Genomic DNA, 288,358 nt, shown 5'->3' with positions numbered 1-288,358 from the left:
CGAGCTTAGTCCCAAGCGGAGTGCGAGTTCGCTCAGGCGACGACATTAATCTCTCCCTCCACCACTCACCTTCCGCCCGGCCAGCTGCTCCTACAAACGGACGCACCCGCGAACAAAAGCTATTTGCTACTGTCAAAGGACCACTCTTACTTATAACAGCGTAAGATTAATCGTTTGTGCAAGAATAAAATAATAATAACAGAAATTAGTCTCTCCTACGCTCCCTAATGCCAATGTTGCCTGGAACCCTGCCGCACCAAAATTCTATTATTCCTTCAAAATTCTCGAACGTGATGCATTCGGGATCTGTCTGCCTAACACCACATCGCCTAACTAATTCTTCCCATCATCTTTCTCGTATAGAGCAGCTATAAAGAGTGTAACAATGTACAAGTGCCGATATTTCTATTGGTGAAGAGGACGGTCTACTGCACAACATCACATCAGTATTGACCTGATTAACAGACCGATAATTATAGCCATTACAAGTTTTAGCTTGGTTAGTACCTCCAAGTACACGTGGCAAGAGAAAGCCATTAATGCTTATTTTCGCCTGGGCAGCGGGTCAGGTGCTGAGGTGTAGAAACTTGGACGCAAAAGGTTAATCTATATTGACAGACACTGTGTACTTAGTGGTGCTGTGCGGCCGCGTAGAAAACATTAGGTCGTAAATTTTGTGGCGTGTTTGTGGCTCAAAAGGCTCTGAGCAGTATGGGACTTAACATCTATGGTCATCAATCCCCCAGAACTTAGAACTACTTAAACCTAACCAACCTAAGGACATCACACACATCCATGCCTTAGGCAGGATTCGAACCCGCGACCGTAGCGGTCACGCGGTTCCAGACTGAAGCGCCTAGAAACGCACGGCCAAACCGGCCGGCGGCGTGTTTGTGGGAAGATTGTTTGACGAAGAGAAAAAACCAACTAACACACTGATGTGTGTGCATATTAAGGTATCACATATAAGAAAAAAAATTTGCACTTACACCCTGTAACCTGCCCGGGGGTACTGGATGGGGGACCCTTAAACTGATTGTCGTTTCTGCTTTTCTTGACCGTGCGCCCTGTCCACAGCACGTACGTGGTAATCCCGCGGCGGTCGTACTGTTCTGCTCCACACTGCTGCTGGCTTGCCTGAAATTATCTATCGAAATGTGCAAACTAATTAGGGGAGCCACTCAACGTTAAGCACAACACTGTTCTACGTCTGGTATGAACATCTATATTCTGAGACGATTAAAGGAAATCGCTGGTTGCACTGGTTACATTCTAATTCATAAATGTTTATCCAAATAACAGTCTTGATAATTATCTATCCACTTGGAAGAGTGTACGCGTACCGAACACGGCGCGGATGATTGTTGGTGATGCGGAAGCCGAATGATCACACGAAAGTTCTTACGCTCGTCACGCATACACAGATATTTGGTACCAGTCCTCCTTGACACTAGTAATAAATTTTATCACTGTTGACATGGTTAAATTTACAGTTCACAGTTCTTCAGTTGTACGAGCGTGCGCGTAACCGTCGCGGCGCGGCTGATTGTTGATGATGCGGAAACGTAATGATCGAACGCACGTCCTCACGCTCGCTACAAGACACTGGCACTTGACTGCACTCTTTTATGGTAACTAATTTTACTGATCCACGTTAGTCCATTCCGGGAGACCGAACACGGCGCGGATGATTGATACTGTACGGTACGACACGCAACGAGAGGATACACAAATCCGTTATTAGCAGCACTGCTCATTTTTAAATTACTTCTTGACTCACTTTCCTCTGAATCATTTACTTATTTTATCACTTTACTGTAATAGCACTTGTGACAACACTTCAACTTCCATACTAACAATGCCTCTCACATGCAGAGCTACACACTTCACAACATAGCAGTTCCGTGTCCCGCGCTCGACTCTCTACAGACGCGGCTGCCCGCAAAGGTCCTCCACAACTAAGCCAGCGATTTGACAATACGCTTACAACACGTCACGCCCTGTATATATCCTACACTTTCCGAAAACTTGACGTTAACCATCGTGTTCCGTCACACTTGTATCAGCCCGACATCTACACAGGCCACACATCCTATCCCATAGAAAACATTAATCACCTCGCCCCCCCCCCCCAGCCCCCCACCGCCCCTCTGACCATGAAATCTATTCAGAATCTGCCCATCCTTCTAGAACAGAATAATCTTTGTCTTCTACTCTCCTGGGTAGTGCCAGGTGCTAACATACAGTCTACTCATGTTATGAAGCAGCCTCTCTCTTGGCATGCTCGTCGAAGCGCTACTCATGATCGATAGCGTCCTACTCTCCAGTCGATTAGTCACGACTGAGGGGTCTGGGCGTTAATGTAGCGCGCTGATGAACAGTGCGATAATGGGCGACTGTCGACGTCACCGCCCAATCCACCATGCACCTGTACATCGCAAACCACTGTGACCTGTACAATTATTGCGGTTTTTTCCGTTCCATTCAAGTGTGGAGCGTCAAAAGAACAATTTCTTAAACGTCCCTGTGATTAGTCCAATCCTGCGTTCGCGAAGCCTATGCAGCGATATGTACGGGGTTGTAATACATTCCTACATTCACCACTTAATTTGGCTGCAAAAGCTTGTTAAGTATGTTTTAACGGTACATTACGCGTTTGTCTTCAACTGTCCGCCAGTTCACTTCTTTCAGGCCGGCCGCTGTGGCCGAGCAGTTCTAGGCGCTTCAGTCCGGAACCACGCGGCTGCTACGGTCGCAGGTTCGAATCCCGCCTCGGGCATGGATGTGTGTAATATCCTTAGCTTAGTTAGGTTTAAGTAGTTCTAAGTCTAGGGGGCTGATGACCTCAGATGTTAAGTCCCATAGTGCTTGGAGCCATTCGATTTGAACTTCTTTCAGCCTGTTCGTGACGCTCTCCCATGCGTCAGACCAAACTCTGACCATCCGTGCTGCTTTTGTGCCCGCTCAATATCTTCCGTTAATCCTATTTGGTGCAGCTCCCACACCGATGAGCAATATGTTAGAATGAGTCGCTCACATGTTTTGTATGCCACCTACTTTGTAGATTGATTGCATATCCCTGGTATTCTGCCAATGAACCGCAGTTTGCCACCTCCTTTACCTATGACTGAGCATATGAGATCGTTCCATTTCCATCAAGTTAACGCTCAGGACCAGATTTAGAGAGAATCGGCATGAATCCGCAATAAACCACTAGCACCACCAAGAACAGCGAAACAGTTATTGTAAGGGTAAACTTCATAAGGTGAAAGGTGCTGTATCTAATGGCAGCGTGTACAATTCGTGTGGAAACCCCGTCTGCCAAATGCAGTAGTGGCAGAAAAATCAAAGTTCCTGAACTGGACAGGAAGCATCAAACATCGTTATCGCTGTTAGTAAAGGGACCACGCCACGAAAGCTGAGTGCAGCGAGAATGCGATTGCAGAGAGCACAAGGTCAATCAAAGCACTGCCACGGGAATTGTGTAAAAGAAGCCCTCAATGGTAAAGCTGCTGCTGTCATATTTTATTAGTGCAGAATCTTGATACGGAACATTTGTCTCAAAAACATACACGAACGGTGTTACAATGGGCGCTATAAATCCGAGTGTTAGAGTAAAACATATGTTTAAAGCTACACTGCATACAATAAATTATAGGGTAATAGTATTACACATTGCCCTTCTTCATCGCTATTTGTCCGCGAAAGTTTTACTTGATACTGACAGTTATATCGTTTTGTGTCCTTATTCACGGAGTCTGACATCTTGGAGAAAACTGAAATTCGTCTGACAGAAATATATAGGAGGAGGAAATGGCTCTAGGGGAAGTCGTGTCTTGTTAATAATTCCATATACCCGGTGTGTTCAAGCAGTATGTAATGATTAAGTGACGTCTTTCTACTTTAGTAGACTTTATTTATTCAGTAAAAGTCGATATTACTAATGCTATCAACTGATTTTGACTGCCATGGACAGTATCAACGAATCCTGCAGACGGACGAAAGATAAAGAGAAGAAAGAATTACCCCAGTGCATGATTTCATTGCGTTAGGAATAAAAAATGAAATATTTTAATAATATACAATTATTAGATAGATAGGTTATAAACACAAAGTATACAAGTTATAAAATATATGTACAGTCCAAATTATAACCGTACCAGCGACATCTAATCCAGTAACCAGGAACCCTTTGGATCACTTTGATGACAATGTAATATGCAGACAATAGCCGACATATATTTCAGGAAAGAATTCAGTAACGTTGCTGATATTTAAAAAAAGTTAAATCATTTATATTCCTGCCTCAGCTGCACAATTCGTTTTTCAGTATGACTAGTATCGATCACGATATATCATTTTCAGATTTCAAAAAACAAAGTAAGAAATTAAGTCCTTACTTTCTATTAATTTACATTGAGAAGAAAAGTATGGTAATCAACTGCTGAATTTAGCCCGTGAAGTCGTATAACCACCCCGCCGTGTCAATGCGGACACTGCACAACAAAATACTGTGGTATGCAACTATGGTCTGTGGCTTAAGTAGGTAACTGCTGTATGGAGTGGGGAGTGGTAGGAGAGGGGTCACGTAGGAAAATTGGAGAGAGAGGGACTGGGTTAGGAGAGAGGAGACAGGGAGAGGGAGTGGGAAGGATGACATTAGCATAAAGGATTTACATCCGGTAAAACACTACAGTAATAAAGATCGGTTCACATTAAAATTATAAAAAGAAAAAATTATGTAAAAATTAACTTTAAAGTTTGAAGACTGCAATAATGGAAGTATAAAACTATAAAAGATAAAAATTATAGAACTGGATTGATATTAACTAACTGAAATTAATTTATGTCTTAAAATATTGAAAGTGTAAAACACTGGAAGTATAAAACTGTGAAATATATAAAAGTATAAAATTATAGAAATCGAATTAGGTGAAGCAACTAAAATTACAAGAAAGAGGATGTGACATTAGTAGTTAATTATATGTGCTTGTCCTTGGTATCGCTGGAAGGTGCAGAAGCATATGCAATTAACATTAAATCATCAGTTGCGACTTTCCAGTATGTACTTCTTAAAGCGAAGTGGCCTTTCTTGATCTTTCACACATGCCTCCCATTTCTTTTAAGAAAGAAAATTATTCGTTTGTCTCAATAATTTAGCTTCAGTAATAAGGATTGCGAAAAATCTTACTGACCTTACATTGTTGAAAACTGCTAGTAAGGTATACTAACTTTTGTTCATTTTGTCCTCCAGTCAGGTCATGTAGGCAATTTTCTGGCTCTGTGTATATTGTTGTTTCCACACAATGAAGAGTGGTCAGTCATTCTTTTGTTTTAATTTAGCTTTGAAAACACTCCATAGCCAACCTCGTGAATGTGGCATATATTGTTGTTGTGATCTTCAGTCCTGAGGCTGGGTTGATGCAGCTCTCCATGCTACTCTATCCTGTGCAAGCTTCTTCGTCTCCCAGTACCTACTGCAACCTACATCCTTCTGAATCTCCTTGGTGTATTCATTTCTTGGTCTCCCTCTACGATTTTTACCCTCCACGCTGCCCTCCAATACCAAATTGGTCATCCCTTGATGCCTCAGAACATGTCCAACCAACCGGTTCCTTCTTCTTGTCAATTTGTGCCACAAACTCCTCCCCAGTTCTATTCAGTACCTTTTCATTAGTTATGTGATCTACCCATCTAATCTTCAGCATTCTTTTGTAGCACCACATTTCGAAAGCTTCTATTCTCTTCTTGTCCAAACAATTTATCGTCCACGTTTCACTTCCATACATGGCTACAAAAATGGTTCAAATGGCTGTGAGCACTATGGGACTTAAATTCTGTGGTCATCAGTCCCCTAGAACTTAGAACTACTTAAACCTAACTAACCTAAGGACATCACACACATCCATGCCCAAGGCAGGATTCGAACCTGCGACCGTAGCAGTCCCGCGGTTCCGGACTGAGCGCCTAGAACCGCTACATGGCTACACTCCATACAAATACTTGCAGAAACGACTTCCTGACACTTAAATCTATACTCGATGTTAACAAATTTCTCTTCTTCAGAAACGTTTTCCTTGACATTGCCAGTCTACATTTTATATCCTCTCTACTTCGGGCATCATCAGTTATTTTGCTCCCCAAATAGCAAAACTCCTTTACTATTTTAAGTGTTTCATTTCCTAATCTAATTCCCTCAGCATCACCCGACTTAATTTGACTACATTCCATTATCCTCGTTTTGCTTTTGTTGATGTTCATCTTATATCCTCCTTTCAAGACAGTGTCCAATCCGTTCAACTGCTCTTCCAAGTCCTTTGCTGTCTCTGACAGAATTAAAATGTCATCGGTGAACCTCAAAGTTTTTATCTCTTCTCCATGGATTTTAATGCCTACTCCGTATTTTTCGTTTCCTTTACTGCTTGCTCAATATACAGATTGAATAACATCGGGGATAGGCTACAACCCTGTCTCACTCCCTTCCCGACCACTGCCTTCCTTTGATACCTCTCGACTCTTATAACTGCCATCTAGTTTCTGTACAAATTGTAAATAGCATTTCGCTCACTGTATTTTACCCCTGCCACCTTTAGAATTTGGAAGAGAGTATTCCAGTCAACATTTTCAAAAGCTTTCTCTAAGTCTACAAATGCTAGAAACGTAGGTTTACATTTCCTTAATCTTTCTTCTAAGACAAGTCATAGGGAATCCAAACTGATCTTCCCCGAGGTCGGTTTCTACCAGTTTTTCAGTTCGTGTGTTAAGAATTCTAGTACAATTAATAAGCACATGGGACAAAAAATTAGCAACTTGACGATACGACACTCAACACCGACTTTACCCTCGATAGCGGCCTTAGTTCGGCGACGAAGTGAATCTACATGTTTCTTCAGGTACGCCATATCGAGCTGAAGACACTCATTGGTGGTTAGATCTCGTAAACCTAATAACTTGCTGTTCCACACAGTCACATACGTATTCTGTGGAAAAAAGGTGGGGTAATTTACCCAGACATTCGACTGAATGCTCGTCTTACTAGGATACGATGTGTGGACAAGGATGTTTTCGTATGAGTATATGAGAGGGCCCACAGCTTACTCACGAAGATGTAGATGAAACCGCCATTGTTTAAATAAGCATCCTGGTTCACGTTCACGACAACCTGAAAGAGGGATTTCAAGGTACGAAAGACACCCCCAAAACATTACAGAGCCACCTCCGGCATGAACTGTACCATCCAAACACTAAAAGCTGAACATCTTATCGGACTTTCGGTACTCTCAGCGCCTTCAATTGCTCGAATAGTGTCCAAATCTGTCTCCAGTCAGTTAATGTCCAGCCCCCATGCTGTTTTGCCCACTGACGACGTATGGCTTTATGTGACATTGTGAGCGATCACCTCCTGCGAGGTAACCGCCTCCAAGTGTGCATCGCATGCAGCTCTCTCCTCAATGTTCTCTCGAAAATTGGTTGAGATGTGCCTGCTTTCACTGACGGCAGCAATTCCAGATAGGATGGACAGTGACCAGTGTCACAGACAAGGTGGAACACTTAGCTTCGGTCCCTGTCGGTTAGGGTTTTTTGACCGCCACTCTTCGTAAGCCGAGTTACGTGGCATCGAGTGGTACACCATTTTTTAGAGATTTTGAACAGTCTGCGTCGATGCACCAACACCCCGAACAACATTATTCACGGTGGGGTCTTAGGCACTTTGTGACTGTAATATGCTGTAAATTACTGGAGGGGCATCTCGTTGACGGCTACGGGCCTGTATGAAGTGAACGACTTGTCCGATGAAGCGACAGAAGAAAAAATAGTTGTCGATAGGGAAGACATAGGAGTTCCACTATTAGAAACAGAATTTAAAAGAGCTTTGGAAGACTTAAAATCATTATTCAAGTTGGTGTGTAGAATGTATGAGTCTGGCGATCTACCATCAGACTTTCTGAACATCATCTACCCAATTCTAACACCCCCTCCCCTCTTCCCACCCCCTCCCCCATCCATGAACCATGGACCTTGCCGTTGGTGGGGAGGCTTGCGTGCCCCAGCGACACAGATAGCCGTACCGTAGGCGCAACCACAACGGAGGGGTATCTGTTGAGAGGCCAGACAAATGTGTCGTTCTTGAAGAGGGCCATCAGCGTTTCCAGTAGTTGCAGGGCAACAGTCAGTATGATTGACTGATCTGGCCTTGTAACATTAACCAAAACGGCCTTGTTGTGCTGGTACTGCGAACGGCTGAAAGCAAGTGGAAATTACAGCCGTAATTTTGCCCGAGAGCATGCAGCTTTATTGTATGGTGAAATGATGATGGCGTCCTCTTGGGTAAAACACTCCGGAAGTAAAATAGTCCCCCATTCAGATTTCCGGGAGGGGACTACTCAGGAGGACTTCGTTATCAGGAGAAAGAAAACTGGCGTTCTACGGATCGGAGCGTGGAATGCCGGATCCCTTAATCGGGCAGGTCGGTTAGAAAATTTAAGAAGGGAAATGGATAAGTAAAAATTAGATATAGTGGGAATTAGTGAAGTTGCGTGGCAGGAGCAACAAGACTTCTGGTCAGGTGACTACAGGGTTATAAATACAGAATCAAATAACGGTAATGCAGGAGTAGATTTAATAATGAATAAAAAATAGTAGCGCGGGTAAGCTACAACGAACAGCATTGTGAACGCATTATATTGGCCAAGAGACATGAATCCCACACCTACCACAGTAGTACAAGTATATATGCCAACTAGCTCCGCAGATGACGAAGAGATTGAAGAAACGTATGATGGGATAAAAGAAATGATTCAGATAGTAAAGGGAAACGAAAATTTAATAGTCATGGGGGATTGGAATTCGTTAGCAGGAAAAGGAAGAAAAGGAAAAGTAGTAGTTGAATACGGAATGGAGGTAAGGAATGAAAGAGGAAGCCGCCTCGTCAAATTTGGCACAGAGCATAACTTAATCATAGCTAACACTTGGTTTAAAAATCATGAAAGAAGTTGTATACGTGGAAGATGCCTGGAGACAGTGGAAGGTTTCGGATAGATTATGTGATGGTAAGACAGAGATCTAGGAACCAGGTTTTAAGCTGTAAGACATTTCCAGGGGCAGATGTGGACTCTAACCAAAAACTATTGATTATGAACTATGTATTAAAATGGAAGAAACTGCAAAAAGGTGGGAATTAAGGAGATGGGACCTGAATAAACTGAAAGAACCAGAGGTTGTAGAGAGTTTCAGAGAGAGCAGTAGGGAACGATTGTCAAGAACAGGGGAAAGAAATACAGTAGAAGAAGACTGGGTAGCTTTGAGAGATGTAATAGTGAAGGCAATACAGGATCAAGTAGGTAAAAAGACGAGGGCTGGTAGAAATCCTTGGGTAACAGAAAAGATACTGAATTTAATTGATGAAAGGAGAAAATACAAAAATGCAGTAAATGAAGCAGGCAAAAAGGAATACAAACGTCTCAAAAATGATATCGACAGGAAGTGCAAAATGGCTAAGCAGGGATGGCTAGAGGACAAATGTAAGGATGTAGAGGCTTATCTCACTAGGGGTAAGATAGATACTGCCTACAGGAAAATTAAAGAGACCTTTGGAGAAAAGAGACCCACTTGTATGACTATCAAGGACTCAGACAGAAAACCAGTACTAAGCAAAGAAGGGAAAGCAGAAAGGTAGAAGGAGTATACAGAGGGTCTATACAATGGCGATGAGGTTGGTGGCAATGTTATGGAGATGGAAGAGAACATAGATGAAGATGAAATGGGAGATATGTTACTGCGTGAAGAATTTGACAGAGCACTGAAAAACGTAAGTCGAAACAAGACCCCGGGACTAGACTAGACAACGTTCCATTAGAACTAGTGACAGCCTTGAGAGAGCCGGCCATGGCAGAACTCTAGCATCTGGTGACCGAGATGTATGAGATAAGTAAAGTACCCTCAGGCTTCAAGAAGAATATAATAATTCCAATCCCACAGAAAGCAGGTGTTGACAGGTCTGAAAATTATCGAACTATGAGTTTAATAAGTCACGGCTGCAAAATATTAACGCGAATTCTTTACAGACGAATTAAAAACTGGTAGAAGCCGAGCTTGGGGATGATCAGTTTTGATTATGTAGAAATTTTGGAGCACGTGGGCAATACTGAAGGTTAACCTACGTTTCTGGCATTTGTAGACTTACAGAAAGCTTTCCACAATGTTGACTGGAATACTCTCGTGTTGCGGAAACAGAACAAAGCAAGTAACATAACATGGGGGTATTACACAGGATTGCATACTTTGCACGCCATTCGTCATGTAGCTCTTTTCTGATAATTTAGGAAGGAATAAAGTGTTTGATATGTTGCCATGTCTGTGGCTGCTGACAGTGAAGGCATAGATGTCAGTAACTGGTATTTCGTACACACAGCATTACTCATAGTCCTTGATGTGAGGTTCCACACGCTGGCAAATTTAAAGATGAATCTGTTCTTTGTTCTTTTTCGGCATTTATTAATGAAAAGCACAAAATTCTGATGTGATAGCGGCTGATCTCTTGTTGTTCTTTGATGGGAAATTTTTATCGTAACACAGGCCGGCTTTGTGGTCCGGTGAGTTGCCACAGATGCAGTGCAATACTGTGGTGTTACGTGTAAACTGCGTGCGAAAACTTTTCCCAGACTGCACTCGCCTCTGGGAAAGTTACGCTGCTGAGCAGCAGGAGTTGGTTAATAGCTTTGTGCGCGTCCCTTCCCGGCCAGGCTGTGGCAGCAGCCACACCGAGTTTTCGCAGAGAACACAGCGCGGAAAGGCTGTTGACGGCAGGGATCCCTTGTGTCGCTTTCAGGGCAAAGGCACACAGCGGTCTGATCCGACACTGTTCGCTTCTGCGTCTGTGTATACCATCCTTTCACCAGTCGCACATGGGCCTTACCGCGCATCATACGAAATGAATATACACTTACCGACAGTGATCGCTTTTGTGCTTTAAACGTGAGCAGACAGGCACGAATTGAGTTTTACTAATTTCTCTCTCTCCCTCTCCCGTTTCTATACGCTCTAATATCTGACACTGTGGTGTACACTTAATTTCCTGAAGAATATTTTCCTCGCTTAGGATTCCGTACACTTTTGTACACTAAATAATCTGATGTCTCTGATGTTATCCGAAAATTAAGTTTGAGATTATATCGCGTATTTCCGTGATGGTGCCGCAGACTCACAGAGTTGATAAATAATGCCAAATGCATCGGCGAGTGGCAGATTGCCTATTCGGAAATGATTGACTCAAAAGTTACAAGCGAAAATTGGTATTCAGGTTTACTGTTGGCCTGCTGGTGATAGGTGTTCCTTTCACAGTGGTCGTTTAAAGGGTCTAACAGACCCAATGTTGATTGCGAAATGTAAAAGAAAGCGCAATTTCATAGAAGACCTTTGTCACTGTTGTCAGATGACTCATATACATACCAACCATAAGAAGACATCGAGTATGCGTCACATTACGTGTACGAGCTACCCATAAAATAGGACGTCCTTTCCCTTTTTACCGTTCCGGGAACGTAACACGCAGATGTTCACCAGTAAAAGATGTGTAGAACAGGAGCTAACTTAACACGCAGATGTTCACCAGCAAGGTGTGCAGAGATGAATCTCAATCATGTTGTACCCAAATACGTACAGAATCAAGTGTTACATCGCTGAAGAAGCAGATACATAACTTGTGGATTCTCATTTCATTCAATTCAGTACTGTTACTACTGAGCATTTAGTCTCCGTTGAAGCAGGCTTCAAACGAGAACCGGACTGTCTGACTTGTAGCCCGCCTGATACCTTTGCAGCCCGCACTTCATGAATTTCTTCCTGTTTCTCTAACCACTTTGCGTTGACTGTATTAAACTCTTGACTTGCGTTGACTGTTGACAAGTAACTGTATTAAATGGATAACACAAAGGCCCATAATGGAACATTGTCTCGTATGAGAAGTAAATTAATTCTGCTATAGACAAATATCAGGAATTTCACTGAGAATGTGGGAATTATATTCTGGCAATTATACACAAAGTCAGTCTGACATTCCGCTGATTTTAAACATTATCAATGTACTAAAATGGAAAATTAATATATGAGCGTTAATCAAGATAACTGAAATGTCGAGACTGGTTGAGACTGATGTATGAAAATTATCCATCAGAAGTGTTTACATTTTGCGGCGTGCAGTTGCAGCTGTAGCGATTATAAAGCTAAGTGCTGACAAAGTAATTTGTGCACTGTTATACAGTTATTAAATTTAATAGTTTTCAGTGGTATTTAGTGCTGTTTGTGGCGAAATTACGATTTAATAAACGTTTGGAAATGTTCATTCACCGTGTTTCTTTTTTTATTTTAGTTTTTTTCTGCGCGTTGAAGTCGTTTAGTAAATTTCGTGCTTTAGTTTTCAGCTGACATTTATTATTGTTTCTAGTGAAATATCTCAGTAAAATTTTCATTCAGCGTTTCAACTTCGCTGAATCTTCCAGCGACCGCTTGAAATTTTGGTTTTAGCTAATAATTTTCGTGTAGTTTTGATAGTGTTGGTATTAGTTGTGGTTTAGTAGTATTAACACAAATAGTTACTTTCTTACTAGAGAGAGAATTTCGAGACCGCTATTGTTAGTTTTATAAGTAGTTCTATTGGTGTAACTGGACTTAGGTAGCCGGACGAAGTGACCGAGCGGTTCTAGGCGCTTCAGTCTGGAACCGCGCGACCGCTACGGTCGCAGGTTCGAATTCTGCCTCGGGCATCAATGTGTGTGATGTCCTTAGGTTAGTTAGGTTTAAGTAGTTCTAAGTTCTAGGGGACTGATGACCTCAGATGTTATGTCCCATAGTGCTCAGAGCCATTTAAACCATTTTTTTGAACTTAGGTAACGTAAACGTATAGTTTTTTCATTAACTGTAAAATTTTGTCTTGAGTGAGAGGTGTGGGCTTTGTCGTATGTTTGTGAGTAGTGGGTTATAGTGTGGGATTTTTTCAAAGTATTTTCATTGGGGGGAATGCAGTGGGGAAGCCAGTGGTCACTTTAATGGGATACTCTCCTGAGAATGCAGAATCTGTAGTGGAAATAAGTTCATAGAGGAGCAGAAGCTTGAGATCTGTGCCCTCCAGGTGCAGTTACAACAAGCATAGGAGAAACTAGATAGGTTGAGGAGGGTGAAGGGTGCTGGGGAATGGGAACTGGCAGTTGGCAAGAAGGCAGCTCAGAGGAGGAGGTACTCAGACAGTTGTACTTTGCGTACATGCAATAGATTTGACCAACTGACAGAGTTTATTGGAGAGGAGGTTCTTGCAGCTGTAGGTGTAGGTAACATGCAGCAGTCCTCAGCAGTTAGGAGGCCTAGGTCAGTTGCAAAATCTAACAGAAAGAAGAAGATTCTGCTGCTAGGCAGTTCGCACGGTAGAGGTGTGGGCCAGCAGTTGCAGGAACTGTTGGGGAGTGAGTACCAGGTCACCATCATTGTGAAGGCTATTACAGGGTTGGCTCAGGTGACTGACAGAATAGGGAGTTATGTAGGAATTTTACGAAGGAGTATCAGGTAGGGAACAGTATTGATAGAGACGATGAATATGATGTAGGTGGTGATCTGGTAAAGATAGCTACTCAAACTGGTGACACTAATGTGCGTTTCGTGCAACTTTTTAGGCATCATGATCGGCCTCATCTTGATGCGGCTGTTAGGCGCGTTAACATGGAGCATTTCAGTGGTGCCAGTTGAGTCTGTCAGTACATAGATTTTCACTAGGCATTGCTTGCACCTCAATTAGTATGGGAAGGGGAGGCTGGCAAGCTTGTAGGTGACAGTGTAGTGTATGGTGGTGGGATTACTCATGGAAAGATTACTGTAGTACTTGGTGTTAGAACTACACCTTTTCTAGACTGAAGTCAGCTGATAGATATACCTGCTTAAAGGAAGTTCCTCTAACCAAGGGCTCACCTTCAGGGAATTCATATTACCAAGTGAAGATGGAATTAGTATTTTTCATCAAAATGTAAGAGGTATTAGTGATAAAGTTAGTCAACTACTTATAGATGTTGATTCTGTAATTATTGTTGTATCGGAGCACCACTTAAATAATATGATTGAATAATTTGACAGTTCAGAGGCTTCCCTTACCAGGATACACATTAGCTGGCTGTTTTTCAAGGAGTTCCTTGCGGAATGGGACATTGGCCATGTATGTAAAAAACAGTATTCCATTTGACTCCATGGACGTATTGTGGCACTGCACTGAAGAGATATTTGAATGTTGTGCCGGTGCAGATGAATTCAGTGAAACTAAATTTCTAATTGGTGTTGTTTCTAGGTCCCCTCATTAGGACTTCAGAGCATTACTGCTCATCCTAGAGAGGTTTCTTGATTCACTTTATAGGACGTACCAGAAATTAGTTATATGTGTTGTTGTTGTTGTTGTTGTTGTTGCGGTCTTCAGTCCTGAAATTGGTTTGATGCAGCTCTCCATGCTACTCTGTCCTGTGCAAGCTTCTTCATCTCCCAGTACCTACTGCAGCCTACATCCTTCTGAATCTGCTTAGTGTAATCATCTCTTGGTCTCCCTCTACGATTTTTACCCTCCACGCTGCCCTCCAATACTAAGCTGTTGATCCCTCGATGTCTCGGAACACGTCCGACCAACCGATCCCTTCTTCTAGTCAAGTTGTTCCACAAGCTCCTCCCCAATTCTATTCAATACTTCATCATTAGTTATGTGATCTACCCATCTAATCTTCAGCATTCTTCTGTAACACCACATTTCGAAAGCTTCTATTCTCTTCTTGTCCGAACTATTTATAGTCCATGTTTCACTTCCATACATGGCTACACTCCATACAAATACTTTCAGAAACGACCTCCTAACACTTAAATCTATACACGACGTTAACAAATTTCTCTTCTTCAGAAACTATTTCCTTGCCATTGCCAGTCTACATTTTATATCCTCTCTACTTCGACCATCATCAGTTATTTTGCTCCCCAAATAGCAAAACTCCTTTACTACTTTAAGTGTCTCATTTCCTAATCTAATTCCCTCAGCATCGCCAGACTTAATTCGACTACATTCCATTATCCTCGTTTTGCTTTTGTTGATGTTCGTCTTATATCCTCCTTTCAAGACACTGTCCATTCCGTTCAACTGCTCTTCCAAGTCCTTTTCTGTCTCTGACAGAATTACAATGTCATCGGCGAACCTCAAACTTTTTATTTATTCTCCATGGATTTTAGTACCTACTCCGAATTTTTCTTTTTTTTTCCTTTAGTGCTTGCTCAATATACACATTGAATAACATCGGGGAGAGGCTACAACCCTGACTCACTCCCTTCCCAACCATTGCTTTCCTTTCATGCCCCTCGACTCTTATAACTACCATCTGGTTTCTGTACAAATTGTAAATAGCCTTTCGCTCCTTGTATTTTACCCCTGCCACCTTCAGAATTTGAAAGAGAGTATTCCAGCCAGCATTGTCAAAAGCTGGGAACGTAGGTTTGCCTTTCCTTAATCATTCTTCTAAGGTGAGTCGTAAGGTCAGTATTGCCTCACGTGTTCCAATATTTCTACGGAATCCAAACTGATCTTCCCCGAGGTCCGCTTCTACAAGTTTTTCCATTCGTCTGTAAAGAATTCGCGTTAGTATTTTGCGGCTGTGACTTATTAAACTAATAGTTCGGTAATTTTCGCATCTGTCAACACCTGCTTTCTTTGGGATTGGAATTATTATATTCTTCTTGAAGTCTGAGGGTATTTCGCGTGTCTCGTACACCTTGCTCACCAGGTGGTAGAGTTTTGTCAGGACTGGCTCTCCCAAGGCTGTCAGTAGTTCTAATGGAATGTTGTCTACTTCCGGGGCCTTGTTTCGACTCAGGTCTTTCAGTGCTCAGTCAAACTATTCATTCAGTATCCTATCGCACATTTCATCTTCATCTACATCGTCTTCCATTTCCATAATACTGTCATCAAGTACATCACCCTTGTATAGACTCTCTGTATACTCCTTCCACCTTTCTGCTTTCCCTTCTTTGCTTAGAACTGGGTTTCCATCTGAGCTCTTGATATTCATACATGTGGCTCTCTTTTCTCCAAAGGTCTCTTTAATTTTCCTGTAGGCAGTACCTATCTTACCCCTAGTCAGATAAGCCTCTACATCCTTACATTTGTGCTCTAATCATCCCTGCTTAGCCGTTTTGCTCTTCCTATCAATCTCATTTTTGAGACGTTTTTATTCCTTTTTGCCTGCTTCATTTACTGCATTTTTATATTTTCTCCTTTCATCAATTAAATTCAATTTTTCTTCTGTTACCCAAGGATTTCTACTAGCCCTCTTCTTTTTACCTACTTGATCCTCTGCTCCCTTCACTACTTCATCCCTCAGAGCTACCTCTTCTTCTTCTACTGTATTTTTTCCCCCATTCCTGTCAGTTACTCACTATTGCTCTCCCTGAAACTCTGTACAACCTCTGGTTTTGTCAGTTTATCCAGGTCCCTTGAATTCCCACGTTTTTGCAGTTTATTCAGTTTTAATCTACAGTTCATAACCAATAGATTGTGGTCAGAGTCCACATCTGACCCTGGAAATGTCTTACAATTTAAAATCTGGCTCCTATCTTACCATTATATAATTCGTCTGATACCTTCTAGTATCTCCAGGATTCTTTCATATATACAGCCTTATTTTATGATTCTTGAACCAAGCGTTAGCTATGGTTAAGTTATGCTCTGCGCAACCTTCTACCAGACGGCTTCCTCTTTCATTTCTTACCCCCAATCCATATTCACCTACTATATTTCCTTCTCTCCCTTTTCCTACTCTAGAACTCCAGTCACCCATTACTATTAAATGTTCGTCTCCTTTCACTACCTGAATAATTTTTTTCACCTCATCATACATTTCAGCGATTTCTACATCATCTGCAGAGCTTGTTTTCATATAAACTTGTACTACTGTAGTAGGCATAGGCTTCTTGTCTATACTGTCCACAGTAACGCATTCACTATGCTGTTTATAGTAGCTTTCCCGCACTCCTATTTTTTATTCATTATTAAACCTACTCCTGCATTACCCCTATTTGATTTTGTATTTATAACCCTGTAGTCGCCTGACCAAAAGTATTGTTCCTCCTGCCACTGAACGTCACTAATTCCCACTATATCTAACTTTAACCTATTCACTTTCCTTTTTAAATTTTCTAACCTTCCTGCCCGATTAAGGGATCTGATATTCCACGCCCCGATCTGTAGAACGCCAGTTTTGTTTCTCCTGATAACGACGTCCTCTTGAGTAGTACCCACCCAGAGATCCGAATGGGGGACTATTTTACCTCTGGAATATTTTACCCAAGAGGACGCCATCATCATTTCACCATACAATAAAGCTGCATGCCCTTAGGCAAAATTACGGCTGTAGTTTCCCCTTGCTTTAAGCCGTTCGCAGTACCAGCACAACAAAGCCGTTTTGGTTAATGTTACAAGGTCAGATCAGTCAATCATCCAGACTGTTGCCCTGCAACTACTGAAAAGGCTGCTGCCCCTCTTCAGGAGCCACAAGTTTGTCTGGCCTCTCAACAGATACCCCTCCGTTGTGGTTGCACCTACCGTACGGCCATCTGTATCGCTGAGGCACATAAGCCTCCCCACCAATGGCAAGGTCCACGGTTCATGGGGGGAATATGTGGCGACTGCACCCAGTCAGAAAAAACACAGTCTGCATCAGATCATATGAATTCAGGAGATCTACCAACATCTTTTATCTTGCACCATCATATACAAAATTTATTTGTGGTGACTTCAATATAAATTTTGTATATGATGGTGCAAGATAAAAGATGTTGGTAGATTTCCTAAATTCATATAATCTGATGTAGACTGTGTTTTTTCCGCCTGGGAGCAGGGGAACAGTAGCACAGCCATAGACAATATTTTTATGCATTCCTAATTTACTAGATGGGCATTCCGTTAGTAGAATGGTGGACCATGATGCACAAATTTTAACACTAAATGGCTTTTTTACTAAAACAAATGTCACATACAATTACAAACTATGTAGGAAAGTCAATCCTTCAGCAATAGAGAGTTTTGTAAACCTCGTCAAGGAACGAGTATGGCAGGATATTTATAGTGCCGATAACATAGATGACAAATATAATGCTTTCCTTAACACATTTCTCATGCTCTTCGAGAGTTGCTTTCCATTAGAACGTTGTAAATGGGTTAACAGCAGTAAAAAGCAACCTGGGTGGCTCTCTATTGGTATAAGGATATACAAAACGGGCCAGAACACTGTTCCAGAAACAAGGAAACAAATATGACAATTTAAAACAGACGCAAAATCCCTAAGATTGGCGATCTTTTACAGAAGCTCGAAATATAGCCTGGACTTCAATGCCAGACTATTACAGTTTCCACAAAGAAACTATGTCTCGTAACCTGGCAGAAAATTCAAAGAGATTGTGGTCGTATGTGAAGTATGTTAGCGGCAAGAAACAATCAATGCCTTCTCTGCTCGATAGCAATGGAGATACTATCGAAGACAATGCTGGCAAAGCAGAGATACTAAACACAGCCTTCCGAAATGCCTACACAAAAGTAGACGACATTAATATTCCAGAATTCGAATCTAGAACAGCTGCAAACATGTGTAACGTACAAGTAAGTATCCTCGGTCCAGACTGTATACTAGTTAGGTTCCTTACAGAGTATCTTGGTGCATTAGCTCCATACTTAACAATTATATACAATATTTGCTCGACGAAAGATCCGTACGCAAAGACTGGAAAGTTGCACACGTCACATTAATATTCAAGAAAGGTAGTAGGACTAATCCAATTACTTACAGGCCCATAAAATAATTTTTCCCGAGGGCATGCAGCTTCACTGTATGATTAAATGATGATGGCGTCCTCTTGGGTAAAATATTCCGGAGGTAAAATAGTCCCGCATTCGGATCTCCGGGCATGGACTACTCAGGAGGACTTTGTTATCAGGAGAAAGAAAACTGGCGTTCTACGGATCGGAGCGTGGAACGTCAGATCCCTTAATCGGGTAGGTAGGTTAGAAAATTTAAAAAGGGAAATAAATAGGTTAAAGTTAGATATAGTGGGAATTAGTGACGTTCGGTGGCAGGAGGAACAAGACTATTGGTCAGGCGAATACAGGGTTATAAATACAAAATCATATAGGGGTAATGCACGACTAGGTTCAATAATGAATAAAAAATAGGAGTGCGGGTAAGCTACTACAAACAGCATCGTGAACGCATTATTGTGGACAAGATAGACACGAAGCCACCGACTACTACAGTAGTACAAGTATATATGCCAACTAGCTCTGCAGATGACGAAGAAATTGAAGAAATGTATGAAGAGAAAAAAGAAACTATTCAAGTAGCGAAGGGAGACGAAAATTTAATAGTCATGGGTGACTGGAATTCTAGAGAAGGGAAAGGAAGAGGTGGAAACGCAGTAGGTGATTATGGATTGGGGGGAAGAAATGAAAGAGGAAGCCGTCTGGTACAATTTTGCACATAGCATAACTTAATCATAGCTAACACGTGGTTTAAGAATGATGAAAAAAGGTTGTATACGTGGAAGAGGCCTGGAGACACTGGAAGGTTTCAGATAGATTATATAATGGTAAGACAGAGATGTAGGATCCAGGTTTTAATTTGTAAAACATTTCCAGGGTCAGATGTGGACTCTGACCACAATCTATTGGTTATGAACTGTAGATTAGAACGGAAGAAACTGCAAAAAGGTGGGAATTTAAGAGACCTGGTTAAACTGACTAAACCAGAGGTTGTACAGAGTTTCAGGGAGAGCAATAGTGAATAATTGACAGGAATGGGGGAAAGAAATACAGTAGAATAAGAAAAGGTAGCTCTGAGGGATGAAGTAGTGAAGGGAGCAGAGAATCTAACTACTAACGCGAATTCTTTACAGATGAATGGAAAAACTGGTAGAAGCCGACCTCGGGGAAGATCCGTTTGGATTCCGTAGAAATATAGGAACACGTGAGGCAATACTGACCTTACAACTCACCATAGAAGAAAGATTAAGGAAAGGTAAACCTACATTTCTAGCATTTGTATACTAAGAGAAACCTTTTGACAATGTTGATTGGAATACTCTCTTTCAAATTCTGAAGGAGGCAGGGGTAAAATACAGGGAGCGAAAGGCTATTTACAATTTGTACAGAAACCAGATGGCAGTTATAAGAGTCGAGGGGCATGAAAGGGAAGCAGTGGTTGGGAAGGGAGTGAGTCAGGGTTGTAGCCTCTCTCGGATGTTATTCAATCTGTATTTTGAGCAAGCAGTAAAGGAAACAAAAGAAAAATTCGGAGTGGGTATTAAAATCCATAGAGAAGAAATAAAAATTTTGAGGTTCGCCGATGACATTGTAATTCTGTCAGAGACAGAAGAGCAGCTGAACGGAATGGACAGTGTCATGAACGGAGGATATAAGATGAACATCAACAAAAGCAAAACGAGGATAATGGAATGTAGTCGAATTAAGTCTGGCGAGGCTGAGGGAATAAGATTAGCAAATGAGACACTTAAAGTAGTAAAGGAGTTTTGCTATTTGGGGAGCAAAATAACTGATGATGGTCGAAGTAGAGAGGATATAAAATGTAGACTGACAATAGCAAGGAAAACGATTCTGAAGAAGAGAAATTTGTTAACATCGAGTATTGATTTAAGTGTTAGGAGGTCGTTTCTGAAAGTATTTGTATGGAGTGTAGCCATGTATGGAAGTGAAACATGGACTATAAATAGTTTGGACAAGAAGAGAACAGAAACTTTCGAAATTTGGTGCTACAAAAGAATGCTGAAGATTAGATAGATAGATCACATAACTAATGAGGAGGTATTGAATAGAATTGGAGAGGAGTTTGTGGCACAACTTGACTAGAAGAAGGGATCGGTTAGTAGGACATGTTCTGAGGCATCAAGGGAACGCCAATTTAGTATTGGAGGGCAGCGTGTACGGTAAAAATCGTAGAGGGAGACCAAGAGATGAATACACTAAGCAGATTCAGAAGGATGTAGGCTGCAGTAAGTACTGCAGTAAGCTACATCAAACCAGTCTCGAGACTGAAGACGAGAACAACAACATCATTAACCTCGATATGCAGCAGAATTTTGGGACATATTTTGTGTTCAAACATTATGAATAACTCGAAGGAAATGGTCTGTTGGCACACAGTCAACATGCGTTTAGAAAACATCGTTCCTGTGAAACACAAGTAGGTCTTTATTCCCCTAGAAGTGCTGAGTGCTATTGACAAAGTATTTCAGTTCGATTCCGTATTTCTGGATTTCCGGAAGTCTTTTGACGTTGTACCACAGAAGCGGCTTGTAGTGTAATTGCTTGCTTATAGAATATCGTCTTAGTTATGTGACTGGATTTGTGGTTTCCTGTCAGAGAGGTCACAGTTCGTAGTTATTGACGGAAAGTCATCCAGTAAAACACAAGTGATTTCTGGCGTTTACCAAGGTAGTGTCATACATCTACACCTACATCGACATTCATACTCCGCAAGCCACCCAACGGCGTGTGGCGGAGGGCACTTTACGTGCCACTGTCATTACCCCCCTTTTCTGTTCCAGTCGCGTATGGTTCGCGGGAAGAACGACTGTCGGAAAGCCTCCGTGCGCGCTCGAATCTCTCTAATTTTACATTCGTGATCTCCTCGGGAGGTATAAGTAGGGGGAAGCAATATATTCGATACATCATCCAGAAACGTACCCTCTCGAAACCTGGCGAGCAAGCTACACCGCGATGCAGAGCGCCTCTCTTGCAGAGTCTGCCACTTGAGTTTGCTAAACACAACCCTGTGACGAAACGCGCCGCTCTTCTTTGGATCTTCTCTGTCTCCTCCAGCAACCCGATCTGGTACTGATCCCACACCGATAAGCAATACTCAAGTATAGGTCGAGCGAGTGTTTTGTAAGCCACCTCCTTTGATGATGTACTACATTTTCTGAGGACTCTCCCAATGAATCTCAACCTGGTACCCGCTTTACCAACAATCAATTTTATATGATCATTCCACTTCAAATCGTTCCGTACGCATACTCCCAGATATTTTACAGAAGTAACTGGTACCAGTGTTTGTTCCGCTATCATATAATCATACAATAAAGGGTCCTTCTTTCTATGTATTCGCAATACATTACATTTGTCTATGTTAAGGGTCAGTTGCCACTCCCTGCACCAAGTGCCTATCCGCTGTACATCTTCCTGCATTTCACTACAATTTTCTAATGCTGCAACTTCTCTGTATACTACAGCATCATCCGCGAAAAGCCGCATGGAACTTTAGACACTATTTACTAGGTCATTTAGATATATTGTGAAAACCAATGGTCCCATAACACACCCCTGTGGAACGCCAGAGGTTACTTTAACGTCTGTAGACGTCTCTCCATTGATAACAACATGCTGTGTTTTGTTTGCTAAAAACTCTTCAATCGAGCCACACAGCTGGTCTGATATTCCGTAGGCTCTTACTTTGTTTATCAGGCGACAGTGCGGAACTGTATCGAACGCCTTCCGGAAGTCAAGGAAAACAGCTTCTACCTGGGAGCCTGTATCTAATATTTTCTGGGTCTCATGAACAAATAAAGCGAGTTGTGTCTCACACGATCGCTGTTTCCGGAATCCATGTTGGTTCCTGTAGAGTAGATTCTGGGTTTCCAAAAACGACATGATACGCGAGCGAAAAACAAATTCTAAAACTCTACAACTGATCGACGTCAGAGATATAGGTCTATAGTTTTGCGCATCTGCTCGACAACCCTCTGCGATTTGGGAGACAATCTGAGCAGCCGACTTCTGTTGTTTGCAGATGGCGCTGTCGTTTATCGACTAATAAAATCATCAGAAGATCAAAACAAGTTTCAAAACGATTTTCAAAAGATATCTGAATGGTGCGGAAATTGGCAGTTGACCCTAAATAGCGAAAAATTTGAGGTCATCCACATGAGTCCTAAAAGGAATTCGCTAAATAAATAGCGAAAAGTGTGAGGTCATCCACATGAATCCTAAAAGGAATTCGCTGAACTTCGAGTACTCGATAAATTTGTCAAATCTAAAGGCCGTACGTTCAACTAAATACCTAGGAATTACAATTAAGAACGACTTAAATTGGAAGGAACACATACAAAATGTTGGCAGGACACTTAGAAAATGTAACAGATCTACTAAGGAGATGGGATCCTTAGCGGATAGGACTGACGGAGTACAACGAAAAAGTTCAAAGAAGGGCAACATGCTTTGTATTGTCGGGAAATATGGGAGAGAGTGTCACAGAAATGATACAGGATTTGGACTTGATTCATTAAAAGACAGGCGTTTTTCGTTGCGACGGAATCTTCTCAAGAAAGTACAATCACCAACTTTCTCCTTCGAATGCGAGAATATTTTGTTGAGACCGACACACATAGGGAGAAACGATCACCACGATAATATAAGATATATCGTAGCTCGTACGGAACGATATAGGTGTTCGTTTTTCCGCGCGCTATACGAGATTGGAATAATAGAGAATTTGAAGGTGGTTCGATGAACCCACTGCCAGGCACAGAATGTGATTTTCAGACTATCCATCTAGATGTAGATGTAGAACAAAGCGGGAATTATATCAAAATGTTAGACGTAGTCACAATCAAGCTACAGTAACGCACTACAACGGTACTGTAAGATGCTAAAAATGTTGTTAGGAAGGCAAAGAGTATGTGGTACGCAAATATAGTAGCTAATTCACAGGCTAAAATTAAAACCATATGGACAGGTGTGATGGAAGCGTCTGGTCATTAGCACAAAGTGTACGATATAAAGACAGATATATGTACAGTATTTAACAATCATTTTCTGACCATTGCTGCTGAATTAAATAAAAAATTCATTTCTACAAGAAATCATATAACTCTCTTGACAAATGCCTTTCCGAGACTGATGTCTGAAATACTCCTTTGCGATACATACATGGGGGAGATTGAGTGGATAATTAAATCATAGAAGACTAAGGACTCTCATGGATGTATGATGGAGCCTAGCAGAATATTAGTGTGCTGCACATGTTACCGCTGTATTTAGCCACATTCGTAGTTTTTCCTTTGGGAATAGTCAGTTTCCTGAGCAATTATAGTACTCAGAAGTATAGCCGCTTTACAAAAGGGATATAGGGGTTATGTAGACAATTTTAGACCTATTTCTATGCCATCAGTGTTTGCTAAAGTTAATGAAAGGGCTGTGTATGTAAGGACAATTGATCATTTTGAATCACAAGATTTGCTATAAAATCTACAGTTCGGCTTTAGAAGTCATTTAACAACTGAAAATTCTATATTCTCTTTTCTCTGTGAGGTCCTGGATGCATTAAACAAAAGGTATGGAACGCTAGGCATGTGTTTTGATTTAACTAAGACGTTTGATTGTGTTAATGACAAAATATTGCTCCAGAAGTTGCAACATTAGGAAATACGGGGAGTAGCTCACAACTGGTTCGCCTTTTACTTTAGCAACAGACATAAAAAGGTCACTATTCACAGTGTTGAGAATGGCTGTGATGTGGGATCTGAGTGGGATTTGGTCAAGTCGGAGGTGCCCCAGGGATCAGTGTTGGGCCACTCCTGTTCCTTATTTGTATAAATGATATGCCCTCTAGTATTACGGGTAAACCTAAAATATTTCTGTTTGCTGATGACATTAGCTTGGTAGTAAAGAATGTTGTGTGCAACATTGGCTCGGTCTCAAATAGTGCAGTTCATGACATAAGTTCATGGCTTGTAGGTAATAAACTAACCATAAATCACAGTAAGACTGAGTTTTTACAGTTTCTAACACACAGTTCAACAAAACCTGACTTTTTAATTTTATAGAATGCGCATATGTTTAGTGAAACTGAACAGTTCAAATTTCTAGGTGTTCAGGTAGATAGTAAACTGTCGTGGAAAGCCCACGTTCAGGATCTTTTTCAACGACGTAATGCTGCCATTTTTACTATTCGAACGGTATCTGAAGTGAGTGATCGTTCGACACGAAAATTAGTCTACTTGGGTTATGTCGTATGGTATTGTATTTTGGGGTAACTCTTCCCATTCTGAAAGGATATTTTTGACTCAGAAATTGGCGGTTCGGGCAATAAGTGGTGTAAGTTCACGAACCTCTTATCGACCCCTGTTCACGAGTCTAGGTATTTTGATATTGGCCTCTCAATATATATATTCCTTGCTGTCATTTCTTGTTAACAATGTTAGCTTATTCCCAAAAATAAGCAACTTTCACTCAGTTAATACTCGGCAGATATCAAACCTGCATTTGGATCGGACTTTCTTAACTCTTGAGCAGAAAGGCGTGCAGTATACTGCTGCATCCATTTTCAATAATTTACCACTAGAATTCAAAAAACTTAGCAGTAATTCACGAGCTCTGAAATCGAAACTCAAGAGTTTCCTCATGGCTCACTCCTTCTATTCCGTCGAGGAGTTCCTTGAAAAATTAAGCTGATTCTTGTTGTATTGTTGATTGCGTTTACTTAAAATTGTGGCTTGACTTTTTTCGGGTTCATAAACATTTTATTTTTATCTGTTAGTACTTTTATGGTGTAATTTGATGTATTGTTCGTCCTATGACCTTGGAGATTTGCTTCTCAGTTTGGTCCTGTGGAACTTGACGTGTAAATAAATAAATAAATAAGATGTACTGCAACTTACGCTATTGGGAATTGTTTGTAGAGTCGGATAGTTTTTTGTTGAGCATATACGAGCAGACTGATGTCAAATTCCAGTAATTAGAAATATCTACGGTAAATCCTGAATGTGTTGTTAAAAGCAGTGGATAATGCTGGTTGGGGTTTCATGTGGGAGCATTCCACAATCCTCGACAAAGCTATTAGCATCTTCGCAATACACTACAGTGAAGTGTTTCAGATCGCCAGCAGATGTTAGGAGGGGTGGACAAGCAGCTGACGAGAGGACAGTTGAGTGGCCAAGGTGCGACCCTACGCGATCGTACCGTATTTCACCTACGGAATGTCTACTGTCGGCAGGGCGAGGAGCGTAGTAAGAGGAAAGTGGCTTGTGAGCACGCGCAACACGAGTAGCGCAGCCCTTGCAGCGGACATAAGCCGTCTCATTGCTACTGCCTAAGTAGGTCATGCTGAGTAAGGCGATTGGGCGGTGGCTCTGAGGTTGGTCACTCGGTTTGCCCGGTTTTAATATGGCAACAATTTTAGCCTTTTTGAGAGTGTGCGGAATTTTTCCTGTTTGCAACACGTTAGAGAAGAATCGCGCAAGCCATAATCTTGCAAATTTACCACAGTGGAGCAGAAATTCTGGGTGAATCCCATCAAACCCTGGGGCCTTTCCTGGTTTTATATCGTTCAGGGCCATATTTAACTCTTCGACTGAAAAGGGTTGGGAATAAGATGTATTGTTCTCTGCTGTCGATTTTAGCTCTTTAAGCTCCTTTTTAATTTTTATAGTATGGGCTCGTTCCTTTGGGGCCCTGGACGTCTTGCTGATGTGAACCGCAACTGTATTTGGGGACATAGCACTGGTCATTCGCAGATTTTTACCTCCACCTCCAAGTCTCCGAAGCAAAGACCACGCCCTTCTGCTTGATCTTGTAAAATCCATTTTTTCCACGGTCTCCATCCACTTAGCACGCCTGGCCGCGTCTAGGCTATGTAATAGATCGTCTGCAATTTCTTTACCCCCATTTCTTTATCCTATCCACACCCTGAGTAATGGAATTGAGCAAAATAGATTGAAATCCAGACATCCCCCTCTCGCAAGTGCCAAAGATCTGGTAAAGAACGCTTTTATTCTTGAGGACCGCTGGAGAGAAGAATGGGAGGAAAAGACACCGCCTCAGGTTAACATCTTATTGGGAACATCTAACAGACCTCGGGGCTTTGACCTGCCCCGCAAAATCTGGTCTACCCTTAACAGGATCAGGACGAGCCACGGCCGCTGTGCGGACTCCTTGTACAAATGGAGCATAGTGCCATCACCACAGTGCGACTGCGGCGCCGACAGGCAGACAACTCATCATATCGTGGTAGAATGCCCTCTGAGGGCCTACCCTGGGCCAACAAGGGACTTCATGGATGCGACTAACAGTGCAATCGATTATATTTCTAACCTAGATGTTTGTTTGTGATATTGTAACTGTTTTGTGTGTTATGTACTTTTAGATTTTTCATACGTGATTTGTACTTGCCATACGCTAAATAAAAATAAATAAATGCCTAAGTAGGCTATACTGGTAGCGCCGGTACAGACCGACATACCTGAAACCTACTGCGACTTTTCCTGCCCCTCGTATAGTGCGACTGCGCTGAACGCCAGAGGCCAGCGGCGTGCAAAATACTCGCGTCCACCACAGAACGGAGAACGAATATGGTAGAGTACGGTCATCTGGCGCGCAGCCTATGCTACATGCTTCTGCCCGCGAGAGAGACGGGGGACCGTCATGGGCGGCTATTTCCTATAGGACAGTGTTGGAGTAGCCCACACTATGGAGTATACGTAATCCAAACACACAAATATGGCCACAAACAGTCAATACCGTCACTACGTGATAGCGATGAAAATGTTACCGATGATGGTGCCACTAAAGCGGAGTTACTAAATACAGTTTTCACGAAAGAAGACGAAGTAAATATTCCATAATTCGAAACCACAACAGCTGTTAGCATGAGTGACATAAAAGTAGCCATCTTAGGTGTTGCGAAACAAGTCAAACCACTTAAGAAAGGCAAGTCTTCCGGTCCAGATGGTATACCAATCAGGTTCCTCTCAGAGTATGCAGACACAATAGCGCCTTTCTTAGCAATCATATACAACCGCTCACTTGACGAAAGGTCTGTTCCTAAAGACTGGAAAGTAGCACAGGTCACACCAATATTCAAGAAGGGAAATAGGAATAACCTATTAAATTACAGACCCGTATCACTGACCTCAATTTGCAGTAGGAGTTTGGTGCATATACTGTACTCGAACATTATGAATCACCTTGAAGAAAATGACTTTTTGATACACAACCAACACGAACTCAGAAAATATCGTTCATGTGCAACACAGATATCTCTTTATTCCCAAGAAGTAATGAGTGCTGTCTACAAGGGATCCCAGATCGATTCCATATTCCCAGAATTCCAGAAGGCTTTTGATACCGTTTCTCACAAGCGACTATTAACAAACTGCGTGCATATGGAGTATCGTCTCAGTTGTGTAACTGGATTGGTGATGTCCTCTCAGAGAGGTCAAAGTTCGTAGTGATAAACGGTAAATCATCGAGTAGAACAGAAGTGATATCTGGCGTTCCGCAAGGTAGTGTCATGGGCCCTCTGCTGTTCCTGATTTACGTAAATGATCTAGGTGAGAATTTGAGCAGCGCAGAGAATTTCTGTATGGTGCAAAAAGTGGCAATTGGCACTAAACAAAGAAAAGTGAGAAGTCATCCACATTGGTACTAAAACAAATCCGATAAATTTTGGGTAGGTATACCATAAATCGCACAAATCTAAGGACTATCAATTCGAGTAAATACCTAACAATTACAATTACGAGGAACTTAAATTGGAAAGACCACATAGATAATGTTGTGTGGAAGGCGAAACAAAGAGTGCACTTTGTTGACAGAACACTTAGAAGATGCGACTAACCCACTAAAGAGACAGCCTACATTACACTGTCCGTTCCTCTGCTGGAATATTGCTGCGCGGTGTGGGATCCTTACCAGGTAGCATTGACGAAGGACATCGAAAAAGTAGAAAGAAGGATAGCTCGTTTCGTGTTATCGCGCAGTAGGGGTGAGAGTGTCACTGATATGGTACGCGAGTTGGGGTGGCAGTCACTGAAACAAAAGCGGTTTTCTTTGTGGCGACATCTATTTACGAAATTTCAATCACCAAATTTATCTTCCGAATGTGAAAATATTTTTTTGACACCCACCTACGTAGGGAGAAATGATCATCATAATAAAATAAGAGAAATCACAGCTCGAACAGAAATATTTAGGTGTTCCTTTTTCCCAAACGCCATTCTAGAGTGAATGGTAGAGAAGTAGTATGAAAATGGTTCGATGAACCTTCTGTCAGGCACTTAAGTGTGAATTGCAGAGTAACCATGTAGATGTAGATATACAAATACGTGAAACAAACCTATTAACGTTTTAATAATTTGATGTCGCGTATTCGTAAAATAGGAATATGTAGTAACGCAGATTTTTAATAAATTGCTCTTTTAAAAAGTTTCCAATTATGTTTGTGCTACTCAACAAAAGACGTACGACTGCTTAACTTCTACAGTACTCGTTATACCAGTACTGCTCGCAGATCCTGTCAGCGGAAAATACTTTCACCTGTAGAGCTTTTCATGGAATCCCTACATGGAAGTACGAGGAGCACTCAATAAGTAATGCAAGACGCTTTTTTCTGAGCCAGTTTTGGTTGAGAAAGCGGAATTTGTTGTGGGACATCGCAGAATACTCCGCCTTCAGCCCCTATGCTTTCATGAAGTTCCTGTAGCTGGCGGCGCTAGTCGTTGCCGTCAAAGTGGGGTCTGTAATGGTAGTGCACTCCAACCAGTGAGCTGTCACTGAGCTCCTTTTTGGCGGCAGACAAGACCATTACAAATATTCATAGGCGCTTGCAGAATATCTATAGATACCTGACAGTCAAAAAAAGCACAGCGAGTCGTTGGCCTCCTGCCATCATCGCAACAAGGTCCAGCAAACCTGTCTGATCTCCCATGTGCTGGCCGGCTGCACACAGCTGTGCCTCTCACAGTGATGTAACGTGCGAACACTCTTATTCGAGGTGATCGACGGATCACAAACATCTTGCTGCCCAACGGGACCTATATGTTGGTAGTGTTAGCACACTCGTACCAGTTGGGGTACTCATCAAAGGCGTGTGCGCTGTGTTCCTCGTAACAGAAGATGAAAAAGCAACGAAAGACCGCCTGCTCACAATTACTTGTGCGTTACGAGACTGGTGACGTTATTCTGGGATTCTGGATGGATTATTCTGTTTGATGTCCTCCTTCATGGTGCAACGATCGACTCTGAAGTGTATTTTGTTACCCTAAGGAAATTGAAAAAACAACTTCAGCGTGTTCGTTGTCACAAAAATGCATCGAACTTATCCTACTCCATAACAAGTCTGCACACCCACTACGTACTCAGCACACTTTACTGAACTGTTCTTCCTTAACTACTCTGCAGTCCGGATCTCTCACATTCCGATTTCCATCTGTCTGGTCCAATGAAGGATGCACGCTGCGGGAAGAAGTCGACAAGTGGTGTGGTACTATGTGGTCATACGGGCGCTCCCAGTAATGTGCCATAAGGCCGTCTCAGTGAAAGGAGATTACGTTAAAAAGTAGGGCTTTTCAGGCAAAGGAGTGGGCAATAATACGATGTATTGTAATCCTGAATAAAACCAATGTGCTTTCAAAAAAAAAAAAAAAAAGTGCGGCATTACTTACTGAAGGCAACTCGCAGTAGTGCTTAATTGTGAGGAAGAGGCGACTTCGTTTCACAGTTCTGAGTGGAAACTGACGGGGAAAACATACACTATGATTTATAGACTTTGGATCTCCCGGCATAATGAAGTACTGTGGTGCAGCGCTGTTTGGTCTGTCTCCTGCCCCGAAAAATTTTCATTTGTTTTGCCTTCTGCAAAAGGAACTACCGGAATTAAAGTCCTCCCGATTTCTATGCTTCCAGCACCACATAATCTTTTTGCGGGTATTCTAGCTACTTGCTGACCCAGGCGTTTGACTAAAATACGAGGACGTGATGAAACCCTTTGAAGGTAGAGGGCTCCGAATTGTAGAGTGTAACGTAACGGTGTTAGCCCAACCATATCGGTATGTGAAATACACCATACTGTAATCGAGTTTCTAACCGCACAAGACATGCCTCCAATTGAAATCCATAGAAGAATGAAAGCTGTATCCGGTGACGATTATATCGATGTCAGTTATGTGCGACGTTAGGCTGAAGGAAACGATCGCTCTAGCATCAACGTGTGTCACAGAGTTCGGAGCGTTTCCAAAACCTAAGGAACACCTTGGAGGGCTTTGCTTTGACAGTGATGAAGCGGTGCCAGCAGAGGTGAGGTTGTGGCTCCGTCAGCAGTATCAAATTTTCTACAGTGAAGTTATCCACAAACTGGTCTCTCGCTGGGAGTAATGTGTTCGTCGCCTGAGTGACTATGCTGAGCAACAACTATGTAGAGGAGAAGAATAAAGATTGTACAATAATAACAGAGTTTGCTTTATTTAGAAAGCTTTAAGAGTTTTCACACAAAAAATTCGGAGGCATTACTTTTCAAAACGATCTCGCAAAAACCCCAAGAGACCAGAGGGAAAGACTGCTCTGTACTGCAGTCGACCCAGACATTAATTACTGCCGCAATACCGCAAACATCAGGAAACACGGTATTAGAGCCGCTAAAATCCTTACTGCTTATGAACTAAAATATCATATAATTAATGCTTACGTTTAAGGACACACCACAGTTAAATGTGGGATTCAGATATGCTGAAATCTCAGCGACTGAAAACTAACTTATTTACTCTTTAGGAGATCCGTCGTCTTTCAGTACATTTAGGTTCAGTTGTGCTGTCTGAAGTAATAAAATTCTTCGAACGAAATTCAGAATTGATTCTACCACAAAGTGCCCAAATACGAAACCGAAACTAGTATGATTGTGTCGTAGCTTTAGAGCTCATTCTCAGCACTGAACATTGTAATTTAAGAATTGTTCTTATAACCTTTTAATGCAAGCATAAAAAACATAAAAGAGATTGGTTCACGTCATATACGTAAATAAAATATTTTTTTAATTTTTTCCAGTTATGAATCACGACAAGTTACATCGCGTTATTAATTTTGATCTTGGATGATAATCTTCAGATCTACAAAATCATTGCGCATCTTGCTGTACAAAGTGCAACAAGCTTAGAAAGTAACGCAATCAGAAATCATATTAAGCGTAAATGACACATTCACATACCTGAGTACAAACAGTTTTTCGATCATAGGGAAAAGGATATGTAAATATGGTACAGTCAGAGTAATAAGCCAAACAAGCTTCGTCTTTGTATGCAAAATTCTAAGTAGTAGAATAGTTTCTAACAAACAAGCTGACTCTAAACAATACCTCAGCAGACTGATGTACAGCGACAACTGGCAAATCAACAGCCTGGCGCGCCAAGTGTCCCCACTGCGCACTCAGTCTACACGAATTGTACAGTTATGGAATAAACCAGTTCTGGAAAACGCTTCCCTAAGAGTCAATAAAGCTCTTGACAAGTGCGCTCACCAAAACTGTAGCGTATTATAAATTACGTAGTTAGGTGTTCCATTGATCAATTCACGATAACCGTTATGATGTGGAAAGTATCAAATGCATAAGAAAAGCACACATGAATGAAGCTATCTTTTTTAAAGCTTAAAATTTTTGTTACCTACCCCATCCCATAAATCACACTAAATACACATCGTATACCTATAGGTTTATTTATTCCTATTCAAGAATTCATCTGTGGTATAGAAGGAGTTGCGACCGAACCGCCGAATCCTTCCGTCAGTAAATGGGGTATGTTCTCAACTGACTCAGTTGTTTTAACCCCCTCCCCTGACAGAATGACCCGCTTCCTAATTCCGTATGTATATCACCAATACGGACTTGTAGCTGTCACGCCTTTGCGCTTACTGCTACATATTTTAACAGTAAATAGCTCAGTCCTAATGGTAAGAGGTAGAAGGGAATTCAAGTTGTTAATATTTGAATACAGAAAAGCTGCCACCCTCCCAGATCACTTTTAATCCGCTCCTACCCTCGCCATCGCACAACATTAACTATTGCCACTTGGACCTTGCTAAGCTATTAAATTCACTTCCCTGTACATTTGACCGTTACTCGCCAGTATTTACCTAATGATTAAAGCACACTCCTAACTGGACTATTTCACAAAGAGCAGTGATAATTAAACGGGTTCGATCCACGGCCTACAGTGCCCTGCAGTTCACACGGTAACACTGCCTACCTGACCCACTTAACTTGGTAGTGAGCTTATGTATCCAATCATCACTGCTAGCCACAGTGGATAATCCTATCAGCACGACGAGAGCAGCAGACTTACCGTTGAATCCTCCTGAAAATACTTATAACTACGGTCGCCAACTCTGAAGGAGCAAAAGAATAAATCAATTCTTGGCTCGTTTCAAAGTGAAACGGCTTGAGTTGAATTTAAAATTAATTCTGAATATTACTATTACTGATCATTCAAGGTGATTCCACAAAGAAAGTACTCTTTCAATTTCTATGTGTTGACTTGGTAATTACTACCAAGACTATTTATGCAACTTGGGTTAACAAAATTCTATCCTTCAACTTTATGTAATGATTTTGGGTATTACTCTTTGAACAGATTAAAACTGTGTGGCGGACCGAGACTCGAACTCGGGACCTTTGTCTTTCGCAGGCAAGCGCTCTACCAACTGAGCTACCCAAGCACGACTCACGCCCCGTCCTCACAGCTTCACTTCTGCCAGTACCTCGTCTCCTACCTTCCAAACTTTACAGAAGCTCTCCTGCGAACCTTGCAGAACTAGCACTCCTGAAAAAAAAAAAAGATATTGCGGAGACATGGCTTAGCCACAGCCTAGGGGATGTTTCCAGAATGAGATTTTCACTCTGCAGCGGAGTGTGCACTGATATGGTTAAGCCATGTCTCCGCAATATCCTTTCTTTCAGGAGTGCTAGTTCTGCAAGGTTCGCATGAGAGCTTCTGTAAAGTTTGGAAGGTAGGAGACGAGGTACTGGCAGAAGTGAAGCTGTGAGGACGGGGCGTGAGTCGTGCTTGGGTAGCTCAGTTGGTAGAGCGCTTGCCCGCGAAAGGCAAAGGTCCCGAGTTTGAGTCTCGGTCCGGCACACAGTTTTAATCTGCCAGGAAGTTTCATATCAGCGCATACTCCGCTGCAGAGTGAAAATCTCACTCTTTGAACAATTGATACAGAATTACTTAAGTGACGTTACTTAAAAAGTTACTCAGAAAAATTTAAGTTAACTATAAAATGGCGACTCATTCTCGCGTGACCATTGCACTTTTCAACATTCTTATACGCTAAAGTATTCTACAACAAAAAGAAATGTAAATGAAAGAGGCGATGGTGGCCTCAGTCTGATTTCACTATACTATGTTTGAGGTTACTACACTTTACAATGAACAACATGCGTCGTAATTTTACTCATAACTGTATTCTGTCCTCTGTACTTGCATAAAAAGAAAAACTGGTATTCTCCTTTCACATTTCTATTAAGTTCGAATTAACAATTACAAGCAGCCTTGCCTTGGGTAGACGTGCCGGTGCTGGTGGTGAGATGTATGTGGATAACGCAACTCTTCACGCCTCATACCCTTAATGGCGGCTGGAAGCACGAGCCGTAGCACTCGTATAAGCTACTGCACGTTCGCCATAAAATCTGGGCACAGGAACTCTTACAATCAGCCCCAGTGGCATAGAGGCGGCTTCGATAACCATTCGTCGCGTTTTACTCCACAAACGGCGACGATATTCGCCTCTTAGCCGTTGCACAATCACCTTTGCGTGAGCACAGTTACACACGTCCGGTCACGTCAACACTACCCAGGCCATTCTGTTGTTCAGTCCCTGTGTCTCCAGCTACCACGAGCGACGCTCGGATCACCAAGAGTGGGGGCTTTCCCCTACCACATTTTTATCGAAATTATTTAGTGTTTAAGAGATTTTATATTTGTTACCCTGGAGTTCATACCAGTCACAATGATTTACCACTAGCGCTTAACAACATTACATTATACAGTAATAACTTATAATTAACAAGAAAAGAATACATTTGAGTCCGAGAGCTTAGTGCATTGTCTGACAGGTAGCGTGGCGGTGCCTTTCCGCTAGTTCCCGCTGGTGTCAGTTCGCTAATAGATGGCATCAGAGTGCACTCCCTGGCAGTCTGACGCCAGCGCGCCCGTTTCCGACGCGCGGCCTCCAAATTACTGCCAGCCTAACATCATTTCAGTTCCGTTACAGAGTTGTCAAGGAGATATGATTTCAATTTATTTTTAAAACTGTTACTGTTGCCTGTCAGATAGTTTATATCATCTGGTAATTTAACAAAAAGTTTTACAGCAGCATATTTTACCCAATTGGGTGTCAAAGATGGTTAATTAAAGTATAGTGGCAGTCTTTCTATCTTCTGGTGTTAAAATCATGAATGTTACTGTTGTTTTTAAACTGGTTCATGTTTTTGAGAACAAATTTCATTACTGAGTAAATGTACTGTGAGGCTGTTGTAAGAATTCCCAAGTTTTTAAACTGATGTCTACGAGATGTGCGACTATGAAACTCACACTTTATTCTAACCACTTTCTTTTCAGGAGCGAATACTTTTTGCCCAAGTGTTGAGTTGCCCATGTAGCTCACGAAATTCCCATGACAGCAAAATGAGAGAAAACCGACGTCACACGAAACCTGCCAAGGAGTCATTCTGCCTACGCACCATTCGGTAGCACGGTGGGGGGGGGGGGGGAGTGGTAATGGGGAAATAATGATGATACCAGGAGAAAATTACAGTTTGCTGCACTCCGTATAATTTCAAGTGGAGCCCTGATTCAATTGCATGTCAGGCTCAACTATTCGTGTCCCCTTTAAGCAGCTATGTAATGTTTTGTTCCTTCTGATTCGTTTTCCTATTGCAGTGAGAGAAATACACTGCAAGGCGTGAGGTGTGTTGACAAACTCAAAATAGTACATCTGTCTATACTCCACACGTCACGTTAAGGTGTGTCTCCTAGTTTCCTTCTCATAGCACTACGAGGTGCATTCAAGTTCTAAGGCCTCTGATTTTTATTCTCCGGACTGGAAAGAGATAGAAACATGCGCATTGTTTTAAAATGAGGCCGCATTCATTGTCAATATGTCCCAGAGATGGCAGCACCGTATAGCAGATGGAATTTTACCGCCAGCGGCGAGAATGAGAACTGTTTTAAATACTTAAAATGGCGACGTTTTCCTTACTTGAACAGGGTGCAATCATTCGTTTCCTGAATTTGCGTGGTGTGAAACCAATTGAAATTCATCGACAGTTGAAGGAGACATGTGGTGATGGAGTTATGGATGTGTCGAAAGTGCATTCGTGGGTGCGATAGTTTAATGAAGGCAACAAACCGAAACAACCACGGGCTCGCACAAGCCGGTCTGACGACATGATCGAGAAAGTGGAGAGAATTGTTTTGGGGGATTGCCGAATGACTGTTGAATAGATCGCCTCCAGAGTTGGCATTTCTGTGGGTTCTGTGTGCACAATCCCGCATGACGACCTGAAAATGCGAAAAGTGTCATCCAGGTGGGTGCCACGAATGCTGACGGATGACCACATGGCTGCCCGTGTGGCGTGTTGCCAAGCAATGTTGACCCGCAACGACAGCATGAATGGGACTTTCTTTTCGTTGGTTGTGACAATGGATGAGACGTGGATGCCATTTTTCAATCCAGAAACAAAGCGCCAGTCAGCTCAATGGAAGCACACAGATTCACCGCCACCAAAAAAATTTCGGGTAACCGCCAGTGCTGAAAAAATGATGGTGTCCATGTTCTGGGACAGCGAGGGCGTAATCCTTACCCATTGCGTTCCAAAGGGCACTACGGTAACAGGTGCATCCTACGAAAATGTTTTGAAGAACCAATTCCTTCCTGCACTGCAACAAAAACGTCCGGGAAGGGCTGCGCGTGTGCTGTTTCACCAAGACAACGAACCCGCACATCGAGCTAACGTTACGCAACAGTTTCTTCGTGATAACAACTTTGAAGTGATTCCTCATGCTCCCTACTCACCTGACCTGGCTCCTAGTGACTTTTGGCTTTTTCCAACAATGAAAGACACTCTCCGTGGCCGCACATTCACCAGCCATGCTGCTATTGCCTCAGCGATTTTCCAGTGGTCAAAACAGACTCCTAAAGAAGCCTTCGCCGCTGCCATGGAATCATGGCGTCAGCGTTGTGAAAAATGTGTACGTCTGCAGGACAATTACGTCGAGAAGTAACGCCAGTTTCATCTATTTCGGGTGAGTAGTTAATTAGAAAAAAAAATCGGAGGCCTTAGAACTTGAATGCACCTCGTACTTTGGTCCGTTTTGATGGTGTTCTATTTCACTGTAACATTTCAGTTGGTACTGACGTGTCACATGGTTGACACGGTCTGTAAACTGACTAACAGGTGGAGCTCTACGTTACTGATATTTTTCGCTTTATCGACTACTATAGTGAACAAAATATGTCCAAGAAATCTGTCACTACTCTTATATACTTGCTAACGCACTGCACATAATGTGGCATCTACATGCACATGATAAAATTTTACATCGTACCACAGTGGGTAGTGGTAGTCAAGACGAACTATTTTATACACTCGCGGCCTATCAAGCTTAGGAAAGACCCAATAACCTCAAACTGACCTATGAAATCCACCTGAGCTACAACTCATGAGCACTGCAGGAGATTTTCAATATCCTCACGCTCTATTACGCCACCGGCTTAGTCGGCTATTTCATCAAAAATATTAATTAAAACTTTCCCGTAATAATAAAAATTTTGTGTGGCTCAGTGGCCTGTCGAAATCCTTTCAGTTTCAAGCCACTTCGACGACTCGCGTACCCCAAACCTGTTTCATTTATCTGACCGGCGAAAGGGGACTTACGGATTAACGTGCAGTAGGAAACACGTGTCGTTTCTGGTGGATTCTCACACCGTTGACAGGTCAAGGCTAGCTCAAAACGCAGACTGAGAAATCCGTTTTGCGACTGGCTAAATGCAAAAGACACCTGCAAACATTATACAAAAACTAGTTATGTTTACAGTTCGATTTGAACTTGACCAAACAAGCGCCAAACGATTTAATTGTTAATTTTATGATGTTAAAATCAAAAATATTTTGAGATAAAGTTTACACAAATATCAGTTTTACATTTTTAAAGAGCAAGAACAAGGGGTGTTTTTAATATTCAACGACGATTTAACCAAACTCTTGCACAGCGCGGATGCGATGCGATTTAGTTGGCTTCTGCAGGCCAGTTTGAGGCTGTTACCCGGATTGGTAAATCGTAAGTGCCTTCTGTGTCAATTTGTTCATCTCGACTTTCCGTACAGCACTGTCGTGCGTTGTAAGCAGTTGTCGTTTACACTCAGTATATCTACTTTTCATACCAGTTTTCAAGCGCTCCTCCTCGTTCCTACTTCATTCATATATGGAACTCTGGAAGGGAGACTATCAGTGGCCCACAGCACGGTCCTGGATTTCACTAATTTTTGTGTTGCGGTCACTAAGTGAGTTCCAGAATGAGATTTTCACTCTGCAGCGGAGTGTGCGCTGATATGAAACTTCCTGGCAGAATAAAACTATGTGCCGGACCGAAGGTTGGAAGGTAGGGTTGAAAGGTTGGAAAGTGGGAGACGAGGTACTGGCGGAAGTAAAGCTGTGAGGACGGGGCGTGAGTCGTGCTTGGGTAGCTCATTTGTTAGAGCACTTGCCCGCGAAAGGCAAAGGTCCTGAGTTCGAGTCTCGGTTCGGCACACAGTTTTAATCTGCCAGGAAGTTTCACTAAGTGAGTTGGATGTTTTTGACTCATAGCGGAACGCCAGCTCTAAAAATTTTGTATTCCTGTGACACTCTCAAGTTGATTAGGTAAGCCTGTGATAAACCGCACAACTCTTGCTTGAACCCTTTCCATCTCTTACGATAATCCTATTTGTTAATGGTCCCAAACAGAATAACAACTCCCAGTATTTATACAATTGAGGATTCTATAAGCGATCTCGAGATTTTACCACGAATCTTGGAACATTATCCGTCTTCCCATGGCTAGATTTTTCTGACCGTTCCACCTTAAATCGTTCTGGACAGAAACAGATATTCGTAGGTTTTGACTATCTACCGATCACGCAGTCAAACTGATCCAATATTTTAATATATTTACATTATATTAAATTCATATACATTGCCGGAAAAATTAGTAGCCCTGGGAAGACGACGTCGATTTTGATCAGATGACGGCATATGCCACCTGGGGGACAGTCGATGCTCTGTTAATGGCGTCAACATCTTCTGCCGAAAGATACCGTAATGCAGGGGCGGGCAGGAATCCTGCACATGTGCGGTGCACTTGCACGCGTGCAGTTAACAGGTGTTCCGCGTGCACACAGGGGCAAGCTGCCAACCCGCTTATCTTCCATCCCCACCATACCTTCCGTCCGCTCCTTCCTCTGTAATGCGTTTTGTTTCCTATCTTGATTTATTGAGTGAATGAATAAGGTTAGTAGGAGTGCTTGAAAGAAATCATGGTTTGAAAGAGTACCTATTACCCACGATACGTTTTATTTAATTATCACAGCTGGAGTTTACAATACGTTTAATATCTGGAACAAAATTTCTACATACAGACAAACACAAACAGTTACGTAAATTTTCATCACTGATGTTTGCTCTTAACCGAGACTTATTCATTGAGCAAATGGTTTTCCAGCTCTCGCTATATTAAGCGCAGTCTTATAACTTGCACATACCGCTGGGCTATTATTGTTGTCGTCTTGAAAACTTGAAAATAGTGCTCCATAAAATGTTAAATCAGTTAGATGAGAGACATGACGAGAGAAAGTCGCAGATCTCACGTGACAACAGCAACTACGACAAATTCAAATGGCTCTGAGCACTATGGGGCTTAACTGCTGTGGTCATCAGTCCCCTAGAACTAAGAACTACTTAAGGGGCTCCGGAACGCCCTATACTTGCAATGTTAAAATAACGCTTATAAATTACATCTTTCCTCACAAAGTATTTGAGGTAGGAAGTTGAACTTTTTACAGATTATTTATTGGAATATGGGCTACAACTTAACACAGGGATTTTACAAAATTTTAGTTCAGTTATTAAAGATGATTTTTTTTCAATTGTAATGAAAATTCACAACATTTTTTTGCAATTTTTTATTTATATATTCAGAAATATACAGTTTTTTGGAAAAAGGCTGTGTTAAATTATGCAGAAGGTACTGTGTAACATTTACTGAAAGTTTGAAACAAATATGTTTGGAAGATCCTTAGAAAACATGTAATTAGTATGAGAAAATAAAAGTTTTGGGAATCGAGCGACAAAGATTGGATTAACTTTTTAGTGCATTCCAGGTCCATAGGATGGATTATCTTCATCCTCTGCAAACTCCTCCTCCAGCTTCCTCTTGTTCCTCCTCCTGTTTACTCTTGCTTGTATATCTGGACTCTTTACAGCCCTGTCTGCAGCCCGAAGGCGTTCCTTGTCTAAAGCAAGCATCGCTCGTACCATGTTAGAACCTACCTTCATTGGCATATTTCTAAATACCTTGCACCTTACAATGTTGCCATCATTGAAAGTCGCAACAGCATCATACACACCAAAGTGAAGTGTTTCTATTCCAACAAATACAGTCTTGGGGATTCTCGACCATATAACACTATTTACACTTTCATTGGGGTTTTGAGTTTTTCCGCGAATATACTTTTTCAACAGTTCAGGTGCTGCTAAGTGTCTGAAAATAGGTTAGCCACAACACATACTTTATCTCACATCACTAAAATGTACCTGATGAACACGGACGTTAATAATAACACCATTTGACAGCAGTTTAACAGCGCCACAGTGGGTCACGCCCATGTAGAACACATTTCAAAAAAAATTTAAAAAATAGTTGTAGTCTTCGGAATTGAATAAATTATATATCTATTAAAAGGTAATAGTCTGCAGATTCAGAAAACGCAAAAAAGTAAAAATTCAACTTTTCATGATTTTGAGCCTTTCCGGTGCCCCTTAAACCTAACAAACCTAAGGATATCACACACATCCATGCCCGAGGCAGGATTCGAACCTGCGACCATAGCGGTCGCGCGGTTCCAGACTGTAGTGCCTAGAACCGCTCGGCCACTCCGGCCGGCCAACTACGACAGATTCATCTGGTATCGTCAGATCGTTCTTCTTAAGCTCAGTCAATTCCCCATCCGATCAGAATCCGACAATAAATTGTACTCGTCCTTGTGAAATTTATTATAATGGCCTTCAATACTAAACTTCCGTTGGCCAGCGAGAATACTGCCACATATTAAACATTTCAAATTTTCACGTTTTTGCACAAAGAAAAAATGATTCTCCCATTACTTTTTAAAAGATAGCAAATCTCCACTTCTCCGTTTCGTGAAATACAACGTTCACTACATAGTGCTCGCTTCGCATCAACGTCCGCAGCTTAGCCTGGCACTACACTGCCGCAACCTGCCGGCTGTAGCCACAGCCCCGGTCGACGACTGCACGCGAGCAGCACACGTGCAGCGCTGTGCGCTCATGAGCCGCGTGCAACGTTTGCCCGCCCCTGCCGTAATGGTATGGCTACCAGGGCGCCATCTTTGTCTATCCTTTAATGGGGAGTGCTCACAGCTAGAATTCTCACTGTGGTGCAAACATGTGAAGCAAGCAGGCAAGCATGCCACAGAAACGCGCTCGTGCTTCCTACAGCCAGCTGGGCAAGTTTGAAAGGGGTGGCATGGTCCTTTGGGAAAATTGGCACACAAGTTGGACGTGCTTCGTCAGTTGTGCAATGATGCTGGTATCAGTGATCACGTGAACATTTTTACACCTGCAAATGAGGTTTCGTACGTCCACACAGCACAGACTCCTACCATGATCGTCGTATTGTAAGAGCATCAGTGGCAGATCGTACAGCTACCACAGCACAAATAAGAAGGCTTGTGAGCCCAGACGGTTCAACACAGACTGTTGCCAACCGCTTGTTAGCAGTTTAATTATGGGCACGCACACCTGTAGCCCGTCTGCCACTCGCGCCACAGCACCGACGTGCACGGATGTGCTGGTGCCGTCAGAGGATCACTCGGAAGATGGAATGGCGTGTCCTGGTTTTCAGCGACGAAAGCAGATTCTGCCTGCGTGCAAAGTGATGGTCGTTTGCGCGTATGACGTAGACTTGGTGAGCGCTGTCTCACAGAGTGCATTCATCTAAGACACAGTGGCTACACCCCAGACCTTAGGGTGAGGGTTCGATAAGCTACGAGGTGTGATTGGAAAGTTTTAAGAATGGCTCTGCTACTGCTTACTGGTTTGGCAGGTAGGTACACAGAGAGTGGGAAGTGAGTCATTGCCTTGCCCTTGAACGCCCTCTGACAGGAAACTGAGTTTCCTTTATTCATTTCGTTGTGGCAGCTGGTTGAGTGCGGGTTTCTTAGTGATTGTTGCCAGATTCTGTCTGGCTGAAAATGGACGTAAAAACAGAGCAACTAGTTTGTGTGAAATTTTGTTTTAAAACCGGGAAATCCGCTTACGAACTATTGAAAACAGCTTTTGGAGATAATTGTATGAGCCAGTCAAATGTTTTTGTCTGGTGCAACAGATTTAAAAATGGCCACGAATCATTTGAAGATGAACCACGGTCCGGCCATCCTTCCACTTAAAAAAACCAATGAAAATGTGAAAGTTCGCGAATTAGTGCGCTCTGATCGTAGACGTACAATTAGGGAGATGGCTGACGAACTTCATTTAAGTTTCTATGCAGTTCAGTCAGTTTTAACTGAAGATCTGAACGTGCATCGAGTGTCCGCAAAATTCATTCTAAAAGTGTTGTCAAGTGACCAGAGAAAATACTGATTTGAAGTGTCCCAAGAAACGGTTAATCGGACTAAAATGACCCAGATTTGTTAAATAGGGTAATTACAGGTGACGAATCGTGGGTATATGGATATGATCCTGAAACCAAAGTGCAGTGTTCGCAGTGGAAGACTCCAGGTTCACCACGACCGAAAAAAGCACGGCAAAGTCAGTCAAAGGTGAAGAGAATGTGATTTTTTTGGATTTTGCCGGTAGTGTGCATCATGAATTTACCCCTGGAGGATAGACAGTTAACCAGGAATACTACAAATGTGTCCTTGAGCATTTGCGCGTAGGTGAGGAAGGAAAGGCCTGCATTGTGGAAGGACAGGAGTTGGGTGCTACACCAAGACAATGCTCCGGCTCATGGTGTCCTCTCCATTGTTGAATTTTTGACCAAATTCAAAATTCCTGTGCTTCCACAACCGCTATATTCCCCTGATTTGGCCCCTGCCGACTTCTACCTGTTTCATAAACTGAAATTTTCACTGAAAGGGAAGCGATTTGTCTCGATTGAAGACATCCAGCCAAATACGGAGAGTGTCCTTAACACACTTCAGGAAAAAAAATTTCCAGGAATGTTTCCGAAAGTGGAAACACCGTTGAAGTCGGTGTGTTCAGTGTGTGTGTGTGTGTGGTTTGAGGTTTTCGGGCGCTAAACAGCGTGGTCGGTGTGTGTTCAGTCAGATGGGGACTATTATGAAGGAGATGCATCACAGTAACATGTAAGTACCGCCATTTACAATTGCAAGTCCATTCTTAAAACTTTTCAATCACACCTCGAACAACTCTCGTTCCCGTTTTATGTTTCTGGAGGGGACACTAACCAGCGCTCGATACACGCAGAATGTTGTTAGATCCATTGTTTTGCCGCCGGTCGCGGTGGTCTAGTGGTTCTAGGCGCGCAGTCCGGAACCGCGGGACTGCTACGGTCGCAGGTTCGAATCCTGCCTCGGGCATGGATGTGTGTGATGTCCTTAGGTTAGTTAGGTTTAAGTAGTTCTAAGTTCTAGGGGACTGATGACCACAGAAGTTAAGTCCCATAGTGCTCAGAGACATTTGAACCGTTTTTGAACCATTCTTTTGCCGATCTTGCAACAGGAAGGTGTTATTCTGTTCCAACACAATAATGCTCGCTCACACACTTCCCGTGAAACTCAACGTTCTGCGTAAAACGTGCAGGAACTGCCGTGGCCAGCACGGTCTCCGGACTTGTCTTCAGTCGACCACTTGGGGGTACGTGATGGGAGGGGAAGTGACTCGTGCGACTTGTCAGCCAACAACTCTTACACAACTACGAGAACACGTCGAGCAGGCGTGGCGTGACGTATCCCATGACAGTATTCGCCACATGTACGATCGACTGAACGACTGAATCATCGCCTGCATTGCTGCCCGTGGACACTACAACATGTATCAGTACGGGTATTTCAGTATGGTTCGATACCTGATATCTCACAATCGCTTGTCCTATTTACCGAGCGAGGTGGCGCAGTGCTTAGCACACTGGACTCGCATTCGGGAGGACGACGGTTCAATCCCGCGTCCGGCCATCGTGATTTAGGTTTTCCGTGATTTACATAATCTCTCCAGGCAAATGCCGGGATGGTTCCTTTGAAAGGGCACGGCCGATTTCCTTCCCCATCCTTCCCTAATCCGATGAGACTGATGACCTTGCTGTTTGGTCTCTTCCCCCCAACAACAAACAATTGTCCTATTAGTCAGTAAATGAAATAATTTCACGTACTCCATATGCACTGTTGCAACAGTAAATCATGAATTAATTGGATACCTCTAAAAGGCTGCACTAATTTTTTCCGGCAGTATAGTTTTAGAGCCAGCTGCCAGTTTCTGCACCTGTGGCTCTCGGTCTGCAAGTCTCTTCGGTAACAATTATCTGGCGATGTCCTCTCTCCGTACACAGCTGCACAGTAAACAAACGCTTATGGCTTCAGACGTCATCACCCAGTTGATTTATACACATCGTAATCATTAGCGGCCCTATCAAGCTGCGTTAACGGCCACCGGATGTCAGTTTTGCCTATAATGACGCCTTCAGATTCAAAACGACATAGTGTGCTCTGTTTGATGGATGTCTTCGATGTAATCGCGTACCTGTTCGGATAGTCCGTACGCACGCATTTTGTTTACTGGACGATGTTGTGGAACTATATTTAAGGTTTTGTGGGAATCAAGAAATCAAGCGTCAACCTGGGCTCCGAACATTATTGGTTTCTGGATGTCATGGATGGAAGGACCAACCTGGTATTTACACAATCAGTGCTTGAGGAAACCACATTCATTTCTACACATGATTTGATTGATAACAATATATGTTATTTTATTCTACTAGAAATCGACATCAGACAGACCTATTGTCTCTCTGTCTTGAGACCTTACTCACAGGCTGGAACGAACCGAGGCTTTTTGCAGTCGTATGGCACACTCCGTTGTGTTTTGCGATCTACGGTAAACTGACGATAGAAGAGGGATGTAACCATCCTCGTATTCGATGTGGAACCAAATGGTCTCCCAGTCACGTCTTGTATCCTTTCCTGTGTGGGACGATCTGAACTCTTTTCAAATTCCACACCACTTATTTCGGTAGCTGTGATTTTCGCATCCGTGCGAATATCGAATGTAATAATTACACTGTGACTTACTTCAGTGAAGTGGTTTCGAAAGACAGAATTTCATTTTCGACTCCCATTTTATCATTTTTCAGATCTGTGCCTTAATGGTCGAAGAGTACTTGGACGGCCGCCTTTTTTCCATTGACTGAGTTTATGTACGACCAAAACAGAGTGGTTTTTTTTACAACTCGCCAGGTAAGATATTGTTTTCATGTTCATTGAACACCTCTCATATAGTGGCCGTTTTCGACTTCTTGCTTCATTTGAATCTGCCATGCAACTGCCTATGTTTCTATAGCAGCTTCTTAATTTTATAACTGAACTATGGTAAACATGCCCCACTCACTACTATTTTCCACGACAAAGAAGTATCTAACACACTTTCAATTTTTCCGGCATATCCTTCCCCAGAGCCCAAGCTAATAGCTTGCTGCCGACAGGTCAGATAGAAAACCGTCTTTCTATGACACGTGCTAATCAGTATTATGTTTCTACCTTTTTAGTTTTTCGTTCGACAGCACCGGTCAATAAAGGTATAATATCACTGTGGTCGCTGATTCCTATCTCAACATTCACTGAATCAAAAAATTCTGGCCTCTTCGTTTCCTGAGCATTCAATAGATTTCTCTTGTACATGAGTTGTCTCATAAACTACTCTACATAATATCCAGAAACTACGCTTAATATATTGTGCCCCACTCGCAGACTTCTGGGATATTTGGAAGAAAATCTCGATGTCCTACAACAGTCTGCCTTTCTCTCAGGAGCTTGGAATGAAAGATGTAAAAAAGTGTGACGAGTTTCTCTCTTCCTGCTTTACAGTGTAAACGGTTGCTTGCCCCAGTCTATAGGTCTAACATTTTGCCAGTTCAGATATATGTAGACAGAGTAAGAGAGTGGAGGCAATATTACACTCCTGGAAATGGAAAAAAGAACACATTGACACCGGTGTGTCAGACCCACCATACTTGCTCCGGACACTGCGAGAGGGCTGTACAAGCAATGATCACACGCACGGCACAGCGGACACACCAGAAACCGCGGTGTTGGCCGTCGAATGGCGCTAGCTGCGCAGCATTTGTGCACCGCCGCCGTCAGTGTCAGCCAGTTTGCCGTGGCATACGGAGCTCCATCGCAGTCTTTAACACTGGTAGCATGCCGCGACAGCGTGGACGTGAACCGTATGTGCAGTTGACGGAGTTTGAGCGAGGGCGTATAGTGGGCATGCGGGAGGTCGGGTGGACGTACCGCCGAATTGCTCAACACGTGGGGCGTGAGGTCTCCACAGTACATCGATGTTGTCGCCAGTGGTCGGCGGAAGGTACACGTGCCCGTCGACCTGGGACCGGACCGCAGCGACGCACGGATGCACGCCAAGACCGTAGGATCCTACGCAGTGCCGTAGGGGACCGCACCGCCACTTCCCAGCAAATTAGGGACACTGTTGCTCCTGGGGTATCGGCGAGGACCATTCGAAACCGTCTCCATGAAGCTGGACTACGGTCCCGCACACCGTTAGGCCGTCTTCCGCTCACGCCCCAACATCGTGCAGCCCGCCTCCAGTGGTGTCACGACAGGCGTGAATGGAGGGACGAATGGAGACGTGTTGTCTTCAGCGATGAGAGTCGCTTCTGCCTTGGTGCCAATGATGGTCGTATGCGTGTTTGGCGCCGTGCAGGTGAGCGCCACAATCAGGACTGCATACGACCGAGGCACACAGGGCCAACACCCGGCATCATGGTGTGGGAAGCGATCTCTTACACTGGCCGTACACCACTGGTGATCGTCGGGGGGACACTGAATAGTGCACGGTACATCCAAACCGTCATCGAACCCATCGTTCTACCATTCCTAGACCGGCAAGGGAACTTGCTGTTCCAACAGGACAATGCACGTCCGCATGTATCCCGTGCCACCCAACGTGCTCTAGAAGGTGTAAGTCAACTACCCTGGCCAGCAAGATCTCCGGATCTGTCCCCCATTGAGCATGTTTGGGACTGGATGAAGCGTCGTCTCACGCGGTCTGCACGTCCAGCACGAACGCTGGTCCAACTGAGGCGCCAGGTGGAAATGGCATGGCAAGCCGTTCCACAGGACTACATCCAGCATCTCTACGATCGTCTCCATGGGAGAATAGCAGCCTGCATTGCTGCGAAAGGTGAATATACACTGTACTAGTGCCGACATTGTGCATGCTCTGTTGCCTGTGTCTATGTGCCTGTGGTTCTGTCAGTGTGATCATGTGATGTATCTGACCCCAGGAATGTGTCAATAAAGTTTCCCCTTCCTGGGACAATGAATTCACGGTGTTCTTATTTCAATTTCCAGGAGTGTATTTGTGTGTGACATAGTTCAACTTGCGGCTACCGTGACTCCAGGGATCCTTTTTTATAGGACTGTCATGTTGCTTTCTGGACATGAACCAGCTTAAGATGCTTCTTTTTGCTAAATAGTACCGTAAATAAAAACGAGTGGCAGAACGACATCTCGCCAAATCCCTATGGCACGACCGTGGAATTTAAACAACAGTTTGCAAAATCTCATTACAGCGTTCCATCACTTCGATACTTGATGTGGGTGGGTGAAAGCAACATCTTAACATACATCTCGAGCTCAATATATCAAAGGTCAGAGTGAGGTGCTCATAATAATTTGACCTGATGGTCTATGTTTGGGAACGGTGGCCACTGTGAGTTGGTGGTGGACAGCTGGCGGCTGCTGTACATCGTGTTTTGCCCTCAGATCACGTTGCTGGAACTACCGAGCTGGCTGGCGTTGTGACCATGTTCACGCGACCTCACTGTTGGCACTGGTTGTGGAGAGCTATCTACTGGCAATGTGCAAATTATTGGCTGGTGGGTGCTGCACGTGCCACGGAGACAACTATTCCCACTACCAGCCAACATGTCGGTGTTTGGTTTCTGGTGAAAGGGAGCGGGGTGGGAGCAGTTGCTAGATCCATAGGTGTTGCATGCTAGTAGTGTTCTAGAGATATGAAATTGTCACGTAGGTCAGTGACCGGTAAAGCAGGTGACATCCACTGAGAGGTCCCTTACTACGAAAATGCAGACAATCTACAAAGTAACAAGCCAGCGGCTTTGTTGCCAGTGCTGCTTGTTGTTACTTCATGCCGGTCGTCCGACTACGAATATCACTCATAAAATTGTAGTCATTCCAATGCCACATTACTGAAGTGTGAGAAAAAGGCTGGCAACGTTGGGGGATCCAAAAATATTCTCTTCGTAATCAAAAAGAAAAGATTAGGAAATATACGTCGAGATAAAGTAAAAATTACGATGTTTCAATATTTTAATATATATTTCAATGCATATATGCCTCTTTCACCTATGTCATGTCGAAGAGGGTAGACTACATAGTCTTCAGAGGCAAAGAAAATGTCATTATTATACGCATCTCTTATGTCACTGTCACTACCTTTACTGCCGCTGTCGTTATCATCCCCTAATCTTATTATGAACTCATCCACTATTTGTTTCTTCGTACATCCATATTTAAATTGGATGATGGTGGGACATCAGCTGGTATAATTTTTTTTATTGAAAATGAAACTCCTCCAGCTGTATTTAAGTTTTCACATTTATTTGGCTACTAGTTTCGACCTTGCGTCAGCGTTACTTTCAGCTCCTTTATAACACACCATACATAAAACAAACAATGTGAGACATCAGTAGTCTATGTGCTATTGTACAAATTAAATATATTATAAACATACACTCCTGGAAATTGAAATAAGAACACCGTGAATTCATTGTCCCAGGAAGTGGAAACTTTATTGACACATTCCTGGGGTCAGATACATCACATGATCACACTGACAGAACCACAGGCACATAGACACAGGCAACAGAGCATGCACAATGTCGGCACTAGTACAGTGTATATCCACCTTTCGCAGCAATGCAGGCTGCTATTCTCCCATGGAGACGATCGTAGAGATGCTGGATGTAGTCCTGTGGAACGCCTTGCCATGCCATTTCCACCTGGCGCCTCAGTTGGACCAGCGTTCGTGCTGGACGTGCAGACCGCGTGAGACGACGCTTCATCCAGTCCCAAACATGCTCAATGGGGGACAGATCCGGAGATCTTGCTGGCCAGGGTAGTTGACTTACACCTTCTAGAGCACGTTGGGTGGCACGGGATACATGCGGACGTGCATTGTCCTGTTGGAACAGCAAGTTCCCTTGCCGGTCTAGGAATGGTAGAACGATGGGTTCGATGACGGTTTGGATGTACCGTGCACTATTCAGTGTCCCCTCGACGATCACCAGTGGTGTACGGCCAGTGTAGGAGATCGCTCCCCACACCATGGTGCCGGGTGTTGGCCCTGTGTGCCTCGGTCGTATGCAGTCCTGATTGTAGCGCTCACCTGCACGGCGCCAAACACGCATACGACCATCATTGGCACCAAGGCAGAAGCGACTCTCATCGCTGAAGACGACACGTCTCCATTCGTCCCTCCATTCACGCCTGTCGCGACACCACTGGAGGCGGGCTGCACGATGTTGGGGCGTGAGCTGAAGACGGCCTAACGGTGTGCGGGACCGTAGCCCAGCTTCATGGAGACGGTTGCGAATGGTCCTCGCCGATACCCTAGGAGCAACAGTGTCCCTAATTTGCTGGGAAGTGGCGGTGCGGTCCCCTACGGCACTGCGTAGGATCCTACGGTCTTGGCGTGCATCCTTGCGTCGCTGCGGTCCGGTCCCAGGTCGACGGCCACGTGCACCTTCCGCCGACCACTGGCGACAACATCGATGTACTGTGGAGACCTCACGCCCCACGTGTTGAGCAATTCGGCGGTACGTCCACCCGGCCTCCCGCATGCCCACTATACGCCCTCGCTCAAAGTCCGTCAACTGCACATACGGTTCACGTACACGCTGTCGCGGCATGCTACCAGTGTTAAAGACTGCGATGGAGCTCCGTATGCCACGGCAAACTGGCTGACACTGACGGCGGCGGTGCACAAATGCTGCGCAGCTAGCGCCATTCGACGGCCAACACCGCGGTTTCTGGTGTGTCCGCTGTGCCGTGCGTGTGATCATTGCTTGTACAGCCCTCTCGCAGTGTCCGTTTCAAGTATGGTGGGTCTGACACACTGGTGTCAATGTGTTCTTTTTTCCATTTCCAGGAGTGTATTATATAAAGGATGACTTCATTAAAAGTAGTTACATTTCGTTCATTTTCATTAAGACGAAATTTACCTTGACATTAGCAATTTACATGGTATAAACAAGTACAAATGAGGTTGTATATACACGGTTATTTCCATTACAGATGAATACCAGACATTTGAATAGAGTGGGGGGTATAAATAAGTCAAAGCGACAAACCGTTACTTTTAGAGATAACACTACAGGCAGGAAACAGTACTAAACTTGTGTTACAAGCGAATAATGATACCCTAAACACTTCTTTGTGTGCACGATTTAGGTAACAGAAACGAAAAAAAATGGTTCAAATGGCTCTGAGCACTATGGGACTTTACATCTGAGGTCATCAGTCCCATAGAACTTAGAACTACTTAAACCTAACTAACCTAAGGACATCACACACATCCATGCCCCAGGCAGGATTCGAACCTGTGACCGTAGCGGTCACGCGGTTGCAGACTGAAGCGCCTAGAACCGCACGGCCACACCGGCCGGCAGAAAGGAAAAATGCTTTTTTATCAGACATATGTAACGCATGATTCCATTGTTTATAAATAGTGAAAGTTGTGTGGGAAAACCAGTGCTATTTACATAAAACACATGTAAAATGTTTACTAGAAAGCTAGGGTTGCGTTGTGAGAGTAGACCTCTGTAAAGGATGGTTGAGGTCAAGCAAACCAGCAGGTAATCTAATCTGGGGGAGGGGGTGCAGATAGACTAGTAAATAGTGACGGAGAGAGCAAAAGACGGAATGGTCTAATAAAGTGGATGTACGTACGGGTACATTAATTGTAGTCGTAATCTTAGCGACATATACAGAGATGAAGACACATTGAAAGAAGTACTGTAACATTGGACTTCATGTATATGATGTAGCAATGTGTTCTCAACATAGGCACCTCCAGTAGAGATGTGGGTAAGTACTTCTCACATGCAACGACAGACCAGTTATCTATGCATGTAAACTAATCCGTACATGTCTCTCTCACCAAGTGCAAATGTACCTTACTGTACTTATTAAATCAAACATTGGTCGTTACCATTGTATCAAAATTTAAAAAGGGGAATAAAACAATGAGGTGTGCAGTAATGCCAGAGGGGGCTGATACTAGTGGGATATATATATATATATATATATATATATATATATATATATATATATATATATATATATATATATATATATATATATTATGTGGACGTAGTAGAAGAGACAAGAATACTTTACCGAAAGTAGAGCCCAGACACGTAATGACAAAAATAAAATCTGCAGTACCATGAAATGTCTAAAGTGCCAATCTCATTCTCAAACCTAGGGTAACAATGGAGTCCAGCAGTACAAAAGGGCTGGTATTACATCTGCCATGGAATAGTGAATTGGCAGAAAGGTGCTATCTATATAGTCCACCTTCTCATTCCCATGCCTCTTCCAAGATGTGTCACTTACGTGTGACAATACTGTTCCATTCTGTGAGTGTAATACTGCCCAGCGCCTCACACACGAAAAATTGGACTTGTTTTAACTCAAAACCTTTATTTCTGTCTGCAGCATATGATTTCACCTGAGCCCATTGAACTATTACATTGAAAGGCAATGATATTGTGCTAGATGCCACAATATGGCCATTTTCTTCTGCAGTTTTGTCAGTCTCATAAATGATATTGTGCGATGCAAGCTCTTTCACGATTTGTAGCAGTTAGGCCTTTTTCGTTTCCGTATCAAATGAAAGTACGGTATTCTTGTCTAGTCATTCTACTATGTCACTCTTCCTGCTGCTGCAGGTTAAGACTCTGTTTAGTTGGAGAGAGTGATATGGTGCATTGTCAAATATTATAGTGTGTTTTTTCTGCGTCTGGAAGCAAAGAATATACAAACCACTTTTTAAATTTCGTTGCCGTGATTTCTTCGAGGTAGTCCCCGGAATTCTTAAAGAACAATAAAGCATTTTGAACAAACCCACCGGTTGTTCCAGCACGTAAAAGAGCGAGGCGATTTTTTCAACTGGTTCTTTCATTGTACCTCATGCAGTGTCATAAGTCCATGCAGCGGTTCTGGAATGACCAGCATTTACACAAATGTCGACCAACCAAGTGATTTCGTGAGGTTTGAATTTAGGTAGTCCTTTCCAAAAACAGCATCTCAAGGGAACGATATCCTCTCGTTCGAGCAGAACTCTTCTTCTAGGAAGCGATCTTCGTCAGTACCCTATGAGTATCTTCTTCAGCATGCCTGAAAGACTGGTTTTTCCTCCCAAAAACAACTCACTATCTCGACGTGAGACAAGCAGATTCTTCTGGGCGTGATATTATTTCAGTGCGTAGCAGTCGTGTATTTATGTCCCCTTGAAAATTACGCATTCTGTCGGTTTACCAGCACTTATTCTGGTTTCTCCTGGAGTGAAAAGAACAGCAGTTGATTCCCCTGGATCCCCAGCGCGCTTCTCCCTCATTACTTCCATCGCAAAGGTCGTTCCAGTTTTCAGATCTGCAGCTATTCCTTCTATGACTTTCGACAGTGGTACAGGAACTTAACTGTTATCCCCTTATTCCTCAGAACAGCGTCGTACGTTATATACGAGCTCATGAGATCGGCTCTTTCAGAAAGCGATCCGCACTACTTTCCTGCAGGTTAAGCAACACACCATATGACATATGTTTGAAATTAGCGACATTTTACACTGCATTATTAACAAGAACTGAACTGATCACTCGCGATTTGTGACAAACTATGAGCACACGACAAATGCTCTACAGCCAGAGAGAAAGTATACCACCATGTGCAACCTTGAAATATAGAGGTCGAAATTCAGGATCATCACCATGGCAACTTTTACGAATTGCAGGACTCAGACTGGTAATAGAGTGTCTCCTTCACTCAATGCTCTACATGTGCATGATGTGTCAAGGACATCCTTCCAGCTGCGTACTAGACACGCCATACAACCAACTATGCCACCAGCCAATCTGCGGGTGTTACAGTGATGGAGTGTGTGTTGAGCCCACAGCCGCAGTGTCCTGACATTGTCCAGCTGATGAGCTGCTAGCTCCTGGACATGTTGCACAGTCATCCTTTCCTGCCACAAGCCAGGTGTTAGGTATGCGATGTGGGGTTTTGCATAGTCCAGCTGATGGACATTTGGCTGCTGGACATGCCATCCCAGCCACATGGTTCTACCATTAGCCAGCCAGCTTTCAGCTGTCACGTGACTCAGTTGTGCATGCTCACACAGATTTTCGAATGCAGCTCGCTGTTATTGTTCAGGTGATGGGCCCCTACTTGCTGAACATGAAACCCTGCCGCAGTCATACAACCATTCTCACTGGGGACAGTAGCATAATGACTATGTGCTACCGGATGTAATATCTGTCTCCTCCTTAGATTCCTTAGATGATCAAAATTACTGTTTCCCTTAGGATAACACTTCACTGTAATCCAAAGAGTTTAATTGTTTTTATGCAGGTCCTTGATCACTTCTTGCGATTATTTGTAGACACAATATCTTTTTATGATAATAATTATCAAAATGATCAATTAGAATAATGCATATAAGTAGTGCAGTAGACTGCATTGCTATCTGGACCAGAGATAACAGACAACTGCTACAGCATAATTAGCGATGATTTCTGATATGCTTCACTTCCAATTATACCCCTCAACATATTAATGACTAATATGAAAATGCTGAATCTATTGTGAAGTCATTTATGGAGATCCTTTCAACTAGAGACATACACTCCTGGAAATTTAAATAAGAACACCGTGAATTCATTGTCCCAGGAAGGGGAAACTTTATTGACACATTCCTGGGGTCAGATACATCACATGATCACACTGACAGAACCACAGGCACATAGACACAGGCAACAGAGCATGCACAATGTCGGCACTAGTACAGTGTATATCCACCTTTCGCAGCAATGCAGGCTGCTATTCTCCCATGGAGACGATCGTAGAGATGCTGGATGTAGTCCTGTGGAACGGCTTGCCATGCCATTTCCACCTGGCGCCTCAGTTGGACCAGCGATCGTGCTGGACGTGCAGACCGCGTGAGACGACGCTTCATCCAGTCCCAAACATGCTCAATGGGGGACAGATCCGGAGATCTTGCTGGCCAGGGTAGTTGACTTACACCTTCTAGAGCACGTTGGGTGGCACGGGATACATGCGGACGTGCATTGTCCTGTTGGAACAGCAAGTTCCCTTGCCGGTCTAGGAATGGTAGAACGATGGGTTCGATGACGGTTTGGATGTACCGTGCACTATTCAGTGTCCCCTCGACGATCACCGGTGGTGTACGGCCAGTGTAGGAGATCGCTCCCCACACCATGATGCCGGGTGTTGGCCCTGTGTGCCTCGGACGTATGCAGTCCTGATTGTGGCGCTCACCTGCACGGCGCCAAACACGCATACGACCATCATTGGCACCAAGGCAGAAGCGACTCTCATCGCTGAAGACGACACGTCTCCATTCGTCCCTCCATTCACGCCTGTCGCGACACCACTGGAGGCGGGCTGCACGATGTTGGGGCGTGAGCGGAAGACGGCCTAACGGTGTGCGGGACCGTAGCCCAGCTTCATGGAGACGGTTGCGAATGGTCCTCGCCGATACCCCAGGAGCAACAGTGTCCCTAATTTGCTGGGAAGTGGCGGTGCGGTCCCCTACGGCACTGCGTAGGATCCTACGGTCTTGGCGTGCATCCGTGCGTCGCTGCGGTCCGGTCCCAGGTCGACGGGCACGTGCACCTTCCGCCGACCACTGGCGACAACATCGATGTACTGTGGAGACCTCACGCCCCACGTGTTGAGCAATTCGGCGGTACGTCCACCCGGCCTCCCGCATGCCCACTATACGCCCTCGCTCAATCTCCGTCAACTGCACATACGGTTCACGTCCACGCTGTCGCGGCATGCTACCAGTGTTAAAGACTGCGATGGAGCTCCGTATGCCACGGCAAACTGGCTGACACTGACGGCGGCGGTGCACAAATGCTGCGCAGCTAGCGCCATTCGACGGCCAACACCGCGGTTCCTGGAGTGTCCGCTGTGCCGTGCGTGTGATCATTGCTTGTACAGCCCTCTCGCAGTGTCCGGAGCAAGTATGGTGGGTCTGACACACCGGTGTCAATGTGTTCTTTTTTCCATTTCCAGGAGTGTATCAGCTGATCTCTCAAAAATTCCTCTAAGCATTAATTCATAGAACTGGAGACGCAATCAAAGCAATCTTCTTTCGTCATATTCTGCCTTCAACTTTTATTTTAAACTGTTACTATTTCAAGAAATCTTTGCTCAGTAGGTAAATATCGTATCTTCAGGAAAACAGATCTTCACATATAAGTCAAAATATATTCACAGATAATGCCAAACACAACTATTTACACTGGTGTCCAAAATTAGAACAACAAACGGAAATTTTGCAAAATTGTATTTATTTTGGCACAAAGCAGTAATAACAGGTGACTAAAGTAGAAATAATGTAAAGAATATAGAATTAAACAACTGCAACATGCATAACGGTAGACAAAAATGTTCTTCGTTTTTTCCAACTTAGCTAATTTGCACACACATTCGTACAGCTGCTTAATGTATGGGGTGTGACCACCTCTGGCTGCAATACAAGACTGACGACGGCAGGGAATGCTGTGAATGATATCGTCAATCTCATGTTGAGGCAATAACGCCCATTCTTCCTGGAGAGCTGCTTGCAAGTCTTGGAGGGTAGTTGGTGGATGCTGACATGATGCAACCTGTCACCCTAACGCACCCCATGCATGCTGTATGGGATTCAAATCTGAAAAGCGAGCAGGCCACGGCATGCTTGCACTATCTTCCGTTTCCAAGAAAACATCAACCACTATTGCTCTATGATGTCTATCATTATCGTCCATGAGTACGAATTCTTGGCCTACCCCACATGAGGTCCCAAGATCTCTTGCCGATTCACCCATACAATTTCGTGAGGAGGTGTGCACGTGGTCAACATAATCCTTGCTCACAACATTAGGGATCCTCCTCGACATCGGTCTCTTTTGATAATATATTGGTTCCAAAATCGTGTTCCACGTTCCTTCCAGATGCGAATGCATAGAGAATTACTGTCCAGACCAAATTGGGACTCATCTGCGAAAAGAACATTGGCCCACTATTCTGCCACGCAGGTATCATGTTGACGACTCCACACTAGACGTTCTGTTAAGAAGCATGAGAGGTACACATACAGCAGGTCTTCAACAATAAAGACCACTCTACTGAAGCCTTTTGTACACTGCATGTCTCGATACGATACATCCGGTGGATACTGTGAGGTCAGATTCCAGGTGCCATGCAGTACTGAGGTGATGCTGTTGTGTCCTTACATCGAAACAACGGTCCTCTCTTTCTGATATCACACGTGATCGGCCCTGCCCTGGTCTTTGTGGGTACTGTTTCTGTCTCTATAAATTGTTGCCACATCTGAGAAACAACAGAACGATTCACATTGAGCCATTTGACTTCAATTTGCAACTGTCCTGCTTCCCTTCTTCTTATAGCCCCCCACCGCATAGAGTTTAGTAGGAGTCTTCTTTTTGCCATACTGCACCATCGATGACTGCAAACACAACGACTGTGGATATGGGATTACCTGGCAAACACTACCCATTTGATAGATGCCCTGCTGTCATTGTTCATGTGGATGTCCGTTGACTGGAATGCCTTTTCCCATGCAGAACACGATTGTATGGGCATCTGTTGACAGCTTTTATGATTACGGTTCAAACGGCTTTGAGCACTATAGGACTTAACTTCTGAGATCATCAGTCCCTGCTGCATGGGATTAGCCGAGCGGTCTAGGGTGCTGCATGCATGGACTGTGCGGATGGTCCCGGCGAAGATTCGAGTCCTCCCTTGGGCATGGGTGTATGTGTTTGTCCTTAGGATAATTTAGGTTAAGTAGTGTATAAGCTTAGGGACTGATGACCTTAGCAGTTATGTCCCATAAGATTTCACACACACATCAGTCCCCTAGAACTTAGAACTACTTAAACCTAACTAACCTAAGGACATCACACACATCTAAACCCGAGGCAGGATTCGAACCTGCGACCATAGCGATCGCGCGTTTCCAGACTGTAGCGCCTAGAACCGCTCGGCCACCCCGGCCGGCTTTTATGATTAGATGGTGAATTAGACACAAGACGGGGAAATAGGGGTTGGTTGCTTTAATTTGGACTCCAGTGCATTATCAATATGCACAGTATTGGCTCATATTGAGACATTAAGTGACATTGACGAGTAATCAGATGTGATCAATGTTGTACTCTCGAGGCTTATAGCTGCTGCTTGGCCACAAGCTGGTCTGGAATTTCCTTGTCTGCAAAACAGAGCCAGAAAACGCCTCCACCACTATCCAGTCTCCATGTAGTACATGAAACGTACAAGAAACACAGGTTTCACAGTGTTTACTGAATATACCTAATGTGATAGAACCCTTAATCCTGTATTCAAGGGTAAAACACTGTACCATGTACTGTGAGAGCACCGCCAGTCAGCTGGCAGATATCCCTTTGATTGAGCAATACTGTGCCTGCAGGACATTTGGGACCTGTTTTCTGACATAGTTCAGCATATCTAAAAGCTGCTCGACATCGAGACTCCTATTCCTACCATTAGCCAGTCAGCATGCAGACTTTCACTTGACTGAGGTGTATCATGTCCATGCAGATTGTGGTGTGCTGTGTGATGACATTCTGCAGCTGATGACAGACATACCATCCAGCCATCTGTTTCTGCCATTAGGCAACCAGAGGAATGACTAAGACATGCAGTGTGTCAGTAGGCAGTAGGGTGATGGTGTCCTGGCATCCTGCAGCTGAACGGCTACTAGCTGCTGGACATCTCACCCAGCCAGCTGTTCCTGCCACGAGTCAGACAGCGGCCTCATTGGGCATGCGTTGTGCTCTGTCCACAGGTGGTGGGATGCTGCGTGCTGGCGCTGTCGGGCTGGTGGCTGCTGGACGTGCTGTGCAGCCACCTGTTCCTGCCATGAGGCAGCCTGCAGAGTGACTGAGGCGTGCGCTGTGCTGTGCCCACAGGTGGTGGGGTGCTGCGTGCTGGCGCTGTCAGGCTGGTGGCTGCTGGACGTGCTGCGCAGCCACCTGTTCCTGCCACGAGGCAGCTTGCAGATTGACTGAGGCGTGCATTGCGCTGTGCCCACAGGTGGTGGGGTGTTGCGTGCTGGCGCTGTCGGGTTGGTGGCTTCTGGACGTGCTGTGCAGCCACTTGTTCCTGCCATGAGTCAAATAGCAGAGTGACTGAGGCGTGCGCTGTGCTGTGCCCACAGGTGGTGGGGTGCTGCGTGCTGGCGCTGTCGGGCTGGTGGCTGCTGGACGTGCTGCGCAGCCACCTGTTCCTGCCATGAGTCAAATAGCAGAGTGACTGAGGCGTGCGCTGTGCTGTGCCCACAGGTGGTGGGGTGCTGCGTGCTGGCGCTGTCGGGCTGGTGGCTGCTGGACGTGCTGCGCAGCCACCTGTTCCTGCCATGAGTCAAATAGCAGAGTGACTGAGGCGTGCGCTGTGCTGTGCCCACAGGTGGTGGGGTGCTGCGTGCTGGCGCTGTCGGGCTGGTGGCTGCTGGATGTGCCGCGCAGTCACCTGTTCGCGCTGCTGGCCACGCCGCAGGTCCCCGGCGAGGCGGCGCGGTGGGCGGCGTGCGCGCTGGCGGCCACGGCGGGCGCCATGCTGCTCGTCGGCTTCTTCGGCTGCTGCGGCGCGCTGCGCGCCAGCCGGTGCGTCCTCGCCGCGGTCAGTGTCCACCCCAGTTCCTTGTCAAAATCCTACAAGATCGCAAAGTTTCTTTATTGATCACCGGATTCAACTCATTACTGAGCCATCTTCAGACCAATTGGCTCAGCAATGAGCCACAATCCGTTATCAGTAAACAAATTTTGCCATCTTGACACATGACTGCTATCGACACATGTTTTAAATCAATTGATTCTGTATCTCCCCATAACATCGTAGTCCTAGGCGCTAGTGCTATTTCCTGCTGCTGCTACTACCGTCCTGCTAGCCCCCATCACTTGCCTCCGCCAGCTAACCACTGCTATCTATTTATTCCTCCTCTCTGTCACCCTCTAGTGTCTTCCCGAGACCATTCCTCCAGCTGTTGCCACTGCCACTGTGCTGTTCCTCACAAGTGTTCCTTATCTGTCACTTTCTAAATTGGTAGGTATAATGTAAAACACGTTGGATATGTAGCTTTCACTTCTGCTCAGATGTTCAGAGCAAGGAAAACATGAGAACTCTGTACGATATACTTGGCTGGGACTCAAAATCCAGGTACTCTTCTCTCCAGTTCTATCTCAAAACCAAATTTCTATTTCCAAGCACACCCTCATTTCAATTCAAAGCAGTGGAGCGGAAACGTACTACATTCAGATTTTGGTGAAGATGTGTTGAAATCCATCCAGATATAAGAGTTCTGTGTTCACTCTGTATCACTGAACGTCAGTATGAGGATGGTCCATTTCGGGGGATTTCCTTCCCCATCTTCGTCAAATCTAAGCATGTTCTCCGTTTCTGATAACCCCATTGTTGGCTGTATTGGATCTTCATGTACTTTCCTTCCTTATTTCGAGTCAGTCACTGTCCCAGGTGGCATAATTAGTCTAGCAAACGGCTGATTCTTAGTGTCGAATATCAGATAGGGATGGAGCCTTAATCTCTAGTACCCGTAGAAGTAGATGGTTATACTTCTGCTATTCTCATGCACCTGGATGTAACACTACTGCATCCCAGTATCTACCACAATGGAATTTGTCAATATGTCTCTGTTCCTCAGTATTGCAGTTGTAGTATTTGAGAAAAAAAAATATAAGTTTACTGTCTGTCAACAAATGCTGAGGGAAAACTTGAAAGAAAAAGAAAACTAAAATGTTTAAGATGTAGTGTTACAGAAGGATGTTAAGCATTAAGCGGACTGATAATAAATGATGAAGCCACATACAGACAAGTCGAGAAAAGGCATGTGTGAAAAACGCCAGCAAACACAACGAAGTGACTTTCATGGCTCTAGGAGGGTTTGCGAAGATAAAAATTGTAGGAGAAGAGATATTGCGGTAAGTAGAATCAATAATTCAAGATGTTGGGCGTAAGTTCAACTCTCAAATAACTATGTTCACAAGAGAGATGTCATAAGATTGATCACAAAACAAATAAACGCCATGACTAATCCTCATTTCTGTTAACGATGTAAATAGATATTTTTTACTATTTAAGTTTTCATTAGCTTTGCATATTAGGTCTAACCCTGACAGGTATTGGGAGCAAATCAGTGGACTAAAGTCTCTTTCCTAAAAGTACTTGTGATGCACAGTGTACCTCTTCTGTTCACTCTTCTGTGAAGCTGAAGAAGAAACAATGCATAAACAGTGTAGCTAATTGTAAACTATGAAGCACTGAATATTCGTTATGTATTCAACATTAACCGGAGACGATCAGCGTGTACAGCTACATTACCATTCACTATCTGCGTTCAGTCTTAGAACCCTTTTACAGATATCTGTAGGTTTATGGTTGTATACGTATCTTTTGTTACATCTACATCTACATCTACATTTATACTCCGCAAGCTACCCAACGGTGTGTGGCGGAGGGCACTTTACGTGCCACTGTCATTATCTCCCTTTCCTGTTCCAATCGCGTATGGTTCGCGGGAAGAACGACTGTCTGAAAGCCTCTGTGCGCGCTCTAATCTCTCTAATTTTACATTCGTGATCTCCTCGGGAGGTATAAGTAGGGGGAAGCAATATATTCGATACCTCATCCAGAAACGCACCCTCTCGAAACCTGGCGAGCAAGCTACACCGCGATGCAGAGCGCCTCTCTTGCAGAGTCTGCCACTTGAGTTTGTTAAACATCTCCGTAACGCTATCACGGTTACCAAATAACCCTGTGACGAAACGCGCCGCTCTTCTTTGGATCTTCTCTATCTCCTCCGTCAACCCGATCTGGTACGGATCCCACACTGATGAGCAATACTCAAGTATAGGTCGAACGAGTGTTTTGTAAGCCACCTCCTTTGTTGATGGACTATATTTTCTAAGGACTCTCCCAATGAATTTCAACCTGGTACCCGCCTTACCAACAATTAATTTTATATGATCATTCCACTTCAAATCGTTCCGCACGCATACTCCCAGATATTTTACAGAAGTAACTGCTACCAGTGTTTGTTCCGCTATCATATAATCATACAATAAAGGATCCTTCTTTCTATGTATTCGCAATACATTACATTTGTCTATGTTAAGGGTCAGTTGCCACTCCCTGCACCAAGTGCCTATCCGCTGCAGATCTTCCTGAATTTCGCTACAATTTTCTAATGCTGCAACTTCTCTGTATACTACAGCATCATCCGCGAAAAGCCGCATGGAACTTCCGACACTATCTACTAGGTCATTTATATATATTGTGAAAAGCAATGGTCCCACAACACTCCCCTGCGGCACGCCAGAGGTTACTTTAACGTCTGTAGATGTCTCTCCATTGAGAACAACATGCTGTGTTCTGTTTGCTAAAAACTCTTCAATCCAGCCACACAGCTGGTCTGATATTCCGTAGGCTCTTACTTTGTTTATCAGGCGACAGTGCGGAACTGTATCGAACGCCTTCCGGAAGTCAAGGAAAATGGCATCTACCTGGGAGCCTGTATCTAATATTTTCTGGGTTTCATGAACAATTAAAGCGAGTTGGGTTTCACACGATCGCTGTTTCCGGAATCCATGTTGATTCCTACATAGTAGATTCTGGGTTTCCAAAAACGACATGATACTCGAGCAAAAGACATGTTCTAAAATTCTACAACAGATCGACGTCAGAGAGATAGGTCTATAGTTTTGCGCATCTGCTCGACGACCCTTCTTGAAGACTGGGACTACCTGTGCTCTTTTCCAATCATTTGGAACCTTCTGTTCCTCTAGAGACTTGCGGTACACGGCTGTTAGAAGGGGGGCAAGTTCTTTCGCGTACTCTGTGTAGAATCGAATTGGTATCCCGTCAGGTCCAGTGGACTTTCCTCTGTTGAGTGATTCCAGTTGCTTTTCTATTCCTTGGACACTTATTTCAATGTCAGCCATTTTTTCGTTGGTGCGAGGATTTAGAGAAGGAACTGCAGTGCGGTCTTCCTCTGTGAAACAGCTTTGGAAAACGGTGTTTAGTATTTCAGCTTTACGCTTGTCATCCTCTGTTTCAATGCCATCATCATCCCGGAGTGTCTGGACATGATGTTTCGAGCCACTTACTGATTTAACGTAAGACCAGAACTTCCTAGGATTTTCTGTCAAGTCGGTACCTAGTATTTTACTTTCAAATTCACTGAACGCTTCACGCATAGCCCTCCTTACGCTAACTTTGACATCGTTTAGCTTCTGTTTGTCTGAGAGGTTTTGGCTGCGTTTAAACTTGCAGTGAAGCTCTCTTTGCTTTCGCAGTAGTTTCCTAACTTTGTTGTTGTACCACGGTGGGTTTTTCCCGTCCCTCACAGTTTTGCTCGGCACGTACCTGTCTAAAACACATTTTACGATTGCCTTGAACTTTTTCCATAAACACTCAACATTGTCAGTGTCGGAACAGAAATTTTCGTTTTGATCTGTTAGGTAGTCTGAAATCTGCCTTCTATTACTCTTGCTAAACAGATAAACCTTCCTCCCTTTTTTTATATTCCTATTAACTTCCATATTCAGGGATGCTGCAACGGCCTTATGATCACTGATTCCCTGTTCTGCACTTACAGAGTCGAAAAGTTCGGGTCTGTTTGTTATCAGTAGGTCCAAGATGTTATCTCCACGAGTCGGTTCTCTGTTTAATTGCTCGAGGTAATTTTCGGATAGTGCACTCAGTATAATGTCACTCGATGCTCTGTCCCTACCACCCGTCCTAAACATCTGAGTGTCCCAGTCTATATCTGGTAAATTGAAATCTCCACCTAAGACCATAACATGCTGAGAAAATTTATGTGAAATGAATTCCAAATTTTCTCTCAGTTGTTCTGCCACTAATGCTGCTGAGTCGGGGGGTCGGTAAAAGGAGCCAATTATTAACCTAGCTCGGTTGTTGAGTGTAACCTCCACCCATAATAATTCACAGGAACTATCCACTTCTACTTCACTACAGGATAAACTACTACTAACAGCGACGAACACTCCACCACCGGTTGCATGCAATCTATCCTTTCTAAACACCGTCTGTGCCTTTGTAAAAATTTCGGCAGAATTTATCTCTGGCTTCAGCCAGATTTCTGTACCTATAACGATTTCAGCTTCGGTGCTTTCTATCAGCGCTTGAAGTTCCGGTACTTTACCAACGCAGCTTCGACAGTTTACAATTACAATACCGATTGCTGCTTGGTCCCCGCATGTCCTGACTTTGCCCCGCACCCGTTGAGGCTGTTGCCCTTTCTGCACTTGCCCGAGGCCATCTAACCTAAAAAACCGCCCAGCCCACGCCACACAACCCCTGCTACCCGTGTAGCCGCTTGTTGCGTGTAGTGGACTCCTGACCTATCCAGCGGAACCCGAAACCCCACCACCCTATGGCGCAAGTCGAGGAATCTGCAGCCCACATGGTCGCAGAACCGTCTCAACCTCTGATTCAGACCCTCCACTCGGCTCTGTACCAAAGGTCCGCAGTCAGTCCTGTCGACGATGCTGCAGATGGTGAGCTCTGCTTTCATCCCGCTAGCGAGACTGGCAGTCTTCACCAAATCAGATAGCCGCCGGAAGCCAGAGAGGATTTCCTCCGATCCATAGCGACACACATCATTGGTGCCGACATGAGCGACCACCTGCAGATGGGTGCACCCTGTACCCTTCATGGCATCCGGAAGGACCCTTTCCACATCTGGAATGACTCCCCCCGGTATGCACACGGAGTGCACTTTGGTTTTCTTCCCCTCCCTTGCTGCCATATCCCTAAGGGGCCCCATTACGCGCCTGACGTTGGAGCTCCCAACTACCAGTAAGCCCACCCTCTGCGACTGCCCGGATCTTGCAGACTGAGGGGCAACCTCTGGAACAGGACAAGCAGCCATGTCAGGCTGAAGATCAGTATCAGCCTGAGACAGAGCCTGAAACCGGTTCGTCAGACAAACTGGAGAGGCCTTCCGTTCAGCCCTCCGGAATGTCTTTCGCCCCCTGCCACACCTTGAGACGACCTCCCACTCTACCACAGGTGAGGGATCAGCCTCAATGCGGGCAGTATCCCGGGCAACCACAGTCTTAGTCCGATCGGGGGATGCGTGGGACGAGCTGGCCGTCCCCGACAAACCCCCATCCGGACCCCCAAAGTGATGCCCATTGGCAACAGCCTCAAGCTGTGTGACCGAAGCCAACACTGCCTGAAGCTGGGAGCGAAGGGATGCCAACTCAGCCTGCATCCGAACACAGCAGTTGCAGTCCCTATCCATGCTAAAAACTTGTGCAAAGAACGTCTGAACTAATCTACAGAGAGCGCAAACAAAACGACACAAAATTGAAGCGGTTATTAAAATACAAGCTTGCCTAGTAAATGCAGTAATGCTGCCACTTGTGCACTGCTGACACACTGCTCGGCGGCGGAAGGAGACTACGCGATTTAACACCATTCGAGTACTAAAACGTGATGCTACAACTCTCAAATACTATAATACGCCCGAAATTTATGAATTAAACAATGCAAGTACCAAAAACACGCAAAGAAATTAAGAATTAAACTATGTAACAAATGAGTGAGCTAGGAGTATACGACTTGCTGCTGCAGCTGCTTATCCAACGGCGGCAGGGAGCACACTGACTGTGACCAACCGACACTGGCCGTTCAAAACAAAAACAGATGACAGACGACTACGCGAATTTACACTATTCAGGTACTAAAACGCGATGCTACAACTCTCAAATACTATAATACGCCCGAAATTTATGAATTAAACAATGCAAGTACCAAAAACACGCAAAGAAATTAAGAATTAAACTATGTAACAAATGAGTGAGCTAGGAGTATACGACTTGCTGCTGCAGCTGCTTATCCAACGGCGGCAGGGAGCACACTGTTACCAGTGCGGCATCATTACCGAGCTTTCTGTTATCTACTCTCATCCATTCTGGGCTTGTTCTCCATTTCTAATGCCCCACTGTCGACTGAATGTTTAATTCTGATCTCTCCTTTTTTCAGGTTTTAGGTTTAACGTTACAAAACTAAGGCAGATTTTGCTGTGTAGACTTCTTATCATATCCTCGTTTGGAAACAGATGGTCAAATGATCAGAACAATTTGCATAAAAAATGCAGCGTTGGTACAAGTGTATACAGCAGAAGTTGTGCGCAATAAATACCTTCATAACAGTTTCCGATACACTCGGGATGGGTGAGGTGGTGCAGCGATTAAGGTAACAGGCTTGTAGACGGAGCCACACAGAGTTCAAATCTCAATAGGCTTTCAGACGGCGCCACACAGAGTTCAAATCTCCGACCAGTCATCCAGATGTTGAAGTTCAGTGGGTTCCCTGGCTGACTTCAGGTGAATGCCGGAATTGTTGAAGGGATGAGGACAGCTTTGTGCTTCACCAGCGAGCAAACTGAGTTTTTCCTCTGTTTCTAATTGCGACAGGCCGTACAGCCATTTATCGTCTTAGCCCTTCATCAGGTTGGCGGCCTTTCAGTGCCCCCACTTTACCATCCTACATACGGTCAAGACGCGATCGAATTTATGGCTGTCATCACTAACTTCACATGGACTTGAATGAGGGACTCATGTCCTCGCTGTTTAGTCTCCTAACTGCACCCCCACCCCCTCCCCTCCCGCTCAGCAACATAAAGAATGGTCTTCACCAAGTTGTGACTCACCAAACGATTCCATAACTTTAAGTTTTATGAAGTGCACAGAATTTTTATAGATGTGTTAGTTGCTTCACTAGGGTCGATATTTTCTCAAAGAGGGTGTCATTTAAATTTTTATGGAATGAGAGATAAGAGCGTCAGATGGCGAGATCCTGGCACTACAGCTAAATCATAAGTCATTAGTACATAACACAGATGGTAACTACCTTTTTTATTTTATTTACGTTTAGAGTGCAGACCAATGAGACAACTAGGTTACATACCCGGTATATCGCTTGAGTGAAACAAATTTATGCAGTTACGTAAGGAGCAAACACTAACTGATAACAAATCATCAAATGCATCAGAGTATTGGCAACAATAAAATATTATTGTGGGAGTAAAGATAAAGAAAGTGCAAATACATCACTTCATTCTGCTAACAAGGGAACATCCCTATCGCACCCCCCCCCCCCCCCTCAGATTTAGTTATAAGTTGGCACAGTGGATAGGCCTTGAAAAACTGAACACAGATCAATCGAGAAAACAGGAAGAAGTTGTGTGGAACTATGAAAAAATAAACAAAATATACGAACTGAGTAGTCCATGCGCAAGCTATGCAATTTAAGGACTTTGTGAGCTCAGGGGCGCCGTGGTTCCGTGGTCAGCGTGAGCAGCTGCGGAACGAGAGGTCATTAGTTCAAATCTTCCCTCGACTGAAAATTTTACTTTATTTATTTTCGCAAAGTTATGATCTGTCCGTTCATTCATTGACGTCTCTGTTCACTGTAATAAGTTTAGTGTCTGTGTTTTGCAACCGCACCGCAAAACCGTGCGATTAGTTTACGAAAGGACGTGCCTCTCCAATGGGAACCGAAAACATTTGATCGCAAGGTCGTAGGTCAACCGATTCCTCCACAGGAAAACACGTCTGATATATTCTATACGACACTGGTGACAGCATGTGCGTCACATGACAGGAATATGTTGTCGACCCACCTAACTAGTACACTTGGCGAATGGGTAAAAAGATTCTTCTACCTTGCCCGATTTAGGTTTTCTTGTGGATGTGATAATCACTCCCAAAAAAGTGATGAAAACACAAGAGTTTGTCACATAAACTGAAAATAAAAAGTTAAACTTTTCACTCAAGGGAAGACTTGAATCGAGGACCTCTCGTTCTGCGGCTGGTCACGCTAACCACGGGACCACGGCGCTCCTGAGCTCACATTGTCCTTAATATTGCCTATCTTGCGCATGGACTACTCAGTTTGTACATTTTGCTTATTTTTTCAAAGTTTCAAACAACTTCTTCCTGTTTTCTCGATCGATCTGTGTTCAATTTTTCAAGGCCTATCCACTGTGCCAACTTATAACTAAATCTGAGGGGTGTGCGATGGGAAGGTTCCCTTGTAAGTAACTCCGACGTTATCTCCTGATTATATGATGTTTCCCAACAATGAGTACCTAGAAGTCGGCAGACGGCACGTTTTGCGATGCAGAAGCTATACGTGGGAACACGCATTCCTTTGCATGTGCTTGGTACAGTCTTTTCAGAAGTTATCACACTAATCTGTGGCACATTTCAGATTACTTTGTGCCTGTGGAAGGAATTCCTTCCAGGATAAGTTACAGAATCTGCCTGCCAGAAAACCCACAATTCAGTCACAAGCCTCGAAAGATACTACATACGAACGTATATTGTTCAGCCACCCCATCATTACTGCCGTATTTATCATCAGCCAGTGTCGATTTGTATACTGCACTGCAGGTCAGTCACAGGATATTACGTCGCATGCCCTTCTGTATGTATTTGAGGCTAACCTTATGTGTCTTAAAGCCATCTGATATGCCGAAGTGGCTGTGACGTTTCGGAAATTGACTTCCACAAAGTGCACAAGGAGACGCTTCCTGCAGCTTCGCAAGAAGGCAGTGCCTTTACCGACTTGAGAAGTGACAATGCTTCCCACGAGACCAAAACTCTTACACTCGCGTGCATTTCAGGAGGTGTCAAGCTGTCGGCGTGGTATGGGAGGATACCATCTCACAGCGAAAATCTGTGCTTCAAAGTCTGTGATAGCAGGTGGATTCTTTTCCGAAACTTAAAAATCTGGGTCATTTCTGGCAGTGCGTAATTGGCAGTTAGAAGATCTCTAATGTAACATCTACAGAAGTGCATCAGTTTTTTAGTGGCCAGTGGGATCAGAAAAAAGCACTGACCTGTGAGAGAACGAATAAAAAACGAATTAACAACAGGATGTGTAAATGTATTTTTCTTACGATATTTAGGAAATACAGGTTCGAATCCTGCCTCGGGCATGGATGTGTGTGATGTCCTTAGGTTAGTTAGGTTTAAGTAGTTCCAAGTTCTAGGGGACTGATGACCTCAGATGTTAAGTCCCAGAGTGCTAAGAGCCATTTGAACCATTTAGTAAATTTCGAATACATTTGTACTGTCTAAATAGACTTAGAAATTTCTTCGCAGAAGTCTCGTTTGTAGAAGCATCTGCCGTAATACTAGTTACTTTCAACGTTTTTCAGCCCATGTTAATGCATATATCGAATATCGCACTCGACTAGTTTGGGACCTCACATAAAACTTTACGTTAAAAAAGGCATTTGTAAAGAGAATCAAAGTGATGCTTTCTATTAAGCTGGATTTCGTATGAAATACGTGATGAATAATATTTATCAGCGTCCGACTGCAACTAAACACTGAAAAAGCTAATTCGCAGACGTCTACCGAAACTGCAGATAAACTGACCCTGACGACCCTTAGGTGAGACACCCGGTATAGAGACATCAGCATTCAGACTGATTTGATCCTATTCTCGAATTTTTTGTGCCAGTGTTGTCGTCCCCATGTAACCATGAGAACCAAAACCAATCGTGATCCGTTTTGCATATAGCACTGCTCTGTGTACACTTGGTATTAGTATGCTTGCTTCTAAATGTCCTGTGTCGTATACTGATATTCGTGACATGCTCCACACATTATTTAAGTAATGACAAGTGTAATCTTGTGGCTTAAACCATTTTAATCCTGATCCGTGAAGATGGTCCTTGACTGAAACCAGTCGATATTTCGGTTTAAAATAAAAGCAGCTGATGGTCAAACATGCATTCAAGATCATCTCCTCATTTGCAAATCACTATCTGATTTTGAGATAAGTGTCGTATTAAAGAAGGATTTCTTCGCTTCACTCCATCTGCTTCTGACACTCAAGTGACGGCTGTTGATAGTAACCTTCCAAAAATGTCTATCATTCAATCTTTGACCATCCCTTCTGTCTTAACCCTCTACTGCTCCTGGCTGTCACGTGTTAAATATTCCTGGACGTCGTAGCAGATATCTCTCCAAACTGACCCATATTCTCGTGAGAGTGTTCCATTAACGTATATCCTCAATTACTCTTTTCAGTATCTTCTCATTTGGTAAGTCGTTGGTCCTCTTACTTTCTGATGTCCTTCGATTGCATCACATTTCAAATGCTCAGTTTCTTCTTCGGATTTATCATCTTCCCCGTTTCATTAGCTTTGATCCAAATGCATGCATTCAAGATCATCTCCTCATTTGAAAATCACTATCTGATTTAGAGAGAAGTCTCTAATTAAAGAAGGATTTCTTCGCTTCACTCCATCTACTTCTGACACAATCTGTATTTCAACCATCGCTCTTCATTATTTCCATCATCTCTTTGTTCATTCATAAGCCACATTCACGGCAAAGTGGCAGATGAACTATGTCGTGAGCTAACCTTGTCACTGGTATTTGTTATCGATGCACCTTTATTTCTCTTCGACTATCTAATTTTGCTGTACTTCTTTTCTTTTTCGACATACGAGTTGAACGAAATGTAATAAAAAATTTTTGTACTTAAAAAAGGTGGTGAATAAATATGAAAACTACCGAGACAGTATCACGGGACACTTAAGTGCTTCGGTTCATTCTTGCTTATCTGAACTACAAGCGAAGGAATATGAAGGGGCTGTATAACCACAATAAAAAGTGCTAGTGTCAATGTTAACCATTTAAACTTGGTTGAGAGCTACGTTCCAATGGCCTCAATGTGCTTTATTTGGCTATGTGTCTGGGATTTGTAATTATCGCAATTACTGTCATGGAGTAAAGCTTCCAAATTTCACACTGAGGCGGAGGGAAACCGCGAAAATTTTGCCACTATTAACATTGAAAAAAGCGCGAACGTCACAAGCGGTGAAACACTCAGTCCCTAGAGTTAAGACATGAAATAATAGCAGGCAACTATGGCGAACAGATAGACTCATTGACCGTTCAATTAGAGGTACATTCCTAGCAGCGTGTAACACCCATTTGAAGGTTATTAATGTATTAAATCCTATGGGCACTCACTCCAGTCTGGAGCCCTCCCGGTACAGCACCATTTAAGGGCCCTCCGCATATCTCTTCAACGGAGTGTGCGCTGATATGAAACTTCCTGCTAGACTAAAACTGTGTGCCAGAGGCGAGACTCGAATTCGGGACCTTTGCCTTTCGCAGGAGATATTCTGTAAAGTTTGGAAGGTAGTAGACGAGGTACTGGAGGAAGTAAAAATTAAAGCTGTGAGGACGGGTCGTGAATCATGCTTGGGTAACTCAGTTGGAAGAGCACTTGCCCGCGAAAGACAAAGGTCCTGAATTCGAGTCCCGATCCGGCACACAGTTTTAATCCGCCAGGAAGTTTCATCACTGAAATTGGTCGTGTGGCCTGCGGACCACAAAAACACCTTTATATCGGAGAAGAGTTTCCTACTGACACTTTTCTGAAGCAATAGAAATGTGTATTATCTTGCTGAAGGTATAGGTTAGTTTCAGAGTGGTCTAATCGAATAAAAGGGTGGTTCGCTCTTGACAGACATACCTGTTTTCCCATTTTGATTTCTCTTTAAGTACTGAGTTGTCCACTGAATGCTCTCATCTGCTCTACATGTCTCTTCATCTTATATTTATGACACTGGTATGTGTACCTGAACTTGTTGATTCTGATAACTTCCCGTCAATTTTGACGAAAATAATCCTATACTGAACTGTTCACAGTTCCGGTACGTCAAAATTAAAAGTGGGAAAGGAATTTCACTGTTAAACGCGGAAAAGAGAGTGTATTGGTAGAAACTGTACATTCAGGGCATCTAAAAGAGGGAGAAACTGTCTGCTGAGGTGGCAGAAGTTGAAAGGAAAATTTATTTGGGAAACGCCATGAATTCAGTATTACAGTTGTACTTTGACAGAGCTTTGAAAGGCTTGCGATCAAGTGAGGCGGAAGGGACTGATAACATCCCTTCGCTATTCTTAAAATCGATTGGAGGCATTGACAACTGAAGTTAGAGCATATAATATATGAAGCTGGGGATATAGCAGTGGATGTACGGGATGAAATCAGCCACACGTTGCAGATGATAACGTAAATAAACGTGAGAATTATCGCATCTCACGCATCTAACTTGCTAATACGAATGATAGATTTGATCCGAAAACGTAAAATGGTGCAAGTTTTCGAACTTCTCAGAAAAGTAGGTGTAATGCTAACAGGATGAACGGGTAATACACTATACGTACCAGACCAAAGAGGAAACAGTAGCAATGGAAGATCAAGGGAGAAGACCTCGAGTCAGATAGGGCCTAAATAAACGATACAGTATGTCTCTCCCACTGTTCAATGTGTACATCGACGAAGCAACAGCAGAAATTAAAGAACGTTTCGGAATGGAATATAGTGATAAGATCCACAGATAACATTGCTCCTGTCACACGGTCTGTTGAATGGGATAAGCAGTCTATGGAGCATATGATATGTCTTGCGAATAGACCACAGTAGAGGTGAGATCATGAGGTTAGATAAATGAGATCATCGATTAACTTAACATCAAAACTGATGTCCTCGAAGTAGACGAAATGAGGGAGTTTTTCCACCTTGGAAGCAAAATAACATAAGGGTATCCGTCACCAAAGGGAGTCTCTTAATATTAAACATAGGCTTTCAGCTGAGACAGATATTTCTGAGGACGTACATTGGAGAACATAATTGTATGAAAGTGATCATTTACTGGGAGAAAACCCGGGAAGAAGACAATCCAAGCGTTTGGGATGGTTCCTGAAAATTAAATGAAATAATTGGATAATAAATAAGACGGCTGCCCGAAGAACCGGCGAGGAAAGTAATATATGGAAATTACTGGCCAGAAGAAGTTATTCTTCCATCCCTAGATATTTCACTCCCTAAATAAGTGAAACTTTCTACCACTTTGAGGGGTTCTCCATTCAAGGTAATATTTCCATTGAAATATTACCTTGAATGGAGAACCCCTCAAAGTGGTAGAAAGTTTCACTTATTTACGGAGTGAAATATCTAGGGATGGAAGAATAACTAACGAAATTAATAGGAGGTTACAGAAGGGAGGCAATTTCTACCAAACAATAAAACATCTGATTTGGAATAATGAAGTTTCAGAAAGAGCAAAACTCCTGATGTATAAGAATTATTACTTCCCTATTGTCACCTATGGTGGAGAAACATGGACAATGAAAGAAAGGGACTGGAGCAGACTGCAAGCAGGGGAAATGAAATTTCTCAGAGCAGTTAAGGGAAAAACAAGAATGGACAGAGTAAGGAATGTAGAGATTAGAAAGGACCTCAAACAAGAAAGTATGAGAGAAGAAATTGAAAGAAAGAGATTAAGATGGTATGGGCATGTTAAGAGGATGCATGGGCAGAGACTCCCCAAAATTATGGAAGAACTAATGATGGATGGTAAACGACCTAGAGGGCGCCCAAGAACACGGTGGAAAATGGGAGTGAGAATATCTGTTGAAAGGAGAGGTGTGACCTGGCAGCAAGTGGAGGAAGAAAAGTGGTGGGAGGACCGAGCCAAATGGAGAGGACTCGTCAGCACCCAGACCCGGCAGTAGCTGGAGCGGGATTCGGATATAGATAGAAGAAGGAACAAGATAATAGGACTGTTTTAATATATCAAGGAGCAATTTCCGTGCCACGAGATAGAGGCGTAGAGGGTTCAAACTGTAGCGGAAGGCAGATGTGGGAGTAGATGAACCAATTTGTTAATGTTGTGCGTTAAGAACTGAGATGAAAAGGCGAGGAAGTCGTGACGGGCCACACCAAACAGGTCTCAAGACTGATTGTCCTCCATTTTGTCCCCCTCACCCAAAAACGAAACGTTGGGGAAAGAGTGAATATCTGTGAACAGTTCAGCGATAGGATTATTTTCATCAAAATTGACGAGAAGGTATCAGAATCAACAATTTCCGATACACATACCAATGTCGTAAGTAGAAGATGGATAGACATGTAGAGCAGATGAGAGCATTCAACGGGCAACTCAGTACTTAAAGAGAAATCAAAATAGGGAAACAGGTACGTCTTTCAACAGCGAACCACCCTTTTATTCGATTAGACCACCTGTATCTTCAGCAACATAATGCACACTTCTATTGCTTCAGGAAAGTGTCATCATTCCTGAATACTTCGTTAGCCCACTTCCTTAAACGCCGTTTCTGCCTGACGATTCTCTTAATTTTCGGCCTACACTTCATCGCTACTAACTTGTGATCTGATTCCATATCTGCTCCTGGGTACCCCTTACAATCCTGTATCTGATTTCTGAATCTGTGCCTCACTATAATGAAATGCAACTATTTCTACCCGTGTCTTCAGTTCTTTTACGACTGTTTTCTTGTGATTGGTGAACACTGCAATAGTATGATTAGCTGAAATTTGTCGCAGTTAGTCCTTCGCCTCTCTCATTACTACTCTCGTAATTTTTCTAACCCTTCCCATACTAAAGCGTTCCAATCTCTCGTGGTTATTAGATTTTCACTTACCTTTGCATGCTGACTTATCCGTCCAGTGTCCTCATGTCATGGATTCACCATTTTCTACTTGTGACGTCGGCTTGTATGCTTGAGCTATTTTTATTGGCGTTGGTTTACTGACGATTCTGACGTGAATAATCCTATCAGTGAAATGATCACAATAACATACTCTTTGCACTACCTAGTATTCAAAACGAATCCTACTCCTGTTATAACATTTTCTGCTGCTATTGCTATTAACCTCTATTGGTACCGTCAGAAATGCTTATTCTCATTTCATTTCACTGAATCCCTCTATGACTAGAGTGAGTCCTCGAACGCCCCTTGTAAGAGTTCCTAGCTTCCCTATCACATGCAGACTTACGACATTCCTCGCTGCCACTAGTAAACTGTTACCATTTTTTGTTGATTTTTCAGCCTTCTTCTTTTGTCACTACCATCTTGGCATTGTCACCCACAAGACAGAATGGGAGGCTAATCCCGTTCGTTTCTTCAGTGATAAGAAGATGAGGAGATAATGACAGTTTTTTGATTACAGGCCAAATTTACTGTGGACTTCGTCATACGTGTTCATCGTCGTCGTTTCTATTTACGATGACCATTGCTGACTCTTCCACAGTATAATACCCGAAAATGTCCTCTGGATCTCTGTCCACTCCTATAAACTTTTTGAGAGACCAATGGCATAATTACGGTGATTGCTTGTACCGTAAATATTCGATCACCATGGACGATTATTTGTATTCAGTACATAAGCAGTGGCTAAGATGGAACCCAGGACCCTGAACGTTTTGTTTGGTGGCAAATACGCTACCCCCAGACGACAGTGACCTTCAATTTTTTTACAAATATCATAATACATGACAGAATCTTGACATCAATACTTGTTGACGCATGTGCACGGAAGTCACATTATCGAACACATACGTAAATAGACAACAATCGAGAAAATAATTCTCATGTTCGGTGACACTTTCCTGGCAGTGACTTCCCTGGCTTCATTATGAAGACTGGCGGCAGAATACCGCACAGTGCTCGCTGCACGACTGCCCTCCTAGGAGGTAAGTGGCGCTCCCCAGCCGGGTACCCCGCTAGCCCCGGCAGCATCCTCGCCTGTTGCGCTCCCCCAAGTATTGACCCGCGACGCCTTCCTCCTGTGGACGCCACCGTAGTCTCTCGGAGTGGTCTCTTTGTGCGAGTCGCCTCACATTAACATCACAGTTGTCATCTCTGAATGACCGTAGAGTGAAGCAGCATCTTCACAATGCGAAATAATCACCAAAGATGTACCACAGGGATCGATATTAGGTCCGCTCTTGTTGTTTCTCTAATGAATAATCTGTCACCGTATATCCTACAAGCTAAATTATTTCTCTTTGTTGGCAATGCATGTATTATAATCAAGCCTAAAGAATAACTCAAACACTTAAAATTAAAAAATCTTAAACATGTCTGTGAATCAGCAACTGTGTAAATCTGAAGAGGTAGAAAAATCAGCCATCAGGTGCAAAACAGAGGTTTACTAGCCATTGACCTAGGTTTCGATATTTCTAAAAATATCTTCTTCAGAAGGAGTGGGTCTTGTTTCATCACATGATGGCACATTAGAGTAACTGAAGCCGAGCGGCTCTTGTAATATATAAAATTGACAAGAACAAGAATTACCCCAATCCATGGCCTTAGATAGCAGCAAGATTACATTTAGCATACTTCAGAATGAACGCTCACTGCTAAATGCCCCCAGGTAGAGGCTGTTGCCAACATAAATGGTAACAGGAAATGGCCTCTGTCTCTGGCATGATGCAGATATTTTATCCTTTGGCTCCTGTTATAATTTTACGTTGGCAAGAGCCTCTACCTGTGGGCAATTACCAGTGAGCATTCATTCTGTAATACGCTAAATGTAACCTGGTTGCCATCTAAAGCCACAATGGTATAATTGTTGTTTTTGTGAATTTTATGTATGACAAGAGCCACTCGGCTTCAGCTATTCTAATGTACCATCATGTGATGTGACAAGGCACACACATTCTGAAGAAGATATTTTTAGAAATATCGAAACCTAGGTCTAAAGATAATAAACCTTTCTTTTGCAACTGGTTGGCTGATTTTTTTTCAACATACCCAAAAACTGAAATAAAATTTCCTTGACAATTAATAACTGTTTCTCAGTGAGTTTTGATAAAACGCAGTACATGTTATTTTGTACTGTATAATGCCTGTTCACGCTTTCAAAATAGTACGAGCGAAGATCAATAAAAAAAACATGTTCTAAATACTTGATGAGAAACTGAACTGGAAGTCACATGTTAAAAATATTCTTAAATTCCTAAGCATTGCAACTTTTACATATCAGACATTGAATATGAAACCGTCAAAAGCTTGCCTTACCTACCCTATTTTCACTCAGTAATCTCTTATTGCATCACTCTGTGTAGCAAATCCTCACTGATGAAGTAAGTTATCTTCCACAGAAGCTTGGAATAAAGACGCAAAGCAAGCGATGTCCACTCTAGAACCGTTTGGAGACAGCTACTTAAACAGCTCGGCGTACCTGACCTGAGTCTCGTAGTACATTTAATCCCTTGTGAAAAATGTTATCAACAACAAAATGCAATTCACAAACAATAGGAACATTCAGAAATATAATACTGGAAGGTGAAATGTCTGAGACAATGCAAAATGATGTTTAAAGCGGAATTTTACGTGTCAATTCGACAGAGATGTCCGAACTATTCTATAGCGTTATGCATTTTGTCTTTAGTGCCGCACAGAAGTGAGTGAGGTGTTCGGCCACAAAAATCTTTCACCAGTTACCCCCGATGTGAAAAAATCTGATAGATAATAAAATTAATTTCGAACACAAACTGAAATCATAACAGTCCTACATCCATTCCTAATTCGTAGAGGAATTTATGAACGTGGTATAATAAAAAAGGTAGAATATCATAGAGGCAACAGCCCAACTAAGTGTAGCAAATTTAACAATATTCCGCCATGTTCTGTGTTGTCAAAAGATGTATGTGGGATAGTGGTACATAAAGTTTCAAGAAACTACAAAATAACATCAAACTCTTGACGTTCAGCAGTTACTGCGAGAAATATATCTGACTGAAACGGAAGAACATTTTCTGTAAGCCGTCTTTCAGCAGTGTCTGTAACACGTACGTACATACATTCATACGTACAAACACTTCAGTTCCAGACAGTCGATTCTGTAACATTCAGAATGAGAAGAAACGGTCTGGAAAATTCAATTTAGGGTCAATGTTCGTGTGGTTTAATCCATCATTCACTACACAAAAGGCGGAACAGTATGAAACACATGTTTCGGAGAACAAAAATGCAGAGAGAAACGTACTTGGAAAAGTTTTCTTCAAATAAATTGTATTTCCATATGGTTAACTTGCACTTGCATTTGAAATAAACTTTGTTACATAGATAAAATACGTAAACTCCGAGCGATTAATCAGTACGTTACAACCTAACCCTTGCAGCCGTTTGAAGTTATTGGACGATCGTACATTAATGAAATTAATGTAAGATGATGGAATTAATGCCTAAGACGCAACCTAGCGAAACTGTCTATCTCCTGAGTCTGTTTATCATCTGCTCATTTTATGCTATCCTACAAACGAGTACCAAGATTGTTTCACAGAGTAATCAAAGACTTTGCAATTTTTGCTTTGCGAACTAACGCTCTCATTATAATTTGAAGCTATAATTGGAAACATTAACTAAGAGAAATTCATCATCTTTGTAGCTTACAAAATCTAATGCGAACTCTCTCGCTGTCAGAACAACTGAAAAATGATTGCACACAACATGACGGCCAATAGTACGCGGCATCGCAGGGAACGCTAAATAACCTGCCACAGCAGCTGTGTATTCATGCGACGCAGTGACTCCGGAAAGCGTTGGCTTGTTTCCCCTTAAAAGCAAAACTATGTTAAAACGGAATTTTACGTGTTCATTCGATAGAGCGGTCCCAATTATTCTGTCGCGATATTCGTTTTATTTATACCTGTTAGCAGGGATAGTAAAACACGATGAATAACCAATACGTCAGTAAAACACGATGAATAACCAGTACGCCAGTAAAACTGGATGAGTAACCAGTACTCCAGTAAAACACGGTGAATAACCAGTACTCCAGTAAAACATAGTGAATAACCAGTACTCCAGTAAAACATAGTGAATAACCAGTACTCCAGTAAAACACGGTCAATAACCAGTACTCCAGTAAAACACGGTCAATAACCAGTACTCCAGTAAAACACGGTCAATAACCAGTACTCCAGTAAAACACGGTCAATAACCAGTACTCCAGTAAAACACGGTCAATAACCAGTACTCCAGTAAAACACGGTGAATAACCAGTACTCCAGTAAAACACGGTGAATAACCAGTACTCCAGTAAAACACGGTGAATAACCAGTACTCCAGTAAAACACGGTGAATAACCAGTACTCGAGTAAAACTGGATGAATTGCCAGTACTCCAGTAAAACTGGATGAATTGCCAGTACTCCAGTAAAACTGGATGAATTGCCAGTACTCCAGTAAAACTGGATGAATTGCCAGTACTCCAGTAAAACTGGATGAATTGCCAGTACTCCAGTAAAACTGGATGAATTGCCAGTACTCCAGTAAAACTGGATGAATTGCCAGTACTCCAGTAAAACTGGATGAATTGCCAGTACTCCAGTAAAACTGGATGAATTGCCAGTACTCCAGTAAAACGCGATGAATAACCAGTACTCCAGTAAAACGCGATGAATAGCCAGTACTCCAGTAAAACACGATGAATAACCAGTACTCCAGGAGCGACTGAGCAGCGCTACTGCTTGGCGGTAGCAGACAGCGAGGGCCAGGGTGGAGCTGTCGCTACTGCAGTACTGGTTATTTTCCTGTTAATGCTTGTAGACAAAACAAATAACGCACTAGACTACTTTGGAACCGCTCTATCGAATGGGTACGTAAAATTACGATTTAAAAATCATTTTATTGACTATTGGATACAATCGGTGCTTTCCGTCGTCACTGAAGGTCGCATGAAAGACGTGATGAGCAGTATATGTTTGGGCTGACTCCAGCTATATACTGGGAAAAAGAAATTGCAAATATCTGCTAAAACTCCAGATAAAATCCACCTGACGACTGTAGTCGCGTGTATTATTCCACTGCTAATTGCAACAGTTTTCAGTGGAATTGAGCAAATAGTATGGAGACCATATATTACTGCAAAGTACGTTGGGTTAAATCAAGGGGCATGCCTGGAACAATGTTTCGATTTAAAACTCGCTATTGTTGAATTTATGTAAGAAAAAGGAATGCAGAAACTAAATAAGAAAATCCGGAATGGATTGCAAACTTTGCATTTTAAATAGGCTTCAATGCACTCTTCCCATAGTAAGACACTGCAAGGTGAGAAATAACTTATTTCCGATTTGACGGGAATGCATTTAAAAAGAAAATGGCATTGTGGAAGAGATAAATTCTGACTTAAAAAGATCGTGCATATCCTTAAGTTACTGCTATTGAAGGAATCTCCAAGTCAGAATAATTAATTGGGGTGTTGAAAGAATTAAAAGTAGAGTTTTCTAAACTTTTTAGGGCACTGCCAACCTTACATCTCTTTTCGAGCTGTTATCGAGTCCATTTCCCATTTCAGTTGAAAGTGCAGCAATGCCTGTGCAGTCATAAATGATTGATCTGCAAGGTATTTTCCGATTTAAACCTTTTTACCTTAAAACGCTCCCGGAGCTCTACATTATTTTCAGCAGACAGGCCTTCCACGTCTCCATAATGAGGCAGCCAAACTGATACAATATTTTGATCGACGTATGTACGTGTGTGAAAGACCTTTTTCGATTATGAAACTAAATAGGTCACATTTATGTGATAACCGGAGTACGAAAACCCGTGAAACTGTCTGGATCTGTCCATATGCCGACAATTTCCATGAGATAAAGGCGATTTTATCTCTTTCACTCGCCAGAAATAATTGAGTAATACTGAAAATTTGTTTTGTTTGTGACCTATGTTGTTGAGAAATGTGAAATATAATACTAAGATGTACGCCGTGCAAGTGTATTACCATTTAAATGTGGAGCATTTGCAGTTTCCCACTTCTTACGGTCAGATAGCGTGCCGTGGCGATGCGGGAAGTGTGGTGCCACGCCGAGGACTATGGCACTCGTTTCAGGGCATGCCTTGTGAGCCGAATCCATGGCTGCCCCTGCTACCGACAAACTGAGCAACACTGACTGAATTTAAACTTGAGGGCAACAATGAGGGCATTATTTTGTACATGGCTGCACGTTCAGAGGCCGTGAATAGTCACATTTAAAAGAAAACACCCCTCGGTCACTATTTAAAAATAGTGACCTAGGGGTGTTTTCTTTTAAATGTAATGAGGGTATTATTGTTGTCAACAGTAGGACCTGGGAGCAAATGGAAACAAGACAATACAGCGAATAGTGCAACGTAACCACCCTACCGATGGTACTGATAAAATACTACCGGGTAGGATGTCTACAATCGGTTATCGTGCCTTAATGCTTCTGCAAGTTACCCTCTGTAGTACTGGTTTACAAAACTCGTGTACTCCACGAAATTACAGGCCTCTGCGAGTTACTGCTGGGGTATTTGTTATCTTTAGCGGATGGGTTTAACTTGCCCGTAAAGATTTGAAGGCGATGGATAACGCTATATTTATAACCACTACAGAAGGCACGTATGCAGGGCTTAATAGGTAGCATAGAGCTTTATTTTTATTTGTTGACCCAGCATGCGACTGAGGTAGGGACTACTTTGTTGGGGATTTCCTGTCATCTCTAAGGGGTATTTTATCAATTCCTATTTTCAATTTTCTAGAGAGGTTTGTGTGCTTTAGGTTTTACCTATTCTTTAAGTTGTTAATGACAAAAGGGCGAAAATAATCAGTAGAAGATTTCGACATTTATTGACTAACTGTAGCATTTGAACAATTAGCCACGTATCTACGGAACTAGTCGCTGCGCGTTCTTAGCAACAGTAGGGGCTCTCGTATTATACATCATGACAAATGGTCTCTCTAATAAACAGGATTTATTTTCACCCCCTAATTATGGAAACGGAGAGGGGGGTGCAGATGTGGCTTCAATGCAGTTTTATGCAGGCACACAATTACACCTAAACCCATGCCTTCCATTGCTATTAAAATTAATTAGTACAGGTCAAGCAGAACAAGTTAAGCAAAAGACACTACAAGTGGACTCGGTGAGGGTGGAAGATTATCTGGCTAATTATTTCAAACTTCATCAAAACGTGCGCCAAAGAGGGGGTAGCAAATGGTCCACTTGACACTGAATGGCAATTTTGGTTTAATCCTGCGTTCCGAAACAACACCACGTTACTGAATTGGGGGTGCAAGAACATTTACTTTCATTTGGCGGGAAAAATTTTCAAGTCTCCATCCTAACAGAGTAAATGTCAATAAAATCTCAACCTTCTGCGATACAGTAGTTTACCCTAAATATTTGGTACATAGCATACTTCATTGTATTTAGAAAAGTACTTATGGGAGCACAAGAAGCACTGACTATCAAACGGCGGGAAAAATTATGCAAATCCCCATTTCATCGAAAGCCATTAAAATCGGAACTTTTCATAGGTACAATAGTTTAACCCGAGTATTTTGTGTAATACATTTGACTATAAGTAAATCAAATAGTTATGGGGGCACAAAAAACATTTACTAATTATCACGTTGATACTAGCTCACACACGTGGCCAATTTGCAGTAGCCAACAGGTATGCAAAACTTCTGACACAGAAGATTATTTCTGTCGTATCTTCCACTCCCGCGCTACCGTATAATTATTTACTCGTACCTTGTATCAACTCATCTGGCCCACCTTCCTATTAACGACCGTTGATACAGTTTCGCACCAAAGTGAATACGCGCACATTTCATGATTCAGAGTTCTAATTCTCTGCACAAATTTACTATTTCGGAACTGAGCTTCACGAAACTTTAGTAAAGCTACTGTACATTTTTGGAACGAAACTACGCTTTACCAATGTGGCGGTTGCTCCAATCGACCACATGGCGGGAAACCAAGTACACAAAGAAAACATAACAGAAATTAAGAAAAAAAATCTCCAAAATATCAATGTGAAAGAAACACCACATTAAGATGCATTAAATGAATTAACTTCCATTACGCCCAGAGCAATGTTACGACCGTGAGCTTAAGGCGCCTGGTGCATGCCTGACCAAGGCACAACCGCAAAGTTCTTACTGAAATATAATCACGTGACGAAAATAACCTTCCTTATGGGGGTTTCCTGGTAATCTCACACTTGATTTCAACACCTGGACCTTAATAACGAACACATTTGAAACATTCTAATACCTTTGATTATGTTACCATAAAATCGAGAGCTAAGTCTTCAACGTCTGAACAGTGCCGCTACCCAGGACCCAGTCTCCTGCGGGCCACACCGACTAACAGCTGCTCGTTCAAAAGGGGGTGAAGGGGGTGATTCGCCAACCTGACAGAGCCAATACTCGTGCCTTCGTGACCTCTCTGACCTGATTTGCACACTTTATCCTTGCAAAGCTTGTTCGCGCTTGGTGGTTGGTACTACCCTAACACAGAACAACTCTACTCATGCGACGCTACAACCTCTGACTAAAGCTTTCTGCTACTTCACATAATTTCTCACTCATACAGCCCAAGTCGCACAAAGGAAAGGATGCAGCGAAACGTGGCATAAAATCAATAAATAAATAAACAAACGCCGTTTGATCCATTCTCTCCTGCTTGTTACCAACGATTTATTTATGCAGAGAAAAACCCTCTCGCTATTAATTCTCTTGTACCGGAAATGTAATGAGAGAGAAAAATATGGAACGGTACTACAAGATCCGTTTCAGTACCATCGACTTTTATAGTGTTGGGCACTATTTTCTGTGTAATAGAGATACAAAGCTAGTCGGGGCAGGAAATTAAACGAAATGTAATAACTTTGTAACAAGCCGCTGGAGATCGTAAGTCCTGCATACCAAAACACTGAAAACGTATCGCTGAACAACCTCTGAAAGTTTGTCAGTACAGTTCTGATTCATCCTCTATTTTAATTTTTTTATTTTCATTGTGCACTTGTCGATCTCCTAGCTTTTCAAAGCTGATCGCAGCAAACTTCTCAACCAGTAAAGATGACATTTTATCACTCCTGCTGACATTGGATGAAATAAAATTTCCCTTTACTTTGTTTCAGATAGTGTGCAGTTTCGATTGTGAATCCATTTTTAAATCGAAAAAATGCCGTCATTTCCTCTGGGGTGCTACTTTAAATGTCTGCTTTATTAAACACTGCTGTCCCGTTTAGAGCACATCTCGATGTAAAGAGCACAGACTGATGTGGACTCATCATCCTCGGACAATCAGAAGCATAAGCTCATTGTCAAAATAGTAATCATCCCTAAGAAGAGCACACTGGCCGCTTTGGAGAAGAATAGATGGTGCGACCACCAATGATGTAAGTCACTGTACTGAAGAGGTATGTAGGTAACAATCACTTGTCCGGAATCGGTACACTAAGACAGAAGAGAGCTGCCGTGTTTGGATGTGCCCATGGCCATACCGTGAAGGAAGTTCACCGACTTGTATCAGCATAGACTGTACAATGTGTCTACAAGGAATGGTGAACCGATCGCAGCAGTGCAGCACGGCATAAGTGCGGTGGTCGTAAATGCTAATGGACAGGGACCGAGGACGAATGTCACTTGTTGTCAGAGGAAATAGGTTTCTAACCCGACAGGGATTGCTATTGTCAGTGAATGCAGGTGTAGCTCAGACAGTTTCTGGGCGAACATTACAAATGGTACCTCACAAAATACCATTGGTCACAGCGGCACACAAAACTGCGCGTATTCGGCGGGCGATTTTGTCCCTTTTCAAATGACGCACAGCGTCGAGTGAGATGACGGTCCAATGACACGTTGAACCAGCAGTGTACAGAGTCAGGCAGGAGGTGGTTCTGTGATGGTTTGTAGGCAATTTTCGAACCGTAACTCCGACCCAGTCATTATGGTTACCGTGAATATCAACCAGGACGTTTATTTGGTTTATGTGATCAAGTGTAGCCCCTTCTTCTACATCTTCATCATGAGTATGAAGTGGACAGTCCCGTTTTATGAATAACAGTGTGTTCACAGACGTGCACGCATCCGTTCCTAGTTCGATGAACTATCAGGCACCCTATAGTATATCGACTAGGCAACTATATCATCCCATTATAATCGCATATAAAATGTGTGTGTCTACTTGGAGCAGGTGGTGGATAGTACAGGGCTTAGACAAAAATATGAAAACGCGATGAGAAATGTATGCTCGAACATAAATGTAGGTGCTAGACAAGTCTGCAGGTTGTAATGTTGCGTCTTACAACAAACGGCACCTTCGTAATGTCCTGAATACATTGCAAGTGTCAGTCCTGGTCACAATAGTTTTTCGTGTAATTGAGAGAACAATATGTCTGCGTTAAGTAGGCGAATTGTTGGTGCTCGTATATTGAGTGCTTTCCTAACAAAAGTAGCCGAAGTATTTGCTGTTTCAAGAGGCATTATATCGAAGATGTATACCCCATACAGGGAAAGTGGAAAAACATCATCTGCTAAGTCACAAACTGACAGAAGTGTGTGTTGACTGATTGTGACAGACGGTCATTAAAGAGGATTGTGCCGAAAAAGCACATTCATATGAATAAGAAAGTTACTTAACATAGTCCATGTTGTTGTGGTACAAGCAATCTGTAATATTCCACGTTAGCCTCACTGCTGCTGAAGCACAGAATCCCATTATGTTCACTACTCTGGTTGCCGGGTTCTGAGCTAGAGGCTGAGCTGACTGCAACTGCGGCTCGCACCGGGCTCCGACTGACGACTCGAGCCGTTGGCTCACACGATGACTGACTGTAACTGACTGAGCCCTCCGGTCCGCGGCGGCGATCTAAATACTGGTGGCCGAGAGGGCGTTGGCGGCGCGTTTCTTGTGAGACTGTCTTTGACCTCTGTCGATCTTCTCGCAACCTCATCGTCGCCTGGTGTGCTGGCGCCAGCTTATGCAAGCACACACGTCAGCCTCAAAATTCACTGCATAAGTGAATCTCGCACTCGCGATTCCTGTCAGCACCAAAACAACACAAAGGGATCTCTATAAGCTGGGAATTATGGGACAAGCTGGAATTCCACAACAACTAAACGGTGATACAAATGACCATAACAGGAAAACATGGCGCTGCACTCATATACCCTGGACTATGGACGAATGTCATTTGGTTGGGTCAGTCTCCTTTCAGACTGTTTCTAGCTTATGGCTGAATTTACATCCCAAGAACGAAACATGCTGAGGATTTGATGATGATTTCGGCAGGCACATCTTGGTGTTCTTTGTGCCCTCATATCCTGCACCTCCACATTCTTCCAAGGATTATGTGATCATTTGTGCTGCTCATTTTCATTGATGGTTCAGTGTTTGTTCCCCAGTGGTGATGCTGTGTTCCGAGATGAATGGCCCTGTTCGTACAGCTCGCACTGGCCGTGACTGATTTTGTGACCATGAGGATAAATTGTCACATTTCCCCTGGCTGCCACAGTCACCAGATCTCAGTATTATTGATCCTTTGTGGTCTACTTTGGAGAGAATAGTGTGTGGTAGCTTCCCACCTCCACCATTCTTACCTGAACTTGCAGTTTTTGAAGGAAAATGGTATAAGGGATCCATGAAACCATACAGGACCCTTATTTATTCATTCTGAGACGAATGGAACCTTTTTGAATGTCAACAGTTTTCCTGCTCCATATTAATGGTTGTAATGTGTTTTTGGTGTTTCCATAGTTCTCTCCATCGACAGTTGCGCAGACTGGTAGTTCTACGGGATCTATTTATCAAAGAGTGGTTTCAGCTGGATATTGCGTACTTCGAAAAAGTTGATGACACTCTTCCTTGGCAGATCGAGGCCAGAGGCGGTGTCACATGCTACTCGCGTCATGCTTGCTGATGGTGGCTAATTTTATATCTCGTGTCTTAAGGAGTACATTGAATAATTGTCCGTGGACCCAATCTTGTAACAAATGTCCAGTATCCACATGACTGTTATGTGCGCTTTTGTTTTACAGCAAGGAATAAAGTGTTATAATAAACTGACAAAAGGTATTATATTGTTTACTATAGCAAGTTTATTTGAAAGAGCAGTTAAAAACTACCTCTTAAGGAGTCCATCCTATACAATGAAGGATTACTGAGATACACACGGCAATGGTTTGCAAAAAATTCTGTGTCACTAAATAATAATAAATCAACCCAGTTATTTCACAGTACATAATCACGCTGTAAACTTTTTCTTCCTTTTCCTCGGTACTTTCACACCAAATGCCCTCAATTCATTACAGTGACATTCCTGATATCGGCTCATAGAGAAAGAATGAAAAACGTAGCATTACCTTTTTACACCATGAAATAATAATATTGGAAGAATTTATAAACACAACGGTATTGTAAGAGAGGTGTTAAAAAGAAAAGATACTAATTTTCCATTGTCTGGCGTATCAAACGTAACCGGTTCGATATATTTGTCCAACTGGTGGAAAGGGAATACAGGATATGTAGATCGCTCAATCTGTATTCTTTGATGCTACAAAAGCTGTTACAGAGATAAAAATCAGAGTGTCAAAACATATTTATGGGTGTGTGATCGCGAAAAGATTTGAGAGATCTTTTAACTGATGCAGTAAGCAGGCTTCACCAAGTGACTACCGGAATAAATTCTGGCTGTAATAGCAGCGGAAACGAAAGCAGCCACAAACTCAGAAGAATTTTACATTCGAGCACTAAAAATCTGGCCGCACTAGTGTTCTACAGTATATGCGGTCGCCTTTACAGATGACTCATACTTTCCTAAACGTCTCCCAACAAAACCAAAGTTGACCATTCAGCTTCTCTACTACAATCCTTAAATGCTCGTTCTACGTCATACCGCTGTGCAACATTACGCCCTGATACTTAATCGACGTGACTGTCTCAGGTACGACATTACTGATACTGTATTTGAACATTGCAGGATTATTTTTCCTATTCGTCCGCATTAACTTACTTTTTTGGATTTGGGGCTATCTGTCACTCATCACATCAAATAGAAATTTTGTCTAAGCCAACTTGTACCTCTTCTACAGTCACTCAACACCGACATCCTCCCATACATCATAGCATCACCAGCAATCAGCCGCTGATAGCTTCTCACCCTGTCCGGTACATCACTCGTGTATAGAGACAATAACAGCTATTCTATCACACTTCCCTGGGACAGTGCGGTAGTACCACTATTATTCTCTCTGTACACGAATGATCTGCCAGATAGGGTGAGAAGCTATCAGTGGCTGTTTGCTGGTGACGCTGTGGTGTTCGGGAGGGTGTCGTCATTGAGTGACTGTATCGACACAGACATACAAATACAGAAGTAAACAAATCGACTCCGGTCGCGAAAGCCTCCCTTCAGTCGCAGGGTGGCTCAGGTACACTACTCAACTAAATTATTTCCTGAAGCGTTTAAGATATCGTAATTACGTTTTCACCCAGATGAACCCTCACTAAACGACAGAGAGACTCTTCCCACGGCTGTATCACTTGCAGGGATACTGGTATCAAATCAGCTTTTTAAAATGCATCTTAAGTAAATACTGTTGCTAGTATCGTAATTATCAAGGAGGTGAATGCGACGATGTTTCACTTTTCAAATATCCGATTACCATACTCGCACTAATGTGAATAGTAAGACTTCAGTAATTACCAGTTTCGAATATTAATCCGATTGGAAACTTCTGAGGAAATTCGTGAGTTTGTAACAAAAGAAGGAAATACTCCACGTCGGTTAAGGGGAGGTTGACTATCTTTGGCCCGAAAAAAGCATGCTCTTTGAGAATTTTTTACTCGGGCACAATAACTCGTCCTCCGAAAGAAAAAAACCTGGTGCGTGAAAAAGGCCGATTTGAGGCAGGTGCATTTTTTTGTTCAACCGCAAATAACAAACGTTTCCGTTCCGTACTGGGAAAAATCTTTTCAGGGGTGGATTCTAAACACTTTTATGGAACCAAAAATGCAATTAAAAATCGATTTTTTGAGCCAGAAGATAGCAAACCTCCCTTTAAGGAGAAAACAGTCTTTCATCCGCGCGATACCAGTATAAAAATGACATAGAGGAAATATAGTTTTGGTTCTGTCTTTGTCTCGAGTGCAGCTAATGCGAACTAAATGTGCGACATCTGTCCAGAGAATGCACAACGAGCACAAGGAGTACAACTGAATTATGCGCACAAAGTACCCGCACTGACGGTGTCGAAAGAAAATAACAACTCGGCAAATGTGCAGAAAACTGTTAATGGAGGAGTACCGAAATACAGCGCAGAGGGTACATTAGCGGAGCGTACGAAATACGTGTTCTGCCAGCTGTTGCTCGCAAATCTCGTGTTAGCTACAGAGAAATTATTGCAAGTACCTCTCGAACAGCTCACTCCAGAGATGTTCGCAGTCTGCGCGCAAGTAAGGTTCATTCGTATCATGTGCCATTAGGCCTGTGAACTAACCAGCGGGGTTGCAGAGGGCGGAAGCCTGGGTAGTGAGCGGGTTACCCGTCGTGCTGGTACCTCGTACGTCTAAGTATTTCAAGTAGTACTGACTCTATAGGAGCCGGTATCACTCCGGTAAGACAGTATCTTTTATCCGTTACGGTTCCTTCAGTGAGGAGGAACCAGTCACGTAGTCTGCAGTACTACCTTACCAAAGGCTCAGACTCCAATGCCTTTGATGTTCAACCTGCTTCACTCAGTGCGGATTCTCAGCGGTGCAATAATGTATATCCCCTCTATTCAGCTTTCCATTATTTTTAAAGATCGATTGATCTGTAAAGACCCAATTCTTTTTTGAAAGAACCTGTTGACCTAATTTTCCATCAAAACCGAGCGACAGAATTCCACATGTCTCTTGCAGACCCGCTGGTTAATCTGCAGGTGAAGTAACACGCGATGCGGCTGGAAGCTGTTTGTGCGCTTCATGCGAACAGTGCTGGACTAAATTATTTGAGAGACACTCGCAGTTTCTATATAGCTGACATGTGGGTTATAGGCAGCAACTGCCAGAACATCTACAGGGTTAGCCAGAAATCCGTTGGCATTTGAAAATTCAACACTTCATGGAGTAATGCAGGCAGAGAGGTAAAAATTGACACACGTGCCTGAAGTGACATGGGGTTTTATTGAAACCGAAAGAAGTTCACAAAATGACCAACAAATCGCGCTTCATATGATACAAAAGCAATAATTAGCGTAACAACTGATTTTTAGAAAGATAATGTGCTTGATAACTAATGCTCAACACGTCGGCCGTCTGTCATCAACAGTTCCTTAATCGAGGGACAGTGTCGTCAACAGGACTTTATCGAGGGACAGTGTTGTGAACAGGACTTTGCAACATATAAGTAGGTGTGTTGCTTTTTAGAATCCCTAACGAGATCGGACGACCGCGGTGGGCCAATCACACGAATTGCGGTCTGCGGATCTGCGAGGCCAAGCGTGACGGAAGAGGCGTGTCAGCATGCGATCCTCACCAAACGATGAGCGCAAGAGATCTTTCATACATGTAGCAGTATGGGCCGGAACCCGACTCTACTTAACAGTCCCATCTTCCAGCACGTGTTCATCAGCCAGGCTAGGGATGGTATGAGTCCTTCTCTCACCATAGCTCATTCTGTACACGATTCTCATTCTGCGTCACTGATATGTTGCTGACCAGAGCCATCTGTTGGCCTGTTTTTGCACTCGTTTTTGGTTTCAGTAAAATCCCCTGTTATTTCAGGCCTGTGTGTTAAGTTTTACGTCTCTACCTAGATTATTCAATGAATTAGTGCATTTCAAATGTTATGGAACCTTTGGGTTACCCTGTATTTCGTTCGCTCTACTGATTCCAACTTCCCTCCTTACCCTTTGCCTTGTATTTCAGTGTCTTTTCAGTAATAATTTATCGGACGTGCGCTCAACTGCATTTTCGTTGGACATATTCAGTCGGGATGTCTTTGTGCCTCAATTCACTTGTTTTCTTCGCGTTCCTTCTCCATTCTCCGTAAAGAAGTAGCATAGATTGTTTCACTTGGTTTGTGAAACACATTTATTTTTTGACAATTAATCAGCAATCAACACGTGAACGTCACAGACAGGCTGAATGCTACATTTCCTCTACGCCTCTTTTATACGGAGACCACGTCGTTGTAGCAGTCTGTTTTCTTCTTATCCGACTTGATGCATTTAATTATTTCAGTATGAAGTCAGGAACTTCCGCATAAGACAGCAATTCGTTTCATGTTCAAATCAGATAGATCCTGAGTAATAAATACGCAAAATACTCAGAAACTGGTATTCGGATTTGAAGACTAAAACACACTTGTATTCCTCTCCTTTAGGATTTAGCAGCAGAAATTACCTTAGTTCCATTTGTAAAAGCGAAATTGATATTGATGTCTCCGTAGTTACTGTAGCTAAGAATTTAAACTGTACGTCGTTCAGTGAGGACTTTTTATCAGTACAGAATTAGATGGACCACCCTGTACGTAATTAAATTTAATTAAATTTAACTTTACCTGATACAGTTGCTCAGCTTGAAAACCGTACCTCTTGATGTAAATTTCAAGGAAAATTACGATTTGAAGTCACACCGGCGATTAGATCCTTACAGGAAAGAGCGAAGACTCGGATTTGACGAGGATTAAGAAGAAAGTTGGCTGTATCATTCTCACAGGCATCGTCTCGGCGTTCGCCTCAATCGCTTTAGGGAAATCACGGTAAACCTTAACCTGGCTGGTCAGACAGGGATATGGAGCTCCGTCGTCGCGGATGCGCGTCCTGTGTGTAAACTATTGCGTCACCTCGCGTAGTACTCTCGTTTCTGGAAATGGCAGGGAGCACTAAACGAGCTTAATCACGCTGCCCGTGCGGCTTCTGAATCTAACGGGGACCCTTTTCACGTATCATGGCCGGCTGTATGGATGTGAACTTTTGAATCACGAATATGCGTTAACACCTGTAATGATGCATTCGCACCAAACGCTGCGCCTATTCAAAACGAAATGTAATGCTGAGACAAGTACACGTCAGTCCCAATTGCAGGCGTAATTTATTTCTTTCCTTGCTCTCGAAATAATACGATTAAATCCGTGAAATCGGGCTTTGAATTCGCTGCGAATCTCCAGCTAATGCTTATTAATCCTCTCTAACTGCAGCATGGTCATTAAATTTGCCCATTGCAACAGCAATATATTAAATATTTTCTACGAAAATATAGAACAACGCGCTGTTCGGGTAATTACCATTTTTTCCTATCTCGAGACAACACAGGTAATTAACAAATGTGAATGCTGCAAGCAAAATTAATTGTTCACTTATTTCTTCCTTGCAGTCAATTTTTGCATGACATGAAACTATGAAACCAATATTTAAGAAAAATACTAGCGAAACAGAAGTTGTCTTTACTAGCGAGGGGCAGTGTTGTGGACATAAACAGTTTTCAATCATTGGAGAAAAAATCCAATGTAAAGCACCAACAGGGACGAGACTGGAAAGTTTGACAGATCACATTAGGAAATTGAAGTAAATCTCTGAATAGCAGATCTATATCATTTACATCGATTAGTAGAACGATTTTGGAGCGTATACTACACATCAATATTATGATATACCTAAAAGAAAAGCATTACGGTTTTAGAAAATATCGTTCGTGTGAAACATAACTGTTTCTTCGTTCACACAATGAAATGAGTGCTAACGCCAGAGGTTCTCAAGGCTATTCCATAATTCTTTGTTTCCATAAGACTTTTTACATCGGTCCTCAGTAGCGGATTTCGGGAAGGTGGGGGAAGAGGGGAGAACTGCGAACACGCCACATTTAAATGGAAATACAGTCACACTGCACTCTCAACAACTTAGGTCACAAACTGTGGTGTGCGTACTGTAAGACCTTCGGTACACACACCATCAGATTATTTGACTTGTCGCTCTAACGAAGTAGAGTCTCATGGTCTTATCGTGGCGTGTTTATCTTCTGCCGTTAGGTCAGACGATAGAAAAGCAACTTGCACGCTTAGAGTAGCAGATTGACGGTGACCATCTTTAAACAGAACTTGATTAATTTTCACACACATTTATTAAAATAATAAAAAGCCTAGATATTACGTAACTTGATTCTGGATGCTGTTTACAATTGACAATGTGAAGTTCTTGGTACGTTAGTCTTGTTCTCACATATCTCTGATACTTGACAAAGTGTCTATACATTTCTCTTCATGGCTATGTATAGGAATATGATAATCTTATTAGGCGCAGACTGAAACTTGACTATAGATTGGTACAGACAAATGCAGACTCGTACAGACTGGTGCAGACAAATGTAGACTGACTAATCGGAGGTTTTATTTTTTTTCTTTATTGTTATTTAGATCACCTTATACAAAGGCGGGCTGGCAGCAGCATATTACGCTGCTCTTCAGCCGCGAGTGGTAACATAAGTATTACATATAGGTGGCACAGATAATACAATAAAAACGGTGGGCAAAAACTGTAGACACGAAAAACAATCAACATGGAGCCGTTCACGCTGGACGAGAAAAAACATTAACACTAGTTGACACTGCGCACGTAACACTGATGACTGCGACGGCACACGTGAATAGTGGTGGCGTGACGGCGCAAGAACACTAAACTCAAATGAAGGCACATACACGAGACACTGATGGCGATGATCTCCGGCGCGCGAGCGTGTGCGAGTCCGTGGACCTGCCAAGAGAGGAGGAGGGGGGGGGGAGAGGGAGAGGGGAGAGCAGAGATGCCACGGACAGGGGAGATAGGGGGAAGGGAGGAAGGGGGAGGGGAAGCCCGGGGGAAGAGGGGTGGAGGAAGGGGGAATGGGGGGGAAAGGAGAGAGAAGGGAGGGAGGGTGCCCAAAGGAAAAGACACAGGCAGTGGGAGGGGAGGATCAAAGTTGATAGGAGGGGTAGGTGGAGGACTAATCGGAGGTCTGTACACCTCGAGGGTTGAGGTATCACTGCGCGAGTTTCATCCGCGAGGAGAAAAGCTTCTACGTTAGCAGCAATCTCATTGGCTGAGTTACATATTAATACGCGGATCGGCGGAAACAGAATTTGTTCCGTCTCTAAGACAGCGCCATCTCGTAGTGCGGAGACGGACGAGCGCTGCGCCTGCGCTGTTGTGCTTAGCGGGGCGCGCTCTAGTGGGAAAGTGGTGTTCGCGCTGACTACGCGGAACTATGTACACAACACAAACAAAACAAATGTTCAGTATTATTTAATTAATTTTGGCACACTGCAGACATAATAAAATTCGTAACTGGTGCAAACTGTCGGCGTACAGACACCCTGGACAGTTTTAATTTATAATAATTTGTCATCAAAATGGTAATTGCCTTGGAGGTCAATCAGTTCAAATGGTTCAAATGGTTCAAATGGCTCTAAGCACTATGGGACTTAACTTCTGAGGTCATCAGTCCCCTAGACTTAGAACTACTTAAACCTAACTAACCTAAGGACATGACACACACCCATGCCCGAGGCAGGATTCGAACCTGCGACGTAGCAGCAGCGCGGTTCCGGACTGAAGCGCCTAGAACCGCACGGCCACAACGGCCGGCCAGGTCAATCAGTTACATCTGTATGTGCACAGGGGCACTTTCAGCTGAAATGGCAAATGGTCTAGGAAACAGCTCGGAAACAGGTGTAAGATTGGCAGTCTCAAAAATGTTTAGGAAACTTGTAATTCTTTCACGGCCACGCCAAATTCCTGAAACTTTGCATTTTCTTTAATGACAGTCAGCCTAGGGACCTGGACCGTCTTTGTCAGAGCGTGTCCCTTCTACAATGCGGTTTTCTTTTTAAATGCATCCCCATCAGATCACAAAGAAGTTACCTTGCAATGTCTTACTACGGCCAGTCTGCAGTCAAATCTACTTAAGATGCGAGATCCGGACTTTATTCAGAATGTTCTGGTTTTCGTTCCTGCTCTCCTTTGTCTTTCATGAATTCAACAGCAGCGAGTTTTAAATCGAAAAATCGTCCCAGGCTTGCACTTTGTATTAATCTACTGTGCAGTAATATTTGAAGTCTCCACACTCTTTGTTCAGTTCCACTGAAAAGCGTACAGCCAACAATGGAATAATGCACACGACCTCAGGAATTTTGCAGTTCATACCACCACTTTCTTCCGTGCTCCAGGCCTGCAAATCTAGCAAAAAGTGCTTCGTGATGTACGGAACAATGAATACCGATAGCTGTAATTTTTTGGTCTTTCATTGTCAACTAAATTCTTAAATTCTTTCTGCATGGTACTGTAACGTCATTCATAGTAAATATGCAGTACCTGTCACTTATGCGAACAGAGAATTCTCATCCCTCTCTTCTCACATTCCTGTTCATTTTAAAGGATTATAACGATAGTTCACTAGGCTGCCTCTTTTTGTGGTAACAGCCATTGGATCTGTGGACGTGCTTCATACCACCAACAAATAGCGAAGGTTAAACAGAGTGGCGATCGTAAAATGCCGTACGGTAAACCGAAGTGAAATGTTACGCTGTTCCGGGTACTTTGTGGGAATCGCCGTCACCAGATTGAGGGCACAGTGCATGTCGTCATTTATTCCGTGAAAGAAAACAGAGAATATTCTTTATTCTTATTATATTCGTGTTGTTTGTTTTTTTAAAAACTTCGCTCCTTGTATGTAACAGATTCAGCCTTTTGCGAATAAAGCTATACCTTTCCTGAAACAGTATTTGCGGAAATTAATTACATGGATACCGAGGAGCGCTATGAAGTGGTGACCCCGCCGTGGTAATACAGCGACGAACGATAACGTCGGGTCCGAGGACGACGCGGAACGTACACCGAGAACACTTAGAAAGCATGCAAGGCGAGCTACAAAGACAAATAAGGGAGCCGCAATCGGCAATGGAAGAGCAAAATACTCCAGCGATGAGTCCAAGGACGACAGTTAGGGGCAGATGTGCAGCGAAAAACCGGAACTTTGGTTCGCGATGCTTGAACTGGCGTTCGAGCAAAATGAAGTAACCGATGAACACACATGGTTTGCGGTGGCCGTAAACGCATTAGACGCCAAAGCAGCTGCTATAGGCGCGGTCATACACTGAAGCGCCAAAGAAACTCGTGTACGCATGTGTATTCAAATACAGAGATATACAGGGTGTTTCAAAAATGACCGGTATATTTGAAACGGCAATAAAAACTAAACGAGCAGCGATAGAAATACACCGTTTGTTGAAATATGCTTGGGACAACAGTACATTTTCAGGCAGACAAACTTTCGAAATTACAGTAGTTACAATTTTCAACAACAGATGGCGCTGCGGTCTGGGAAACTCTATAGTACGATATTTTCCACATATCCACCAAGCGTAGCAATAATATGGCGTAGTCTCTGAATGAAATTACCCGAAACCTTTGACAATGTGTCTGGCGGAATGGCTTCACACGCAGATGAGATGTACTGCTTCAGCTTTTCAATTGTTTCTGGATTCTGGCGGTACACCTGGTCTTTCAAGTGTCCCCACAGAAAAAAAGTCACAGGGGTTCATGTCTGGTGAATAGGGAGGCCAATCCACGCCGCCTCCTGTATGTTTCGGATAGCCCAAAGCAATCACACGATCATCGAAACATTCATTCAGGAAATTAAAGACGTCGGCCCTGCGATGTGGCCGGGCACCATCTTGCATAAACCACGAGGTGTTCGCAGTGTCGTCTAAGGCAGTTTGTACCGCCACAAATTCAAGAAGAATGTCCAGATAGCGTGATGCAGTAATCGTTTCGGATCTGAAAAATGGGCCAATGATTCCTTTGGAAGAAATGGCGGCCCAGACCAGTACTTTTTGAGGATGCAGGGACGATGGGACTGCAACATGGGGCTTTTCGGTTCCCCATATGCGCCAGTTCTGTTTATTGACGAAGCCGGCCAAGTAAAAATACGCTTCGTCAGTAAACCAAATGCTGCCCACATGCATATCGCCGTCATCAATCCTGTGCACTATATCGTTAGCGAATGTCTCTCGTGCAGCAATGATAGCGGCGTTGAGGGGTTGCTGCGTTTGAATTTTGTATGGATAGAGGTGTAAACTCTGGCGCATGAGACGATACGTGGACGTTGGCGTCATTTGGACCGCAGCTGCAACACGGCGAACGGAAACCCGAGGCCGCTGTTGGATCACCTGCTGCACTAGCTGCGCGTTGCCCCCTGTGGTTGCCGTACGCGGTCGCCCTACCTTTCCAGCATGTTCATCCGTCACGTTCCCAGGCCGTTGAAATTTTTCAAACAGATCCTTTATTGTATCGCTTTTTGGTCCTTTGGTTACATTAAACCTCCGTTGAAAACTTCGTCTTGTTGCAACAACACTGTGTTCTAGGCGGTGGAATTCCAACACCAGAAAAATCCTCTGTTCTAAGGAATAAACCATGTTGTCTACAGCACACTTGCACGTTGTGAACAGCACACGCTTACAGCAGAAAGACGACGTACGGAATGGCGCACCCACAGACTGCGTTGTCTTCTATATCTTTCACATCACTTGCAGCGCCATCTGTTGTTGAAAATTGTAACTACTGTAATTTCGAAAGTTTGTCCGCCTGAAAATGTACTGTTGTCCCAAGCATATTACAACAAACGGCGTATTTCTATCGCTGCTCGTTTAGTTTTTATTGCCATTTCAAATATACCGGTCATTTTTGAAACACCCTGTATATCTCTGTATTAAAATACACATGCGTACACGAGTTTCTTTGGCGCTTCAGTGTATGACCGCGCCTATAGCAGCTGCTTTGGCGTCTAATGCAGGCAGAATACAGTGCTGCATTTGGCAACCCCTATATACGACATTAAGTGTTTGGTGCAGTTGTTAGATCGGTTACTGCTGCTACAATGACAAGTTATCAAGATTTAAGTGATTTTGAACGTGGTGTTATAGTCGGCGCACGAGCGATGGGACACAGCAATTCCGAGCTGGCGAAGAAGTAGGGGTGTTCCCGTACGACGATTTCACGAGCGTGCCGTGAATATCGGGTTATCCTGTAAAACATAAAATCTCCGACATCGCTGCGGCTGGAAAAAGATCCTGAAAGAACGGGACCGACGACGACTGAAGAGAATCGTTCAACTTGACAAAAGTGCAACCATTCCGGAAACTGCTGCAGATTTCAATGCTGGGCCCTCAACAAGCGTCAGAGTGCGAACTATTCAAGGAAACGTCATCGATGTGGGCTTTCGGAACCAAAGGACCACTCGTGAACTCTTGATGGCTGCACGACAGAACGTTTTACGACTCCCATCGGACCGTCAGCACCGACATTGGACTGTTGATGACTGGAAACATGTTGCGTGGTCGGACGAGTCTCTTTTCAAATCGTATCGAGCTGATGGGCGTGTACGCGTATGGAGACAACCTCATGATCAAAATGGCTCTGAGCACTATGGGACTTAACATCTTAGGTCATCAGTCCCCTAGAACTTAGAACTACTTAAACCTAACTAACCTAAGGACATCACACAACACCGAGCCATCACGAGGCAGAGAAAATCCCTGACCCCACCGGGAATCGAACCCGGGAACCCGGGCGTGGGAAGCGAGAACGCTACCGCACGACCACGACATGCGGGCACAACCTCATGAATCCTTGGATCCTTCATGTCAACAGGGGACTGTTCAAGCTGCTTGACTGTCCGGCCAGTGTGGTCGTGTGGTTCCAGGCGCTTCAGTGTGGAACCGCGTGACCGCTACGGTCGCAGGTTCGAATCCTGCCTCTGGCATGGATGTGTGTGATGTCCTTAGGTTAGTTAGGTTTAATTAGTTCTAAGTTCTAGGCAACTGATGACCTCAGAATTTAAGTCGCATAGTGCTTAGAGCCATTTGAACCATAGTGCTCAGAGCCAGCCAAGCTGGTTGAGACTCTGTAATGGTGTGAAGCGTGTGCAGCTGGAGTAATAAGAGACCCCTGAAACGTGTAGTTACGACTCTGACAGGTGACACGTACGTAAGCATTCTGCCTGATTACCTGCTTCCGTTCGTGTCCATTGTGCCATTGTGCATTCCGACGGACTTGGGCAATTACAGCAGGACAATGCGAAACTCGACACGTCTAGAATTGCTCCAGAGTGGCTTTAGGAACACTCTTCGGAGTTTACCTACCTCCGCTCGCCACCAAGCTCCGCAGACAAGAACACTGTTGAGCAAATCTGGGATGCCTTGCAACGTGCTGTTCTGAAGAGATCTTCTCCCCCTCTTACTCTTGCGGATTTATGAACAGCCCCGCAGGACTCATGGTGTCACTTCCCTCCAGCACTACCTCAGGCATTAGTCGAGTCCATGCCACGTCGTGTTGCGGCACTTTAGCGCGCTCGCGGGGGCCCCACATGATACCAGGCAGGCTTCAAATGGCTCTGAGCACTATGGGACTTAACATCTGTGGTCATCAGTCCCCTAGAACTTAGAACTACTTAAACCTAACTAACCTAAGGACATCACACACATCCATGCCGTCCGCCGCTCGTGGTCTCGCGGTAGCGTTCTCGCTTCCCGAGCACGGGGTCCCGGGTTCGATTCCCGGCAGGGTCAGGGATTTTCACCTGCCTCGAGATGACTGGGTGTTTGTGTTGTCCTCATCATTTCATCATCATCCAGGAAAGTGGCGAAATTGGACTGAGGAAAGATTGGGTAATTGTACGGGCGCTGATAACCACGCAGTTGAGCGCCCCACAAACCAAACATCATCATCATCATCAACACATCCATGCCAGAGGCAGGATTCGAACCTGCGACCGTGATATCAGGTGTTTCCCAGGGAAACCTCCTGGGACCTCTGCTGTTCCTGATCTATATAAATGACCTGGGTGGCAATCTGAGCAGTTCTCGTAGGTTGTTCGCAGATGATGCTGTAATTTACCGTCTAGTAAGGTCATCCGAAGACCAGTATCAGTTGCAAAGGGATTTAGAAAAGAGTGCTGTATGGTGTGGCAGGGTGGCAGTTGACGCTAAATAACGAAAAGTGTGAGGTGATCCAACGTGGAGTTCCAAAAGAAATCCGTTGGAATTCGATTACTCGATAAATAGTACAATTCTCAAGGCTGTCAATTCAACTAAGTACCTGGGTGTTAAAATTACGAACATCTTCAGTTGGAGAGACCACATAGATAATATTGTGGGGAAGGGCGAGCCAAAGGTTGCGTTTGCAAGATGCAAGTCCACTAAAGAGAGCAGCTTACACTACACTCGTTCGTCCTCTGTTAGAATACTGCTGCGCGGGTGTGGGATCCTTAGCAGGTGGGTTGGACATGGAAAGGGTGCAAAAAAGGGCAGCTCGTTTTGTATTATCACGTAATAGGGGAGAGAGTGTGGCAGATATGATACGCGAGTTGGGATGGAAGTCATTAAAGCAAAGACGTTTTTCGTCGCGGCGAGATCTATTTACGAAATATCAGTCACCAACTTTCTCATCCGAATGCGAAAATATTTTGTTGAGCCCAACGTAAATAGGTAGGAATGATCATCAAAATAAAATAAGAGAAATCAGAGCTCGAACAGAAATGTTTAGGTGTTCGTTTTTCCCGCGCGCTGTTCGGGAGTGGAATGGTAGAGAGATAGTATCATTGTGGTTCGATGAACCCTCTGCCAAGCACTTAAATGTGAATTGCAGAGTAGTCATGTAGATGTAAATGTAGGTGCAGACCGTAGCAGTTGCGCGGTTCCGGACTGCAGCGCATAGAACCGCGTGGCCACCGCGGTCGGCTGGGATACCAGGCAGGTGTATCAGTTTCTTTGGCCCTTCAGTGTAATACTTCGCACTCGACGGAACAGCAATATACATTTTTAAAGACGTTATTGCTCGACAGAATGTCTAAACCACTTGAACAATGCATACACGTGTTAAAGATTGAAAAGGTGGGCGGCAGGTTCCCCTCCGAGTACTGGCGATACCTACGGGGCGTCGACGGAGAAGACTTACCAGAAATGACAGTGCGGCACATTTGGCTGGCACAGATGCCTGGTGCAGTCAAGGCGGCGGCAGTTTACCTGCGGAGAAGACAATGCCCGGACACTGATAACGATGGCAGCAAAGTTTACGCGCCAATGGACAATACGCACACGGCTGGTGTGACACTGGTTGCGGCAGGTTGTGCGCAACAAGAGACCCACCGCAGATGTACGGAAGAGCCAGGATGCGTATTTGGCCAGACAGCTGCATGAACTTACGGGACGAGTTGACGTGTTTGTTTTTTAAAAACTTTGCTCCTTCTATGGAACTGATTTGGCCTTAAAGTTACAGCTTTCCTGAAACGTTATTTCTAGAAATTAATTACACGGGTCCTGTGAGGAGTGCTGTACTTCTGAGAAGGACCGGGCGCGTCGCCCCCCCCCCCCCCCCCCCCCCCCCCCGCAGACCGCAGCCCGCACACACCGCACGCGTGAAGTCTGGTACGTCGTGGCCGGCACTGCCCGGCAACGTGCTACAGGCTCTTTGCTGTTCTTAATCTGTATAAACGATCTGAGAGAGATAATGTGGACCGACCTCTTTGTTTGTAGATGGTGTTGCCGTTTACCGTCTGGTGAAGTTATTAGAAGATCAAAACGAATTACAAAATGATTTAGACAAGGTATCTGCATGATTCGGAAAATGGAAATTTATCCTAAACAATAAAAAGTGCGCGGTCTTACACATGTATAAATAGTATAGTTAAATTTCACTTAAACACAAAAACTTATAGGCTGTCGATTTACCTAGGTACCTCAGGATTACGGTTACGAACAACTTAAATTGGAACCAATACACAGACCATTTGGCATGGAACACGAACCTAAAACTACGTTTTATTAGCTGACTACTAACAAGGTACAGCAAATCTTCCAAAGAGACTACCTGCACCATACTTGTCCTCAGCTTCCGGAATGCTCCTGCACAGTATTGGATCCTTCCCAGGTATGATTGACGGTGACCATGGAAACAGTTCCAAGAAGAACAACTCGTTTTGTATTGCCGCGAAATAGGAGAAAGAATGTCACGGATATTATAAACGAGTTTGGGTGACAATTAAGAAAGAAAAGGCGTTTCTCTTTGTGACGAGATATTTCCATAAAACGTCAGTCACCTGCTTTCTCCTTCCAATGCCAAAATATTTTGTTGATTCTCACCTATAGAGGGAGGCATTCCATCGTAACAAAATACGGGAAATCCGAGCTCTCACGGAAAAATTTAAGTGTTCATTTATTCCGCGTGCTGTTAAGGTGCTTTTACATAGCCCATATCTTACGGCAATATTTGGCATGAACATTACTCCACTGAGGAAATTGTGCTGTATGGTCGGCCAATATTTCTGATGTTGCTCGTCGTTGCCAACGTGCTGCCCAGAAGTTACCGGTATTGTCCACCAAGGGTGGAGTATATTTCGTATTGCAGGGTAGAATCTCTCTCTGTCCTTGTCCGTAAATGCTCCCCTCTCCGCCTCACCTTCATTTCTTACTTCTCTCACCAACAATGGTGCAGTCACGTGTTTGAGCGAAGACAATATCTTCAAAAAATGGCTCTGAGCACTATGGGACTCAACTGCTGAGGTCATTAGTCCCCTAGAACTTAGAACTAGTTAAACCTAACTAACCTAAGGACATCACAGACATCCATGCCCGAGGCAGGATTCGAGCCTGCGACCGTAGTGGTCTTGCGGCTCCAGACTGCAGCGCCTTTAACCGCACGGCCACTTCGGCCGGCGAAGACAATATCTGTTTGTCTTTGTTCAAAAGTTTGTGCGGGCACATATAGACACATGTTTCATAGTTGTTTGTTGTGAGTTCGTTGTGTACCGCAACGGGGAAGTAAACGAACGAGAGAGCTCTGAAATTTATATATGCGATTCATCTACGACCAAAACTATGGGACGTCGAAATTAATGTATACCACGATCACATTCTGTCAAAACAGATGGCAAGGTTTCGCCGATGAGCGCTGACTCACTCTTGATGAAGCACACAAAAAATTCCGAAGTCTTCGAACCTACCCCAAAATGAGGCAAAAATGTTGCATAGGAAGACTTGAAGTGCACATGGCTCTTCATACCCATGGTTTACAATTGATGCCGTGAGTTTCTCGTAATGTACTTCAAGCAGGCATTGATAGTGTAAACAATGATGGGTGGTGGCGAACAAAAATAAAATAAAAATTATATTCTTACTTCAAACTTTCGTCAATGAAATCTTTCAGACCTAACAAAGAACTGCGAGCTTCTGGTACCATGAGGCTTACTGAGGAATAGTGAACTTTTAAAAAAAGAGGCACATAAACTTCCCTTGGAATCAACGACAACAAAACAACGAACTGTGATTGCCAGTCAGTCTATGACTATTATACACTCTCTAATAGCAGTTATCGACAAATGCCGTGTGTGAAATATTCGAAATGGTATTTCGACATAGTGATAAAATTCGGAACCGTTATGCACCATCGGAAAAAAGAAGCGAATGTGCTCCTGTTTAAAAGATTCTGACTTAAAACGGTGGAGAGGGAGGGGGTGCTGCTATCATGCGCCCCATTGCACCTTTCTCAGTACCATAAAAAACTATTCCAAATGTTTCTCACGCGAAGATATTCGCACTCTTTTATAATACACAACTCACCTCACACTCCCACGAGCTCTCCTAGCTGATACTCCCTCTCACCCAGTAGTCATTCGCTGTAAGTCGCTCACACCCGTCCACAGCCACTTGCCGATTACCACTCACTCATTCAACCCAACTCATTGTCATTATCTCTTTCTCTCTCCTTAACTGTCACTGTCACGTGTCTCACAGCTACAGTCTCCTTCGTTCTGTCCTACAACTACTATCTCTTCTCACTGTCACAGCCTCCCTCTTCTTCTCTCCTATTGCTACTACCTCATTCATTCCTTACTACTGCTGCAGTCTCTTTTCAGTCACTATCTCCCTCTTCCTCGTTGTCACTTCATACGCTCTGCCTCTCATTATCACTGTGTCTCACCCCTTCCACTTTCTGCTTCTCTTCATTCCTCTACCACTGGCATTATCTCCTTTTTCCTAGCACTGTTTCTCACTGTCTACTATGTTCCACAGCCACTGTGTCCCTCTATTTCTCTCACACTGTCATTGCCTCCTTCAGTCTTTCTACAGATCAACTACTGCCTGCTTGTTTATTACTCTTATGCCTTTTTGCCACTGCCCCTACCTCCTCTCTCTCAGTGCGAACATGTTCGATGGCTGAAATGTTTCGGAAAATATTTAAAGATTCTGAGCAAGGCAGAATGAGACAGCTTGTATCCCACTTCTGAGTCAGAGTATTTTAAACCGCAGCATATTTGCCTTTTTCTGCTCTCACAGGAGAATTTTTTAGAAGGTTTCTTCTTTTCCCTGCCACAGCAGGGACTGTCACTCACTCATGAAAACAGCTCTATGGGCGAGTACAAATTTCGTACTTAACATACGTGAAACAACGTAAAACAACGCAAAACAAATTTTACATCTCAGACTGAATTTTTACGAGCACAAAAGCTTTGCTTGCGCTTCAGTAGTACAACAATGGGTTGCCAGAGCCCTTCTGATGATCACGGCGACGCTTTACAGCGTATTTCCCCGACCTACGTCACTTTATAAACTACAGTTTTACCTCACATCGTATTTTAAGTTCGTATTTTAGTGTACAGGTACTGTAAATTTGAACTTCTTTGTCTCAGAAACGGATAAAGATATCAAGAAAATTGTCAAGACTGTTCCAGGTCGGATTCGTAGAAATATATTGAAAAAGTTACAACCATCTGCTGTTCATAGCCGTCTTGGAACCCGAGGCTCGGTTTTGGTACGAAAAATGATTTGAAAAACACGTTGTAGGGTTCTCTAAGGAACCGCCCATGAGCTAATAATTTTGACCTCTGTTTCTCTTAAACGGGTGGAGATGTCAAGAAAAGTTAGAAGTTTGTTCGAGATCTTGATCTTAGGAATACATTGTAAAAATTTCAGCCATTTGCTGTACATACAGTCTTGGAATCGTCGGCTCGGTTTTGGAATGAAATAATTGGGAAAAACTATTTTTGGGTGTTTTCTAAAGAATCGCACATAAATTAATGGTGCCATCATGAGCCCCTTAAGGCCCACCGTAGATAAAATGCAAAAAGAAACAACCGATTAGCTCCTTTTGCCAAAGCAGGTGGATGTATGTAATATTCATGTTTTGGCCCTGTACTGTAGGATGGTGACACTAAAACAGTCCTTCTTTTGTTTATACAAATGGCCCCTGGCCCAAGAGCTATACAGAACAACTGAGTCTACCTTTCTATCAGCAACAGAAACCGAGGTGTGAAACCCGGAAGAATCCAGTTTCTTGCACAGTGGTTTGAAACACATTAGGTAGCGTGTGCTGTCCATCCGTACCGATTTAGCATCAATTCACTAGTTAAATTTTGGGCAACATTCTCCGTACTTAAAATGAATGCATCCACAAGGCACGGTTTCTCTTACTCTTTCTGATTTCGTTCCTTGTGTGAACTATAGGCTCACATCCACTAGCTCGCGTTCGTCCATTTGTTGCAACACCGAGCGGTCTAAGGCGCTGTCTAAGGCGCTGCAGTCATGAACTGTGCGGCTGGTCCCGGCGGAGGTTCGAGTCCTCCCTCGGGCATGGGTGTGTGTGTTTGTCCTTAGGATAATTTAGGTTAAGTAGTGTAATAAAATTATAAACAGCCGACCAGTTGCAATGGATAAAGAAATCTTTACCTAGGTTTCAACAAATTTAAATTTGTCTTCTTCAGAAGGTGGCCTAAGGACAATGTACATCATAGCTTACATTAACAGGTATGAAACTTAAGTCAAGAATAGAGTTTAACACATATTAGAGAGCTCTTGTATTACAAAAATATGAGAAGGACGCCTGGTACTTACAATTTTACATTAGTATGGACTGATGTATCATCATCGTTTTTACAAATATCTGCATAGATCCATTTGTCCAATTTAAAATATAGCCCTGAAAACAGGGTTTGTCATGTAAATGTAAATTAGTACATGGATGTTGCAGAGCTCACAAGCGACTGAGTGTAATCAGCCAGCGTAGTTACACTGCGGCCAGGGCAGGTGGCGCTCATGTCGCGAACCATGTGCCGATTGGCGTACAAAAGCAACGTGTAAAATATCAATATTAACAGCGTCCTTATATAAAGTGACAATAAAAAGAAGGAAAGCGTTTAACACTCGCGTTATAACAGTATGGGAGCCTTGGTATCATTAACGTAGTTATACATCAAAAAGGCAGGTGGCGCTTACGCCGAGAGTTACATACAGTGGCATATACAGCCAGAATATAAAAATTACATTACAATATTAGTGAAGCACACACACCGTATATATGTCAGAACTTTAAAATTAACCGTAATGGCTCTTAAGACAAAATTACGAACCCTGGTCCACAATCCAGTTAATACACATTCTCAGGGAGCCGACGTTTTAGAGCCAGAGAAAATCACATAAGGGCCAATGTAGTGGCTCCCCTCTCCTCTACCTCCTGTACACAGCAGATATGCCCCAACCCCCCCCCCCCTCCAGTGCACCTCTTGCAATATGCTGATGACACCGCATTCCTCGCCCTCGCTCCTACCCTCCAACGGTCCCAACGCCTTCTCCAGAATCACCTTGACCTTTTTGCTGCATGGTGTAACCAATGGCTCCTGAAACTCAATCCTTCCAAGACCCAGGCAATCATCGTAGGTCGTACCACTCGCTCCTTCCGGCTCCCGGATTTCTCCCTTAGGGTCTGCGCACGTCCTGTCCGTCTCACCCCCACCCTCACCTACCTTGGCCTCACCATTGACCGTCACCTCACCTGGATCCCTCATCTCCGATCCATCCAATCCAAAGCCCACAACCGCCTCCGCCTCCTCAAACTCCTCTCTGGCCGGACATGGGGGTTGCACCCCTCTACCATCCTCCACACCTACAAATCCTTAATCCGTCCCATCCTCTGTTATGGCAGTCCTGCCTGGATATCTGCCCCCCCCAAATTCTATCAGTCCCTCCAGATCCTTGAGCGTCATGCACTCCGCCTCGCCTTCCGTATCCGCCTCCCGTCCCCCACGTGGATCCTCTATGATCTCATTCCTTTCCCCCATCTGCTCCTCTTCCTCGAACATATCCGCATCCTCTACACCTCCCGCCGTCTTGCACCCCCTCACCCCCTGGTTGCTCCTCTCCTCTCCCATCCTCGCCCCCTGCCCCGTCTTCACCGTTGTGTCCCCCCTACCCTCCATCTCTACACCCTCCATCTCCTTTCCCAAGGTGGCTTCCGTCAACTCCCCCTCCCGGATGATGCCCTCTCTCCCTCCATTTATCCTTCCTATCAACTCTGATCCTCCCTCCCCCTCCTTTCCTCTGTCCTTTCCCTGGGCTCCCTCTTCCCCCCCCCTTCCATCCTGTTTCCTCCACACTACACCTCTCCCTACCTCCCTTCTCCCCCCCAGTCCTTTTGTATTCCCCTCCTCTGCCTACCCCCCTCCCTGTCGCGTCTGCCCCCCACCCCTCTTATGGGTCCTCATCCTCCATCAGCTCCTTTCCCGGTCCCCCCCCCCTTCGCTTTTACTCTCCTTTCCCCCCCCCCCTTTTTGTTTTCCCATCTCCTGTCCAGTTTCCCCCCACCTGCTCTCGACTGTGGTGTCACCTTTGCGGCCTTTTTCGTGCTGTGTTCTAGTGACTATTCGGTGTTGTGTTGCGAACAGAAACCATGCTGTCGCTGGGTGTGCATTTTATATACTTTGCGAACAGAATCCAGACTGTCGCCGTGTTTTTTTAATTGTCTATTGTTTCCCCTGTCTGCTCCGTATGTATTTTTATTCGCTTCATCATCCCTCTGTTGTTTGTTTTCATTTCCCCATTTTCTTTTCACCTTGTTACTCACTAAGTCCCCGATTTTATCGCCTGTTTTTTATTATTATTTATTCTCCTGCTCTTTGTCGGAAAATCTGTAGGCTGCAGAGCGGCGTCCTAAGCTGCTGCCAGCCCGCCCCCTTCGGGGGGAATTGAAATTCAATAAAGGAAAAAAAAAAAATGTAGTGGCAGCCATACATCGTGAGAAAACCACATTATATAAAGGGTAGTGAGCTTAAAGATTTGAAAGTGCATCATAGCTTCCTGAGAAAATAGACCACTGAGGTTACCAGCATTAATGTTATATCATAAACAGTACAGGTTTAAAGCCTTCGAAAAATTGTCTACAAGCAAGGTTCAACTGGTCGTTCAGTATATTACCGTCTTTGAGCTCTGGATGTTTAAAAATTTGTAACTCTTCCCACAGATCTAGTCTACGCCCTTTGACTTGTCTGTGTAGGAAGAAGACAAATTTAAATTTGTTGAAACGTAGGTAAAGATTTCTTTATCCATTGCAACTGGTCGGCTGTTTATAATTTTATTACGTGAAACCGTTGCTGTTGTGCAGCTATGTTTAAAATACTGAAATTCCTGCCCACCGAGGTATCTAAAGCTGCAACCAGGTACATGGACATCAAATTAAAAATTGTGAAAGCAGGTATGGCTATTGACTTTAATCAACAGTGCCTAGATAAAGACATTACCCCTGATTATGTGAAGGCGTACGTAAACTTTAAACAGTGTAACAAAGTGCCTTCTGTTAAAAAGAAATTAGTGCGTTTAGTCATTTCGGATAGCACAGTGAATTTGTACAAGAAAAAAGATGTTCTTAATAGTGAAGCCTACTGTATACACCTATTTTTAACTAAAGCCTTTAAAGATCTTAGTAATTTCCAAATTGACCACCTGTGGAATAGTATTAATGAATGGCTCTTTAATCGTAAAGAAGAAATCAAGGCTAGACATGAAAGAAAGTTGTTGAAGTTTAGTAATAGGACCACAAGTAAAAATGTTAATACAGCAGACAATAGTGTCAAACACCAATTTTACGAAAGAGTACTAAATAAAACCAATATTACTTTTACGCAGGCTGAGAATGACTTGTTATGTAAAGGCCTTAAATATAATTTGCCTGCTCAACTCGATAAGTATCCAGTTATCTGTAATCTCATTGTAGATCTTAAAATCGGTTTAGAATCCCTGAAATTAGAGAAAACCGAGCAAGACAAATGTGCCTATGAATGTAATAACATAATAGAAAAAGAAATTAAATTATATCCTAATGGGCAGTCGGGCGAATATAATATAGTAAAAAGCATTAATCGTAAGCTTAGAGAACACGACGCCTTAGTCACTAAGAGTGACAAAGGGAACACCGCTGTCGTGGCTTATGAAAATGAATATATAGAAAAGACTGTAAAGTTTTTTGAGGAAAATGACATCACTGAGGTTACCGTAGATCCAACCGCGGAATTGCAAAATGAAATCCGGCGTACTTTAGCTAGTTCTGTCAGCCTGTTTAATAACTTCCAAAAGAAAGGGCTTATAAATATGAACCCGAAACCACCCGTGCTCAGAAGTCAGTTCAAACTGCACAAACAAAATCACCCGATTCGCCCTGTAGTGAATGGTATAGGTAGTCCACATCACACACTTGCTAGGCGCCTCCATTTTAAAATTAAAGATGCTTTCACATTTGAAAATAATTTTTCTGTAAAAATAGTAAGGAATTAATTAACAATATTCAAACTGTAAGATGTACACCTGACACTAGACTGGTGTCCTTTGACATCGTCAGTCTTTATACAAATGTCCCGGTTGATGAAACCATAGACCTTGTAAAAAAGAATCTTCTCAAGCATAAAAAACTAAGTGAAATTCAGATTGCGGAACTGATTGGTTTGCTTAAGGTCGTTTTAAAATACGATTATTTCACGTTTAATGGGAAAATGTATGTGCAGCCAGAAGGTCTAGCAATGGGTAGCCCCCTCGCCGGTATTTTAGCAGAGGTTTTCATCAACGCCCTGGAAATAACGTTCTTCAATTCAATTTCAGAATTACGCCACAAAATCCGCTATTATGCACGATATGTTGACGACATTATCATTGCTTTTGATGGCACTGATCATGAGTTAGAGCTTCTCTTCAATACTTTCAATGGTCTACATGAAAAAATTTCCTTCACAAAAGAACTTCAGAATGAGAAACGTGAACTTAACTTCCTCGATTTAACTATTTCTATACAGGATAGTTCCTTCAATTTCAATATCTTCCACAAGGAAACGTATTCAGATAATGTCATCCCTGCTGACTCAACTCATCCAAAAGCTCATAAACTGGCGTTTTTTCATTCTGCCATTCACCGAATGGTAACTACTCCTTTATCACCTGCGTCTCAACAAAAGGAATGGAATGTCATCAAAGCGATTGCTGCTAATAATGGGTACAATCAGAATATGATCGATTACTTGCTCAATAAGAAAATTTCCCAAAATTGTTCGACTTTGAGCAACAACCTCCCCACTGATAGCAAAGAAGCTAAAAAATTTATTTCCATTACTTTCTTGGGTAATATATCGTATAGGATTAAACGTCTTCTAAAGAAGAAATATAACTGTAACGTCTCCTTCTCTACAGATAACAGTTTAAAAAGAAATCTTGTACATTCAGTAGAGATTGCCAGCGATTGGTTTTCCAATTCAGGGGTTTACAAACTAACCTGTAATAACTGCCCCTCATATTATATTGGTCAAACAGGCAGAGCTGTGAAAACACGATATAAAGATCATCTATTAGGTAAAAAAGGAGCGAATATACACAACTCTACTTTTGCTGAACACCTCTTGATAGCCGGCCATACGCCTAAACAGTTAGAAGACACGGTTATCCTACACAGACAAGTCAAAGGGCGTGGACTAGATCTGTGGGAAGAGTTACAAATTTTTAAACATCTAGAGCGCAAAGACGGTAATATACTGAACGACCAGTTGAACCTTTCTTGTAGACAATTTTTCGAAGGCTTTAAACCTGTACTGTTTATGATATAACATTAATGCTGGTAACCTCAGTGGTCTATTTTCTCAGGAAGCTATGATGCACTTTCAAATCTTTAAGCTCACTACCCTTTATATAATGTGGTTTTCTCACGATGTATGGCTGCCACTACATTTTTTTTTTTTTTTTTTTACTTTATTGTTATTTTAAAACCTGTACAACTCAGGTTGGCTGGCAGCGGCACACAAACGCCGCTCTTCAGCCATAGCGATTTACAAGAGTATAAAAACATGGTGAATAACAATGAACAAAGTGACGGGCAAAAGAGAGAGGTCACAGAGACATAAAAACACGGTGTCGTTCACATATGACGATAACAACACTGAAAAGACGTGGGCACGGCGCACAAAACACTGATGAGTCCGACGACACAAGTGAACTTAGGAGTGGGACGGCGGACACCAAAAACACTATACGACGTCACACACACGAGACACAAAAGGCGACGATCTCCGGCGCGCGAAAGTTCACTAGACGTGTGCGAGTCCGGGGACCTGCCAAGAGAGGAGGAGGAGGAAGGGGAGAGGGAGAGCGAGAGGGGAGAGCAGAGATGCCACAGGCAGGGGAGATAGGGGGGAGGGAGGAAGGGGGAGAGGAAGCCCGGGGGAAGAGGGGGAAGGGAGGGGACAGGGAGATGGAAAAAGAAGGGAAGAGAAGAGAAGGGAGGGAGGGTGCCGAAAGGAAAGGACACGGGGAGTGGGGGGCGGGGCAGGGTCAAAGTTGATAGGAGGGGTAGATGGAGGGGGCGAGGACATCATCAGGGAGAGGGAGCTGGCGGAAGCCACCTTGGGAGAGGGTATGGAGGGTGGAGAGATGGAGACCGGGTGGGACATGGGAATACAGGCGCGGCAGCGGGCGGGGGTGGGAGAGGATCGGGGAGACGAGCGGGTGAGGAGGATCGAGTTTACGGGAGCTGCCACTACATTGGCCCTTATGTGATTTTCTCTGGCTCTAAAACCTCGGCTCCCTGAGAATGTGTATTAACTGGATTGTGGACCAGGGTTCGTAATTTTGTCTTAAGAGCCATTACGGTTAATTTTAAAGTTCTGACATATATACGGTGTGTGTGCTTCACTAATATTGTAATGTAATTTTTATATTCTGGCTGTATATGCCACTGTATGTAACTCTCGGCGTAAGCGCCACCTGCCTTTTTGATGTATAACTACGTTAATGATACCAAGGCTCCCATACTGTTATAACGCGAGTGTTAAACGCTTTCCTTCTTTTTATTGTCACTTTATATAAGGACGCTGTTAATATTGATATTTTACACGTTGCTTTTGTACGCCAATCGGCACATGGTTCGCGACATGAGCGCCACCTGCCCTGGCCGCAGTGTAACTACGCTGGCTGATTACACTCAGTCGCTTGTGAGTTCTGCAACATCCATGTACTAATTTACATTTACATGACAAACCCTATTTTCAGGGCTATATTTTAATTTGGACAAATGGATCTATGCAGATATTTGTAAAAACGACGATGATACATCAGTCCATACTAATGTAAAATTGTAAGTACCAGGCGTCCTTCTCATACTTTTGTAATACAAGAGCTCTCTAATATGTGTTAAACTCTATTCTTGACTTAAGTTTCATACCTGTTAATGTAAGCTATGATGTTCATTGTCCTTAAGCCACCTTCTGAAGAAGACAAATTTAAATTTGTTGAAACCTAGGTAAAGATTTCTTTATCCATTGCAACTGGTCGGCTGTTTATAATTTTATTACGTGAAACCGTTGCTGTTGTGCAGCTATGTTTAAAATACTGTTAAGTAGTGTGTAAGCTTAGGGACTGATGACCTTAGCAGTTAAGTCCCATAAGATTTCACACACATTTGAACATTTTTTTTTTGCAACAGTGTGGCCCCATGCAAACACTTGTACCCAGTAATATATTGCCGCAAATATTTCCGGGCGGTAGTGATCGGTAATGCTCTAAGACATGTCATTGCAATTCGTGTGGCCGCGATGGTGCCGCACAACATTATCGGGATATTTTGTCAGCAATAAGCCATTTTTATAGCCCATTTAAAGGTTCTTTTATGGAATGGAACGGTCGAAAAACACTCCGAAAGTGGTTTTGTAAGCTTAGACAGGCACAGAACGTCTGTGTTTTCAGAGCTCCCTAAATTTTCCAAACAGGTAAGAAGATCTTTTACCTTATCCCTCAATCCTCTAATTTCGTGATGAAATGAGCTACATTTATTTTCCTGTGCATTCTTAAGCATTGCCCGCATCTCGTGGTCGTGCGGTAGCGTTCTCGCTTCCCACGCCCGGGTTCCCGGGTTCGATTCCCGGCGGGGTCAGGGATTTTCTCTGCCTCGTGATGGCTGGGTGTTGTGTGCTGTCCTTAGGTTAGTTAGGTTTAAGTAGTTCTAAGTTCTAGGGGACTGATGACCGTAGCAGTTAAGTCCCATAGTGCTCAGAGCCTTTTTCTTAAGCATTTTGTGGGGATGCTCTGTTATTTTAACGTCTTTCACAAGATGGTACCTGCTTCCTGATTCTGTTGTTTTTGTTGTTGCGGCCTTCAATCCTGAGCCTGCTTTGATGCAGCTCTCCATGCTACTCTATCCTGTGCAAGCTTCTTCATCTCCCAGTACCTACTGCAACCTACATCCTTGTGAATCTGTTTAGTGTATTCATCTCTTTGTCTCCCTCTACGATTTTTACCCTCCACGCTGCCCTCCAATACTAAATTGGTTATCCCTTGATGCCTCAGAACATTTCCTACCAACCGATCTCTTTTTCTAGCCAAGTTGTGCCACAAACTTCTCTTCTCCCCAATCCTATTCAGTACCTCCTCATTCGTTATATGATCTACCCATCTTATCTTCAGAATTCTTCTGTAGCACCACATTTCGAAAGCTTCTATTCTCTTCTTGTCCAAACTAGTTATCGTCCATGTTTCACTTCCATACATGGCTACGCTCCATACAAATACTTTCAGAAACGACTTCCTCACACTTAAATCTATACTCGATGTTAACAGAAACGCTTTCCTTGCCTTTGCCAGGCTACATTTTATATCCTCTCTACTTCGACCATCATCAGTTATTTTGCTCCCCAAATAGCAAAACTCCTTAACTACTATAAGTGTCTCATTTTCTAATCGAATTCCCTCAGCGTCACCCGACTTAATTCGACTACATTCAATTATCCTCGTTTTGCTTTTGTTGATGTTCATCTTATATCCTCCTTTCAAGACACCATCAATTCTGTTCAACTGCTATACTAAGTCCTTTGCTGTCACTGACAGAATTACAATGAAACTTCCTGGCAGATAAAATTGTGTGCCCGACCGAGACTCGAACTCGGGACCTTTGCCTTTCGCGGGCAAGTGCTCTACCAACTGAGCTACCGAAGCACGACTCACGCCCGGTACTCACAGCTTTACTTCTGCCAGTATCTCGTCTCCTACCTTCCAAACTTTACAGAAGCTCTCCTGCTCGCAGGAGAGCTTCTGTAAAGTTTGGAAGGTAGGAGACGAGATACTGGCAGAAGTAAAGCTGTGAGTACCGGGCGTGAGTCGTGCTTCGGTAGCTCAGTTGGTAGAGCACTTGCCCGCGAAAGGCAAAGGTCCCGAGTTCGAGTCTCGGTCGGGCACACAGTTTTAATCTGCCAGGAAGTTTCATATCAGCGCACACTCCGCTGCAGAGTGAAAATCTCATTCTAGAATTACAATGTCATCGGCGAACCTCAAAATTTTTATTTCTTCTCCATGGATTTTAATGCCTACTCCGAATTTTTCTTTTGTTTTCTTCACTGCTTGCTCAATATACAGATTGAATAACATCGGGGAGAGGCTACAACCCTGTCTCACTCTCTTCCCAACCACTGCTTCCCTTTCATGTCCCCCGACTCTTATAACTGCCATCTGGTTTCTGTACAAATTGTAAATAGCCTTTCGCTCCTTGCATTTTACCCCTGCCACCTTCAGAATTTGATAGAGAGTATGCCAATCAACATTGTCAAAAGCTTTCTCTAAGTCTACAAATGCTAGAAACGTAGGTTTGCCTTTCCTTAATCTGTCTTCTAAGATAAGTCTTAAGGTCAGTATTGCCTCACGTGTTCCAATATTTCTACGGAATCCAAACTGATCTTCCCCGAGTTCCGCTTCTACCAGTTTTTCCATTCGTCTGTAAAGAATTCGTGTCAGTATTTTGCAGCCGTGACTTATTAAAATGATAGTTCTGTAATTTTCACATCTGTCAATACCTGCTTTCTTTTGGATTGCAATTATTATATTCGTCTTGAAATCTGAGGGTATTTCGCCTGTCTCATACATCTTCCTCACCAGATGGTAGAGTTTTGTCAGGACTGGATCTCCCAAGGACGTCAGTAGTTCTAATGGAATGTTGTCTACTCCCGCGGCCTTGTTTCGACTCAAGTCTTTCAGTGCTCTGTCAAACTCTTCACGCAGTATCGTATCTCCCATTTCATCTTCATCTACATCCTCTTCCATTTCCATAATATTGTCCTCAAGTACATCGCCCTTGTATAGACCCTCTATCCTCATTCTAACCTAAAGAAAAGTACCTCTGTGACACCTGTGGCCACAGGGATCTTGCTTCGTATGATGGAGGCCAGTGTACATTTCCCCCTTCTTATGCAGTTGTAGGCCGCGGATACTACATTCCCATCTCATTTGAGATTTCATTTCCGTCAGTGGCTGCCTGCTCAATTCAGAGTGCAGAGGCTCACAGCAGGGCTGGCCATGTCACAATAGGACTTCCACAAAACTCACACTTGTGTGTGTGGGTGCTACTCCTATTCCAACCAGGTGACCCCTAACACCATTATTTCTGTCTTTAGCCTGCTGTTCCCCGCTCCACCTACTATGATAACCTGATCCTCTTTGTCAAAATTTTTAAACAAATTTTCTGCGTCTTCTCTCATCGGGCCTCACTGTACTTGTCACCTGGTACCCTGTTTCTATTCTTTCATGCATCATCTGGTTTGTACCCACGCAATGTCTACTGCCTAGCAGAAAAACTCTTTTCTTCCTACTCTCTTTTGGTGTCGACCTACACTTACAAGGAACTCCTTGAGCGGGACGTCGCAAAAGGCCAATGAAGTATATGGCATTCGATGCCCCATGTATTGTCTGCCATGCAGCCACAATATTTGCTGCTAATGATTAAAAGAGGGCGGGACTGGATGTGTCCAATGGAGAACACAACATGAGGCTACAGAGCGTAGCTGAACTGCTTAGTCGACGAGTAACTCACAGCAGTGCTACAACGCTAGTGTGTTGATACAAAGTAGAGCAATAGCAACGACAAACAAAGCAAACATTGTATTATATCTACAACAACAGTTGCCAAAGCTGTTATTTCGTCAGAAAGGAACCCAAGGAATTTCGCAGAGTGAGAGGGAAGTGGCCCATGAAATACACTCCTGGAAATTGAAATAAGAACACCGTGAATTCATTGTCCCAGGAAGGGGAAACTTTATTGACACATTCCTGGGGTCAGATACATTACATGATCACACTGACAGAACCACAGGCACATAGACACAGGCAACAGAGCATGCACAATGTCGGCACTAGCACAGTGTATATCCACCTTTCGCAGCAATGCAGGCTGCTATTCTCCCATGGAGACGATCGTAGAGATGCTGGATGTAGTCCTGTGGAACGGCTTGCCATGCCATTTCCACCTGGCGCCTCAGTTGGACCAGCGTTCGTGCTGGACGTGCAGACCGCGTGAGACGACGCTTCATACAGTCCCAAACATGCTCAATGGGGGACAGATCCGGAGATCTTGCTGGCCAGGGTAGTTGACTTACACCTTCTAGAGCACGTTGGGTGGCACGGGATACATGCGGACGTGCATTGTCCTGTTGGAACAGCAAGTTCCCTTGCCGGTCTAGGAATGGTAGAACGATGGGTTCGATGACGGTTTGGATGTACCGTGCACTATTCAGTGTCCCCTCGACGATCACCAGTGGTGTACGGCCAGTGTAGGAGATCGCTCCCCACACCATGATGCCGGGTGTTGACCCTGTGTGCCTCGGTCGTATGCAGTCCTGATTGTGGCGCTCACCTGCACGGCGCCAAACACGCATACGACCATCATTGGCACCAAGGCAGAAGCGACTCTCATCGCTGAAGACGACACGTCTCCATTCGTCCCTCCATTCACGCCTGTCGCCACACCACTGGAGGCGGGCTGCACGATGTTGGGGCGTGAGCGGAAGACGGCCTAACGGTGTGCGGGACCGTAGCCCAGCTTCATGGAGACGGTTGCGAATGGTCCTCGCCGATACCCCAGGAGCAACAGTGTCCCTAATTTGCTGGCGGTGCGGTCCCCTACGGCACTGCGTAGGATCCTACGGTCTTGGCGTGCATCCGTGCGTCGCTGCGGTCCGGTCCCAGGTCGACGGGCACGTGCACCTTCCGCCGACCACTGGCGACAACATCCATGTACTGTGGAGACCTCACGCCCCACGTGTTGAGCAATTCGGCGGTACGTCCACCCGGCCTCCCGCATGCCCACTACACGCCCTCGCTCAAAGTCCGTCAACTGCACATACGGTTCACGTCCACGCTGTCGCGGCATGCTACCAGTGTTAAAGACTGCGATGGAGCTCCGTATGCCACGGCAAACTGGCTGACACTGACGGCGGCGGTGCACAAATGCTGCGCAGCTAGCGCCATTCGACGGCCAACACCGCGGTTCCTGGTGTGTCCGCTGTGCCGTGCGTGTGATCATTGCTTGTACAGCCCTCTCGCAGTGTCTGGAGCAAGTATGGTGGGTCTGACACACCGGTGTCAATGTGTTCTTTTTTCCATTTCCAGGAGTGTATTAGCGTTCCTGCAAGATGAGTCAGTGGAATACGAGATGCCATTTACGCTCCACTGTGCGGACAGTGTGCATGTCGAGTGCAGTGATGACGATACATGCTTTAACAAGTGAAAGTGATATTGAAACAGGTATCGGCCCTTGTAGTTAATCTTCCTTGTCGGACAGAGAGCCGCAATTCCCATCTGCAGTGAAACGAAGTAAAGGGCAATCGTTGCCAAAGGAGCGGGAGTAAACACAGTTACGCACATGGAAAATCGTCCTCAGCATGGTAAAAAAAAAATCGAATTAGCAATATGACCGTGTAATTCATAAGAAAAACTACGAATTTTCAGTGGAGGACAAGGCACACTTTTTACAAAAACGGGATTTTCCTCGTTTCTAGGCTGCTAGATACAATTTACAAGATGTGCATGACAGTGACCTACTACGTTATACACATCAAACTGCGTGTGACATAGATTACAATGATTTCACGGGGCAGTGGATGGTTGCGTAACTTCAAAGAGCGTTACAGGATTGGCAAGACGTAAGGTAAGGAAATTTCAAACAAAGCGTCAATTTGACAATGCACGGCAGACGCAGAATCGGCATAAGAATTTGTAGATGAGATAAATTCATCCCATCGTTCAGTAAGGAATTTGTTTTCAACTCTTACCAATCGGGATTTGAAGAAGAAATGCTTATGAAAGGGACCCAGGAAATTAGAGGTAGCAAGAGAGATGTGTCTAGATCAACTAACATCAATGTTTTAACGTATTCGTATACAATTACGACGACTGTTAATCAGGACCGTAAACTGTCTGGAAGTTATTTATTGTGCTGCCAGAAGTCATAGGTACTCTGGCCCCTGCTATTCTATCTCGTGTGCGTGATTTTGCAAGGGCAGTAGGGCATATTTACGTCACAGCGAGCAAGAGAGGGATAATGGACGTAAGAGAACCACAACTATGGCATGAGCACTGCTTTTGGCTAATAGCTGGTCAAAATAACTTGCTTTCGCTTGGTTCCTGGTATACGTACAAAAATCATACTCTTTTACAGAAATCTGTCTCTCCTGAAAAGTGTGTGACATTGCAGTTCTTACTACCTGAAACCGCTGAACAAATTCAGCCTCTGGATGTCTATAAAACATATTACAGCACTGTCTGCAGCTGCACCTTAAAGGATAGTCAGTTTCACGATAAGATCCACTATAGACTATTCCGCATCCGGAAGCATGCCACACATTCCATCAGTTCTTACCACCCTGTGTCCGGCCCCGGTAGCTGAGTGGTCAGCGTGACGGAATGTAAATCCTATGGTCCCGGGTTCGACTCCCGGCGGGGTCGGAGATTTTCCCCACTCAGGGACTGGGTGTTGTGTTGTCCTAATCATCATCATTTCATCCCCATCGACGTGCAGGTCGCCGAAGTGGCGTCAACTTGACCTGCACCAGGCGAACGTCTACCCGACGGGAGGCCCTAGCCACACGACATTTCCATTTCATTTCATCACCCTGTTACACCAACATGATTCTACACGCATTCTTTAAGAGTGGGAACCTAGCTGAATGTTCTGCACGGTTTGTAACTCCCAAAGTTCGCCTTCAGTCTTGGTGGTGCAAAACTTTGTGATCACTGTGGCACGGCATTTTTCATTCGGTGTTCATGGTACAAATTAATGGTTTATTTTTAACATTTCTTGAACCAATAAACATCAATAAACTTTTAGACTCTTCTCAAATTGAACTTAATTATTAGTTTAACTTTTTATAACTGCTGGCATGCTATTGAAAATGTATATTACTGAACTGTGCACACTTTTCTGCACTAAAGCAAGTGACGTTAAATCTTTGTGAAAGTTAACCTTATAGCTAGTATTGATGCCATGACCTGAACTGTTGGTTTGAAAAAATGTGTATATATATATATATATATATATATATATATATATATATATATAATGATAAATTTCTTTAAGGAATAAATACATTCGCATAAAGTAGTTAATATCCCCAGTTTCTTAATCAGCCCTCTACAGGACGTTTCTGAGTTCAGAACACGAATAACTAGTACTGCAGGTTTTTGGGCTCGGAAAACATTAGCTTGACTTGATGAATTACCTCAGAAAAGAATCCCGCATGACATTATGGAATGAAAGTAAGAATAGTACGCTAGTTTTTTTTATTTTATTTTTTGTGACCTGTGCCTGACAGCAATCGCGTAGCAAATAAAGATTTGTTTAGTTAATTTCAACACTAAATTTTGTAATGTTTGTCTGTTTTGTTGATCCTCTTTCCTTCCTATAGTCAATTAAATAAACCAGTGACAGGTTTTTGTGGTTAACATTAAATGGCAAATTATTGACTTTTACTTACAAGGGGAACTCCCCATCGCACTCTCCCCAGATTTAGTGGAAAAATCGCGAATTGGATAGCCCGTCAAACACTGAACACAGCTCAAGCATGAAAACATGAAGAAGGTGTACTGGACTGTGGAAAAAAGAAGCAAAATAGAAACAGTGAACGGTCCAAAATCAACATGTATAACAATGAGGAACTCTGAATGACCGTCATGGTGTTGGACTGAGAAGGGGGAAATCCGGGTTCAAGTCTTCCTCATAGCTCCCTTTTTTTCACAAAATAATGAAATGTCTGTCCGCTCATTGACTTGTCTGTTCGCTGTATTCAAACTTTGGTCTGTATCGTGGTGTAACGTCCGTCTGCAATAGCGACGTGTGACGAAGGAGCCTCCAGATGTACATACCTACCTGTTCCACACAAGTACCACATGTTACGCCTCTTGCGTTCCTTTATGGAAGTTTTGACTCTTTAATTCCTTCGTTGTAACATAACTCACACCTGTTTATTTGTTGTTTTCATTTCTACGATATGGCTAGGAAACATCTCGCCTGCTCTGCCTATTCATCACATTTTCTCACGACGGCAATATATTCTTACCACATGACTCATATTCTACAAGCAATGTGTAGTATGACAATTGCCAAGACTACAGGAAGAGGACAGACACGCCAGTGACCTGACGGACAGTTCATAAATTTGTGACGAAAAAAGTATGGAGCACTAGGCAGGTTCGAACATGGATCACCCGATTTGCAGTCCAACACCGGAACCACACAACCACGACGAATTGGTACTCCGGAGTCGCATCCGTGTTTGGCGACATCGCGGTGAACGCACATTGGACGCGTGTATTCGTCATCGCCATTCTGGTGTATCACCCGGCGTGATGGTATGGGGTGTCACTGGTTACATGTCTCACTCACCTCTTGTTCGCATTGACGGCATTTTGAACAGTGGACGTTACATTTCAGACGTGTTACGACCCGTGGCTCTACCTTTCATTCGATGCCTGCGAAACCCTACATTTCAGCAGTATAATGAACGACCGCATGTTGCAGGTGCTGTACGGGCCTTTCTGGGTACAGAAAATGTTCGACTGCTGCCCTGGCCAGCACATTCTCCAGATCTCTCACCAACTGAAAACGTCTGGTCAATGGTGGTCGAGCAACTGGCTCGTCACAATACGCCAGTCACTACTCTTGATGAACTGTGGTATCGTGTTGAAGCTGCATGGGCAGCTGTACCTGTACACGCCATCCAAGCTCTGTTTGACTCAATGCCCAGGCGTATCAAGGCCGTTATTACGGCCAGAGGTGGTTATTCTGGGTACTGATTCCTCAGGATCTATGCACCCAAACTGCGTGAAAATGTAACCACATGTCAGTTCTAGTATAATATATTTGTCCAATGAATACCCGTTTATCATCTGTATTTCTTCTTGGTGTAGGAATTTTAATGGCCAGTAGTGAATCTTGAGCTTGGACCAATCACTGTTTCTAGTTTGCACCTTTTTTCACAGTTCAATACAACCTCGTTCTTAATGATTTGAGTTCAGTTTTTGACGGGCTATCCACTGAGCCGTTTTACCCCTACATCGGAGGGGAGTGCTGTGGCGGATTTTCCCTCGTTACCAGGGCAGTGTTACCATTAGAGTGGAGCGCACAGTGTTAGAGGTCCGTGCTTTGATGCCGCAGTACTTCGCGCTGCTGTTCGCGCTGCTGCTGTCGGAGCTGTCGCTGTCTGTGGCGGCGCTGCTGGCTCGGCGGCACGTGGCGGCCGACCTGCAGCAGCGGCTGCAGCGCCAGCTGGCGCAGCGCTACGGCCTCGAGTCGCAGGCCAACGGCGGCTTCACGCAGGCCGTCGACGTCATGCAGTACAAGGTAGGTAGGCCTACCCGCCGTCGCTACTCCGCGCCTTACCATTGGTGGAGCTCTCCACATCAACAGCGCTCGCCGTTCTGGAGACGTGAACATCAGTCCTCCACTCTCTACACACTATTCACGTCTTACTAGTAGAGATGGGCAAAACTGTTCTTTTCAGAGATCGGATCAGAACTGTTCACTCCCTGAAATGAATTAGCTCTTTTTCATGACTCACCACTCATTTGCAATAGAAAATAAATGGAAGGCACATTGCCCTTTAAACTTGGTTTATTCCAGTACTATACCTGTATTTTGATCTTATTTGATCCTATTTTGAAGTAACACAGATAATGAGAAAGAATTTTGTATTGTTTATTGAAATTTCCACGATATGACAAAGTTTTTGATTATTGATTTATTTTGCACTATCGCGGTTTTTTGGGTGATCGGAAAATGTTGTAACTTGAAATTTACATTAACAATATATTTGGCTATAATGTATTAAAATTTCATTAACCTCATACAAATACATCGCAAGCCATATATTTTTAAAGTGAACGTTTCCTTCCGAAGACGCCTAAAATCGCAAAATCCGTACCAGAATAAGAAAAAAATATATAAATTTGACTGTAAAACGAAAGTGCTGCATATAGCCTTACGCAGAATAAAACAAGGAAAATATTGGTGTATCACATTTTGCGATACGTTTATCGGTTCGCTCGTAATTAAAGTGTAAATTCGAGTGTCCATAATAAAAATCCTACAGTAAGAGGAGTCATCAGGAACCTAATCTGATCAGTTTAAACAAATAAAAATAAAATAAAAACAAATGATGTATACATAACATAATAATGTAATATACATAGCGGTATTACTACGAAGAACAATATCCAGTAGAGACGAACTCCGATGCAGAAGCACTGAGTCGAGCAGATCGAGCTGCGAGCTGTATTACTGCGTGAGCTGAGACCGCAGAGATCAGAGTGACACCTTAGTTGCTTTGCTCAACGCTCTGGCTAGAGTCGAGAATGGTGGGGTGAGCGTTGAGCGGGCGAGTTCCGAGGGTGGGGGGAGCGGTGAACTCACCCGCTCCGAGACAAATCGTCCATTCCCTTGCGAGCAGGTTGTTGCAAGTAGTTCCTATGTTATCCGCTAGGTGGCTCTCTGTCCTGTTGCTCGCATCAACTGCCCAGAGGGCAGGACGTGCGACTGAAACGATCGCCGACAGAGTGCGATGTGAAGTTAAGCTGCGCCAGACACTGCACTCGGCAGACGACGCACAGAGACGCCACGGCATATGTGAAACACAAAATCCAATGGGGCATTGCACAATGCAGGCAGCCAAGGTAGAAGCAGGGCAGAGGCCGGCGCTGGCTGTGTTGTGTGGCGTGCACTGTGCTGTGACCAGCAGAGGCGCTGCTGATATGCTTCGTCTCTCTCTCTCTCTCTCTCTCTCTCTCTCTCTCTCTCTGCCGTGGGAAACATTTGGAGCTACCGTTCTTTTTTTCTGAATCACTGATTGTTCACTCCTTTGAAAGATTCAACTCTATGAATTAGTTCAAGAGTGGATCCCCCATCTTTACTTACTAGGGGACTGCGTCTACTTGTCATCACTGACTTCGTCCAGATTTACGGTGTATGCGGGGTTTGGCCAGATACGAAAGCGATAGACGTGGGAGCTCGAGATGACCACACATTCAGAAAAAAATCGCGTCTTTGGTGCAGGTGTCTATGTTTACTTCGTTCATACCCAGCAGTCGGCACAGCGAAAAGATTAAAGAAAGGTAACCAGAGCACCGTTGGTCTGAGTTCTTGAATGGAGTTTTATTTATTATTTTTTTTCAATTTACGCGTTACTTACGCTGTAAATAAATAGAAAATAATGCTCAATATATTGTGTTTGTTAAGATTTTCATAAAATCCATGCGAAGGAAAGGCAAAGTGTTGTGTACATAGTTCCGCGTAGTAAGCGTGTACACTACTTTCCCACTAGAGCGCGCCCCGCTAAGCACAACAGCGCAGGCGCAGCGCTCGTCCGCCTCCACACTACGAGAGGGCACTGCCATAGAGACGGACCAAATTCTGCTCCCGCCAATCCGCGTATTAATATGTAACGCAGCCAATGAGATTGCTGCTAACGTAGAACCTTTTCTCCTCGCGGATCACATCCGCGCAGTGATACATGAACGCGCAATGTATTATAACGAGTGTACAGACCTCCGATTAGTCAGTCTGCATTAGTCTGTACCAGTCTGTACGAGTTCTACATTTGTCTGTACCAGTCTATAGTTAAGTTTCAGTCTGCACCTAATAAGATTACCATATTCCTGTACATAGCCATGAAGATAAATGTATAGACACTTTTGTCAAGTATTAGAGAGATATGTCAGAACAAGATTAACGTACCAATACCATAGGAACTTCAGATTGTCAATTGTAAATAGCATTCAGAACCAAGTTAAGTAATTTTTATGCTTGTTATTATTTTAATAAATGTGTGTGAAAATTAATCAAGTCCTGTTTAAAGTTGGTCACTGTCAATCTGCTACTCTAAGCGTGCAAGTGGCATTTCTATCGTCTGACCTAACGGCAGAAGATAAACACGCCACGATAAGACCACGAGACATATTGCTGACACTCGCCTACATCGTTAGAGCGACAAGTCAAATAATCTGATGGTGTGTGTACTTACAGTACGTACACCACACAAAGTAAATTCCGGATTCCAAATACGAGGGTGAGTCAAATGAAAACCTTAAATTTGTAATAACAAATCGAAATTTCGCGCCCTTATCCTGTAAGTTGCTAAGCGTGCTTAAACAGCGGGCAGAATGGCTTGCAGGTGACAGCATAGTGCAGATGCATACATACCGTCGCAGTATCAGTATAAAGATGGCCGCCCCACTTGCGACTTGCACCAGGAAAGAACAGAGTTCTGTTACTCGGTTTTTGCTTAGTGAAGGTGTGAAACCTATTGTAATTCATCGACGAATGAAGGTTCAGTACGGTGATGCGTGTTTGTCACAGCAGCAAGTCTACGAATGGAGTAGGAAGTTCGCAAATGGCGTGACTTCAGTGGAAGATGCTCCTCGCCCAGGTAAGGCACAACGAGTTGCGGCTTCACAGAACATTGCAGCAATTGAAGCCAAACTGAAGGAAAACCGCCGACTGACACTGAATGACACTGCAGCATGGTTACAGATTAGTCATGGGTCAGCACACCACATTGTGCGTGATGTGCTCCAATTTCACAAAGTGTCTGCAAGATGGGTGCCACGGCAGCTGACTCCTGAAATGCGAGAACGACGTGTTGATTCTTGTGAAGAACTTCTTCGGCACTTTGAACGAGAAGATGATGGCTTCCTTGCACGAATCGTTACTGGGGACGAAACCTGGGTTCACTTCCACCAACCGAAAACGATGAGAGCGAGCAAGGAATGGCGCCTTTTCTCATCACCAAAACCAAGGAAGTTTCGAAGAGAACCATCAGCAGAGAAGGTTATGCTCACTCTCTTTTGGGACGAAAAAGGCGTCATTTTGGAGCATTACGTGCCTAGAGGGACCACTGTCACCAGTGCATCATACACAGATCTCCTAAAAAGTCATCTGCGGCCTGCAATCAAATCAAAGCGACGTGGATTTCTGTCAGCAGGTGTCCTTTTGCAACATGATAATGCAAGGCCCCACAATGCCCGTACAACAGTTGCAACAATCACAGACTTGCATATTGAATGTTCTACTCACCCACCATACTCACCAGACTTTGCCCCAAGTGATTTCCATATGTTTGGACCACTGAAAGACGCAATGGGAGGAAATAAGTTCCGTTCTGATGAAGAGGTACGCCACGCGGTGCATGAGTGGTTAAGAATTTTTTTCTAAAGGAATTTATGCACTTTGTAAGCGCTGGAGGACTTGAATTGAGCGTGGGGGAGATTATATTGAAAAGTGATACAGATTTGTACCACTTCAGCACAATAAATAATATTTAAAAATATTTAAGGTTTTCATTTGACTCAACCTCGTATATTCCCTTGAAGGGATTGTAAGGCACACACGACAAATTCGTATATAGCATTATGTGCTTTTATTAGTTCAGAGATGATGACTTATACATGAGGAGGTGGTACCTATCGTGACAACAGGAAGCAGTAATTTTTGGGTATCTTGCAAACTTTACGAACGCTGCGTTTTTATTGTTATATAGTTGTTTGAAGGTTTCTATAGAGAAACAAAATTGTTTACATTCAAATAACGTTCTTTCTCATCGCGCAATTTGGCAGCAAATCATGCGTGACACATTATTTAGCCCAGTACTGACGAGGATAGCTGTCCATGTACAGTGGAATGTAATTTGATGCAATCATCTAAGCATGCGATTTCTTTTTCTCTGTCCATGAGATTAGAGCAGTTCTGAAGCTTGTTGATGAAAATCTTGACCAGGCAATAAAACCGTACATCGCAGAGTTGCACTAGCAGAGTGCATTTGAGGGGAATGATACGTTGCAAATTTAACTGCAAACCCAAATTTTCATTTGCCTCTTCTTTTGATGTCTTTTGTGAAAATTTTAGTAAATAAAATACATTCAGTAGTATTTCGGGTTATTTACAGTGCAAGTAAGGTACAAATTCAAATAAAAGAAATAAAATTTCTTTTGTGTATGGACTCGAATCCACAACCCTGGAATTAATGTTCTGTAATCTTCCCACTGTGGTAATTGCTGGCAGGAAACGAGGTTGATATAAACAGCTAATGCCTCGCCCGACCCGCGCCAAAGTTCTATATTTTTGTAATAGCTTGGCCATGTAGTGCATCCATTGCATTCGCTTTTGGCCAAGCCTTGTATATATCATAAATCTGGAAAAGACCGGTGGGGACGACAGGGCCCGGTCTCCTTGTTAGACAAAGAAAATTGTAACTGTCTCTCTCTTTCTGAAGTTTACACATTGTATCACGTGTACTCCTGCTAACTGTATCCCCTCTTTAGATCAAGACTCCAAAACCCGTCCCAGCCCACAACCCAACATTGCTCCTACTCCTGTTACAGTAGCTTCCAGTTACAGACAGTCCCAAATACAACATCAATACGTTGAAAGAATTGCTGCAGTATAGCACATGAGGAACTGAAAGAAACGTGCAATGAAAGCAGCAGATATGACACTTTTATTTAAGAACATTAATTACATTAATTTTAATTTTAATAATCTTCTCCCTCAGTTGCACCGTTTATCTAGAATTTACCTAGGTTTCAGTCGGGATAACCCAACCTTCTTCAGAATAACAGTAACTACCGTTTGTCCATAGTGGACATCGTCATGCTAAAAGTACAAATCCATAAATTATCGTCAGACTGTAAAAAGATATCTGAAACTGCCTCAGACCCACTTCGTGAGACCAAGCGAGGTGGCACAGTGCTTAGCACACTTGTTGAGTGGTACTTAAGTAAATAAATTAGTGAAATCAAAGTAAAGTACAAATTAGAATATAAATGAAAAACTTAGTTTGGTCTAGAAGAATTACACACTAGCAAACAGCGGGCAGAACAGCAGAGCAGAAGAGACAATGACCATGAAGTCAGCAAGTTCCACATAAGCGGACGCTGTCGATTCAGCCGTCAGGGCATCGCCCGACCAGCTCACGGGTTTCTCAGTTGTCACATGTGAGCAAAGGCCCTCGCCTACATTCCAAGAGCCAATGACCGACGTTAAGAAGATTCTTCGAGGAGCTTTTCAACGTGACAGAAGAGGCAATGACCATGAAGTCGTTCACCTCCAGTAAACTGAAGTGAATAAATATGCGAGACGCAGTCGGCCCAACGGAGAGACGAAGGAAGAAGAGAAGAGTAGCAGTAGTTTTCAGTCAGTTTCGGTGCCGAAGACCGTCATGCAAGAAGAGACTACATCATGCACAGACGCACCAAGTCCGCCGCTGTAATGGAATAGCAAGCAGCAGCATCGGCGCCAGAAGACAGAAGTTAAAAGGTATTTGAAGTCTGATTTTTACGTACCCGGGTGACTCGTGAGGACGGGAAGGAGACGGCCTCACATCAGCAGTCACCTGTGAGCTGGGATGAAGATCTGACAGCCGAAGACTGGCAAGCGGGAGTCCGTTGTTCGAGTCCGGGACGCTAGCCTTCCCCTGCCGCACCGCTCCGCTGGCCGACGCACAACACACGTAGCCGCTTAGAGAAGAGAAACACTGGGACGCCACATCCAAGGTATCACCATCCGATGCACGACTTCGCTCGCAGTAATTAAACGGGCCACCTCGCGCTGCGCGTCTCCAGTCAGCTGGGCGAGACGGCGACACGAGATACACACTGCCACGCGTCATTAGACGCCACCGCTGCCGCAGCAGAAGGCTTCGCAAACGACACAGCTGCCGCTCTCAGAGCCAGGACATCGAGTAAGGAAACAGTTGTACACATCTTCAATAAAAGTTATCTTATGTAAAAATGCTGTTTCATTCTACCTCATACCCAAGCCAAGGAAGAACCCACCCTGCCCACATGTTGTTAAGAGAGAAACATTAATTTATTTAGTATTTTCACCCTGACATAATGCTTTAGAATTAAATGCCCATTGCAGTGATGCTCATCCTGACAATTGACTAGCATCAAAAGCGAAAACCCAGTTACATTTTGTGACAGAACTGTTACACACTGGACTCGCATTCGGGAGGACGACAGTTCAATCCCGTCTCCAGCCATCCTGATTTAGGTTTTTCGTGATTTCCCTAAATCGTTTCAGGCAAATGCCGGGATGGTTCCTTTGAAAGGGCACGGCCGATTTCCTTCCGCATCCTTCCATAACCCGAGCTTGTGCTCCGTCTCTAATGACCTCGTTGTCGACGGGACGTTAAACACTAACCTCCTCCTCCTCCTCCACCGCGAAGTATGAGTTCCAGTACAGCACTCGTGTGTGCCGCATTGCGGTCGCGAAGTGGATCCGAGGCAGTTTCAGATACGTTTTTACAGTCTGACGATAATTTATGGATTTGTAGTTTTAGCATGACGATGTCCACCATGGACAAACGGTAGTTACTGTTACTCTGAAGAAGGTTGGGTTATACCGACTGAAACCTAGGTAAATTCTGGGTATACGGTGCAAGTGAGGCTGTTGATTATTAAAATTAAAATTAATATTAATACTGTTGCTGAGAGGGCCGCGAAATGTAGAAAACATTAATTACACTCAAATCACCACGGTTTCTAATGGCCCCTAGACGTTACAAAAGGTGAGACGTGGTTCTTAACAGCGTTTGTGATCACCACGGACGGCTGCAGTGTGCTTCCATGCTGGCTGCAAGTTTGGTGAGTATTTATTGTGGTACGGCGTTCCATTCCTTCACCAGTGCAGTACACAACTGCTGGATGGTCGTTAGTGCATGTGGACGTCTCTCCAATGCGTCACACATGTGCTCCATGGGATTTAAGTCTGGGGAACGGGCAGGCCAGTGAATTCAGCAAATACCCTCTCGTTCCAGGAGCTGCTCCAGCTGTGCTGTTCAATGCGGTCTCGCACTGTCGTCGATAAGAATGAAGCAAGTGCCGAATGCACCTCTGAAGAGAAGCACACGGGCAGGGCGTGCAGTGTCGCGCTAACGTTGAGCAGTGGGTGCACCGAGTTCAAAGATCTGGAGGTCAGGATGCTCATGCAACATTGTTCCTCCCCACACCATAACACCTGAACCATCTAAACACCATGTTCAACAGTATTCCTAGACACGATTTCACTTTTATGGATGATAATGCGCGAACGCATAGACCAGTGCAGGTAGAACAGCTCCTGAAAGAAGAGGACCGTCGTGAAATGGACTGTCCGGTTCCTTCCTCCGACTTAAACTCTGCGCATCCAGACTAAGCGCCTGCAACTCTCGCTTCCCGCGAAGCAGACCGGTACAGCGGGCTCCGGACCGAGTAGGGGTCAGCCTGGCCGGTCGTCCCGGAAACACAGACGCTTCCCACAGACCACCAGGAGGCGTCCACTGCGCCGCAAGAGGTCGCTACAGCCGCGGACATCTTTCCTTCTGCTCGACACGTGACTGCAAATAGAGCCAGCCATATCCATGCGCCAAGCAGTATTTAGGAGGGCGCAGGAGCCTGGAGAGGCCCCCTGCCACGTCTTCACTGTTGTGTCCCCCCTACCCTCCATCTCTCCACCCTTCATCTCCTTTCCCAAGGTGGCTTCCATCAACTCCCCCTCCCGGATGATGCCCTCTCTCCCTCCATTTATCCCTCCTATCAACTCTGATCCTCACTCCCACTCCTTTCCTCTGTTCTTTTCCCGGGCTCCCTCTCCCCCCCTTCCATCCTCTTTTTTCCCCACCTCCCCTCTCTCTGCCCCCTTCTCTCCCCCAAGTCCTTATGCATTTCCCTCCTCTGCCTCTTCTCATTCCCTCTCGCGTCTGCCCTGCCCCTCTCCCACTTAAGAGTCCTCTCCCTCCTTGGTTCCGCCCCTTTTCGTTTTTTTTCTTTTCCTCTCCTCCCTCCTTGTTTTTCCCCCTCCTCCAGGTCCCCCCTCCCCATCTGCCTTTTGCTCGGGAGTGTCATCTTTGTGCCGCCATTTTCGTGCAGTGTTTTACAGTGAGTGTTTTACAGTGAGTGTTCCGTGTTGTGTCTTTTGGGAAGTGTTGCGAACGGCCATCATACTGTCGCTGGGTGTGATTTTTTATCTCTTGCGAACAGAAACCAGACTGTCGCCATGTTTTTTAATTGTGTGTCTACTATGTTACTTGTCTGATTCCTGTGTATTTTATTAACATTGCCAACCCCTTTGCTTTCTGTTTAAACATTCCGCATTTTTCCGCCATTTTACACTTTGTCACCCTTTTATCGCCCGTTTTTCTTGTTTCTTTTCTTCTTCCGTTTTTAAAAAAGTCTGTAGGCTGCAGAGCAGCGTACTAAGCTGCTGCCAGCCCGCCCTCTTCGGGGGGAATTGAAAATCAATAAAGAAAAACAAAAAACCTGGAGAGGGAGTTCACGCCGAGCGAGCCCACTGGTGTCATCATAGCCGCCGCGTCATCGTCCACCCCCGCCAGCGTACCGGAGCCATCCACGCAGGGCCTCTACTCGTCCTCGGACTCAGGTGACGGCAACGTGGACTCGGTGCCGCTTTTCACGAGACACCCGGGGCTTGGTTTGGTGAAGTTGTATGGTTACTACAGACAGTTTATGTTTGGAAGAATCTCTGATTGGTAGGCTTGGAGGATCAGTCCTACCTCACGAATATTGTTTTGTAAATTTTGAAGAAAGACTTTAGTTTAAATAAAACCGCTGCAACTCACACTCTGAGATTCTCCTATCCGCGGACGGCGGATATATTAAATTCCGTGGAGCACGTCTGGGATGCGTTGAGGAGACGCACTCTAGCACGCTTACACACACCAACGACCATCTAGCATTTATAAATTTCGCTGGTGGAGGATGAAATCCTCCACGATGAGAACTCCTTGGCAGCGTTGTGACTTGTTCACGTCTGTAGCTGCGCGGTCAGCACGGCGAATTGATAACCGATACACCCTTGTTTGATTTCCGGCCGAGCTGGAGTTTTTAACCGCTCGGGGACTGGGTATTGTTTTGCAGTGAACACATGGTGTGTCGTGGGGCGATGACTCTGTTTTTGAAATAATTGAAAAGCCACGATCGCTTCAATATCGTTTACTAGATGACCGGTTTCAGCACTCTGAAGGTGCCATCATCGGATCTGCAACGTGGATTAACATTTATAAAACCATATGGACATCATGGCACATGGGGCAGAGTACCTGATAAAAATCATTGTCACAACCAATAAAAAATAATAAAAAACTGCTCTCATGGTCGTTCTTTCCATAAAATATAAAACTGAAGTCACCAGATGAAACTACCCCTGCTGATGATATCAGTTTTATATTTTATGGAAAGAACGACTATGAGAGCAGTTTTTTATTATTTTTCATTGGTTGTGACAATGATTTTTATCAGATGCTCTGCCTATTGTGCCATGATGTCCATATGGTTTTAAAAATGTTAATCCACGTTTCAGATCCGATGATGGCACCTTCAGAGTGCTGAAACCGGTCATCTAGTAAACGATATGAAGCGGTCGTGGCTTCTCAATTATTTTAAATACTGGGTATTGTGTTGTCCTTTCGTTTGTATCGTCGGAAATGACGTTCCACTGCTGAGACGGCTGTACGGACACGTCCCGAAAGCCTATAAATTAAAAGAAAGAAAGAAAGAAATCCCTTGCGACCAGCGTGGTAGCATGTTGCACAGCTTTCATTGCCGTCTATGGGAATCGCACTCCCTATTAAGAATTATGTTCCACCTTTCGTAATGTCCAGGGGACCATCATGAATGGCGGTCACTTAACTGTACCTATTGTCGTTCAGTAAAAGATACGTTTCTGTTCTTCTCATTGCGTGTTCCTTTCAGTCATCTTCTGTACCATACTGTAGCAGTTCTTTTTATGTATGGTCAACTTCCATCGAGCAATGTTACTTGGCAGAGACACATCATGCGAAATATAATTTCACCTTTAAGATTTTGCTCAGCAGTGTAGTTCGCACATCATTTTGAAGTTCGACATTTTTTGTTATTGTAAATAATTTTATGATATGCGTCAAGTAGTGTAATGGGCTTCATATTTGAAGAGGAAGTGATTGTAACTTTTGTTTTTTTTTAGTTGCTTCGGTGAAACCGGACGGCAGCGCTGTCTCTTTTAAAATTTCATTACATTGCCCTGCATTCTATCGGTCACCAAACGCAAAAAGTTTTCAGTAAAGTTCTTCGAGGAGCGCGGAGCGTCCTGCTGCCTTCCGTGGAGGTGACGTGAGGATACTCAGCAGTTCTTCTTTGAGAGTGTGATGTTTTGTGCTTCTGCGATCGCGCTCATGTTAGCGACACTACTGGCCATTAAAACTGCTACACAACGAAGATGACGTGCTACGGACGCGAAGTTTCCAACCGATTTCTCATACACAAACAGCAGTTGACCGGCGTTGACTGGTGAAACGTTGTTGTGATGCCTCGTGTGAGAAGGACAAATGCGTACCATCACGTTTCCGACTTTGATAAAGGTCGGATTGTAGCCTGTCGCGATTGCGGTTTATCGTATCGCGACATTGCTGCTCGCGTCGGTCGAGATCCAGTAACTTAGCAGAATATGGAATCGATGGGTCCAGGAGGGTAATACGGAACGCCGTGCTGGATCCCAACGGCCTCGTATCACTAGCAGTCGAGATGACAGACATCTTTATCCGCATGGCTGTAAAGGGTCGTGCAACGACGTCTCGGTCCCTAAGTCAAGAGATGGGGACGTTTGCAAGACAACAACCATCTGCACGAACAGTTCCACGACGTTTGCAGCCGCATGGACTATCAACTCGGAGACCATGGCTGCGGTTACCCTTGACGCTGCATCATAGACAGGAGCGCCTGCGATGGTGTACTCAACGACGAACCTGGGTGCACGAATGGCAAAACGTCATTTTTTCGGAAGAAACCACGTCGTGTTTACAGCATCATGATGGTCGCATCCGTGTTTGGCGACATCGCGGTGAACGCACATTGGCATCGTGTATTCCTCATACCGGCGAAATGGTATGAGGTGGCATTGGTTACACGTCTCGGTCACCTGTTGTTCGCATTGACGGCACTTTGAACAGTCGACGTTACATTTCATATATGTTACGATCCGTGGCTCTACCCTTCATTCGATCCCTGCGAAACCCTACATTTCAGCAGGATAATGCACGTCCGCATGTTGCAGGTTCTGTACGGCCCTTTCTGGATACAGAAAATGTTCGACTGCTGCCCTGGCCAGCACATTCTCCAGATCCCTCACCAACTGAAAACGTCTGGTCAATGGTGGCCGAGCAACTGGCTCGTCACAATACGCCAGTCACTACACTTGATGAACTGTGGTATCGTGTTGAAGCTGCTTGGGCGGCTGTACCTGTACACGCCATCCAAGCTCTGTTTGACTCAATGCCCAGGGGTATCAAGGCCGTTATTACTGCCAGAGGTGGTTGTTCTGTGTACTGATTTCTCAGGATCTATGCACCCAAATTGCGTGAAAATGTTATCACAGGTCGTTTCTAGTATAATATATTTGTCCAACGAATACCCGTTTATCATCTGCATTTCTTCTTGGTGTAGCAATTTTAATGGGCAGCAGTGTATATTCTCGAGCCACTGTTGCAGATCTCTACGGTCACTAGGGTGTTGTACAACTTAATGCAATATTTCTGCATGCATATCTTGGCTCTGGCCTCCATGACGCGGTAACTGTCATTATCTGACTCATAGTACACTGTTGGGTGACACGCGCCGTTTTCAACTCCTGTACGTCCTGGTGACATGTTGCCATATATTTGTGCTCTCGCTAGCTCTGATTTCGGGTATGTTTTTGATGGCTATATTAATGGTTTTGGTTTTAATTCGTCTAGTGTGAGCTATTTTGCCCTCGAAATCAGCAGGTTCGCTGAATAATTAAAGGGAAGTTTGAAGTACAGTAGGGATATGAGAAGGATGGATCGACTGGTTTGTCTGGTGCGAACTGGAGACGATATTTTACAAGTGAAATTAATTCACACGCAGCTAATAAGACCAAATAATTTAACCCTTGTACAGGCAATGTAGATTTCTGTTCTTAAATGGAGGATAAGTTCGTGTCTTGTATTTTTAGTGATACCGACCGTATATTGCAACGAATAAAGAAATTCCTCTCTTCCAGTGTTACTCAATATAGAATAAGATACTTTTCTCTTTTATTATGGATTTTAACGAACAGTTTACGCACTGATGTTATGACGGAATGTTTGTAAAATGGCACGATGCTATGTATCGAAGTAAGATGTGATGATTACGATATCGAAATCCGTCATGAGAAATGGCGAATATATACAGGGTTATTAAAAATGATTGAAGCGATTTCACAGCTCTACAATAACTTTATTATTTAAGATATTTTCACAATGCTTTGCACACACATACAAAAACTCAGAAAGTTTTTTTAGGCATTCACAAATGTTCGATATGTGCCCCTTTAGTGATTCGGCAGACATCAAGCCGACAATCAAGTTCCTCCCACACTCGGCGCAGCATGTCCCCATCAATGAGTTCGAAAGCATCGTTGATGGGAGCCCGCAGTTCTGGCACGTTTCTTGGTAGAGGAGGTGTAAACACTGAATCTTTCACATAACCCCACAGAAAGAAATCCCATGGGGTTAAGTCGGGAGAGCGTGGAGGCCATGACATGAATTGCTGATCATGATCTCCACCACGATCGATCCATCGGTTTTCGAATCTCCTGTTTAAGAAATGCCGAACATCATGATGGAAGTGCGGTGGAGCACCATCCTGTTGAAAGATGAAGTCGGCGCTGTCGGTCTCCAGTTGTGGCATGAGCCAATTTATTCGTCGACTTCCGCGGGCTACGCGTGAAACTTGCCCGCACGCGTTCAACCGTTTCTTCGCTCAGTGCAGGCCGACCCGTTGATTTCCCCCTTACAGAGGCATCCAGAAGCTGCGCATACCATCGCCGAATGGAGTTAGCAGTTGGTGGATCATTGTTGAACTTCGTCCTGAAGTTTCGTTGCACTGTTATGACTGACTGATGTGAGTGCATTTCAAGCACGACATACGCTTTCTCGGCTCCTGTCGCCATTTTGTCTCACTGGGCTCTCGAGCGCTCTGGCAGCAGAAACCTGAAGTGCGGCTTCAGCCGAACAAAACTTTGAGTTTTTCTACGTATCTGTAGTGTGTCGTGACCATATGTCAATGAATGGAACTACAGTGAATTTGTGAAATCGCTTCAATCATTTGTAATAGCCCTGTATATATCTTTCGGCGACCAAGAAAACTGCATTCTTTAATACCCATCGTGGTCGCGGACTCCATGAAAGACTCAGTTGTCTGCAGTGACGAAAGATTACTTCAGTGGGCTACCAGAACCACCTTCTGGTAAAGAGTGCCCTGAAACTGAGTGACACAATACCAAAGGAGAGCGAGCGCCCGCCCACAGACACTCCCTGTACAAGAAAAGTAGATACGAAACGCGCAACATTGCTAACTGCAGCTGCTCGCCCTGGGAATCGTCTTAAGAAGGGCCTGAACCGAGTGAAAATGGTACAGAATGCCGCAAAGGGGAGTAGTAAGGGGACAGCTCACCTCACGGAAGCAGTTCGGATGTCGAAGCGCCAGCAGCGGGCGGCCAAGTAACTTCACTAAGGACTGTACAAAAATATAAAAATTCCCCATACTCTTCTTGGAGCAAATTTCAGTAAGCAGCTATGCTAGGCCAAAAGTTTGAAGAAATCAGTGTGACAGGGACCCAAAAAGACTTAGGAGTTTGTTCCCAAGTTTAGGTATAAGTGGATGAATATGTAGCAGACACTTGGGTGCAATATATTTTGATTTCATGTCTCCAATGTGTCGAGAGTTGTCGGCAACAGTGCCAGTAAAACTGAATGACAATCTGTGCCAGTGCAGAGCAGGGCTGTGCCCTGCTCAAATGCAGCAAGCTGTGCCAGAGCCCGACATCAAATCTGTGATGTGCAGGGTGAGCTTGCTCACTCCCCCCCACACTGCGGCAAACGCCGCTAGCTGGGCTGCACCACCAAGCGTGACTAGGCACACGCATAGGGTGATGTGGCTGACCTATTGAAACGTCCCCTTTGAAAAATTATACATGACTGAGCTTAAACTGACACACAGTATTTTTTAGCGCAACGCAATCTGACTTTCAATGATCCTTAGAAAAGAATGGCTCTGACTAACATTTACCTATACCTTTCACAAATCACTTACCTCACAAAAATCTTCGTAACTCGAACTACTGCAATACAGCGAGCGCCACTACTGCCAGCTAAATCTACATCTACATTTACATTTATACTCCGCAAGCCACCAAACGGTGTGTGGCGGAGGGCACTTTACGTGCCACTGTCATTACCTCCCTTTCCTGTTCCAGTCGCGTATGGTTCGCGGGAAGAACGACTGTCTGAAAGCCTCTGTGCGCGCTCTAATCTCTCTAATTTTACATTCGTGATCTCCTCGGGAGGTATAAGTAGGGGGAAGCAATATATTCGATACCTCATCCAGAAACGCACCCTCTCGAAACCTGGCGAGCAAGCTACACCGCGAAGCAGAGCGCCTCTCTTGCAGAGTACGCCACTTGAGTTTGTTAAACATCTCCGTAACGCTATCACGGTTACCAAATAACCCTGTGACGAAACGCGCCGCTCTTCTTTGAATCTTCTCTATCTCCTCCGTCAACCCGATCTGGTACGGATCCCACACTGATGAGCAATACTCAAGTATAGGTCGAACGAGTGTTTTGTAAGCCACCTCCTTTGTTGATGGACTACATTTTCTAAGGACTCTCCCAATGAATCTCAACCTGGTACCCGCCTTACCAACAATTAATTTTATATGATCATTCCACTTCAAATCGTTCCGCACGCATACTCCCAGATATTTTACAGAAGTAACTGCTACCAGTGTTTGTTACGCTATCATATAATCATACAATAAAGGATCCTTCTTTCTATGTATTCGCAATACATTACATTTGTCTATGTTAAGGGTCAGTTGCCACTCCCTGCACCAAGTGCCTATCCGCTGCAGATCTTCCTGCATTTCGCTACAATTTTCTAATGCTGCAACTTCTCTGTATACTACAGCATCATCCGCGAAAAGCCGCATGGAACTTCCGACACTATCTACTAGGTCATTTATATATATTGTGAAAAGCAATGGTCCCATAACACTCCCCTGTGGCACACCAGAGGTTACTTTAACGTCTGTAGACGTCTTTCCGTTGATAACAACATGCTGCGTTCTGTTTGCTAAAAACTCTTCAATCCAGCCACACAGCTGGTCTGATATTCCGTAGGCTCTTACTTTGTTTATCAGGCGACAGTGCGGAACTGTATCGAACGCCTTCCGGAAGTCAAGAAAAATAGCATCTACCTGGGAGCCTGTATCTGATATTTTCTGGGTCTCATGAACAAATAAAGCGAGTTGGGTCTCACACGATCGCTGTTTCCGGAATCCATGTTGATTCCTACATAGTAGATTCTGAGTTTCCAAAAACGACATGATACTCGAGCAAAAAACATGTTCTAAAATTCTACAACAGATCGACGTCAGAGATATAGGTCTATAGTTTTGCGCATCTGCTCGACGACCCTACTTGAAGACTGGGACTACCTGTGCTCTTTTCCACAGTTCAAGATTCAAACTACGGAAGGCACTAACTACTGATAGGCATACTTAGCAAATGAAAGATTTTAATAGAGAACAAACAATGTATTTACCTCAATAGTGTTCAAAAGTCATAATGTATATAGCAGTTCATTATATCCAGTATTACAAATTTCAAAACTCCGCCATCTCTCATCACATCCACCACTGCTGGCGGCTCACCTCCAACTGCGCAACGCTACGCACTGTTCACATCCAGCTGCCCAACACTACAATGGCAGACAACAATGCAAACTAGCCACAGACTGCACATAGCACAGCCAGTGATTTTCATACAGGGCGCTACGTAACGTTGCCAATAAGAAAACATAAACAGCCTACTTACACTATACTCGAGCACTGACCCCATTCAGTGCGCCAAATCAGCTGGCAATATCTGTCAACAAACCCCATACAGAAGAGCACAGTCGGTATGAAAGCAGCTGGATCCTGGTGGTTTTACAGATTCGCGGTTCTAAGTGTCTGCTGGTCGAGACTCCCACCACTTGGCTTCAGGTACCAACACAAGCGGAACTGACGTGAAAGAACCGCCCCCGACTCTTCTGAAGTCTAAGCCAATGGCGAGGATCCCCTACAATCGGCAAAACGTGGCCAAGTAATGCTGAAGGCGGCAGAGGAGCATAGGATTCAGTTCTCTCGGCGACGGGCAGTTTAGAGTATCCCTGCGCCTAACGGCTGAAATTGGTGCCATTTTTACCAACCGAAGGTTTTTGAGGTGGCTTCTCTGCCCTTATTCGCAACCCAACAGCACTACTGCTTATTCAAATAAATGCGCTGACAATGTCGCACACATTGTGCAACGATAGTAGAAGTGGTGGAGAATTTAGCAGAATGATTACCTGCTCTCATAATTTAATGTCTTTAATTGGCACATTAATTTAGATATTTAAGCAAGAACGTGTCAAAGGGAGGACGATAGCTGCTCTTTCGCAAACGGTTTTGAAACGAACCGCTAAGTCGACGGAAGACAGTGCTAACCCACGAAATTGTAGTTTTGAGTTATTGCGTGTTGTATTTTGGCTATTTCTCTAAATCGTATTATTACAATGGACTTATTTGCAGCTTTTTCTACTAAATATAACACTACTTTTTTATCTCCGTAATCACCCGGTAAAAACATTAAGTTATAGGGAATTGTTTGTTTATAGAAACGTCCCTATTACTATGGATTAGCATTGTCTTCATCAAAATTATCTCAAAGTTTTGGGAGCAAATACTTACTATCTTACATAGAGTATAGTATACCGGAGACCTTATACATAAGAAAAAAAACTGTTCCAGAACTGTTCCTAAGGTAAGGATGTGTGTAGGTCTGAGTGACTGAATTGACAAACGAAGTATTTCCAAACTTTCGAGCTCGTTTCTTTTTTTTCCCTTTTTTTGCACTAGTACTAGAGAATCAAAACTGCTCACATAAATAAACTAGAATGAAATATGCGTAAGGAACTCAGGTAGAAATCATGTAAGTTTTTGCTGACTTTAGTCACAACACGAGTAAAGCAATTTTCTTCATCATTCATGTATACTTAAAATATTTGAAAACAGTTATTATTTATAGAAGTTTCGTAGGACGTAACCATTTCTTTTTGGCTGATAGGATGTGGATGTGGTCCGTCATATTTACCTGCTAACTCCAGAGTGGTAAGAACTGCCTTGTACCTCTCTTTCCTAATGAGACATTTAAAAAATCTGTATTCGCTAGATGGTTGATATTCATTGGCATTGTCACCTGCTTGCTACTTCTCTTTCAGTGAATGTAGATTGTGCTCCTTTCTAAAAATAAATACACAAAAACATTTATAAAGAAGTTAAGTAGGATAAAAATAGTGCTAACCATAAGTTTAACGTTGGGGTCAAAACGATGCTAACCTTCAGTAATGTTTGTTACGGTTATTTCTTTTGTTTCAAGGTAAAACGAACCAGTGACTGTACCAACCTTTCAGGCGTTCATTGATACGTACTACATTAAAGTTACATAAAACTACATCAAGGAATACCCCAAAATTTTAAGAAATGCTATCTCCAAATCTTGAGCTTTCTAGCAGCTCAAACGGAACAACTTTTTGCCTGTAGGCAGTGCAGTTGAAACCACGACAAATGGCGGAATGAAACTAATTCTCACTACATTGAGCTTATCACTTCCTTCCGCCTACCCCTTAGATTGAAGCAATTGCAAAAAGATAAGATTCTTGCATGTGCCTTTGCCGCGTGGCGTTTTCCTCGCACACACTTGTATACATTCTATTAAAGTTGTCTTGGCTGCTTCGGTCCATCACTGGAAAACCTAGGCGTAAGTACTGCACGCGTGTAACTCGAAACCGGTACCACGCCTGTGCTACCGATTATGTCAGCTCTGTATTCCGCAACATATTGCAGTTAAACTCTCACATTTTCTTCAGCCTACCTTAATGGGGCACTTCAGTCTCTAACTGTTTATTAAGAGGAGTTATTGCACTAATACTTACAGATCAGGGCTGTAACTGATATTAAGTGCCTGGTCTAAATTTCTGCTACACAGAATCAAAGTGGCCCCTATGACACTGGATTCCATAGGGCGGGGATCAGTTGCATCTCTTGTTGACAAATCTCAGCTCTCTTTTTAAGTGCTGCCTCCAGATGGCACATAAACGTTAATAAACTGACTGTTTCTAGACATGTGATGCCCTTACCTCTCCAGGAATCCTGCAAAGCTATCGGCACTCAATGGATGTCCTCTCTACACATAACCCCTGTTCCCCGCCAGTGTTGATAGTAGCCTCATATCCTTGCATATTTCGTAATTTGCAGGTGGCAATTACCTATATCAATGTCAAAAAAAATGTGTGTGAAATCTTATGGGACTTAACTGCTAAGGTCATCAGTCCCTAAGCTTACACACTACTTAACCTAAATTATCCTAAGGACAAACACACACACCCATGCCCGAGGGAGGACTCGAACCTCCGCTATCAATGTCAGTGACACGTACATAATATTGGAAGCATATTACGCAACCAGAAAAAATTAGTACACCGTTTGGACGTTTCTAATTCACTCAAGTTTTATTGTTGCAACAGTCCGTGGTGCAGCCTCCCTGGTCGGCAATGCAGGCGCTGACTCTGGGATCGAGTCTACCGTACAGATGGCGAATACTGTTCTGGGAAACGTTATACCACGACTGCTCGACCTGTTCACGTAGTTCTGTAAGAGTTGTTGGTTGACGAGTCGCGCGAGTCACTTCTCGTCCCATCATATCCCACGCGTGCTCGGTTGGAGACAGGTCTGGAGATCGTGCTGGCAAATCTTGCAGAGCACGCTGAGTTTACGGACAGTCTGTGGGCGAGCATTATCCTGTTGGAACAAGACATCACCTTCGTGTTGCAACAATGGCGAAAGAACGATTCTAAGAACATTCTGCACGTACCGAGCGCTGATTAGCGTCCCCTTCGGAAACACCAGACGTGAACGGAGAGTTGTGGCTCATCGCACCCCAGATCGTATGCACTGGCCAGTGTATCTGGGACGATGCACTCTACGAAACAGCGCCCACGAGATCTACATCGTACGCGCAAACGGCCATCACTTGCATTCAGGCAGAATCTGCTTTCATTGCTGCCATCTTCCAAGTGATGCTCTGACTGCACCAGTCGAGCCCCGCACGTTGATGCTATGGTGTGAGTGGAAGACGGCCTAGGGGCGTGAGTGCCAGTAGTCCCCACTGCTAATAAATCGTTTGCAACAATTCGCCTTGCCACGTCTGGGCTCGCGACCTCTCTTATCTGTGCTATACCAGCTGTACGACCTTCCACTGCTTCTCTGGCGTGCTTCTGTGCTGCGTGGGCGTCCAGAAGCCTGCCTACGTGTGTGGGAATGTTCACGTGACCACTGATAGCAGTGTCGTTGCACAACTGACGCAGCACTTCCGCCCTGTGTGCTAATTTTCCGAAAGGACCATCCCGCCAATCGGAAGGCCACAATTTAACCCATTTCAAACTCGCTCAGTTGGCTGTAGGAAGCACGAGTGTGTCTCTGTGGCATGGTTGACTGCTTGATTCAAACATTTGCACCACACGGAGCCTTATGGCTGCGAGGACTCCATATTAAAGAGTAGACACAGATGGTGCTCTGGTGGTCATGCCTGTACGCTATCTGTTGGCAGACGACGTTGAAACCATTACCAGTACATTTACTATCCGTCAGGCGGCATATGCCATCATCAGATCAAAATCAACGTCGTCTTTCTAGGTGTACAATTTTTTTTCCGGTACTGCATTTTGGTGACAGATTACTTCTATTTACATCGACTGTAATCATTTTATAATACACTCCTGGAAATGGAAAAAAGAACACATTGACACCGGTGTGTCAGACCCACCATACTTGCTCCGGACACTGCGAGAGGGCTGTACAAGCAATGATCACACGCACGGCACAGCGGACACACCAGGAACCGCGGTGTTGGCCGTCGAATGGCGCTAGCTGCGCAGCATTTGTGCACCGCCGCCGTCAGTGTCAGCCAGTTTGCCGTGGCATACGGAGCTCCATCGCAGTCTTTAACACTGGTAGCATGCCGCGACAGCGTGGACGTGAACCGTATGTGCAGTTGACGGACTTTGAGCGAGGGCGTATAGTGGGCATGCGGGAGGCCGGGTGGACGTACCGCCGAATTGCTCAACACGTGGGGCGTGAGGTCTCCACAGTACATCGATGTTGTCGCCAGTGGTCGGCGGAAGGTGCACGTGCCAGTCGACCTGGGACCGGACCGCAGCGACGCACGGATGCACCCCAAGACCGTAGGATCCTACGCAGTGCCGTAGGGGACCGCACCGCCACTTCCCAGCAAATTAGGGGCACTGTTGCTCCTGGGGTATCGGCGAGGACCATTCGCAACCGTCTCCATGAAACTGGGCTACGGTCCCGCCGTCTTCCGCTCACGCCCCAACATCGTGCAGCCCGGCTCCAGTGGTGTCGCGACAGGCGTGAATGGAGGGACGAATGGAGACGTGTCGTCTTCAGCGATGAGAGTCGCTTCTGCCTTGGTGCCAATGATGCTCGTATGCGTGTTTGGCGCCGTGCAGGTGAGCGCCACAATCAGGACTGCATACGACCGAGGCACACAGGGCCAACACCCGGCATCATGGTGTGGGGAGCGATCTCCTACACTGGCCGTACACCACTGGTGATCGTCGAGGGGACACTGAATAGTGCACGGTACATCCAAACCGTCATCGAACCCATCGTTCTACCATTCCTAGACCGGCAAGGGAACTTGCTGTTCCAACAGGACAATGCACGTCCGCATGTATCCCGTGCCACCCAACGTGCTCTAGAAGGTGTAAGTCAACTACCCTGGCCAGCAAGATCTCCGGATCTGTCCCCCATTGAGCATGTTTGGGACTGGATGAAGCGTCGTCTCACGGGGTCTGCACGTCCAGCACGAACGCTGGTCCAACTGAGGCGCCAGGTGGAAATGGCATGGCAAGCCGTTCCACAGGACTACATCCAGCATCTCTACGATCGTCTCCATGGGAGAATAGCAGCCTGCATTGCTGCGAAAGGTGGATATACACTGTACTAGTGCCGACATTGTGCATGCTCTGTTGCCTGAGTCTATGTGCCTGTGGTTCTGTCAGTGTGATCATGTGATGTATCTGACCCCAGGAATGTGTCAATAAAGTTTCCCCTTCCTGGGACAATGAATTCACGGTGTTCCTATTTCAATTTCCAGGAGTGTATTATTGTATGTAGCGTGCACATTCAGGTCTCTGTATCCCATGCCGAACTAATATATATTTTGCGCTGTACAGGGTGCCTGTCAAATATCCTTGTAAGTACCTTCTCCTCGGGTCTCTTCACTTGCAGCCATCAGACCAGTTAATCACGGATTTTGATGAGTCTTGGGTATGTTGAAGAGGGGCCTGTCGTGAGTACCTGGCTAGCGGCTTGTCATGCAACGGCTCACAGTTTCCGACAACATCGTTGTTGAAATTTTATCCTTACCTCCTATACACATAACGACAGCCAAGTTTCGGGCGACCGAATGTAGGTCAGGGGTAGGGTTCCCGATTACCCCACTGGTGGTCTGGGTTCAAATCCTGCCGACGTCCCTTTTTTACCAATTCCATCGTATAGAATATCATTGAATAGTATATGTCATGCAAAATTATTCAAAAATAGTCATTTACGCGGTAGTAATGTGGTTAACAAATTAATCATTACTGCACACTTTCTTCAAATGTAGGTTCTCTTTCTGGTTCGTTGTTAAAATTCGAAATATTTGAACAGTTACAAAGAGTTCTCAACGATGGACGAAGTATTAGCAGCTGCGGAAGGATTCCAAATAGAGACGAAAATACTCATCCCTCCGTTTGACCACAACTGTGTGATTAATACTGATAATATCGGCTACCAGCACCCATCTATGTACAACAGATACCTTGCGGGACAAGGAGGAAAACCCGATTTGTGCAACATTAGCCATTCCTTCAGAGCACAGTGTGCTGCAACTGCGTGAGGAAACATATAGCCTTACGGTTTTTGACGTATGAGCGAACCACTCGGGAAATATCGTTGATTGTTCAAAACAGAATTGAGGAGTTGATTCATAATTTTTTTTAAAAATTTAATTGTCACTGGCACCAAATGAGCGATGTTCGCGAAAGACTGCACGAAGAGTTTTTAAAATCTGTCATTCTTCCGGACGTGGGACCAAAAGAAAAAGTCCAACATCACTGCCAGTTGTGGTGGTCGAACGGTTCTAGGCGCTTCAGTGTGGAACCGCACGACCGCTACGGTCGCAGTTTCGAATTCTGCCTCGGGCATGGATGTGTGTGATGGCCTTAGGTTAGTTAGGTTTAAGTAGTTCTAAGTTCTAGGGGACCGATGACCTGAGATGTTCAGTTCCATAGTGGTCAGAGCCATTTGAACTATTCCAACATTACTGATTCGTGGGGAGGGCAGAATGGTTAGACACTTAACGATCAAATCTTTGTAGTTGGAAGCCAAGTATGGACCTACACCGTAAAAATTATTTCTCTCAAATGAACTCCGCTGTTTGTTTTTACAGGCAGGTTAAAATTTTCACAAGAAATTCAATATATAGCCGCCTTGCTAAGGAATAATAGAGAAACAGCTTGTAAGAAGGTTCCATAAAAATACATTCCTTAACTCTCCATTAATTTAGAGCATCTGCTTTCACAGGTGTTTTTAGATACGCGTGGGTCACATTTAAGTTGCTCGAAGAAGGAACAGCCTTTTTGAATTTAAATGAACCGTGTTTCGCGCTATCGCTTCCGAAAAGTCCCTGTACCTGCAAGGCAGTAACTTTCATTAAATGTGCGCGGTGTTGCACGAAATTGTGTTTCGTTCGCTCTATAGCAAAATTCCATGCGGAATTCTGTTCTAGCGCAGTAAGCGATGCAAGCGGTGGCGAGTAACACGATTCTGTAAACTACACTCCTGGAAATGGAAAAAAGAACACATTGACACCGGTGTGTCAGACCCACCATACTTGCTCCGGACACTGCGAGAGGGCTGTACAAGCAATGATCACACGCACGGCACAGTGGACACACCAGGAACCGCGGTGTTGGCCGTCGAATGGCGCTAGCTGCGCAGCATTTGTGCACCGCCGCCGTCAGTGTCAGCCAGTTTGCCGTGGCATACGGAGCTCCATCGCAGTCTTTAACACTGGTAGCATGCCGCGACAGCGTGGACGTGAACCGTATGTGCAGTTGACGGACTTTGAGCGAGGGCGTATAGTGGGCATGCGGGAGGCCGGGTGGACGTACCGCCGAATTGCTCAACACGTGGGGCGTGAGGTCTCCACAGTACATCGATGTTGTCGCCAGTGGTCGGCGGAAGGTGCACGTGCCCGTCGACCTGGGACCGGACCGCAGCGACGCACGGATGCACGCCAAGACCGTAGGATCCTACGCAGTGCCGTAGGGGACCGCACCGTCACTTCCCAGCAAATTAGGGACACTGTCGCTCCTGGGGTATCGGCGAGGACCATTCGCAACCGTCTCCATGAATCTGGGCTACGGTCCCGCACACCGTTAGGCCGTCTTCCTCTCACGCCCCAACATCGTGCAGCCCGCCTCCAGTGGTGTCGCGACAGGCGTGAATGGAGGGACGAATGGAGACGTGTCGTCTTCAGCGATGAGAGTCGCTTCTGCCTTGGTGCCAATAATGGTCGTATGCGTGTTTGGCGCCGTGCAGGTGAGCGCCACAATCAGGACTGCATACGACCGAGGCACACAGGGCCAACACCCGGCATCATGGTGTGGGGAGCGATCTCCTACACTGGCCGTACACCACTGGTGATCGTCGAGGGGACACTGAATAGTGCACGGTACATCCAAACCGTCATCGAACCCATCGTTCTACCATTCCTAGACCGGCAAGGGAACTTGCTGTTCCAACAGGACAATGCACGTCCGCATGTATCCCGTGCCACCCAACGTGCTCTAGAAGGTGTAAGTCAACTACCCTGGCCAGCAAGATCTCCGGATCTGTCCCCCATTGAGCATGTTTGGGACTGGATGAAGCGTCGTCTCACGCGGTATGCACGTCCAGCACGAACGCTGGTCCAACTGAGGCGCCAGGTGGAAATGGCATGGCAAGCCGTTCCACAGGACTACATCCAGCATCTCTACGATCGTCTCCATGGGCGAATAGCAGCCTCCATTGCTGCGAAAGGTGGATATACACTGTACTAGTGCCGACATTGTGCATGCTCTGTTGCCTGAGTCTATGTGCCTGTGGTTCTGTCAGTGTGATCATGTGATGTACCTGACCCCAGGAATGTGTCAATAAAGTTTCCCCTTCCTGGGACAATGAATTCACGGTGTTCTTATTTCAATTTCCAGGAGTGTATTTTGTAACAACCGGAGTAACCATTTGAAAGAAAGTTGGCAAAAATGGCTATTTGGAACAATTAATTTAATGTAATTATATACGATGAAATAGAATAAAAAAAAGTACACAAGCGTAGTTTCAACCCGTACCCTTAGCATGATGGTCGCGAACAGTACACCCTCGATCGATAGAACAGCTGAAGTTACAGATATAGAAGGAAGGCATAAAAGTGTAACATTAATTTTCTCTGAAACTAGGGGCCAACGCATAAAGGACGCAGTTAGGTACTCAGGGCAAGTCCTCTTGCAACATACATAAGCCTCTTCAAATCCTTGATTAACAGGTCCGATGGTCCCTTTATAAGATGTGAAGCTTAGAGCCTTTCATTTCCATGTACTCTTTAACGCAATATGGTTTACTCTTAATCTTATTCCCTTTTCTGGTGCGTGATAATTTACTTTCACGTTCTCTGTCCCCCAGTCAGTGTGATCGTTTAAGTCAGCTTGCGCTTGGACCAATGCAATCTTGTGGGGACGGTGAATTTTGAAGCTACTGTGTATCTAGAATTATTTGTTCGTTGGTAAGAGGCTTGTTCTTGATAGGCGTCTGTAGTCATATCTACCATATCTTTAGGCTCGGGAACAGCTTTGTGCTGCTCGACTCGCTGCAGGTCACAGCGTCTTGTCTCGAACCAAGATGCCTGGATGCGGAAAGAGAGACGATGTCAAAGTGTAGTTTGCTTGTCGCCAGCGTGGAGCTCCTGGCAGTCGGGCAGCTCGAGTGGCCGGCACTGCGGACAACGACAAGAAGAAGAGAAAGGAGAAGCGCTGCCGCTAGTAGAAGCGTGCTCACATCGCGAGGTACTGTAAGGAAGTCATGTGTACACTCCTGGCCATTACGATTGCTACACCAAGAAGAAACACAGGTGATAAACGGGTATTCGTTGGACAAATCTATTATACTAGAACTGACATGTGATTACATTTTCACGCAATTTGGGTGCATAGATCCTGAGGAATCAGTACCCAGAACAACCACCTCTGGCCGTAATAACGGCCTTGATGCGCCTGGGCATTGAATCAAACAGAGCTTGGATGGCGTGTACAGTTACAGCTGCCCATGCAGCTTCAACACGATACCACAGTTCATCAAGAGTAGTGACTGGCGTATTGTGACGAGCCAGTTGCTCGGCCACCATTGACCAGACTTTTCATTTGGTGAGAGATCTGGAGAATGTGCTAGCCAGGGCAGCAGTCGAACATTTTCTGTATCCAGAAAGGCCCGTACAGGACCTGCAACATGCGGTCGTGCATTATCCTACTGAAATGTAGGGTTTCGCATGTATCGAATGAAGGGTAGAGCCACAGGTCGTAACACAGTTTAAATGTAACGTCCACTGTTCAAAGTGCCGTCAATGCGAGCAAGAGGTGACCGAGACGTGTAACCAATGGCACCCCATACCATCACGCCGGGTGATATGCCAGCATGGCGATGACGAATACACGCATCCAATTTGCGTTCACCGTGCTTTCGCGAAACACGGATTCGACCACCATGATGCTGCAAACAGAACCTCGATTCATCAGGAAAAATGACGTTTTGCCATTAGTGCACCCTGGTTCGTCGTTGAGTACACCATCGCAGGCGCTCCTGTCTGTGATGCAGCGTCAAGGGTAACCGCAGCCGTGGTCTCCGAGCTGATAGTCCATGCTGCTGCAAACGTCGTCGAACTCTTCGTACACATGGCTGTAGTCTTGCAAACGTCCCTATCTGTTGACTCAGGGATCGAGACGTGGCTGCACGATCCGTTACAGCCATGCGGATAAGATGCCTGTCATCTCGACTGCTAGTGATACGAGGCCGTTGGGATCCAGCACGGCGTTCCGTATTACCCTCCGGAACCCACCGATTCCATATTCTGCTAACAGTCATTGGATCTCGACCAACGCGAGCAGCAATGTCGCGATACGATAAACCGCAATCTCGATAGGCTACAATCCGACCTTTATCAAAGTCGGAAACGTGGTGGTACGCATTTCTCCTCCTTACATGAGGCATCACAACAACGTTTCAGCAGGCAACGCCGGTCAACTGCTGTTTGTGTATGAGAAATCGGTTGGAAACTTTCCTCGTGTCAGCACGTTGTACGTGTCGCCACCGGCGCCAACCTTGTGTGAATGCTCTGGAAAGCTAATCATTAGCATATTACTGAATCTTCTTCCTGTCGGTAAAATTTCGCGTCTGTAGCACGTCATCTTCGTGGTGTAGCAATTTTAGTGGCCAGTAGTGTACATTTACTAACATCCGGTGTTTTAATGAACAGTCCATTTTTCAAAGAAACGCCTTGTAACATACCCCTCTAATTCTCGAGGGTACTGAAGTCTGGTGAATTAGCAGGCCGCTGAAGAAAGCTTATGTTGTTTCTTACATGGTCGTCTTGACTGCTTTAGAAGTGTGACACGGAACCAGATCACATTGAAACATTCTTCCACCATCTGAAAAGTTCTCTAGGAATGGCACAATATTGCGCCTAAGGATTTCCATTAACTTGGTTGAAGTCGTCATTCCATAAACTGTAACCAGTGCCCAAGGACCACTTGTAATGAAGAAATTCTAAAACCTTTTTTGGGTTGGAGGGAGGCAGTATTTTACAGTCTGTTCAAGATGCCGAACACTCACTGCATCAAGGGTGCTTCACCTGACAGTTAGGACTCAGCATCCTCGAACAACAAAATGTGACTCATGACTGAAAATTACACGTTTCCAATCGTTGGAGATTTAGACACTTTGGCCCATCCCAACCGTTTGTACTTCAGTGCAAGTATTAACAGCTGATTCTTTATTGGCTGCTGTGCCTTCCGCACACAACGAAGAAGCCCATGCTGTACCGTTGAGAAGTCAGTTTTTACTCCAGTAGCCAATAAATCTGTCCACAGGTCCTTACTTGCCTTGTGAGGAATTTTATATTTTCTTGTTCCTAAGCAGAGTTTTGTCAGTTCCAAGGGTACGTTTTCGTTTTCGTCCCAATCAGCCGTTTCTCTTTGGAGAGAATAAAGAAACATCACTATATATTTCCTATTAAGTCTTTAAACACTAGTTTTCCTCACATTAACATCAGAGGCCATGTCTCTTATAGTCAGACATGTGTTCATGAAAAGCAACTCTTTTTGCACCCTTCTTAGGTGGAATGTCCATTTAAATACAAACACAAAGTTTTCCTTCCAGCGACAAAGAAATGACACCCGCGGCTGCTATATATACTAGCACTCAAGTGAACTGGAGGGAATCTACAATTGTTGTTCACAGCCAAGAAAACAATAGTTCGCCAAGAGTCCAACAACTGGGCGGATAAAATTGATTATAGCCAACCAACTTCAAATCTTTGTAAAATATGACCTTACCCCAATTAACTTGCACGGCATTGTACATGAGTCAACGCAGAAAATGGATTGCGCATTGTCTGTACGAATTTAAAAAAATTATGTCTATTCGTATTTAGAGTGCAAGATTATAAAGTTAATCAGTATAGATGAGTAGCTGTCTCGGTGCTTGGTTTTTGGATTAAGGGAATTACTTTAGTTCCATTGTGCACAGGTAAGCGACCAAGCCCGAAGGACAAACCAATCCGGCAGAGAATCATATACAACCGTTAGGAACGGCCACGATTTATGCGTGAATAACAAGACAGTATCTTCAATCCGTATCGCCACGTGCAGCTATGGAGTCCTCGCAGACAAGAAACAGGAACAAATCCGTCTGACGAGGAAAGCGATGAACAAATGAGCTGAAAATGGTGCCTATTGGATTAAACAAAATATGTGCCCGCAACGGTTGAGAGAAATGCGACTCCAACAGCAGACGAAACTTCATCCGAAGAATGCGATATTACAGTTCCTGAGTCTGGTCACTTAGTCACTTTGATGACAGGCCTTTCCTCGGCCTTAGCTGATGCAGGCTAAGCACCTGTGTGCTACTCCTGCGTAACCTGTCAGTGTCGGTGTTTGTGCCCTCTATGGATGGAAAGGCGTTTCGTTATCTAAAATAACAAAGCACATTACGCTAGCAGCCTAGCGGAGTGGTATAGTTTGGCTGGGAGGTCTTCGCAGGGAGGTTATAGCACCCAACTTCGATCCTCCACTACTTCTTCAAACAGCTTTCCTAGAGGATACTTGGAGATTCCGTCCAGGGTAGGCTCTGCCTTGTTCAGGTTGGCCTCATCTTCGTATCGCCCGGTCTCCATACCATTGACGAGGAGGATGTTTTCCGTCTCCTCTGCACGGCTGACGAGATGTTTCGAGTCACTCGAAGTGAAGACAGCCTCAGTGACTCAAGGGAAGGATTCTGACCAGCAGCTGTAACTGCTCAGGAGTGAAGGGGTAGGGTTTGTGAGGGAAGGTAGGTTTAGACCGCTCAGCAGGAGTGAATAGGTAGGTACTGAAGTGGTCGGGTTAGGAGTCATCCTGGAGCGAGAGCGTGTCTTCTGCAGCACCGGCGCTACGCTCTCCACACGTGGGGGAGAAGGACACGCGCTGGGGAACGACGACGAACGAGCCGCTTTGGAAGCGGCTGGCCGCGCGTCCGCTCGCCACTGTGGACAGCGTCCTTGGCGGCCTGCAGCGTGGTGATCGCTGGCCGCTCTGTAGCGGGGCGACCTCCGCATCGGCGTGCCGCGCAGCCGTGGGGGCTGGAGCAGGCGTCTCTTCTTCCTCTATGGCCTCCTCCATGGCTTCATGCATCTCTGCAATGACCACGGAAGCGTCCGTTTGCACGGGAGCGTCCAACCCCGCCCACAACCCCACGGGGGAGAGAGAGGGAGGGTGGAAGATGTCGCGGATGGGCGCCTCTTCTTTCGTGGCTCGCAGTTCCTCCCGCAGCTGGCAGCGGACATCTTCGATTTCCGTCTTAAACGCAGCTCTCCCCGCCGCCACGACGGCCTTGAGCGCAGGCACTGCGTCGTAGGTGGCTGCGCACACAGCAGGCGTACCACCGGTGACGGCGGCCGCGTCTGCGCGTCGGCACGGCCCGCAGCCGCCTCTCCAATGGGGTGGGATGGGGTGGCCGCCGTGTCGCTCAACTTTATGTTGCTGGCAGCCGTCCCATCTTTAGTAGCGGCCGTGCGGGTGGACCTTCTCCTTCTTTTCTTCTTTTCGCTGCTACAGCGCGTGATATAGCTGCAGCCATGAAAATCTGTCTCGGATGCGCCCCCGCAGTTCACACAGGTCGGCGCGGCGTCGCGTGTCTCTCTTACACGTGCCTGTGTCGCGCGCCTTCGCACACTACATACACGACTGCCGATTAAAATTGCTACACCACGAATATGACGTGCTGTTGTTGTTGTTGTTGTTGTCGTCTTCAGTCCTGAGACTGGTTTGATGCAGCTCTCCATGCTACTCTATCCTGTGCAATCTTCTTCATCTCCCGGTACCTACTGCAACCGACATCCTTCTGAATCTGCTTAGTGTATTCACCCTCCACGCTGCCCTCCAATGCTAAATTTGTGATCTCTTGATGCCTCAGAACAATGACGTGCTACAGACGCGAAATTTAACCGACAGGAGGAAGATGCTGTGACATCGAAATGATAAGCTTTTCAGAGCATTCACACAATGTTGGCGCCGGTGGCGACACCTACAACGTGCTGACATGAGCAACGTTTCCAACCGATTTCTCATACACAAAAAGCAGTTGACCGGCGTTGCCTGGTGAAACGTGCTGGGTCCCAACGGCCCCGTATCACTAGCACTCTAGATGAAAGGCATCTCATCCGCAAGGCTGTAACGGATCGTGGAGCCACGTCTCGATCCCTGAGTCAACAGATGGGGACGTTTGCAGGACAACAACCACCTGCACGAACAGTGCGACGACGTTTGCAGCAGCATGGACTATCAGCTCGGAGACTATGGCTGCGGTTACCCTTGACGCTACATCACAGGTGTACTCAACGACGAACCTGGGTGCACTAATGGCAAAACGTCATTTTCTCGGATGAAACCACGTCCTGTTTACAGCATCATGATGGTCCATCCGTGTTTGGCCACATCGCGGTGAACGCACATTGGAAGCGTGTATTCATCATCGCCATACTGGCGTATCACCCAGCGTGATGGTATGGGGTGCCATTGGTTACACGTCTCGGTCACCTCTTGTTCACATTGACGGCACTTTGTACAGTGGACGATACATTTCATATATGTTACGACCCGTGGCTCTACCCTTCTTTCGATCCCTGCGAAACCCTACATTTCACCAGGATAATGCACGACCGCATGTTGCAGGTCCTGTACGGGCCTTTCTGGATACAGAAAATGTTCGACTGCTGCCCTAGCTAGCGCATTCTCCAGATCTCTCACCAAATGAAAAGTCAGGTCAAAGGTGGCCGAGCAACTGGCTCGTCACAATACGCCAGTCACTACTCATGATGAACTCTGATATCGTGTTGAAGCTGCATGGGCAGCTGTACCTGTACACGCCGTCCAAGCTCCGTTTGACTCAATGGCCAGGCGTATCAAGGCCGTTATTACGGCCAGAGGTGGTTGTTCTGTGTACTGATTTCTCAGGATCTATGCACCCAAATTGCGGAAAATGTAAGTTACATGTCAGTTCTAGTTTAATATGTTCGTCCAATAAATACGCGTTTAGCATCTGCATTTCTTCTTGGTGTAGCAATTTTAATGGCCAGTAGTGTAGTAAAAGTGTCGTTTCATGAGTACGAACTACGAAAACTTTGTTCTACCCTGAGCGAAGCTATGCCACAACGTGTTCAGAAAGTTATTAAACAGAAAGAGAAAATATTTATTGTTTATATTCGTTAAGCTACTAACCATATTATACGTAAAGTAATAAATGTGCACAGTTAAAATTTGATTGTCTTGTCCGAATTAACATGCACACTACGGTATTAGTGTCCCACTCTCTATTTGAAATTTGTAAATTCGTGACTTGCGCTGATTACAGAGCCGAATACCGTAAATATTCTTCTTGACTGGTAGATTATGAACATGCACAGTGCACAACCCTGGATACTGTAGTGTAACGGCGCGTATGACTCAATGATTTTTGTTTGAAATATGACCATGTGCAGACTTCGTCACCTACGTCGTTTACAAAACACTTAAAAAAATTATTTAAATTCTTTCAAAGTTCTCTATAAAAGATTCTTGAACGACTGTATAATTAAAACACTTTCAGTTGAGTCGTTTGTGCAAAATTACGTCACTCAGACCAACGGGTTTTTGCCCGCATCTCGTGGTCGTGCGGTAGCGTTCTCGCTTCCCACGCCCGGGTTCCCGGGTTCGATTCCCGGCGGGGTCAGGGATTTTCTCTGCCTCGTGATGGCTGGGTGTTGTGTGCAGTCCTTAGGTTAGTTAGGTTTAAGTAGTTCTAAGTTCTAGGGGACTGATGACCATAGATGTTAAGTCCCATAGTGCTCAGAGACATTTGAACATTTGAACCAACGGGTTTGCGCAAAATTTTTAAAGTTAGATGTCGTTTGTTTCTTCTTGGAAATTATATTCTTGCAAGTTATCTTATTTTTGCCATATTAAAATCAGACTGTAAAACCTTTAAGATTCAAAAAATCGAAATCAAACTCTTCTGAAACTTAATATCTTGGAAAAATTCAGTAATAATTCCTCAATATAACTCTTCATAAATAATTCTCGAACATGTATTTAAGCTTTAGAGAATACACTGTTTTATTGTCTTCGTATATGATACATACAGATGTGAACATCAGACTCGACAAAACAGAACTGAACAAAACACAACATGAACTAAACATTCTGTGACGTCATTACAATGGAAAATTACAAATTTTTATTTATTTGAATGTTGGAGGTTGGACGCAACAACCCGGTCACAGGATCTTCTGCCGCTCTTTGGCCGTTGACCCGCGACGTCTAGTGGCCAGCAATTTTCTTTCTGGATCCGGCAGTGAAGATGCTGTTTCCGCGAGTTGCACTGCTCTCTCTAAACATGAAACATGCAAAAGAAAAATACAAAACTTTAAATATTTTACAAACATAACAAAATATTACAAATACATAAACAAAACACTAAATTAAACTTATATTTACCTGCAAACTGAGCTGATCCTTGTGGATGAGTGACGCTTTAATTTCGCATCCCATTACAATACACTTGGGTAACCTCGCTGATTTCCAGCAATATGTTTTAAAATCTGCGGAATCATTGAGTTCTTTGACTACACGATTACAATATTCTTTAGCTACTACTTTGCATGAGTCGTGTTGAAGTCTGATTGCCTCGCTTTCCCAGAACGTAGCTCAATTTAGTCAACACTGGTCAGTTCAACGAGTCTGGAACATTCCTGACCAAAAGGTAGCCAAAGCGCAGAGTAAAACTTTGAACTGCTGCGATCTTGATGTCTGTTCCGTACTAACGACAGAGAGTTTTCGATGAAAGCGCAGGCCCACCTGCCTGCCTATTGCCCATCCTCTGGCCCGAAGCACCAACAAAGAGGTCCTCTCGTAGCGACAGCCGGGGCAGAACCGGAGTTACCCGGGCACAACTGGTGCGTGACCCCTGCTTCCAGTGTCGATTCTGTACATATCTTTGTAATAATTTTCTGAATTTCGCAGCTGTTTTTCTCCATTACGACTGACAGTTTTAATTTGGTAGGAAGTTTCAAAACGGCACACAATCAACTAGATAGTGAAAGATACAGTCTGGGGACAAGTCCTGCACCATAGTAAACTCATTTATTCGCGATGTATCCTACCTCTTTTTGGAGCCACCAGCCTTCTGATTGATTTGACGCTGCCTGCGACGACCCTTCTGTAGTACCAACCTCTTCATCTCAATAGCAGTTGCGGCCTATATCCTCACTTTTTTTGTTGGCCGTATTCCAATCTCTGTCTTCCCCCACACAATCATCGCCTGACTCCCTCTAGTATCATGGGAGTTACAGATTTCCCGTGTCGTTATTCTCGTCAGCGCTTTCATTTGTTCCATTCTTCGCCAGATTCTGCGGAGAGTATCAGTATCCGCAATTTTCAGCACCATTCTACAGGAACACATGTCCAGTCTCCGATTCTCTTCTTTTCCAGTTTTCCCACAGTCCGTGATTGACTACCATATAATGCTGTGCTCAGAACGCACATTCTCAGAAATTTCTTCCTCAGATTAAGGCCGATGTTTGATACTAACAGATGCCTCTCCACCAGGAATACTTTCTTCACATGTACTGGCAGGCCGGCGTGGCCGAGCGGTTCTAGGCGCTTCAGTCTGGAACCGCGTGACCGATACTGTCGCAGGTTCGAATCCTGCCTCGGGCATGGATGTGTGTGATGTCCTTAGGTTAGTTAGGTTTAAGTAGTTCTAAGTTCTAGGGGACTGATGACCTCAGATGTTAAAAAAAATGGTTCAAATGGCTTTGAGCACCATGGGACTTAACATCTGAGGTCATCAATCCCCTAGACTTAGAACTACTTAAACCTAACTACCCTAAGGACATCACACACATTCATGCCCGAGGCAGGATTCGAACCTGCGACCGTAGCGGTCGCGGGGTTCCAGACTGAAGCGCCTAGAACCGCTCGGCCACATCGGCCGGCTCATATGTTAACTCCCATAGTACTCAGAGCCATTTCAACCATTTTTTTCACATGTACTTATCTGCTTTTCAAGTCCTCAGTGCTTTATCTGTTGTCTTATTTCGCTTCTAAGGCATCAGAAACTCTTAACTTCCTCATTCCCAATTCTGATGTTAAGTTTTTCGCTGTTGTTATTGCTGCTATTTCTCACTACTTCCATCTATCTTCGGTCTATCCTGCGTCCATATTCTGAACTCATTACGCTAATCATTCCATGCATCTGGTCCCGTAACTCTTCTTCACTTTCACAGAGGATAACAATGTCATCGTCGAATCTTATCTTAATATCCTTTAATCCTGAATTTTAAACCCACTGCGGCGGCACGGTTCTTTCCGACCCTTTTACGACGGACCTGCACCTACCTGTGAACATTGTCTCAGCAGATCACCAGTAGGAAAGCCGAGTGAAACCTACTGTACTTTGACGTGAACCAGGGTGAAATTTAAGTCACTAATCTACGTTTCGGGAGAAAGTTTTCACACAGAAGAAAGTTTGGAAATTTTGACCTCAATTAATATATTCTGAAACTTAGGTGAACACGTATCACCGCCAAGCCCGTGCTAGCCTTAACACAGTCACTCACAATCCCTTTCACTCACTTATAGCAAGTTTATGGTGTTGCATGTCCCGAAAACGTAATAGCTACAAAAATACTGATTCTTTTTGGTTGATAATGCTCGCCAAATATTAAGTCTGTCGGTACCAAATGCAGTCACAGTTTTTAGCCACCGACCTGCTCAATACGCCACGCGGAATATATGCCTTTTCTCGTCAATAAATTCACTTAAAATTTCCGAAATTTCTACACACACATCGGAATAATTATGCCGTCACTTTCCAACACTTTTGATGTATGAAACACTGCTAGATCCGGCAACTTATCATTTCCATCGGAACTACTACTACACACGTCCGATCTGTTTCATGGCTAGGCTTCGACTCTCCTCTAGAATACTCTGTCTTCTTTTCCAGTTGAGAAAGGCACGCGAAGAATATTGCTTGACCGTTGGTCAGTTTACTCAACAGCCAATAGCAAAACAACCCACTCCCTCGTCAGTCCGCGCTTTTCATCAATAACCAATCGCAAAATATAAACCTAACGACTGCACTTTTTACCGAGGTAATTATCTAATATGCTGAAGTTTTGCTTATGCATAAAGTTATTTACTATTGTTATTTATACCTGAATTAACTTTCCCTTCACCATAAACATACTTTACAAATCTATGCTACAAAAATCCCCTTTGTTCATATCCATACTTCTTTGAAATATTCCCACAGTAAATCCCACTACAGAACTCGTTACACAATTATCTTCATATTAACCTTAAACCACACTCACGCATCATTCATACTGCTAAAACACATTTATAACATTTTACATACACAAAAAGACATAATAACACTTTATGAAAATACTAGAACAGATTATGAAAAACATTCTATTACTTTAGAGCACTGTAGTGGACACAATCCAAACTACAATTACAGTCCCCCTATCCACGATTGTCCTCTATCGGCTGATACATAAATTACGTGCGCGTCCAGTCTCGCGTCACCATCTGTCACTATCCAGCTCTGAGACACATCTCTCACTTAACCGCCTCCAAGGCAGGATCGTTATACGGCGCTACGCCTCATGTTGAACTTTTCTTTTATTTCCTTATTGTTTCATCGATTTATAGATTGAACGGTAGGTGTCGAAATACCATATGTCTGTCTTACACCCTTTTTAATCTGACTACTTCGTTACTGATCTTCCGCCGGCCGGGGTGGTCGAGCGGTTCTAGTCGCTGCAGTCTGGAACCGCGCGGCCGCTACGGTCGCAGGTTCGAATCTTGCCTCGGGCATGGGTGTGTGTGATGTCCTAAGCTTAGTTAGGTTTAAGTAGTTCTAGGGACTGATGACCTCAGAAGGTAAGTGGTGGTGGTGGTTGTTGGGATGTTTAAGGGGGACTAAACAGCTAAGGTCATCAGTCCCCCATGAAGTTAAGTCCCATATTGCTCAGAGCCATTTGAACCATTTTGAACTGATCTTCCACTCTTATTGTTTCCCCCTTGGTTTTTGTGTAGCTATATTCTATGTTATCCGTCTGTCCCCGTAGCTTATCCCATTTCTCTCAGAATTTCTAGTATGTTGCGCCATTTTACACCATCGAACGCCACTTCTAGGTTGACTAATTCTGTGATGATATACTGAATCTTCTTCAGTCTTGCTTCCATTGTCAGTCGCTAAGCCAGAACTCCCTCCCAGTCTTTAAATTTAAAGTTAGTCCGACCGTCATCTAACAGAATCTCAATTTTCATTTCCATCTTCCTTCTTACAGGACGTTACTCCAGCTTGATTATGCCGAAAGGCTTCTGTATTTTTGAGAGGTATGAGAGAAGAGCTGGTAAAAGGAAGTTATCTCTATGATTTGTCCTTAACTTCCAAGAAGACTTTATTTTGCTCGAGATATTTCCGTTCTAAGATAAGAAAGTAATTGTTCAAGTATCTAATCCTCAAAATGTCCACAGTCTAAGGGGATTCAATCAGTTTTATCGATCAACGAAAAAAATCTTATACAGAACAATATTCCTTTACTTTCTACCAACGAAGGAGAAAATGATTACGGTGAGCGTGTGATAGCGTTGAAGTGATGGAAGGTGACGTCACTAAAGACGAAAGAAAAAAACCCAACCCTCTCTATAATAGCATTGCCGGAAGAAAGCAAGGTCGTAGGTTCGTAAACCAGTCTGGCGCACGTTTTTAATCAGTGTGCTTATTTCCTGATCGAGAGTGAACCGATTCAAGTTTCTCTTTTAATTTCTCGTTCCAACTTTTCATTCACGTTCCTTTCTCTCTGGTTATTTTTCAAGCTCTGTTATTATTCTCCCCTTCCGCAGGCTCTAACTATTTTCACCCAACGTGATTTGATCGAGAGCGCATCTTTGTTTGCCGGTGCAGCCACCTGCTATGAATTTTTTATGCCATTCATTCATTTGCTTGTAGCGACGCGGTTGTTTGTTGAGTCTACAATCGGATTCGCACTCTGTTTGAATAATGGATTCACACTTCGCAGATCGCAGCGCAAACACAACTTATGTTAGACGTCATCGTTTATCTTCGAAAAGCAAATATTTTGCACTGACTACAATAAGTTGCAACACTCGGATTGCATCTGCATCCGGCAGTGTTCAGAACATGTTCCTATCCCAGAAGTAACTGAGAAATAAAAATTCACTACGTCTCCTACCGTGTAAAACGCGGAGCGCAGGCGCCAGCTGCGAATATTGTGGCGGGAAACTTAGGCCAAAGCAGAAGTCGAGAAGCGGCAGCAAACAGACCTCCTCTCTGCTGCAACAGGACCCGGAGATCATCATGCCAGTGTGACGAACGCACTGAAGGTATTGCGCGACAATTCGACTTGATTATGTAAACCTGCTCTCAGTATCAAACGTCTCTAAGTGCGCAGAAAACTGTTACGTAAACGATTACAAATCAACAAATAAAAATTCTGAAACAGAATAAAGCAAACAACACTGTAAATAAGGACATTAACAAATAAATCGGCGAATAAGAGTAATCACTACAGGCCATTTTCATTTCTGAAATTCCTCGTTTTTTTCGTATTTTTTTACGAAGAATTCCGTCTTACCCTAATGTTATAGCAGACTGGTCAAACTGTCATCTACTTCGGTACCTATACAAACTCTTGAATTGACCTGTCTAGAGGAGAAATGAAAACAGAAATAGCAAGCAGTTACGAAGGTAAGCGATGGTTAATATCTATAGTCTCCGCGGCTCGTGGTCTTCCGGTAGCGTTCTCGCTTCCCGCGCAGGGGTCCCGGGTTCGATTCCCGGCGGGGTCAGGGATTTTCTCTGCCTCGAGATGACTGAGATACCAGGATATGCGGCAATCACAAATATAGACCCAGAATCCCAATGCGGTACGGCAATAATGGTACGGAACGGGATCGACTTTGGCGGGACTAAAATGTTGCCAAGCGACCGAGGGATAGCGCTAAACATAGAAAAGACGCTCTTTATCAACATATACGCACCTTCTGGCACAGACAACAAGCGAGCAAGAAGCACCTTCTATAATGAAGAAGTAGCCGAACTGCTGATGCAGAACAATAACAACATCATCATTGGAGGAGATTTTAACTGTGTCGCCGCAGCTGAAGACCAAATACCCGTAGCAAACATGTGCCCAGAACTGCAAGAACTGATCCGACGACTGAAAATAGAAGATTCGTGGCGCCTTCTCCATCCAACACACACTGAATTTACATAGCACCACAAAAATGGTAAAAGCAGACCGGACCGTATATATGCCAGCAGAGCAGCAACTAAAAATGTAGCGCACGTCGAAGTCTATCCTGTCATCTTTTCGGACCACTGCAGCTACGAATGCAGCCTGCATCTCCAGAAAGGAAAGAACGTCAGCACAAGAAGCACGTGGAAGCTAAATACGGAACACCTGCAGGACGCGGAACTGCGCAAGCAAATAGTGGAAACGTGGTAAGAATGCCTGGCACAGCGCGCACGCCACAGCAGCACGACCGAGTGGTGGCTGGCACGAGCGAAGCCGACAATGCGCAGCCTGTTGATAAGATACAGCGCGGAAAAGTCATTCTGGAGGCGAACCACGGCCGAGTTCTACCAGCAGTGCCTGAAAGACGCACTCGACGCACCAGCAGACGACCAGCAATACCTGCCGCGAGTGAGGAGAATCGAGGGAAAACTCCTTCAAATAAAGAAACAGCAAATAAGAGGCGTCCTCACTAGAAGTAAAACATATGGCGAGGTGGATGAAGAGCCACTCACCATGCACCACCTAAATAGGGAAAGGGAGAGAGGCGCAGGAAAGTGCGTAAGTGAGCTTCAGGACAAGTAGGGAAAGACGCTCACGACGAAAACGGAGTTAACGAAACACATCGAGGACTATTTCCGAGACATGTTCCGTCGAGAAGCGACAGACGACGCAGCAACTGCTGAAATCCTCCAGCAGACGAGGAGCGTGCTCACAGACGCAGACAGGGCGTTGCTGACATAAAATGTCGACGTGGATGACATCGAAGAAACGATGAGGACCAGCGCAAGAGGAAGAGCACCCGGCGCCGACGGCATCCCGCTCGAGTTCTACCTCGCATATTGGGACGTGCTAGGAGGGCAATTCACGGAAATGGTGAACGACATACTCGATGGGGCGGAAATTCCACCTGGGCTGACAGAAGGGACCATAACACTCATCCCTAAGAAGAGAGCCGCCCGCCGCATTGAAGAGTTTCGTCCGATTACGCTCCTCAACGCCGACTATAAAATAATAGCGAAATGCATCGCAAACAACCTGAAATCGGTAATGAGGAAAGACATCAGTCCGTGGCAGACATGTGCGGTACCAGGGAAAAATATATTTGACACCACATGCACCTACAGGGACATAATAGCATAGGCAGCCACCACCAGAAGCGCAGGTGCCATAATTTCGGTGGTCTTCAACAAAGCCTTCGACGGGATCGACCACAAATATCTCGTAGAGACACTAAACAGACTCGGGTTTGGGCAAAAATTCATCACAATCATCCAGAAGATACTAAGTACTGCGAGATCGACAGTAATAATCAATAGTTGGGAAACAAAACTGATAAAACTGGACAGATCCGTGAGGCAAGGCTGTCCATTGTCAATGGCTCTATTCGCTATAGCACTGGACCCGCTGCTGCGGAAACTCACAAACGACATCAGAGGCTTCTCCGTAGGAGGCAAAGCAGTAGCATGTAAAGCCTACGCTGACGACCTAGGCATCTTTATTGAAGACCAGGAAGAAATTGGGAGAGTAGAAACCATCATGAATACATTCCAAAAAGCGTCATGCGCCCAAACCAACCCCAGAAAAACAGTGCTACTGCCGATAGGGAATCAACGACTCAAACCAGACAGACAGTGGTATAAAATAGCAGAAAGCCATAAAGTTCTTGGAATATATATACAGTCTTGTCCACTTAGAATGGCCGCATACAACTGGAGGGACGTGCTACACACCATAAGAGGTCTCTCCAGACAGCACGCGAACCGGAAGCTAGCAATCCACCAGAAAACAGAACTGATAAACACGACGATCCTGTCGAAAGCTTGGTACCTGGCCCAAATCTTAAGCATCCCGACAGAAATTGCGCGAGCACTAACGAGCGCAGTGTACTACCTGTTGTGACGTCGAAATATATTCAAAGTGGCGCAAGCAACGTGCCCGCTGCCAACGAAAGAAGGGGGACTAGGTCTAATTGATATAAAGACCAAATGTGCAGCCCTTCTACTGAAACGAAGCTCGCCATCCAGACAAAAACCCTGACAGCGTCACAGCCGAGATAATTGGAAGATACAAGCCCGCATCACAAGAAGCGCCGGTCGACACGAGACACATTTCCTTCAGAATGCGACACGTCAGGTTGCACCACGCCAACAAAATTTACGTTCTGGACACCGTGGCGAACCCCAGCTTAAGAACAGCCAAGAGAATATACTGTGCCCTCAGGGGGAAGCCGGCAAAAAACAAAATTGAACACAAACTCCCGCAATACAATTGGAAACAAATATGGGAGAACGTCTCGGAAAACGTGTTGCCTAAACATGCGAAGGAGACATGGTACAAAATAATTAACAGAACGGTACCAACCAACCAAAGACTGGCGGAGATAAAACTCGTCGCAAGTGACAAGTGTGACGTATGTGGCATGACCGACACCCTCGAGCACCGATTCACGTGCGGGAATGCCATCAACATCTGGGAAGCGTGCCAGCAGATGGTGGCCCACATCGACAGAACGGCGCCGGGAAGCATCACAGTGGAAGCAATCACCGCCCCAGACTGCAACCCATTTCCACGGCCCAAGCGACTGGCGACTCTCTGGATCCTCGCCATGACGGCACACGCCATCGTAGCGCGGAGGCAGACCGACCAGCTGGCCTTCCTGATGGACCTCTGGGAGGAGAACAAGACGGCCCAGCAGCACAGGCGATACCACGAGAACTTCAAAAACTTCCTGCAGATTCCACTGCAGACAGCAATCGCCAGAGTCCTTCCCAGCCTGTGACCCTCAGCACCACCACCAGCCATCTCACCAGAAGAATAACGTGTGCAGTGATAGCGAACAAGTGCAACACAAAAGATAAAGTGCTTTCTCTTCTCGCATCAAATAGTGAAGTATAGTAGTTCAAATGGTTCAAATGGCTGTGAGCACTATGGGACTTAACATCTGAGGTCATCAGTCCCCTAGAACTTAGAACTACTTAAACCTAACTAACCTAAGGACATCACACACATCCATGCCCGAGGCAGGATTCGAACCTGCGACCGTAGCAGTCGTGCGGTTCCAGACTGAAGCGCCTTTATCCGCGTGGCCATACTGCCCGGCGAAGTATAGTAGTATAAAGTGTTTCTTCTTAGTGAAATCAGTGATACAAAGTGCTTCTCACCAAACATCAGTCATGCTCGCAGCCGAAACAGTGTCAAAAGTATGCACAGTAGCACTACCAGTTTTTTTTAAATTAACTTTTCTTCCATTATTTGTACTATACTGAATAAGAAACAAGCATTACTTAGTGAAAAGTGCCAACTACTCATTATTATTATTAGATTTTTTTAATGATTTCCTTTACTTTGTACCTATAAAATTCTATTGATTACTCACAGTATCCTTTCTGCTTCTCTTATGTAATATGACAAAATTTTCTCTCTTCTTCAGTTTAGGTATATTCTGTAGTATATGTAAAAAAAAAAAGTTTCTTCCACTTCTGCTCCACCCACCATGGTGACGTTTCCCTCATACTGTCCCACTTAACAGTGTAACTAGAAGAAGAGATCAAACCAGAATACACAATGTGCCTGTGGCATCACAAGTGCATCACATACAGAAACATAAACTCAAAGTCAATGCATCGATGCCAAATATAAACTGTTATGCCTGTCCTGCAATGTCTGCCCCCTCAAAAAAAAAAAAAAAAAAAAGACGCAAATGGCCATGTAAAAGGGTTTAAGGAACAACAATAAGAGAAAAACGAAAAAGGAAAATATAAAAACGAAAACATATAAAATGACAGTAATATTAACCAACACTAGGAATATAATAGATTAATAGAGTAAAATGTCTTTTTTTTAATGTATCGTTGTTAATATATTTAAATAAATATATATGGTTACAAAAAAAAGTGTTGTGTGTCTTTCATCGGCATTTCATCGTCATTCACTCGCAAGTCGCCGTAGTGGCGTTAAAGAACTTGTGGAGCGCCGGCCGAACCGCCCCGCGAGGGGTCTCCCGGCCACCAATGCCATACGCTCAATACTATCTAAATTTGTTGAGTTTCTTTCTGCACAGACTGTGTGGAAAACTTATATTTTACAATGATATTCAGTTTAATAATCATCAGATATGTGCATAAAAAGAAAGAAACTCAAAAAATCGGAAGATGGGAAACGTATACATGGCTCCCGGGGAAATCCATCGTACGCGATAAGTATTTACACTGATATGACAAAAGCCACGGGACACCTCCTAATATCGTGTCGCCCGGAGTAACCCGACGTGGTATGGATTCAGCAAGTCGCTAGAATTCCCCTGCAGAAATACTGAGCCACGCTGTCTCTATAGCCGTCCATAACTGTAACAGTGTTGCCGGTGTAGGATTTTGTGCACGAACTGAACTCTCCATTATGTCATATAAATATTAGATGGGATTCATGTCGCCTGATTTGGTGGGCCAAATAATTCGCTCGAATTGTTCAGAATGTTCTTGAAGCCAGTCGCGAAAAACTGTGGTCCAGTGACATGCAGCATTGTCATCCATACAAATTTCATCGTTGTTTGAGAATATGAAGTTTATGAATGGCGGAAAATGGTCTCCATGTATCCGAACATTACCATCATCGGCTCAGATGGACCAAACTACCCAGCCCATTCCATGTAAACGTAGCCCACAACCTTATGGAGTCACCATCAGCTTTCACAGAGCATTGTTGAAAACTTGGGTCCACGACTTCGAGGGAACTACGCCACATTCGAACGTGAACACCATCTCTTATCAACTGACAACCGCCATGGCTTTCCGGTCGTCTTAGGTCCAACCGACATGATCACGAGCCCAGGAGAGAAGCTGCACGCGATGTCGTGCTGTTAGGAAAGACACTCGCGTCGGCCGTCTGCTGCCGCAGCCCATTATCGCCAAATTTCGCCCCACTGTTCTCTAACGGATACGTTCGTCGTACGCCCCACACTGATTTCTGTGGTTATTTCACGATGTGTTGCTTGTCTATTAGCACTGACAACTCTACGCAAACTCAGCTGCTCTTGATTGTTAAGTGAAGGCCGTCGGCCACTGCGATGTCCGTGGGGTAGCGGAGTACATGTGGAGTGTACATGTGGGTTTTTTTAGGTTAGAGAATTCCCTCCCTAGGCCCGACAAAACGCCTCCTGAGACGCGGAAAGGTAGGAGCAGGTAAAATCCGACAGGGAATAACAATATTAATGTGCTAATAGTAAACTGCAGGAGCGTCTATAGAAAGGTCCCAGAACTGCTGTCATTAATAAACTGTCACAATGCCCACATAGTACTAGGGACAGAAAGTTGGCTGAAACTAGATGTAAACAGTAATGAAATTTTAAACTCAGATTGGAATGAACACCGCAGAGACAGGCTGGACAGTGAAGGGGGAGGCGTGTTTCTAGCGGTAAAAAGTGCAATAGTTGTTGTTGTTGTTGTTGTGGTCTTCAGTCCTGAGACTGGTTTGATGCAGCTCTCCATGCTACTCTATCCTGTGCAAGCTTCTTCATCTCCCAGTACCTACTGCAACCTACATCCTTCTGAATCTGCTTAGTGTATTGATCTCTTGGTCTCCCTCTACGATTTTCACCCTCCACGCTGCCCTCCAATGCTAAATTTGTGATCCCTCGATGCCTCAGAACATGTCCTACCAACCGATCCCTTCTTCTAGTCAAGTTGTGCCACAAACTTCTCTTCTCCCCAATCCTATTCAATACCTCCTCATTAATTACGTGATCTACCCACCTTATCTTCAGCATTCTTCTGTAGCACCACATTTCGAAAGCTTCTATTCTCTTCTTGTCCAAACTAGTTATCGTCCATGTTTCACTACCATACATGGCTACACTCCATACAAATACTTTCAGAAACGACTTCCTGACACCTAAATCTATATTCGATGTTAACAAATTTCTCTTCTTGAGAAACGCTTTCCTTGCCATTGCCAGTCTACATTTTATATCCTCTCTACTTCGACCATCATCGGTTATTTTACTCCCTAAATAGCAAAACTCCTTTACTACTTTAAGTGTCTCATTTCCTAATCTAATTCCCTCAGCATCACCCGACTTAATTCGACTACATTCCGTTATCCTCGTTTTGCTTTTGTTGATGTTCATCTTATATCCTCTTTTCAAGACACTGTCCATTCCGTTCAACTGCTCTTCCAAGTCCTTTGCTGTCTCTGACAGAATTACAATGTCATCGGCGAACCTCAAAGTTTTTACTTCTTCTCCATGAATTTTAATACCTACTCCAAATTTTTCTTTTGTTTCCTTTACTGCTTGCTCAATATACAGATTGAATAACATCGGGGAGAGGCTACAACCCTGTCTCACTCCTTTCCCAACCACTGCTTCCCTTTCATGCCCCTCGACTCTTATAACTGCCATCTGGTTTCTGTACAAATTGTAAATAGCCTTTCGCTCCCTGTATTTTACCCCTGCCGCCTTCAGAATTTGAAAGAGAGTATTCCAGTCAACATTGTCAAAGGCTTTCTCTAAGTCTACAAATGCTAGAAACGTAGGTTTGCCTTTTCTTAATCTTTCTTCCAAGATAAGTCGTAAGGTCAGTATTGCCTCACGTGTTCCAACATTTCTACGGAATCCAAACTGATCTTCTCCGAGGTCGGCTTCTACCAGTTTTTCCATTCGTCTGTAAAGAATTCGCGTTAGTATTTTGCAGCTGTGACTTATTAAACTGATAGTTCGGTAACTTTCACATCTGTCAACACCTGCTTTCTTTGGGATTGGAATTATTATATTCTTCTTAAAGTCTGAGGGTATTTCGCCTGTCTCATACATCGTGCTCACCAGATGGTAGAGTTTTGTCATGACTGGCTCTCCTGAGGCCATCAGTAGTTCTAATGGAATGTTGTCTACTCCCGGGGCCTTGTTTTGACTCAGGTCTTTCAGTGCTCTGTCAAACTCTTCACGCAGTATCTTATCTCCCATTTCATCTTCATCTACATCCTCTTCCATTTCCATAATATTGTCCTCAAGTACATCGCCCTTGTATAAACCCTCTATATACTCCTTCCACCTTTCTGCTTTCCCTTCTTTGCTTAGAACTGGGTTGCCATCTGAGCTCTTGATATTCATACAAGTGGTTCTCTTCTCTCCAAAGGTCTCTTTAATTTTCCTGTAGGCAGTATCTATCTTACCCCTAGTGAGACAAGCCTCTACATCCTTACATTTGTCCTCTAGCCATCCCTGCTTAGCCATTTTGCACTTCCTGTCAATTTCATTTTTGAGACGTTTGTATTCCTTTTTGCCTGCTTCATTTACTGCATTTTTATATTTTCTCCTTTCATCAATTAAATTCAATATTTCTTCTGTTACCCAAGGATTTCTATTAGCCCGCGTCTTTTTACCTACTTGATCGTCTGCTGCCTTCACCACTTCATCCCTCAGAGCTACCCATTCTTCTTCTACTGTATTTCTTTCCCCCATTCCTGTCAATTGTTCCCTAATGCTCTCCCTGAAACTCTCTACAACCTCTGGTTCTTTCAGTTTATCCAGGTCCCATCTCCTTAAATTCCCACCTTTTTGCAGTTTCTTCAGTTTCAATCTGCAGTTCATAACCAATAGATTGTGGTCAGAATCTACATCTGCCCCAGGAAATGTCTTACAATTTAAAACCTGGTTCCTAAATCTCTGTCTTACCATTATATAATCTATCTGAAACCTGTCAGTATCTCCAGGCTTCTTCCATGTATACAGCCTCCTTTCATGATTCTTGAACCAAGTGTTAGCTATGATTAATTTATGCTCTGTGCAAAATTCTACAAGGCGGCTTCCTCTTTCATTCCTTCCCCCCAATCCATATTCACCTACTATGTTTCCTTCTCTCCCTTTTCCTACTGACGAATTCCAGTCACCCATGACTATTAAATTTTCGTCTCCCTTCACTACCTGAATAATTTCTTTTATCTTGTCATACATTTCATCTATTTCTTCATCATCTGCAGAGCTAGTTGGCATATAAACTTGTACTACTGTAGTAGGCATGGGCTTTGTGTCTATCTTGGCCACAATAATGCGTTCACTATGCTGTTTGTAGTAGCTAACCCGCACTCCTATTTTTTTATTCATTATTAAACCTACTCCTGCATTACCCCTATTTGATTTTGTATTTATAACCCTGTAATCACCTGACCAAAAGTCTTGTTCCTCCTGCCACCGAACTTCACTAATTCCCACTATATCTAACTTTAACCTATCCATCTCCCTTTTTAAATTTTCTAACCTACCTGCCCGATTAAGTGATCTGACATTCCACGCTCCGATCTGTAGAACGCCAGTTTTCTTTCTCCTGATAACGACGTCCTCTTGAGTAGTCCCCGCCCGGAGATCCGAATGGGGGACTATTTTACCTCCGGAATATTTTACCCAAGAGGACGCCATCATCATTTAATCATACAGTAGAGCTGCATGTCCTCGGGAAAAATTACGGCTGTAGTTTCCCCTTGCTTTCAGCCGTTCGCAGTACCAGCACAGCAAGGCCGTTTTGGTTAATGTTACAAGGCCAGATCAGTCAATCATCCAGACTGTTGCCCCTGCAACTACTGAAAAGGCTGCTGCCCCTCTTCAGGAACCACATGTTTGTCTGGCCTCTCAACAGATACCACTCCGTTGTGGTTGCACCTACGGTACGGCCATCTGTATCGCTGAGGCACGCAAGCCTCCCCACCAACGGCAAGGTTCATGGTTCATGGGGGGCTGAAGACAGTATAACTGAAGACAGTATAACTGTCATTAACCTCCTACCCTTTCCGTTGCCTTTGCCTTCATCTTTGACTGTCTCCTTCCCCCCTCCCCAGCCCCTTACCTTGCAAAATGGTCTGAATTTTAAGTAATCTGTCACCATGTACCCCAAAAAGCACACTAACCTTCACAAACCAACTTCTTTCAGCTTCCATAAGATGAGACCTATTGTCTGAAAATTATGAGTACTTTTGATCTATTTTTGTGTGTTTCTGGACTCTGGGCAGCCTCTCTATCATTAATAAATTTAACAATTTTTGTAATTCAATATTCTTTTTTTTATATAATTATAAATTACTGCCATGTTACCAATATATTTGTACAACTACAAGCTACTTACTATTAAATCACTACAGTCTTAAAAACAGTTATCGAGACTTACAAATGTACTCGATGTATGTATCGAAGGAAATTGACGGAGATCCGAAATGTGAAATAATTTTGGTAAAGGTCACGGTTAAAGCAGGCTCGAACATGGTAATTGGATGTCTCTATAGCTCCCCTGGCTCAGCTGCTGTTGTGGCAGAGCACCTGAAGGAAAATTTGGAAAATATTTCGAGTAGATTTCCCGACTATGTTATAGTTCTGGGTGGAGATTTTAATTTGCCAGATATAGACTGGGAGACTCAAACGTTTATAAGGGGTGGCAGGGATAAGGAATCCAGTGAAATTTTTTTAAGTGCATTATCTGAAAACTACTTTGAGTGGTTAAACAGAGAACCGACTCGTGGCGATAACATATTAGACCTTCTGGTAACAAACAGACTCGAACTATTTGAAACACTTAACGCAGAACAGGGAATCAGCGATCATAAAGCGGTTAGCGCAGCGCTGATTTCAGACGTAAATAGAAATATTGAAAAAGGTAGGAAGATTTTTCTGTTTAGCAAAAGTGACAATAAGTGGATTTCAGAGTACTTGACGGCTCAACACAAAAGTTTTGTCTCAAGTACAGATAGTGTTGAGGATCAGTGGACAAAGTTCAAAACCATCGTACAGTATGCCATAGACGAGTATGTACCAAGCAAGATCGTAAGATGGAAAAGAGCTACCGTGGTACAACAACCGAGTTAGGAAACTGCTGCCGAAGCAAAGGGAACTTCACAGCAAACATAAACATAGACAAAGCCTTGCAGACAAACAAAAATTACGCGAAGCGAAATGTAGTGTGAGGAGGGCTATGCGAGAGGCGTTCAATGAATTCGAAAGTAAAGTTCTATGTACTGACTTGGCAGAAAATCCTAAGAAATTTTGGTCTTATGTCAAAGCGGTTGGTGGATCAAAACAAAATGTCCAGACACTCTGTGACCAAAATGGTACTGCAACAGAGGATGACAGACTAAAGGCCGAAATACTAAATGTCTTTTTCCAAAGCTGTTTCACAGAGGAAGACTACACTGTAGTTCCTTCTCTAGATTGTCGCACAGATGACAAAATTATAGATATCGAAATAGATGACAGAGGGACAGAAAAAAAATTAAAATAGTTCAAAAGAGGAAACGCCGCTGGACCTGATGGGATAACACATCGATTTCACACAGAGTACGCGAAGGAACTTGCCCCCCTTCTTGCAGCGGTGTACCGTAGGTCTCTAGAAGAGCGTAGCGTTCCAAAGGATTGGAAAAGGGCACAGGTCATCCCCGTTTTCAAGAAGGGACGTCGAACAGATGTGCAGAACTATAGACCTATATCTCTAACGTCGATCAGTTGTAGAATTTTGGAACACGTATTATGTTCGAACATAATGACTTTTCTGGAGACTAGAAATCTACTCTGTAGGAATCAGCATAGGTTTCGAAAAATACGGTCGTGTGAAACCCAGCTCGCGCTATTCGTCCACAAGACTCAGAGGGTCATAGACACGGGTTCCCAGGTAGATGCTGTGTTTCTTGTCTTCCGCAACGCGTTCGATACAGTTCCATACAGTCATTTAATGAACAAAGTACGAGCATATAGATTATCAGACCAATTGTGTGATTGGATTGAAGAGTTCCTAGATAACAGAACGCAGCATGTCATTCCCAATGGAGAGAAGTCTTCTGAAGTAAGAGTGATTTCAGGTGTGCCGCAGGGGAGTGTCGTAGGACCGTTGCTTTTCACTATATACATAAATGTCCTTCTGGATAACATCGGAAGTTCGCTGAGGCTTTTTGCGAATGATCCTTTATCATTTAGCTACAATATAGCAGGTCAGCAACTGGAAGCATTTAATTCCATAAGTTATCTGGGAGTAGGCATTAGGAGTAATTTAAAATGGAATGATCATATAAAGTTGATCGTCGGTAAAGCAGATGCCAGACTGAGATTCATTGGAAGAATCCTAAGGAAATGCAATCCGAAAACAAAGGAAGTAGGTTACAGTACATTTGTTCGCCAACTGCTTGAATATTGCTCACCAGTGTGGGATCCGTACCAGATAGGGTTGATGGAAGAGACAGAGAAGATCCAACGGAGAGCAGCGCGCTTCGTTACAGGATCATTTAGTAATCGCGAAAGCGTTACGGAGATGATAGATAAACTCCAGTGGAAGACTCTGCAGGAGATACGCTCAGTAGCTCGGTACAGGCTTTTGTTGAAGTTTCGAGAACATGCCTTCATCGAGGACTCAAGCAGTATATTGCTCCCTCCTACGTATATCTCACGAAGAGACCATGAGGATAAAATCAGAGAGGCATACGGAGTCATACCGACAATCTTCCTTTCCACGAACAATACGAGACTGGACTAGAAGGGAGAACCGATAGAGGTACTCAAGGTACCCTCCGCCACACACCGTCAGGTGGCTTGTGGAGTGTAGCTGTGGATGTAAATGTAGATGTAGATGTGAGAGATTATGCCTTGAAATTTGATATTCTCGGTACACACTTGACACTGTGGATCTCGAATATTGAGTTCCGTAACTATTTCCAAAATGGAAAGACCCATGCGCGTAGCTCCAACTACCATCCCGCGTTCAAGGTCCGTTCCCGTCGTGTGGCCTTGGCCACGCCGGAAACATTTTCACGTGAGTCATCTGAGCACAAATCTTAGCTCTGCCAATACACTGCTCTTTTATACTTTATGTACACGGCACTGTTACCATCTGAATATGTTCATATCGCTATCGAATGACTTTTGTCACCTCAGTGTACACAGAGATTATCAGTTGGTAAGACTGTAAATGTTTGAGGATGAAAATAGGAAAATTATTTACTTATCAATAACACGGGAACAGATGTGTACAGTCCAAACAGTTCATCTGATTCAGCTAATTTTAAGTGGCTGTTATTGAAACGTATCTTTAAAACAAAATATAATATTATTAAAAATTTTGTGTTTTATTGTAATGTGCCGAACAAGGAGGAATATCCTCTGAAAGAACGTTTTACGAAGAATGTACAGTTGTAAGAGCTTCTGCGTTAGTATTTTCCAAGGGTCAATTATAAACCGTGAAATAATTTGAAACAATTCGAAACCACACCACACCACACCACATCACTGATGCCAAATACAATTCAAACTCGCACGCCTCACACAGCCAAACACGCTACGAAACAGACGAATACCACACAGCCACGACAACTCGTAACGGCAGCGAAAACTCTGCCTATGTTTTGAGAAATCGAAAAAGTGCAGTGCCAAGCGACCATAAGTCATGAAGTAAGCCTATTTACATCGCCAACAACCCAGGAGAACGCACCACATTTTCAAAACTGTAAGTTACACACAAAAAACTTGATACAGATTGATCTCCGTTAGTAAATGCATAACAAACAGAAAAATAAATCACATTTTGCTGTTTGCAGATGACAAATTGTATATTGTGTAGCAGAATAGCTACCAAATTAAATGGACAATAGCATCATGTAAGGTATGTTAATCATGCATACATCCACTTTTCGCCAATTAAGCTATAAATGGAACTTCGTGTTGCTTATAACATTATGTCAATGTTAATGTGTAACAACAATTTTACAGTTAAAAATAAAAATTATACCCACTGAAGATAGCACAAAAGTGCTGAAACATGTATGGGTGAAACAAAACAGAAAAAAGGTGTCTTGCATAAGGCGGAATTTTTCATTCCATCCTGGACTGTATCTACGTTGCTAACATAAATGCTTTGCTTAAAAATCGTAGTTGCAGTATGTAACGTAATGCCAGTCCATTACCGTTAAATCCATAGACAAAATTATGAGTACAGACTAATCAGCAACAAGAGAGCTACACAACCCTGATATGCAAAGCAAATAACTCGGCTTAAAGGAACCTAAATAATAAGTTATCTTATATCATTTAGGTCATCCTATGAATTATGAAGTGTATTAAACTAAAGTGACAGTTATAAGGTAATATACGTAACTGTTATCAAACAGGAAAGTGTGACTAATATGTTGCATCATTTTGTTGTTGTCTTCGTCTTCAGTCTGAAGACTGGTTTGATGCAGCTGTCCGCGCTAGTCTACCCCATGCAAGACTCATCGTGTTCTGATAATTACTGCAACAGACCTTCATTTTAACCCACTTATTGTATTCATCCCCGCCCTCTCCCCCTCTCCCCAGCCTACAACAATCCAACAGTTCTCCGCCTCTCCTGCCCCACATATGCACACAACACATTTCCATCCATAGTGAAAATGATGATTACTTGATGCATCATGATGTGTTCTATCAGTTGTTATTGAGCAGGTTTCGCTTCTATATAAGGCTAGACTATAGACAAATACCTCCCACACAAGACTTCCTAATTTTTAAATTTATAGTTGATTCTAACTGATTTCTCTTTTCCATAAATAGTTTTCTTGCTGTTTCGAGTCGGAGCTGTACATCGTAGTTACTTCTCCAATTGTCAGTTATTTTGCTGCTCAAATAGACAAGTCCATCTACTGCTTTTAGTGTTTCAGTTTCCTAATCTAATTGCCTCAGCGTCCCTCCATTAAACTCGACTACATTTCATTACCCTTGTTTTACTTTTTTGGATGTTCGCCTTATAACTTTTTTCAAGGCCATACAATGAAGGCTTTCACGACCGGATGTTTCACCTGCTGAGAATTTTTCCGGATTGTATGGCCGTGGTCCATGGAACTCTTCTATCCCTGACGTTTCGCCCAAGGCTACGTTGGACATCTTCGGAGGTGCTTCTGGCTGTGCTGAGTCTTACCGACTGACACTGTCCATTCCGATTAGCTGCTCTTGCTAATCCGTTGCCATCTTTGATAAAACGACAATGTCACAGGCCAATCACAAATTTTAATGTTTTCTTCCTGAACTGGAATTGTCTTTCCATGTTTTTTCTTGGTTTCATTGGCTGTTTGCTCAATGCACAGACTGAATAACACTGAGGACAGCTTGTGACAGCCAGAGCGAGAGCACCAGCAGCAGCGAGTACTGTTTGTATAAAGCGTTTATTTTGCATTTTGTTTACGACCTTCCACTAAGGAAGGGATTCTATTTGTGTTTATCTGCTCTGCATAGTAACTAACAGTTCTTGATAAAACTTTACGTAGTTTTCGTGTTAGATTTCTTAGTGTTTTCTTGATCGTTTAGAACAGAAAGCGCCCTAAAACCGTCTTTTGTTTGTTTCGCGGCCGTTAGCCACTAGTCACTTGAATCAGCAGTTGTCTTGTGACAGCCAGAGCGAGAGCACCAGCAGCAGCGAGTACTGTTTGTATAAAGCGTTTATTTTGCATTTTGTTTACGACCTTCCACTAAGGAATGGATTCTATTTGTGTTTATCTGCTCTGCATAGTAACTAACAGTTCTTGATAAAACTTTACGTAGTTTTCGTGTTAGATTTCTTAGTGTTTTCTTGATCGTTTAGAACAGAAAGCGCCCTAAAACCGTCTTTTGTTTGTTTCGCGGCCGTTAGCCACTAGTCACTTGAATCAGCAGTTGTCTTGTGACAGCCAGAGCGAGAGCACCAGCAGCAGCGAGTACTGTTTGTATAAAGCGTTTATTCTGCATTTTGTTTACGACCTTCCACTAAGGAAGGGATTCTATTTGTGTTTATCTGCTCTGCATAGTAACTAACAGTTCTTGATAAAACTTTACGTAGTTTTCGTGTTAGATTTCTTAGTGTTTTCTTGATCGTTTAGAACAGAAAGCGCCCTAAAACCGTCTTTTGTTTGTTTCGCGGCCGTTAGCCACTAGTCACTTGAATCAGCAGTTGTCTTGTGACAGCCAGAGCGAGAGCACCAGCAGCAGCGAGTACTGTTTGTATAAAGCGTTTTTGTACTTATTTGCTGCGCTTAGCTTTTAAATAGTTTTTCTGGGAAAACCTAGCGTAGTTTTCGCGTCTCGTATTTCAGTGAGTGTTTCTTGATTATCAGAGTAGCTCATCAGAAGATTATCTTGGGAATTTGTCATCGTATAGAGTAGGGTAAACATAGTCATGTGTAGGGACTGTGGTTGTTGTGAGCGGACGCAAGGAGAATTGGCCACTCTTCGGGGGCAGGTGGAGGCGTCGGCTCGTAGTGGCGTTGGGGCAACTGTGGTGAGACCTATGCCTACTTCGGTGGCCTTGGAGTCACATGGAACCCCTGATGTCGCTGCGTCTTCCGGCAGTGAGCATCTTACCGGTCAGCCATCACTCCAGGGTGAATGGCGGACAGTGGTGGGCTCGCGCGTGCCTGGCCGAAAGGCGAAGGTGGGATCTGGCCGCGTGGCAGCTGCCTTACCCCTTTCCAACAGGTACGGGGTGCTTCCTAGTGGTGATGACATCGTTTCCGAGCCACCACAGGATGCCTCGCCTGTTGGGCAAGTGGCCGATTCTCCGGCAAGGTCCCGACAGTCACAGAGGGCGGGCCTATTAGTTATAGGGAGCTCCAACGTTAGGCGGGTTATGGAGCCCCTCAGGAAAATAGCGGGTAGGTCGGGGAAGAATGCCAGTGTGCACTCGGTGTGCTTGCCGGGGGGTCTCGTCCGTAATGTGGAGGAGGCCCTTCCGGCAGCTATTGAACGCACTGGGTGTGACCGGCTGCAGATAGTAGCACATGTCGGAACGAATGACGCCTGCCGCTTGGGTTCTGAGGCCATCCTTGGTTCCTTCCGGCGGCTGGCTGATTTGGTGAAGACAACCAGCATCGCACGCGGAGTGCAAGCTGAGCTTAATATCTGCAGCATAGTGCCCAGAGTCGATCGCGGTCCTCTGGTTTGGAGCCGTGTGGAGGGTCTAAACCAGAGGCTCAGACGACTCTGCGACTATAATGGTTGCAAATTCATCGACCTCCGTTATTGGGTGGAGAACTGTAGGGCCCCCCTAGACAGGTCAGGCGTGCACTACACACCGGAAGCAGCTATTAGGGTAGCAGAGTACGTGTGGCGTGCACACGGGGGTTTTTTAGGTTAGAGGGACCCCCCCTTGGGCGAAACGATAAAATACCTGACGGCTTACCAGAGAGGACATTATCATCGTTGATAAAGAACGTCCGTCCTCAGAGACCAAAAACAGGAAAAGTTAACGTAATATTGGTAAACTGCAGGAGTATCCAGGGCAAGGTTCCTGAATTAGTATCTCTTATTGAAGGAAATAGTGCGCATATAGTATGAGGAACGGAAAGTTGGTTAAAACCGGAAGTGAACAGTAACGAAATCCTAGACACAGAATGGAATATATACCGCAAGGGTAGGATAAACGCCAATGGTGGAGGAGTATTTATAGCAGTAAAGAATTCAATAATATCCAGTGAAGTTATTAGCGAATGCGAATGTGAAATAATCTGGGTTAAGCTAAGTATCAAAGGTGGGTCAGATATGATAGTCGGATGCTTCTATAGACCACCTGCATCAGCAACCGTAGTAGTTGAGCGCCTCAGAGAGAACCTGCAGAACGTCGTGAAGAAGTTTCGTGATCATATTATTGTAATAGGGGGAGACTTCAATCTACCAGGTATAGAATGGGATAGTCACACAATCAGAACTGGAGCCAGGGACAGAGACTCTTGTGACATTATCCTGACTGCCTTGTCCGAGAATTACTTCGAGCAGATAGTTAGAGAACCAACTCGTGAAGCTAACGTTTTAGACCTCATAGCAACAAATAGACCGGAACTTTTCGACTCCGTGAATGTAGAAGAGGGTTTCAGTGATCATAAGTCAGTGGTTGCATCAATGACTACAAGTGTAATAAGAAATGCCAAGAAAGGAAGGAAAATATATTTGCTTAACAAGAGTGATAGGGCACAAATCGCAGAATATCTGGGTGACCACCATCAAACGTTCATTTCTGAGGAAGAGGATGTGGAACAAAAATGGAAAAAATTCAGAAACATCGTCCAGTACGCCTTAGATAAGTTCGTACCGACTAAGGTCCAAAGTGAGGGGAAAGATCCACCGTGGTATAACAATCATGTACGAAAGGTACTACGGAAACAAAGAAAGCTTCATCATAGGTTTAAGAGTAGTCGAATCATAGCTGATAAGGAAAAGCTGAACGAAGCGAAAAAGAGCGTAAAGAGAGCAATGAGAGAAGCATTCAACGAATTCGAACATAAAACATTGGCAAACAATCTAAACAAGAACCCTAAAAAGTTTTGGTCATATGTAAAATCGGTAAGCGGATCTAAATCCCCTATTCAGTCACTCGTTGACCACGATGGCACCGAAACAGAGGACGACCGAAGAAAGGCAGAAATACTGAATTCAGTGTTCCGAAACTGTTTCACTGCGGAAAATCGTAACACGGTCCCTGACTTCAGCCGTCGCACGGACGCCAAAATGGAAAATATTGAAATAAACGTTATCGGAATTGAAAAACAACTGCTATCACTTAGTAGCGGAAAAGCATCCGGACCAGACGAGATACCCTTAAGATTCTACAGTGATTATGCTAAAGAACTTGCCCCCTTTCTATCAGCAATTTATCGTAGATCGCTGGAAGAACGTAAAGTACCTAGCGACTGGAAGAAAGCGCAGGTCGTTCCCATTTTCAAGAAGGGTCATAAATCAGATGCGAATAATTATAGGCCTATTTCGCTTACGTCAATCTGTTGTAGAATAATGGAACATGTTTTGTGTTCTCGTATTATGACGTTCTTAGATAATACAAATCTCCTTCATCATAACCAACATGGATTCCGCAAACAGAGATCATGTGAAACTCAGCTCGCCCTATTTGCCCAAGAAATTCACAGTGCCGTAGACACTGGCGAGCAGATTGATGCCGTATTCCTGGACTTCAGGAAGGCATTTGATACGGTTCCGCACTTACGTTTAGTGAAAAAAATACGAGCTTACGGAATATCGGACCAGGTTTGTGATTGGATTCAGGATTTCCTAGAAGAAAGAACACAACATGTCATTCTTAACGGTTCAAAATCTGCAGATGTAGAGGTAATTTCGGGAGTACCGCAAGGAAGCGTGATAGGACCTTTATTGTTTACAATATACATAAATGACTTAGTTGACAACATCGGTAGCTCCGTGAGGCTATTTGCAGATGACACGGTTGTCTATAAGAAAGTAGCAACATCAGAAGACTCGTACGTACTCCAGGAAGACCTGCAGAGGATTAATGCATGGTGCGACAGCTGGCAGCTTTCCCTAAACGTAGATAAATGTAATATAATGCGCATACATAGGGGCAGAAATCCATTCCAGTACGATTATGCCATAGGTGGTAAATCATTGGAAGCGGTAACGACCGTAAAATTCTTAGGAGTTACTATCCGGAGCGATCTGAAGTGGAATGATCACATAAAACAAATAGTGGGAAAAGCAGGCGCCAGGTTGAGATTCATAGGAAGAATTCTAAGAAAATGTGACTCATCGACGAAAGAAGTAGCTTACAAAACGCTTGTTCGTCCGATTCTTGAGTATTGCTCATCAGTATGGGACCCTTACCAGGTTGGATTAATAGAAGAGATAGACATGATCCAGCGAAAAGCAGCGCGATTCGTCATGGGGACATTTAGTCAGCGCGAGAGCGTTACGGAGATGCTGAACAAGCTCCAGTGGCGGACACTTCAAGAAAGGCGTTACGCAATACGGAGAGGTTTATTATCGAAATTACGAGAGAGCACATTCCGGGAAGAGATGGGCAACATATTACTACCGCCCACATATATCTCGCGTAATGATCACAACGAAAAGATCCGAGAAATTAGAGCAAATACGGAGACTTACAAGCAGTCGTTCTTCCCACGCACAATTCGTGAATGGAACAGTACCCTCCGCCACACACCGTAAGGTGGCTCGCGGAGTATAGATGTAGATGTAGATAGGCTACGACCCTGTCTCATTCCCTTCTCAACTACTGCTTCCCTATCACGTCATTCGACTCTTGTGCAGTCTAGTTTCCGCACAAGTTGTAAATAGTCTTTTAGTCCGTGTTTTCTGCTGCCTTCAGAATTTAAACGAGGTTGACGCAAACATTGTTATCAACAGATTATTCTCAATCTATAAATGGTATAAATGGAAGTTTGCCTTTCTTCAGTCTATCTTCTAAAATACTTTCAGGGTCACTATTGCCTCGGGTGTTTTTTCATTTCTCCGAAACCAAACAGATTTTCCCCGAGGTCGGCTTCTGCCAGTTTTTCCATTCTTCTGTAAATAACTCGTGTCAGTATTTTGCAATCCTTACGAAGTTCACTTTTACGTTATCTTACCAGAGGTTTCGCGAAACCATATAACGATTAATGAAGCACACTCAATTTGAGTCTGTGTACAAATATTTACTATTTCTTGATATTGCCTCATTTTGCACTTTTTTTTGTTCTTTTACAAATCTCCTTGTGATGATCAGACTATAGGATTGGAACTTTGAAATAAGGGATTTTTTATACAGCTGAGCTCTTTTGGCAACATAACTGTTTCCTCAGTAACCGCAAAATTAGGCGTTTCCGTTGCATTAGCAGCACGTCTCTGAATTCGTAAGTTGTCTGCCATAGTGTCTATTAGATAATTACTCCAAACGCTGGAGCTGTGTTGCATAATACCCCAGACTAGCGCCTTATAATTTCCTTCCTTCCAAGACGCATCGCATTTCTCAGAACCTTTCTAACAGCTCCACGTCTTGCTTCTGGGCGCCGTTGCGCAGTGATTAGGGTACTGGGCTGGTACACAACTCAAGGTGGGTTCAGAGCTGTCCGTTCACGTTTCCGAGTCTTCTCTAAACCACTCGAAAGGAATGACGGGACGCGGCACACCAGCTGCAAATACTGCCGCGAGAGACTCGAAAGGCCGCGCGTCGTGCAGCATGGAAAGAGGAGCAGTCCCAAAGTTGATTTCAGTACGTTCGAAAGAAAACAACATATCTTACCTTAATAACTGGTGTGGACTTTGGCGCCGTCTGGTCTAGCAAAGACATCGGATCTCAAAGCGTGTTTGTTCAGAACTGTAAAACACATAACGTATATTATAAAGTCGTATTTAAATACTGATTCAGCACAAAAATTATTGCATTGCGTAAGAAACTATTCCTGTTCACCTGAACTTACTTCACTTTTACAGTGTTTCAATCAACAGTTTCATACAAATCGTATCAAAACTAATCCACAACTGTCTTCTCACTGTCTACTCTCAGTTATCTTAGTTTGAAGAGGTCCGGAGCTTTAATAGACGTGATATACGCCGCTACTCATTACATTACTTTGCCGCAGGGTTGCTCAGTTCGTTGATCGCAATCGATCAGTCGATCGCCATGGCTTTGTGAGTCGATCTTCCTTTCTACGAAAGCTGTTTAAGAGAGCTGTTTTTTTGTAAAATAGAGTTTGTTGACAATGACTGTTTCGCACGGTATTCGTAGGCGGTAAATCTGACAACACTGTTTCCGCCTCTTTCGTCTCAATCTTCATTACATCGCGTTTAACGTTCGTTCTAAGCAAAATTCTTTCCTCATGCACGGTGAGATTACTTTAACTTAGCGCGTTGTGAGCTGTGAGCGGGGGTTGCACTGAATGGGGAGAGCGTTCATGGACTGCTGCGGGATGAGGTGCGGTGTGCGGTGCGGGCGGGGGAAAGAAAGCTCCACCTCCAGTAGGCAACAGAAACCTCTGTTTTCGAGTTTCCACAATGTGCACAACAGAGATACTGATCCGTTAAATACTTTTGTGCTATCGAAAATCCGGCCGAAGTGGCCGAGCGGTTCTAGGCGCTTCAGTCTGGAACCGCGCGACCGCTACGGTCGCAGGTTCGAATCCTGCCTTGGGCACGGATGTGTGTGATGTCCTTAGGTTAGTTAGGTTTAAGTAGTTCTAAGTTCTAGGGGACTGATGACCTTAGAAGTTAAGTCCCATAGTGCTCAGAGCCTTTTGAACCATTTTTCGCTATCGAAAACGAGACTGCTGATTGTACTTATATGTCAAATAACCGTCTCGTCACTCATTTTAGAGACCATCGCGATCAAAATAAGGCAACAGTACACACCACAGAGACAGCACAGCTTAGCAAGAGAGCAATCAACGTCGGCGAACAGAATGCTGCACAGTTGGCAACGATCACCTGCAGACCACGGCGCCGCCAGGTCTCCCGAACGCTGCTGAGTGCTACAGATCAGAACTAGGGAGTCCTCGCGCCGACTTATAGTTCTCGCTTAGTAACATGTTTGTTAAAATGAGACGAGCTAAACATAGGAAAACATACCACTTCCATGATGAGGGGAGAGCAGTTTTTTGTTACAATGCATAAAGGTAGGGGTCTATGTGTGATATGTAACGCTGCTTTAGCCATACCTAAGAATGGAAATCTACTTTTGGCAAGCAGTGAGTCTAAAAATCTACCCTAACACTGTAAAAGGGTCATCGTATGTTTTATCGCTTTCTGGATCAACTTAAATCCGCAGTGTTCCCAACGATGAATGTCTTGAAACCTAAGTGTAGAAATAAACTGACTTATCCTCATCTTGACCTCTGTACATTTACAAAAAGCATTTGACATGGTTAATTGGAAATTGTTATTCCGAACAATGAAGAAAATAAATCTTGATTGGAGGAACAGAAGATTAATCTGGAACCTGTATAAAATGCAGGAAGCAGAAATAGAAGTGAATGGTGTGAAGAAGATAGCAAAAATAAGGAGAGGAGTAAGGCAAGGATGCCCATTATCACTATATTTGTTCAACTTATTTATTGAAAAAACCAATGAAAAAATGAAAAGAATAACCAAAGGAATTAAAATTAACGGGGAACGAATACATTATATTCGTTTAGCAGGTGATATAGTAGTACTTGCCGAATCAGTAAAGGAAATGGAGTTTATGTTGCTAAAATTTGCCAAAATCCTAAGAGGATGTAATCTAAAAATAAATTAGAAAGAAAAAAAAATATGGTAGTAGGGAAGACAAAAGAAAATGGTAAAGTTAATATTAAACTAGAAGATGATGATGTAGGGCAGGATGAGAACTTCTGTTATTTGGGGAGCACAATCACTGACGACAATAAATGTGTCACAGATATAAGGAGAAGAATAGCCTTGGCAAAGCAAGCTTTCCAAAATAAAAGAAATTTACGAACAGACAATCATATAAACCTAGAAAGTAGGAAAAAGTTTGCCAAAACTTTTGTATGAAGTGTCTTAACATAGGGATGTGAAGTGTGGACTCTGGGAAAGGCAGAGAAAAAGAATTTGGAAGCAATGGAAACGTGGACATGTAGAAGAATGACGAAAACAAGCTGGGTAGATAGAAAAAGTAATGAACGGGTCTTAAGAGAAGTGAATGAGAACAGAACGCTGCTAAATTGTATAGGAAGAAGAAAATCAAAAATGATAGGGCACATAATGAGACACAACCAGTTCCTAAAGAATGTATTTGAAAGAAAATTTTAGGGGAAAAACCAAGAGGCAGGCCAAGAGCAACGTATTTTAATAACATCAGAGAAGAAATGAGGATAAAATCGTATGTAGAATTGAAGAGGATGACAATGGAGAGAGAGACGTGGCTAAATCGACAGGGCATAGCCTTTAGTTTATGATAATGATTATCCTCTTCTATCAGGCTGTGTAAGGTTGGTCTGACAAATTGTTCACTTGATTATAATAAACTTGCCAGTGATATGCAGAGCCAAGTTTCTCACTAAACTTTTTTCAACATTTATGATTTGGCAAATTTTAATTTTATCACATGTGTAATATCTGCCAAATACAGTAGAAGGCGTACAACTTTTGATGGACAGAAAATTACATTTTATGTATTTTGTGTAATTAAAATGGTTAAATTTGACTGCAGTGTTGTTTTGTGCTTCAATCTTTAAGAATTTTTAAGTCACCAGTTCTCTAAATGGACTAAATTGTGTGTAGTAGATCTCCAGCCTAAATGTGTTGGGCGCCCCTGCTCTACAGCTTTCATTGTCTTTCACTTAAATGCAGTTTACACAGTCTGGCATTTACAAGGAAACAGATGGTTTTGTGTTTGCCCATTAAAAAACTAAAAGTAGGGTAAATTAGAACGTCAGCTGTGTTTATTGCAGGAGTCTAGTGCTAGTCGTTTACGAGATATCGTATGTTAAAAAGTTCCCACACCTTCACTGGTAAAATACCTGTGGTAGCGCACACTAAAGAACAACGTAAGTGCATATACTACTTATGTGGATTATGAACAGTAACGAGACAGTTGGCCATCACAGGTTGTGTTAGAAATGACCACCGGCAGCGGTAATACACACTTCCAGTCTGGTGTGGAACGACTGATGCACGCGTGCTAGCATTTCAGCGGAAATGTCCGAGCAGGCTGCTGTAATTCGTCGTTGCATATCATCGGTCGTAGTTGGTATGGCCTTGTAGACAGCGTCTTTCACCTTTCTCCACAAAAAAGACCACAGGCGCCAAACCTGGGGAATGTGTCGGGACCAAGTACAGGTCCTCCGCATTCAATCCAATGACTTGGAAACAATTCGTGAGGCCATGCTGTTGTACTTTTTGCACTATTGTCTGGACAGCCATCTTGTTGGTACTACAAGTTCCTCCTAGTCCACAGAGGAACGTCTTGCAGCATACGTGGAAGATGGTCTGTTAGGAGGCTCCGATACTTGTGAGCAGTCTGTGTTCCGTCTGTGATGAACGGACCTGTGAGCTGATGGTTCACTATCCCACACCGCATGTTTACACTCCATGGACGCTGATTTTACACCTGAAGAATCCAATGAGGACTGGCAACAGACCAATAGTGCATGTTTCGGCTGTTTGCCTGCCCATGATTTGTAAATGTGGCTTCACCACTAAACAAGATACATGATACATGTGGAGTATCCTGTCTTAATGCCCATCTGTAGATGTTAACGTGAACCTCATAGTCGTTTACATGCAGCTCTTGGACGAGAGAGCTGTGATAGGGATGAAACCTATCTGGATGGAGAATGCATAGGGCACTGGCTTGACTCATTCCACTGCCTCGTGCGTTTACACGGGACCTAACTTGTGGATCAACCGCGACAATAGCAAAAACATTAATTCTTCCATCTTGTGTCGTCACTTGTTTCCTTATGTTACGTTTTCTAGGTGGTACACTACAACTTTCACGTACGAGGTTGAAAAGGTTGCTAAATAGACGCCGACATGGTTGTCGTCAAATGGGATATCTTGCCGCAAACATTATATACGAATGAACTGCATGCTTCCCACAGTGTCCTCACACCATGAGCATGTCGGCTTCCTCGGCATTGGTAAATCCCATCGTCCGCTTACGACCTACTGCTTGGACTGTCACACACTGACTAGAAAGTGAGTGTGCTCTCAGGGAACACACAAGCACACTGTAAGGAAATGGAACAACGTAGTGTCTAGCAACTACGCAGGTTGAATGGCACAAATAAGTGTCGGTGTGGAAACTTTTGAAAATACCATATCTCATAAACGACGCGCACTAGAATCCTTCAACAAACACTCCTTACATTCTAATTTACCATACTTTTAGTTTGGTGATGGCAACATGCATTGTTTCATTTAAAAAGTATATGTTTGCACAAAAAATACACTTTCCAAGTACTACTACCGTCTGTCTATTGGCTAACAGTACGAGCCCCTGACTACGAGACCATTCTGTGAAAACCGCACATCGACAGCACTTTCCATTTTCGGAATATTTGCAGTTCAAGTTTCTGTGACACATCCTGTATATTTTGAGAAGAACTGTCGAGCTGAGACAGTTTACAAACATTAATATTTGTTTGGTACTGCCGATAATATATGAAAAAAGCGAATTTAATATAATAAATCCTACCAAACTACTGCACTTTTTTCAGAAATGCACAAACAAACAATATTATCCCTAGAAATAACTATTTGCACGTAGAAATAAAAACCCACACAAAATGGCAAAGCTGTCTGATCCCTTGATAATACCTGACATTAATATTCAAATAATCCGAAAATCTGGTTACCTCGCACAAAACCTATTAGCACATCGTTAACATACGTAAACACACTTTTCCACTACGTGCTTGTAATGTTGATCACTTCATGACTGAAATACAGTATACGTAACTTCTACTGGCTGAAATATCGTAATATAGAAAATAACGCAAATAACAGTCCTACATGACTCTCGAACAAATTTTATGAAGCATAAGACCTCATAGCATAAAGTGACATACGGCTGGGTGATCAGTGTGCTGAACACATGGCCTTGCATATCTGCATCCAGTGAGTGGCAAAATCCGCGTGGCATGGCCCCCTATCAAAGAAAGCAAAAGTGTCGTCGCTTTCTAAAGAAGCAAAGTTCTCGTGTTCGGAGCCACAATACGAAGGAGGAGCCGAAACGAGAAGATCGCTTCGGCGAGACGCAGGGTGCGGCTGACGACCGTCCAGCGGAGATTTCCCGGACGACGGCACCGTCAGAATATCTCCCCCTCCCCACCCCTACACCTGTTGATGAACGAGAGTGACGCGTGTGGCTTCCGGGTGGACGTGCAAATTTCCGCCAACGTTCAGCACCCCACCCGCACACTCTCAGAACGGAGACGAGCGCAGAGCCGCCGATCAACCTGAAAAAGGAGGATTTTGCCGCCGCCATCGCAACGCTGACCCCTGCGGAAAGTTGCAGTTACACTACTGGCCATTAAAATTGCTACACCACGAAGATGACGTGCTACAGACGCGAAATTTAACCGACAGGAAGAAGATGCTGTCATATGCAAATGATTAGCTTTTCACAGCATTCACACAAGGTTGGCGCCGGTGGCGACACATACAACGTGCTAACACGAGGAAAGTTTCCAACCGATTTCGCATACACAAAAAGCAGTTGACCGGCGTTGCCTGGTGAAACGTTGTTGTGATGCCTCGTGTAAGGAGGAGAAATGCTTACCATCGCGTTTCCGACTTTGATAAAGGTCGGATTGTATAATATCGCCAAAGCGGTTATCGTATCGTGACATAGCTGCTCGCGTTGGTCGAGATCCAATGACTGTTAGCAGAATATGGAATCGGTGGGTTCAGGAGGGTAATACGGAACGTCGTGCTGGATCTCAACGGTCTCGTATCACTAGCAGTCGAGATGACAGGCATCTTATCTGCATGGCTGTAACAGATCGTGCAGCCACGTCTCGGTCCCTGAGTCAACAGATCGGAACGTTTGCAAGACAACAACCATCTACACGAACAGTTCGACGACGTTTGCAGCAGTATGGACTATAAGCTGGGAGACCATGGCTGCGGTGATCCTTGACTCTGCTTCACTGACAGGAGCGCCTGCGATGGTGTACTCAACGAGGAACCTGGGTGCACGAATGGCAAAACGTCATTTTTTTCGGATGAATCCAGGTTCTGTTTACAGCATCATGATGGTCGCATCCGTGTTTGGCGCCATCGTGGTGAACGCACATTCGAAGCGTGTATTCGTCATCGCCATACTGGCGTATCACCCGGCTTGATGGTATGGGGTGCCATTGGTTACACGTCTCGGTCACTTGTTCGCATTGAAGACACTTTGAACAGTGAACGTTACATTTAAACTGTGTTACGACCTGTGGATCTACCCTTCATTCGATCCCTGCGAAACCGTACATTTCAGCAGGATAATGCACGACTGCATGTTGCAGGTCCTGTACGGGCCTTTCTGGATACAGAAAATATTCGACTGCTGCGCTGGCCAGCACATTCTCCAAATCTCTCACCAATTGAAAACGTCTGGTCAATGGTGGCCGAGCAACTGGCTCGTCACAATACGCTAGTCACTACTCTTGATGAACTGTGGTATCATGTTGAAACTGTATGGCCAGCTGTACCTGTACACGCCATCCAAGCTCTGTTTGACTCAATGCGCAGTAGTATCGAGACCGTTATTACGGCCAGAGGTGGTTGTTCTGGGTACTGATTTCTCAAGATCTATGCACCCAAATTGCGTAATAATGTAATCACATGTCAGATCTAGTATAATATATTTGTCCAATGGATACCCGTTTAGCATCTGCATTTCTTCTTGGTGTAGCAATTTTAATGGCCAATAGTGTATATGCAATGTCTGAACATGGGTTCACAAGAAGCCAGAAGAAGACAGGAGATACTCTCAAGGATTAGGTCCTTGGTACCCGAGGGTCGTGCTGGCCAAGTGCACGCCGCAGCTGCCGCGCCGGAAGTCGCAGCCTCGGCAGCCACGCCGTCCCCGACTACCGCTGCTACAGAAGCCGCCAAGCCTTCTCCAGCGCCCGGTCTGGCAACGCCGGACAAGGCTGCAGAGGCCAACGAAACCTCGCGGAAGCGCCCTGACACAGCCGTAGAGGACACTCCCTCCCCTCAGGCAAGTTCCAGTCGCGCCAAACGGAAGAAGAGGGTGCGCCGCAGGACGAGCGCATCGCCGAGGAAACCAGATGAGGAAGACTTCATCGTGCCCTCCCGGCGCCACACTGGGGGTACCAGGGAGTTCGAACTGGTGACGCCGTAACAGGTCCAGGCTGGAAACCGATATGCAGATCTGCCGGAAATGGCCGAGACTGACGGGTGACGGGACCACGCCGACTACGGCGACGAAACGGCCCCGCCGCCCGCTGCCGATTACCATCCCTTGCAGCTGCAAGGCGGGTTGCCGCCAGCACAAGGCGTTCCCAGTACGCCGCTCCGAGAAACGTCGTGACGGAGTCAAACCTTCCGGAAACGGCGAAGGGAGACACCACCGAGCTGGCCGCTCTTCTGCGGTCGCCCAGCCAGCTGATGACTCAGCTACCGGTGCTCGTGGGGACAGTGACGGCGGCCCTCTAGGCCACCGCGTCGGGAGAAGGCAGCCCTAAAAATGGATAACGACCACATTTATGGGTTAACAATTTTCATGTTCAACGCTACGAGCCTCCATCCCCAGAAGGGCGAATTTCGCCAAATCCTACGGAACGAGGCGGTCGACATATGCCTTGTGCAGGAGGTCTTCCTCAAACCCGGGGTCGACGTGCGAGCAGCAAATTTTTGCTGCTACCGGGATGACAGAGCCACCCACGGGGGCGGCACTGCCATCTACTTGAAAAAGCCACTGCGCCACCACCGAGTCCAGCCGCCGGCGCTTAATACGCTGGAGGCCACAGGAGTGGCCGTCAACACCGCCGCTGGAAATGTTCTTTTCGTGTCGGTGTACCGGCAGACAGGCAGACCGGTATACGAAGCGCACTTGGACGCCCTGCTGTCGTTGGAGGGGCGAGCTTTCATTGCCGGGTATTTCAATGCGAAACACACCGAATGGAACTCACGAACTGTCAACCACAGCGGGCACCGCCTGTCAACAGCAGCGGGCACCGCCTCAACCGCGCCGTTATCCCTTGCGGAACGATCACCCTGGGGCCGTTTGACCCCCACGATTTTCCCTGTACGGGGACAACCTTACGTGCTCGATATCGCTCTTCTCAAGGACATCGGGCAATTCGCGACTGCCGAGACGTGAAATGTCCTGTCCTCCGACCACGTACCGGTCATTTTTGGCCTCGAAGTAGGAGCTTCTAGTCCAGAGAGCCGTCCGAGCTATCGCAGGCTGCACACCGAGCGCTCACGGACGAAAACCCTCGAGCTTCTCAAGGAGGCGCCAAAAACCACGGAAGTAGGGACGGACGCCGCCTTACCATTCTTCACCCGAAAAACGCTCCGAGCAACAGATGAAGCCACGCCGAGACATCACCAAGGGCCGCGACACTTCTCGCGGCAGCTACAGTGCAATATTTTGGCTGCGATCACAGAGAAGAACCGATTGTTTCATGAATGGCAGCTCACTTACCAACCAGACACGAAGCGCCGTTTAAACCGCATGAGACGGGAAATTAAGGCAGCAGTCGAGCAACACAGGAACCAAGAAATGGGCATACCTTGTATCTACGCTCAATCTTGAGGACGGCGGTGCATGGAGGGTGGTAAAATCCTTCCTACGCCGCCGACAGCGAATACCGTCCTTACAGGTCGGGAACGAATTCGCCACCGTCCCGGACGTGAAAGCCAGCGCTCTGTCTGACGCGTTAGCAGCGAAATTCACACCGGTGGCCGACGTCACCGACGAGGAGCACATATGGCGGGTCCATGAGCAACTACCAACCTTAGGAGTCGATATCGGAGGAAGAACTTACTGTACAGCTTCACTCACTGAATCCGAAGTAGGCAGCAGGCAGCGGCGGCTTCACAAACCTCCTGCTGAAGAACCTTCCACTGGGATTACACAGGCACCTTGCCGATATTTTCAACGAGATCCTCAGATCAGGTGTCTACCCCTCTGAATGGAAACATGCGGAGGACGTGGCCATTCTGAGATCCGCGGCAATCCATCAGCATGCTCCTGTTCCTCCCCAAGGTTTTCTAGCGGTTGTACGCGAGAAGACTGATGCAGCAAGTCACCCAGGAGGGCATAATCCCGGACGAGCAGTTCGGGTTCCGAGAAGGGCATGCCACTTCCCACCAGCTCCTGTGGGTGGTGTAACCGGCGATAAGAGCACTGGAAACAAGGGAATACCTTGGGGCAATGTTCTTCGACGTCTCCCGAGCGTTTGACTCGGTGTGGCAGGACGGTCTCGAGCTCATACTTTTTGAACAAGGGATACCGACATCCGACGTGACGCTACTGTGGTAATACCTGTATGAACGAACCTTTCAAGTGAGAGCTGACGACGGTACGTCCACAGATCGGCAGATACGTGCAGGGGTGCCGCAGGGGTCGGTAATCGGCCCCTTCGTGTACTTCCTGTACACTGTCGACCCTCCGAAAGTGGCAGGAGTTGAACCGGCGCTGTACGCAGATGGTACAGCCCTGTTTACTCGCAGCATGGACGCCAAAGTGCTGAGAAACCGCCTCCAACGTGGGTGCGACGCGTTGGGCACGAAGAGCCAGGCGGGTGTCTTCACCCGAAGACTCCTGCCGCCAGGGCTTCCGCCAGTCGAAATCCTGGGAGAAACTATGCCATAGAGCGGGACGACGAACTACGTAGGGGCTACCCTAGACAGCAGGTTCACCTGGCAGCATCACATTCGTGATGTCGAAGGGGGAAAAATAGAACGCCTTCACGCTCTCTATCCGCTCTAAAACCGCAGTTGTCATTGACATCACAACATGGCATCACGCTATACCTAACCTTGGCTCGCCCACTGTTAGAGTATGCGGACGTGGTCTGGGGGAAAGCCGCAGATGCTCACAATGAGACTCTGTAGCGGATTCAGAATCACGCCCTGAAGACTGCAATGCATCTTCTGAGGCGCTATTCGACGGGTCAGCTCCACGAGGACACCGGGATCCTGATGCTCGGCGATAGGATCCGCGACACTTTTTTTTTTCACTAGCTGCTTATATTTTATGACCCACCGTCTAATTTCTTATGGTGGGTCGTATGTTGCCACTTAGCTACTGTGACTGGGTCCGGGGTCCGGAGTGACTGAAAGTAACACCACACTGGCTCCCGTCCCCACTCACACCGTTGCCCGTGTCCCGACACGTGGAGGCGGGCTCTATTTGTTTAGATCCATTTGATATCATTTTTTTGTGCAGCATTAGAAAAACTTATAACTAATACAAAATCAAGTAAGATATTAATAAACAAAACGAAATTAAATATTTAGAAAGACACCGCCAGGAGGCTCTACGAGGAAGCGGGCAATTCTGGCAACCGGTTCATACAACCACACCACAGGCCAGCCACGAGTTGGCCTGACCTGCTAAGGGATTAAGTTTTACTTATCCCCCTGCAGAGTGTGTTTACTTCGTCGGTGTAGATCTGTCGATACGATTTTCTGACAGTTCTTCCATGTCTAAATAAGCCGACTTTAACCGGTCTAGCCGGCCGCGGTGGCCGAGTGGTTGTAGGCGCTTCAATCCGGAACCGCGCGACTGCTAAGTTCACAGGTTCGAATCCTGCCTCGGGCATGGATGTGTGTGATGTCCTGAGGTTAGTTAGGTTTAAGAACTTCTAAGTTCTAGGGGACTGATGACCTTAGATTTTAAGTCCCATAGTGCTCAGAGCCATTTGAATCATTTGTAACGGTCTACGCAGATAGTTTCGTGTCTACCATTCTGACCATTTCTGAAGGTGTGTATCTCCACTAGAGTGCTGCAGCGCTCAGTGTTTGACCGGTCACGGCTCGCCTGTTGGCGGGGGGACCGAGCAGCTCGTGTCCGGCCCCATATGACTCGGCTCGGTCACTTACTCGCGCCATGTCTGTTGTCCGGATTCCGGACACGCGGATAACCGAGCATGGCCGGTCACCGCTGACGTCTCACCTCTCCTCGCCCCGGCTCGCTGCTCTGTACTTTACTGCACAAATGCAACGCCTCTCTCTCTCTCTCTCTCTCTCTCTCTCTCTCTCTCTCTCTCTGTCTCTCTCTCTCTTTTAATACAAAAGTAACATTTCCAAGAACAGGTACGTGACACAGCTAAATTCATAAAGCACCTGGAAAGTAAAATGATATTTCAATACAATCGTGGATAGAAGACGAGTCTCATTTCCAAACAAAAGAGATATTTTTCCTTTCATTTATAGGAAACATGAAATAAGTGCTTTCCCTGTAATCTAGAAGACAACCATCTTCATAAAGAAAGCATATAAAGAACATTAAACATTTACAGACGTAACTTGTCATACGTTTCAATTGTTTGCAACATAAACAAAATTATAGTTATTGTTGATCAGCAGGAAATCACTAACGCGTTCCGGATTTAATTGGCTGCGGCAATTTGTTAGTAATATGCCGGCTTTACTAAAGCACCTTTCACTAGGTGCGCTTGTTGCTGGGATACATAAAATACGTCTTGCAACTGCAACCAAACCTGGCAGATCTGTTTCATGTCTGCTCCGCCACTTTAAGATGTCATCATCATCTCCGGGGTGCATTAAAATGTACAGATCTACTTCATCTGCTGCGGATGATCTGTTGTTCCTCCATTCCTTGAAACGAACTCTCTTTCTGGGTGGTGATGACACAGTACTTGAAGGATCTATGATAATAAACAAAAGAGACAAGTAATACAGAACTGATATGGAAATCATCGAAACATTCCCTTAAGAGACCAATGACCTCGCTGTTTGGTCTCTCCCCCGAAACAACCCGACACCCCGTTCCCATAAAAACGAGATGTTTTACGTTAATGAAATATTATACAAGTCACAACATTCCCGTTTCTCTATAATACATTTTCCACTAACTATGCAAAAACGATTATGTTAATGATTGAATGTTGTACCTGCGAACGTAGCACACATTTGTTGCACATTGTTAAGAATTTCCTGCTTTTCACTTATTTCAAGCCATATTAAGATAACGGAAGGACGGCCAAAGAAACGATCTTTGTGAGGTTTCTTGCAACTGTGTTTCTTTAAATGAGTGGTTCCCGACTGGAAAAACAATAAAGTGGAGCAGTTTATGCACGATACGTATCCAGTAGACGCAATGTTTTCATCTACAACCAACAGAAATGTACTCCATACTTGGATTTTTAGACCTTCCCGTTTCTTTAATGTGTAAACATTGGTTTCAATCTTATGTCTTACTACACTGGCTTCCTCGCGCTGCATGATTACAGAGAGACACACCACAAATAAGAAGCCCGTACTGGCTGCAGTGTCACACGGATAATAACACGTGTAATGTGTTTGAAGTTATGTGCTACGTATTCGGTCACGGCTTCTATGCTCGGTCACAAGATCTAGTGCGGGTAGCGTATCCAGTTAGGGTGTGCTCGCCTCACCTCGTATTTTGTGCTCGCTTACTCGGTCATGCAGGACTCTAGTCTCTACCTGTACGCTTCAATATATGGTTTATATAATGGCGGGGGCGGGGGGGGGGGGGGCGCTGTATCGTCTCAGTGCAGTGCAAGACGTGTGACGGAATACGTAGGTTCTTGTGAACGAAAACTCGTCTTTCTCCATGTCTAACTGGTGGGTTTGCTCACAAACATCTTATGTATAGCTGAGCTCCCGTGCAAACTCTGTTACTGTTGGTGTTGGGGTCTGAAGTGTTGTCGGGCTTAAGAGCCCCTCCGGCATCCTCAACAGTTCTCCGTAGACCATTTGAGCAAGCGAGCATTGTAAATCCTCTTTGATCACCGTGTGTAGGGCCAGCAATAACAACAGTAGCGCCTCCGTCCATGTTGATGAGGAACACATCAGTGCAGCCTTTAGTGTACGATGCAGCCTTGTGAGGAGCCTGTTACTCTCAGGGTGACAGTTGGTAGTGCGTGGGTTCTGGCCGCGTAACTGCAGGATGTCCGCAAAAAGCTGTGATTCGATCCGTCGCCTGCGATCCGTTGTAGCTTAGTGAAGAGTACCAAATCTCGAAAAACCTGTATTCATTAAAGCTTTAACTACTGTCTCTGCTGTGATGTCTATGTCTGATAAAGGAGTAGCTTCTTGCCATCTCATGAACTGGTCTATCTCTATAACCAGATAACTAAGGTCATTCTAATATGGTAATGGTCCCACGATGTTCACTGTACGTGGGAAAATCTAATTATGGTATTGGAAACTGCGTAAATGATGCAAAGGCGTGTCGACTAATTTTTCTGCTTTGGCACTCGAGGCATGAGCGTGACTAAGTTCTGTACTCCCATGTCTACTCCAGACCACACCACTTTGCTTGGCACTGATTTTGCCGTAGCATGTATGCCTGGGTTGGCCTAATCATGTATTTAGTGGTTTAAAAACTCCACGTCTAAATACTGCGGGAATGTGGAGTGGCTGTATTTCTCTCGAGGTATCGCATCAAATGCTTGTTTATCACCACATGGTGCAGGAATGGGTCGTAGCCGTAGTGTTGTATGTTCACATGTGAGAAAGCCATTTAGTACTGTATCATCTCGCTGCTTTACCGGTATCTTCGCCCACGGAACTCGTAGACTAGCGCAGTTCCGTGACATACAATCCGCGACGATATTGGCCTTACCGGAAATGCGCCGCACATCGGTTATATGTTGTGTTATATGTATGCTCTGGCTGTCTGCATTGTCGCGGCGACCCGTGATCTGTGTCACAATGGAAGAAAGACGTTAGTGGTTTGTGAAATGCCTGCTGTCTAGCGATGGTCGAAAGTGTTTCACGGTAGCGTACACTGCTAACACCTCGCGATCAATGGCGCTCCATTTCCTTTGCTGAGGCGTGCGGTTACGTGAATAAAAGGCGAGAGGTTGCTGAGCCGACGCGTGACTCGTGTTCGTGCCATCTCTTATTTAACATCCTGTTTTTGACGTACTGCCACCTAGTTATGTTAGTTTCAATTACTTGCGTCACTGAGTTGCTGCTTTGCCTGCCCATGAGCGGCAGCAGCAGCGCTTATCGATATAAGCCCTGCCGTATTATCTTTGCCGGGCTGCTATTACTTCCCAGTCGTCGTGTATCGACCAGTCAGTTGGAACGCGCCAGCAGTGATTTGGGACCTGGCAGTGTTTGAGTTAGCACGAAGCACAAGTTCAGTCGGGGTGCGGCAGCAGTGAGGTCCGGACAGCCACGACTCGCCCGACGCTTGCCGACACACATGATTGGAGTGGGGACGACTTTGGTTGCTCGTCGGTCGGTCGTGTGTTCCGACTCGTTATTCGTCCCTGTTATTGTACAGTCACGGTCGTTAGCATTCTCTAGTTCTTCGCGCAAGAGTTCGTGAAACTGCGTGTAGTTTGTCTGATTTTGACTGACATGTTATTTTTAATGTTGTCGGTGTACTGGCTCTGAGGAGTCGGTCGTTTAGATCAGTCAGGAAATCTCCGCGCGGTGCAGTGGTCCGGGCCCGCTGGCGGTCTCTACGCAGTGTCGGAATGTGTGGGAGCTGTTCCGATTGCTACGTGGTTCTTGGCTCTCCGACCCAGGACATCAAAGTTCAGTGGTGATTCAACTACCGAAGCCAGTCAGTTCACATTGTGCCGTTGGTTTTCATGGTTGGCTGTTGGGGGGTATTCCCGTGAGCAACAGCGAGTGTTCGAGTTGGCGAACGTTTGGCCCCCATCTGGTGGAGTTAACTGTATTTTGGTTATTTGAAGTCTAAATGCACCAGCGGAATTTTCTGCCATGTGGCCGTTAGCGTTCCGGTTACCTGCCCTGGCCGCTGATGTCAAATTCTGGAAGTGTCATTTCCTCGCCGTGTTGTTGCTGTCCAACACGTGTGTGTAGTTTTGACGGCTTATGCATACTTGGTGGTAGGCGGCTACGCCTTTTAAGTTTTCCGTTTGGAGTTCCTTGTCTACTGGTCGAGTGCAAAGCAAGTCGTCTGGTCGGTGTGTCCGTTGGCTGTCTCTTGGTTAGGTTGCCGGCGGATTGGATATAGTCGGGCTGACTATCTGTCTCCCCTAAGCGAACGTTAATATTTAAAGTGCAGACCGACCCCGGAAACTTCTGAGATCCGCTGGCTGTACAGCCTTTTCTTATTGGTGTTTGATTGTGTGTGTTTAATGGCTCATAGGCGATGGTTTGTATTTGTGTGGTTTTAGCTGGTTTTAAATAATGGGCCTTCAGCCATTTTTAAATCGAAAGCTCCTTACTAGTCAAGTCTCGCATTGTTTGGGCCTTCAGTCTCATTTTAAAGAAATTATTTGAGGATAAAGCCTTGGGCTTTCTGCCTTGCAAAATTTTATTGTCGTTGTGTTTTGAATCATGCGCCTTCAGCCGTTTTAAAAGTAAAATTCCTTATTGTTAAGTCAGATTGTTTGGGCCTTCAGTCTCCTTTTTTAAAAATTATTTAAGGATAAAGCTTTGGGCCTTCTGGCTTTGAAAATTTACTGTAGTTGTGTTTTTAAATCATGTGCCGCTTAGCCGTTTTAAAATTAAAGTTCCTTACTTGTCAAGTCTTAGATTGTTTGGGCCTTCAACCTCATTTGAAATATTATTTAAGGATAAAACCTTGTGCTTTCTGCCTTTGAAAATTTACTATAGTTGTGTTTTAAATCATGGGCGTTCAGCCGTTTTAAAAGTTAAAGAGGTTGTGCCCTAACGCCATAAGATTGTGTGACATATTCAATCGATAGTTAAGCTCGGAAATTTGCGTTGTAATGTTTGGCCAACTAAATAAAGTTATATGTGTTCGAGTGAAACTGACAGTTGCTCATTTTTGGCCCCTTTCCACAATTCCAGCTACCTGTTCTGTCCTGCGGATTTAACCAGGCGTTTCAGTTGCCACCTGTTGCAACGCTGCTCCTGTGGCATTTTGACTAGCGTCCACCACGATCGTCATTCTGCCGCTTGCGTCAAACAACGCTCGACTGCGAGAAATGCGGCTTCGCTTACGTCCGGTGTACTTTCCGATTGCCGAGCATGTGCCTGCCCACGAGAAATGCTGTGAGCGGTTCCTGCTGCCTTGCCAGCCCTGGAGGGTGTCGGTAGAAGTTCTTCATACATAAAGATGTAGGTAATCTCTTGCACGCCGGGGTCACCACCTTGGTGGCTGCTTTCTTCGAGTTAAGATAAGCTACAATAACCGGACATGAGATATTTTAGTATGCTACTTTATTTAACACACTAGTAACATCGAAACAACCAAGGAATAAACAGCAAAAACCATTCATCGAATGTACAACAAATTCCTTGATGCTATAACGTATTACTCTCACTTCTTTGGTTGCTAATTTCGGCACAAGATTTTTTTATGCTTTTCCTTCGGCAGCAGTGGCACCCCGGCGTTCTTTTCCGGCCGGTGTAGTTGCCATAATGTCGTTGCTCACGAAGTCCAGTGCGAGCTACCGCCACCTCCGCCAGCACATCCGGATACTGCGTGGTACATTAAGGAATTACCTTCTGCGATGTACTTTTACAATCATTACCATATGACATTTCCCGCACTTGTAAACTTCTTTTGCCCATTCAGCAATAATAATTGATAAATTCTTTCTTTAGGATGTACCCGAGAGTTAAAGTAGCATAGGAGAATCGTCACATTTTTATTAGTTGAGTATAGCAGAGAAGACGGAGAAAATCCAAAGAGCAGAAAGTCCTACCACGGGCTCTCTTAATGAGCACCATGGTGTCCCGGAGATGGTCGTCCTACCCCAGGAGCAAACGGTAGAAGAAAGGAGAGGGTTATCGTCGAAATTGCGACAACGCGTGTTCTAAGAGGAGTTAAACAACGTATTACTTCCTCCGCCACGTAGCCCACGAAATTTCCATGGCGGCAAAATGAGAGAAAATCGACGTCACACGAAACCTGCCAAGGAGTCATTCTGCCTACGCACCATTCGCTAGCACAGGAGGGGGAGGCGGAAATAATGATGATACCAGAACCTTTGCTGCACTCCGTATAACGTCAAGTGGAGTTCTGATTCCATTGCATGTCAGGCTCAGCTATTCTTGCTTACTTAAGTGGCCACGTAATGTTTTGTTCCTTCTGATTGTTTTTCCTATTGTAGTGACAGAAATACACTGGAAGGCGTGAGGCGTGTTGACAAACTCAAAATAGTACATCTATCTATACTCCACACGTCATGTTAAGGTGTGTGGCGTAGGTTCCTTCTGACACTCCCATCTTTCCCTCTCCTCCTTCCCTTGCTAAACTCCCGACGGGTGTGTAGGGAGAGCGATTGTTGGTAAATATCTGAATGGGATCCAGTTTCTCTAATTTTCTCCATGTGATCACTTGCAAAGACAAATGTGGGAGGAAGTAATATTACTTTAAAATGAACATGAACAGTCTCGACCATTTTAAAATAACAGTAAAAAGAAAACCGCTGCTCTACGAGAGAAATGTTCCCAAAAGTTGTTTCCCGGCTCTTCACAAAACATACACTCTAGAAATTGCACGCGCGGCTTCTCCCGTCAGAAGTTCGAATCCTCTCTCGGGCATGGGAGTGTGTGTCGTCCTTACCGTAAGTTAGTTTAAGTTAGATTAAGTAATGTGTAAGCTTAGGGACCGATGACGTCAGCAGTTTGGTCCCAGAAGACCTTATCACAAATTTCCAATATTAGGAATTGCACGGAAGGGTCAGGCCGGTGAAGGTGGGGTAAAGTTAGGGTTGCCATATCTGACAGGCATCACGTCGGGACACTCCGAAACGGGGTGTAGAAATGAAGTACAAAAAATAATTAAAATAATTACTTCTTATTGAGAACACAATTACATCGAACTTATTGCGGCAGAAATAGTTGGTACACCATATTTATCGGAAGATTTCACCTTTTCCAGCAAGTCTTTTTCCCCTTTTACGTATTTAGAAAACTACATGCAAGTCAGCCTGTAGTTAACACTTTCGAGGCGAGCGACGTAGCTCCTACGTCGGTCCGACAATACCCCAAAAAGACGATCGACGTAGCTCCTACGTCGGCCGATTATCAGCGATGTTAACGACTCCCAACGCATGACTTTCATATTCTGTAGGTTTAAAAGTACTCTCTGGTTATCCTAGTACCAAGAAAAAATTATAGATGGCAGCATATGTCACTGTTGGAGGTGGTACAGGAGTATATTTTGAGTTATTTGCTTTGCCGCGCTCACGCTCGACTTACAACAGGCGCGCGGCAGTTCGAAACTTCAGATTGTTGCCGGCTGATAGCACTACGCTTTATTTTCGTCATAGCCTTGCGAGATGAAGAAATAGAGTTTTTATTGAACAATAGTGGTTCAGAATTAGATGAATAAATTGCAGATTTTGACATTAGTGATCGTAAGCTATTTTTTGTCCGAATTTTCCGTAATTCTGTGGTTTTATTCCTGGTCAGAAAAAAAATAATTTTTACGAATTTTCTTATAGATGAAAACGATCCGTCGGACGGTGAACCGTCAGGAAGACCTGAAGATGAGGCTGTTGACTTCGTTGTCACAACAAACTCAACTGGTCATTGCAATTTGCCATATTCTTCTGGCCAGTGGACAGATGACGATGCAATCACTCCCCAGCTTCCTGTTTTTTCTGAATCCTGTGGAATTCAAGATGGGATTGACCAACATTCTTCAGTGTTTGATTGTTTCACGTACTTTTTCGATGAAGAATTGGTGAGACTGTTCAAACGAGAGACAAACCGCTACGCTAGAATGACAATAGAGACACTAAGTGCTACAGGAAAACTGAAGCCTCAGTCAGTGTGGCGTAAGTGGACAACAGTGAAACTCAGTGAACTGTATAAATTTTTTGGTATTATTTTGCATATGTGCCTAGTCACGAAACCAAAACTGTCTCACTACTGGTCAACAAATCCCGTGTTGCAGTCCTCATTTGCCCAAAGTGTCTGCCAAGAGATAGATTTTTGTCAATTCTACGAGTGTTACATCTCGTAGATAACGCAACATATCCTAAAAACCAGGTAGGTCACGATCCTATTCATAAGATAAGACCTATATTCGACAGGTGTGTGACCCAAAGTGGAAATGCTTACAATCCAGGCGAAAATATTACTATAGATGAAGGAATTTTCCCTTTTCGTGGTAGACTGAGTTTTAGAGTGTATATGAAAAATGAGCCTAATAAATATGGCGTAAAATTTTTTATGCTATGTGAAAGTGGGTACGTCCTGAACTGTGAAATTTATTCTGGGAAACAGTCTAATGCCGATAACAGCATTTTACACATTGTAGACAGATTGTGTCATTCGTTTCATAATAAAGGTCGCACATTATACACGGACCTATTTTACACCAGCCATGATTTACTTGATTATTTGTGGGGGAAAAGAAGTAAGGCAGTTGTTACTGTGCAGAAAAATATAAAAGGACTACCAATGGATCTTGTTGGCCAGAAATTGAAAAAAAATGAACTTTCGTTTCGCAAACGAGATCACTTACTGTTTATAATATGGAAGGACAACAGAGACGTTTTTCTTTTGACAACAAAGCATGCTATGACGGCCACAAATGTCAGTGTAAAAACTAAATTTGGAATGGTGGAAAAAATGAAGCCAGACTCTGTTTTGGACTACAGTAGTAAAAAAGCTGGTGTGGATCATAGCTACCAGCTAATGGCGTACTATCCTTTTGAACGAAAACAAAGAAAGTGGTGAAACAAATTTTTCTTTCACATTTTCATGCTCATGACTGTAAATTCATACATTTTGTATAAAACGTCGCGAAATAGAAGCAGACATCTGGTTGAATACATTACTGAGTTAGCAGAGAACTTGGTTCACAAAGGTGGCCTCTTAGACTCATGCACTTCTCAGAATAGTTCACCCATCAACAGACTGAGCGGAAGACATTTTCCAAAACTAATTCCACCCACAAAATTGTCTAAGTGGCCTCAATGAAGGTGCAAAGTATGCGCAGAAACAAGCAAGGCCAGATATGGTAAAATGTCAAGGAAAGACACGCGATCTTATTGTGAAACTTGTGACGTAGGGCTTTGTTTTCCAAAATGTTTCGAAATCTTTCGTACAAAAGCCAATGTAACTGTGTGATTATTAACAAAATATAAGTTCATATTTCAACAGTTATTCATTTAATACTAACAACTTCAATCCTATGCCCCTTAGAGGTCCTAAAACGTAAAAAAATGTTTTTTCACTGTGAAAACAGCATACTCTCAAATTAATATACAACTCTTGTCAATAACGTAAATGTTTATTTCTTTGCAGTACTCTGAAAGGAATGGACATAGTTTTTAAATGCAAAAGAGCAATCTATTTTCTGTGGTATAGAATCTGCTGTAGAAAATTCAGAAAAACTGTGAAGTCGCCGGTTGAGCGTCCACACTCGCGTTCTGTCCTCAAAGTGTTAAACTTGAACTGTAAGACTGATTCCACAGTCCCTGGTAGCAGTTGATTTCCTTCATCAGTCCACTGGGCCGACATCAGGAAAAATACTCTTTCCGCAGTGGCGTTGCGTGCGGAATATACACAACAAGTACTCGCATAATTTTAATAGTTGGCATTTGCGTTCAAGATTTCCGGTTTCCTTAAGAAAGTAAATAACCTGTCTTCCACTGTGCTTTTAGACTTCCGTTCTTCCGAGTCACAATTAGTTTCTAAAAAGCTCTTCGGATACATGTATTCCTGAATACAATCGTCACCTGAAATCTTCACACCATTTTTAGTCGAATGTATAATAATATTTTCAATCATCATTCAGTCGGGGGTTTCAGATAGCATCATACATTCAAATACTTGATATTTATGAAAAGAAATAGCCCATTTCTCTAAGTAATCAATTGCAACGCTATAGAAAACCATTGTCTCAAACAGAAGTTTGACTGCAGAACCATGAATCCCACTTCACTGATCGGACTACTGAAAAAAATCTTAAATTTTAGGTGGCCTGTCTTCGGCGTCAAAAAGTTGTTTTAATGGAAGCCAAAGCTTAAGAATTCTCTCAACTACTGGCAATAACGACAGCCATCTTGTTTTTGAGTGGGGTAGAAGAGTCTGATGATTGACATCAATGTATAAGCAGAGCTCTTTCAGCTCCTTTGTCCTTGTCGTGTATATTGAAAAATAATTAAATATTTTCATGGCGATTATTTCAATATCGACAGTTAAATTCTCAGCAGCCCTTGGTATGTCATCGTGGAGAGTAGGGGAGGGCATACAATTCCTTCTACATTTTTTCCTAGTTCTTCTCTAATGTGGTAAAACGCATTCCGCTGGAAGCATCGATGAAGGCCTCCGAAGTTGGTACGATCTCCACAAAAGGCGACTAATTTATCTAATGGAATACGAAGTTGTGAAAATGTCTAGGCGAAACTTTGCAATTATCTCCAGTGTTTCGTTATTCAGGGAATCAAACTTCAACAGCTTCTGTGGGATTCTGCCAGTTTCAGTAAAGTATTGAAGAGTTAAAGGAAATAGTTGTTTTGTAAACAAAAACACGTTCTCTTACTACGCTGTATTTTATTTGCTCGAGACGCGTTTCGAGCTTTTTCCCTTTACGGCATTAAAAAAATGGTTCAAATGGCTCTGAGCACTATGGGACTTAACTACTGAGGTCATCAGTCCCCTAGAACTTAGAACTACTTAAACCTAACTAACCTAAGGACATCACACACATCCATGCCCGAGGCAGAATTCGAACCTGCGACCGTAGCGGTCACGCGGTTCCAAACTGTCGCGCTTAGAACCGCACGGCCACACCGGCCGGCTTTACGGAATCATTAGTGGGATCTAGAATGATACAGTTTTGTTTTGATATGTAGTGTTTACAGATTAGAAAACAGTTCACGTCTCGTTTTTATATAAATAAGTGATTACTTACAGTTCATCGCACTTTTAGTTTTCATCTGCATTTCCTCTCATCTGGTCACATGCTGGAGGTCGCACTACAGCTATATTTCCGAAACATACGCATATTTTTATGTTCCGAACTATTCTTTTTCCACTTTTCGACTTGTTTGCACTTGTAGGTGTGATGCAAAACTGTGATTTCCAGACGTAACTACTTTCAGTTCATGAACTCAGTTATGATTCTCTTAAGCAACATCTCGTTCTCATTTGTGCGATCCAAAAGCTCTTCACAGAGTGCGAGGCGCAGGTCTTTCTGGTCTTGACTCATGAGCCGTGGGATGAACTTGGCGGCAACACGATGCATTCTAAGACGCTGTGTCATGATTTCATGACTTGATCCAACAAAAATGTTACACGCTTCTGAAATCTCTCGGACAGTCAGTCTTCGATTGGCACGCATAATTTCCTTGACATTCCTAACATGAGCGTCGTCGGTAGACGTCGAAGGGCGTCGTGGACGAGGGTCGTCTTCAACTTACGTCCAGCCCTTTTTAAACCATGTGAACAATTCGTTACACCAAGAGCTGCTTAAACACTGATCGCCCTAGGCTTCCTGCATTATTTGGCGTGTTTCTGTAAATATTTTCTTGAGTTTCACGCAAAATTTAATGCAGATGTTCTAACAATACCACCACTTCCAAAGTAGATTAGAAATCAGATTAATAATGTTGCTCACGCAGCATATTTTCGCTTTATCGGGCAACAACAAAACTATTGACTGTGAATGGTATCGTCAGAATCGAAATAATGAGGTCACTGTAAATAAGTCATTAATTTTACACTTATCTTGAATGGATTCCCACGTAGATTTCGTCGAAGTCGTTAGGGCTCATCTTGTTGATTCTAGGGTGATTCCACTTTGGCTGCTAGAAGGTCCGGATCTGTAATTTAGCAATATTTGAAGACCTAACAAATGCGTTTTTCAGGAAATTCTTAATGATCAAACAATCACAGATCGGAACAATGGTATGGTTGAAATAATTTTTGACTTGGAGTTCACGATCCACATTTTTAATAAACTTCTTGTAAATTCACATATACTTCTTCTTAATTGTCACATCATCAAGAAAACAGTTTTGTATCAATCTTCACATATTTCATTTCCACTTTAACCAAACACAAGACTAGACTGTTCTTTTACAAAGCGAAATAACAACATAACTTCTGCAAAGTCAAACAAAGACTGCACTGTGCGCATTCAAGCCAATACGATTACAAGTAAGTCAAAGTTTATGACAGTATCACAGAAATGAATATACACAAGAACCATATGAATGTAATATATCGATACATCGGAGTAACTATACATTAATAAAACCAAATGTGAATATTGTCACAAAAAAATGTCCTACTTCGCAGAAAAGTAGTTCGATATTACTGGTATCGAGAACTGGGATTGGAGTGCCGTAATGGTCACGTAAATAAAGAACCATTACAATGTGTTGTTCCACAAATTCTGCCATCTCTAAATTCGCAATCTGTGCGACACTACGTTCTTGTTAATACAGTACTGAACAATAACTAACGGACATACAACAATGGAACTTCCGGGAGTTATACGTTAAATACAGGCGTGTGCAGCGGTGCCAACCGCATTTCGTTCCGACACACCACTGACGCGTACTTACAAATGTTCCTGAATTTTCTAAACACACTTCGTACATCACATTTATTTATGTTCAGGGGTATCTGCTAGTCTCTGCACCAATCGTCGATTCTCTGTAGGGCTTCCCACATTTCACTGTAGTCTCTTGACGTTATGCTCTTCCTACAGGTTACATCATCATCGATAGCTTCATGGAGCCTCCATGTTACAAAATATTATGTCGTCAAAACTACTGAACGCTACGCCACAGCTCTGTTTACTGGTGGAACGAATGCAAAATGGTTCAAATGGCTCTGAGCTCTATGGGACTTAACTTCTGAGGTCATCAGTCCCCTAGAACTTAGAACTACTTAAACCTAACTAACCTAACGACAGAACACACATCCATGCCCGAGGCAGGATTCGAACCTGCGACCGTAGCGGCCACGCGGTTCCAAACTGTAGCGCCTAGAACCGCTCGGCCACTCCGACCGGCGAACGAATGCATTATTTAGTTAATATTTATTGCCATTAGATGTTGGTTGTCTTCTGTTTCTTTGGTTACTGTCTTCTGTTGCGAAATGGTTACTCCGGAGCACAAACCATTTTGTGTTCTCGATTTGTGATTCTGTGATTACAGTGTAAGCACGTTTCACGTTGCGGTACCAAACTGATGCTCCGCACATGGTATCGACAGTCCGTAGAAACAGAATGTGTATGTAAAGGAAACAGTCCTGGCGGCTCCCGTGTTTCCTGCGAAAATGTACGAAGTCAACTCGCTTTCCAACGTAGTCCTACCAAATCAACTCGTCGTGCCAGGCGAGTGTTATAACTGGCTACAACAACAATCTGGTGTTTTTGAGAGGTCGTTTGGTTATAAAGCCGCACCAGCTACAGCTGTCACAGGCTCGACATCATGACGACAGACTCAGCCGTTGGCATTTCCTGAAGAGCTTCAGAATGCTATTAACAGTGATAACATTAATTCACAAAGCATCATGTCCAGTGATAAAGCGACTTTCCACCTTAATGGGAAAGTAAACAAACACGGTGTTCGAACTTTGGGCCTACAGAACCCCCATCACACACTGAACATATACGAGGTTCACCCAGTGTGTTTTGTGCGATGTCCCTCTCATCATTTTATGGCCCATTCTTCTTTGACGGAAACGCGTTTAACGGTCTTCATAATCGTGCTGTGTTTTAAAAGTGGTTGGTTCTCAGGCTGAACGAGGGTAACGTCATTTTCCAACAAGACAGAACACCACGTCACTGAAGTCAAATGGCTGCATATCTGAATGAAATTCCACCTCCATTAGACTGGTTTTCAAAAAGCTGTTGGCTTAGCATTCTCAGATGGTCTCCACGCTCATAATATTTGATGCTCTGTGACCTTCTTGTGGTGTTTTATTAAGGACAACATTTTTGCCCAACACTACTACAGAGCCTACAAGAGTTGAAGAACAGTACCCATACTGTCATAACACAGGTGACAATGGATATGCTTACTTGACTGTGGGAGAAATTCGAGTATCGATGTGATATTGTTCGTGACATTTTGACCATCTGTAATTTAAACTTAAGAGCCTCGTAAATATGTGTTCCAAGTCACACAGTTATATGTCTTACAATTTAATAAATATATGCGTTCGAAATCCGTGTATTCTTTTTAAAACACCCTGTACATTGTAAACAGTAGCGGCACTAATAACACTCCCTTGATGCACTCCTGAGATTACCCCACATTTGCCTATTTCTTTTCGTTAAGAACGACGTGTTGTTTCTGTGTGCTGGAAAGTTTGTAATCTAATCAAAAATCGGCTCCAATACTCGGTAAGCTCCTGATTTTTTTCACTAAATGATCGTGTAGAACTGTACACAAAGCATTTCTGAAACCAAAGAACACTGCATGAAATTAGGCGCCGTTGTGTACAGATTTCATAGACGTATACAGCGGGCTGAGTTTCACGAGATCTCAGATTGCCGAATGAGTGTTGTTTTTACAGAGGATATATATATATATTTATTCTCCAAAAACAGCAAAATGTATGAGCATCAGACACGATCCACAATTATGTCACAGATTTACAGTATGGTACTAAAACCATTTGTCGAACTACCCTTCTGAAAACTGGGAGTGACATGCGCTGTTTTGCAAACAGTGAAGCGCAGAGTGGTCAGAATGTGTGGGGGACAACAAAACAGCAGCACGGCATAGTGCTCACGCGCGTGACCTGTACATCTGTGATTTTGTTGCGTTCTGCATTCACATATCGGAAAACCTTTGGTACCGATGTAATTTTTTACTGCTTCCGTTGTGTTTGTGTTCGTTATAACAAACTCAAAACAATAAAACTGATTTAATGTAAGTCCGTCGGCTACTGAGTTGCTTCAGTTCTAACAGTTCTAAATAATCTGACGCCATTCCAATTAGTGCGATGCCCAGTTTCGCTCCCGTGAACTTCTGCTGTCGCAGTTGCTGCAGAACAGGACGAAAAATGTTCGCTCTGACTCCGTAGATGATATATTAGTCGAAGTCAAAAACTAAAGGCAATTTTTTAAAAAAGGGACTTTTTATTGGGAGAATGACACTGCAAATAACATGAATTCTCTACATCACAGGTGACCAAACTTTCTTTCCGTAGCGGGCCGTATCATCATTCTGTATAATACTCGCATGCCAGAACGAAAGCTCTCAAATAAAAAGACGAAGAACAAAGCTTAGCGTTCCTTGGTCAACATAGGTGAGTGGCATGCAATGCACAAAAAAACAAGGACAGCCAATATATTTATTTACTGAAAAAGTTACCAAAGAATGTGACGTTCCCAATCATTTTTCTCGGAAAATCAAAGTTAACGTCTTTGGGAACTGTAGCACACAACTCTTTCGAACAGTGAAAATTAGGAAAGTTTTCTTCCAGCTGTGGTTTAAAGAATGACTTCTTTTTCAGAATTCCATTGGTGCGTCTTTAGAGATTACCGACGACGCTATCGTTTCCTTGAAGTTTCACGTACAGTTCATTCATGTGGGATGTGATGTGACCAAAAACGACAATTTTGACAACAAGGTAGGGTCTGATATCTATGGGTCAGCTCTATTTTTTTCGGTGATAAAAATTTCTATATCGTTTCGCCGCTTGTACAAACTAAATAGGACTTTTCCGCAGCTGAGCCACCTCACTCTTGCGTGAAAAGCCAAGTCACAGAGTTCAGAATTAGTTTCTTCAAGCAAAGCCTGTAATCGACGGTGACTGCTTGTCCCCGAGTGAAGTTCACAGCAGAAAAAATTTGTTTCAATACACAAGAAATATCTAAGTCTTTCTCACAGATTGCTTGCTGATGTATGACGCAACGTTCGAACAGTGCGCCCGGAATTTGAAAATCATCCGACTGAGTCCTAATCTTTGAACAAAGTAAATTTATTTTTCTTTTTTAGGGCCAGCAGCATAATATAACTATGATAACGACATGATTATTGGAACAAATGCACCGAAATAGCTGCTTATAATAGTAAATCTTTATTTACGACAGACTGTTTCGGCATTTATCGTCATTGACAAGTACCTGCGAATACAATTTTTGTGAGTATTTGTGTAAATGCCAGTGTCACTTATATTAAAGTGACTGTATTGTACTCACGTCTAGACTGATGTTGAAACGTAGTCGGTAATTAACGTAAAAGACATGTTCGGAAATATGGGTGCGCTGTTCCGTCTCTGACAATGATAGAATTCAGATTGCAAACAAACGAAAGGAAATGGGAACACAAAAACTAATTACTCCTCCCAGGAATTTTAAAGGAATCAGTGGTCAACCATCTGACTGTAAGTTTTAATATATCCTTTAACGTCTCCTAACAATTGCCCTGCAATGCTCTTGCACGCAACAGACAACTTATCTCGTCTTGGAGCTGCAACTGCGTGATCAGTAACATGCTAATACATTTCATAAAGCAGTACTGCGATCCATGCAGAGTGCAATGCATGGACTAACTGCAACAATTACTGCCATAGTTTTAAGCATAGAAATTGAATGATCAGGAGGTGTTTGGTCAACTAACCTTAAACGACGTAAAGAAAATTGAAAGAAACCAATAAAAATTTCTAATTTACTATATTCAGAAAATTGCTGATTTAAATGCTGACAAGACTTTACACGGACTTTTATCTATTGCACAATGTCGAAACTCAATAAACCCAATTCTGGCCACAACAAAGATACGAATATTACTGTGAGTGCATCCACACACGAATCTGACAAAATCCCTCCAGGCAACCAACAACTACGTGCAGCGAAAAGGCAAATTACCAAAAAATTCCCAGTTAATACCAAGGTCTCCTCCGGCGCTACCAGCACGGTCACAAAAGGTTGCGACCTCCCATGTCGCGCGGATTCTCTCCACCGCACCCTTCGTCCGACCACTTCCGACTCCCCTCGATAACTGCTCTCTCGCTACTACTCGCGATAACAATGTCTGAGACTCAGAGTTTGTGTATGCATACAGCAGAATCATAGACGTCCAACTTTCCATATCACGTCCATACACGTCGTTAGCGAACTGTCTTAAAACTGAAATAAACTCTGTACGCTAGTTTAATATTACTTTCCACACATGAACAATCGAAACCACGCTGCTGATACGATCGAAAATACACTGCAGATTCTGGATAGGATACTGAAAGGTTTTGCAATGAATATTCTTGAAGAACTGTAAATCTGTATACATACGAGAAAAAACCCACAAGAAATATTAAAAGAGTGTACAGAATTTAGACACAAGTACTACCACAAGGAGTTTATTGAACTTTTAGAACACGAAAATGGATAATTCGGAAGTAAGATATGCAACAACCAAAGACAAGCGTAATAAATTTTAGTTGATAAAATAACATCGCTGTTCATCTGCATAATCTTTGTAAACATATGAAGGGCTTATTTCAATAGTGGTACAAGTCCATTTTTGTTCCTTCTGAGATACAGAGTCCTAAAGTTAAAAAAGCACTGAAAAATCAGCAGTTGAGATACCAGAAATATTCAAGTACATATACTTGAATATACCAAAAATATATAGTTGAGATATAGTTGAGATATAGTTGAGATACCAGAAATATTCAAGTACATATACTTGAATATACCAAAAATATTCAAGTATATATACTTGAATATTTCTGGTATCTCAACTGCTGATTTTTCAGTGCTCTTTTAACTTTAGGACTCTGTATCTCAGAATGAACAAAAATGGGCTTGTACCACTATTGAAATAAGCCCTTCATATGGCGTCGTAAGAGTGGATCTGTGAAACTACCGTCACACCGTAATTAACGTTTTATTTTCAACGTATTACGTCATTTACCATCTTATTAAAACAGTGACAGTTATAAGACAGTCCGCTAACGTAGTAACATTGACATCACAGTAGTGTAGAGGTGAGTACAATATAGTCACTTTAATATAAATGAGATTCCCATTATTCACATTCTCACCAAAACCGTATTCGCAGGTACTTGAGAAACAGATTATCTTAAATAAAGGTTTGTTGTTATAAGCAGCTATTTCGGTTGCATGTATTCTAATAAAGTACATTTAAGGCACACAGCAGCCAAGAGGTCTCCACGAGTGTGAAGATCTCCTGATATTCTAAACGTAATATTTAATTTTAAACTGTGTCACAAAGTCTGGTTTTCCATTGGTTTTATCAAGGAAGTTCAAGTATTGTCGGCGGGCTGGGTGAACTGAGTCGGGGGCCGGATCCGGCCTCTGCGGGCGGCAGTTTGGTGGCCCCTGCCCTACATAATCCCCTCCACCCCTACGTCCTCCGCCCATCTCTTCTGAAACTTGTTAATCCCGCCCCGGCAACATCTTTGTCACGTCTTACACATCCGTCTCGCCCCGTCTCCGCAATACTATCGTCCGAGAAAACGTGGATTCACACAAGTGCTCCTTCTTGGACCAGACAGGTGAAAATCACTTGGAACTAGGTAAGGACTGTACGACGGGTCCTCCAGTAACTCAGATCTAAGGTTTTCAGTGCACTGGTTTATTTCCTCACCTCTATGAGAGGGTGCATTGTCCTGAATCAAAAATCACACCTTTTGAATCTTCCATTTCCTTTTCGTTCCACTTTCGGGCTTCAGATGCCGTAGCAGCTCACAGTAACTGGTTATAAGAGTCTAATGAATCGGCAGTGGTCCTTTCACATCGGAAACGGTGTCAACATAATACTTTCTTGCAGAAGCTTGTCTTGCCGTAGCGTTCTCGCTTCCCGCGCCCGGGTTCCCGGGTTCGATTCCTGGCGAGATCAGGGATTTTCTCTGCCTCGTGATGACTGGGTGTTGTGTGATGTCCTTAGGTTAGTTAGGTTTAAGTAGTTCTAATTTCTAGGGGACTGATGACCATTGATGTTAAGTCCCATAGTGCTCAGAGCCATTTGAACCATTTTTGCAGAAGCTTGGGATCTGAACTTAGTTGCTGTAAGTGAAGGCCGATGCATCCGCACCATACTTTGCCGCCTACTCCGTGGGCCGAAGCCATGGATCCACGTCCCTTCAAGTCTTCTTCTCATACTACGAAACGCCCTGACTGCCCCAAACATTCATATTGTTGCATGTCTGTCTCTTGACGGCATGCCAATCTTCTGAGGTGATCTAAAGATACATGCGGATAATGAATCTCATATCTAGTATCCTCAGTACTGACACGATGATCAGTATGAATCATCTTCTTCGCATTCTCACTGTTCCTGTCGTTTCCAAAGTACACTACTGGCCATTAAAATTGCTACACCACGAATATGACGTGCTACAGACGCCGAATTCAATCGATAGGAAGAAGATGCTGTGATATGCAAATGATTAGCTTTTCAGAGCATTCACACAAGGTTGGCGCCGGTGGCGACACATACAGCGTGGTGACATGACGAAAGTTTCCAACCGATTTCTCATACACAAACAACAGTTGACCGGCGTTGCCTGATGAAACGTTGTTGTGATGCCTCGTGTAAGGAGGAGAAATGCGTACCATCACGTTTCCGACTTTGGTAAAGGTCGGATTGTAGCCTATCGCGATTGCGGTTTATCGTATCGCGACATTGCTGCTCGCGTTGGACGAGATCCAATGACTGTTAGCAGAATATGGAATCGGTGAGTTGAGGAGGGTAATACGGAACGCCGTGCTGAATCCCAACGGCATCGTATCACTAGCAGTCGAGATGACAGGCATCTTATACGCACGGCTGTAACGCATCGTGCAGCCACGTCTTGATCCCTGAGTCAACAGATGGAGATGTTTGCAAGACAACAACCATCTGCACGAACAGTCCAACGCCGTTCGCAGCAGCATGGACTATCAGCTCAGAGACCGTGGCTGCGGTTACCCTTGACGCTGCATCACAGACAGGAACGCCTGCGATGGTGTACACAACGACGAACCTGGTTGCACGAATGGCAAAACGTCATTTTTTCGGATGAATCCAGGTTTCGTTTACAGCATCATGATGGTCGCATCCGTGTTTGGCGACATCGCGGTGAACGCACATTGGAAGCATGTATTCGTCACCGCCATACTGGCGTATCACCCGGCGTGATGGTATGGGGTGCCATTGGTTACATGTCTCGGTCACCTGTTGTTTGCATTGACGACACTTTGAACAGTGGACGTTACATTTCAGATGTGTTACGACCCTTGGCTCTTCCCTTCATTCGATCAGTGCGAAGCCCTACATTTCAGCAGGATAATGCACGACCGCATGTTGCAGTCCTGTACGGGCCCTTCTGGATACAGAAAATGTTCAACTGCTGCCCTGTCCAGCACATTCTACAGATCTTTCACTAATTGAAAACGTTTGGTCAATGGTGGCCGAGCAACTGGCTCGTCACAATGCGCCAGTTGCCAGTCACTGCTCTTGATGAACTGTGGTATCGTGTTGAAGCTGCATGGGCAGCTGTACATGTACACGCCATCCAAGCTCTGTTTGACTCAATGCCCAGGCGTATCAAGGGCGTTATTATGGCCAGAGGTGATTGTTCTGGGTACTGATTTCTCAGGATCTGTGTACCCAAATTGCACGAAAATGTAATCACATGTCAGTTGTAGTATAATATATTTGTCCAATGAATACCCGTTTATCATCTGCATTTCTTCTTGGTGTAGCAATTTTAATGGTCTGTGGTGTAGATGGCCTACCCGCACAGTCTTCGTCGCAGGCAAGTACAGGTCCACACTGGAAGTGATTTATTCACGGGATAAGTTTCCGTTCACTACGACGACTATCGTCACACTGCAGCTAAATTCTGCTAACGACCTCCGCAACCTCAGTAGCTTCAGCGTACAAAAAGCGAATCACTCCCGTCATCTCACCGTTTGTGCGTACGAAAAAGAGGACACTAAGAGTAAAATTGTCCGAAATCACTATGCATGTGCGTATTTACCAATAAGCGCTACTTAACGCACGAGAACACCGAAGTTAGAGCCTGTCACTTTTTAGTCAGTGCAGTCAAACTATGGAGTAGGTTAGGTAGTTTTGATTCTAGTGGTTAAAATATTCTGCAACCACGCAGATACATATCAGTGATGTTGGACGATTGCTTTCAGGATCACTTCTGGTACACTTCTTGTAGATGCGTATGACCTGCACTTTCTTCTATGGGGAACAAACTTTTGTTTCGCGGGAGTTACGGTGTATTGTGTACGGAATCTAGTATGTGTTACATTCGTCCCTCGGACCCTTTCAGTTTTAGAAACGTCACCTGTTTTTCAACATCGTTGACACTAAATTAAGTTAATTAAATCGGAGCAGTGCTCCTGGACTTTGCTTTGTCACGGAACATTTGGAAATGGAGTTCAGCTTTTCTGCCTATGCTTTCCTTCCCTCATTTTCGTTCCTGCGTCATACACGATCATCTGGACACAAACATTGGTGCCACTGACAAACTTTACATATGACCATAATGTCTTTTAATTTTGTAAAAGGTCTTCTGATAAGAGTCTCTTACGGAAGTCGGTTAAGTCTTCACGCACTGCCCTTTTGACAGCCAAAGCCGTTTCATTTAGCGTCCCTACCTTGCTTTATGTTGTAGTTGTCCACAGTACGTTGTTTGGCTGACGGATGTAGATACCTGGACGTTCGTTCTTAGAGTCGAGGTAAAAACATCCAGATTAGATTTAGATTATATTGGACGTACTGTTAAAAAGGAAACTACTTCCTAATATTCTGCAAAATTATATTTATTTGGTCACGAACCGGCTTTCAGCTTTTCATGCCATTTCCAGCTGATAATTAAATGTCACAAACACAGATAGAGATGATGTGCGACTTACACAGACATCATTTGTAAAAACAAAGACGACAGAGTGTTTACAAAGGAAAGCATTACATTTTGTCCCATAAGAATAATTACGTTAACTAAAAAAGGGGTAAAGAAATTTTTTATGTGGAAGTAAGATGAATTTACATTTTCAGTCTAGAATTTGTAACGAAAACTTAGTTTAAAAAAGGGCAAAACGAACACTAAATCTCATCATTTAATAGTAGTCTGGCATTTTGTGTCATATATTTGTTGATTTCCAGTATTTCTAAATGGGTCATCTGTCTGATTTTCCGAACAGAATGTAAAACTTCACATTCTACATCATGTGAATGGTTTTCTGCTAAAATATGACAAGCAAAGGTTCAGTCTTTCTTCCTTAATCTGTAGTTTGTCCCATGTTGACGGAGCCTAATTCTCATAATGTAATTATTACACAGTGTTAATATTATTAAAATGTTCTGCCAACTACCAACGAATAATTTATTTAATGTTATTAGATGTACGTTTCCTTCCAATAAATCCTTAGTGAAAAGAACCTCTAGGATATAGAACTTGTCATGAAAACAAGAACAGACAATAAATATTTACAACGAAAAATAAGTACACTAATATACCTCCCTCAGATCGGAAGCGGAAGTCCTTAGGTATTTGTAACAAATTTAAAAAATCTTAAACTTATTTTCATTTAAAAGGTAATAAATAACTTGTCATGAAATATACAAGACAGGTTGCTGACACTACTGCTTCTATGTGAAGATGATCCAGACCAATCGAAAAGTGTAATTTAATTAAACATGTAGAACTGAGACGGAACAATAAATGAAAATTATCTTCAGCAGAAAAATCGTTTTACAACACTGATTTAAATATTTAGTATTAAAAACAGTCTTGATCACGATTTATTTATCAAGGTGACCGGTTTCGACCACTGCTGTGGTCATCTTCAGACCATTGAGTAGGAACTTCTTTCTGTTGGAGTAGTTTAGTAGCGATTCTCCAACAGAAAGAGGTTCCTATTCAATGGTCTGAAGATGACCACAGCAGTGGTCGAAACGGGTCACCTTGATAAATAAATCGTGATCAAGACTGTTTTTAATAGTAAATATTTGTAACACATTGATCACTGCCACTCCCGTAATGTACTGAAAAGTAACTGATTTAAATGCTCGCATTACTGCACTAACACTGTACACAAGTTGGATTGTACTGATAATTGCTTTATTTTATATTATTAGTAACATATCACATGAGTTGGTTTTACTAAGAAATTTATCAAGAAACTGATCGTCGCTAAATCCTTTACGCTCCTCATAATGCGAATTTTATTAGTATTTAAACTTTTTTTATAGCTGGCAATTTATTGAAAATGTGGTTTTCTGGGTAATGGAAATGTTTGTAGATCCAAATTGGTGACTTTAACTGTTTCTGAAGATTATTCTTATTTCTAGTATTGGCACCATGAATTAAGCTGTTGATTTGGAAAACAGATATATTTTAGTTACAGATTTCATCGAGCAATAAATACGCCTATTATGAAGCACAAGGTAGGGTCCCTAGTTCCTTAAACAGGCTTCTGCAGGATGTTCTTGAGTTCCGACCAAAAACGATTCTTATTGCACTTTTTGGAACGCGGAAGACTATAGCTTGGATTGATGAGTTACCCTAAAAAATAATCCTGTATGACACTGTGGAATGAAAATAAGTGTAATTCCAATCTTTTTATTTTTATGTCACGTAAGCCTGACAACATTCGCATTGCAAGTAGGGATTTGTTTAGGGGCTTCAGCGGTACAGTGGTATGCTTCTCACAGTTTAATTCAATATCGACCTGCAGTCCAGGAAAGTAACACTGTTAAATTCTTCTATGTGTTTGACATCGTACTGAATGCGGACGACGCTCACCTTCCGCTTGCAGCGTTAACAAACCGTGCTTGCCTGCCTTCCAGTTCCACTGCTGCGGTATCCGGGCCGACAGCGACTACCTGCACACGCGCTGGAAGAACGAGAGCGCCTCCTCCAGCAGCTACAGGAGGAGCGTGCCCGTCACCTGCTGCGCGCTCGCCAACACTGATGTGAGTAGCCGCTGCACCGCAGACAGCGGTAAACCTTACGCAGCGCTATACTATATTGCCTATTCCTATAAAGCAGATTATATACAGGGTGTTACAAAAAGGTACGGCTAAACTTTCAGGAAACATTCCTCACACACAAAGAAAGAAAATATGTTACGTGGACATGTGTCCGGAAACGCTTACTTTCCATGTTAGAGCTCATTTTATTACTTCTCTTCAAATCACATTAATCATGGAATGGAAACACGCAGCAACACAACGTACCAGCGTGACTTCAAACACTTTGTTACAGGAAATGTTCAAAATGTCCTCCGTTAGCGAGGATACATGCATCCACCCTCCGCCGCATGGAATCCCTGATGCGCTGATGCAGCCCTGGAGAATGGCGTATTGTATCACAGCCGTCCACAATACGAGCACGAACAGTCTCTACATTTGGTATCGGGGTTGCGTAGACAAGAGCTTTCAAATGTCCCCATAAATGAAAGTCAAGAGGGTTGAGGTCAGGAGAGCGTGGAGGCCATGGAATTGGTCCGCCTCTACCAATCCATCGGTCACCGAATCTGTTGTTGAGAAGCGTACGAACACTTCGACTGAAATCTGCAGGAGCTCCATCGTTCATGAACCACATGTTGTGTCGTACTTGTAAAGGCACGTGTGCTAGCAGCACAGATAGAGTACCCCGTATGAATTCATGATAACGTGCTCCATTGAGCGTAGGTGGAAGAACATGGGGCCCAATCAAGACATCACCAACAATGCCTGCCCAAACGTTCACAGAAAATCTGTGTTGATGACGTGATTGCACAACTGCGTGCGGATTCTCGTCAGCCCACACATATTGACTGAGAAAATTTACAATTTGATCACGTTGGAATGCAACCTCATCCGTAAAGAGAACATTTGCACTGAAATGAGGTTTGACACATTGTTGGATGAACTATTCGCAGAAGTGTACCCGTGGAGGCCAATCAGCTGCTGATAGTGCCTGTACACGCTGTACATGGTACGGAAGTAACTGGTTCTCCCATAGCACCCTCCATACAGTGACGTGGTCAACGTTACCTTGTACAGCAGCAACTTCTCTGACGCTGACGTTAGGGTTATCGTCAGCTGGACGAAGAATTGCCTCGTCCATTGCAGGTGTCCTCGTCGTTCTAGGTCTTCCCCAGTCGCGAGTCATAGGCTGGAATGTTCCGTGCTCCACAAGACGCCGATCAATTGCTTCGAACGTCTTCCTGTCGGGACACCTTCGTTCTGGAAATCTGTCTCGATGCAAACGTACCGCGCCACGGCTATTGCCCTGTGCTAATCCATACGTCAAATGGGTATCTGCCAACTCCGCATTTGTAAACATTGCACTGACTGCAAAACCACGTTCGTAATGAACACTAACCTGTTGATGCTACGTACTGAAGTGCTTGATGCTAGTACTGTAGAGCAATGAGTCGCATGTCAATACAAGCACCGAAGTCAACATTACCTTCCTTCAATTGGGCCAACTGGCGGTGAATCGAGGAAGTTCAGTACATACTGACGAAACTAAATTGAGATCTAACATGGAAATTAAGCGTTTCCGGACACACGTCCACATAACATCTTTTCTTTATTTGTGTGTGAGGAATGTTTCTTGAAAGTTTGGCCTTACCTTTTTGTAACACCCTGTATATGTCAGGAAACGGTGTTTGGAGGAAATAGCTTTCATAATTTATTGAGGCCCGCTGGTGTGGCCGAGCGGTTCTAGGCGCTTCAGTCTGGAGCCGCGCGAGCGCTACGGTCGCAGGTTCGAATCCTACCTCAGGCATGGATGTGTGTCATGTCCTTAGGTTAGTTAGGTTTAAGTAGTTCTAAGTTCTAGGAGACTGATGACCTCAGATGTTAAGTCCCATAGTGCTCAGAGCCATTTGAACCATTTGAACCATTTTGAACCATAATTTTTTGAGTTTCGTCGTACTGAATTTTGACGTGAACGCATGACGTCCACAGAAATTTATCCAAGAGGGGGCAAAATTCTAAAATTGCCATTTTGATATAATTAATTCTGTGAGTGAAAAAAAAAAAGCCTTGTCGTGCACTAAGCACTAATTTGGACAGGAAGTATACAAAATAGTTGTATCTCAAACGACTGATAATTATCCACTTACGACTCTTAATGAAGATTACTTGGATAGCGAAACTGTATGCATATTTCGGTAATGTGTGCTACCTTTTAATATTATTAATTGATTATGAATGGTACTTTTCTTCTTAAAAATCTGAAATTATATCATATGATTACCGTGACGCGAACCAAAGACATACCAAAAGCAGGCGGCAAACATTCACAAAAATTCACATATTATGAAAGTACACTACACGCCATTAAAATTGCTACACCAAGAAGATGATAAACGGGTATTCATTGCACAAATATGTTATACTAGAATTGACATGTGATTACACTTTCACTCAATTTGGTTGCATAGACCCTGAGAAATCAGTACCCAGAACAACCATCTCTGGCCGTAATAACGGCCTTGATACGCCTGGGCATTGAGTCGAACAGAGCTTGGATGGCGCGTACAGGCACAGCTGTCCATACAGCTTCAACACGATACCACAGTTCATCAAGAGTAGTGACTGGCGTATTGTGACGAGCCAGTTGCTCGGCCACCATTGACCAGACGTTTTCATTTGGTGAGAGATCTGGAGAATGTGCTGACCAGGGCAGCATTCGAATATTTTCTGTATCCAGAAACGCCCGTACAACACCTCCAAAGTGAGGTCGTGCATTATCCTGCTGAAATGTACGGTTTCGCAGGGATCGAACGAAGGGTAGATCCACAGGTCGTAACACAGTTTAAATGTAACGTTCACTGTTCAAAGTGTCTTCAATGCGAACAAGTGACCGAGACGCGTAACCAATGGCACCCCATACCATCACGCAGGGTGATACGCCAGTATGGCGATGACGAATACACGCTTCGAATGTGCGTTCACCGCGATGTCGCCAAACACGGATGCGACCATCATGATGCTGTAAACAGAACCTGGATTCATCTGAAAAAAAATGACGTTTTGCCATTCGTGCACCCAGTTTCGTCGTTGAGTACACCATAGCAGGCGCTCCTGTCTGTGATGCAGGGTCAAGGGTAACCGCGGACATGGTCTCCGAGCTGATAGTCCATGCTGCTGCAAACGTCGTCGAACTGTTCGTGTAGATGGCTGTTGTCTTGCAAACGTCCCCATCTGTTGACTCAGCGATCGAGACGTGGCTGCACGATCCGTTACAGCCATGCGGATAAGATGCCTGTCATCTCGACTGCCAGTGATACGACGCCGTTGGGATCCAGCACGGCGTTCCATATTACTCTCCTGAATCCACCGATTCCATATTCTGCTAACAGTCATTGGATCTCGACCAACGCGAGCAGCAATGTCGCGATACGATAACCGCTTTGGCGATAGGCTACAATCCGACTTTTATCAAAGTCGGAAACGTAATGGTACGCATTTCTCCTCCTTACACGAAGCATCACAACAACGTTTCACCAGGCAACGCCGGTCAACTGCTGTTTGTGTACGTGAAATCGGTTGGAAACTTTCCTCATGTCAGCACGTTGTAGGTGTCGCCACCGGTGCCAACGTTGTGTGAATGCTCTGAAAAGCTAATCATTTGCATATCACAGCATCTTCTTCCTGTCGGCTAAATTTCGCGTCTGTAGCACGTCATATTCGTGGTGTAGCAATTTTAATGGCCAGTTTTGTGTGTGTGTGTGTGTGTGTGTGTGTGTGTGTGTGTGTATGTGTGTGTGTGTGTGTGTGTGTGTGCGCACCGGCGTGCGTTGAGTGTGTATGTGTGTCTGTATGTGTATGTGTATGTCTACGTGTATGTTCCACACCTCCTCCTAAATAACTGCACCGGTTTCACCAAACTTGGTAGACATAGCCCTTACTGTCAAGGAACAATCGCTGTGAGGTTAAGAACCACTCACCTACTATAGTTCAGTAGGTATAGCGTTATAAATATGAGATGTGTGTAATACTGCTGCGTATTACATCTGTGGCATACTGAATTATGTACAGTTCAGAGGACAGATGAATCACTCAGGACAGTTGTACTGAGAAAGGAGTCCTAAAATCAAACTATTTTCCAAACGTTCTCGATATATTGTTGTTTTAGATGAAATTTCTTCTTTCAACGATTGTTATGTATCGTCCAAATCAGTTACGGGAGGAATGGATGTGAAAGTAAGGTCTTTTTTGGTACACGGAATCTCTACAAAAATCTTCACATCATGTGAATAAAATTTTCTGAAAATGTGTGTATGGAAGTTCTCTGAAAGAAATGAGAGCAGTAGAAGAAGAAAATGGAGAAGAAGGGACAAAAAAGTCACCAGCAAAAGACTAGGATATAGAATGTTGGCTTAAACGTAACGTAAATTTTGTGTGTTCAGTTTTAACAGTTTATTTCTGCAACCTTCAGTTTTGCTTCTGTAAGGTATCTTTTTTTCCAAAACCTACTTATTGAGACTGAATGTATTTTTCAGAGTATCTTCTTGTTGCTCCCAGTTATCAACCATTGAACAAGTTTTGTAATTTTTGCTTCTGTAGAGGAGGAAAATTTTAGTTGAAGATTATTAGTTTTATGATATGTCTCTAAAACCATAAAATTATACGTGATTGTTTATTAGGCGCTAGATATTTTTCTGACTGAATCTTACGTTTCGTCCTTCTCCTAATAATAATTTTTAAGAAAAGTTGTGTACATTCAAATATAGCAATGAAACCGACAACACGTAGAACCCTTGAGTTGGTGGCACTGCAGTAATTTAGGTTGAACTACTATTTTTACTGAAATTGTTATGTGCGTAGCATTTGAGAAAAATTCTACAGAAAATGGTTACATAGTTTACGAGAGACGGAACTCAAATTTTTTGGAACACTTATGAACAAATAAAGATTGACATCTCCCATCTTTATTTTATAACGACAGCAATTACAAAAGCATTTCACAATGCAGTAACCGTTTTCAACCAGCCAGCGGTAATCATCAGGCTAAAAGCACTTTGACGTAATATTTATGTATGGTAATAAAGCAAAGGGCGCAATATTTGCCTGTGCGCAGCAGGTGCTTTTACTCTGATGATTACCACTGGCTGGCCGAAGCGGTTACTGCATTGTGAAATGCTTTTGTAATTCATAATGTAATGAACTGCAGGAAGATAAGCAGTCAGTTGTGTAATCTCCATCAACAAAATGTCACTTTTCTCAAGGTATTTATAATATTCAATTTATATTAGGTTCATGCATAAGTTCGCAGCGTTTTTCCGTAAGTTTAATAAACGCAAAGATACACTTAACACAGACTTTCATCATCAATAACACATTCTCGTTCATTATTTACTACAGTCTGCCAACGCTGGGGTAGCTTTTCGATTCCGTCACAGTAGAAATCACGTTGTTCTTATGCGAAGAACTCGTCGAGCCATGTAGGAGCGTATTTTCGTCAGGAAAGCAAGTTCTCTGAAATTTTGTCGATAGACAGCGGAAAATGTGAAAATCTGAGGGCGCAAGATCGGGTGAAAACGTAACCACAGAATGACAACCGACTCCTGTATAGCGTTTTTTGTCGGTCTAGCAAAATGCGAGTGGGCCTTACCCTGGAGTATCGTCACTTCACGCAGTCTTCCTTGTCATTAATCTTGGATTGCGTCAACCAGACGTCTCAGTTGTTGACAATAAATGTCAGCAGTGATGGTTACACCTCGGGGAAACGATTCTTAGCACACCACAGCGTCACCGTTCCATCAGATACATAAAAATTATCTACATCTACATCTACATCCATACTCCGCAAGCCACCTGACGGTGTGTGGCGGAGGGTACCTTCAGTACCTCTATCGGTTCTCCCTTCTATTCCAGTCTCGTATTGTTCGTGGAAAGAAGGATTGTCGGTATGCCTCTGTGTGGGCTCTAATCTCTCTGATTTTATCCTCATGGTCTCTTCGCGAGATATACGTAGGAGGGAGCAATATACTGCTTGACTCTTCGGTGAAGGTATGTTCTCGAAACTTTGACAAAAGCCCGTACCGAGCTACTGAGCGTCTCTCCTGCAGAGTCTTCCACTGGAGTTTATCTATCATCTCCGTAACGCTTTCGCGATTACTAAATGATCCTGTAACGAAGCGCGCTGCTCTCCGTTGGATCTTCTCTATGTCTTGTATCAACCCTATCTGGTACGGATCCCACACTGCTGAGCAGTATTCAAGCAGTGGGCGAACAAGCGTACTGTAACCTACTTCTTTTCTTTTCGGATTGCATTTCCTTAGGATTCTTCCAATGAATCTCAGTCTGGCATCTGCTTTACCGACAATCAACATTATATGATCATTCCATTTTAAATCACTCCTAATGCGTACTCCCAGATAATTTATGGTATTAACTGCTTCCAGTTGCTGACCTGCTATTTTGTAGCTAAATGATAAAGGATCTATCTTTCTGTGTATTCGCAGCACATTACACTTGTCTACATTGAGATTCAGTTGCCATTCCCTGCACCATGCGTCAATTCGCTGCAGATCCTCCTGCATTTCAGTACAACTTTCCATTGTTACAACCTCTCGATACACCACAGCATCATCTGCAAAAAGCCTCAGTGAACTTCCGATGTCATCCACCAGGTCATTTATGTATATTGTGAATAGCAACGGTCCTATGACACTCCCCTGCGGCACACCTGAAATTACTCTTACTTCGGAAGACTTCTCTCCATTGAGAATAACATGCTGCGTCCTGTTATCTAGGAACTCCTCAATCCAATCACACAATTGGTCTGATAGTCCATATGCTCTTACTTTGTTCATTAAACGACTGTGGGGAACTGTATCGAACGCCTTGCGGAAGTCAAGAAACACGGCATCTACCTGTGAACCCGTGTCTATGGCCCTCTGAGTCTCGTGGACGAATAGCGCGAGCTGGGTTTCACATGACCGTCTTTTTCGAAACCCATGCTGATTCCTACAGAGTAGATTTCTAGTCTCCAGAAAAGTCATTATACTCGAACACAACACGTGTTCCAAAATTCTACAACTGATGGACTTTAGAGATATAGGTCTATAGTTCTGCACATCTGTTCGACGTCCCTTCTTGAAAACGGGGATGACCTGTGCCCTTTTCCAATCCTTTGGAACGCTACGCTCTTCTAGAGACCTACGGTACACCGCTGCAAGAAGGGGGGCAAGTTCCTTCGCGTACTCTGTGTAAAACTGAACTGGTATCCCATCAGGTCCAGAGGCCTTTCCTCTTTTGAGCGATTTTAATTGTTTCTCTATCCCTCTGTCGTCTATTTCGATATCTACCATTTTGTCATCTGTGCGACAATCTAGAGAAGGAACTACAGTGCAATCTTCCTCTGTGAAACAACTTTGGAAAAAGACATTTAGTATTTCGGCCTTTAGTCTGTCATCCTCTGTTTCAGTACCATTTTGGTCACAGAGTGTCTGGACATTTTGTTTTGATCCACCTACCGCTTTGACATAAGACCAAAATTTCTTAGGATTTTCTGCCAAGTCAGTACATAGAACTTTACTTTCGAATTCATTGAACGCCTCTCGCATAGCTCTCTTCACACTACATTTCGCTTCGCGTAATTTTTGTTTGTCTGCAAGGCTTTGGCTATGTTTATGTTTGCTGTGAAGTTCCCTTTGCTTCCGCAGCAGTTTTCTAACTCGGTTGTTGAACCACGGTGGCTCTTTTCCATCTCTTACGATCTTGCTTGGCACATACTCATCTAACGCATATTGTACGATGGTTTTGAACTTTGTCCACTGATCCTCAACACTATCAGTACTTGAGACAAAACTTTTGTGTTGAGCCAACAGGTACTCTGAAATCTGCTTTTTGTCACTTTTTCTAAACAGAAAAATCTTCCTACCCTTTTTAATATTCCTATTTACGGCTGAAATCATCGATGCCGTAACCGCTTTATGATCACTGATTCCCTGTTCTGCGTTAACTTTTTCAAATAGTTCGGGTCTGTTTGTCACCAGAAGGTCTAATATGTTATCGCCACGAGTCGGTTCTCTGTTTAACTGCTCAAGGTAGTTTTCAGATAAAGCACTTAAAAAAATTTCACTGGATTCTTTGTCCATGCCACCCGTTATGAACGTCTGAGTCTCCCAGTCTATATCCGGCAAATTAAAATCTCCACCCAGAACTATAACATGGTGGGGAAATCTACTCGAAATATTTTCCAAATTATCCTTCAGGTGCTCAGCCACAACAGCTGCTGAGCCAGGGGGCCTATAGAGACATCCAATTACCATGTCTGAGCCTGCTTTAACCGCGACTTTCACCCAAATCATTTCACATTTCGGATCTCCGTCAATATTTTGTGAATGCGTGCAGGTCTTTCTACGGGGAGGTGCTGCTTTGTTTGGGATCAATCATTTGTTTCTTTTCCTTTTTTTCATTTGCATTTTTTCATTTCTCGTCACCAGTAACGATACAGTATAGAAGTCTTTGATGTTCACGAGCAAATTGATACAGAGCAAACAGAAATGCACATATAGCCCGCGCTGATTTTTATGATGTTGGCTCAGAGCATGCGATACACGTACACACGATGTTTCAACCTTCCCCATCGCATGCAAGTGTTGCGCGATGGCGGAATGATCACAGTTCATCGCATTTCTCAGTTCTCGACTACACTTAAGCGGATCGTTGTGGATTAATGCTTTTAAACGATCTTCATCTAACCCCGAAGGTCTTCCTGAACGTGGAGTGTTACTAATGTCAAAACGAGAAAACACTTTTCTTGCCGTGCTCTGTCCATTGTCTTTATCCCCATACACGTGTCAGGTCTTCCTGACTGCTTTCGCTGATGTTACCCCTCTAGAAGAAGAATATTTCGGAAATGTTCCGATTTCTCCACTTGTCACTCTATTACCTGGCGTCCGCAGCTCTACTCGCTATCTCCAACTGACAAAGACGACAATACGTAAAACCAAATAGCAATTGTGAACTATAAATAAAAATGACAATCAAAAAATAAACCCACAGCAACCGGAATACCAAGACACAACAAAATCGCTACGAATTTCTGCACCACCTAACATATCGCACAAGGCATTTACATTACCATGAAAAGAGGTTACCACTTTAGTTTTCTCTTGTAGACGTAACAGCTGCTAAGCGAAATTTAAAAAAGCAAAGTGGTGTATGAAAATGATACTTCGTTGCTATTGCTAAATTTGTGTTATGGACAATTGGTGCTGTTATTCTACTGCTACCAACACCGAGCAACGATGGATATCTAGACGCTTTTTCTTGTGCTTTATTAATCGCTGATCATAATCGATAAGTATTATGTGTGTATGTTGGTATGTTACAAATCTCCTCCTAAACCACAGGACCAATTCCAATGGAACTTGGTACTCATATCCCTTACTATCAGCAACAATGCTCTGGAGGCAAGAACCACCTACCCATCACAGCTAAGATGATATGATGTCATAAAAAACGAGATACGTGAAAAATTGCCTCATAATGCATGACATTTAAATTTATTACGTCTATATTACTCAATGCATTAGTAACACATTTTGCAGCCAGTATCCACATACGACGCTGAATGTACCTACAAAATTATATCATTGTGTGACCCACAGAACAGGATATATGACGTCGTAAATACTGAGATGCGTGAAAAGATATCGTGTCATGCTTGGCATTTTAATTTATTACATCTTCACTACTAACACTATTCGCAAGAAACGCAGCAGACAGTATCAAAACATACTACTGAAAGTTCCCACAAAATTATATCTTTGTGCGAGACGTCAAAAAGATTGACGTCAAAAAGATTGAGGTGTATGAAAATGAAACTTCAGTGTGAAATTCGCTCTAGATACTGAGGACATATGTGTACAGATGTGTGTGAAATATGTTAAATACATGTCACATGTCAGTACTCTGGAAAAGTAGAGGACAAAGAGCTCCTCCTGAACTACTGGATCGATTTCAAGAAACTTGCTAGGCAGATTACTTAATATCTGGAAAGGAATTCTATTGGGGTAAGAACCACCGGCCTTCTACTGGGGAGGGGGTGATGAAGTGGAGAGAGAAGGACAAAGGAGGAGATGGACGAAAGGAGCGAAGGCGGAACCAGATAGGGGAGAAGGAAGTGTGCGGAGAGAGTGGGCGGAGGAAATGGACTGAGAAAGGAGGAGGGTGAGATATACGGAAAGAGGATGGAGAAAAAGGTGGACAGAGAGAATGACGAGGAGGAGATGGACAGAGAAAGAGGAATTTGGAGGAAGGAGGAAGTGGATTAAGCGGATTGGAATACCTACCTGCGCAACACCGGGTACTCAGCTAGTAAGGTGATAAAAAAGCCGTATCAACCTCCATTTGCTTACAATTAAAAACCGATATTTTTAAAAACGCATTTTCTAGCATTTATAATGATCATATAGTATTTCTGTTTTATATGCATTGCTCTTATTGTACGCGCTCGTTTTAGACATAGCTATTTAACTTCACTGAAATTTCTGATGTATATCTACATCTATACTCTGCAAAGCACTGTAAAATGCATGGTAAGGGTAACTTCCCATTGTTCGAAGTTAATATTATGCTATTACAAAACGCCTATTTTGGCGTGTTGCCATCTTCAGATTATATCAGGTAGTCTTGATATACATATGACATCGATGCCTGAGTTGCTGTCAAAGTACTGTGTAAGTTTGCTCCGTTGATGTTGGTGTTTAACTTTTCCTGCAGCAGTTATCTGTGAAGGTGTCGAGTTGAGGAAGTTTATTGCATAACGGTGTTGCTTGACAGCAGTACTGACAGTTGAATCAGCGATATCTTTTGGTTACCATGAAACGTCCCCTTTGAAAAATTTATGAATTACTGTGCTCATAAACTGACACACAATATTTTTAGCGCAACGCAATCGGACTTTCAAAAATCCCTACAAAATAATGGCCCTGACTAACAATAATCTATACCTTTCACAAATACAGCGATCGCCACTACTGCCAGCTAAATAAAAGATTGAAACTACTAAAGGCACTAACTACTGATAGGCATAGTTAGCAAATGAAAGATTTTGATAGAGAACGAACAACGTATTTACCTTAATAGTGTTCAAAAGTCATAATATATATAGCAGTTCATGATATACAGTCTTACAAATTTACTCTCTCTGGCGCACACTCGTCCAGATCGTCCGCTCTTAAAATTCTGCCATCTCTCTCCCCACATCCACCACTACTGGCGGCTCACCTCCAACTGCGCAGCGCTACGCGCTGTTAACAGCCAACTGCCCAACACTACAACAGCAAATTCCAACAATGCAAACCAGCCACAGACTGTACACAGCACTAGTCAGTGATTTTCATATGGAGCGCTACGTGGCGGTGGCGTTACCAATATAAGAACCTAAACAGCTTACTTACAACCATTCAACACAATTCGCCATCTTCAAGAATAACTGCCAAAAATAGCTCCATCAACATCAAAGGAGCAAACTTATACAGTACTGTGACAGCAATTGAGACATTCAGTGCCATATGGATGCAAGATCTCCTGATATAATTTGAAGATGGCAATCATGTCGAAATAGGCCTATTGTAATATATTCAGACACAGCAGCGTCTTGGTCTCATAGCATAATATATAATGTCATTATATGACATATACGACACAAAGGGCCTAGATAAGTGCACACTCTATTAGGTGTTCTTCCGTTACATTGCAGTATGAAGCGCGGGACGAAATATGGCGTAATTGGTTTTGTACGAGCCGTAATTATCTTCGCAGTCCATACGGAAACGATACGTAGCGAGCTGTAGGTTATTCCTAGAGTCATCGCTTAATGCTGTTTCTTGAAGCATTTGCAGTACTATTGACGTCTGACTTTAAACGTATGCCAGTTCTGGTTTTTCGTCATTCCAGGGCGCTCGTCTGCGGTTCAAACAAAAATTGACCATTCGCAGTACCCTTGTTTTGTCTAAGTACAGTATTGCCTGTTAGTCCTATTATGTGTGAGAACCAGACGGTTGTGCAATATTCTAGGATGTGTCGTACAAATCTTCTTTGTAGATTCATTGTGTAACGGCAGACAAATGAAAACCGAACACCCAGCACAACGGGACCATGGATTTGTTCCATTTAGTAGTCTTGGAATACTACGTTCTTGCCTTTGCTAAAGGGTGAACTTTTATGTTTATTATTACTTAAAGCACGTTACCAGTCTTTGCATCACTTTGGAATCCTATCCAAACGCGTATCTATTTATTTATAGGTCATTGCTTTGTTTTACACATATTGTGCAGTATTCGCTGTCTTACTTAAAGGTTCTTTACAGAGAGTTTAAGAAAATATTATCGAAAGATAGAGATGTTTCCAGTATCTCTGAGAGATCAGAAACGTAATTGATAGAAGGCATTTTTGTAAGTGTTAAGACCTGATATTCGAAAGTTTATGTTTGATTGCAAAACTGAATCAAAAATCATTGTGAGTGAGAGGGCGACTTTGGTATTATTCACGAGGTTTGTTACTAAGTTATTAGGCAGCAAAAACGATCTATGTTACATATCTTTTGTTGCTAGCATGAGGGAAAATTTCAGCGAGGTAGGGAGTTTAATGAGCTTCATGGCTCTGAATAGACACCTTGAAACGTTTCTTTCGTACATCCTCCGAGCTTCCGTGGCGTCTCGTCAAGTTCGAGTAGCAGCCACTGCCAGAACCGACGCACTGTTAAAAACGAACGTGCTGCGCGCGAGACAAACCACCTAACGTGACCTACCGCTAAGCAGATCACCTCGGAAACGTCTACTGCGGACTGCAATTAATCCCCTGCAGTCTTAGACTATTGAAACAGTCTAAATAAGGGTCGCCAGCCTTCTTTTGACCAGCCAGACACGGTTAAACCTTCCCCTAGTCCTTAGTTAAATAAAACCCTGCAGCTCTCCAACTATTCCCAGGACGATTCAGAGATGCGATCACCCTTGCTACTTCTGCCGACAATCTCCACAAAAAAAAAAAAAAACGAATCCAGTCAGAATAAAATCTTCTCAGTCTTAAAGCCGCGTCAATTCTAATAAAATTGTCGAGCTTTCGATGGACACCTCAGCCATCGTCGTCGGGAGGAGAACCACTGAGAAGATTTTATGTAGACACGCCGAAGCGAAAGACTCCGAGGACACAGTTTACAGCCAGTAGGAAAAAAGTAACACCCGAAACAGCATGCTTAAATTTTCACGGAAAGCAAATGAATTTACTGGCTCCAAATAAACTTCTCCAAGTCTACTTTGTTCATTCACTTCTACCTCTAACTAGCTAAACGCTCCACCCTTTGGTGCTGAAACCGTTCCACCTATGTAACCTAAAGAGACTTAACTGGAGTCCAAACCCGCGCACAGGAACCATAGCGCATTCATATGCGCAATATTGATTTTCTGTGGTAAACATTCATTGCCACCGTGGTCACGTGATCTCAGGATGGCGTAGTTTTGTCCGTAATACTACCTATAAATTCTGAATGACGTCATATCGCTAGAAGAGATAGATTTCCTTCGTAGGTGCTGCGAATTTGGTTAAGCCCATTTGTAGACACCATAACATTCGTGGCAAAAGAATTATTGTAACTTGCGTATTATGAGAGTAGGCTATTTGAAGGCAGCGACACACTGAAGATCCACCCAAAACGTATTGTTCTTGGTACAATTTGTTATAATTAAATTTCAATTAATAACATATCTACGATTCAGGTTTTCAGCAAGTGGTAATATAACATGATTAGATGCAAACGTTGTGATGATTTAGCGTAATGAATAGAGTCACTGACCCATGAAGAGATTAATGGTGGGCAAGGGGTTCGCGTCTTGACCCTACCAAATTTTTTTCCTAACATTTGCGTTTTTATTCGGTTCTGATACTTTATTATTAGTTTAATATAAGCATATACCATAATATTTGATGTTACGTAAATGTAAGTTCACCTTTTTTGGGGGGTGACATTGTTGGATTGGCTTAATCTACAGGACAGTTTGCGCTACTTGTATAAAGATATTTTGCTCCTTTTTCTTTTACGCCTCGTAATTCACATGTTGCAAAGATTCTGCTACTGCGTAGGAACAGTGATCAAGTAAGACTGATCTTGGGGTTTTAATAAAATGTGGAAATGATGAAATAATGTTTATCTTACGCGGAGAAGTATTCCCAATTTTGTAATGCACTGTTTGTAATGGAACTTTTATAAGCCTGTGACCTTATTAACTGGACATGGTACTTTCCTTTTCGTGGACGATGGAGGAAATGTGCGTTTTAATAGAGCTAGCGTGGGAATTTTTCGTTGAGTAAACAGTGTGATTACGAGCTAGAAGCATCCCTCAACTGCCGCTGGAGTGCGTTGCGATCGCGTATACCACGTTGGGGCCCACGTACCGTATGCACAAGTCGCATCGTACCTGAGCGTTCAGCAGCACGTTGAACTTGGCACGCTCAACGTTAACGTTCGACAGCACGGTCCGTGTGCCGACGGCTTAAGTGTCGTCTCGAGATCACGTGGCAATTCCAGCTTAATGTTGGCAACATTCGCAGAGTGCAATGCCCATTCGAGAGATATGTCTACTTTGACAGAAGCGCAACTTCGACTCCTTTTAGTTTTACCGTACTGGAAAAGCAATGTCTTTGGTCACGAATCCCGGAATGGTGATAAAACACAACTCACACTACAGAAGTCGCAGCCCATAGGCCGATTTCTCGATTTCGCGAGCTCCGAGCCGCTCCATGAAACTGTTTCAATATTCTGGCCTTTCAGCCAGTCTGACGCAAGAGCAGAATGTAAGCAGTTCCGTAACCAGTTCCTGCGTACTCTACGAGAACTTCTCCAGAAGTCGCTGCTTCCTGCCAGGATGCCAGATACTCCAGGAGTTTATCTTCGCCAGATGCTGGTAACCACTGCCGTCGCGACAAAACGACACGCTCTGCAAATCAAGCTAGTGTCCTCACACTACCACACGTTTAGGAATCCTCAGGATGAGCAAAGCCCCCTTCACCTGGTCACGGGAAACTCTGCCTGGCATCCACAATAGCGAATAGGACGACCATACAGGCACGGTCAGGAAATGAAACGTCACAAGCTTGAGTTTTTTTCTGAAAATTTGTGTGGTATCTGTGAGGAACATGCTAAAATACAAATATGATAGGTGACTAGAGTTGGTCTTTTCACGGAGATATACAACAGGGGAGTCACAGGAGAGAAAGCTGTATTAGGAGCTTCAAGGAGGAGAGAGAATAGAAATTAAAGTTGGTTCAAATGGCTCTGAGCACTATGGGATTTAACTGCTGAGGTCATCAGTCCCCTAGACTTAGAACTACTTAGAACTACTTAAACCTAACTAGCCTAAGGACATCACACACATCCATGCCCGAGGCAGGATTCGAACTTACGACCGTAGCAGTCGTGCGGTTCCAGACTGTAGCGCCTAGAACCAATCGGCCACGCGGCCGGCAAATTAAAGTCAATAGACACATATTACCTGTCTATTAAAGAGCTATTTTTATTTGTGTGCACCAATAAATTCTTAGTTCACACTGAGAAATAAATTTGATTATTTTATAATTAAATGCGTTTCTAATTTTCTAATTTACAATGAAGTCTCGATGTGTGAGAAAAAGCTGAGGTCAAATACGAATACAGTGTCCAGTAAACTTTGAGGTTGATCTTTTATCCAACAAAAAAAAAAAATATTTTTGTTGGCTTATACAATAAAACGTCAGCCAACGTAGCTAAGTGGTTAGTGTAGATGGCTGCGTTGCGGAGGCCTCGGATTCGATTCCCAGTACTGCCAAGGATTTTTCCTTGGTGGAGGACTGGTACGAGATGCAATCAGCCTCGTGCTACCACCTGAGGAGCTACTCGAGCGAGCAGTAGCTTCTCCAGTGTCTCGGAAGTCTGCAAAACGCACGAGAGAGCGGTGTGTTGACCACATGCCCCTACACCTGCATGACATCGCAAGGCAGAGAAAATGTAACAACCTGTGGCAATATCCTGTGCTTTGCGGTCGACAAAGATGAAGTCTGAGCCTCCATTCAACCATTCCACCAATAAAAAGCTGGATTCCGTCAATGTCGTGAATTTAATGGTCCTAGTCGATTCCAGGTCTCTGGTCCAATGTCGTGAATTTAATGGTTCTATTCGATTCCAGGTCTCTGGTCCCAAAGTACATTTTTTTGTACTATAAGTTTTGGGTCAGTGTGTGCAATGTAAATATTCGTAAATCTAAGCATGACTACATAGCGCACCATTTATTTCATAAACGACTCAGGAAAGACACACACTCGCAACTGACATCGGACATGTTTTTGCAGTTTTTCCAACTTTCATCTCGTTGATATTCACCAAAAGTAAAAATACTGCACAGCCACGTGTCCTACTACAACATCAATTCATTCTGAAGTAACTCTTTTCGTCTAACAAAATCTTATTAAAAGGAATCCTTCTCCACATCAGTTTAAGGAATGTAATGTCACAAATCGAAGTTTAATGTGTATTTAGTAATGGAATTAAGCTGCATGAGGGTTACCAGTATATTACTTTATATTAGTATTAACTTTAAGGAGGTTTTCCCCTGCATTTTAAATTTGTTTCAATGTATGTAAATGTGACAGCATCCATACTCGAGCCCATCATTTTTTCCACAAACCTGTCTACAATTCAACCAAAATAAAATATTAAGATAATTCTCTCTTATTGTTCCATCTCAGATGCACATTTTTAATTATATTACATTTTTCCAGCACTATTGATGATCTTCAAATCTAATTACTTGCATCAGTAACCCATCTTGTCTACTCCGAACCACAGATCAGAGTGCTCAGATTTAAGTAGTTGCATCAGCAAACCGTTTTATCCAATCAGAACTACATATCAAAGTACTCAGATCTATGTAGTTGCATCAGCAACCCGTTTTATCCACTCAGAACTACATATCAGGATACTCTGATATGTGGCTTTGAGTAGACAAGACAGACTGCTGATGTAAATCATCTGGAGATGATTCAGAATGATAGAAACACGTAATCTAATTAAAAACGTGCAATTGAGACGGAACAATAAACGCGAACTATCTTAATTGTCTAAACAGTTGCTGAATCTTTCAAGACGATTATTCGATTATAGTCAGAATAAAACAAATGAAATTCTGACGAATTTTAAAATCTCTGAGAACTGATGTGTAAAGTATCTAATCTCAAAAAAATTTTGTGCTCATTCCAAAGCTAGTCTTAACTTTGGTTAATTCGATATACACGTTGTAATTAACACTGTGTCTGCGAATTACTATAGTCTTACATTAAGCAAACACAGAGGAGTGGAACGCTATGTTTAATATGCCTTATCCTGCAACACGAAGAGGATATACCTCTCGTTGTAGGTGCCTCCTGAAATAATTGTCTATCCTGCCCCTTTGTAGATCCTAGCAGCTTGTAATGTCAAGTTCTGAACTCCCTGTGCAGTGCTGTACTATGTACAACGGTAACGTTGAAACCCTGACGATCTAAAACAGCAAAAATTCCAGTTGACGAGACCACAAATATGATTTTAATTTGTGTTCATAATGTGTTGCTGCGTTCCCGTTGATAATTGGATACTGTCACTAATGCTCTATATTTATTTTTGTCTTTGTTTTAGACGACTAATTCCGGAAGTCCTATCAGCGTAGTCTCCAGGGCGTTCAGCGGAACGGTAAGCAAAATTAAAATAACTTTTCTAATCGTTTGCGTATCAGATGTCGGTCGATGTTTTACAAACGTGAAAGCGTGTTTAATGCGAGAAGATGTGTAGTCTACTTTCCAGACGGCGTGAAATGTAGCGCGTGCATTTCTGCGAGTGTTGGCGTTTTCAGGCGGGTTAGAACTGAGCAGCGATAACAGACTGACCACTAATTGGCCGCTTTAGTAAGACTCGCCCGACTAATATTTTTGTTGTGATAAATATGTTATCTATCCATTCTGCCTTATTTCTTCTCAAGTTTCGTACGATAGATTCACCAAAACCTCACAGCTCAAGAAGTGCAAGAGACTCTGTGTTTGCCATGTGCAGTGGCGGACTCTAGCCACATTACTTTGTAGGAGTTTTTGCTTCATTTAGCGTTATACACTAATGTTGGCAGTGTCCTCAAGGCAGTAATTATAGGTGAAATGTTGTTTTTCTGACGCAAAACTTGGTGATGCGTTACTTCTTATTAAAAATATTTTGAATTTATTCTTTGAAATAGAGTATGTGAGGTGTCATTCCACGATTTTCGCTTATCGTCTGGCGGACAGGGAGCTACCCAGCATTCCTCACTGGTCACATTACTGGAGAAGAAGCCGTCTTCTACTCTTATCACAACACATATTTCGCACTCAGAGGGACAGTTATTTGCCACTGCACTTTGGAACAAGAGTTTTTGAGCGCAATAGTCTGAACGTGGTATCCTGTATTCTTTTTAAAATTATTTATTTGGTGAATGAATTTGAAGCCATTTTGACTATTTTTCGACCGTGACCGTCTCAAGAAATATGTAATTTTTTTTTAAATTACCGCTGCCAGTCACAAAATTTGTCAACTATTATATTACTTATTAATTTAGCGACTTGTTTCGAGGGTTATACCTCATCTCCAGGCTAAATGGCATTACAAAAACAACTTTACAATAAGGTCATACTGATGCTACATAGTCTTTTCGTAAATGCTGTGGTCATAAGAAGAACAAAGATGACTACAGCATTTACGAAAAGACTATGTAACATCAGTATGACCTTACTGTAAAGTTGTTTTTGTAATGCCATATAGCCTGAAGATGAAGTATAACCCTCGAAACATGTCGCTATATAAATAAGTAATACAATAGTTGACAAATTTTGTAACTGGCAGCGGTAATTTAAAAAAAAACCTTTACAAATTTCTTTGGTTTTTTGCTGGAAACAGTACAGCCCTTACAATTACTTATTAAGGTTAGCCATGGCTGTTGAATTTCAAGTATACAGCCATTTACAGGTAGATGAAATTACAAATCTCTGTATCTGGTATATCAGCAAGATATAACCGCTTCTTGTAGATAAAGTGCCGTTAAACAGTTCATTGACAGGATTTTCTCAGTCAGTAGTGTTTTAACATTTTTTGGCTAGGAAACCCATATTTATGCGAAGTTTTGGCAGGGTTTATTTTAGTGTGGAGCATATTTAGAACATCCCAGAACGGAATAATAAATATATCCATCGACGTGGAAGAGCCTGTCCCTCCAATCCTATTGAGGGGCGCAGGGAAACATGCATGACCCTTGCTTACACAAATAACTAATGTCATATGGCTTCTTGGAAGAGTCTTCTGCCTGTGCTACGGTGTCGTCTGTCTTCGTTATGTTACAGATGATAACAAGGTCTTTTCTCAGTTCATACGGAAATAAGTACTTAGCTCCAGTGTTCATTGGCTGCGGTTAATATCGTCCAGGGGTTGAGGTACAGAATTAACAAGGACTTCGATCGCTAAATACAGTGATGCAAGATCGTTTGAAATGAATTCGCATTATAGACGTCATTCGATATTTATTGATGAATCTTCACTGCTCAGTATACTAGCAACTGAAGATAGTCATTACAAAATGGTCAAGTGTTGAAAACTTTACATTTAACTCTTAGCTGTCGCACATCCTATCATAACGTTTTACAAAGCTGACCCACAGTATTCAACATTAATAACGGACCACCAGTGCTTAAGATACTTCACTAATCCTGATTGGTTGGTTGGCTGTTTTGGGGGAGGGGGCCAAACAGAGAGGTCATCCGTCCCATCGGATTAGGGAATGACGGGGAAGAAGTCGGCCGTGCCCTTTCATAGAATCATCCCGGCATTTGGCTCAAGCGATTTAGGGAAATCACGGAAAACCTGAATCAGGACGGCCGGATGCGGGTTTGAACTGTCGTCCTCTCTAGTGCGAGTCCGGCGTGCTAACCACTGCGCCACCTCGCCCAGTCTAAAAAGGATACGGCATCTCTTACAAAAGAGAAAAACTGAGTAAGTCGACGTATAACTTCGCAGACTGTTAAACAAAATATTCACAGTGTTATAATAAATCTTTAACCACCACACAGTTTTCCTAAGCAGTCTTATGTGAGATAGGGGTGAGTAACTCGTGGCCCTAAGTGCCAGTCACCGATATTACAACTTAAGGATCACTATGTTTTATGAAATAATGAAACATGTTGTGATTACTAAAATTCTTCTGGATGTTGTAGAGCGCCGTTGTATAAAATGCTATAATTACGAACTTAAAAAGCAACGTTTCGACCGTATCACAACGGCTTCCCTCGGGGCAAGACTGGTTTTGGTGGCGGAAAGGCTGTAACCTCCCCACAAAAAATGTAAAAGAATATATTTTAAATGTCAATGGACATAGAGCCAAGTGTAACCTCCCCGTAATTATTATTAAATGATATGAATTGAATAAAAAAAATGCAAATAATCCCATATGTCAGCTTCCCACAGTAATAAAAGTCAATGATAATAAAAATGTGCAAAATGTTAAGTCCCCACAAAATTAACGTTATTCTAAACCTGATAAATTTTATAAGGCCAGCTGCGCTAACCTTAGGCCCTGTGCAATAACCAGCGTGATAAATTGATTGTTGGAGGAAAAGCAAAAGAAATTTTCTTTCAATAAAATGTTTGTTTTGTTACAATGCTTGGTTTGAAAACAAAATTATTATTGGGGCGATTCTTGAACAAATTAATTACACTTAAGATCCATTACATTATCAGATGAGCGCAATGCTGCTTCATTACCTTATTTAAAAAATATACCTCGTCCTGAATCCCGACCATAGAGCCATGTCGACGCCCGCCGACTCCTCACACACAACTGCGACTGTCTCTCGCGCGCTACTAGTACTGACTACTACTCTCCAACTGAACTGAACTCTCACGCAGTCAAGCGCAGACTAGCAACGATAAGTAACTCTCTGGTTACTTATCGTTGCTAGTCTGCGCTTGACTGCGTGAGAGTTCAGTTCAGTTGGAGAGTAGTAGTCAGTACTAGTAGCGCGCGAGAGACAGTCGCAGTTGTGTGTGAGGAGTCGGCGGGCGTCGACATGGCTCTATGGTCGGGATTCAGGACGAGGTATATTTTTTAAATAAGGTAATGAAGCAGCATTGCGCAGACTAGCAACGATAAGTAACTCTCTGGTCAGAGATTCTCTCATGGCTCACCATCGCTGTACAGGTACGTTTACACTGGGATACATGTATCGCGACATGTATGAGCGACATGTCAATTTGACATGTCGCGATACATCACCTCATACAAAAATTCACGGAACTTGTATGCGGACCCTCGAGCTCATACATGTCGCGTATACATTTTGTATATCGCTTTTTGGCCATATACGCGACATGTATGAGCGACATTTGAACTCGCGCATGCGCAGTACTATCATTTCCTGTCGTCTTGTCGCCTGCCGCTTATTTTGACGATTAGCGCATGCTGTTTGAGTTTTGGAGGTGCCGACTATCGTTTCGACGTTAATGTATCTGCATAGAACATCAAAAAATGCCATATGCAACATTATTCTTCGTGTTTGCGAGGCCATTGAGCAAGTTTTATTCCAGGAAGTGAAGGTAAAAGTTTTATATATATCAGAGTATGTAATACATTCTATAATTTTTTCATGCATCTGGCACGTATATCAATTTTTTGCTATTATTCCGGCGGCCTCGCGTGATAATGTTGACAACGGATGCCGACAATCGTGTGTGAGACGTTGGCATTAGCAATCGCGCGACAATGCAAATGTTTTGCAATGAAATCTTAGTTTCAAGAGCAATCCCCAGTGGCCAAAAAACGGAGTGTTACTGCCAACTGATCCTCTGGTGGAATCGCTTCCCGAAAGTTTGTGTTGGTTTTGGACACAAGAGGAGCCACAAGTGATAACAAACCGCGGAAATCCTCCATACTCATCCTAACATAATTTCTAAAATATGCGCCATCCTTTAGCGTTAATTCGCGAGAAACTCCCTCTGCCACCATCTACGCTTCCTCCGCCTTTTCTTCCTATCATCTTCCAAAAGAGCAAGTGTACCAGCACATAAAAATGTGAAATCTTCCAAATCGTCGTCGAAAGCTATCGCACAGTGATACATATCAACCAGTGTAAACGCACGCTCATATATGTATGAGGTTGATACTTGTCAACTCATACAAGTCGCGATACATGTCGCAAAGTCGCATATACATGTATCTCATACATGTGCCGATACAAATAGCAGTGTAAACGCACCTTACTGAATACATACGCGTTTCAAGGCGACTCTATTTATTGCAGACAATCAGTGTCAATACGTCATATCTGGAGACGCGATTGAAATTACTGTGCAGCCTGACAACTTCAGCAGAGAGGGCGGCTGCAAACTTCCGACGTCCCGGCTGCCGGCCGTGCCAGTCCAATGGCCGCGAGCTGTCGTGGGGGAGCAGACCCACCGGACACTGTCGCCAGCGCACGGGCCAGACAGCCGCAGGGGACCTGTCTTCCTCCTTCCGTCACGACTAGCCTGTTATATCCTAGGGCCAATAAAGTTTCAAAAATATGATTTATTGACACCGACCATATGCCACAAATAGAGCCTCCTTTCATCCAGTCTTGGCTCGAGGAAGTCCGTTGTAATATGGTCGAAACGTTGGATTTAGGTTTATGGTTCAAATGGCTCTGAGCACTATGCGACTTAACTTCTGAGGTCATCAGTCGCCTAGAACTTACAACTAATTAAACCTAACTAACCTAAGAACATCACACACATCCATGCCCGAGGCAGGATTCGAACCTGCGACCGTAGCGGTCGCTCGGCTCCAGACTGTAGCGCCTAGAACCGGTCGGCCACAGCGGCCGGCTTAGGTTTATGATTACAGCATTTTGTACAATGACGTGGTAGAACAGGCAGAAGAATTTTAATAATCATGACACCGGTTGCGGAAGACTACATGAAAATGTAGCAGGTTGAATGAACTTGTAACATGTATCAGTCGCTTTCTTTATCTTTGCATATTAGGAATGATTGCAGGTATCTTGTTTCAGTTATTGGCAGTTTAAGTTTCTGAAAAGTTTATATCCACGTAATTGAGTCAGGTCTGGAATATTGATTTCATTTCAGAATCTTTCCCCTGTCATACCTGCTATAGCCCAGTGTTCTATGAATGCTTGATACCATCATTATATGATAGTAATGTTGCGGGAAGTCTTACAGGTGACATAACGTGTTGAAATTTACAACTCGAATAGTGACTGTACTAAGAAGGACTGGTAGGAAAAGGTTGCGAAGTTATCAGAATCTCTAACACTGTTATAAGAAATCCGTGTGAGAATGCAGAAATTTATCAATACAAAGGGTTTTTCGAAACTCGACGGCAGAACTTCAGCAGTGGATCCCTCACACAAGAAGAAGAAAATAAGGCTATGTCAACATGGGTCCGTAAATGCATAGTTACTCGAGCATGCTACTGTTACGCAGTGCGTGCTGACAAGTACTGTTCGCTAGAGAAAAATATGCGATACCGGTTAAAAGGGTTACACAAGTAATCAAATTATGAATCTGTGTGATATGAGCCTGAATATCCTTCAGAATGCGCATATGAAGTCGGTGAGCGCAACCTAAATTCGTAGCTGCTGGCATATCCGTAGTAAGTAGTTGCGGTGTGCATTCTCCTCTGAAGTGAGTAGGAAGGTCAACACGTATCCGGAGCCATTATCGAAGGCGTGCGTGGGGTAGTTTGTAATTTCCTGTTCCCTTGGTTTGCAGTCTGGAAATGTACACCAACCAAGAGCAGGCGACAATGAATCACATACACGGTTTAGCGAGTGGCAATGTATTGCAGGCACGTCACTTGTACAAGGGCGCTAACCATTGCACAGATTACCATACCGAAAGATATTTGATGGAATTCTTCGGCTTCTCTGTGAATACGAGAATTTCACTCGTCCACCGGGGGTCGGCCAACACCTAAACCACGCTAGGATGAGGAAGGACTACTCAACACTGTGGAGGAATGTCCTGGAATCAGCACAAGGCGGTTACGATTCCACAGGAATGTGTCGCACTGGACGGTCTGAAGATATTTATGCGAAAACGTGCTGTTTCCGTACCATCTGCAGTGTGTGGAAGCCTTGGCTTCTGAGGATTATCCTCAAGGGATGACGTTCTGCTAACGGTTATGACGCCGAGCTTTTACAGCTTTATTCGCAGAGAGGCGACTTTGAAAAGGTACGGAATCCAGAATTTGCGTAACCAGCACGTATGTGTGGTCACAAATCGCCATGCAACCATCCAATCGTTTCACAAACAGAGATTCTCCGTCAACATCTGGGTAGCGACTGTTGGTAATCTCTTGTTTGGACCCTATGTCCTTCAGGGAGACTTACTGCGCAGAACTAGGGAGATTTCTTGTGAAATACGTTGCCTGAGTACTTAGAAGTCATGCCACTTGCATCCCGTCGACAACTGTATTTCATGCACGGCGGTACTCAAACTCATTTCAGTCTAACTTTTTATACCTGGGGTTCATAGTCATTTTCAGTCACCAACTTTCTCTTTCGAATGCGAAAATATTTTGTTGACACCACCTATTTAGGGAAAAATGATAATAATAATAAAATAAGAGAAATAAGAGCTCGAACGGAAAGATTTAGGTGTTCCTTTCTCCCACGCGCCATTCGAGAGCGGAATGGTAGAGAAGTAGTATGAAAATGGTTCGATGAACCCTCTGCCAGCCACTTAAGTGTGAATTGCTGAGTAACGATGTAGATGTAGATGTAGAACTTCATAAAAGACATCATATTTACGCCAGTGATTGTAACACTTTCTTTATTTCACAATTCGGCCTTAGGCCGTTATAAAGTGCAGATTTCTGTGGCTTTACGCCATGTCAGCTTGAAATGAGCTGACAAATTTATATGTCGTTGTCATTACTATTAAATACATCGAGACGCTGTTACATATTGCGAGCACACGTATCCATAAGTCATAAAACAACATAGTCTGTAGACACTCATGTTCGTTGGCCCATGTTAGTGATGGGCTAAGGAACATGAGTGAAATAAAGAAAGTGTTACACATAAGAATGATGTCTTTTATATCATTTCAGTCTGCTTGCCCAGATGCACCTGAATGCACATTTTCATGAATACTGGATAGATAGAGGTGGACCGATTCTTGGCCACCCCGTTCGCCTGCCTTCAACCCCCTGGCATTTCACCTGTGGGGACACGAAGAATCTTTCGTGTTTTCGATTGCTGTTGTGGGTGAACCGTCTCTCCATGTACGTACTACGGCAAACTTTCAAACACGAGGCATTTTTGATCGTGTACGGAATTGAATGAGGCGACGAACCAAGGCTTGTACTCAGGAAGGGGGAGGTCACTTCGAACATTCCTCTGATGTGCACCCAGAGTGTACTAGCTGGAGTTTCAGACATACAGTGCTGTTTGTAGGAACCGAAGGTCGGATAGATCTGTAATTAAGCATTTCCGGACGTATTTTGACACAGCCTTTTTTTTCCCATTCCTGAAGTTGTGCCGTCGAGTTTTGAAATACCCTGTATATGTATTTGCAAAATATTTACAGATAATCGCATGTCTTGCTTCTCAGTCTCCATAGTTTACGGCCTTCCTAATAATGCCTTCTTGGATATTCTCAATGAGAATAGCGTCCTTGACATCTGTTACCCATAATGTAGGCCGCGCGGCCGAGGCGCGTTGCCATGGTATGGTATTCGCACGGCTCCCTCAACACCCCCTCCCCCCCCCCCCCCCCGGAGGTTCGAATCCTCCCACGGGCATAGGTGTGTGTGTTGTCCTTATCGTAAGTTAGTTAAAGCTAGATTAAGTAGTGTGCAAGCGTAGGGACCGATGACCTCTGCAGTTTGGTCCCATAGGAACTTACCAAATAATTTCCACATTTTCTCATATTCTAGGCAATCGACGCAGTCTCCTTCTACCCACTTGGGTGCACCTCCACAATTTCTGTGGCCTCCTGTAACTAAGCATTCGTTCTAAATGGCCATACCGTAATATTACCTGTCTATCGCAGTGGCTTCCAGTCTGTTCCCTTCCAGTTACATTGTTGTTGTTGTTGTCGTCTTCAGTCCTGAGACTGGTTTGATGCAGCTCTCCATGCTACTCTATCCTGTGCAAGCTTCTTCATCTCCCAGTACTTACTGCAACCTATATCCTTCTGAACCTGCTGAGTGTATTCATCTCTTGGGCTCCCTCTACGATTTTTACCCTCCACGCTGCCCTCCAATACTAAATTGGTGATCCCTCAATGTCTCAGAACATGTCCTACCAATCGGTCCCTTCTTCTCGTCAAGTTGAGCCACAAGCTCCTCTTTTCCCCAATCCTATTCAATACCTCCTCATTAGTTATGTGATCTACCCATCTAATCTTCAGCATTCTTCTGTAGCTGCACATTTCGAAAGCTTCTATTCTCTTATTGTCCAAACTATTTATCGTCCATGTTTCACTTCCATACATGGCTACACTCCATACAAATACTTTCAGAAACGACTTCCTGACACTTAAATCTATACTCGATGTTAACAAATTTCTCTTCTTCAGGAATGCTTTCCTTGCCATTGCCAGTCTACATTTTATATCCTCTCTACTTCGATCATCATCAGTTATTTTGCTCCCCAAATAGCAAAACTCCTTTACTACTTTAAGTGTCTCATTTCCTAATCTAATTCCGCCAGCATCACCCGATTTAATTCGACTACATTCCATTATCCTAGTTTTGATTTTGTTGATGTTCATCTTATACCCTCCTTTCAAGACACTGTCCATTCCGTTCAACTGCTCTTCCAAGTCCTTTGCTGTCTCTGACAGAATTACAATGTCATCGGCGAACCACAAAATTTTTATTTCTTCTCCATGGATTTTAATACCTACCCCGAAATTTTCTTTTGTTTCCTTTACTGCTTGCTCAATATACAGATTGAATAACATCGGGGATAGGCTACAACCCTGTCTCTCTCCCTTCCCAACCACTACTTCCCTTCCATGCCCCCGACTCTTATAACTGCCATCTTGTTTCTGTACAAATTGTAAGTAGCCTCTCGCTCCCTGTATTTTATCCATACCATGTTTAGAATTTGAAAGAGAGTATTCCAGTCAACATTGTCGAAAGCTTTCTCTAAGTCTACAAATGCTAGAAACGTAGGTTTGCCTTTCCTTAATCTATTTTATAAGATAAGTCGTAGGGCCAGTATTGCCTCACGTGTTCCAACATTTCTGCGGAATCCAAACTGATCTTCCCAGAGGTCGGCTTCTACGAGTTTTTCCATTCGTCTGTAAAGAATTCGGGTTAGTATTTTGCAGCAGTGACTTTCACATCTGTCAACACCTGCTTTCTTTTGGATTGGAATTATTATATTCGTCTTGAAGTCTCAGGGTATTACACCTGTCTCATACATCTTGCTCACCAGATGGTAGAGTTTTGTCAGGACTGGCTCTCCCAAGGCCGTCAGTAGTTCCAATGGAATGTTGCCTACTCCCGGTGCCTTGTTTCGACTCAGGTCTTTCAGTGCTCTGTCAAACTCTTCACGCAATATCGTTTCTCCCATTTCATCTTCATCTACATCCTCTTCAATTTCCATAATATTGTCCTCAAGTACATCACCCTTGTATAGACACTTGTAACCTCCCCACAAAATTTTATTAAATAAAACAAATATTATGGATAGTGATTCTAATTTTAGTGTAACCTCCCAACAAAAATAGTGATAATAATATAATAAATAATATTGATAGTGACTCTAATTTGTGTGTAACCTCAGAACAAAACTGGTTCCCATTTAATGTAAGCTCGAAACAGAAAAATTCCTAAACCTCGTAATAAAAAATAAACTCAGTAACCTGGTAGAATTTGGACGACAGCAGCGCTGCGTCATGGCCCTGTAAGATCATTCTGAATAAAAAAGGAAAAATTCTTACCTCAATAAAAACGGCGAATATATCTGCTCTTATATAAAATTCTTCCGGGACTGCTCTGTGCAATGCTGCCCGATAGATTTGTCATTTTATGAAAGGAAGCAACTGATTTTTCTTTTGTAACAATAGGATTGATCATGGATTGAAGAAATTAGTAAATTCTTTAAATTGAAATGAATTTTTTTAAAAATTACTTTATATCACGAAGATTATTATTAGGACATTTTTAAAAGATTTACATGGGACTTTACATAACATTACTAGATATGCGCGAGGCTGCTTTTTTACCTTATACAATAATACTCAGGCTTCGGCATCGCTGCACCGCGACCGGCCCATCCAACATGATACACCAGACCAGAGCAGACAGGCGACTGCTCGCTAGCAACAACTTACTGCAACTGCTACACAGTTCGTACAGCAGTCAACACTGCTCTTTGGTCTCAGATTCTCTTATAGTTTACATATCGCAGGCAGCACATACCTCTTACACCCTCTATATACTCCTTCCACCTTTCTGCTTTCCCTTCTTTGCTTAGAACTGGGTTTCCATCTGAGCTTTTGATATTCATACAAGTGCTTCTCTTTTCTCCAAAGGTGTCTTTAATTTTCCTGTAGGCAGTATCTATCTTACCCCTAGTGAGATAAGCCTCTATATCCTTACATTTCCCCTCTAGCCATCCCTGCTTAGCCATTTTGCACTTCCTATCAATCTCATTTTTGAGACGTTTGTATTCCTTTTTGCCTGCTTCATTCACCGCGTTTTTATATTTTCTCCTTTCATCAATTAAATTCAATATTTCTTCTGTTACCCAAGGATTTCTACTAGTCCTTGTCTTTTTACCTACTTGATCCTCTGCCGCCTTCACTACTTCATCCCTCAGAGCTACAATAACATAAGCCATTCTTCTTCTACTGTATTTATTTCCCCCATTCCTGTCAATTGTTCCCTTATCCTCTCCCTGAAACTCTGTACAACCTCTAGTTTAGTCAGTTTATCCAGGTCCCAACTCCTTAAATTCCCACCATTTTTCAGTTTCTTCAGTTTTAATCTACAGTTCATAACCAATATATTGTGGTCCGAGTCCACATCTGCCCCTGGAAGTGTCTTACAATTTAAAACCTGGTTCCTAAATCTCTGTCTTACCATTATATAATCTATCTGATACCTTCTAGTATCTCCAGGATTCTTCCATGTATACAACCTTCTTTTATGATTCTTGAACCAAGTGTTAGCTATGATTAAGTTATGCTCTGTGCAAACTTCTACCAGATGGCTTCTTCTTTCATTTCTCTCCCCCAATCCATATTCACCCACTATGTTTCCTTCTCTCCCTTTTCCTACTCTCGAATTCCAGTCACCCATGACTATTAAATTTTCGTCTCCCTTCAGTACCTGAATAATTTCTTTTATCTCATCATACATTTCATCAATTTCTTCATCATCTGCAGAGCTAGTTGGCATATAAACTTGTACTACTGTAGTAGGCATGGGCTTCGTGTCTATCTTGGCCACAATAATGCGTTCACTATGCTGTTTGTAGTAGCTTACCCGCACTCCTATTTTTTTATTCATTATTAAACCTACTCCTGCATTACCCCTATTTGATTTTGTATTCACCTGACCAAAAGTCTTGTTCCTCCTGCCACCGAACTTCACTAATTCCCACTATCTAACTTTAACCTATCCGTTTTCCTTTTTAAGTTTTCTAACCTACCTGCCCGATTAAGGGATCTGACATTCCACGCTCCAATCCGCAGAACGCCAGTTTTCTTTCTCCTGATAACGACGTCCTCCTGAGTAGTCCCCGCCCAGAGATCCGAATGGGGGACTATTTTACCTGTGGAATATTTTACCCAAGAGGACGCCATGATCATTTAACCGTACAGTAAAGGTGCATGCCCTCGGGAACAATTACGGCTCTAGTTTCCCCTTGCTTTCAGTCGTTCGCAGTACCAGCACAGCAAGGTCGTTTTGGTTAGGGTTACAAGGCCAGATCAGTCAAACATCCAGACTGTTTCCCCAGCAACTACTGAAAAGGCTGCTGCCCCTCTTCAGGAACCACACGTTTGTCTGGTCTCTCAACAGATACCCCTCCGTTGTGGCTGCACCTACGGTACGGCCATCTGTATCGTTGAGGCACGCAAGCCTCCCCACCAACGGCAAGGTCCATGGTTTATGGGGTTATGTTACATAATTTTTCTGATTTCTTCATTCCCAATGTTGTCTAATCTTGAGACTTAGCAGTCTCGAGTAACCAATTTTCGGAGCATATCAATTGTCTTTTTTTCTCTTCACTACTTTCTAAAAAACCCTCATATATATGTGCTTTCTAATGTGGTTTTGTATATAAAATTTGTAGTTTTTTGTAATATTCTTGCGCAAAAGAATACATACGTGGATGAATGTATTAATATTTACGATGAAATTTTTGTACTGAAAGATTTCGAACGTCCAATACGTTCCTATAGGGTTTCAGATTGTTTACTGTCGATTTCGTCTAGCTAAGGTGTCATAGGTGGATAAACACATCTTGTATAGCCTGTTGAGCAGACGATTTTAGCCACATTGTCGCAGAACGTTAGGACCACTACTTACCTTGAGATTGAATGCCCCGGTGGGACTGCGGGCAGCTGACACGGTAAGGAAGGAGTATAAGCAGAGCAGAGACGAGCGGGGCGTCATTGTAGCTACGAGAAGACCACTTGCACGTTCGGCTATGACAAAGGGCAGATTGTTATGGCCCAGCACCTGCGGACGGCGAAACTGGTCCACTTTTTGCGTGCTGCTGTCGCCACCATCTAAAGAAAATGGTTGAAGGACGATACAATTACGAGCAAGCGACAAGGCGTTAACATCAACGACTGATTACAGAAGGTGGGGGTTGTCCGCTATGTGAAGCAGAACGATCTGCGATCTGTCGGAGGTATTGCAAAGGTCCCCTTAGAAAAATTAATGAATTACTGTGCTGATAAACCTCTTATGTTATTTGATTTTCAGACAGCTGAGCAGAACTGAACGTACTCACACATTTCGCTCTTTACCTATTCTGATCAACACTAAACTGACACACAATATTTTTAGCGCAACGCAATCTGACTTTCAAAAATCCCTACAAAAGACTGGCCCTGACTAACAATAACCTATACCTTTCATCAATCACTTACCTCACAAAAATCTTCGTTACTCGAACTACTGCAATACAGCGAGCGCCAATACTGTCAGCTAAATAAAAGATTCTAACTACTAAAGGCACTAACTACTGATAGGCATAGTTAGCAAATGAAAGATTTTTATAGAGAACAAACAATGTATTTACCCTTACAAATTTACTGTCTCTGATGGACACACGTCCAGATCGCCCGCTCTCAAAATTCTGCCATCTCTCTCCCCACATCCACCACTGCTGGCGGCTCACCTCCAACTGCGCAACGCTATGCGCTGTTAATAGCCAACTGCCCAACACTACAATAGCAAATTCCAGCAATGCAAACCAGCCACAGACTGCACACAGCACAGTCAGTGATTTTCATATAGAGCACTACATGGCGTTACCAGCATAAAAACCGAAACAGCCTACTTACAGTATGACGACAGAGTACGGTAAAAGTGGAGGCAAATGTGTGTCGGAGCACACCGTTCAATGCACTTTGTCGAACTTGGGACTCCGTAGCAGACGACACCTACCTCACATTTTGACGCAATGATATCGTCAGTTGCGATTGCAGTGGGCAAGGGATGAACAATACTGGACTGTGGGTAAAGAGAAACTTGTTGTCTGGTCTAAGGAATGGCGTTTCTTCTTACGCTAGGTCGACGGTCGTGTCCGGTTACGCGGTCATCCAGGTGAATTTGAATGGCTGCTCGAAACGAACATCGCGCCAGGAACGTACATCTATGCTGTGAGGGCTTCAACCTGGACTTCCATTAGGACTGTGGTAGTAACTGAAGACACGGTGACATCTGTGAACTATGTGAACATTATTGCTGACCACCTGCATCCCTTAATGCTTGAGGTACTCTCCGACCACGATGGCATCTTTCAGCTAACTATCCGTGTCAAAGGCCGGAACCGTGCTGCAGTGGTTTGAGGAGCTCTCTCAGCATCAAATTCGTCCGATTTCAACCTAAAGGAACACATCTGGGACGCGCCTTAAAACCACCTGCCCATAATGTACGGAAATAGTGAGACATGTGGCAGTAGACATCTGGTGCCACATACGTCCAAAAACCTGCTAAGCACCTGCTGGATCCGTGCCGCGCAGAATAACTGCTTTATTTCATTCCAAAGATAGACAAACACGCTGTTCATCAGATGGTTTTCGCTCATCGGTACGGGTCACGAATGCCACAATCGGCATCTTGTGAATTTTACCGTCGATTCGATATGGGAAACAGCAGTGGCACCAACTGCAAGAAAAAACTTTTCCCCCCTTTTTATTTACTTCACAGATAACTCTCGTGTTAATTGACGAACATTGATCAAATAACTCTGCAATCTGCGTCTTATCCAAAATAGTTTTGCGTTCAAGAAAAGTTTACAACTTCATCTTATCTTTTGCGTAGCTTCCTTCTTAGTATATTACAACTGTCTTACTTCTGTCCAACAGGGAGCTTCTCTCATCCCCATCAGTTTCTAGTTTCTTGCTTCCATCTCCTCTCTTAATCGTAACTTATTATTTCTCTCTACTCTGACTTGTCAACTACTTTTCCACAGTGATTTCTTCTATAGTGTTGCCACACATTTCTATTAGACGTCGATTCTCACATTAGACAAAAACTTCAGCTAATCAGGAAACTGCTTTATACAATTTAAAGAAAGGACTTTTCTTGAATTACGCACAGTAAATTCAATACTAAGAGGGCTGTTCGGAAAGTAAGATCCGATCGGTCGCGAAATGAAAACCACAGTGAAAATCAAAAGTTTTTTTATTCGCAACAGTTAGCGACACCTTCCAGCTACCTCTGTAACTAGTCGTGGTGTTGTACAAACCTTCCAGTACCTCGTCACAGAAAGCAGCCGCCTGTGCTTTCCACCAATTCTCTACGCAGGCCTGCCTTTCATTGTTTGTGCCAAAATGTTGTCTTTGTAGCCAGCGGTGCAGGTGAGCAGAGATGAACAACGGAGGGAGCCAATTAAGGGTTGTATGGTGGGTGATCAGACACTTCCCATTGAAAACACTCCAGGAGAGTCTTCACTGCCCCTGCAGAATGCGGCTAAAAATTGTCTTGAAGAAAGAAAGGCAAGACATTTATGTTATGTGGGCTGCATAACTTCAGGCAAAATCTCTCACCAGATCCACATACTTGCTGGGAGACACTGTTGTTTCAGGCACGTCTACGTGATCACTTTGCGCTCTGAACTGAAAAGAGCGATGTGAAACGATCGACATGCACACTAAATACACTGCCCCACACATCTGCGGAAATTTCCATCGGATTTTCACAGTGGTTTCCATTTCGTGCCTAATCGGACCGTACTTTCCGAATACGCCTCGTATTTTTATTATCAAGATCACTATTATTGTCCTATAAGGGGAGATCAAAAAGTTTCCGTTTCAGGACGTTGCTGCACCGGATATGCACTGCAACGTCAGTCCGATGAGGGTATATAAGCGGCGACGTGTAGGCGACTGATTAGTGAGACATTCGTGTCTTTTGGACGTGTGTGCGGTGAATGTGGAAATATGAACTATGGCGACGTCATTACCCATGTGTCCGAACAGCACCAATGTGCTGTTGTTGTTTTTTTTTTACTGACGAAGAACGAACATGGGCTGACATCAAGGAGAATGAAAAATGTGTACGGTCCAGCATATCTGTCGAAGATCATCGATGTGGAATGCTGCTGCTTTATGATATTGCACGTCCCCATGTCGCCAATGTCGTAGCGTAGAAGTTACGTCAACTCAATTTGGAGACACTCGGGCACCCGTCCTATGGTTCTGATCTCTCTACATGCAATTACCACGCCTTCGGCCACGTCAAAAAGCCGTGAAAGGGTCAACGGTTCCTGTCCCACGAGGACGTGCAACAGGCAGTTACGAAGTTCTTCACAGTTTTTACCAATGGGAAATTTTCAACCTGGTGCATCGGTGCAACGATTGCGTCAATGCTCAAGGCGATGTTGCCTAATTGGCATACTGATTCTTGACTGAACTGCCTTCGAAGAGAAACTTTTTGATCGCCCCTTACATATTGCTAATGTACTAAACATATTGAAATTACTGATTCACTGAAGATGTCTGGATAGATGTAAGAGGAGGCCTGAGGACCCTAATGTCAGGTGAAATAAATACACAAAATAAAATAAGTAGTCCAATACATACACTTTTGTACTGCCAAAAAAGTCCTTTTTTATTGATACTTTCACACTTGTGCTGCTGTGTTGTTCATAACCTTAACATAGGACTATCTATTTTCGTACACACAGGTGGAGGAACCATGGCAGACGCCGAACCCGGTGGACGAGCGAGCGTGCCAGGACAATAACGACGCGACGGGGGCCAGGCACAGCAGGGTGAGTGTCCATGTCACTTCTTCTCGCCACCTCACTGCCACTTACAACATCTCGCTGCCACTTCCTACAGCAACACAGAGGGAACAAAGTAAATTACACACAAATTCTGTCAAAGTGTGCAATAAGGTTGTTTGTAAACCACGTAGTAGCTCATCCCGCTCATCCCGCGAAATGAAATGTGCGTATGACATTACTGACTAGGAGACCCCATCTGAGGTGTTCGGCCGCCTGGCGGATGTCTTTTTATTTGACGCCACTTCGACGACCTGCACTTGATGCTGATGAAATGATGGCAACAACTCACACACACCATCCGGCGCAGACAAAATCTCCGACCCGGACAGGAATCGAACCCGGGCCCCCGTGATCGAGAATCAACAACCCTAACCACGAGACCACGAGTTGCCGGCAGATCATCCCAAAGACGTCGCATCAAAGATCCGGGTATTCTCACGATCTTTTCCAAGTCCCCTTATTCCTTAATGGTATTTGTGGCTAAAAGTGAGTTTCACCTGAATTACAATTTACGCAGCTACATTGCAAACAAACACGACTTCCACGTACACTGTCCGAGTCTTGTGGTGTAGTGGGGAGGCGACACGGTAGCTCAGTTTTTTCGGTCAGCGGACTTGCGAGCCTCTGTAATAAACAAACTCAGTGTAGATGGCGTTTGAAAAGTGTCATGCGGCACCACTATGGAACTAAAGACACCGATAGAACGAAAGGAAAACTGAAAGTGGTTAGTGTCGCTGCCTCTTGGTTGTGGGGCTCCAGCTTCAGTTCCCGGATGGGTCAATGATTTTCTTCGCATGCGGACTGACTGCTTCTGTTGTCCTAATCATTTCATCCCATGTTAACCAACAGGCAAGTCGCCGAAGTGGCGTCAGACAGAAATATTTAGACCAGACCGAACAACCCTGCCCAACAATGGCCGTACAATCCTTTCACTTTCTTTTTCACCTAGACTTTGTAACAAACTACAGGAGCACAGCCGGCCGGGGTGGCCGAGCGGTTCTAGGCGCTACAGTCTGGAACCGCGTGACCGCTACGGTCGCAGGTTCCAATCCAGCCTCGGGCATGGATATGTTTGATCTCCTCAGGTTAGTTATATTTAAGTGGTTCTAAGTTCTATGGGACTGATGACCTCAGAAGTTAAGTCCCATAGTGCTCAGAGCCATTTGAACCATTTTTGTACAGGAGCACACTCGCGACAATAGATAAAGATGTAAACGTCTACCACCAAAAATCACGTGCGAAATTGCGGGGGGGGGGGAGGGGGGGGATTAATAATAAATAATGCCTGTACGTCCCACATTCCTCAATAGGTGGCAGCACTGGCACGTCATTGTTTCGGCACATCGTGCGAAGTCTCTGTTAGAACATCAGCTAGCCGCAAGCTATCGTTGAGGTTAGTACGACAGCCGCAGTCGGATAGTTCGATGGAAGCTCGACAAAGCGATTGAGGCAACGAGCTGTCGTTGAATTCCTAAAATATAACATTGTTGCTCCAGTTGAAAGTCACTGTAGAATGAAACTGATTTGTTGTTGTTAGCAATGTGAAAGACTGGGGAAACGGAAAGTGGCGAAAGTGGTATACTGAAATTGTGTGCTAAACAAGAAGTTGGATAAAAGTCGATGAACTGCAAAAGGAAAGTCAACAGAATCGGCGTTTAAGAAAAAAATCATGTCTCACCTTATTGCTTTACTTGACTATCGGAAAATTTTTGTTTAGTGGGTTCCACAGATGTTCATACCTTAGATGAAGACTCGCAGACTTGAAATTTTCAGTAATATTGCTTGCATTATCAAACTGAATAAAAATGTTCGTGGACAAGGGCCTCCCGTCTGGTAGACCGTTCGCCGGGTGCAAGTCTTTCGATTTGACGCCACTTCGGCGACATCTACGTCAATTGGGATGAAATAATGATGATTAGGACAACTCAACACCCAGTCCCTAAGCGGAGAAAATCTCCGACCCAGCCAGGAATCGAGCCCGGACTCTTAGGACTGACATTCTGTCGCGCTGCCCACTCAGCTACCGAGGGCGGACATGAGACTGAATTATTATTATTATTATTAATTTGTTGTACGTTCCTATGGGACCAAACTGCTGAGGTCATCAGTCCCTAGACTTACACACTATTTAATCTTACTTAAGCTAAGTGACGCTAAGGACAACACACACACCCATGCCCGAGGGAGGATTAGAACCTCCGACTGGGTGAGCCGCGGGAATCGTGGCAAGGCGCCCAAGACCGCGTGGATACCCCGCGCGGAATGAAACTGAAGCTCAAGCTTTTCCCGACATCATTATGACTTCAGATGAAATTTGAGTTCCCAATTATTAAGAAATCCGAGCAGTGGGGTGGACCTGGTTGGGGAAGCTGGAGGTGAAATCTCTCCGTAACAGTTTGAAAGCTGCCGTTGTCAATACTCTTATTGGTAACTGATATTAGCAGCTCAGTTTCGGAGGCTGCGATACCACTGATATTCTAGAAATTTCGCCAGTGGAGAGAGACAGTCGATCAGTCGGTGACATGTGGTCAAGTGTGGTCGAGGTGCAGCCCAAGTGTGTGCGAACAGAAAGTTGATTTTAGGTAAGGAAATATTTGAAAGTAATAAGAAGTGTTTAGACTCACCGAGATAACAGAAAATTCATAGGTAATTCTGTGAAAATAATTCTGAAAAGCCGTCAGTTACTGCAAGCTGCTGGCCGCGGGATGATGTGTATGTGTATGTATTTGTACAGCATGGAAAACTAGTTTCTTTACAGGCTACCGTATTTAAAAGGTGTGCTGTCGATGAAGGTATTACCTACCATTCAACTCTCGTAAATGACAATGGAATTAGAACCGTATTCTCTTAGTCACTTCTTGTACAAGTTACTTCATAAGCTTCTCTCTAGTCCAAAGATTAAGCATAAGCTGGTAGAGAGGAAAGTGGAAAGAGAAATGGAGAAACACTGAAATGTCAGTGAATGACTACCAAGATTTATCGCGCAGATTGGGTCTGTGATTCGGACGTAGGGTGCTTTGAACAGATACGTGAATCAAAGGTAATAAGTAATCGATCAGTCCATAACTTCTGTCTTGCCTGTATTCCCACTGTCAGAAGAGCGGAGGCTCTTGGCGAAGATCACAACATACTGCCTGCAATCTCCAATCTCCTGTTACTTTTGACCTCTTTGCTTGTCAGAGCAGGTTTTTGAATAGAACTTTTTTTAGGATAGCTTCGTGCAGACTGATTTTATTATTATTATTATTATTATTATTATTATTATTATTATTATTATTATTAATGCAACCAGGAATTAAATGATTCGTCTTCTCTTTCCTTTCAGGGCTGCTATCTGCAGTTAGAAGCTTGGTTCAAAACAGAGACGACAATTCTCATAGCTGTGGGAATCAGCACTGCAGCATTCCAGGTGAGTCAGTAGTGTGTCTTTTAACGTAAGCATAAGAGCCCTTCCCTTCCCGAGATGCGTGACAGTCGGATAACGAGGTAGTTCTCTCACATGCAGACTGTTAAATAAAAAGAGTTCAATAATTTGCTTACCGAAATCTGAGAACTTGACATCATAGGAGACCCTGGATGTGATTCTCAGTCTTGCAACTCGTGATGCATCCCAATATCTTGCAGTACCACTAACTTTTTAACTAAACCCATGTTAAACGTGTTTGTTTGAAGGCCTCCTCCCCAAAAAGCACAGAAATATTTGTTCTGTAAATAAAAACCGCATTTCCTTGCTGCACTGTATTTTATTTCTCCCAGACGTGTTTCACTTTTTTCACTTTAAGCCATCAGTAGTGGGTTAGTTCGCGTTTTTGCTTAGCATCTGCGTTTCCTCTCATCTGGTCACATGCTGGAGATCAGATTACAGTTTTATTTACGAAACATAAGCCTGTTTTTATGATACGAACATTTTTCTTCCCACTTCTTATCTTGTTTGCCTTTACAGTGAACTCAGAATAATTACGTCTTGAAATCACAGTTTTCAAGCGACTGTGTATAATTAGTGATAGAAGACTGTGCATGACAACAATAAAGGCATACAGGATGAAAAATGGGAATAAAAAGTACGGATCATAAAAACGTGCTTATATTTCGTGAACAGAGCTGTAGTGCGACTTCAAGCAAGTGACTAGATGAGAGTAAACGCAGATGCTAACCAAAAGCGCGAAGAACTATTCCACTGATGATGCCTTAAAGTGAAAAAGGAGAAACGCGTCTGGGAGACACAAAATACAGTGCACCAAGAAAAGGCGGTTTTTATTTAAAAAACAAATAAACCCATGTTAGTTGCGAATGTGCTAACAGAAATGTTTCAATATTAACGCAGGTCGCAAACACTACGAATTTGTCTCGATCGCAAACCCATAATCTAAGAGATTAAGTGTGGGGAACCAGTAGGTCATCATATTGGAAGTTCTCGATCAGTCTACTGTATAATAAACATTTTAGTTAAATGTTTTCAGGCATGTTATTAAGCGCATCTGTAACGTCTTATGCAGAGTAGCGTAAGACAACTACGATAAAGACTATAGGATTGTGTTTTGATGTCCCATCGACAATGAAATCATTATTACAGATTTTGTGGCAGCACAAAGTCAGTGAATAATTACCACTTACAAAATAACTACGCATTAAAGTTCATCCTCATTAGTCTGGGAGTCTCTGCTATGGGTTGTCAGACGCATTTTCTTTGGTCTTTTGGCAGATATTTGCAAAGTCCTTTTTGCAACCTGCACTCCCTCGGAGAGACGCTTGGCTCTAAATCGATCTCAGTGAACACTAAGATGGGAATCTACAACACAGTGATACGCCCAGCAGTAATGTACGGTTCAGAAACACGGAGCATGACTAAGCGAGAAAGGGAAAAGCTATTAATATTTGAAAGAAGAGTAATGAGGAAGATATGGGGACCAGTTTTTAAAAAAATGGTTCAAATGGCTCTGAGCACTATGGGACTTAACTTCTGAGGTCATCAGTCCCCTAGAACTTAGAACTACTTAAACCTAACTAACCTAAGGACATCACACACATCCATGCCCGAGGCAGGATTCGAACCTTGAAAGGTGGCTACACTGAGCCACAGCGCCAAAAATCGCGCCAGAGAGAGTATTGTTCCGCCGCCTCCACTGGCAGTGCGTGTTGAGAGGTAGCAGCGGGCAGTTCTTGCCGGGAGTTCTTGCCGAGCAGTCGTGGTGGACACTGGTTTTATCGGAAGTTAGAATGAGATGGGTAGTAGTGAGTGTTGTTCCATGTTGTGCAGCTATGTGATGGGAGAGATAGCAGATGTTATTCTAATGGAGATATTGTAATGATCTGAGTGCTTTTCGTCAATATAAATTAAGGTAACTAACTACTGTTCTTTATTTTCTTATTATTGTGTGTCCTGAATAATGTGCCATTACAGGTTCAGTCAACAAAGCATCTGGCTTGTGTTCTTGTATTAGAGTGTAATTCTGCTTTCCTTACGCAATTGTAGTATTTCTAATTTTCTTTTATCACGTCAGTAAATGGTATTTAAAATTTCTTGTCTTGTTGAAGAAGAACCGTGCCAGATGCGTGCATGGGGGCTTAATAAAAATGAAAAATGAAAATGCAAATAATTTTAGTAGCTGTATGTCCGGTTACGCAAGTCTCGTAAACGGCTGGCCCTGACGACTAATTGTTACGCTATCTGACTGCATAGAATGACAACAAAGAATGAAATGAAATTTTCGTTAACACCATTAATTAATTAAGTCCCCAGCAACTATAAAACCTACGAAACCAAAGCACAAGTATAACTGTTCTGTGTGTGGGAGTGTGACTCAACGCACATCTGGCACGGTTCTTCTTCAACAAGACAAGAAATTTTAAATACCATTTACTGACGTGATAAAAGAAAATTAGAAATACTACAATTGCGTAAGGAAAGCAGAATTACACTCTAATACAAGAACACAAGCCAGATGCTTTGTTGACTGAACCTGTAATGGCACATTATTCAGGACACACAATAATAAGAAAATAAAGAACAGTAGTTAGTTACCTTAATTTATATTGACGAAAAGCACTCAGATCATTACAATATCTCCATTAGAATAACATCTGCTATCTCTCCCATCACATAGCTGCACAACATGGAACAACACTCACTACTACCCATCTCATTCTAACTTCCGATAAAACCAGTGTCCACCACGACTGCTCGGCAAGAACTCCCGGCAAGAACTGCCCGCTGCTACCTCTCAACACGCACTGCCAGTGGAGGCGGCGGAACAATACTCTCTCTGGCGCGATTTTTGGCGCTGTGGCTCAGTGTAGCCACCTTTCATATGCCCTTCCTCCACGGGCTAGAATTTGATGGTATTTTTGCCAGCATTGGTGGTGAAAATACCACCAAATTCGTCAAAAAAAAAAATACAGACAAAAATAAAAGATCATATTAATACGTAAATATCATATAACTAGATAAAATTTTGGCTTTGCACTGACCTTTCAATAGCCTAATATATAAAATACACTAAGCAATACAAATTATTTCATACATGTGACTTTACATAGTAGTTTACAGAAATATCATGTGGTTAAACAATTCAATCAATAACGTCAGCAATGACGAATATGAGCAGGTAAGAGTCATATAACTTTTCACAAACAGTAATACACAAAAAATCAGTTAATACAAATATTTTCAAACCCCTCTGGTATCTGTGATTCTAAATTTCTTTTGCCGTCTTTTCCTACAATTTCGCCTTCAATTTGTTTCACTTGCTTTCGTAATGCCTCAACTTCCCTTTTAACGCGTTCATTAAATTTTCCCTGATTTTCAACATGCTTATTTATGTTCTGGTACTCTTCGGTTTCTGCAAATGGCAATGGTGCTGTATCATCTGAATCTTTGTCCCCATTTAAACTAAGACTTGTCAGTTTATCTGAAATCTCTTCAACTCTTTCCGATAAATCACCTATTTGTTCTTTCTGTTTATTTACGTCTTCCGTAAGTGTCGCGACTCGCGTTTCGGTATTGTCACCTTTAATAGTTAACTGTTCACACTGTTGCGTTAAGTTATTTATTCTGTCAATTGGTACGGATTCCTCGATTCTCTCAAATATTTCTTTCTTATCGTGTGCACGTTGTAAATTTAATTCTGAAAATTTCTGTACTATCACGCGATCTTTTTCCTCCTGTTCTCTATCCTGTTCCCTTTGTCTAATCTCTACTGCAACTAATCTATTATTGTGAGAATTCAAAATCGGTTGTACTTCTTCTCTGATTTCTTTCTTTAATTCATCTTTCATATTTTTGAAACATGTCCCTATTCGTGAGTCTAACCGGGTTTCCATTGTTTCCATATCAGCTTCTAATCGTGTTGCCAAAGTTCCCATTTGTGATCCTAGAGAGTCTAACCGTGCTTCCATTGTTTCCCTTTGTGAGTCTAACCGTGTTGCCATTGTTTCCCTATCTGTTTTTAATTCAGATCTAAACTGAGTTTGCATTGTTCCCATTTGTGATTCTAACCGAGATCCCAAATTTAGTATTGCACTCATCAACTGCTCCGTGTTAAGTTGTTCGAAATTCTTTTCGCCCCTAACATTTCCCACAAAACTAACTTCCTTCTGCATAGCCATAAAGCTATCTGTATTCGATACTATTCCAGAATCTTCTGTCGTTAATCTCGGGTTCTGTGAATTTTCTGATTGAGAAAAATTTTGAAATGGTTCCGGACTATTTTCCCGACTCATTATATTGTTTTCCACTTCATTATCCATCACACTGTTGTCCTGTGTTAGCGAGTTCGCCATGTTAACAATTTCGTCATTCTCACTATCCATCATTTTTGCCTTTTTCATCGACCGCGTAATCATTTACAAAATGTACAAAACTCGTCACTATATGAAATTTATACACAATGACACTTTATCACCAACAATATCAATCACACGAAATGCTTCCTTCAAACACGATTAACGAACAATAGAAGAATGACAATCACCAAATCTACACATGCAATACAAGCTACAATTACTAAACTACAAATTACTACAACAATACTACTGTCTACTATTTTTCCAATCAGAAGATTCCAAGGGACGATCCTGGCAGGGTCGCCACGTGCATGGGGGCTTAATAAAAATGAAAAATGAAAATGCAAATAATTTTAGTAGCTGTATGTCCGGTTACGCAAGTCTCGTAAACGGCTGGCCCTGACGACTAATTGTTACGCTATCTGACTGCATAGAATGACAACAAAGAATGAAATGAAATTTTCGTTAACACCATTAATTAATTAAGTCCCCAGCAACTATAAAACCTACGAAACCAAAGCACAAGTATAACTGTTCTGTGTGTGGGAGTGTGACTCAACGCACATCTGGCACGGTTCTTCTTCAACAAGACAAGAAATTTTAAATACCATTTACTGACGTGATAAAAGAAAATTAGAAATACTACAATTGCGTAAGGAAAGCAGAATTACACTCTAATACAAGAACACAAGCCAGATGCTTTGTTGACTGAACCTGTAATGGCACATTATTCAGGACACACAATAATAAGAAAATAAAGAACAGTAGTTAGTTACCTTAATTTATATTGACGAAAAGCACTCAGATCATTACAATATCTCCATTAGAATAACATCTGCTATCTCTCCCATCACATAGCTGCACAACATGGAACAACACTCACTACTACCCATCTCATTCTAACTTCCGATAAAACCAGTGTCCACCACGACTGCTCGGCAAGAACTCCCGGCAAGAACTGCCCGCTGCTACCTCTCAACACGCACTGCCAGTGGAGGCGGCGGAACAATACTCTCTCTGGCGCGATTTTTGGCGCTGTGGCTCAGTGTAGCCACCTTTCAACCTGCGACCGTAGCGGTCGCGCAGTTACAGACTGAAGTGCCTAGAACCGCTTGGCCACTCCGGCTAGCGGACCAGTTTTAGATAACTGAGAATGGAGGAGGAAGAAAAATGAGAAAAGCTACGTTCTGGTGCGACAACCAACTATCCTACAGAAGATAAAGAGCAAAAGAATACAATGGGTGGGCCATGTAGCCCATATGCCAGATGGAAGACAGGCGAAGATGGCACTAGCGGGGAAACCAAACAACAAACGTTGCATTGGACGACCAAGGCAGCGCTGGATGGACGACCTAGCGAAGGACACAGCAGCCCTGGGGACTGAAGACTCCTGGAGGAACCAGGCACAGAACTGGAAGGAATGGAGGCAGTTTGTGGAAGCAGCGCGAGGTCTGCAGGGCCTGTGATCGCTGAATATCTGTCTAGCTGGAGTCAGCCCAAACAAATTATGCATTTGACGTCTCACATGACGCCCAACGTCAACTGAAAGCGTCGGTTTGTTTCTCATGACAAACAAAATTACTTCAAAATCGGAATTTTACGTGCCCATTCTATAGAGCGATCCCAAATTACTCCAGTGCGTTATTCATTTTATCGACATGTTTTAACAAGGACGGTAAAACATGAAGAACAATCACCGTTCCAGCAGCGACTGAGCAGCGCTGCTGCATGGCGGTTGCAGTAAGCACAGGCCAGAGCGGTGCTGCCACACAACTGGTTGTTCTTCGTTTATTACTGTCCCTGTTAATACACACCGTTAAAACTAATATCGCACAGCTCTGTCGGATGGACACGTAAAATATCAGTTCAAAAATTGTAAAGGGAAACAAACCGACCTATAAAAAATGTGTTGAACAGTACTTGTTTAGGCTGACTCCAGCTACATGTTGCAATAACGAGACAGCAGAGGTATACGCAAATGAAAATGCGTCTCACGGTTCTTATGACAGGTACTCTGGATATTAACAGATAATAAAAATAGAAGTAGATAAATTATATGGAAAGAAAAGCACTTATTTTCCACTCGTTTCATTAATTATTTAATTTTGGAATCTATTGATTGGGTTATTAGCCCACTGTCTGACACTACTGAGAAATATGTTATTGTCCATAACGCTAAAAACGTGTAAAGCAAAGAACTTACAATCACCAAAGAAATTAACTGCTAATATTAAGTACACAAAATAAAGTATTCATCACCATACAAAACTAACATAAATAAATAACTGGCAGACCGATAAATAGAGGGGTGCAATTTGAATAAACTTCAGTGGGTAATCAGTCAGGTTCCCACCCCCCCCCCTTCCCCCATAAAGCACGGAACTTGCCGAAGCAGCTTGCGTGCCACAACGATACAAAAAGCCGCACTGTAGATTGAACCACGACAGAGGGGTACCTGTGGAGAGGCCAGACGCACGTGAGGTTCCTGAAGAAGGGCAGCAACCTTTACATTAGTTTCATATATTGCAGTCTGTATGTCTGACTGATCTGGCCTTGTCACATTAACCAATACGGCCTTACTGTGCTTGTACTGATAACGGCTGAAAGCAAGAGGAAATTACAGTTGTTACGTTTCTTCCCGAGGCATGTAGCTCTACTATACAGCTTAATGATGATGGCATCCCCTTGGGGAAATTATTCCGGAGGTAAAGTAGCCCCAGTTTGGATTTGAAAGTGGGTACTCCTCAGGAGGATGTGTCTTCAGGACACATTCTACGGGGCGGAGTGTTGAACGAGATTCTTTTTTCGGCTAGGTAGATTAGAAAATTGAAAAAGGGAAATGGATAGGTTGAAGTAGGGAGTTGTAGTGGCAGGAAGAATTGAACTCCTGGCCAGATCGGTATAGGGGTTGTCGACACAAAATCCGGTAGGGGTAATGCAGGAGTAGCCATAATAATGTAGAAGAAAATAGGGATTCAAGTGAACAACTAGAACAGCATTGTGACCGCATTATTATAGGCTAGAAAGAAACGATGCTAACACCCGGCACAGCAGTACAAGTCTCGTATAAACAAATTAGCTCCACAGATGACGAAGAGATTGAAACAATGTGTGACAAAATAAACATAAACTAGATAGTTAAAGGAAACGAAAATTTAATTTTGATGGGCGACTAGAATTCGGTAGTAGGAAAACAAAGAGGAAAACATGGACTGGCGGAAACGAATGAGAGACAGATCGCCTAGAAGAATTTTTCACAGGCCATAATTTAACCATCACTAAAATTTTGTTTAAGAATCATCAGAAAAGACAGTTGTTGTTGTTGTGGTCTTCAGTCCAGAGATTGGATTGATGCAGCTCTCCATGCTACTCTATCCTGTGCAAACTTCTTCATCTCCCAGTGCCTACTGCAACCTACATCCTTCTGAATATGTTCGGTGTACTCATCCCTTGGTCTCCCTCTACGATTTTTACCCTCCACACTGCCCTCCAATACTAAATTGGTGATCCCTTGATGCCTCAGAACATGTCCTACCAACCGATCCCTTCTTCTGGTCAAGTTGTGCCACAAACGTCTCTTCTCCCCAATCCTATTCAATACTTCCTCATTAGTTATGTGATCTACTCATCTAATCTTCAGCATTCTTCTGTAGCACCTCATTTCGGAAGCTTCTATTCTCTTCTTGTCCAAACTAATAACCGTCCACGTTTCACTTCCATACATGGCTACACTCCATAGAAATACTTTCAGAAACGACTTCCTGACATTTAAATCTATACTCGATGTTACCAAATTTTTCTTCTTTAGATACACTTTCCTTGCCATTGCCAGTCTACATTTTATATCCTCTCTACTTCGACCATCATCAGTTATTTTTCTCCCCAAATAGCAAAACTCCTTTACTACTTTAAGCGTCTCATTTCTAATCTAATTCCCTCAGCATCAACCGATTTAATTCGACTATATTCCATTATCCTCGTTTTGCTTTTGTTAAAGTTCATCTTATACCCTCCTTTTAAGACACTGTCCATTCCGTTCAACTGCTCTTCCAAGTCCTTTGCTGTCTCTGACAGAATTACAATCTCATTGGCGAACCTCAAAGTTTTTATTTCTTCTCCATGGATTTTAATACCTACTCCGAACTTTTCTTTTGTTTCCTTTATTGCTTGCTCAATATACAGATTGAATAACATCGGGGATAGGCTACAACCCTGTCTCACTCCCTTCCCAACCACTGCTTCCCTGTTATACCCCTCGACTCTTATAACTGCCATCTGCTTTCTGTACAAATTGGCTGGCTCTTAGCACTGTGGGACTTAACATCTGTGGTCATCAGTCCCCCAGAACTTAGAACTACTTAAACCTAACTAACTTAAGGTCATTACACATATCCATGCCCGAGGCAGGATTCGAACCTGCGACCGTAGCAGTCGCGCGGTTCCGGACTGAGCGCCTAGAACCGCGAGACCACCGCGACCGGCTCTGTACAAATTGTAAATAGCCTATCGCTCCCTGTATTTTACCCCTGCCACCTTCAGAATTTGAAAGAGAGTATTCCAGTCAACATTGTCAATAGCTTTCTCTAAGTCTACAAATGCTAGTAACATAAGTTTGCCTTTCCTTAATCTTTCTTCTAAGATAAGTCGTAGGGTCAGTATTGCCTCACGTGTTCCAACATTTCTACGGAATCCAAACTGATCTTCGCCGAGATCTGCTTGTATCATTTTTTCCATTCGTCTGTAAAGAATTCGCGTTAGTATTAATCATACAGTAAAGCTGCATGCCCCCGGAAAAAATTACGGCTGTAGTTTCCCCTTGCTTTCAGCCGTTCGTAGTACCAGAACAGCAAGGCCGTTTTGGTTAGTGTTACAGGGCCAGATCAGTCAATCATCCAGACTGTTGCCCCTGCAAGTACTGAAAAGGCTGCCGCCCCTCTTCAGGAACCACACGTTTGTCTCACCTCTCAACAGATACCCCTCCGTTTTGTTGCACCTACGTTCTCGATGTCTTTGTAAAATATATATATATATATATATATATATATATATATATATATATATACATATATATATATACAGGGTGAGTCACCTAACATTACCGCTGGATATATTTCGTAAACTACATCAAATACTGACGAATCGATTCCACAGACCGAACGTGAGGAGAGGGGCTAGTGTAATTGGTTAATACAAACCATAAAAAGCGCACGGAATTTTTTAAACACAAACCTACGTTTTTTTAAATGGAACCCCGTTAATTTTGGTAGCACATCTGAGCATATAAACAAATACGTAATCAGTGCCGTTTGTTGCATTGTAAAATGTTAATTACATCCGGAGATATTGTAACCTAAAGTTGACGCTTGAGTACCACTCCTCCGCTGTTCGATCGTGTGTATCGGAGAGCACTGAATTACGTAGGGATCCAAAGGGAACGGTAATGGACCTTAGGTACGGAAGAGACTGGAACAGCACATTACGTCCACATGCTAACCCCTTTTTATTGGTCTTTTTCACTGACGTACATGTACATTACCATGAGGGGTGAGGTACACGTACACACGTGGTTTCCGTTTTCAATTACGTAGTGGAAAAGAGTGAGTCCCGACATGTCAGGCCAATAGATGATCAATGTGGTGGCCATCATTTGCTGCACACAATTACAATCTCTGGCGTAATAAATGTCGTACACGCCGCAGTACATCTGGTGTAATGTCGCCGCAGGCTGCCACAATACGTTGTTTCATATCCTCTGGGGTTGTAGGTACATCACGGTACACATTCTCCTTTGACGTACCCCACAGAAAGAAGTCCAGAGGGGTAAGATCAGGAGAACGGGCTGGCCAATTTACGCCCGTGTTTGTTGCAACACGCAACTGAACGTCGGAGGTTTCAAGCGTCAACTTTAGGTTACAATATCTCCGGATGTAGTTAACATTTTACAATGCAACAAACGGCACTGATTACGTATTTGTTTATATGTTCAGATGAGCTAACAAAACTAACGTGGTTCCATTTAAAAAAAACGTAGGTTTGTGTTAAAAAATATATTTCCGTGCATTTTTGTATGGTTTGTATTAAACAATTACACTAGCCCCTCTCCTCACGTTCGGTCTGTGGAATCGGTTCGTCAGTATTTGATGTGGTTTACGAAATATATCCAGCGGTAACGTTAGGTGACTCACCCTGTATATACTACGTTCTCAATATCACGTAAGACGATAATTTTAGAAACCATATTCACCATATGTATCTGTATTAACAAAAAATATTTTCCAAAATACTGAACTCTTCTTTCTTAGTAAAGTTAAAGCCATCCTCAACGTGAAGTACGGCTTTGACACCACATCGCTTTCCAGTGCATGGTGCTGCTGGAGGTGGCGTGCGCTAACCTTACTCAGGCATTTGTAGGGGGGCCTACAGTTTAACGAGGGCTCCGAACCATGGTAACACTTAATATTTTACTCACATAAACGTCATTTCCAGTGATGAAAGAAGCTTTTTCTAACACAAAAAATCTCTACGATCGAATAATGATTGCATCTCAGAGTTTGAGTTCGTAGTCCCACAATACCCACTCAACAGCATAAAACAGCGAACGTGCCGCGTTTAATTGGCAGTGCGGTCGCACAGGACACGACTTAGTTTTATATTTCAGATATCTCAAAACATAGATCACAAACAAAACAAGTTTTCAGATTTAGTTAATTATTTTGGCGCGTGCAAGATATAATATAATCTTTATCTGATACAAACTGTCAGCAAGCATACGGACAGACGCAGACAATTTCACTGTTTCGCATTCAAGTTGCCATGCAGTCGTGATTTACTTAGTTTAATAACCAAAGAAAGATCTCTCACACGAATATGTCGATCAAAATATTGTAGTACTTTTGCAGGCTTATTATCGAGACTTGGGAAATCTACCTGTCAGAAGCAATGTAGACGTCCTGGACATCTTTAACGTACAAATATTTCTCATTAAAACTGGAATTACCTTACAGGTCAATTGGGTACGTCTGCACAGGGTCGCTTTGAAATGAAACGGCAAACGGTTGCGACAGCAGCTCTAAAACAGATTTAAGACTGGCAGTGTCCTCAAAATCTTTATAAAGCTATCCTTGTTATTCTAGCAGCAATGAATTCTTCCAACCTTGCGTTTTCTTTATCGCCATTGAGCTGATGGAACTGGATTGTCTTTGCCAGAATGTGTCCCTTCTACAACGCAATTTTCTTTTTAAATGCGTCTGTATCAAACCAAAAAGAAGTTACGTTGCAATGTCTTGCAGTGGGCAGTCAAGTCCACTTAAAATTCGAAGTCTTAAATCCATTCCGGATACTCTAATTTTCGTTTCTGCACTCCTTTTCCCTTCATAAAATCAACAATAGCGACTTTTACACCTAGAAATCGTTTTAGGCATGCCCCTCGACTTAACCAATGTACTTTGCAGTTGTAGGCTACATGAAGTCTCCATGCTATTCGTTCATTTCTATTGAAAAGTGTTGCAACTAACAATGGAATAATGGGTGCGACTTTAGAAATTTCACTATTCGTACCAGCAATCTGTTCAAGTGCTCCATGCCTGCAAATGCAGCACGAAGTGCTTCTTGATGTACAGAACAATGAAAATCGTCTGTCGATCGTTGTTATTTTTTGCCCTTTCATCGTCGTGTAAATGTTTCAGTTCTTTTGCGCGGTACCGTAATGTCGTTTCATAGCATATAAATGGTATCCATCGCTTAAGCGAATTCAGAATTCTCATCCCTCTCTTCTGCCATTCCCATTTATTTTAAACGCTTGTGCCTGAACCGTGATTTATTTTCAAAGAATATTCTTCAGAATTTATTTTATTTACTAGCGATTCATCAAGAACATTAACACATTTAATCATATTATGTAAGCATGGAAGTAGTGGCCAGGGGGTAACTGATAAAATCATATCCAAATTCCTTTTAACAAATGGGAATTTTATTCACTTTAATAGTGTCTAAAAGCATTTTTTTTTAAGAAACAGATCCAAAATTATAATCAGAAAGCACCCTCTAAATATCAGAGTTACAATTTATTCAGCGGCAGAAAGAAACAAGATTTGACTGTATGAGCTTTCGGGCAGAGAACCTTGCCGCTCCCTTTTGACACAGCCGTAGTTACGACCGCTCACAACAGCCTCTGAAAGACTACACTGGTGCAAATCTCCAACACACCAGATAACTTTAAACAAAGAGTTTTAACAATTTACACAAGCACACAAATTATGCATCCCCCGAAGGAGGGATGAAAACAAAAACTAACAATTAAAACATTAACCTTGCCACCGAAGATGCAACTTGATTTTAATTTCTAAGAAAAGTCTTACGGTGGCAACCTTATATACTAAAATGATCATTTAAATAAAAGCCCTTGAAATGCAATCTTATACAAAATTCTACAAGGTTGGCCAAACAATAGTTAAGATGCTCTACAGTACACAGGTACCGCCTCTCAAGATCATAGGCAATAATATCAAAGTTTCCAAAGATCAAAACATATTTCACGTATTGGGCCGTTACACTCCAAGCAATAAATTCATTAAACACACCAAATCCGACAAACATGACAGAGGCAGCTACTAACGTACGGTAGATTGATAGGGAGATTACCGAACAACCCGAATCGCAGGTTGCTCTAACCCGCCCCTACTCCACAAGGGAAAAACGGGTCACCCAATTTATAAACAACCACCTTCCCGCGCGTGGGCAAAGGAGAAGAATGGTGGGACGACCCCAAAGCAAAACGGCTGGTGACCTCACCAAGAAAACAAGTAGAATTTAACAAGAGTAAATCGAACAACGTATCACCAATCACTTAACTTCTAATAAACTGCGATTTCTCGATAAGACCTGGCGCAACACCCCCAAATCGCTCTCCCGAACCGTCCGCTGCCAGCCGCTTCAGCGGACGCAGGAAGGCGCGCCGATCTCCCGTCTCACGGCGTCGCAGCTCGCACCGGCCTGACCGATGTCGTAGGTTGCTCTCGTGTCAACCGCGAAGTAACTACCCCTCGCTATACGCCGCGGCCCACTGGACTCACGTGGCGACCTCACATGCCCCGACGCTCAAGACGGACAAGTCATCTTCTGTCTCAATGCGCGACCGACCAACCGATCGGTCCAACCGCCAATGACCATTTCCTGAACAAACTCGAGCAGACTGGTGGCCTAACGCGCAGACTCAGATGCAGGAACTAAGCCCCGACCGGGCGACCACTCCCTGAGTTCTCTTATGCCTAACAAATGCGGACGAGAGACAGACTAGCAAGCTGGGGACGAGAGACTGACCCAGACTGACCGACTGGCGAGCTCATAGCGCCCCTTAAATGCACGTTAACGGGCAACTTTTCCCCTTTCCCACCAGAGGGAGACAACAAAGCTGCCATTGCCACAGCGGCGCCACCGCCAGAAGCGGAGGGCGACTGCTACACACTACGCGCTGCGGCGCGCTCTTCAAAACAGCAATTTTTACCACGGCTCAGTGACGGTAGATCGGTAGACTGCCCCTTTTGGTGCAAACGGGCACTGGACCTGTGAACGCCCTTCATACCACGAAGCAAATAGCGATGTGTAAACAGCGCTGACAGTATGACTCTGCCGATCTCTGAGTGTTGTGCCGACCGAAAACGAAACACCGCAGTGCTAAATGCAGTGTCGCGGTGTTCCGGGAATTTCCGAGAGGGGGCGAGCTGAGCCGAGTGATAGTACGGGCCTTGGCCCGCACGCTGCACACGTGAAGTTTGGCACACAGTGACCGGCCCTCTCTTAAACAGTACATCTATGGTGTATTGTTTCTTGAAGTGTGGGTGATGGGTGTGGGGTAACATTCAACCTTACATCTTAATGTCTGGCGTTGATCCCCTTTCCCTGCCTCTCTGTACGAATCTCCCCTCTGGCTAATGTTTCGAATACGGTATGTGAAAGAAGTCAACTTGCATTGTGACGAACAGCGCCCAGTATCGCGGGAGCTGATTCAAAGATTAGGGGAAGCGAAGAGCCTATCAAATACAACAATACCCAGTAGGGCACTGCGATGTTTTCACCAACCTGTACTTCAAACTGTCCGTGGCTCGTGGTCTTGCGGTAGCGTTCTCGCTTCCCGCCCACGGGGTCCCGGGTTCGATTCCCGTCGGGATCAGGGATTTTCTCTGCCTCGAAATGACTGGGTGTTGTGTGTCTTTCATCGTCATTTCATCATCATTGACTCGCAAGTCGCCGAAGTTGCGTCAGCTAAAAGGGGGACTTGCAATTTCGGCGGCCGAACACCCAGCATGGGGTCTCCCGGCCAACAATGCCGTACGACCATTTCATTTCACTTCAAACTGTCACACCAATATACTCGTATTTGAACAAGGCCTCTGAGTCCCGAGGAATGTCAGGGATCCTGCATAAAACATCACACGGCATATAAACCCATATTTTATTTGTACTTTTTTAATTTACCTTCCGATGTCATTGCACTATAGAAAACCGATTTTCTGCAAATGTTCTGTGTTTTAGACATGTCACATTACAGACAAATTGCTAAGGTATTGGAAGGAAGAAGGAAGGACGATTACCGTCCAACTTCCTGTCTACAACAACTAGGTTATTACAGACTAAACCAAGCTCGCTTTTCTGAAGGGGGATAAGTAAATCGGCTGTGTCCTTATCAAATGAAGCATTCCAACATTTACCTTACGCAATTTAGTGAAACCTCGCGAAATCTAGCCTTGGATGACCGGACGGGGATTTGAACTTCCGTCATACTAGAAGTGAGTCCAGTGTCTTAACAACTGCACCTCTTCGCTTGGTGACAATATTACTAGAGTTTTGTTGATTGTGTGTACTACGCAATTAATATATGATGTCTCCAGAATCAAATTTTCACACTGCAGCGGAGTGTGCGCTGATATGATACTTTATGGCGGATGTGTGCCAGACCGAGACTCGAACTTGGGATCTTTGTCTTTGGCGGGCAAGTACTCTACCATGAGCTACCCAAGCACGACTCACGACCCATCCTCACAGCTTTAATTCCGCCTTCTACCTTCCAAACTTCACAGAAGCTCTCCTGTAGATCTTGCAGAACTAGCACTCCTGCACGGTTCGCGAATCGTGCTTGGGTAGCTCAGACGGTAGAGCACTTGCCCATCGAAGGCAAAGGTCCCAAGGTCGAATTTCGGTCCGGAACACAGTTTTAATCTGCCAGAAAGTTTCATATACGCGGACACTCCGCTGCAGAGTGAAAATTTCATTCCGCAAACAACCCCTAGGCTGGAATGAGATTTTCACTCTGCAGCGGAGTGTGCGCTGTTATGAAACTTCCTGGCAGATTAAAACTGTGTGCCGGACCGAGACTCCGAGTTCGAGTCTCGGTCCGGCACACAATCTGCCAGGAAGTTTCATCCCCTAGGCTGTTGCTAAGCCATGTCCCCGCTATATCCTTCCTTGCAGGAGTGCTGGCTCTGCAAGGTTCGCAGGAGAGCTTCTGTGAAGTTTGGAGGGAGACGAGTTACTGGCAGAATTGAAACTGTAGGGAGGAGTCGTCAGTCGTGCCTGGGTAGTTCAGCCGATAGGGCACTTGCCCGCGAAAGGCAAAGGTTCCGAGTTCGAGTCTCGATCGAGACAACAATTTTAATCTGCCAGGATGTTAAATATATTATGTTCCGCGAAGTTGATTTATTATGCTTCTCTGAGGAATACCCAATATTATGACTCTTATTATATCATACATTTACTTCCTTTTCGGCCTTCATGATACATACTTTTGAAAGATCTAGCTCGCATTAATTATATCACAGGTAACTAGGTTCCACCTCCTTCATTTTCTGCTGGTAATTTAATGATTTTCTTAAAATCAGTGGCGGCTCGTGAATATACATCCTGGGTGTTCACCGATTTCTGGACTCAGATAAATAACAACATAATAATAATGATACTAATAATAATAAGATAAATAACATATCTGACAAAAGAAAGAATTTTGTTGTTTTCTACATAATTAAGTACAGTTTAGAGCTTAAGCTTTCGCAATTCTCCAATTAACATTTTTGCGTAAGTGGGATTTTTAATTTTTAGTGTGACAAATGTACAAGATCCTTAACAGATGTATTAGTTGATGCATTTATTTTTGGACTGAAAATCAGATATTCTTATGCTGCACTCACACAACAACTTATCCTAACTGTACACTTCCTTGTTAAATGTTCGCTTGTAGTCAAGCTTGTTTGACTTCGTCACTCTCTGAATCAAAGGATCTGTTCTCAGAGATCCTAGTTCCTTTGCAGCTAACTTTTCCTGGTAATTTCCTTTTCTGTTCCCAGAGTGAGATTTTTCACCCTGCAACAGAGTGTAGCAGATTAAAGCTGTGTGCCGTACCGACATTCGAAAACGGGGCCTTTGCTTTTAGAGGGCAAGTGCTCTACCAACTGAGCTACCCACGACCCGTTCTCACAGCTTTACTTTTCTGTTAGCATTTAAAATAGATCCAACGAAGCTCATGTTTACACTGCACACGAAAGCCGATTCCTGCACAGTAAACAACCAACTCCAAACACAAAGTGCCGCTTGTGGAAATGATTAAACTCAAGTTGTAATGACTGTCAACATGGACACTTGACTAGAATAGAGATGAGGTGTCGAGATCCATAAGAGCTTAAAGCACACCGCCGTCGGTCCCACATTTAAGTACATATCAGAGAAACCAGTGATACAACTTTTCGTGAATTTTCATATACACAACACAGTTCTGTGGAAGGGAAGCGAAGGCAGCAGACGATAGAAAATGCAGTCGCTCATCCTAAATGCCAGTATACACTGTGTCACTCAAGTCTCTCCCTCCTTATACACTAATGTGGTCAAATAAATTTCAGTCTTTAATTACTGCCAATAAATAACACCAGTTCCCTTCCTCTCCACCCATGATATCCAATTGTACCACGATTTGAATACGCTTGTTTACAAAAAAATGTTAGAGATGAAAGGAAAGACAATGTGTAAGAGCTAAGTTGTATTCCCCAGTAGTATCACATACCTTTATAAAGGCCATATGTAATATTGCTGAAATGTTTGTTCAACATTTTACTGTAAGATACGGTCCACAACCTAAAATAATTTTGTAGCACTTTTTTCATTTTGATGAGCTCTAGTAGGTTACACACTGGTAAAAATAATTTATTAATATTCTTCACTCCTGACCTTATTTCATTAAGTATATAGTTTATAAATTTTGCAATATGAGGGTTCTGGCTTGTTGGATCTACACTAGCATTGTAGGAAACAAGATTATTCGTAAATAAATCTCCATTAACACAGGAAGTGATCACTTATATTTCAACATGAAGCAGTAATCTTGTACAATTTTCAAGAGTGTATAACAGGTGACCACTATCAGGTAATACAAACAGTGAATACTAGTTCTTTAAATATAGTGTATATTCTGCTGTTTATGTTACATGCTAACTTTCCAGTCTTTCTATGTTTAAAAAGATTCATTCAGAACTAACATATGGTGTCTGTAATTAACATGGATATATTTAAAAATACAGCTCATAAAATCATTTAATCAGTACTACATTTTAGGTGCAAAGTAAGATTTTCATGCATTCCACATCTCTGAGGGTGTGTTCTTCCAGTCGGTTTCGAGTAAGTGATGCAGAAGTGAATGAACACACATGCTCAAAACTGAAAGATATAAACTTGTTTTGTGGGATAGCCTTTACATAAAAGTTATTTCTGTTTTCTATTAATAGAAATCATTACATTTTGACTGATATATTGTTTCAATTATATTTGCAGGTTATTGGAATGGTTATCTCTCTTTTCCTCTGCCAGAAACTGGGAGATGATGTTTGAATGTAAATAGGATCTTGTCTCACAGTCTTCATTCTTGAGGAAAATTTGTTGATAAATGTCTACTATCAGCTGTGATGATGTTACTATATTTTTTCAGTAGATTTTATAAATAATGTGTTTTACTTGCTCAGAAAAACTGAAATGCTAACAACTGAGTAGCTGATAAGCATAATCAATGGGACAGTGTCTTTATTCTCACCATGCAATCTCAGTCTATTAAAGTTGAAATTGTTCAGAATTTTTGGCTGTTCAAGATATTGTTATTGTAGAATTGTAAATTGTTTAAATATGTGAATGTAGGTTCTTAATGTAACTGACAAATACAATAAAGAGAAGAGTATTTTGCACAGAAAAACTATTAAATATTTTCAGTGTTTTGTATGTTGGTGAGGTTTGTTAACATACAAATGGCTTCAGTCTGGTATTTTAGTGCCTCTGTAATTGTCACTTACTCGTGCTGTCTGACATGGTTGCCAATGCAGCTGTTATTAAATACATTCATATTTTCAGATATGAAAATGAACTATGTTTCTAAAACAAGTTTTTTACATCATGCAAGTATTATTTTGGTGTTTGACTTTTTGTAAAACAATTGTATAGTGTGGTTTTAATACACACATACACACAAAATTTGAATTCTAAATATTTGTCCATACCTAAGCATTGCAGGTAGGACATAATAACGAAATAAAACTTAAACAGAACCTCTGACAATAAAATCTGAGGTACATCACTGTAACTAATATTCTCAACATCTGATATGAATGCCTCACTGTGTCTATGAGAGGCTTAATGATTCCTAACCTAGACCACAATCAACAACTGTTGGACACCTTATACTGATCAGTCACCTTTTCCCTCTGTCACTGGCAGGCAGTGAGATGTGTGACATATACTGACTGGAAACTTGAGAAACCACAGAAGAATCTATTGTTGCATAAAATGTGAATAAACAAAGCTTGCAGTCTGTCAAGTACATTTACGGCTCCTAACAGACAATAACATGACTGCATGAATTCATGGCTTCAGCAAATAGCCTAAAATGCCTGTGCTCTGACACTTTCTAACATACTTGGTTTCCCACACCATATCTGTGATCTATGGCTGTATCACTCAGTACAGTGTACTAAGAGACCTGAAGGTCTGTGTAAATCAGAACTACATTGTCACACTCCAGCATCTGCATATTAATCTTCAGTGATATGCTACTATTTGCAGAAATTATTTTCAGTGAAATTTCATATACCTGCTATTACTATGTTACTATTTGCAGAGATTATTTTCAGTAAATTTTCACATACCTGCTATTACTCTCCTGTCATAAATTCATTCAGAGAATTTTATTGTCAGAGGCCCCAAAAGTGCCATATATTAAATTTGTGGTGTACAGTGAACCCTAAAAAATTCTGAAATACTTCATATTAAGCCTATAGTGAAGTACTTGCTTTACTGAAATACTATGGGACTACATTTCCTGGTAGTTTGTGAAGTATCTTAATTTTCATTTAAAAATTATGAATACAGACAATTACATATCTTGAAGTAAAAATAGTTTCTTACTTACATGTTTCGTTCTAAAAATTAGAAATGTTCCTCTTCAAAATCTTCTGTAATACCATTATAGTTGAACAATACAAGCAGAAGTCATTTGTAAAGATAGTGTATCTTCAGGTTGCAATACCTTGTATAAAGAGAAACGCTGTAATTTTTCTATTTACTGAGACATGTGTAACTGACTGCATTACCAGTTTAAAAAAGTAAGGAAAAATGAGAAAGGCAATGACCTGCAGTGCTTTTGAAAATCCCATCACATGAAATTGTTATGTACAAAATAATGAAGAAAATAAGTTCAGAAGATTGTTTCTTTTTAATTCAATAGTACTTCTGATTTACCTACTGTCATTTTCTCATATGCTGACTCTACAACATATCACAATATGGTTCTATTATGTAATTATACCTTGTTTTATTTGTGAGTTTTTAAATAGCCCAACATAATTCTGAAACTTAGTCATAAGATGGCTATTCACTTGAATGTAGAATTAAAAAAGACAGTCAGAAATAATAATTACTTTAGTTACACATTTACTAAGTAATTATGAAACTAAGTGCATCACTTTGAGATGTTATACTCGTACTCACTGAAACTATGGACTGTTTATATCTCTACAGAGAAACATATTTCAGTATTTGATTTGAATACAATAATTCAGACATAAAATTGTAAAGGTTAATGTCATCTCTAAACTGTCTCATCTTGAAAATGTGTAACATCATTTCTGTTACACATGAAGTAGCACTTATACCATTGCTCAGAAAAAATTCTAAGGATTTGTTTATGTTTGTTGCTGTGTACATTTTGTGACTAGTCAACACTTTATTGGAGAAAACATAAAACAGAATATATTTTACAAAAAGCAATGTCTTTACTCTGTTGTGATTAAATATTGGTTGCCATAAAATGAACCACCATTAGAGACCATAGGTTCATATGAAGTAGTGAAACTCTACATTCAGCATGGTAGTAAAGTCTGGAAATCAGTAGGGAGAGACATGTAAAGTACCTTCAAAAATAAAAAATGCATTTAATGAGTTAGATATTATTAAAATAGTTTTTGACATACAAAGCTCAGACATAAGGACTACAGTTATGCAAAATTGTAGGGATGCCAATGAAAAAGTTGATTATAGGAACTAAAGAATTTCAAAGGTTGTAGTCCCCACATGACTACAGAGTGTATTATGTTACCTTAAACATTGTGCTAAATAGAATCCTATTTTGTAAAACTGAAGGCAGAGTATAATTTTTTTTATTGGAAGGGAACAAAAGTCCACAACTGTCAACACTACAGTATAAATAATGCAAATAATACAATAAGGTAAACTGCACAAATTTTTATCATATATGACAGTAAAAGAAGTCTTGTACCTATTTACTGATGATTGTATACAAATTCTTGTATCTCTTTCTCATTTCTCTGACTTTAGTACTTTAATATTGTATGTTCTGCCTAACCAATCAGTACTGACTACCTTAAAGTCACTGTACATCATTGTAAACTATAAATTAAAAGATCAATAAAATATGATGCAATATATCTAGAAGAAATACTTTACTAACCAAAGCCAGAAATATATGTGGAAACCTAAAACTGTTTACTGGACCAAGTCAGGATACAAACACAAATACATACCTGTGAAGGCTGAATACTAACAACTGCACAGGACGAGGATCCTTCACGAAACAGCACAGTGATTCAACATAGTCATTCATTCCAAACACTGTAGTTAATCTCTCATGATACTGTGTGTAGTAAACTAAGTGAAAAGGGAAAAGATGAGTTTTAGCTATGCATGGTGCCAATGTTTTACCTTGTTACATATAACCCAATGTAGTATATACCCCACAAAAACCGAAAGATTTCAGTCTCAAAAGGTAAGGTACATACCACAGTTCATAATTCACACTAAGTAACTAATAGGTTTCCTTGCACAGGAAGTGATGAAGATTGCAACTATTGAGTTACAATCCAATCTGTGTAACAGTCACTCTTTTTTTCTGGGTTTTCAAGAGGTTGAAAAGGGAGAGTGCTAAACTAATGGACAGACGAACAAAAACTGCCAAAGACATCACAGAGATCATTTTTAGTTAGCCTTCTTTTCAGATTAAAATAGGAAGTTCTGTACTAAAACTACAATAGGAGTGGGAAAATGGAGACCGATTAAATAAGTATTAGTAACTTAATATTGAAATTAATAAAATAACATTGTGATGCACTAGATAGGACAGAGAAAGAAATAAGATTGTAATTAATACATGGAGACCTATAGAGAGAGCAGGAAGAAGGAAAAATATAACCTTACAGACAAGAAAACAAGAGCTTATGTTTTTCTCAAGGGCAACAGACACGACAGCAAGGGATTTAAAATCACAGGACAATAATATGAGCACACTGCAATCTGCAACTGGAAGTTGTCAACAGGAACGAAAGGACATGAGTTATGTAACCCTTTTACAGCTACAAGCCTGCACAGACGAACTTTTTTCATGCTTCCAGGAACTGACGGTGGTGTTCTTGCACCTACCTCATCTGTAGAGGTCTGAAGGTAGGTAAAGTTCCGCATTTTCATCCCAGACGGGCCAGTCAGGACCGTCATTGGACGCGGGATGGAGAGGCATGTGATCAGTACAACGCTCAGCGCTCGTCGTCGGGTATCTTGGCCTTGGAGCCGCTACTAATCAGTCGAGTAGCTGCTCAGTTGGCCTCACGAGACTGAAATATCACCGAACTAGGCCTTCCATCAAGGAAAAATCCCTGGCAGTACCGGGAATCAAACCTGGGTCCTCTACATGGAAGTCAGCGGCTCTGTAACACTCAAGTAGAGAGGCAGACAACATTGTATGCGTGGCAGAATAAAATCGAAGGCAAGGAATCCATTTGCGACAGAAAGAAACAAATGCTTTGAATGAATCAGTTCAATTTACTTACCTAAACAATATGGAATTATTCATGAGATTGACTCTTTACAGCAAATTTAATATCATCCAAAATGTAGCGCACAACTTTGTTGTCTTACGATGCAAGACTTGCAAAATACTGACACTAATTATTTATGTAAGAATGGAAAAACTGATACAAGCCGATGCCGTGGAACATCAGTTGCAGATAAATACCTTCATCAAAAACTTTTTACTATTTAATTTGTATTCGATGTTTACAACTTTCTCTTCTTCAGAAACGCTTTCCCTGCCATTGCCAGGACACTTTTTGTATCATTTCTAATACGGTCATCATAAGTTATTTTGCTATTTACACAATTCGCGTTCGGTGTTTCGTTTCCTAATCCAATTATCTTATCATCACCTGATTTAATTCTACCACATCCCATCACTCTAGTTTTGGTCGTTGATGTTTGCGTTATAATTTCTTTCAAGACGGTGTACATTCCTTTCAACTGCTGTAGCAAGTCATGTGCCTTTTATGAAATAATTGCTGTGTCGCATAAGAACATAACTAAGTAATTCGTACCTTTAGTAGCCGCACTGTACAGATTTCGTACGTCTGTATGATGTAAATAAATCGTGTTAACTGTAGAATGCAGTGACGAGAACTGACATAATTTTGGAAACACTGCTCGGCTTCCGATCTTTGCTCAGAGCATTAATTACTAAATGCTTTCGACCGTATATTACCTTATACGAGGGCATACCGAAAGTAGTGCCTCCTAATTTTTTATGTGAAAACTCTTAAAACTTTTTAAACAAAACACAGGTTATTAACATTCTATATTTTTATTCTACATGACAACATATTTATATTTCAACACAGTCACCCTGGCGACGAACACATTTCTCCCAATCGAGAGCGGTCACTACAAAACGTTTGACTTTGTTGACGGAGCCACAGGCTCACTTCTACCTGCACCGCTTCGACACTACCAAAGTGATGCTCTCGAAGGTGTTCTTTAAGGTTTGTAAAGAGGGCGGAGCCATGTTGGGACTATGTGGAGGATGATCGATGACAGTGAAACGAAGATGTTGGAGTGTTGCCAACGCTCATGTATGGTATGGCACTCTCATGGCGGCGAGGACGAACTCTTCGAATTCCAAACTCGGTGACAGGAGGGCGCTTCTCATGCACCGACACAGTTTCCATACACCGGCAGAGGGCTGCACATATCTATGAAGAATAAAGATGTAGAATGTTAAAAACGTTTGTTTTATTTTTAAAAAAAATTAAGAATTTTCACAGAAAAAATCTTCTGGATTACGGTTCCGAGAATCATATCTTCTAGATCTATTGTTCGTGGTGCAGCAAGTACGGAAATAGCTTACGACTATGCCGAGTGCGTTCCTGTTTAGACATTCGATTTTTAATGTGATGTGCAAGTCTTCTGATAACGACGTTTCAATATCCTGATGGTACAGTCGACATGTCTGATTTGGAAATTGCTAGTTAAAGAAACGTCTCTGAAAATTTCAAAGGTATCGCTAATGCTAGTCACTTACGTCAACAAGTAGATGTGGGACGCGGGATGGTTATGCATTTCTTTTTTATTCTGTTATGTGAAACCACTATCAGGCCACAAGTCTATCTTCTGTGAGGCCTGGTACTGGTACAGCATAACATAGTTTTAAAAATAGATCTTATGCATCCCATGTCGACTTTTAGTCGTCAAAACACCGAGCTTTCTGAGAAAAGAAACTCGTTCGATGCTTTTCAGCCTCTATTTGAAGAACTAAGTCACAGTACTCCAAAATGAGGAATGGTATCGTGTCTATTGAAATGCCGGATATTACAACAATGCCAGTAATAAAGTATTACAGTTTTTAAAGAATTATTGAAAGGATAATAATGCTGTATGAAAAACTGCAAGCTGGCAAACTATCCTTTCCTTTATCGAATATCAAAATAACCTTTTACTCTGTTCCAACTTTTAAGGTCCAGTTTCCCACAAAACCACCGTACGCACAAAAAAGAACGCAACTAATAGGGAAGTATGCTGTTTCGCGCGTTTTTTTGAACACCTCCGCTATCTTTGATAGGCCAGTGCAAGCAGATACGACAGTTTCTGCCTTAATCCGTCCTCTCACGGGACGCGAAAATACACGTGTACGAGGAGATGGTGACGTCACAGCGTGGAATTCCGCTTTCCATTACGGAGAGTGAAATGAAGAATCTGGCATGTCAGATTTTTGCCTCGTTGAGAGGAACGAGGCCAATGAGTTGCAACATCGTTTCACGTCAGAAACAGAACTGCATTGTATTGATTTTAACTACGTATTTGGTGGGTTTTCTTTAACACAGAGTATGTGGCGTGAATAGAAACTGTTTCAAAGTATCAGTAAACTGAAGATCTTTCGAAAAGGCGTCATTTTACACACGATAATTTATAATAAAATGACAGAAACTACATAACGGTAGATAAACGCTTCCTGTATTTGATGTTTTTCTGTTATAACTCGTGTGCTATGAAAGGTTATCGTTTTACCGCTACTGCACAATGGTTATCTATCAAAAGTGCGACGTTTTGGTAGAATTTGTCATAGTTAAATGGCAAAAATGACATCTGTAGCTACATTATTTCGACAGTGTATACCATTACATGAAGGTTCGAACTTTAATAGTGACAACAGTTTATTTACAGCTCGTACAAGATAGATACTTGTTTCAATGTTTTACTGACCTTCAAGGTAGTTATCAGCATTGTGTATAACCCGTTGCAGGCGATGTGGAAGTCGTAGGATACTCTTAGCAGTGACTATTGTGTTGACAGTTCGAGCGGCGCGGTCTATTGCCCGACGAATTTGAAGCAGTTCTGAAGCGAATGCCATGAAATGTTTCCTTCAGTTTAGAAATCGAGTTGAACTCACAAGGGCTCAAGTCGGGAGAGTGCAGTAGATGGTATATCACTTAGTAGCCCCATTAATCAAACAAATCAGTAACAGCTTGCACTGTACGTGCTTGAATATTGTCCTGCAAAATGATGATCAGGTCCTGCAGAAAGTGTCATCACTTCTGTCTCTATGCTGGTCGTAGGTTGTGTTCTAAAAGTGAACAGCATAGAGACAGAAGTGATGACACTTTCGGCATATGGTGACGTGGCGCTACTAGCAGTGAACTGGGGAAGTCCCAGCACACAAGCTCGCTTCTGTATCTCACAAACGATACAGCCGCTTGTTTCGCTACACCACGTATAGGCCGCCGTTAACGCCTCAGCACTCACGGCAGCGTTTGAAGCGGTACTGGGAAGGACGGACTGCTGATTAATCGCGTCGCTCTGTGTTCAGCGATGATTCGCGGATCTGGACAACAGAGGATGACGATCGTCGAAGAGAATGGCAGCGACCTGTGACGAGGTCCCACTCATCCAATGTTTCGGAGGGGCACAGTGATGTTACAGCCGGCGTCATGGTGTGGGGAGCCTTCGGGTATCCCTTTAGGTCACAGTGATTCAAGAAACTCTGAAGGTACAACAGTAGGTTACGGACATCTTGTGGGCTCGTGTGTTACTGCTCATGCGACTGCATCCTGGTGCCATTTTTTAACAGGATAATGCTAATCCAAAAACTGGGCGTGCCTCTGTGAACTGCCTGCAACATTTTCAGGTAATCCAGTGACCAGCAAGATTCCGAGATCTGTCCCCATCAAGGATCAGTTACAAGAGTTGTGGGTCAGCATGCTTCTGGAGAAGAGCCGATTCAAAATTCAAATGGTTCTAAGCACTATGGGACCTAACATCTGAGGTCATCAGTCCATAGACTTAGAACTACTAAAACCTAACTAACCTAAGGACAACACAATCATCCATGCCCGAGACAGGATTCGAACCTGCGACTGCAGCAGCAGCGCGGTTCCGGACTGAAGCGCCTAGAACCGCTCGACCACAACGTCCAAGAGCCAATTGGTTTATGACACACTCACAAGTGCATGTCAGAGATTGTGTAACGTCGTGCTGATACGTTGGTTCATTTCATTTCGTTCTTTCCTTCGGCAGGTTTGACTTTTTTGTCAGGTACTGTTTATATACTATTTTCTACGGCATTCAAACTATTACGTCTCCATGCTCGTCGTCAAATATTATGTCCAGTCTTATTGTCAAATATGGGGTGTCTAGGAATCCTTTGTACCCAGTTCGCTAGACAATCAAATCAAACTAGTCGTATTAATGAATTTTATTACGAAACGAAAAGAGAGAATACTTAACTTTGACAAGCACACAGATGTATAGCAAGCAAAGGGCGACATACAAAATAATTAAGCTTCTTCAGTTGAAACATCCCCTTAGAAAAATTAATGAATGACTGTGCTGGTAAACCCCTTACGTTATTTAATTTTCAAAGAGCTGAGCAAAACCGAACGTGCTCAGACATTTCTCTCTTTACTTATTCTGATCATCACTAAACTGACACACAATATTTTTTTAGCGCAACGCAATCTGACTTCCAATAATCCCTACAAAAGAATGGCCCTGACTAACAATAAGCTATACCTTTCATGAATCACTTACCTCACAAAAATCTTCGTTACTCGAACTACTGCAATACAGCTTGCACCAATACTGACAGCTGAATAAAAGATTCTAACTACTGAAGGCACTAACTACTGATAGGCATAGTTATCAAATGAAAGATTTTGATAGAGAACAATGTATTTACCTTAATAATGTTCAAAAGTTATCATATATATATATATATATAGATATAGATATACGCTACGTGCTGTTCACATCCAACTGCCCAACACTACAATACCGAATATTCCAACAATGCCAACCAGCCACAGATTGCACACAGCACAGTCAGTGATTTTCATACAGTGTGCTACGTGGCGTTACGAACATAAAAACCTAAATAGTCTACTTACACAGTATTTAACAATACCAAGTCAGTCCTACATAGGGAGTAGAAGCGAAGTGAACGGAGTTGTCGCAGCCATAGACCTGCCTAATCTTGAAGCTACTATTCAACTGGATCGTAAACAATCGGTGGCAGCGGTTATGCCCTCTTCACACAGGGGCCGCTGCTGTGGCGTTGTCGTCCTGGAAGGGGTCGGTCAGGGTGCGATTGGCTGACGTCTTCTCACAGCCATCTCTTCTCTATCCTTCCCGACTGGCGTGCCGGCGCTTGACTTCACGCCGTAACGCGAACATACCGTTGACAGACACTCTGGCGATGTCTTGTGAGTGCTACGTCATCGAATATACTCGTATGTAATACTTAAGAACGAAACTACCTTTCACATGAGGTGTCACTGTCCAGTAACACAGCCCGATGAAACTTGGACCATATGTAGAAAGAACTGCTACAGTATAGTACGGAAGGCAACTGAAAGAAACACTCAATACAATGAATGTAGGTGATACTTTTCTTCAAAGACAATAATTACAGTAAGGTCAGCGCTATTCGGGAATGCCCGCGCACTTAACGAAAGGAGAGGCATGGTTGTTAATAGGGTATGTGATTGCCACAGACGTCAGTGCATGCTCTGCAACGTGATCTCTTGGTAGCCACAGGGTTGCTAAGGAGTTATTCTGGAAAGCACGGATGGTAACTGCAGGGTGGTTGTTGGTCACCTGGACGTTCTGAAATACGTCTCCGCAAAACATTCAGTACATGCTGCTTCGAACTGAAGTCAGAGGGAAAGGGTGGGGGGGGGGGGGGGGCAACGGGCAGGCCAGTCCATCCGCCGAATATCCTCTCGTTCCAAGAGCTTCTCCACTTTCGCTGTTCGATTCGGTCGCGCATTGTCACCCACAAAAACGAAGTCGGGGTCGAAAGCGCCCTCGAAAAGATGCACATGGAGAAGGATTGTAGTGTCCCAATAATGTTAGTCGATGAGTGTATCATTTTGAAGGATTTAGAGGCCAGTAAACCATTCAACATTGTGCCACCCCACTCCATAACACCTGGACTACCGAAATGATCATGTTCGATAATGCTGGACGTAATCTCATGTGAACACGTAATGCATCAAGGAGCATTGCCGATGATGGTAGTTGTGGTAGTCCAGGTGTTATGGTACGGCAAAGCATAATCTACACGGCCATATTTACCTCCAAATGTTTTAAAACCGTACACTCACCAGTCGGCGGTTATTGTGAAACTGTACTCCTTCAGCAATTGCGTTTTTCGAAGGGTGCAATCGACAGTGACTTCATTTTTATGGATGACAGTGCTCCACTCCGTCGAAAAGCGCAGGTGTAGGAGCTCTTCGAACGGTCACGTGTGTGATGCGTTTGGGGTGGCGTACTGCAGCAACGAACATCCAGAGGCTGTTAGCCGCCCTACCAGATGAACTCCTTACCAGTCTTGTGGCCAGCATGGGAGAACGTTGCAGAACACGCACTGCGGGACTAGGTGATCACGTATCCGATTAAAAACGAAGCCCGCCTTTTGTAACGTCCAGGGGATCGTCATGGTGCTGGTTGACATCAATGTAATTATTGTCCTTGAATAAATGCGTCATTTCCATTTGTCTCATTGCAAATCTCTTTCGTTTACCTTCTGTATTATGCTTCTGTTCTATACTGTAACAGTTCTTTTGTGTGGTCCAAGTTTCAGAGAACTATGATACTTGACACTGACACCTCATGCGAATGTTACTTTCTGCTTTAAGTTTTCCACACCCGTGTAGCAACCAATAAATAGCGCCGCTACCATTCTCCCGCCATCGGGACATGAGCTACCACAAACATCTGCGCCGTTGTCTAAAATTTAAGAAAACGTTTAAGTTAGGTGAGATTTGTGTGTTTATTATTATGACTGTAGTAGTATCAAGGGTCACAATGTTATCTGTGAGCAACGATAAATGCTAGAAAGCGATTCCGGACAGAGAATATCTCACGCTGGAATTCATCTCGACTTATCGTAGCGCAGTGAAACGTTTAAGGGCATTCTATGCCTTCGGGAGTCATCAGTGTTTCCTTGAAGATTTCCTGTTTTAATTTTCTGCAAAGATAAGATGGCCAGAGGTGTTATGCCTGGTGAGCGTAGAGACTGCTTTTCGTTTCCCAAATGACAGATGCGACGACCACCAAGTGTTCTGCTAAGAAAGGCCCTCATGTTGGCACCACAGGGACTGCCTTAATGTACAGTGCGAGATGTCCCGCCAATAACAGCGGCAGCGTATTTGTTATGGTCCGCAGATACTAGTGACTAGTTTGAACACCACCAATAAAGCAGAGGTCAATGGTGCGATTCTTGAAAAGCCTGCGCCTAGCGATGACAGTACAACGTCGCTCATTATCAATTTCTTTCAGCCTCTATGGATTTTCAGCTGACCCGGCACTCAGCTGGAGTCCATGGTCCAGTCCATATCATTCCAAATATATGATAATGATTGCATAGTTAATTTATTTACAAGTACTAACTATGGATGTCGAAGACGATGGGGATGAAATTATTGATTGAATAATTATGTGTATGTAAGTAATTTCATGACCTACCGTGAGCTTTAATTATGCAACAGTGGAGTGTGTATGAACGGAAATCTTGAGAGTTAATATAACCGACCTTACGGCACTTTTAACAGGAAAGGGGTGCATTGTGAGGTCCGTGGCTGATGCTGCAGGTCGGGTTCCGTATCCAGAAACTTCCAAAGCATTGACACGTTAATACCTGGGTTGATCTTTAGTTTATGACGCCGTTTTGCAGTTACGACGCCCCTTCACTGCAAGAATGAGACTATCCGTTTACCCGAATCGGGAGGATATTTAAAATAATGAGCCATGACAATATGCATAAACGAACTTTTCCTAGGTTCCCTAGGTACTTACAGAAAGCGATTTATGCTCATCACTTAACAGAGGCTAGAAGTATCGATTTTGGGGAGAAAACTTGTTACACGGCACTCAGCGGAAGTTTGTGTCGGTACGTTCGACAGCAGAACGTAGAGGCAGATGTAGATAGTTTTGGGCAAATCCCCTCAAGAATCCGCCTCTTAGTTCAGTGTCAGCATCCATAGCTGCTAGGTGTATCACGTGTGTTTGATTCGTGGTACTGCCAGGGTCTTTTCCGTGTGCATTCAACCTCGCGAGGCCAACTGAGAGCAGTGTGCTGACCGTACGCCCGCCCATACCACATCTGACGACGTCATTGACAGGACGGCACGACGGTCGGTCCGTCCCGACTGGCCCATCAGGACAGAAAGCGGAGCTTTGCTTTTTTTTCACTTAATCCGTACAAGAGTTCCATGGAAGCCACCACACTATTCTGAGGTTCTATCACAGTGTATTACATCGACGGCAGCTCCAGCGTCGTGCCCCAGTTCCAGCAGCTGGTCTAGAGCCATCCACTGATGTTACAGACTATTTCACATCTCCATAACTTGCCTCACCTCACAAATAAATCTCTGGCACCCCAATGCTTCCTGTTTGAGACTTTTTGGTGATAATATGGCTGAACACCACTGAGCACGATAAATGCTTTTTGCAGAAAGTGTTCTGATAATAATCAAAATATCCACGGGTGTGCTGCCAGTCTATAGTGTCCAACGGGCACAATATTTCGGCGATCATACATGTCGCCATCATCAGGTGAACTGACGGAGATCCGTACGCTATGGCTGCTCAGAGGGAGGGAACTGGGTTCGGTCGCGGTGGCGGCCGATTTAAATACTCTCCGCCCGCGGCGCGCTCCCTCCGCCGTCCGCGCCCCGCGCCACGGTCGCGCGGTGGAACGGATTGCGACGGCGTCTGAGATAATAATTGATGTGACTTTGTGAGTCGTGAATTAATGTGTAACACCAGCGGGAGAATCCATATTAAAATGAGTTGTACTTTAAATGTCACTTGATTCAGAGGTGTAGCAGAATTTATGTCAACTGAATAGTGTAGACGCAAACATGTCCGGAAAGGTACTTGCTCAGCATTATTTAGGTTGTTTTGGTTCTCTCTGCTTTGGTACCAAATGCAAGGCTTTGTTCTTTTCTACTCTTTTAGCAATCCACCGCACTTCCAAGTAGGTTAAATGGTCTTTTCTGATTGGACACCGATAAAAAATCCTTTCCTAGCAAAAGCAGCAGCTTTCCTGTCTTCAGTTATGTAATAGAGGCACCACATCGCAATATTATGTATGCAAATAACAACAGGCAGATGTTGCATAAATCCGGCACTCCTGTCAGCGGAATAGTACGCCGTACCAAGGTAAGTGCGTTGAAGAGGAGCAGTATGTATATGGACATGGTTTTTTGCATTAAGCGCTTTATGTTTTTAAATATTGTAGCGATGACAAACCTTTTATAAGGTGTTGATTTTTTCCACTTGACATGTTGTGCGTGAGGTTCAGTGTAAAATGAACATGTTTTACAAAATGATTTTTTAGGCATGTGAATGTACAGGCCCACTCGCGGCTTTTATAATATCAAACTGAATTAACCAAACGTAAGATCTTACCTCATGAGACATATTCCACGTATACGCACTTTCTTACGGACTTAAAATGACAGCAAAGTCTTCTGAAACCGGTTGTCTTAAATAAAGAAATATTTTATGCAATCTTGACTGTTGAATGGTTTTCAGATGATTCAGTTACTGAAAGGTTCAAAGAAAACCTGAGTTTAATTTCAAACACGTACCCGACTCATGCAATTATAGTTGGTGGTGACTCAAATTTACATTCGATATGTTGGCGAAAATACATACTTAAATCCGAAGGTATGAGTAAAATATCATTCGAAACTGTGCTAAACTCATTCTCTGAAAATTATTTGGAGCAGTTAGTTCATGAGCACACTCTAATAGTAAACGGTTGTGAAAACACATTTGACGTCTTAGCAACAAATAATCCCGAGTTAATGACGAGAATCAAAACTGAAACAGGGATTAGTGGACACGGGGTTATCATAATGAGACTGAATACCGTAACTCCCAAATCATCCAAAAATAAATGAAAAATATAGCTACACAACAAAGCAGACGAAAATTCGGTTGATGCCTTCCTGAGAGACAGTCTCCACTCCTTCCAAATATTAACAATGCAAGTGTAGATCAGATGTTGCTCGGATGCAAAGAAATAGTATCGACTGCAATTGACAGATTTATACCAAATAAATTAATCCTACTTGCTACACAAAATAGCTCATACCACTGTTGCAGAAACAACAAGAAAAGCATGCCACATTTAAACGAACGCAAAATGCTCAAGATTGGCGATTTTTTACAGAAACTCGAAATTTGACGCAGTCTTCAATGCGAAAAGCTTATAATATTTTCCGTAATGAAACTTTGTCTTAAAACCTGAGAGGCAATACAAAGATATTCTGCAAGTATGTAGTGTTCTAGCGTTAAGACACAGTTAATGCTATCTCGGCGCAATATCAATGGAGATACTATCGATGACAGTGCTTCTAAAGCAGAGTTACTGACCACAGCCTTTCGAAATTCCTTCACCAAAGAAGCCGAAGTAAATATTCCAGAATTCGAATCAAGAACATTTTCCTACATAATTAACTTAGAAGTAGATATCGTCGGTGTAGCGAAACAACTTATGTAAATCACTTAATAAAAGAAAGTCTTGCGGTCAAGGCTGTAGTCCAGTTAGGTTCCTTACAGGGTATGCTGATGCAAAAGCTCTATCTTAATAATATGTAACAGCTTGCTCGACAAAAGATCAGTACGCAAAGACTGGAAAGTTGCACAGATCATAGCAATATTGAAGAATAGCAGTAGGAGTAACCCAGTAAATTACAGGCCCATAACATTAACGTCGATGTGCACAAGATTTTGGAACATATATTGTGTTTGAACACTATGAATTACCTCGAAGAGAACAGTGTTGACACACAGTCAACACGAATTTAGAGTACATCGTTCTCATGAAACATAACTAGCGCTTTACTCACACGAAGTGTTGAGTACTATCGACAAGGGATTTCAAATTGATTTCGTACTTCTAGATTTCCAGAAGGCGTTTGACACGGTACCTCACAAGTGGCGTGTAATCAAATTGCGTGCTTATGGAATACTGTCTCAGTTATGTGACTGGATTCGTGATTTCCTGTCAGAGAGATCACAGTTCGTAGTAATTGGCGGAAAGTCATAGAGAAAAACGGAAGTGATTTCTGGCGTTCCTCGACGTATTATTGTAGGCCCTCTGCTATTTCTTATCTGTATAAACGATTTAGGAGAGAATCTGAGCAGCCGTCTTAGGTTGCTTGCAGATGATGCTGTCGTTTATTGTCTAGTAAAAACATAAGAAGATCAAAACCAATTCCAAAACTATTTAGAGGAAATATCTGTGTGGGGAGGAAATAGGCAAATCACCGTAAATAATGAAAAGTGTGAGGTCATCGACATGAGTGCTTAAAGGAATCCATTAAACTTCGATTACACTAAAGGTCGTAAATTCAACCATACGCCTAGGAACTACAATTACGAACAGCTCAAATTGAAAAGAACACATGGGAAATTAAAGGCAAACCAAAGACTGCGTTTTATTGGCAAAACAGTAAGAAGATGCGATAAAGAGAATACCTACACTACGCTTGTCCCTCCTGTTTTGGAATATCGCCGAACGGTGTGGTGTTCATACCAGACATGATTAAAGAAGTACATCGAGAAAATTCAAAGAATGCAGGGCGTTTTTTATTATCGAAAAATCAAGGAGAGAGCGACACGGACATGATGCAGAATTTGGGGTGGACATCGTTAGAATATATGCGTTTATCGTTGCAGTAGGACCTTCTCACGAAATTTCAATCACCAACGCTCTCCTCCGAAAGTAAAAATACTTTGTCGACGCCGACCTGTTTGGGGGGAAACGTCTTTAGATTACGAGCAAAATCGGTGCTCGCACGGAAAGATTTAGGTGCACGTTTTTCAGAGCGTTGTTCGAGAGTGGAATAATAGACAATTATTGTGAAGGTTAAAAGGGAACTGTCTTATTTGCCATTATGATTTTCAAGAAGTTTTGATCATAAATGTAAAGGAAGTCGTGAATCTGATAAATGTACTCAACTTCTGTAGTACCAATAAAACCGTATTCTTTGTTACTCTGGTCTTGAGACCATAGATCTTCTTCAGAGAGGCTAGTTCTACTTTGTCAGAGTAGCGGTCAGTGTGTGGTGCAGAGTCTGGTGATGAACTTGGTTTGAAAAGAATGGAAGCTAGCCTGCCATGTAGTGGAGACAGCATTACTTAAAAAGGATTTCGTATCAACATA

General features: G+C 43.4%; 1 protein-coding gene across 1 annotated transcript; it reads left to right on the top strand.

The window, feature by feature from the left end:
• Positions 1–121,211: 121,211 nt before the first annotated feature.
• Positions 121,212–274,773, top strand: LOC126092396 (tetraspanin-17-like). The gene is made up of 6 exons (XM_049907970.1): positions 121,212–121,317; positions 215,377–215,502; positions 233,189–233,242; positions 249,946–250,032; positions 253,373–253,456; positions 271,639–274,773. Exons 1-6 carry the CDS (start codon positions 121,306–121,308, stop codon positions 271,693–271,695), a joined length of 420 nt encoding a protein of 139 aa, XP_049763927.1. The 5' UTR covers positions 121,212–121,305; the 3' UTR covers positions 271,696–274,773.
• The last annotated feature ends 13,585 nt before the right edge of the window (positions 274,774–288,358 follow it).

Source organism: Schistocerca cancellata, chromosome 7 (assembly GCF_023864275.1).
Source record: "Schistocerca cancellata isolate TAMUIC-IGC-003103 chromosome 7, iqSchCanc2.1, whole genome shotgun sequence".
NCBI classification, from domain to species: Eukaryota; Metazoa; Arthropoda; class Insecta; order Orthoptera; family Acrididae; genus Schistocerca; species Schistocerca cancellata.
Note: the sequence above shows the minus strand (reverse complement) of the source record. Positions and strands in the feature narration are given on the sequence as shown.

Coding starts and splice junctions, on each gene's coding strand:
- LOC126092396 (XM_049907970.1), top strand. Junction 215,503..233,188: donor GCGCGCTCGCCAACACTGAT/GTGAGTAGCCGC, acceptor TCTTTGTTTTAG/ACGACTAATTCCGGAAGTCC. Junction 253,457..271,638: donor TCAGCACTGCAGCATTCCAG/GTGAGTCAGTAG, acceptor TTATATTTGCAG/GTTATTGGAATGGTTATCTC.